The sequence below is a fragment of the Haliotis rubra genome, unplaced genomic scaffold, assembly GCF_003918875.1.
Source record: "Haliotis rubra isolate DU_JTF1 unplaced genomic scaffold, ASM391887v1 Scf754, whole genome shotgun sequence".
Classification (NCBI taxonomy): Eukaryota; Metazoa; Mollusca; class Gastropoda; order Lepetellida; family Haliotidae; genus Haliotis; species Haliotis rubra.
Genome location: NW_025767473.1, coordinates 204,196 through 492,553, shown reverse-complemented (window position 1 = coordinate 492,553; position 288,358 = coordinate 204,196). Strand labels below are relative to the sequence as shown.

Sequence of the window (288,358 nt, the reverse complement as noted above, 5' to 3'; positions counted from 1 at the left end):
ACGTCGTCTTGTGTTTCCAGCACGACAAAGCAAGAACACACAGGCCTCTTACTTGCTGTTACTGGTCACCTCCAACTGGAGACTATAATCACCCTACCATGCAATGTGCGCGTCTAGACTTACCACCCATTGAACATGTCTGGGATATTCTTTCACAGCGCGTACATCACGGTCAACAATCCTGAACGAAGTTTCAAAGTTCAACGGTGCCGCCATTTTCATGCTTCGAAATGCTATTTAATACGCGCGATTTGATTGGTTTGCCACGATTCTTGGCAATAATGGCGTACGATAGGGTTACAAGTCTTCTTGTAGGTCAAGAAAGAGGCGAGTAGTTACGAATGGTGACTACAGTTGACATTGAACGTTTGATCAGGAGGGAGCCTCTTTTAAAGCGGGATTTCCTTGCGAGTAGAGGCGGACACAAGCGATATTGTTTTTTATGGGTTAATGACGTGATAGCAGTAGGGTGCATTGACCAATCATCATAACAAAATCAATGTTCATCTGACACTCAACAACTAATTCAAATCTCAGGTAAATGTCACTGTTATACTGTTTAAGCAGTCTAATTAAAGATATCACATTAAACTCTGCCTGTTCTTCAGTAAAGATAAAACATATCAATTTGTTTCCCATATTTGAATATCCCCTACTTTTTAATAGAATAATTGCTGTAAGTTGTGTTTAGTTTTACGCCGCTTTAGCAATATTTTAGCAACATCACGACAGGGGATACCGGGAATGGACTTCAGACATTGTATCTATGTGGGGAATCGAACCCGGATCTTTTTGCGTAACGAGCAGACGCTTAAACCAGTAGGTTATCCACCACCCCTTTACTTTTATAGAGAAATTATAAATAGTATATCTTTCTATCATCCACTGTTTGTTATCAGCATTCACCGGAATTGTCCTGTTGTACTAATCTTTTATAGTGCTGTATCCCAGGGACATTGATAATTGAGTTTCTGAAACCCTGCATATACATCCGCTACATGAACCTCGTCCAACGCTTATCAGCTAATGATAAGAGTTGTGTACACCTGTACCCAGATTGTTTTGTAGTTGTTCTGTATTGCCCATTTCTCACCATTCTGAATTTTAAATCCAACGCGAAATAATTTCAAGTTTTTGTAACTGAATTTTCATGCAGAACTTTATGTTCAGATGCGATGCAAAGTTATTCCTTTCCCTTACATACCAGACCAGGTCAGTTTCTTCTTTCTTCGTCTACATGTACATTCAATTTGCTTCCGCAGCAAAACGGCTCTGATTCACATTAGAAATTAATTTAAAGACTATTACCAAGTGATATATCTGTTCAAATGCCATTGAGGAAGTTACACAATTAGTTAAAGCAATTGTTTTCTTGCCCGCTCGCTCATACAGGTGGAGTTTGAAGACGAGGAACACATACAAAATACGAATGGCCTGACCTGAAAGTTGTTTCCAAACGCAGTTTACCCGTGTCGAGTGACACTTAATAGTGCTTCACCATATAGGCAATGATAACTCCCCGCCTCTAACCCAGTTTATATAACACAAAACTAATTACGTAGTGATAAAGAGGTTGTCATACTTGTACTTAACAATAAGCAATCAGCATCAGTGTACAGATTGTCCTAACACACTGTAGTAAATCACACAAACATTGTTCAGTTCCAAAGATGACTGACTTCAGAGGCATTTCTTTGTTGCTGATTGTAACTTCACTGATCTGTTGTTGTGGTTGTGAGGAGACTCAGGAGAGTATCGCGTCTGTCATACAGAGATTGAGCCAGTTCGATAGGAAACTACTTAATAACAAGAAGGAGATCCTTGGCATGGAAGAAAATGTACTGAACTTAATTGAGGTTTCAAAGACAGAATTGAGAGCTGAACTAAAGGAAAACATACGAGAGCAAGTGAGAGAAGCCATGATGGAGATTCTAAAAGGCGATGCTCTTCAAGACATGGTGTCAAGTGAGGTTGTCTCTGAATTGAGGCAACTGCAACAGGGTTACCGTGAGATTGAGAGACAGTCGCATAATTTCTCCACATTACTCAAGGACTTGCAGGACAAGATGGTAGTATTTCAACAACCCAAGAATACAAATGTTTGGAATGGAAGGGTCTCATGTGAGGAGGAGAACCGTAGGATCCTGATTGCTCCACTTTGGTCATACTCTAACCAACAGTTCCGTCAACTCAGCATCCACAGTAACTCCCTCAGTGTCTATCAGCATCTCACCATGAAGGGTGTGTCATCTGTAGCATACATAGCAAAGCTACAGCAACTCATTATCGGGTTAGACCATCCTGATAAGATACTGTCATCTACTCTGGACGCAGGCTACAGGGCCGTAGTAAGAGAGAAGGTGTACGGACTTTGGCATGGCAGTGGATGAGGAACGAGAGATTGTGTTTATGACAACAGAAGTCCCACGACATACAATCAGCCGCATGTCTACACTGGGAAAGACTTCACTGTCATCACTGACTTATCCGGGTATGGGAACTGGCCAGTCGGAATTACACTCGACAAGAAACAAAAGAAGATATATGCTTGTAATGGAGAGAAAATGTTCACAATAACATATTATGGTCAAGGTCTTGCAACAATAGCCAGAGGATCACGCATGTATGCCGTGATCTTGGATCAAACGGCAGGGGTGCTGTGTTATAATAATGAGAAGAAACTGATGAAGATGGCAGTGTCCAGTAATGTGAGTACAGAGGTGACCACATTGGACGCCATTCCTGGAGCATGAGGCTGCACAGAGGCACCATCTACTACGGTAGTTTTATCCCAAGAGAAGTTAACTCCGGTATTGTTGGTGCTGTTGATGTAACCTTTAACACAGTACCGTATATCCTAAAGTCAATACGCATGGCCAAGATTCGTGGTTTACATATTCAGTTGATTCCTGAATCCTACAGTATATCTTCATAGCAGGAACATTAATGCTTTCATACCATCTACTACGCTAGTTACAGTTCTGTAAGAGTTAACTCTGGTTCTGTCGGTGCTGTTGATTTAACCTTTAACACCGTACCATATATCCTGAAGTCAGTATGCTTGGACGAGAATCTTGGTGTACGTATTCAATTGATTCCCTAAATATTAAAGTATACCGTCATCACAGGAATATTTAAGCTTTCATACGCCCTGCATATACGATTAATTGTTTCGTTATTATAAGTCTTCAGTGTAGTTTATACAAATATTCTTTCAGATGATCAGAATTTAGTGACTTAGTTAAGATGTCCGTACATTTTTGCTGTGTATTTCGTAAAGAAACAAATAAATTGTTCGCATACAATTATTAAAAGATTTATTTGTCCACAATTGGGTAGCAGAGAGCCAAGAAGTATATCTTTCTCATTTCTCATAAATCGGCTTTCTGGTTGACCCAGTTTTCAAACTGCGTCCAGATGGAACTCACATGGTTGCATTATCAAAAGAGATGATCAACTGTTTCGCCTTGGTTAATACAATGACCACATACATTGCGTGTCCCATTTTAAAAGTAAAGAGTTTGTTGGTAAGATATGGTGCTAAATGAAACATTCGATATTGATTGCAAAAATTAAACCGTTGTAAGTACCTTATCCTTATCATAGTCATCGATTACAATCACTCCCATGAGGCAGTGCGGACTTATTTCACCCTAGAATCTATTTCAGAAGATGAATAAGAAGATATAACATGCAAGGCTTGTAGTTTAACCTGATCTCCAAAACCACCTTTTTATTCAGTGAGTAATCCAATAAATGGAGCTATCCGCTGACTAATGACATTGAATAACTATGCTGTTTAGTGTGTAATATGACTAAAGATACCTCTATAATAACCCACCTGGCTTGTGTGTTTACGGAAAATACGTCAGGTGTGAATTTAATGTTTTAAGTTACGAGGTAAAACTGGGGCAACTTGGCTCATTGGGGCTACCACCAGGGCTTTGAGATCAAATTCTCGAAGGCTGAAACACAAGATAAAAAAATAGTTCTTTAAAATACACCATGAACAGTTCATGCATTGAGAATTCATGATTTTAACATAATTTGTTTTCTATACAAAAGCTGAGGAATCCTTCTAATAGATAGACATCTTATTTTTAATCCTTCATCACAAAGCATAAAGGGTGAATGAGTGAGAGAAATCAAAATGATGTTCACATATTGTGTCAATGTTGGAATCAAACCCTCCCGTCTCTCCGTGAGGAGCAAACACTCTTACCACCAGGCCACATCAGAATGGTTTTCAAATGAGAAATTAAACTCAGTCCTTCTGCGTGACCTCTAGTCAACTCCATCGTGCAAATACCATATTTCATATATTTTCCTTTTGTACACAGGGATATAACGATGTCAATGTGCAACACTGCAACGTGTGTGTTGAAATTTCATTTCCTGGCAAAATATGGTATTCTCCTCCATTAAAACTTGTATAAATTATCCTACCAAAGGGGATGAATCACGATGCATCTGTTTGTTGTACATTTAGGTGGTCACCTATATGGCGGTACATCAGTGACTGGCATTATGAACAACGGTACAACGGTACAACGGTATAACGCAAGATATCAACCAAGTGGTCGAGGGCTGACCACCGTGCCGATCAATAACGGTAGCCTCTCAACGGTACATTGTTATAACGGTACAACGGTAATGCTCACGGACAGCGTTCATCGGTAGGTATTACGCATTCAGCTATACACATGATACAGGAAGCATACACACGGATACAATGACATGCAATCCACAAAGTCACCGGTATAACGGTCAACCACCCAATCCACTTAACGGTTCGCCCCTTTACAAGATTAGCTTGCTGGGGATACAATCTTTCAACGAATCAGCACGGAAGGTTACATCTAATACATGATACGCTCTTACACAGTGACAGAATGTATCTTATGGAAAATAACAGTACATGAAAATATATTAACAACATGCTTCCGAGTTGAACAACTCAGACACAAATGAACGTTTACAAATGTCAGGTTTTCACACATCTTGCGTCCTTGCTTCCGTTACATATGTAATATATCTAATGGGGTTATGAGAAATTTTGATATTTAGGCCAAAAATGGGTAAGAGTTGTAAAAGACCCATCATAAATCAAAATACACCTGGCAGTACATTTGTCCATGCTTGTCGTAAGAGGCGACTAACGGGATAGGGTGGTCAGGCTCGCTGACATGGTTGACACATGTCATCGTATCCCAATGGCGTCGATCGATGCTCGTGATGTTGATCACTGGATTTTCTGGTCACGAGTCGTCTATTTACTGACTGGCGTCATATAGCTGGCAAAATTGCTGAGTGCGGCGGTAAACAGCAAACAAACAAATAATGTTGTCATACAGTGAAATCATGTAGTTCATATGACATGGGGCGGTGGGTAGCATAGTGGTTAAAGTGTTCGCTCGTCACGCCGAAGACCAGGGTTCGATTCCCCACATGGGTACAATGTGTGAAGCCCATTTCTGGTGTCCTCCGCCGTGATATTGCTGAAATATTGCTAAAAGCGGCGTGAAACTAAACTCACTCATTTGACATATAATTACGAGATATTAATATTGTTTCAGTTAAGTTAGGTCGCAGAGATCAATACGAAACATGTATAATAACTGAACCGCGTACTCTGCATTGCTATTCCTGACGAACAAATGCATCCACTTTTGTTGACTTAATGTGAAATGACATCACAAGTATTATTGATATAGGCATGTGGTTCCGCTAAGCTGACAGTAAGTTCCGTCAACATAAATTCGCTAAGTATAACTAACACTGAAATTATAACATCCCTGTTTTTTTAACGAAATCAGCGCGAAATCGATCAATAAACACACACATTTTACATCGTTCCGTAACCCATAATCGTACAATGAACTGTATGTATGTCCTACGCAGTATCTCTCTATCCTTATGACGCTAGGCTTATCATACAACGTGTCAAGTTGCATGTGACATATTTTGGCGCTCGGCCACAATATCCCTGGTGAGTGGTATTTTGTTTTCTTGTCACACATATGATGGCCAACATCTGATGATCACGCATGTAAGCTGTGATCTTGATCAGATGGCAGGTGTTTCTTATTATAACGATGATAGAGGCCTGGGCCCCGTTCCACAAAGCGATCGTAGAGCTACGGCCGTCGTAAGCTCCCATGTTAAAGTATGGGAGTTACGATCACCTTAACACTACACTCGCTTTGTGGAACGGGACCCTGATCCCTGATCCACAAAGCGTTCGTAGCGCTACGACATTCGTAAGCCTGTGATAAACTATAGAGTTACGTCATGTCGTAACGTTACGAACGCTTTGTGGATCGGCTCCCCGATGAAGACGAGAGTGTCCAGTAATGTGAGGTGACCACATTGGATGGCGTTCCATGGTCATGATGGTGCATGAGACTGTACAGGGCACCATCTACTACGGACTGTCTGGCAGTGCTACAGTCACAGCAACCTGGAGGCACACGTGGTGTACTGTCTCGCCGACATGGACGTCGTTTTGTGTTTCAGGACGACAAAGCAAGAAAACACAGGCTTGTATTTGCTGTTACTGAGACTATAATCACCCTACCATCCAAAGTGCTCGTCTAGACTTATCACCCATCGAGCATGTCTGGGTTATTCTTTGACAGCGAGTACATCACCGTCAACAATCCTGAACGAACTTGGCGCTGTTCCGCATGAAGAATGGGATAGAATCAACCAAGTTTAACACGCCTTACGTCACTGAGCTATATGATAACTTTATTAACATAAATGCTCTTCTTTGTCAACGAGGCCCCTCAATTCAGCAATACAACATATTAGTGGTATACAGCTTCTACAGCCATACCGCCTCCGTGGTGCAGTGGTTAGAGCGTCCACCCGGATAGCGGAAGGTCGCGGGTTCGATCCCAGGCCACGCGTGTTATACCAAAAGACGTTAAAATATCATCAGTGGTACTTGTTGGTCCCTGCCTGCCGCTCGGCATCAATGGGTACAACAAGGACTGGTCGGCTCGGAGTCAGTATAATGCGTCTGAGTGGGGTAATCATGCTTAACTGCGGTATGGTATCTCAGTGGGCTAGCACTATAAAACCATCTTAAGTCCGGGCTTACAAGCAGCCACACATACACCCGCATGAACGTCGTCATATAAGCGAAATACTCTTAAAGGTCACATGCAACCAAAATAACAAAGATAATTAAAACACAATTATCACGTATTCATGACATATAACATACATTGCTGATTATGAAAAAACAAATAAGCAAAATTATAAGTGTACAATCGCAAATCAAAAGTGCAATATTTTGTACCAGGGTTTACTTCCCCGAGATACCGAATCCAGTCAAATCGGGTGGGCGTGCACTTAAGTGTAACGAAGTCTTTCATTGGCTGGTTCATTGGCCGATGCTCTCTTTGTGTGTGTATAGAGATGTTGGGTTTGTAAATACATGCTCATTTTGGTGTATAACATTTTGCAATCAACACCATAACATCTCATGTGTACAAGTATCTCATCTGCCTGTCTCTGTCTCTGTCTCTCCCTCAGTGTCTATCAGCATCTCACCATGAAGGGTGTGTCATCTGTAGCATACATAGCAAAGCTACAGCAACTCATTATCGGGTTAGACCATCCTGATAAGATACGGTCATCTACTCTGGACGCAGGCTACAGGGCCGTAGTAAGAGAAGGTGTACGGACTTTCGGTATGGCAGTGGATGAGGAACGAGAGATTGTGTTTATGACAACAGAAGTCCCACGACATACAATCAGCCGCATGTCTACACTGGGGAAAGACTTCACTGTCATCACTGACTTATCCGGGTATGGGAGCTGGCCAGTCGGAATTACACTCGACAAGAAACAAAAGAAGATATATGCTTGTAATGGAGAGAAAATGTTCACAGTAACATATGATGGTCAAGGTCTTGCAACAATAGCCAGAGGATCACACATGTATGCCGTGATCTTGGATCAGACGGCAGGTGTGCTGTATTATAACAATGAGAAGAAACTGATGAAGATGGCGGTGTCCAGTAATGTGAGTACAGAGGTGACCACATTGGACACCATTCCCTGGAGTATGAGATTGTATAGAGGCACCATCTACTACGGTAGTTTTAGCCCAAGAGAAGTTAACTCTGGTATTGTTGGTGCTGTTGATGTAACCTTTAACACAGTATCGAATAACCTCAAGTCAATACGCATGGCCAAGATTCGTGGTTTACATATTCAGTTGATTCCCTGAATCCTACAGTATATCTTCATCACAGGAACATTGATGCGTTCATACGCCCTGCATATACGATTGTTTGTTTCGTTTATTATATGTCTCCAGTGTAGTTACTGCAAATTATTCTCTCAGAACCCCTCTTGACGTGAACATCGCAGATTTCCACGTGTACATAGTGTCACGTTCTGCTAATGTTTCTACTATATGTCACTCCTATAGGATTAAAGTTTTCGATTTAAATAAATTAAGGTTCCAAAGTCAAGGACACGTTCTGATTTATCAGACGATGAGTTCATTTTTTAATTTTCCAAAGATCATTTTCCTATTTTTAACGCGTATTGGAACCACTAAACGTGGAACCAAATTCGTGATAAATATGATATTTTCACAAAACGTTGAACAAAATGTGTGGAAAATAAGATATCTGTCACATTTACATTTATATTTACGTATATATATCAACAGCCTGGAAAAAGGTTTTGATATCTGTATTCTGTTTGAAAATATTTTGCATTTTGTATTGATAAAAGTCTCATCGTAAAGCAACATTTTTCATATTCATTCACCATGTGGGCTGATGGTTTACACACTGGGGCTGAAGACTTGCAGCTTCTTTCTTGACAGGAATTCATCCATATGATTCAGTTGGTCATGTAGGAGAAATGCACAGATGCGAGATGTGGCACAGATTACTTCCGGTAACAGATTGCCGATGACAAGCGTATATTCAAGAACCAGTTTTGGTTCAAAATTGCGCCACCGCCAAATATGACTTTACTTGACTGGACCAAGTTTAAAACCATGCTTGGCCGTCACATTTGTTAACAGTCGTAATAGTATAGCCAAATTTGGGATGTTTAGATCGGAGATTTGTTACTCCTGCTAGGATTATCGGATCCTTAATGTCAACTGACAACCATGAGATCATTTGAAAAGATATGAAACGTTGTTTGTCAGCGGAAGTACTTTAGGTCCCGCGAAATGAGACTTTATTGGTGACCAAGTTCGGTAACTCATGACATAACGGATATACGTTGGTGTACCAAAAATAGTATAAAAGTTTGTCCCTGCACATTCTTTGTTTAGGAACACAGTTGTCGGAACTTAAAGATTTAGAGATTGAAATGCAATTAATCACCCATTAAGAGCATGTGCTCATATAACACTATCTCATAGGGATGATACCATGAGTTCAAGAAAAGATAAGCATATCCTAACTCGTCGTTGGCACGGATCACAAACAAAGACACATACAAAGTCAAGGCAGTGTTCACTTGTGCAAAATACCAGAACGCAAGCCGTTTTGAATAGGATTTTAATTTTGTATTCAAATGCAGTGGGCGATGACTAATTTGTTCAATCAACCAGCGTATTCTGGTTGAACCAAAGCTTTCCTGTCTACGGTATATCGGTCTATGCGCAATTGGGATACGATGACATATGTCAACCAAGTCAGCGAACCTGATCCACCCGATCCCATTAGTCACCTCTTACGACAAGCATGGGTTACTGTAGACAATTCTATCCCGGATCTTCACGGCTCCAAAGCCAAAGGAAAAAAACACGCATGATAGATCTGACAAATACCGATCTTCTTTGGAATATCTACAATGTTATGTCCACGGCTTAGTTTTCTCCGGCATGGACGATTGTTATAACTCTCACCCTCCAATCTTCATGTAGCAGATCACTCTGGTAAATCTTCACGCGCCTACCAGATCAAGTCATTTGCTAGATCCTACAACACGAAGAGTTCTCAAAACTCTGAATCAAAGAGTTGCACTTCCTAACATCGGAACAGACAAACCATTCGGGAAGGTGAAACATCTAAAGTTATGCTCATGAACGGCATGTGTGTGTTACCTCTACACGCTTGAAGAATTGTACCCACTACGACAATCAGAGACACATACAGATATATGCACAGCTGAAATCAATATGGCATGTGACCATTATGACTATGCCATCAATGACAAAAGGTTTTGTCCTGAAGATTTACAGTGTCATGACTACATTCCTCGCTTCAGGAATTAAGAACAGCACGGTCAGTACAATGATTGCATTGAAAACACTGGTGTCTGACTTAGTATATTGTATAACTCCTTATTCAGCGGACATACTGGCCATCCAGGAACATTTGCTTCAGCTTTATTGTGAGTATAAACTTATACCTTGTCAGGGTTTTCTGTTATTACCTATTTCTTTGAGGGGCATTTTAGAAGTTGAGTTGATGAAGGATGATGACATTTTTTATGAATATACAACTTCTTTATATTCTGTGAAGGGCGACGTTTCGACATAGATTCTAACAGAGCTCCAGATAAGATTTAGCTCATGTGGGTACCGTACCCACTGTAATCTTTAAGGTGGGTATTATAAATGTTGAGTGCCTGGGTATTTCATTTTCCGTTACCCACTGCTTTCAAATATGTGCGTATTTCAGTCATTTTACTCACCTAAGTATATATGTCATTGAGTAAGTTTACTGAGCAGGTATGTCCTGCCTTATATCATACCTAATCAAAACCAACTTAAATATATGTGGAAATGATTTCATAAAAACCTCACTTATCCAATACTGACAGTACAACACTAGTCCTATACTAACAGTACAACTTGATAGCAATCGATGTCTTTTCATTAAGCAAGCGATTTTTATAAATATATTCCGTACGCATTTGTTTTAAACTTTTTGTGTATCAACATTTTAAATGCATTTGGTACGCAACAATTATGTTTAATGCGTAATTGGAAATTTTCTATGCGTATTTTACCCGGATACGCAGCTTATCTTGGCTTGATTCTAATGTCGAGTCAAGCAACGACATTAGAATCTGTCGAAATGCGCCCCTTCACAGAATATAAAAGAAGTTGTATATCCATAAAACATTGTCAGCATTCTTCACCTATTCATGTAGTTCATTGGATGAAGGCTCTGGTATTCTATAATATGTAATGGTAATTCCACACCACGCTATTTCACAGTTCTTTGTAGCTAGTGTTATTAATGCTAAAGATTTATAATGATGTTGCCGTCGTCCTTCAGCTAAAGATTTACACTCAACACATGCTTATGCGTCAGATGAACTTATTGATATGTATGATACTTTATGTGTCAAAGGTGATACTATCACTTGAATTCTGACATCCGACGATTAAAATTGTCTCCGCGTGATAGATTACTCCAAAACATAATAGATCATAGATACCCTGTTAGTGTAACAAACGACTTATGCAATACAGGTCCTGGGTACACACTCAGAAACAAAGATAATCACTCACTGACTATGCTCTCGTACCACCCCCCTTGAGTAACTACACCACCTACTGTAGCATACTTGACCAATGCCGCTATAATACTTCGGCTCACCAGGGGCCTACCTATTCGATTATGCTAAACCGGTTTTGGTTTCTGGAAAACCATGCACTCGATTATGTTGAAACTTAAAACTGGGTTCTGAAACTTCGAAACCATATCCTAGGCAGGTTTCGCAGTTTCGGTGTGGCGTTATCTCACAACAAACATGGCGGAAACGAAAGGAAAGGACAGGTAAGCAAACATTCATTGTTTTGAGAACTAGGAAAAAGGTTATTTAAAGCCCCAGTCTATTGAACATGACTATTTTATGTAACTTGTATACATATAATTCCTTGTAACAGTATAATTACATATACGCAAATATTTACCTCCAAAAGCATCTCATCACTTTATTATGTGTTAATACACTGATAAAATGACAAAAATATTGCCTTCGGCAATGCTGTCATCCAATTCGTTCTACATATATAGTAGTTGAGACATTTTGGGGGTATCCATTTTGAAACCGGAAGGTGAAACCATCCACTCGTTTTATAAAACTAGAAACTAGTTTCACTTTGAAACCATGTATCTGAAACTAGACACCCGTTTATAACAGGAGAAACCAGTTTCAGAAACCAAAACCAGTTTCACAATAGTCGAAGAGGACCTTTCCGTGCTTGTGTGTACAATAGGGCTGGCTATCGATGATCATCGAGAACGATAATCGTTAACTGAATATAGATCGATTATCGACAAATAACCGAGACGTACCTTTGAGCAAGAGGCCAAATGAATATGAGAATGGTGATATGTTTTTTGCATGGATTATTAATCAAACAGCGTCATAAACATAATTTAGAAGCAGACCAAGAATAAAGTCCTAAAATTGCATGTTGTGTGAGAAAATATTACAACGTTTTTCTATCGCAAAAGTTAATGTACGATATAATTGATAACACAATGTTCATATCGATAATCATTAATAGTTTTTCCTATGGACGCTATTTCCGAATATCGATCATTTTATCCAGCCCTAGTCAGTAGTGTATGCAATGAAACTCAAACTCCACACAATGAAGATACAACACATCTCAACAGTCGAAATACACAGAAAAGTAGGTATACAGATAATCGCATTTACCGATACAACTTACGATAACGTTGTTATTGTGAGCTTGAGTATATCATTTAGTTTGACGAAGGAATAGTGAAAAATTGTACAATGGATGACCAGTTGCAAATAAGGTATATGTGGCATGCGAGTGATTTGTCCAAAGTGGAATACAAACAGACGTAGTGACAGATCAATGTATTGCACCTTGGTTCCGTTAACTTAAGAAATACTGGTTCCGGATTTTACCTTATATTTGTTAAACTTTGTCCCTCACCTCCATGTTAATATAACGAAAATCAAAATGAAAAGAGTGTAAAGAAACATGTACAGAACCAGAAGAACGTGACGTGATACATACGTTCTATAAACATGTTTGTAAGCTGAGGTGGAACAGTTTAGTCATTGCAAAACTGGTTTACAATGGATGGCTGCTGCCTATTTAGTTGTTGTATCTGTTACAGGGAATGTGTGAAACCAGGGATTTCACGTAATCCCTCAAACAGTCAGTGATTTCATGAAATCCCCGTGACCCCCAGGATTTCACGTATACCCTAAAATCTCAAGGTATTTCATGAAATTACTGATTTTCATGCTGTTCCATTACACACATTCCCTGTTAGGATATCAGTGAATGTATGAAATTAATGTTTGTAGCTTAAATGGACACTGATCCAAAGCCATTCCCGGGGAATAGTTGTTGCTGTTGTTATTGGTTTCTCCCCTGCAACTACCCAGATGATATCCCAGAATTCTTGATTGGATGGGATCTCTGTTGCGCAACACGCAAGCGCAATTGATAGTATAAGTATAATATGTATGTCCTTACATTGATCAACAAAGATGAAATCTGTTTTACTCATTGATATTTTCATCTTCATTATTATGGTAACAAATGAACACAATTCGACGTTTAACTTCATATGCCAGTGATACAAAATATTAGGGCTGAAAAAAGACGAAATCAATGAATGTCTTTAAAGTTTTGTCTTATAATCCTAATGTATTTATCATTATACTTTTAGGCATTTTTCAAACTTCATAAAAAGTACACAATCTGTTTTAGTGAATATAAAAGGACTGTAAATATCTAGACATTTTATACATTGCCAACGTGGATCATGATTCACATACACGCACTAAGTGCGACCTAGTGTATGTTGTCAGTCTCATCGAAACAAAACAGCTAATTATAAAACACTGAAGTGGAATGATTCTGCTGAATGCTACAAAATATTGATAATAACAAAATACATATATTTGAAGGAAGGACGTTGTTTTTACACAGGCACGACAGAATACAGTAATCAATCAGTGTGGTATCGGTTAATCCTTTTGATCGATTTTTTTTGTAAACCCAACTGATGATTCCTCTTGTTGCACTTCCAAGCGCATATTACATACCATGTGTCATATCAGACCTTAATTTATGATGTTGGGTACTTACTCCAGACACGAGAAATGCAAAACGTGGACAGAGGAAGAGGTGACCCTAGGAACATTCTTGGTATAGTTATGCCTCACGATCAAGCTAATGAACAGTTATAGAAAGGTGTGAAATCCGGTATCCTCAAAGGTTTGTTCACTCTCCACGAATGATGTGACAAGGGATGAGAACAGGAGAATTTGTCTGTTATGTAAATCCGCAGTTGAGAATGAAATCCTGTTTATGCTAGTCTGTCCATCCTGGTCAAAATCACCGGACAAAGAAATGTACTGTTAAACAACTTAAAACGCAAGAACGAATTTTTGCAATAGCCTGTCATTTTGTTCTCTCCATTAAATATATTGTATACTGTATATTGTATATTATTTACAAATGTATATTTGTAGGTGGGCCGGAGGCCTTAAATACAATAACTTCTTTTGACTTTGACTTTGACTTGAAAGGCGTGAAATCCGGTATCCTCAAAGGTTTGTTCACTCTCCACGAATGATGTGACAATGGACAAAAAAGAATCTCTGCGGACTGATGTGAATTCCGAGTCGAATTGTGGTGGTCAGGGTTTCCAGAAATGTAACTGTTGTCCAAACCAGTGTTAATCGAGACGTTGTAAATGTTTTAAAATGGGACTGAAGTTTATTAGCCTCTGTCATAACAGTCTATCTTGTCCAAATAAATTAAGCTTATCAGCATATACTCTTTACTTGCATCATATATTTGGTGTTCTCTATTTCAATAAAGACTGCCAGGGGGTTTATGCAATCCGTAAGCCAATATTTCAGTAAATTCATGAAATCCCTTGAAATTTTAGGGAATACATGAAATCTCTGGGGGTCACGGGGATTTCACGAAATCACTGACTCTTTGAGGGATTACGTGAAATCCCTGGTTTCACACATTCCCTGTAACATATCTAAATTGTGGGGTGACTAGTATTCACAATTAGCAAAAACCGACTTACCTGAGAAATTTGACAAACAATTTAAATGTACCGTTGTTCAAAACTTCATTTTATTTTTTTAAGAAAATGGATGTCAACACGATCAACTAGATGATATCCTATGTACAGAAATCAACGACTCGGAAATCAGCACATAATATTTTGAGGAGGGGCACTTGTAACACGCCTGATCAACCATATTCTTGCATGCCAGTACTATTTACGTGCATTCAGACGAGGTATTATGATACCCGGTAACTTTAGAGGCATACCTCGTACATCGTGTCTGTCTAAACTCCTAGAATAAAACATCTAAGCAGAAAAGAAAAATACACAATGCCTTTCAATTTGGTTTCAGAAAAGAACATGGAGCAATCATGTTTACATTTTTAGAACGTGTTAATGTCTACCTAGAAAGAGAATCGCAAGTGTTTGCTGTATTTTGAGGTAATGGAAAAGATTTCTATTGTGTTTGATATGGGGGTCTCTTTGTCAAATAACATGACCTCGGTGTCAAAGACAAGTTATGGAATCTACCCTACCACAGCTATACGCTGTTATATATCATACGGCGGAGACAGATCTGATGAAGTAGGGTCTTGGGCAAGGTAGTGTTATGTCAGCCTGTTCTTTTCTTATTTTCATAAATGACATTATCTGTGGTTTAAGGAAAGGAAGCAATGACCTCTCTATTCATGGAATATACCCTGTTTCTGATTAATATTATAATCATAGGTGAGTCAAGTTAGTGGTTTTAACCTTAGTAGCATAAACCAAGCCCAACCTCTAGAAGCGTCACACACTTGCTCTTGAAATTTCTTCAGAATGAAGTAACAAGACCCACACGTACTGAAGATCCACGCGTGTCATCCAAATGTCGAAAATACATTCAGTCTTATAAAAGACTTAGAAATATTGATTTCTGTTTCTGTGCAACTTCACTATCATAATTTGAAAGTTATAATGACAACCGACAAAAGCTAAAACACGTGTAATTGTATTGTGTTCAGCATTGTGCAGAGTTGCGTCCCTTGAGCGCATTTGATTGTGAGTTCGAATCTCGTTTCGCTCCGATATATATCCAGCTTCTTCAGGTACAAAACATGTCTTTTAGTTCTCCCTGTGCTAAATGCGGGCATGGGGTAGCCTAATATGTTCCCTTCGTAGCCCCAAGGCCCGATTGTGTGAAGCCCATTGCTGGCCCCAATTCCAAGTGTTTTCTGTGTATAGCTAATAGATTCTGTGAGGATCTGTTATCTGAGGCCTGAGAGCTCCGTATTTTCTTGCTTTTTTTACGAAGTGGGAAATGGTGGAACGTGTGTTTGCTATATCACTTTCTTAGTAAAAATTCCAGTATTTTTCGGGGATGGGCAGCGTCCTGGATTTGAACTCACACTCTCAGAGTGTGGCACCTAATCAACATACAGATAGCAATCTAACCCACAAAATGGAGTCTGACAACTGGTAATCCAGATCACATACTTTGTGTATCCTTCTGTCAAGGTTAAATTGGCCCGGATCACATGACCGAAAGCAATGTATAAATGATAATATGTGTACTTACACTGAGCCACTTCAATTTTCAAGGTTTATGCTCAAAACTCTAACAGTATTTCAACAAAGTCACTTTCCTTAGGTGAGACCATATGTGTTACATGTGCTTCGTTGTGGGGCAGAACTGAAGTTTTCTAGAGATTCTAAGGAGTCAAGCTGCCAAACATTGTCAACTCTCCGCAACCATCGTTGTTTAACTTCTGCTGATTAATTACCTTTGCTCTTTGCACAGGACCACACACCAACACCAAGTGTGCTATATACAGTTGATACTGTTCCCTGAGGTAACCTTGACAGTAACCGTGTGGGGAGTGCCATGGCGGGTCGAAGACGTTGTCGTCTGCCCACTACAATGGAGTTTATACCTGCTTCACCTGATGGAAGGTACTTTCCTTGAACAACGTCTGTGAGTGAGCTAAAATTTAAAGTAACATCGGCAATATTTCAGCCATACCGTGATTACAAAACTGACATAGTAATTATAAAAACAAACGTGAACGATATATAAATACCTGTCAACAAAGGACAGTAAAATATCTAGAATATCTTACATTTACATATAAAACTAGAAATACACGACACAGTATAAATATGGCGTAAATATCTAAAGCGATTATAGACAAATAATTTTCACAGGTAGTGTTTGATTGTTATAATTATGATTATATAACCATGCTGGTTTGTGTACATGGAATGAATGCACACAGCGCAGAAAAACATCTCCGGAAATTTTAATGCACGTTTACGTTTACTTAAATGAATATGTCATGGACAAACAGTGGTTCGGAATATGTGCGTGCAGTTCTGAGGAATCGTGAGCAGGGATGTAACGTCGTTTTGATTTTAGACGGCAATTGGCATCTTTTAGTTAATTGAAAGAATATCGTTGTGCTGCGACTTATTGCTGTAAATCGTATGGCTTGTTTTCGTCACGATATGGCTGCAATATTGCCGATGTGACGTTAAATATTAACTCACTCACTAACCCATTGCTGTAAATCGAAACATTGCCAATGGGCGTCTGGAGGCTGGGGAGTCTCTACCGTTACACGTCACCTCAACGGTCACCAGAGTACCATCAGTCGTTTTATGGGACCGATATCCAAACCAATTCTACGCAAGGTCGGCAATCGAAGTGGTAGACCTCTTATTACCACTGAAGCTGATGATAGGAACATCCAGGTTCTTCATTTGTGGAATCGAACACTCACAGCAACTGCAACTGTAAGTGCAGCGTCTAGTTAGAGGGAAGTGTCGGTGCAAACCATTCGCATAGTCCGTTTGGCTCAAAAGTGGACCAATGAATTGCAATCTAACCCGAAAACTAGTAAACATATAATACTCAATGAAACACTGATCACAATTAAAACATCAGATCAACTCTGTGATTTTTTGAAGAATTTATGTCCTAAAAATAGAAAAGTTATTTAACCTTAAAATTTTGCTGCAGTTCATTTTTTGTTACAAGGGAGGAGTGCAAAGAGAGGAACAGCCAGGTGTAGGTGTAGCACGTGCACAAGTGCTATCAAAATTATTGATTTATTTTCCTGTTCTGTCTCGATCCTTTCTCGCACACCTGGCTGTCCCTTTCTTAAAGATATTTTAATCGAGAAATGACTGAATGTACCTGCTTTCCTGGACAAGAGGTGAGTGCTGTGGGTAGCTTGATAAAGGACTACCCACTGATCACATCCACAAGAGTTTAGTGATACCTGTACTGGAAAGTGTGAAACCATCGGGGCTATTCCTGCTTCCCTGGAGTAGTGGTGAGTGGACAACTTGATGAATAATTGTTCTCGGAACACCTTCAGAACAGTTCACTTACATTGTATAGAATAACTCTAACTGGAGAGCTCATCAACGGTATTGTGGACAGCTTGATAAACGATTACCTGCAGATAACCTTCAGAACACAACATACAACTTGTACAGGAAAGTGTACAACGGAGGCTGTACTGCTGTTCTGGATCAGAGTTGAGTGTGTTAGTTCACGAGCCATAGTTTAACATGTTTAGTGCTTGAGATTTCATTCATATTTTGCAGTGTTCGAATAAACAGCTTCTGGAGTGAACAGGAGGATGGAGAACTGAGTGAATTTGAAGAGTAAGTGACATATACACCCCTCTTTTTCTAGCTTGATATTGGGTCCTCTTTTGTCTTTTCAATAAAAAATAACAGATGCAAAACGTAACCACAATTAGAAAGAAACTCTGTCGACAGCCGAGTCCGCTTTACAATTTATTTACACCTCACCAGGTGTTCTCAAAAATGACGTGCTTGTATAGCCTCATCCTTGACATCCGTTACCGACCTCCTCCGTGGTGTAGTGGTTGAGCGTCCGCCCGGAGAGCGGAAGGTTGAAGGTTCGATCTTCGCCTGTGTCATACCATGTTAGAATATGAGTAGTATATACAATGGGGGTACGGGCCCAAGTCTGGCATAAGCTTCTTTTATCCAGTAAAGCCTTTGTCAGACCCTTTTTCCTACACTCCATTTCACCGAAATAAGCTTCTTTTATCCAGTAAAGCCTTTGTGAGACCCTTTTTCGTACCCTCCATTTCAATGTGGGTACGGGCTCAAGTCTGGCATAAGCTTCTTTATCCAGTAAAGCCTTTGTCAGACTTTTACGGGTAATGGGCTCAAGTCTGGCATAAGCTTCTTTTATCCAGTAAAGCCTTTGTCAGCCCCTTTCTCCTACCCTCCATTTCACGTTTGAACCCCAAATTTACTGGCGACGTGGTCCTATCATGTCGTTGGGGTATGGCTTCCTAGTTACTCAGTTATGATGATCTCAGTGAAGTATATACAATGTCGACTTTTGAGATCCTCATCGTGGTGTAACCTAAACTTCATCTCACTATGTTTTGCGGTACCGGTATTAAAATTGCTTGATACACTATAGGATGGAGTGCAATGAACTGTTCGAATAACTGATATCCGAGGGTGAAGATACATCCTCCCAGGGTTGATGATAAGCATGAAAGGCTAGTGGCTCTCGTCGTGGTGGAAGGGGAAGCAATACTTTGGTGTGGACTATACCCCGATAAAATCCAGAAACTGCCCGCCGATGAGGTTGACAAGCTGTAATGCGAGATACGAGTCCAGGCTCGGGGCTGAGATGACGGCAACTATAGGGTCGACCATGCCGCGGAGCAACTGCAGACCGCAGAAGCTGAGTATGCAAAGAAACGTATGCAGAAACTCGATTTCATTAACGACCAACTCAAGCATGAAAACCATGACGTTTCAATGACATGCCGATGCCGCGAAGAATACTACCTGCTGACCGGCAAACAGCTCGAACCCCTCGGTAAACCCACATTGTCTCAGTACTACGCACTCCTCCCAAGGGCAAAAGGACCGAACTGACCTTCATTGTGCTGGGCTTAGCAGTGACTGTGTTAATCACAAAACAATTAAACTAGGTACCCATATGAGTATACCAAAGAGGAGACCATCCCCTTATCGGGTGCCAGTAATGCGCTTTATGGGGAAAACCGAGACCTGTGGTAGGAGATGTAGGACTGAGGGGTACTTCTGTTTTTTATATGAGGAGCATCAGAAATGGTTTCATGAACTACACGTGCTCTGTGTGCGATATCAGAGTGAAAGGCCACTAATGCCTATGTAAAGCCCACAGGGCAAACGTAGTCCGGCGCCAGCTTATCTACGAGAAGAAAAAGGACTACATAAACGAATGTAGGCGCCTCCTTAGGATGGAGACCTAATTAGAAATTGTGTACACCTAGGTATAATGATGATAACCCCCGAGAGCCTGCGTTCGTGCGAACTACTGTAACCCCGAAAGGTTACCTGAAAATCTGGCAGATGAAAAAAGCTGAAAGCATACCCATCACTGGCATCAAACCTCTTATCACAGGTATACTCGAAGAGGAACTGAATGACCTGGGACGCTTCCAATTTCGGTTCACACTGAGAATGGTATGGGATGAGGTATGGGTTAAGGGGGGCGCCAGATCTACTTCCCCTATCACAGGTGGGCGAAAAATCGTGACCCAAAATGAGCTGGATAAGTACCTCAACACCTCATTACGAAGTATACAAGAACACCTGGAATGCTTCCCCCAGGTTGAGTACAGAATGAAAACGATCTACCTAAGTATAGCCGATTACGACACTGAAGTGGATCTACTGGTACCAGCCCTCAATCTGCTCAAGGTGAAATACTATTAAGGATTTTATGGACGCCTCCTTTATTTTTTTAACCTAGATAAGGCTGGAGGAGTTACCTCCCTTCCCTAACAGTGACCCATTTAGAGATTGTATACACCTGAGTATACACCTGAATATAACAATGTCTACTGTCCCGGATCTACGGTTCGTGCCGACTGAACACGCTGTAGGTAACTACCTGAGGGGTTGGCGGATGAATGTAGACCAAAACATAGATATCGACGACGTCAAACCCCTGATCGCTGGCAAAGTCAACGAGGAACTGATCGACCTGGGGAGCCTCAAATTCCAGATCACGGTAAAAATGTGGCTGGATAAACAGCAGGGTAAACAAGAAGTCACGACTCAACCCGAGACGGTAGATGAGTCCATCGACACCTCGCTTCACCAAATACAAGAATACCTGGAACACTACACGCACAGGGGTTCTGGGTGGGCCGTGGACAAAATCAATAACGTCTACCTGGACATAGCTAACTACATGTCGTTCAGAGGTGGATCGTACCTGGACTTACCCCATTACTACAAGAAAAAACAAGCCATGGTCAAAGTCAAAAACAAAGGAGACGATTGCATCAGGATAGCAATCAGATCCGCCTTGTTTCCGGCCAACATTAATTCAGACAGACTTTCCAGCTATCCCGAAGACGATGGGCTCAACTGGGACGGTATAGACGAACCCACCCCCATATCTCAGGTCACCAAAATCGAAAAACAGAACACCGACATAGCCATCGATGTCTTCGGGCACAAAGGAAACAAAACAATTGTGCACAGGAACAGCCCGGTGACCGTGGGCCACAAGACGATCAATATATTCATGGTCCAGCGAGGTGACAAGTACCCCTACATGTGGATAAAACACTTTAGCAGGTTGCTGCACAACCAGTCAGCACACACAGAAAAGAAACACTTCTGGGAACGATGCCTGCACGGCTTCACCCGGGCCAACCTGCTGGAATCACACCGGGAGGATTGCCTAGGCGTGGGGTAGACGGCCATACGAATCGACATGCCCAAGGAAGGTGACAACACCCTAAAATTCGACAACCACAAGAACCAGATGCCCGTACCTTACATCATCTACGCTAACTTCGAAGCCCTCGTCCAACACGTTGACATCACTATCGAGCCATCCACAGACAAAAGCTTCACTCATAAAACGCAGGAGCACGAGGCCTGTGGGTTCGGCTACGTGGTCGATTCAGCCCAAGTAGCCCGCAGATTCGAGCGCATATACAAGCGCAGTCCGCTGACATGGCCCACAGAGCTGCAAGTAGACCCCAGACGGGAGTTCATGGGTGCCATGTCACAACTGCTAGCCAAGCATGGCATCCAGGTCAGACGTGGCGTGGCTGGGGCTTATCGCAGCCAAGCCATCATCAAGAGATTCAATAGGACTTTGGCCGAGCACTTATTCGGGCACCAGTATGCGAGAGAGATGGTCAACCCAGGGAGACGATCGACGGAATTGGTAGCGCAGCTACCCCAAGTGGTGTCGGCTATCAACCACGAAACCACTCGTCTCACCGGCAAGAAACTGGCTGACGCTATCAAACTGAAATCAGTGACGGCCGAACCGGCTGCACTTTTGTGCAGGAAGAAAAAACAGATACCCGACCCGGTCATTGTGAGGTACCTCTACCAGCCGGGGGAACACGAGGAAACGAGCCACGAACACGACATGGTCGGTCAAGACTTACAGCATAGATAAAGTGGCCATCAAAGCCAACGAGCCAAACTTGTATTACTTGAAAGACGGGCCACCGAGGGGGTTCGTCAGGGAGGAGTTGCTGATCATACCCTACGGCACCATGTTGCCACCCAAACAATAAAGCATTGCTAACCATTGCTAACCATTGCTAAGCACCTGGTAAGCCACGGTTGGTTGGTTTTCAGCACGAGCTTAGCATGCTTGCTTCGCTAGCTGCCTCTTCACCCATTCTCGTTCTAGTTTGCTAGGAATCACGTCATTCTCTCTCGCAACTCCTCGAACGAATGCCTGTGTGTCCTTGCAGGAATAAGGCTACCCATCGCGTCTGTTCCCTGATGTCTTTCAGGACCGAGTTGAATTTCTGCGTCAGCACCCAGACGCTGTGCTTTGCGGAGAAGGCCAGGTATGATAGCATGTCTCTGTTTTTTGTTATGTCTTTGTTGGCGCTGCAGTCGTCCAGGATGAACAGCGTAGGCTCCCCCTAGAATTTCTTGTGATAAGCCTTCAACCAGTCCAACCAAGGACGTACGAGGACATGAAGGAACAAATGCACCTGTACGACACCAGCGACTACCCCAAGGACCACCCCATGCACAGCCAAGTCAACCAAAAGGTCCTCGGCAAGATGAAGGACTTTTGTGCTGGCACGCCGATCGCCGAGTACATATTCTTGAGGCCAAAGATTTACTCCATCCTGAAGGCCGCATTAAATCGACGAGATCCGAAAGGCGAAGGGGGGTCAAGAAATACGTGGTGAAACAACACATCACGCCAGGTTCAAGGAAACCCTGTTCAGGACCCGCACCTTCAAGCATCAGATGAACATGCTTAGAAGTTACGGCACAGGATATACGGGACTGACGATAAACAAGACGTCCCTGTCGCCGATGGACACGAAGCATTGGATAGCCATCGACGGGATCAACACGTATGCATATGAGAAAATTGAACCAAATACATAGATGTATATATACAATGTCACGACGCCATTTACTACAGCCTGCATGGGTACTGGAAAGGAGCTAGCGCCATACATAAGCTTGTCAAAATGGCGAGAGTATCACAAGACGAGACCAAAGCATGGCTTAAAAAACAAGCCCTGTGGCAGATCTACCTACCGGCACCATGCTACGTGCCTAGAAGAAAGTTCGGTGTGCCTACGCCCAATAGCGTCCACCAGGCAGACCTCCTGTTCCTACCCCACGACAGGAGGTACAATTATGCCCCAACCGTCGCTGACGTAAGCCAGCCGCTACAAAGAAGCCAAGCCCTGCTTAAGCCGAGAAAGATTCAGCCCAAGTAGCCCGCAGATTCGAGCGCATATACAAGCGCAGTTCGCTGACATGGCCCACAGAGCTGCAAGTAGACCCCAGACGGGAGTTCATGGGTGCCATGTCACAACTGCTAGCCAAGCATGGCATCCAGGTCAGACGTGGCGTGCTGGGGCTTATCGCAGCCGCTTATCATCAGAGATTCAATAGGACTTTGGCCGAGCACTTATTCGGCACCAGTATGGTGAGAGATGGTCAACCCAGGAGACGATCGACGGAATTGGTAGCGCAGCTACCCCAAGCGGTGTCGGCTATCAACCACGAAAACCACTCGTCTCACCGGCAAGAAACTGGCTGACGCTATCAAACTGAAATCAGTGACGGCCGAACCGGCTGCACTTTTGTGCAGGAAGAAAAACAGATACCCGACCGGGTCATTGTGAGGTACCTCTACCAGCCGGGGAACACGAGGAAACGAGCCACGAGCCAACACCTACATGGTCGGTCAAGACTTTACAGCATAGATAAAGTGGCCATCAAAGCCAACGAGCCAAACTTGTATTACTTGAAAGACGGGCCACCGAGGGGTTCGCCAGGGGAGGAGTTGTTGATCATACCCCTACGGCACCATGTTGCCACCCAAACAATAAAGCATTGCTAACCATTGCTAACCATTGCTAAGCACCTGGTAAGCCACGGGTTGGTTGGTTTTCAGCACGAGCTTAGCATGCTTCGTTTCGGCTAGCTGCCTCTTCACCCATTCTCGTTCTAGTTTGCTAGGAATCACGTCATTCTCTCTCAAGCACTCCTCGAACGAATGCCTGTGTGTCCTTGCAGTGGAATAAGGCTACCCATCGCGTCTGTTCCCTGATGTCTTTCAGGACCGAAGTTGAATTTCTGCTTCAGCACCCAGACGCTGTGCTTTGGCGGAGAAGGCCAGGTATGATAGCATGCCCCTGTTTTTGTTATGTCTTTGTTGGCGCTGCAGTCGTCCAGGATGAACAGCGTAGGCTCCCCTAGAATTTCTTGTGATAAGCCTTCAACCAGTCCTGTAGGCGTGTTCCCGGATCGACTTTGTGTACGTCATCACCCAAGACCTCTGTGTACGTCCTGTTTATGGGCACATGATAACAATGTTATCGAACATCCCGGGTAGTACCCCTCAAGCATATCCAGCATGAAAACGGTCTTCCCACAGGCCATCTGCCCGCACACCATGGCCCCAGTGTGGGTCATGGGGTAGATCAATAGATTGCCTGCACCTAATCTCCCATTATCTATATTAAGCCGCGCGCCCATAATCACTTCACATATAATTTCAACTTGCCTGCGGGTTGAGCCTTCTTAGCAATCTTGATGGTTATCCCTCGCTGTTGTTACGATCGCGCGCTTTGCTGCCATTGTCAATGCGCAATGTCCACATGTCCAACCACAGCTGCGACTTGGTGGTCAGGTATTCCCCGATCTGCACAGAGGATAGATCCAGTTCTTTGGCAACGTATGGGTGCCGGGTCGGTAGCTTTCTTATCTCGTCCCACTGCTGGTGTGCCCTCATACCATGGCTGAATACCGTGCTGGTTGGGCACGCCATCGATGGTCACTTCCACCTTCATAATCTCGGGGTTGAAAAACTTCTCGCTGTCCCTTCGGAACGGCTCGTACTCCTCCACAGGGACGATCAGGATGCCATTCATCAATCACCCCGGCACGTTCAGGTTGATGTTCCATACCGTGTCGCTTCTTGTCCCATACTACCGTTCTATGTCACTGGACCCAGCCAGATTGCAGGATGGCCACCTTCCCCTGGGTACTGGTTTCGAACCTGCAGGGCCAGCTCCGGGCTAGTGACCATGTCGAACTCCAGAGAGATGTTGTTGATGGTGTAACTGGCCTTGGGGCGGTGGGGTAGTCTAGTGGTTAAAGCGTTGGCTTGTCACGCTGAAGAACCGGGTTCGAATCCCCACATGGGTACAATGTGTGCAGCCCATTTCTGGTGTCCCCCGCCATGATGCTGCTGGAATATTGCTAAAAGCGGCATAAAAACCAAACTCAATCAATCAATGTAACTGGCCTCAACGGCGTTCGGCGTACGTACATGCTGTAGTCATTGAACGTGAGCGCGGCCTGGTAAAATGGTGCCTTTTCATCCACCCCAACCTTGTCGAGCTGGTGTTACGTGAAGCCGTACCCCACGTGCAACCGAGTCTATTTACTGATGCCTTGGTACACGTCGTTGACGCATTCGCCTCGCTTTTCCAGAGTTCCCCGTAGCAGTGAAACACGTCGCTGTCATCGATGCTCTTAATCTCCGGAAAGGGTCTAGCTTCCTCACGTATGACATTGTTATATATACAAACTATATAAGTTTAATAATTTAATATGGCTGAAGGTGGTGGCTACGATGACATCCAGCTGGACGAAATGTGGTATAGTAGTACCCACTCGTTCGGAGAGGAGGAAACCTCATTCTCGCAAAGCAACATACTCGTGGAGCAGACTGTCGACGAATACTACAACGCGTAGAGACGTAGACACCAGCGGTTGGGACAAGACTATTCCAAGCTTACCATCGACAAGAATGGCAGGCTCCAATTAAGGGCTCACCCAGGGGTCTCATGAACGCTCGCACGAGAAACCCGCTTGCCTTATGGACACTCACCATGGTGAGCAACTGATCCGCGATGAACTAAACCTGATAGATTATTGACCTAAGCTTCCACCGAAGGTCATCCAAGATCTGCAAACTACCAGGGCCAAACTCAGTGATGACGGGGACGTGCCCCAACGTGCCATCGAAAAACTGTTGGATACATAAGATAACAAACCCTTACCTGGGTTCGAATTTACCGTTCGGGAACTGCGACGGCTGAACAAGGCCAGCAAAACATATGTGGGTCACTCGTGGACAACATGGCCAAACTGGATGTGAACAACGCTCACATAGCCCGTGAAAGAACCAAACTCGGCGAAGCGGGGGACCAGTTCAGCCGGAGTCGTATCACGGAATGAATACGCAACCTGGAAGAGGAAAGGTCGACCCGACTGGAAGCAGCATCCTCCTTTAGATAACAGCTTCGCGGGTAAGGCCGCCGAAGCCCTGCCCAGCATCCTAGGTAGCATCGTCTTGTGGTTACTGAACACTCTGACTCTCACGTGGCTCGGCCCAAACCTATGGGCATTCATCATTGCCATGGTCGGGCTTGTGTGTATAGCCGCTAAGGAATTTTAACCAGATGAGACCTGCCGACTGACCGCGCATCCCCCGACCACCAGTGCTGTTTTACCATCTAGGTGTACCTTTGTTTTCAGCCACCTTGTGTGGTGTAAGGGGTTGTACAGGTGCGGGTTGAACTCTGGGCTCCGGGGATGGATGTACGACTATGCCCGTTTCACCGGTCGTGGGAGGTGGGACGTGACTCACGTTGATGCCCAGGTTGATACCCGACTTCTGGTCGGCCGTGGCTATGACTATTTCGTTGTTGTAGCCCACCACTGTGTGGACTCTCAGTTGCATGTTGCTTGGAGCCATGTACAATCCCACTCCTAACAATTAGTCAACTTTAGACCAGGCGTATTCCAACACGTCTTGGTAGCGTCGGATGGCACTCGGCAGATCGTTGGACATGAACTGTTTCTGTGCGTCGTAAGCAGTCCCTTTACCGAGGATGTTGGAACGCATTTGTGCCTGCGCACTCACCAGTGCCCACACGTACGTTCGAATCGAGTCGTTCAAGCGTTTGGTGCCGGCACGAGTGAACCCTCTCGACGTGTCCAGCATGAACTTTTTCCAATCGTCCACAGAGTCTTTGGGTTGCTCCACTTTTTGGACGGTGAAAGCAACACCACCTTTAAAGTTCATATGATCATCTCTCCATTCATTACTGGTGTCCCACAAGGTAGTATTTTGTCTGTGACTTTATTTAGTGTCAAAATCAACAGTTTGTCAAAGGTTTTAAATGATTCAATTGATGGATCTCTTTTTGTGGATGATTTTAATATTTCTTGTCGTGGCAAAATATGCATACTATTGAACGGCAAATGCAGTTATGTCTAAACAAAATAAATAACTGGTGTCTAGAGAATGGTTTTAAATTTTCTAAGTCCAAAACTAATTGCATACATTTTTGCCGTAAATACAAACCACATAAAGACCCTGAACTATTTCTAAACGGCACACCTATCAAAGTTGTAAAGGAGGCTAAGTTTCTGGGTCTTATTTTTGATTCCCACTTGACGTTTTTGCCGCATATTAAATCACTAAAGGCTAAATGTCTGAAGGCCCTCGACTTGTTAAAAGTTGTTTCCAATTCAAAATGGGGAGGGGATCAAACTACCCTACTTCACTTATACAGATCACTCATATCTGCTCCAAACTTGATTATGGCTCCATTGTATATGGAGGAGCCTGTAAAAGCAACCTTAAAATATTAGATTCTATCCATCACCAAGGTCTCAGACTTTGGGATCTTTTAGAACTTCTCCTGTTGACAGTCTCTACGTCGAAGCAGATGAGCCATCTCTTACACAACGACGCATAAAATTATCTTTACAATATACTACAAAACTATACTCTCAACAAATCTAACCCTGCATTTACTTGTGTCTTCGATCCCTCTATGAGGATCTATACAATAGGAAACCTTCTCTTGTTCCGCCTCTTGGGCACAAAATTCAACCGCTTATTTTTGCTGCCGGCATTGATCTTGAAACTATATCTCCTTCCCGTCTTCTTTCTTTCTCCACCTTGGCAATTGGTTAGGCCACAGGTTGACCTAACATTAACTACATTTAAAAAATCAGAAACAAATGAATTACAGTATAAACAAGAATTTAGTCAATTAAGAAATAAATATAATACATACAAATCCTTATTTACAGACGGGTCCAAGGACGGTGGCGCAGTGGCATGTGCCACTGTCATTGATCCCTAACAATATCTTCTAGAATACCAGATAACAGCTCCATTTTTACAGCAGAAGCAAACGCCATATTAACGGCTCTTAAATATATTCAACGATATCCTAAACATAAACAGTACATAATCTTTTCCGATTCCCTTTCATGTCTTCAGGCTATTAAAAATCTTTCTTGTAAACATCCACTTTTATTAGAAATTATTGAATTGTATAATGAGCTTGCAACTGGCCAGTGCGACATCGTCCTCTGTTGGTTACCCAGCCACGTTGGCATTTCTGGGAATACCATGGCTGATCTTGCTGCCAAGGCAGCACTCAACAAATCTGTGCCACCACTTCTCATTCCATACTCTGATTATAAAGCTAGCATTAATACTTACATCCGCTGTCTGATGCAGAAGAAGTGGGACAACCAAGTAGGTATCAATAAATTACATGCAATTAAACCAAGCATCGGTTATACCTACTTGGGCTTGCCAATCCAGATTTCAAGAGGTCATTATATGACGATGTCGCATTGGCCATACGCGTTATACTCATAAATACTTGCTAAAAGGTGAGGATCCTCCGTTTTGTATCCCTTTGTGATGAGAGATACGGTCAAGCATATCCTGCTTGACTGTGTTGAATTCTCCATCATAAGGGATAAATATTTCAGTGTGCAAACACTTAAGGATCTTTTTACTACTGTTAATTCTCATTTAATTATTGGTTTTTTAAAAGAAATTGACTTCATTGATGAATTCTGATTAACATGTTCTGTAGATAGATGTATTTTAATGATTGGTAGTTTAGATTAGCAACTGAGATTGTTAGTGGCTGTATCCTCAAAGGGGGTTGAAGTAGTGTAAAATTATTGTCCTCCTGAGAGGGTACGTAAGTCCCAAAACTTTCAAAGTAGAATTTTCACATACCAAGTTTTTAAACGTAGTATTTTTGTTCATTTAGATTTCGGCTAAATTATCCTACAATCACCAGCGGCTGAAGGGATAGTGTAAATCCAACTAGGGTCCATGCAGGTAGCAAAGGTACTGTAAGTCCCCATGGACCCTAGTATGGTGACCTACTTTCAGTTGTTGGTGATCTATAGCCTAGGTTTATATTGTGTTGTCCCCTCTGGTTAAAATGTTTTAGACTCTATTACTAGTTTTATCTGTAGATGTGATATTCTAGTTGTTTTACTGCCCTTCGTTGGCAGGTTTTTATAATATACATATATTTCACTTCAATATCATATGTTCTCGTCACGATATGGCTGAAATATTGCCGATGTGACGTTAAATATTAACTCACTCACTCCATTCATTACTCGGCAAAGCAAAGTCCTGACGTAGTAAATCTCGTTTCAGTAAATCATCACTGACTTCTTTCACGATCGCATGCCATCATATAGAATAACCAACCAATGGTTCGTGCCTGCAAACGCTAATCCGTCTTCGGGTCTATTTCGAATTTTTTGCAAACGCATTCATAGGCCAGTCGATCGTATGGGTTGTTTACTGCGTCCCACGCCTTATCCTGTGAGAACGGGGTGCTGATTTCATTGAGGATACGCCTGACCTGGTAGTACACGTGGAACGTGAACACAGACCTACTCAACGAATCACGCTGAGTGTCAGTCAACACCAAGCCACACCCAGTCGTCAGAATGCAACCCAGCCACGTCGACCACGATCTTCATGTGTGTGAAATCGGAGGCACTTACATTGACGCTTTTTGGGGTAGAAATATTATATAATGTATGATATACTTCTTGATATGTATGTGACGCTCCCAGGAATAACGAGTGGTGAGGCCGTTCAGCTGCTGCATGCGATCGATAACACATTGGATCAACTCGAAGTCGCACTCTGTGATATCACCTACCTACCGTGATGGACTAACATCAATGACATCAACAACAAGCTGTTCGTCAGTGACGTCCGCAACCACATAACCAATGGCTACTACGGTGTGTGCTCGCTCAGCAACGAAGTCTTCAAGCCCATGGGAGCCGAGCTCAGAATGAACGACTCAAACGGCACAGTGGTGTTAACCAACAATGGAATAAACATCTTGAGGCGAGGATTGGCGAGGATATTCGGGGTGCCGCCGGACGAGATAAAACCTCTACCACTGTCACGGGTACGAAGTTACCAGACCTAGTCCCGTACTGCCAGCTGTGCATTCATCTCGACCAGCTGACCACGAAGGACAACATTCAAGCCAAAGGCCTTTTCACGCTGCTGAGGGCTGTACTGCTGAAAACGGAGAAGTACAACGACGGCAGAACCGAGTCGTTTTCATCGCGGCAGTACAAGAGGTTAATGCGGGGTTCCATCCCGGAGTTGGCAATATCAATTTTAGATATAGAACATAATCCTGTGAATATAGGATACCTCAGCATGATGCTGCACATGCGATAATGACTAGCGCACAAGGACCCAGGACGGCTTTGAGGTTGAAAAAATGCGTCAATGTTGGGATCTCCGACCTCGGGGACACACGCGGGTTTGACGACCCCGGAGTAGAAGGTAAACTATACGCCTTGCTGCTTAAAAACAGCGTTTACAAACGCGTCGAAGTCCCCTCCAGCGGTAGTAACATAGGTGATATATTCGATACCTCAGGAGCGGCCCTCAACACTCATTTCGACCTAGTCCGCATCGGTGATAATAGATGGTCGGTATACCCATCGTTCGGTGGCAAACTGTTCGACCTAGAAGATGTCCAGAGCACGACCGTTGCTCGAAACAAGCAGTAAGCCCTCGTCTTCACCGACGACGACAAGTGGGTGTTGTTACCCTCTCAAGTCGACTGGTTTCTCAACATCATGCTCGGCTCCCCCTACATGTTCGCGGAGACAAGTACCTAAACAAAGTCATGAACAACAGAACCCTGCTCGCGGCTTACGTCCCGACACAGAGGCGTAGTGTAGTCATCAGCCCACTCTCGAGTATGGCAGCCCACATGCTATCGAGTAAACCCGGGGTGCAAAACGTGGCGTTGCAGGTGGTGTATGAATTCGATGGCGTGGCCAACATCCTGGAAAGTCTACCAGCGAATTCCACGCTGGTCATCCAAGTCTACTTTGGTGAACCATCACAGTACAAAGTCGAAGTCATGAAAGGAATCAAACTCCGGTGGGTCAAACATCAGTTTCACATTTGCACTGTTCACGCAGTGGGTGGGTGTCGACTCCCCACACCAGCCTGCAGGGGGTCACTGTGACCGTGGAAAACACGATATTACTCACCAAGATATTCCTACCCGACAACATACACCTCATGGGGTTGAAGTGCTCCCCTGAGAAGTTATCAGAAAACAGTTGGAAACTATGTTGTGATAGTAGTATAGCAATGGCCAGTCATCGTCCCAACATCACGCTTAACGATCTAGGAGACACAGAGGGGTTCGATCTGCCTGATGAGAAAGACCCCTTGTACGTCCTACACTTGAAAGACAATGTGTACGAGCGGATGTCGCTGGCAGACTTTAAGGAGCACGAATGGTTGATCAACATGACCCTCACCACACCTTAAGTCTCTTTGACCAAGGATGGTCATATCACCGAAATTAAGAACAACGGAATCTTCCTCACATCTTACCTTCCAGATTCTGATGATATAACTATTTCACGGGTGGGCTTTTCAACGCACTAACTCCACAAAGGATGCAAGTTTAAGGTTCAACTTACCCGATGATCTATCGAGCCTTGTAGATGTATATCCAGAGCAAGAATCCATGATCATCATAACAGTCTTTTTGTGTCCGCCATAACGTTAGTAAAGGAATGCAAATCTTACATGGGTTGACAGTGTACTGGCAAAACAAAGACGAGTTCGCTGTACAATCGATCGTCGTACAGCTGGGATCGGAACCCTTTGGTAAGTAACTATGATGTAAGAATAAACCCACCTGTTAAGATCTCACCTATCTTCATGCACGAAAATCTGCCTCAAGTATATCAACCGAAAGTTAACGAAGACCCAATTAAAATATATCTCATAATATATATTATACGCACAGGATGGGGCTATACCCAGTCGTGGGAAGAAGTAGCGAAAACACTGGAAACCGTAGACGGATTCTGGTTGAAACAGTTATATGACATAAAGCGCCAGCTAGATCAAGAAAGTGATGCGATAGAGTATTGTATAAAAAATATCACAGGGTCGTCAATTATGTGGACGGCATCGACACTGCCCTGGTAGCAACCAGTATGGGGTTAGGCGTGGCAGGTGTTGGGTTGTTGACCACCATCGTGGCCTCACCTGTGCGTGCTGTGTATTGAAAATAATGGCAGGTAGGGTTAGCGGATTGACGCTTTAAGTACGTATCTCGCAGACTGCAATGTAAAGCATTGAAACACGATCAAATTAGAGTTCTAGCCGAAGCGAAGTTGAACACAACAGCCAATCATATTTCCACCGCACTCATGGACAGTAAAATCTCAGAGGATGAGTTTCGTTTGGTGATGTCGGAAAATTGCCAAATACCACCGCATGAAACAGGAGATCCGGTCCAATTCTTGTAAAAGCACCACCATCAGTGGAGAAGACGAGAAAAAGTACATAGAACAAGGCCGACAACAAATCACAAGGAAGACGAGAGAAACTCATAGGAGATACACATTAAACTGTTTTGCAGATATCATCATAACCGAGTAACCAGGAAGCCATACCCCATGACATGATAGGACCACGTGGCCAGAAAATTTGGGGTGCAAACGAATGAAATGGAGGGTAGCAGAATGGGTCTGACAAAGGATTTACTGATAAAAGAAGCTTATGCCAGACTTGAGCTCCATACCCCATTGAAATGGAGGGTAGGAAAAAGAAGTCTGACAAAGGCTTTACTGGATAAAAGAAGCTTATGCCAGACTTGAGCCCATACCCCATTGAAATGGAGGGTAGGAGAAAGGGTCTGACAAAGGCTCTACTGGATAAAAAGAAGCTTATTTCAAAATGGAGGGTAGGAAAAGGGTCTGACAAAGGCTTTACTGGATAAAAGAAGCTTATGCCAGACTTGAGCCCGTACCCCATTGTATATACTACTCTATGGTACTTGTTGGTCCCTGCTTGGTGCTCGGTATTAATGGGTACAACAAGGACTGGCCGGCTCGGAGTCAGTATAATGTGTCTGAGTGGGTGTATTCATGCTTCACGTCGGCATGGTATCTCAGTGGGCTAGCACTATAAAACCAGCTTCAGTCTGGGCTAGTACAAGCAGCTACACATACACATACACACGCATGCATCGTCGTCATATGAGCGAAATATTCTCAAGCACGACGTTAAACCCAGTTTCACCTCACCTCACCTCCGTTACCAATAAAGGCAAAGGGAAGTCACTTTTCTTCCGACTTACACAACCCCACCACCCCCACCCCACACACCCCACCCCCACCCCCAACACCACCAATAAATAAATAAACAAATTATCAAATGAATGAATAATTAAATAAACAAATTATTACATAAATAAATAAATAAATACAACAGCAGGGTTTTGATTTTTTAGATGACAGATGTAGGTGCTTGCCCATTTCCTTTAGTACAATTATGTTCCTTAACAAGTGGGCAGTGGGTAGCCTAATGGTTAAAGTGTTAGCTCGGTGTCATCCGTCGTGATATTGCTGGAATATTGCTAAACCCATACTCACTCACTCCATAACAAGGTGGATTAATCTATTGCTGTTCTAAAAGATTCCAGAATACACTTGACTCAAACAGTAGCAACATATAGTTTCTTCAACAACACAGTTTACGAGAGATAGTAATACATTCTTGACAACTAATTATTGGCAAAACACAATGCTATGGACTTTCATCAATCATAACAGAAACAATGCTATCGAATTACAACATTGTGAAACAATACATTACGGAACCATGTCCAAATGAAAAATCAAAGAAAAAAGAGCTGAGGACAATCCGGAATGTTTACTTTTCGACTAAAATGTCCTATCTTAACCTATGGGATTTCTACCCGTAGATCCGGGTTAGAATTGGTCCTCAGTAACCCATGCTTATCGTAAGAGGCCACTAGCGGGATATCGTATCCAAATTGTATAGAACTATGCTCATGCTGTTCATCACTTGGATTGTCTGGTGCAGACTCGATTATTTACAGATCACCGCTATATAGCTGGAATATTGTTGAGTGCAACTCACTCACTCTGGGATTTCTATGTGTTTTCATGTGGTCAGACACCTTTACATATTGTATCTATTGCATGTCATATGTGATACGCTAGATTGCCATATGTCTAGATACACATTTCTATGTTGTGATGGCTCTGCTGTTCACTGAAATAAACATAAACTATGGTAATAACTAACTGAAAGTGACCACTAATCGTAGTTCGTTAAAACTGTTGTTTCGTATACTTCGTTTCGACTAAAATATACAGAAATTGGCCGAAATTAAACACTTCGTTACACCTGTCTTTCGTTACAAGCGCATTCGTTCTAAACGTACTTTTACCTACCCTGAAGGTTCTGTATCCAGTGGTTACACTGACGACTTTGAAGACAGCACGGGTGACGAGTTGGTGGAGGAAGAGGTTGATGAGGAGATCGAGGAGAACAGTGAGGAAGGGCGAACCATGGTCCAAAACAACAACGATAACTCTAGCATCAGAGATGGGGGTAGAACAGAAAACACGACTTCGATCTTAGCTACCACACAGTAGCAGATCGCGGAGAAGAAGATGAAGAAGAAAACAAGGAGAAGAAGAAAACAAGGAGGAGAAGAAAACAAGAAGCCATGCTACATCATTACAGGTAATACCTGGAATTACCACTCTTACATTTATCTTGATCAGGATACCGAGCATGCAGTTTCCCAACCCATGGAATATTTGTTTGTTGCTTAAAGCCGCCTGGGCAATATCCAGCTATGTGGACGGTGGTCTGTAAATCTGAACCAGACAATACAGCAATTAACAAACATAAGTACCGATCTGCGTAACTGAGTGATACGATGACACATGTCAGTCAAGTCAGCGTTCCTGACCACCTGATTCCGTTAGCCACCACTTACAATAAGCAATATTTACAGACCAACGCCATATAATCTGTAATATTGCTGAGTGCGTACGTGAAAACTAAACTCTTCCACTTACTCACCCTTCAGGATCAGGATCTGGGGAAGGAATAGTTCTGAAAGTACCCACAGGAGCTGCTGACGTCACCCGCCATGTTGAGCCCGTATGTGCAGAAGAAAGGACAGAGATGCTTGATGAGTTGGTCCTGACCGATAGTCACATGATGGTCAGTGACCTGTACAGGGTGTTGGGGAACGGTTTTCCTCCGGTAGACAACACACCATACAAGATACAATTGCCCCTACACCTTCCACCCACAAATGCTAGATAAAAGAGATCTGTTGTAATTTCTGGTCTTCTCCAAAGTGGGAAACGTGGACATCCCAATGAATCTGGTTATGAGGTAAAACAACGCATATACAATACGAAGACAACCAGAAATTATTGAGAATTTAAAGATTGTAAAAAAAATATTTTTTCTACTCCATTACTCATGTATTAAATGTGAATATTAGCAGAACATAACTCCAGATTCAAAGACAGGTGAACAGTTAGTATTTTGTCAAGTCACCATGGGCAGCAATGCAGGCTTCAATGCGGCGGGGCATACTACTGATCAAAGAAGTTAGAAGAAGATGCTCTCCCAATATAGGACCACCTCTTCTTTCATTTCAGCAATATTTGTCAGAGGTTTCTTATTGACACGTTCCTTCATAAGTTCCCAAACATTTTCTATTGGATTAAGGTCAGGGTTATAGCTTGGCCAATCTAATAATGTCATTTTTTGGGTCCGAAACCAGGCATGTGAATGCTTTGAACGATGTTTTGGGTCGTTGTCCTGCTGGAACATCCAAAACATTTCCATAGAACACGTGAGCAGATGGAAGTAATGTCCTCGAGAATATCTGTGTACCACTCACTGTTCATATTCCCTTCAATACAGAGGGGCGTTGCCCCTAACACAGATAGGACACCCCACACGTTAAATTTCGACTGTACTTTCGGCGCTGATACAAAGGTTTTTCAGTTTGTTTGGTCCAGAATTTCAGTGTATTAGGAATCAGCCACACACAACTTTCATCTGAGAAAATCACATTGTCCCAGTTAAAATTTCTATGCTGTAAGCATTCAGTTCAACCTTCGCCCTTTCGTTCAGGTTTCCATGATCGGTGATGGAATGCCTCGACTTTTCTGCCAACTCCATTGCATGCAGCCAGTTCTAATTTGTCTCTCAATCAATCATATCATATCCAGCCATTAAGTTTCTAAACTCCTTCTGTTTGTTTTAGAAACAAGAATAATTGCCGCCTCCTGTCACCGACAGTCAATTTTCTGGGCCTTCCTGCCTCCCTTGGTGGCTCATATATATCCATTTGCAATATTTTTCAAAACATGATAAACAGTGGACAAAGGGATGCCTGTTCTACTTGAAATAACTTTAGCTGATCTGATGTCCTTGTTATAATACTCTAAAATCAACTTCCTCTTCTAAATCATCCATACTGAGGATCACTGAAAATGTCGTCTGCTAGCAAGTAAAAGAAAGGGGGATAACTCTTCACAAACTAATGGATTAACGGAGTTGTTTCTTGAATGAAACCAAGCACTTGATAGCTGGTCAAGGTTGTTTAAACTAGAAATCCAATTAAACATATTCCTAAAATTCTCAATAATTTCTGGTCATACTATATAAATAATCTGATGATAATTGCAAACAGATGCCTTTCATAAAACTTTATTGGTTTTAAAATATTGATACATGATGTAAAGAAATGTAATCAAATTTGTTTGGTACACATATTTCATACCTGTTCTGATTCTGTTTTCTTTTCCTGCAGGATGATCTTGTAAGCTTTCAAGGAGAATTTACATTACTTTGTGGTATATGCTGAGAAGCGGGCAGAGGTGATCAATATCACACCAAGAGGATACACATTCGTATCAAGCAAAGATCAAAGAATTCGTGGAAGTACCAGATGGGCAGTGGACACAGAAAATGACAATTTCCTCCAGGTACCAACATAAACAAAATCAGTGAATGGCTATAACTATATTATATATTAATAAAACTTAAACCTACTGGAACATTAAGACCACATTTAATGAAAAGATAAAGTTTCTTTGTGCAGCACTCCAGCAATAGTCCAGCAATATTGCAGCGTAAATAATCGAGCATGTTTCCGACAATCCAGTGACTGACATCGTGAGCCATCTTTGCAATTGGGACATCATGACATGCATTAGACAAGTCAGCGACCTGGACCACCCGAACGCGTTAGTCGCCTCTTACGACAATCGTGGGTTGTTGATGACCAATTTCTAAACTCCAGGTGCGGGAAAGTGTGGACAAAGGTGAATCGTAAAATTATGTGCTATGTGGTTATGAAGATGGACATAATAAATGCCCTTCCTTCTCGGGTATTATAGTACATTGTGTGAAGCCCATTTGGTGTCCACCGCCCTGATATTGCTGGAATATTGCTAAAAGAACATAGACCTCAAACTCAATCAGGTATTATAACGTATGGATACTTTCTCCAGATTCAGCCACAAGCATGAACCGATTGGAATGTAGGTACAGGCCGCAGTGATCCGGGAAGTTTTGAGGGAATATACGCTCTATCTGATATCCTGTCCGTCCGATATGCAGTTGATTAGAGCTCCCAACAAACCCACAATAGTTCAACTGCCCATAGAGGGCAAGGAATCGGACGGTGCGGGAAGTTAAATGGCTGAACGCTGAAAATGGGCCCAAGGTGTGTCGGCGGGTGACCATGGTAAAGAATGCATCTGTGACAATGTCTATAGAACTACCGGTAAAACCAGGTGTATGTGATAAGGAAAACCCTACAGAGCACCAAATGCTTCGAAGAATTTTATGTTGTTTCTTTGCATTTGTTCCTTTAATTTATCGGGTTAATTTTAGAATTTCCTTTCTTGTTATTTTTGTCAACCTGAGATAGGAAATATAATTTAAAATGAGAAATATTAGAAAATCTCTGCATTTCAGCATCTAGTTGTCTAAGGCATTTCTAAAGTCTTCATTCCGAAATCCATCATTGTACTAGTAAGTTTCCCTGAATATGGGTGGATATGGAGTAGCCTAGTGGATAAAGCATTTGCCCGTCACGCCGAAGACCCTTCGTCTGATTCGGGCCACATGAGCACAATGTGAAACAAATTTCTGGTGTCCCCCTGCCGTGATATTGCTGGAATATTACTTTAAGTGGAGTGTAAAACTCAGTCACTACCACTCTACTAAAATATGATAGCAATGCAAATAAACATATACATGGAACATATCTATTTTATCTTTGCAGTTGCTAAAGCTACACTTTGTCCGCCCAGGGTGAGTGAGATGAGAGATTAATACGATGTGTAATGTTGCAAAGAAATGAACTCAACAAATGCAAGATTTTGATATTTCATCGAGAGCTGCAGGATTCCATTGTAAGTGTATGGACTGTTGAAGTGGTGGAATCGCCCAATGTTAGCTCTCTAGTCAGAAGCAGACGTAAAAAAAGGATTCCAAGGAGATCAAACAAAGTAGATCGCCCGACATCGACGTGTTTACGGGACGAGCGCATCAGGATATCATTTTCTTGGTAACATACAACAGGTTGATAAACGGGAAATGAAAAAATCTTACATTTCAATTCTCAGCAACATCTGAAGAAAAACTCGTGTGGAGACGAAAATAAAGAGAATGGGTTTTATGACGGGCGTGCCATATGGCATACTGGATTAAAATTGGTTCTGATAAGCACCATGAGGTTCACTTTATGCAGATTACCAATTGGATGACACAACAAACCCCAATAAGCAGACTCAGAGCCAGGAGAGAGACGATATCAACCCTAGTGTTAAAGATCAAAAATAATCAAGAAGAACCGAATGTCAGATCTGATTCAAATTATCCCACTTCTACCGACAGACTCTGCTGCTGGGGAGACTTCTGCACGATGGGTATCGTTGTGATATCACACAGATGAAGACGATGCAGCAGTCAACAATACAAACATGTGACTGCAGCTTTGGTCGCACATACTTCTGCCCCTTGATAAACCCCTGCACATAGTGTAGAGTGTCAGCTGAACAAGGGGGTCCCCTTCATGTGTATCTTTGACGCCGAGTTCCAGCGATAAAAGCCGTGGTCGTGAAACCGTCTCTACAAAAAGAAGTAACTATGTCTCCCATGTCCAGTAACACAGGGGATGCTAATGGCAGCAGCAGCCCTATAGCTAGTAGTAGTGATGGGCGCACACCATCGAAAAAAGAAAACTTACAGAGAGGTACAAGTACAGCGGGAAGGTACTGCACCAGTTCTTCCTGACATCTGCCTCCCCGCCCTCGGTCCCATACGGCGACGCCAAACTGATCTCAGGAAGGCTTAACGTCAAAACAACCGATAGAATATTGCAAATAATGTGCCTCAGGCTTACCCAGAATAAGGATTTCAAACCGCAAGAGGAAAACGATAATCGTTGGCAGCTTCTGTCAGTGAGACACAAAACACAACCCTCTACAGCCAAAGGTATCACACAGGCCACCTAGTGACAAATTGCCTCCACTGTCAGTCAAAAGAACCAAGAGGACCTTCCAAAATATCGTCCTCAGAAACCAATGGTGAGCGTTAATCATTGGTTATGTTGTTTTGTGGCCCATAGTGCCAAAAAAAGTAATAAGTTGAGTTACATGAACGTTTACTAAGTAAACTTGTAGCGGCCATAAAATGTCCTTTTTGCAGGGATTCGAACCACGGATCTTCTGATCCAAAGTCAGACGCCTTGTTCACATGGGATGATTCCACGCCCTGCTACATACTCCCCCGTCAACACAAGGCATGCCCCTTAGGGTACTAAGGGCACTTTTACTAAAGACTTCCTTTGACTTATTTTGTTCAAATTTAATATGAACGTGCTCAGTTCCAATGCAGCGACCATAGATTTCCGGAGTCCCGTGTTTGGATTCGAACAACGGACCTTCGGGTTCTGTCCACATGACTAAAGAGGTCACGCGGTCAGCAAGTTGTTATCTATGAGAACTGAGCAAAGTCCATGCCCTGCTACAGAATTATCCTTCGATATATTATAAAACGTTCTTCTGATCTATTTCATATTTTCATACATGTGACAAGTTAACTTCTTTCCAGCCAATCAACTCCCTGAGTGAGAGCAGTCTCCAAGTTCTGAGCTATGCACTGGCGACACCAGAATGGCAACGGGTCATGGTTGACTTAGGAAATGGGAGCCGACAACATCACAGTAATTGCTGAAAGAGCTGTAAGAGAAAGCTGGGACCCTCGCTTCAAGTTTTTAATGGCGTGGCATCAAAAGCACTCGGGTAAACCTAATCTAATGAGTGACATGGAGGAGCCACAGAGACGTATTGATCGATGTGATATAGCAGAGACGATCAGACGGTGTGCCGTAAAGATAGGATCGACCATTTAGAAAGGACGATTTCACTCCCCAATAACATATATTCAGTGTTTCCTTTTCTAAACATTGTCTTTTCATGTTTCATATACCCATCACGTCACGCAAACACTTGTCTTTCCATACAGACGATTCCTATAGCTTTCATATCATTTGGCAAAGCCGGTATTCGCACAGTAAATAGGTAGTGATCATTGGATATTGTAGGGGAAACAAACCTGTGTTTTTTGTCTCTGTTTGATGGGGATTGTCAATGGAGCTTGAAAATTGTTTGGAAAATTAATTATACCGGTTTGTGGAAATAGTTAGGAAAGACAACCACAAAATTGACACAATAGGTATTCTTCTTTGACAGTAATTATTTAAATCCTTAGTTACAATAGCATAGTACATAACAATCTTAGTGCCCCCATTCCCTCATTCCTACCTCCGAATATTGAATGATAGGTCCCTTTTGATGTTGCTGAATGACAAATTTCACATTTCACAGTTCTGAAGACTGAAACTGGGATACTCGTGGGTCAAACTGGATGAGTACATGAAATCATTCATAATCATTTATAATCATTTAGCTGATGCACGCCAAGTGCATATAGATTCCATTAGAATGTATTGTCCAAAATCTTGGTAGCAATATTTTCAAAATTATAGTTCTTGGTGGTACCCGTGAAGAATTGATCTTCAGTAACCCGTGGTTATTGTAAGAGGCGACTAAAGGATCGGGTGGTCTGGCTCGCTGACTTGGTTGACGTATGTCATCGTATCCCAATAGCGTAGATAGATGTCCATGCTGTTGATCACTGGATTGTCTGGTCCATACCACCGCCATATAGCTGGAATATTTCTGAGTGAGGTGTAAAATTAAACTCACTCACCCACCTTTAGTTCGCGGTGGCCTGAAGTTCTCCAAGTTTACTTTTAAGTGAAAATAGCATTCCATGTTCATTGTATTGGTAAGGTTTCACAAACTGTTTTAGCATCTTTGATTGGCTCACGTTCAATTGCCTTTGATATTTGCAATGACCGACATCTTGACGTCGGTGAAACTAAAGAGACTGGCGCGGAGAACCATTGAAACATATAACATGGGATTATACCACACAATCATAAAGTATCTGAAAAAGTTTGGAAAGTCGATGGATTTCTCGTTTACACCGAATATGTGAAATATAACAGCAACTAGAAAAGGGACGTGATTCACGACTCTAGAGTATCATATAGAGCTGTGAATGCTCTTGACGACGTTGATCATACGCTTATAGTAACTAGCATTAGTGGTGCAGCTTGTATTAGTTCTATTATCAACTACAATCGCTGCACCTATCGTAATTTGGTAAGGGCGGTAGCGGCAGGAATATCTGAAACAGTAGGGTTAATTCTTAAGTTAATTTTATCCCCGAATGCAAAGATATAATAAAACACGATATTCGTGTTTTCACCGAGACAAATCTGAAATAGCATAGAAGGTCATGTCTCGACAGTGCTTTGCCGATGGAACGTGGTCCAAGGAGTTTCGTTTAGTGATGTCGGAAGTAACTAAATACAACATAATGGAACAAGAGATTCGAACAAAGTCTCGTAAGGCCAGTCATTGATTTGATAAGGCTTTTCTGCGCAAGCGTGACTGATGCCGTTTTGACAAAGCACTCGGCGAACGAAGTAAAGCTCTGACAGTTGAAAGTTTGATAAAGTGATACATCCAGGTATCGTCTTGAAAGGAGATGGTGGGTCCAGATGCATCCGCAACAGGTAGAATCACAGGCAGATATTTCATGATATTAAAGCGACGATAGAATGATTTATAGCAGCTTAGCATATGTGTGAAACGCTTGTCCGACTTCTGCTCTTCCATTCTTCAACAATGACCCGTGAAGATCCGGATTAGAAACCAGAAACCGATGCTTGTTGCAGGTGTGGGAAGATAACCCGTCCCAACGTCCGAGACGGGTGAATTTTGTGTAGGACGGGTTAAAAATATCTAGTCCGTCCTCATGTCGGGTCAATTTTAGCAAACCAATGACATATATATAATGATTATAACCTTTTGGAATATTTACTGCCGAAGGTCTTTATTTTATATTTGGAGGACAGGCTAGATTTTGGCAGACTGGTAACAATTTGACCTGCCAGTCCTGGAGGACAGGCTATAGATTTTCTACATCTTCCTACACGGCTTGTTGTAAGAGGCGACTAAAGGGATCGGGTGGTAAAGCTCGCTGACTTGGCTGACACATGTCATTGTATCCCAATTGCGTAGATTGATGCTTTGTTGTTGATCACTGGATTGTCTGGTCCAGACTCGATTATTTTACAGACCGCTGCCATATGGCTGGAATATTGCTGAGTGCGGTGTAAAGCTAAACTCACTCACCACTCGCTCTTCAGCAATGATTGCCACCTCACATTATGAGTCTGTAATATTAAAAGGAACAGAAAAACTTCTGTTGTGGTCTTCAAGAATGAACTAGACTCCGTCTTCTCAACGTCATTCATGATCACAGAATACACCAAGAATGGGCAATCATTCAAAAGGTGTCTTCCACAGATTTCTGGTACCCGTGGTGAATACACAAGAAGTCTTTAAATCCTTCTGCTCCCTTTAAAGAAGGACTCAGCTGCCAACGTCACCATCGGATGTGACCACAATGTGCGTTAATGCAGAGTCAGTAATAACCTTCTGGATGCTGAACCAAATGTCAACAGATTCTGGTTCCATCCAGACAGGTTCTGTGTAGGACAGGTCTTTAGGAACAACCGGCCACAACAGTACAGCCATTATGTTTCATAAAAATTATTATTACCCTATACCCCACCCCTGTCGACTTTTGAACGAACAAATCAGTGAGTGTCACAATCTGCCCACTGTGATGAGTATAAATCTTCATTATTGTCTGTCTCAAAAGATATGTAGCTACCGAGCTATCGAAACCATGTGATTCAGAACTTTGTAATCGTGCGTAAGGTCTTTTATTGCAACGATATAGGTGGATGTCACATAAATATTGATTTGCATTATATTTCGTGTTTCAAACCAGTGGATAAAACGCCTATTGCAGCATGTACCCCGGCATTTTACGCCTCTGCATTTGCACGAAGGGAAGGGAAATGGTCTCTGCCTCTACGTCATTCAAGATATAATTAACAAAGATGAGGTGTGCTGTCTCATGATGCGTGATGTCATTCTCGTACCATTACACTTCCAACCTTAACATTGAAGACGTTTAGTAAAAAACGGACGTCGTTGAAAACAGTTATTGTAATATACACGTTGACTTGTTTCGTAAGCCAAAACGATGATACAGCCAAAGTCGATACCTGTAATAGTTACCGAATCCTTATCAACCTATTCTTGGTGGTTTACTCCCATAAGAACTCCATCCCATTTGAACTATACATCCCAAATTAACTACAGGGATTAATTAGGATTATGTATGATGATATCAATGTTATTACCTAATCAATGTAACGAATGATAACAAACATCCACGCGAAAATTTTAAAACCTTTATAAGTAACATTGTAATTAAACAAAAGAAAGTCAACAGCAGGAAAACAATTACAAAATAACTCAAAATACAACATTTGGCATTCCATAAAGCTTTATGCTGTTTGTTTTATAATACTTTGATAAAGCTTTAAATCAAGATTTTACGCACACATAATTTTCGACTGTCGTGAATAAAACAACCTACCTGCATTCTCCTCCACTGTTCTATTGGGCTACTTTCACAGGTCGGGTGATTTGTTTCCTTTGAGCAAACTCTGCAGTGTTTGTTGAACCTTTCGTCACCAAACCGAACCCAAGTCTCGTCAAAAGTGGGGCTCTATAGGCACGTACCTGCGTACGAATCTGCAAAATTAAATGCTTGGATTATTTGCCGTCAAAGTGGGACATTGCCTGTATAGCTATTTATGGTTCACAAATGTGAAACACGATCATATGTTTGTATAACGACATAGGCTATGTGGGTGCCTGAAGCACAACCACAGAGAACACATACTTAATCATTCACCGCGGGCAAACACATGCACGCACTTATTTAGAAAACACCAGTGCAGTCTCTCATATACCCAGCGAGACATACTGGCATACAGAATAAAAGCAACATGAGCATTCAATCAAATAACTAAATACCAAGATCACGCAGTCAAATACCTAAGTTACAAATGTAATCATGACATCATACACACAGACTCACTCATACACATTCTCACATCACGCAGTCAAATACCTAAGTTACAAATGTAATCATGACATCATACACACAGACTCACTCATACACATTCTCACATCACGCAGTCAAATATCTAAGTTACAAATGTAATCATGACATCATACACACAGACTCACTTCTCATACACATTTTCACATCACGCAGTCAAATACTTTCATGCACACAGACTCAACTCCATACATTTCACATCACGCAGTTACTAAGTGTAATCATGACATCATACACACAGACTCAATACACATTTTCACATCACGCAGTCAAATACTTTCATGGAGCCCTACAAATGTAACCATGAAATCATAAAGGAAAACCAAGTTCTATGAGATCACACACACGCAGACTCAAACAAAGGAAGAGAACTTGCAGCCATGCAGGAAGCATTTGCAATTATGGTTATTATTTTGTAAATTTACAAAACGTCTATCGGTGCTCCTTAGGCGGGCGTGCCAGCGGATGTTTACGTCCAACGAAAGTGTGTGAGTGAGTTTAGTTTTACGCCGCACTCAGCAATATTCCAGCTATATGGCGTCGGTCTGTAATCCAGTGATCAACAGCATCAACATCGATCTACGCAATTGGGACACAATAACATGTGTCAACCAAGTCAGCCAGCCTGACCACCCGACAAGCAAGAATTTCTGAAGATCAATTCTAACCTGGATCTTCGCGGGTTCTAACGAAAGCTATGGCCCCAATGACAACAAAGAGACAACAAGGTTGTAACAAGAGTCCTGGAAGGATAAATGTCATGACTGACTGAGTTTAGTTTTACGCCGCTTTTAGCAATATTCCAGCAATATCACGGCGGGGGACACCAGAAATGGGCTTAACACATTGTGCCCATGTGGGGAATCGAACCCGGGTCTTCGGCGTGACGAGCGAACGCTTTAACCACTGGGCTACCCCACCGCCCCTATAAATGTCATGACGAAACTGTTCTATATGTACACATAACACATAACGTCTATACCTATTGGCTCTGAGCCGTCACGTGATTTTTATTTGTTTTTTGTTTCATGGTACTCTTACCAGTAGTCTAGCTTATATTACGACTGCTTGAAAATATTTTAACAAATGGTAACAATGTAATCTTGTGATTGATATTTGCAATAAAAAGGAATTTGTTATCCATAAAGTCGTCTGTTTCATTATAGACATTACTGACGTATCAAACACGTATTTATGAACACACGCACAAACGCACCCACGTACGCACACGCACGCATAGATACAAGCACACATACACACCCACAAGCACGCGCACTCACACAATCAGGTACCGATGTATGTTTGTTTTACGTATTTTATATCTTCCGACACTTGAAAGTCACAGAATATTTCAAAATATTCTTTACTTAAATGAAACATTAAACTTTATGAATGACAACTTTTGTTATTGCACAGAGCGACGTTTCGGCGTAGATTCTTTCAGAATGTCGGTCAAACAATACAGTTTGGTTGCGAGTTACCCGATAGTTGTCCTCACCAGACAAGTTTTTAAAAGCAGTTTGAAAAACCTGCATACCCTCCACGGTACCCTCAGTTGAGTAAACGCCTTTCATTTACTACAAACTGGGACGCTGCACAGTCGAGGACGGATCTGTAAACGTAAGCCGGAGGAGTCAAACAGGTTCGTTCTTTTTCGTTTTTGAACTCATTGCTTTATCTTCACGTGTGTGTGTGTGCGTGCGTTCGTGTGTGCGTGCGTGCGTGCGTGCGTGTGTGTGTGTGTGTGTGTGTGTGATATTTGACACAGGCGACTTTATGGACAACAACTTCTTGTTTATTGCATAGAGCAACGTAGATTTTTAACACTATTATCAAGCAGAGGGTGACGACAATCAAGTGACGAGAAGTATATATACATAGCAAGTTGTGACAAACACCAGATTAACATAAACAACAGCATGCAATTGAATAACAAGTGGCACATAATTGGATGAGGCCGGGTGGGGAGTAAGTACAACAACCCATAGCCCGGGGCCAGGCAGCAGCAGGAGGAGCTGAGTAGTTAAACCAAGCTGATATGGTGCAAATAGATACATTTTAAGGCCTTATTAGGACTTTGTAGACAGATGGTATGTAATAATAATATGCGTTTATAATGCGCTAAACTCCGTTCATTTGTAAAATGCTCATAGCACTAACAATCTGAGGTGCTAGAAGGTTAATAGTCTTAAATGACTTATCCCACCGGGTACCCATTTTCTGCTTGGTGAACAGAGGCAACTTTGAACAAACTCACATGTATCACATGTGCTTCGTTGTGGGGCAGGAGTGATGTCCCAGAAACTCTTAGGAGCCAAGCTGCCAAACATGGTCATCCATCCAAGTACTGACCGCTCTCAACGTTGCTTTACTTCAACATATTTTTTTTACCTGAGCTCTATGCACAGGATCACACACCACCACTAGTACCCTTCTGTCTTGTTGATCAAAGGTTTGTACTAATTCCGATGGCTTCCAAACAATTTCTTTTCGTGAAATCCTGATTCATGGTGGCTAGGATTTCAACTTTGTCGAACTCGATTAAGTGACTGAGGGATCTTGTTTGGTGATCGCGCTCATTTGCTGTCTACCAAGGCTGTTGAGGTGTTGTGCTCTTTACTGCGGGTATTTACTTGACGGTTGTAGTATGGTGATCTAACTTCAGTTGTTGGTGATCTATAGCCTATTTTTATATTGTGTTGTCCCCTATAGTTAAAATGTTTTAGATTCAATTACTAGTTTTACTTACATATCTGTGATACTCTAGTTGGTTTACTGTCCTTTGTCGGCAGGTTTTATAATCTCTATATATATTCTATTTCAATGTCAAGTGTTCTCGTCACGATATGGCTGAAATATTGCCGATATGACGTTAAATAATAACTCACTCACTCACTTCTTGACGGTTGGGTTAACACCATTGGCTCTGAGGGATGGAAAGCAAGTTAAAATGGTGCCTGCTTGGTGCTTTAGTTGGGTTTTTTTGTCTGTTGCTTAACGTCGCACTCTGCAATATTCCAGCTATATGGCGGCGGTCTGTAGATAATTGAGTCTGGACCAGACAATCAAGTGATCAACATCTTGACCATCGATCTACACGGTTGGAATACAATGACATGTGTCAAACCAAGTCAGGAACCTGACCACCCGATCCCGATAGTCCCCTCTTACAACAAGCATGTGTTGCTGAAGACCAATTCTAACCTGGATCTTTATGTTGTTCATCTTTGGACAAAAGACCTACATATATACACGTAATTTGATTAGACTTAATTATTACGTATAAGATTTTGTCCAAGAGATTAATGCATTTTGATTGTTGAAATGCGATTAATGATCCTTTAACTGTTGGTTGAGCCCGTTTATATAACTTCATTTTTTAACTTACGATTGAAAACATTGGGGATATATCGGAGAAATCAATGTTGACATGATAATAATGAAATGTTTTGAGAGGGAATCACCACCTGACCATAGTTGTTTGTACAGTACTCGCTCTTGAAAGATGATTGGTTTATGGCGTGAAATTTGCATGTGTACGATTTTCATTTTTTCAATAAAACAAATCGGCTAGAAACAAACACTAACAACTGTGTGATGCAAGATGATTGTCAAAATTAATGATCTACAGTGATTTATCGACCTTCACAATCAAGAATGACACCCCATGCACGTGAATGGGACTACTGCGTTGTGCATATGTATCCTATGTTTCTTAACGCTTATGTTTCCTGTCCAAATTGAAATTTCAGGTTCCCCTACTTTTTTAAGGAATATACGTTAAGTGGGGATACTGCTTGTTAATATTTTTTAATTGATGTAGTAAGGTTTTATGCTGTTTTTTTTTCACACATTTGACTGACCATGCTCTATAGGATTCAAATAGCGTTCTCATTCCAACCTATAGTGTGGCAACATCAAAAATATATTAGAATGTAAATAATTATAAAAAAATAAATCTGTCTAACATCCCGTGGGTAAGTAGCTTCATAGGATTCGCCAGTGTTTGACAATACGAAGGTTTATGAAACGTCTGCTCCAGTGTTTTTACAGATTCGTCTTATCGACCACTACTTTGCTGCATGTCGCATGCGCAGTAACACATATTCGCAGATCGTGACAAATGATTACAAATTGGTAGGTCATGACATCACTCAGTCTGGTTTGTTTGCAGGATGATTGCTCTCCAACTCACCGTGTTCACCCTCCTCATCTGTGGGACCTGCGGTTTTTCTGGGTATGACAAGATATTTGTCCAAGCCGTACAATCTGATATGTGAAAACTTCTGATTAAGATCTTATCATGCTTCTAGCATCGCTACACCAGACATCCCAGGGTCGGGGGTTAGAACAGGCCCAAGACATATGGTTACTGCAATCGGGTAGTAAAAGAGGCTAAGCCGATCGGGTGGTCTGGATTGTCTGTCTTCAATCTTTGCTCATAATATCAGTCACTGGGTTGGCTGGTCAGTAAAGCTGGACTCCTGTTGAGAACGATCACTCACTCACTCACTCCTCCTCACTCAACCCACCCACCTACTCACCCACCCACTCACTCAAATTCACTCACTGACTCAACCAACCAACCCACCCACCCTTCACTCTCACTCACTCACTCACTCACCAACCAACCCACCCACCCATCCACCTCACTCACTCACTCACTCAATGAATCCACCCACTCACTCACTCACCACTCAATGAATCCATCCACCCACCCACTCACCACTCACTCACTCACCTCACCTCACCCACTCACCCACTCACTCACTCCAAGCCACCCACCTACTCACCCACCCACTCACTCAAATTCACTCACTGACTCAACCAACCAACCCACCCACCCTTCCACTCACTCACTCACTCACTCAACCAACCCACTCACCCATCCACTCACTCACTCAATGAATCCACCCACTCACTCACTCACTCACTCAATGAATCCACCCACTCACTCACTCAATGAATCCACCCACCAACCCACCCACTCACTCACTCACTCACTCACTCACTCACCCACTCACCCACTCACCCACTCACCCACTCACCCACTCACCCACTGTTGAAGGTACTGGTTCAACATGTTTAACCACTGCAACCCTCCTGAACAGATGTTAGGGAAGTTCTGTGCTGCTTTGCTGGACAACGACGTCAACGGCGACGGCAGAGTGGACGGCAAAGACATCGGCTTTGATATGCTCTACTACAACTATGACGGTGAGTTTTTTAGCGATCGACTGCTTGATAACCAGTAAAGGGGCTAAGATCGCTATACAATTAAGTCTACTCAGAAAAAATGGCGAAAATATATAGCCCATTTCTGGTGTTTCCCGCCGTGATATTGTTGGAATCAGATTGATGATGATCATGATGACGACGACGATGATGGTGGCGAAAATGATGGTAATGATGACGATGGGGGGATGATGATGATGATGATGATGATGATGACGACGACGACGACGACGGTGGTGGTGGTGATAAGGATTGTGATGATGATGGGGGGGCGATGGGGATGATGACGACGATAACGACGATGGTGATGACGACGAAGAAGAAGACGAAGAAAAGGAAGAGGAAGACAACGTAGACAAAGAAGTTGACGACTATTTTGGTGGTGGTGGTGGTGGTAGAGATGATGATGATGTATCAATTGTTTCAATTTAACCTACAGATGACCTTTGCACCACACAAAAGTGGGAGTTCTTAACACGGTGGACGTGCAGGTACGGTTACTCCGGGGAGTACGCTCGCTTCGTCAGCGCCTTGTTCAGCAGCGGCGGAGCAGGAGACTTCAGTAGCTTCAGTAAGATATAGCGTTTTTAATTTGTGGTTCAGTGGTTTTAACTGGTGGTAACTGGTGTACAGTCTGAGAATCACGGAGTCATTTGTAACTAGATGGGTCACAGTATAACTGAACTCATGAAGTTCTTTTTGTTTGTTTAAGCTATTTTTTGTTTCACGTTTAGACTAAAGACCCGTGAAGATCTGGGTTAGAATGGGTCTTCAGTGACTGTTGTAAAGGAGACTTACTTGAAACATGTCATCGAATCCAAATTGCGTAGATCGATGTCCCTAATGTCAATCACAAGATTGTCTGGTCCAAACTATTTACAAATCGCCGTCATATAGCTGGAATATTGCTGAGAACAAACACGGTATAATTAGGCTCGGATGGAAACAATTCTCTGGATCTGTCTGAGTGTCTATCATCTCGCCCCGACGCCATCAGTCGCTCCTTATGGTTTTAATACCCTGTTTATGATGAGGAGGATTAAAGCAAGTGGTTTAATTTGCAATTCGAAACAACATTCACTTTCTTTCTTTTCTCTGTTTCAGATATGTCCAGTGACGCCTTCCTGTCAATGCAATACGTGGTAAGTCTATGAACAGTCAAGTCCGGATATATCGAAGGTTGATATTGAGAATACATCTCTAACGAAGATATTATGTACTATTCGCGAACACCTTACCATAATTCGTCAGAATGAACTGATATTGCCATAATTAAGTTAAAGTCTGAAAGAACTAATATTGGCGTATTGAAGTTTGTAAGTTAGAAGAACTCAGAAAGAAGTAATATTGGCATATTGCTGTTAGAAAGAACCATTCAAGTTGTTGTTAGAAAGAAGTAATATTGGCATATTCAAGTTGTTGAAAGAAAATATTGGCGTAATCAGAGTTGTTGTTAGAAAGAAGTATTGCCGTATTCAAGTTGTTGTTAGAAAATTCAAGAAGTATTGGCGTAAGTAAGTTGTTGTTAGAAAAGTAATATTGGCGTATTCAATTTGTTGTTAGAAAGAAGTAATAATATTGGCGTAATTCAAGTTGTTGTTAGAAAGAAGTAATATTGGCGTATTCAAGTTGTTGTTAGAAAGAAGTAATATTGGCGTATTCAAGTTGTTGTTAGAAAGAAGTAATATTGGCGTATTCAAGTTGTTGTTAGAAAGAAGTAATATTGGCGTATTCAAGTTGTTGTTATGACCTATCCTACCGTTGTAGAAAGAAGTAATATTGGCTGCTGGTGAGCACTTGTGGGTTGTTAGAGCGATATTGTTCACATGACCTATCCTACATTTATACTTCCCAATGGCAATTGATGTCCATTTCCCTCATTCTCCTGTTTACAGCGTTTCAAGAACGGCTACTGTGGTGACCCGAAAAACAGGGAGAACCCCATTGACCGCGTCCAGTGTGCCGAGGTGGACGAACTTCAGCCACAAGACGTCAAGTGTGCATGATGAGACATTTCCCCTGTAATGAATAAACATCTATAAAGCTGTTTGTAATAACAAGTGTTTGTGCTACATGAGGAAAGGGAGGTGGGTAGCCTAGTGGTTAAAGTGTTCGCTCGTCACGCGAAAGACCGGGTTCGATTCCCGACATGGGTACAATATATGAAGCCCATTTCTGGTGTCCCCCGCCGTGATATTGTTGGAATATTGCCCAAAGCGGCGTTAAACTGAACTCACTCACTCACTTACTGATTAAACCAACTTGGCTAACGTCCTACACCTTTGATACTGATGCAGTTCATGGAGAATACTAACGCAAACGTTTGGGGTTTTTTCATAGGAGTAAAGACATTCTAAAGTCACCTTCCATGATTGAAATTGAACAAAATGTTTGTAAAATAGCAATAAACACCTAAAAAACGCTCTTGTATTCCGCTATTACGGAAACACCCGTCAAACACCAATTTTCTTTCAAACCGCCTCCATGGTGTAGTGGTTAGAGCGTCCGCCCGGAGAGCGGAAGCTCGTGGGTTGGATCCCCGACCGCGTCATACCAAAAGACGCCTGGCGCTCGGCATTAATGGGTACAACAAGGACTGGTCGGCTCGGAGTCAGTATAATGTGTATGAGTGGGGTATTCATGCTTCACTGCGGCATGGTATCTCAGTGGGCTAGCACTATAAAACCAGCTGAAGTCTGGGCTAGTACAAGCAGCCGCACATACACATACACACGCATGCACGTCGTCATATGAGCGAAATATTCTCAAATACGACGTTAAACCCAATTTCACCTCACCTCACCAATCATCTTTCAAGAGCAATTACTGTACAAACAACTATGGTCGGTAAGGAAGTGCAAGTGGTGATGCACTCTCAAAACATTCATTATTATCATATCAACATTGACTGACTCCGATATATCTCCCAGTTTTTTCAGTCGTAGATTACAAATGAAGTTCCTCTATTCTTCTAAAGAGTATAATAAAAACTGACATCCATCAATTTTTCACCTTCATTTGTGTCACTTCTGTATGCCCCTCTCAAATGGAATCGTCTTTGGATCTCTAAACGGTTCCACACATCCGTAAAAACACGGTAGATGTGTATTTGATTGTGTTAGACCGGAATGCATTTTACATTCATTTGGATTATGTATGAGAAGGTTCATCACTTTTCGTTATTTGCATCAGCAGCGATAGTCCAGTCAAATTCAACATGACATGTCAAAAACGCCGGATCCTCATTTTCACCAAATCTTAAGCCAAAACCATAACGAGGCATTGAAGACTTTTCGTCATATCATTGTTTTGTTTTGTTGGGTTTTTTGGTTCAACGCTGCACTCAGCAATATTCCAGCTATGTAACAGCGGTCTGTACATAATCGAGTCTGAACCATACAATCCACTGATCAACAGCATGAGCATCGATCTTTGCATATTGAGATACGATGACAGGTGTCAACCAAGTCATCGAGTCTGACTACCTGATCCCATCAATCGCTTCTTACGAAAAGCATGGGTCGCTGAATACAAATTGTAACCAGGATCTTCGATTCGAACCCACACCCGCAGAGTCAGACACCTAGTCGCCAGCACACAAAGTTTGGTTTTACGCCACTTTTAGCAATATTCCAGCAATATCACGGCGTGGACACACCAGAAATGGGCTTCACATATTGTACCCATGTGGGGAATCGAACCCGGGTCTTCGGCGTGACGAGCGAAAGCTTTAACCACTAGGCTACTCCACCGCCCCCAACGAGCTCAGGGAACATAAACAAACACAAAGGGAAATCAGCCCATGCCCCCCTCGTGAACAACTTATAATGAAAAATATCATATTCGAACGTGATTTGGTTTTGAAGAACAAATAGTGTTTTATTGTTGATGTGTTCCGTTTATGTACATGGCGATTAGGGTATTGACGTGGAGACTTCAAGGTGCTCGATTGATAACACGAACGAGAAAGAACTAATCAGCCAACATATTTATGTAGATGCGGAGGGTATTGACGTGAGGACTTCAAGGTGCTCCTTATTGACCAGAAACAACCCTTTAAATTTTCTAACATTGAAAGCGGTTTCAAAATGATAATCGTATTTTGTGTCTTCAGAGACAAGTTCTGGAAAACCTTTTTTCTGTTTACAAAGCGGGTCGAAAAGTTTCTGTCGCCAGTGCATGCAGCTAAACAAAAACGACGGCAAGAAATTCAACACATGCCTGTTATTCAGCACTATTCGTGTCAACAAAAATATCGCTGCAAGAGGGTGTATGAATACAGTCGGTTCTAAGTGTTTATTTACCCTTGCGTCTCAACAAATGAAAATCCGTCAAGATCGTGACGCCCAGTCAGCAGATGTTCTCGCGTTGAGGTATACATGTACTCTAAACTGTATTAGCAGGGGGTAAGCTGTCAAAATGTGGAACAGTCCCTATGGGGACAGTTGTCGATGCTCGTGAGCTGATACTCACGAAACAGTACTTGAAGATGTAACGCGAATCATGATTATATGTCACGTTTTCTACCAAACTGCGCACGACACACTGCTAATTTGCATGTGGCGTGACCAGACGCTTATTCTGAAACCTTAACATACTGACCTAGTGCCTTTCAGATTGATTTGCATATTGTTTTTGCGTCGTAATAGAGAAATGGTAGTATAACTGTATCCGTGAAAATGCGTTAGAATTGATCTTAGCAACCCACGACTGTCGTGAGAGGCGACTTGCGCGAGAGGCGACGACTAGCTTGCTGGCTTCATTGACACATGTCATCGTATCTCATTTGCATAGGTCGATGTTCATGCATTGATCACTGGATTGTCTGGTCTAGACTGGGCTATTGCCGCCGTCATATAGTTATAATATTGCTGAGTGCCGCGTAAAACTAAACTCACTCACTCACTCACATTCGTCTACGAAATACATGGCCAGTGGATAAGCGTTCGCCCGTCACGCCGAAGACCTGAGTTCGATTCCCCACATGGGTATAGTTTATGAAGCTCATATCTGGAGTTCCCTGTCGTGATATTGCTGGAATATTGCTTAAAGCGGCGTAAAACCATACTCACTCGCTCTACGAAATACGCTTGTTAATGTTTCTCTTGCGGCAAACGCCGGATGTCCTGCCAAGAATTTCAGAGATCAATAATGTCACTTATTGACGATTGGTTGGTGGGTTGCTTAAGACCAATTCATCTATGTTCGAGTTATGTATTCTTAAATATGTTTACGTATATAGCGCGAAAATAAAACCTTATATTTTACAGCCTGTTTCGTTTTGGCCTGTGCGTTTTTTCTGAAGAGTTTAAATTCTAACGTATAACGTATTCTAACTTATCACGTATAATACTTCAGGACTAATGTCGTCTAATACACAGCAAATGTTTCCAGCTCTCTTGTGGATCGGGTGGTCAGGTTCCAGGTCATGGCTAAACTAAATCCCTTTCCTTTGTGGATCGGGTGGTCTGGTTCCAGTACGTGGGTGAACTAAGCCCTTTCCATTGTGGCTCGGGTGATGAGCCTCGAGGACGTGGTTGAATTACACCCCTTTCCTTTGTGGCTCGGGTGATGAGCCTCGAGGACGTGGTTGAATTACACCCCTTTCCTTTGTGGCTCGGGTGATGAGCCTCGAGGACGTGGTTGAATTACACCCTTTCCTTTGTGGCTCGGGTGATGAGCCTCGAGGACGTGGTTGAATTACACCCCTTTCCTTTGTGGCTCGGGTGATGAGCCTCGAGGACGTGGTTGAATTACACCCTTTCCTTTGTGGATCGGGTGATGAGCCTCGAGGACGTGGTTGAATTACACCCCTTTCCTTTGTGGCTCGGGTGATGAGCCTCGAGGACGTGGTTGAATTACACCCCTTTCTTTTGTGGATCGGTTGGTCTGGTTCGAAAGCGGGTCTGATCGTTTAGCACCAAAGTAATATCTTGTTGGATGTCGTTCAAGATAACTTGTTTAAGTGGCATTTAGAAGGTGGTATGATGAACAACAAGGAGAGTTCTATGGATATTCTCCCTGTTAGAATCAAAGAACATCAAGCCTCTGTGAAGAAGAAAGACTCTAAATCCGCCATCTCTGACCACACCCAAGCTCACCCAGACCACAACATCCTATGGAACAGCATCAATGTACTCACCAGCAATCACACCCACTTCAAGATCAGAAGCCATTCACATCAAGAGACTCCAACCGGCCATGAACAGAGACCAAGGATATTACATCCCCACTGCCTACAACCAACTCATCACCAAGCAATCTTAATCCTATTGTTCTCCTGTCTGTCACATCACTGGCTTCCCCCCCACCCACCCTAATCCCCTATAGCTTACTATGTTTGTGTAACTATTGGCCCCTTGTGTAAACATCCACCAGCCTGTACATCTACCTCATTAATTGTGTAAATATCATCACTTACTGTTCAACTTTACCATGCATATAAATATACCTTGCATCTAGTATTGTACATCATTTGCTTGATAACGGTGTTAGTAGCTACACCGAAACGTCGCTCATATCATATTAAAGAAGGTGTATATCTATAGAACTCTCCTTGTTGTTCGTCGTTCAAGATTACAAAGGTAACAACTAAACTCATTTTGCATCTTGTGAAAATACAAAATTTTCAACACATTCGAGGATTTCTTAAAAGAAGACGTTCAGGGCTCACATATCTATGAAACTGTTTGCAAAAGAAGATCATGTCGATGACAATATCATATTTCCGCAATATTTCTCGTGGCACATTACACATATCAAGAGGACTTTGGCTTAATACAGGACATAGTGAGACCCGTGTTTGAAGCGTTAATAAAATGACTGACATGTAAAATCGCGAGACGACAAGAGTAAGGATTAAGAGGTCCCAACAAGTTTATTCAACAACATATCAATAAATAACCAAAATAAGACTGAAACATTATTATAAAATCTGACTATGTGAGTTAGAATTACTGTCAAAAACAGCAATATTAATTTGAAAACATAAAAATACAAATAAACAATTGTGAATTAGTTGTGCCCTATAACATAACCACAGTTTGTATATTTTATAACGTACAGCGTATCGCCGTTGAGTTGTCTCCCTTGCCAAGTTCCTCTTGAGACTCCTGTGCCTGCTTGAAGATGCAATCACAGGTTTCTTTACCTGACAAGCAATATTACCTGTCTACGCAAAATGAGGAAAACTGTTCCACAAATCAATCCTATCGGAATAATAACTTTTATAGCTATTGTTGTTGAACATGCTCTCGTGATTTTCTTAACTGACGAAAAAGAAAATGGTGGTTGAAGAAGTACTTTGAGATAAGTATCTTGCTCTCGCGTGAATTCAATACCTTCTTCAACAAGCACTGGCGAGACATTATTTGTTCTGTAATAACTTCAACCTTGGAAGCCGTATAAATCATGTAAACGGATCCTGTTTAGATTCTCGTAGCACAGTCTCTTGCCTCGTGCCTCCACACACCTAGCTATCACAGCATTAGAGGATTGATGGTCTCCTAGCACTTTGTAACACAAGGCGAGCAACTTATAAGCCTCAACCAGCTTGATATCCAGCTGTAGTGCTTTCTGAAAGCGAGGTATTGCTACGTCAAACTGTCGAAATCTCATCAACCAGTCGCCCTCGTAGGTCAGTATTGTGGCATTGCTACCGAGGGGGATGGTTGCAGCTATCCGCTCCAGTTGACTTTCTGCCTCTGCGTCAAGATTCCGTTTTAGGACCCTCCTTTTTCCCGATCTGAACACTTCACGAAAACCAATCTTAACGAACTTCCTGTCCGTGTTCATCACTAGGTAATTGTAATGTTTCTTGGCCACCAAGACTTTCAAAAGGTACGGGGTATTGTACACAGACACAAATTCTGATGTTTCGCTGAAAGTACTCACAGTCACGTTTGTCTTCCTTCCGAAGAAATTCGCAGAGTTTAGATTCTTCCTTGTGCCGTAACTAAATTCATAAAACTCATAATGGAGGAGTCCAATTATTGGAACATTTTGATGCAACACGGTATAACCTCCGCTCATGTGAACCATTTGATCCGTGAAGACACCTGTGACGTCATTTTGTTTACTTACGTAATCAAAACATGTGATGACGTCATGAGATTGTGTGTTCCCCGTGTAAGTCCATGTCTTGTTTGATTGGTCGAGAGACGAGGGGAACACATACCACTGACTTAGAATATACAGGACAACCGCCATTAATGTAAACAAGTGACCGTTTGGGCCATATTTTATGGTTTTCAGGTATTTGGCACTGATATAAAAACAATGAGAACAACCAATAAAAGCTAGGACTAGATAATTATGCATAAAGCGAAGTTCTTTGTGTTCATTAGCAGAGTATATCAACATGAGTATGACAAGAGACACAGCAAGTTTGCTGATGACTCGGCATCTGTGTCGATCTGAATGGGAAAGGGACTTATATACGACTAAATTAACGCATATTATTGAGAAGAAATAGGTTGTCAATAGCATCAAACACGAACTTTGTCCAATCAAGTTCTTCAAATACCAGGTAAACTGCATCCTCCCGAAAACAACCGCAGCATGGTCCTGAAGGACGTTGAACTGAAACCAGCTGTAAGGGGAGATCACTCCCACTCCATATGAATTGAAATCATCACAAACACAAAATGCAAGGCCGATAACTGCACCAACAATGCACGGAACTAGTCTGGTTTTCTGTAGGCATTTCCGGTTAATATGAGGAAGTGACGTCGCGGCTACAAACAGAGATGCATCTACGCGTATGTAGCAGCATATAACTAGAATGAAAGATGCAAGAGTTAGCTCCCTTTTGTCATGGTCACGTTCACAATCTTCAAGCTGTTGTCGCTGATACGTTGTAATGACATTCATGTTTGAATCATTTAACGCAGACATTTCACTGTCAGGGCTTAGCTCATGTTTACTATAAACACGTTCAGCAACACCGTCTTCTTTCTGAGTCACTGGTTCATTTGGCCGAGAACAATCGTTTATTAAAGATATCCCGTTTGTCATACTTTGGATTATAGCTGCAATGATGATTCCCGGACAGTTGGCAAACCCTTTCGTGATGCCAGTGATTCCTCCGTCACCGTGTTCGAAGCCGTGATACAAACCCTTGCTTCTCTCACAACTGCACATGTTCTTAGATCCCGAGCTTTCTCGACTTTTCTCGTGGTCAGGCACATACTTTGACACGTAATTCAGATTCCGAGTGGAATCTGAAGACGACTTGACTTTTTTATCTTTGTTGGGGTTTGTCGAAACACAAAGTAAGTTTTTAAACAGAAAGTATAACCCACAAAATAGCGGTGTACCACAGAAGCTGTTGATGAGCGTATGTGTGCCAAACACGGAAAGATGAGTACTTCCTGCCGTCAGTATGGCCGCCAGAACACCACAGTCATGTGACCGGAAGAGGATTCGGGTGAACTTGTAGACAGCCAATGGGAGACAAGATGACACGACAGCGTGAACTACCTTCCATAGCTGCAATATAAAGTAAGCAAATAGGTGCATGTGTCCATGTTTATTTGGTATTTGCATCAAACATTATATTTCACTGAAGGAAATTAAAATTGAATAGTATTCCGAAACGATATTCTACCCACCCAGTTTATGATAACTCCTGTTATGTAGTTTTGTAATATTCTGACAACTTTCGACAGCTGCTTCGCTATACATGTGGTCTTACCGCCATTACCGCATTGATCTACCCAACTGCGATATGATTACATGTGCCAACCTAGTCAAGTCTGACTACCCGATCCCGTTAGTCGACGCTTACGAGTCCCTACATTGGTACAATGTGTGAAGAAACATTTGTCCCCCGCCGTGATAATCCGGTAATATTACTATAAGCGGAGCAAGACCATTCTGATTCATTCACGCGAAACAAGTCCATGGGTTAACAAAACATTTGTGTTCTCTTAAATAAAATTGAATAGTCTTACACAATATTTTTAAAAAACTACAAACAAGATTAAACATGCGAAATAAAACAACAGTTGTGTACTCACCAAGAACGGCGTCCCCGTGTACCCCAGCCACTCCATCAGCACAGCCACCAGCATGAAGAACCGCGGCAGCAGGAACGACCTCATGCTATGCATCCCCATCTGAATCTCACTGTAGCGCACCTGGGTGACGTTCGGGTCCCCGTAGATGGCAGGTACTCGTGGGTGCGGAATCCATACCCGTACACCTCGGAGTGGGCAACTGTAAATATACAACAACATGACATCATGCACTTACCGTTAAAGTGAGATTCGTCATCATTCGCAAAACCCGTTAGATCAGGGTTAGAATTGGTCTTCAGCAACCCATGGTAAGAGGGGACTAACGGGATAGGGTTGTCAGGCTTCTGACATGGTTGACATGGCGATTGAGTTTTGTTTTACGCCGCTTTAAGCAATATTCAAGAAATATGGTGGGACACCAGAAATGGGCTTCACACATTGAGAATCAATCCCGGATCTTCGGCGTGACGAGCGAACGCTTTAACTACTAGGCTATCCCACCGTCCCCACTACCGAAGACATTTAGAATACATATATTAGAAGTTATGATCTGAAGAAGGCTAAGAGGAACTGGACAATTATCAGAGAAATCGGTCAATTGTTAGGACATAGCTATGTCCGGGCAAGTTGGTGCATGTACATGCAATATATTTTCTAGAGTGTTTGGTATAAATTATATATACACATGGAAAAAAGTATCGCAACACTTATGACTTTCACTCCCATTTATGTTCATATCGTAATTATGTTTGTTTGTTTGTTTGTTTGTTTGATATGTTAGACTATAAATTGATGTCAGATATACACGTGCTACGATCAACAACTACGTGCAAGTCGTGTACCCGTCATTAAGCAAATATCAAGTTTCAGTAAAATGTTCTTACATGTTGATAACTTGGAAAATTAATTCATTTCGTTGTTGATAAGCAACTGACAACTGCCCAAAGATGGCAAGATATTGACAATATTGCCATGTCACTGGGGGCTATAGCAACAGGTTATGGCTGTCATCACCCGATTGGTCATCCCCGATTGGTCATCCCCGATTGGTCATCCCCGATTGGTCATACCCGATTGGTCATCCCCGATTGGTCATACCCGATTGGTCATACCCGATTGGTCATCCCCGATTGGTCATCCCCGATTGGTCATACCCGATTGGTCATCCCCGATTGGTCATACCCGATTGGTCATACCCGATTGGTCTTCCCCGATAAGGAGCTGTAAGGTAACAACACCAGAAGCTGTGTATGCGACAATACCAACATCACAAGTTTCAGATCTGAACTGAAAACTCTCATGTTCAAGAGAGCATAGACTAAGCGCCTTAGAGCAGTTTTCTGGATTAAGGCGCTATAAAAATGCCTAACTTATTATTTATCATTATTATCCCATTTTGTCAAGGATGACTGCATGTTAGCTGAGGTAAGGATTAGCTAACATCTTTGTCAAACTTCAGTTTTTATAAAAACACGTATTTATATTTATGGAAGCTGCCATTCAACGTCAAACAGCTGGTCGTATGAAATGATTTAAAGAGCATGTCCTTACCTCCCGAGGGCACCCATCATACGATTTACATCTTAATGTCTGTATATGATCGTTATAACCTACTGCGGTATTTCATTTATGCGGATATGCCTTGTTTTATAGATACACCAACCACGGAATGCCTTGCGGCAGGTTAAGGCGGTGTCAAATGGCTTTTAAATAGCCGAATGAATTGCAGATTGCCCACGTATGAATTTTATTACCGTTAGAGCAATAACAGAATTCTCCTAATTGTAGATGCAGCTGGGAGGACCTACATCGTGACAAGTTGTGCCCCTTTGGCAATTATGTGTAAAAATGTTTTCAGAAAATAAATTCTTAAACGCTTTTGGTTGCAAAAAAGTCCTTGTTCGGTTGCCAGTATTTTATATCTGTACACTGCTGCCGGTCATGAAGGGGTCTTCCGTTATAGGCATATCTACGTACACTTTAAAACTGAAATTTGAAATTTGAAATAAGATGTTTTCATTGCTAAAGATTTCGATCGGAAATTACCGGCTATTGAGCCTGAATGATGACACAGAGTACACATGTTGTTCCCCATCATTTAGTTATAAACATTCTGTCATTAGTAATTGATACTAAATAGATTATATTTGTACGCGTATTAAACTGGATCCCTATCCACAAAGAGTTCGTAGCGCTACGACATTCGTACGCCTTTGGTAACTGTCGAGTTACAACTGGTCGTAACATTACGAATGCTTTGATGATCGGGAAACTGATTTCACAAAGTTGAGTCAGGATTTGGGAATTACGCACGTTCCTACTCAGCCTGCTCAGGAAAGTCGTAAAATCCTCATGACAAACTCATGTAAAACTCATGACAATATGCCATGTATGATTAATGTAATTGAATGCCTCTAATAATCATATTTTTTTTCGTTTCGCTTAAGCAACGACTCTAAGCGGGACCTACCCGTGCAATGTGCGTGAGTATATCTATACAGTTTGTTCACAAATATATTACAAATTTCGCTAAGACTTGACACTAATTTCCACATACGGACAATAACAAAGCACCTTTCCACCTGTCCACCTCAGATATAATCTTCAGATAAGAAAGTTGCTATTTGTCCTTTCAAGAGGCACAAGTGAACCTTGTCAGATACCACCGATTATACGACAGTCACGCATCGGGTCACGACAGTATGTACGTGACGTCAACTGAGATCACATTCCCCATCTAACGCTACTCAGGTGTCAGGCTCCTGACAAAGGTCCCGCCCTATCTGTCTGTGAAGGTTGTGAATCTCTTCATCTGACACGCAGGGTACAGAGATCAGATGAAGAGGGCGATCACGAGTGTACAAGCCTGGTTGGTTGGTTTGGTTGTTGTGAGTATGAGTGAGTGAGTGAGTTTAGTTTTACGCCGCTCTCAGCAATATCCCAGCTATATGGCGGCAGTCTGTAAATAATCGAATCTGGACCAGACAATTCAGTGATCAACAGCATGGACAGCGATCTACGCGATTGGGATACGATGACATGTGTCAACCAAGTCAGCGAGCCTGTCCACCCGATCCCGTTAGTCGGCTCATACGATAAGCATGGGTTACTGAAGACCAATTCAGGGGTACATGATTCTGGACACGTGATGGGACGGTGGGGTAGCCTACTTGATAAAGCGTTCGCTCGTCACGCCGATAGCCCGGGTTCGATTCCTGCATGGGTACAATGTGTGAAGACATTTTGCTGATGTCCCCCGCCGATTTATTGCTGGAATATTGCTAAAGCAGCGTAAAACTAAACTCACACACTGGACACGGGATAGTTGGCAGAGAGGGGATTTTGGAAAGACAACTTTAGGAAAATGATGTTAGAATAATGTGGCTCAGTTATATCGGGATCGAGCCCACCTGTGACCGGGTGTAAAAACCTTGGAGTCAACTGTGTGTGCAGACTCTTTCAGTGTTGTCACAACCCCTAGTGTACAGTACACAACCCTGTGCACTTAAAAGAACCCATGAATCCGTTGGTATAGATGGTGGCCACATGAATACGTGCAAACAACTAGTTGCGGGTACAGCAACGTGCAGTGAACTTGGACAAAATACTGTGACTATGTGGCCCAGTCCATCCGGCTGTGAATGAGTACCTCGTTAGGATGAGAAAAGTCACAATAACCCGGAGCGCCTAGTGGCTGCAAGAGTTCTATACTCCCCAGGGAGTTGAGATTGCTAATACGATGTGCTATTGAGATTGACATCCAGCAATCGAGGGAAAAACAAATCGTCTTTGAGCAGCTGATATCGGCGCTATACAAATAGTGAGGTGGGGTAGCCTAGTGGCTAAAGCGTTTGCTCGTCACGTCGAAGACCCGGGTTCGATTCCCCACATGGGTACAATATGTGAAACCCATTTCTGGTGTCCCCCGCCGTGATATTGCTGGAAGTTGCTACAAATTGAACTCCGCCTCCGTCGCACAATCACTCCCTCGCAGAGCGGAAGGTGGTCCCCCGACCGCGGCATACCAAAAGACGTTAAAATATGGTACTTGCCTGGCGCTCGGTATTAATGGGTACAACAAGGACTGGTCGGCTCGGAGTCAGTATAATGTGTATGAGTGGGGTATTATTCATGCTTCACTGCGGCATGGTATCTCAGTGGGCTAGCACTATAAAACCAGCTTCAGTCTGGGCTAGTACAAGCAGCCGCACATACACATACACTTGCATGAACGTCGTCGTATGAGCGAAATATTCTCAAGCACGACGTTCAACCCAATTCACCTCACCTCACTCACTCGCACACATACAGAAATATGCTCTCACACACACAAACACGCACGCACGCACGCACACTCGCACTCTACTTTCCCCTAACCCCACCTGTTGACACCCACCCACGAAGAAAGGTGACTAATATCCATTAGAAATTGAAGCCTTGACCGGTAGAATATTAACAACATCACCTCTCTGGAAAATTAAATGGTAGGTTGGTCCCCAACACAACGTACACCAAGGAGGCCCAATATAAGTATCGTATTTCACTGAGATATACCTACAATGTAAATGGGCTGAAGTTTACGACACAGATAATCATCTATACCCCAGTAGTTTTAGTGTTCCTGGGATTGATTCCTACAAGGCAGTACTCTTTGAAACCCATTCTCAGATCTACGGAATCCTAAGTGGGACATTGTCGCTAGTCGCTATGTCGCATTATAAATATTATTGCAATCGCGACAACGCGATAATGTCCCTTCTAGGATTCCATACATATCAACCGCTGTGATATTGCTTCCTGTGAAGCCCAATTCAGGTTAACTAAAGCTTGATGTCGCAATTTGCTAGTTTTCGTAAGGGCGACAACGCGAATGTCCCTTCTAGGATTCCATACAATTCAACCGCTGTGATATTGCTTCCCGTGAAGCCCAATTCAGGTGAACTAAAGCTTGATGTGCGCTATAATAGTGTCATTATCCAGTTTGGGACACACTTCTCATAAACGACAGGTGCTTTCAATGGTAGCTGTGCTTGTATTTTCATCTTTTCACCGTACAATGAACCTGTCAGGGGTTTTAGGTGCTTGCGTATCAGTTGCATCATTTGAGAGTTCCACTCATCTAAATCATATCTTTGTTAGCTAACTTTGAGTGAGGGACAGTTCAAGCATCCCCACAAACACGTCAGTGAGAAACGTCATTCTAGGTCAGCGACCCCACTACTGAATTTTCACATTACATTTGGCAAACATTCTTGTATTGTATACAAGGTGAGGTTTGTATAGAACGATTACTCAGCAGTTGATAGTCTTGTATACAAGTATATGATTAAAGATGCTCTATAATTTAACAGCACAATGGACATTTCATCCCGCTGTCAACAAGCATTCCTTAACCAGAAACAGAGGTATTAGGAACATATTAGGCCGTTTCTATTCATCACTTTCTGTAGACAGAACAACAAGGTAGGAACGCCCTTTAGAGATATTTAGTTTACATACAAGTCAGTTAAGCCCCATAACATTCAGTACCACATCATTGTATGGATGCTGACCCTGACAACGACTTCTACCCCCTGTCAAGTACAGTGAATGGACATGATTGGAGGATGTGTTATGTGTTGGCAGACACGCTGCGGGCCCAGCATGACACTATAGTTCCCTACGTGGAGATGTCAAATTCCTTCACGGGTGGACACTCTAATGATGGCGTTCGTTACAATACGAAATTCCTCGAATGGCTACTATGGTGCCTTCAGGAAGGAGGGAGACAGTATGACCTTATATCAGGTCAGGCTCAACTGTTTGGGGGAATAAGGGTCACGATTATCATATCATTTCCTCATCTACATACAACTGGAAAAGGGGAGGTGGTGTAGCCTAGTGGTTAAAGCGTCCGGTCGTCACGCCGACGACGCGGGTTCGATTCCCCACATGGGTACAATTTGTTTAGCCCATTTCTTCTCTCTCTCTCTCTCTCTCTCTCTCTCTCTCTCTCTCTCTCTCTCTCTCTCTCTCTCTCTCTCTCTCTCTCTCTCTCTCTCTCTCTCTCTCTCTCTCTCTCTCTCTCTCTCTCTCTCTCACACACCCAGTGTGTGTGTGCGTGCGTGCGCTGGCTCTGGCGGGCAGGTGCGGGCGTGTGCATAACGTCAGGACTTACATACATAAAGAATACACCCGTACGTGCCTAGGGGCCGTTCATAATTTGTGGGTAGGGGGTGATGATGATTTATTATTTATTTTGACCCCCTACATGCCATGTACAAAATCAATGACACCCCCACCCCATCTCCCTATAATTGTTCAGCATATTATTTCAATATTATTATGTACATAATTGATGTCCCCCCCAACCCCCCAACCCCCCGATCATATGTACAAAATATATGTAAGGAATACATGCGAAATATTTATGTAAGGAATAAATGCGTACTGTTTATGTAAAGAGCCCATCAGTATTTTCATTATAAGTGACTAACATGCATCAGTCTGAAACTCCGTACGACATTTAGCAGCAATGGAACGATGTAGCTACCATACGACTTGAACCAACACATTCACCGCTGAGAATACCCTTTGTACTTGCTTGTGCCCACTCGGTTTGTTTACAAAAAGGACAACTTGATAATGCAACTTTCAGATTCGGGACGAAAACGCAATATTGACTGTAGGATAAATTAAAGTCGTCAGATTCCAATAGATCTGAATACAAAAGACACATTCAAACATAGTTACCAAACACTAGCATAGTTAAAAAAAGAAGACATGTCTTAAATGACTGGGCATCACATACTCAAATGAACTTTTTGAAACACTGAAGCGTTCAGAGTGATCAGGAAGATAAAAACTTTTCAAGAGATAAAGGGTTAATTCCACATATTCGGGATTCCAAGATTAATTAGGCGAACTCAGATTCAACTCAAGTCATGACCTACGGCTTATCACAGACACATAAACGTAATGTGGAGTTCACACAACAAACATTAACATAGTTTAAATAACGAATATAATAATGTTCATTTATAAAGCATTTATAAAGTTTCCACGCACTTGTGTATGTTCAAGGTGCTAAAACACGAATAAACCAAGCTGCCTGTGAGGCGCTGGAAGGTTAACAGTCATACGACTTATCCCACCGGGTACCCATTCACTGCTGGGTGAACAAAGGCACTTTATGAACAAACTCACTTGCCTAGGATGAGACCAGATGTGTCACGTGGGGCAGGACTGAAGTCCTAGACACTGTCAGGAGACAAGCTGCCAAACACGGTCACCCATCCAAGAACTCTCCGCGCCCAACGTTGCTTAACTTCAACTGATTTGTGACCTGAGCTCTATGCACAGGACCACACATCTCAATGTATTAGATGAGATGAGCATCACATACTCAAATTAACTTCTTAAAACACTGTAATGTTTAGCGTGATCAGGAAGATGATAGTATTTCAACGGATAAAGGGTTAATTCCACATTTTCAGGATTCCAAGGTTAATTAGGCGAACTCAGATTCATCTCAAGTCATGACCCGCCGCTTATCACAAACACACAAAGATATTGTGGAGTTCCTCCCAAGCTGACATCAATGATGGCATTGAAATATCCCCATCTATAGAATTCCCTTAATAGTTTGTCAACCCTCAGCCACGATGGGCGTGGCGGCGACAATAGGGTTAAAGTAGTACGGAAAGGCTAGATCGTGACTCTGCGACAAGAGAGCGGTCCAATACACATTGATCGAGTTTTATATTGTCGTGTCAAATATTTGATGGCTCGTGTATTTGCATTATCGGTTGGTTTGTTGGAGAGTACTCTTGAGAGTTTATGATGTTTCGATGATGACAGCTGATTTATTGTTTAATGATCTATATGGCAGTTTTAGGGGATCAGTGATCTTCAATTGTGTATTTTTGGAAACAATAATAAAGTTATTTGACATGTCAGCTTGATGCAAGGTTTTTGAAAGTGATATACTTGGTTAAGCGTAATCAACGATCAAGAATATGGAGCTGAATATAATAACATAATCAGTGGGTATACTGGATCTGAACCCACGATCATAGGTTCCAAGTCCGTCTAAGGGACGCAACTCTGCGCAGCAAATTGCGGTGACATAAGCTACAAATAGTAGAGTGGGTGAGTGAGTTTAGTTTTACGCTGCGTTTAGCAATATTCCAGCAATATTACGGCGGGGGACACCAGAAATGGGCTTACCCCCCATTTGGGGAATCGAACCCGGGTATGACGAGCGAACGCTTTAACCATTAAGCTATCCCACCGTCCCAGTAGTAGTAGTAGTAGTAGTAGTAGTAGTAGTAGTGGTAGTAGTAGTAGTAGTAGTAGTAGTAGTAGTAGTAGTAGTAGTAGTAGTAGTAGTAGTAGTAGTAGTAGTAGTAGTAGTAGTAGTAGTAGTAAAAAGAGGTAAAGAAGGAGGAGAAGGAGAACCTACCTTCCAGAGATTGGAATATCTCATCCGGATGAAGTATCCACCAATTCCTTGGCTGACTGACATAATTCACCCTGACGGCCATTGTCAAGGCGCAGACGACCCATGGTGAAAACCGCGGGAAAATATCCTCTTCCCCTGTAAAGTCGCCTACATCAGACGAGGAAGTGTTCAAACTGACATCCAATTTGGGCGTCGTTTGGCTTGTCAGTCCACCATGTTTTCCATTCGACTGCAATCGGTTCCTCTCGCGTCGATGTGTCCGTTGTTTCATCGTGTCTTCATCAGATACCTCCGTTTTTCATCGTGTCTTCATCAGTTACCTCAGTTTTACTATGTATCCCCTGGGTTAACATCCTTCCCAGCACGCGTGTATCTGTAGAATATAAAACGAAAACAGGTTACTATGACATGTACACAAGACTCCGCTCTCGATGCACGACAGGAAGTACTTGCTAAATACACACTGTTAGAGTATTACCTTTCAATTCAGACAAGTGTTAAGCGGTAATGTTGTAGGTCGCACAGGTGTCCTTTCTACAGGGACACACCGACCCGCTTAACAAAGGCTTCATTATGGTAGCATGAGGGCCCCATCATTCTGAGGATACCAGTGATAACATGGTATGTTATGGGATATTAGAGTGTTGTGTGATATCAGTGAAGCTATGGGATAACGGGGCTACTAGGGTTCCTTAAGGATTCTGGGATATTAGGGATGCTTGGAATAACCATTCTTCATAGATGGACTAATGTGTGGACGATATCGGGGGGTGGAGTGAGGGATCGAAAGGTTGTTTTTTGTATCGTTATGTGGGTTTTTTGTTTTATTTTGTTATGTTTTTTGTTGCTTTTTGTTTTGTTTTGTTTGATTTGTTGTTGTTTTCTGGGGAGATTTTTTAATTTTTATTTTTTTGGGGAGTATTTAGTTTATGTATATTTATTTATTCATTTATTCATTTTTAGTTATTAGTACGCACTAGCATTTGGGGTGGGGAGGCGAGTTATTGAGCATATTACGCACTTGGAGCACTCAGCATCATTCCAGTTATATGAGGCGATCTGTAAATAATCGTGTCTGAACCAAGCAATCAAGTGATCAACAGCATGAGCATCTATCTACGCAACTGGGATACGATGACATGTCAACCAAGTCAGCGAGCCTAACCACCCGATCCGGTTAGTCGCCTCTTACGACAAGCATGGGTTGCTTGAAGATCGATTCAGGGGTCATTGTAAAGTTCTTATTTACAAATATTTACAAAGATATAGGCATGCTTTTCACACAATATCAACATTTTAAACATATAATTTTAAATATATAATATTTAACTATTCAAAAGGTTTGTAAATATAGTAAACAGCTATGTCCTGCCTCCATGTGTTTAAGTCTTAAGTATGTTTAGACTTTAATCTCAGTCTATTTACATTTTTGTGTTTGAATAAGGGCCTTGTGATTTTATGCAAATAAACGTTTTTTTCTGAAGCTCCATGTGCCATGTTCTGAAGCTCATCTGACTGTATTAGACCTGTCTAGGCTTATAATCGTTTGCTAATAGTGAGTGAGTGAGGGAGTTTGGTTTTTCGCTGCTCTTAGCAATATTCCAGCAATATCCAGACACCAGAAATGGGCTTCACACATTGAACCCATGTGGGAAATTGAACCCGGGTCTTCGGCGTGACGACGCTTTAACCACTGGGCTACCCCACCGCCCCTGTATGCTAATGCCTCGTCATTATTAAGTCATTCAAACCAAGCCGCGACTGTCAATGGGATATTCGTGTGGTGTTACTCAACAGCCCAATAAAGTTAAATGAATCTCAGAGACGCCCATTGACAGCGTGAATAACACAGCTGCTTCCCTGGGAATTATCCAACAGACACTCTTTGTTCACACAATGGAACCCCCCTAATCCGGACCCCAAATGCCCGTTATCCTGTCATAAGTTTGAAACAAGGTCAGTGGAGGTTTAAGAAGCTCACGGTAAACATTTCATTACATTGCCGTAGTGGTTAAGCCTAAGTAAATAATTTTCGTTCGTTTGGAATAGCGACGAAGTGGCTCGGGGACATTGTGTTTGATATTGCAATAGTTTGCCCGTGAATACATCTTGTATATGTTCAAATGGTCAAAAAGCCATAATGGTTCTTAGATTTCGTCTCAGATATTCCTGTTGCTCTCCACGACACCCATTCAAACTAGAGCTACTGAGACTTAAAACCTACTTTCTGTGTGTGAGTGAGTGAAGTGGGGTCGACGCTGCTTTGGACGATATTCCAGTCTAATCAGGGCATGTTGGACGGTGGGGAAGCCTAGTGTTTAAAGCGTTCGCTCGTCACGCCGAAGACCCGGGTTTGATTCCGCACCTGGGGACAATGGAGCCCATTTCTGGTGTCCCCTGTCGTGATATTGCTGGAATATTGCTAAAAGCGGCGTAAAACCATACTCACTCATTCACTAATCACGGCATGTCTGCTCAGTGTTGGGGGAAAGCGTGAAGTGACGCAAGTCTCTAAAGCGTTACCATTTTCTCTGAAATCGGTGGGTATGGGTATGGTGATTAGAAAGCTAGAAAGGTAGAAACTTGCTAGGGTTGAACCCAGATTCAAACCCGCGACCACATGTTTCTGGCTTGCCCAAGGGACACAACGCTTGCGCCGCCTTGGACGACCAAAACACCGTCACCCCCAAGAACAACTCCCAGACATCCATCACATGGGTCTACGATCCTCATTGTAATGTTAAATGTGTAATCTTAAGAAGCCATGACATACCATGAAATTATAACAATGTATTGTATGTGGGATCTATAGCATAGTGGCTGACTAGGGCGGTCGCTATATCGCCCTGAATAAATCCTATCGTGTGCAATATCGTGCCGTATTAATATCGCCATTTCATCACATTGCAATATCTTGTCGAACTAACGTCGTCATATGAGCGAAATATTCTCAAGCACGACGTAAAACCCAATTTCACCTCACCTCACCTTGTCGAACTAATGTCGCTATGTCGTCACGTGATGTTGCAATATTGTGCCATATTAAAGTCGCCATTTTGATCACGTGATATTGCAATATCTTGTACTAATGTTTTCATGTCATCACGTGACATTGCAATAACTTGTCGTACTATTTGTTTGTTCTCAACGGCGCTAATCAGCCACCACAGGGAACAGATATGGAAGTAGCTATTTAATCTTCAAGGGTCGGTTTCCACACAAGGAGATTTTGCCAGTAGCATAATCTGTGCAGTCAAGAGGTCATCTGTCAAACTGGTGTCATTTGACCTCTTGACTGGAGGCACTTTTCTCGTGACGTAGTTTGCTTCAGCGAGTCCTGCTAGGTCACAAAGCTCCTTACTTAAAGACAGTACAAGAACTGACAGCTCTACACATGAAAGCAGATCTTCATTGAACTATTAGTAGTCGCACGTAAACAGATGTCTCACATTTAAACACAATCATATTTGGACAAAAACAAGTGTTCTCATATAAACCCATGCTCTCAAACACACGATCTCTCAAAACACATGGCCTGAAACATATTCTCTCAGATAAACACATTCTCGCATAAGCAATTTATCTTAAATAAAAACATGTTCTCACATTATCACATGGTCTTACATTCACATATGTTCTCACATTAACACAAAATCTGACATAAACACATGTTCTCAAATAAACACATGTACTCGCATAAACACATGACCTTAAACACATGCCCTCGGACAAACACATCCTCGCATAAACAGATTACCTTGAATATAAATATGTTCTCACATACATACATGTTCTCACATAAACACATGACCTTGAAACACATGCCCTCAGATAAATACGTCCTCGCATAAACAGATTATCTTGAATATAAACATGTCCTCATAAAAAACACATGTTCTCACATAAACACACGCTCTCACATAAACACATGTTCTCGCATAAACACATGCTCTCACATAAACACACGTTCTCACATAAACACATGACTATACTGGTGTGATAGACTCATGCTTAGTCTCTGAATATATATAATTTTGATAGTAACAAACAAGCCCATTTAAATTGAAAAGGAGCCCTAGGGAGACCAGAGATTCTGAACCTGAGGAAATCTAGACATGCTTTATTTAGGGCTTTAGCACTGCAGAGAGGGCTTGGCAGTAGGGAAAATAAGGTGGTTCAGGGACTGTGAGACAGACTACTGGTATGCAGTGAGTACGCACTTACGGAGCGATTTCATGTTGAGGATCTTAATCACCACAAATGCTATGCCGTATCATTCAATAATCCAGACATGTGCTAATACGGATGATTTTTTAACGAGAAAGGCAAAGTACAGATAAACGAGGATTCATATAAACATACATTCATCTCAGTCGGATGTCTGCCTCGCTGTATAGGGATACAATTCTAAACAAATAAAACTGGCTAATGGTGATATTGATAACCCGGATGTTTGTTCCACAGCTGTTTGTGAACTGTTTCTGTGGCAGCAGTAACGACAGACTAGTAAACGTGACCAGAATCCCATACAACAACCTACAACATTACAACAACAGTACTCACAGGTGATGATGTACGACTAGCAGAGCCAACGTTGTCCAGGTATTTGTGAATTGTTTTCCGTCACAGATCTGCGTCTAAACGTGACCAGACTTCTATACAACGATATGTTGGAGTTAAATCAGCGGGAGATGTATAATGGTGGGAACCTGTCTACATGTCGCCCATTGTAACTGGAATCAGTGTGTGACGAGGATTTCAACATGTAACCTCCAGAGTGGCCTACGTTTTAATATTATTAGTGAATAACATGTACTGTACAGATCCACTCCTGGTGAAGTGGTCTGCTGCAAGGGTGTGTTTTGAATCGTGATTAATACACTGAATGTCACGGAAATCTAATACGAAATACAGATTCTTTGGTGTGGTGTGGTGTGGTGTGGTGTGGTGTGGTGTAGTATGGTGTGATGTAGATTGTGTTACGTTGTGCGGTGGGGTGAGGTGTGTTGTGCTGTGAAGTTATGAGGTGTGCTGTGCTGTGCTGTACTTAGTGTTGTATGGTGTGGGGGTGGGGTAGTCTAGTGGTTAAAGCGTTGCCTCGTCACGCCGAAGATCCGGGTTCGAATCCCCACATGGGTACAATGAGTAAATCCCATTTCTGGTGTCCCCGCCGTGATATTGCTGGAATAATGCTAAAAGCGGTGTAAAACCAAACTCAGTCAGTCAGTCAGTCAGTTGTATGGTATGATGCGATGCGGTGGGTGCAGGCAGTGTGGTGTTGTGCTGTGTTGTGTTGTGCAGGTAGTGTGGCGCTATGTGGTGTAGTGTAGGTGTGATGTTCTGTAGATAGATTGACATGGCGTGTCGTCGTGTTCACTTACAGGTGATAACAATGAGGGGATTCAGTCGACAGATACTATTACAAGGAAGCAGTTCATGTGTCAGAGAAATGATAATAAATACATTTTTTAATAACATCAAACATATGACATAAAAATACCCATTCTCCCAACTTATATCGCACAACATACTAAAAGCATTCATATTCATATAATCTAGACTTTTTGAAAACGTAAAAATAATTAAAGCGACCATGGAATATCGAGGAATACCGCGCATTGTAAATACACAGACATTTACAGTTTGCCTGTATCCTACACCATGTCTGTACTGACAGTGACTGATTAAAGCATGGAGTCTGGCACAGCCAGGTGAGAAAGTTTACCTGTAAACAGCCCTACCTGAGCGTCTGGCGGCGTGATTGATAATGTCACACTGCATGTTGCCGCCGGGAACCAGACACAACACACGGTCATCGAGCCAAGTACAGTCGAATGAAGTCCAATTTATACAGGTGCCTTTTGTACACCTTCACAAAAGCGCAATAAATCCGTTAACCCTTGCTGCGACAAGGAGATGTCTTGAACACACCCTTGTTTAACAGGGCATTGATGGTTAACAAATTACAAGTAGCGTTTTATTGGAACAAAATGACTAGAGTAATAAGCGATTTCTCCTGTCTGTGCTGGTTAAACAGTGTTAACACTCAGCTTTCTTATTCATTTGTATTTCACACGTGAGAAGACCAACCTTCATAGAATACAGCTTACACCCAGCGCTGTAAATATATGTTGAAATGGTATTCAGGGTGATACTGCTAGTCAGTGAATGTCTTTCAGCAATATCGGGGGACACCAGAATTAGGCTTCACACGTTGTACCCCTATGGGGAATCGAACACTGGTCTTCGGCGTGACTAGCAGAAACCGTAACCGCTTGGCTTCCCCACTGCCTGGGTGCAGCTAGAAAGGGAAGGATAATCGTTTGTTTTGAAAATGAAAACACGTATCAATTATTACATTGAAGGTGTTGTAAACGAGATGTGTATTTGATCCCATTTGTTTCGGGTATATATAAATATTATGTTTTGTGGGTCTGGGTAGACTGATATCGTCCACAACGCCTTGTTAAACCGGACACGTAGGTTTTCTCTATAGAAGATTTAATATGGTACAGTAAAGGGGATTTTGGTCTCCTGGTTTCATTACACCAAATCGGAATCTGTTGTTTAACAGTTTTCATGGTAGATTGAATCATTGACACCTGTGGGTAGTTTTGTGTTGTGATGCAGTGATGTTTCAATAGGTTAAAACCTGGTTAGTTAGAAAATGTGAACTGTAAAGTGAAATGAGTTAGCCAACTAACAGCTAATAAATCACTTAATGAATCATATGTCTTTAGAAGTCTACTGTTGTAAATATTTGTGCATTGTTTGCTCATGCACAATGACATATACTCTACAAAAAATATTGAATGCTGAATAGAAAATGTATGTACAATACAATAATCCGTTTCTTTATCATTTTTGTTTTACAATTCAACCTAGTGCTTATTGTTTGATTGGTATTCAAGAAGTTCAGATTCAGATTCAGATTCTTTATTCTCCGTAGGACCACCAAAGGTGGTATAAGAGTGAATTACAAGGTATGAGAATACAGTATGATGTGCAAGATGGCAGTACCTATCCGACCTATAACTGATACAACAACCAATATAGAGAAAGGCTATTGCACTCTTGTTGCTATCATATTTATAAATTTTGCAAGGGATTTCAATTCTTTTCTTTTACTGGAAGAAAATAGTAATTTGAATGAATGAAATGAAATTCGTCTGCAATGGGTGATAAAATACAAAGGTTACAAGTCGGTGAGTCAAAAGTGTGTGTGTGTGAATTTAGTGTTACGCTGTTTTTAGCAATATTCCAGCTACACACATTGTATCCATGTGGGGAATCGAACCCGAGCCTTCTGCGTAACGAGAGAACGCTTTAACCACTAGGCTACCCACCGCCCCGAGTCAAAAAGTGAAACATATAACTTTGGCTTCGTTACCAGTGCCATTTGTTGTCCTTAGTCCCCAACTGGCCTCTCCCAATTATCTACCAGTTGTTATTTAATCACGTGCCGTTGTTGATCTAAATCTGCTTTTTGTCATAACATATCATGTTATCAGCTGTTTGTCAAAACATAAAATGTTATCTGCTGTTTGTCAAAACATACCATGTATATATACTTCTCATCATTTGGCTGTAGTCATTTCTAGCATGATAACAGTGTGAGAATCTACATGCAACCTAGTGCTTGTTTTCACAAACCCACCTTACTGTTTGAGGCCACTCGACCATGTTGACACCTGCCATCAGTCCAGCAACATTGTTTTTACACCCATCCAAAGTTCTACTTCGTGAGAATGAACCGCTGACACAAAACCGATGACAGATACTGGCGGGTCTGTGACCCTAGTGTGGATTATCACCAGCACGTGTATCAAATGACTCACATTTCTTCACGCGTGAAGTCAAACATAACACAAAATCAGTAGACCTAGGAACCACACCACAAGCATCATCTTGAACAGATTCAGAGGGAGGTATGTTAAAGCCAGTAAGTTATCTGACACATGACTGGCGTCACTTCAATGTCAAAGAAGGTATTATTGTGACAATAAGTGGAAACATATGTTTCTGTCAATGGATGTTCGTTGATCTATCAAATATTACGTATGGGTGAAGTTAAACATATATCATGACACATGCTGCGAAGCATTTTTATTGAGGTGGGCCCGTATCTTTCCCAGGTGTTCAACAAGCGTGAAGTCAAAATCCTTAACTCTTGACTCATCGAAGGTAAATTCGGGTCTCATCCTATTGTCCAAGTAACATTTAACTGACGACTGTGTAGCGGAGGTGAGACAGCTCCCACAACCCTCATCTGTATATATCTGTATCGGTATCGCATTCCTGACGCCTATCCAATCCTGAACTGATACGGTACTGGTTCCTACACTTAAAGGGGCGGTGGGGTGGCCCCATGGATAAATCGTCCGCTCGTCACGCCGAAGACCTGAGTTCGATTCCACCCATGGCACTATGTGTGAAGCCCATTTCTGATGTCCGCCGCGGTGGTATTGTTGGAATATTGCTCAAAGCGGCTCACTCACCCTCACTCACTCACTCGATGGTAGTCACCACCCTTGCTTTGGTTGTCACATTTCAGGAACTCATCAAAACCCTCTTTGTGTCACCCATCCCTCACTGACAATGTTTCATCATCAGTATTGTGATAAGAAGCGCCTCTGCTGAAATATTACATAGCTTAAATTATACCCAGACACCCCATCTGTGGTTGGAAGGACAGAGTGTTTGTCCGGTGAGTGGAAGGCGGGGTTCGATCCTCTGTCACCTCATACCATAAGACCATTGTACCCTGCCTAACCGTCAGCATTAAAAACAAGTATTGGTCAACTCTGAGTCAGTTGGTTTTTATGTCAAACTGTGGCATGGGGCATGCCAGTGAGCTGGCACAATAAAACCGACACAAGCACGCATACGCACGCACACCGACAGACACACACACGAGCGCACGCATATCGCTTCATAAGTGCAATAGTGCAATAATCCTGAACGAGACATGTAATCCATTTCTCCTTCACAGAAACATTTATGCTGAGCGTGGTCTGCGCCAGGGTAATATCATACGTGCGGCCTTATACAATATCCCTGTTTATCCAAAATAGATACTTAGCATTCAGTGTATTACATTGGGCATGTTAAGTATGGCAGTGTGTCAGAGAATCGTACAATGGTTGTGTTACGGGGCTTACTAACATCGCTTGGAAGGATCATTCATCGATAACAAACAGTGTGAAGCAATGCATTTGAAACGGCATGAATGCCACAACTCATATATAGTAGAACCTCACAATCCCGGATACCATAATACCTGGACACCTTATACATGTACTTCAGCTCGAAGATTTATCTATTCATTAGTGAGTGAGTGAGTTTAGTATTAATCCACACTCAGCAATATTCCATGACGGCGGTCTGTAAATAATCGAGTCTAGACCACACAGCATCAGCATCGATCTACGCAATTGGGAACCGATGACATGCGTCAACCAAGTCAACGAGCCAGACCACCCGATCCCGTTAGTCGCCTCTTACGACAGGCATGGGTTACTGAAGATCAATTCTAACCCGGATCTTCACGGGTTCTATTCAATAGATTTTACCCGAGTACGCCTTGCTCTTGAGACGCTAGTACGGAAAGGGTTTAGCAGATCAAATTCGATATCATTAACAGGGTTTCACTAAAATACAAAACCATAATGAAACTGGTCATGAACGTTGTTTTTTCACACCGTTGACAGTTTCAAAATAGCTGCGTCAAGGCGTATTCAGACGATTCGTTGTAAGGTAAAAAATATTATAGAATGATGATAAAATATTTACACGCATCACCTCGACAATGTGCCACGTGATGGAACCAGTTAGTAAACAATGGCATCAAATCTACTGAAGCTGTCTATGCTGTGAAGAGGCATGACCAAAACGTAAGATGCCAATTTGCCAGACAATATTCACGCAGTCGCATCTGAATGCTTCATTTTGTGACGGGTTATAGTAAACAAAGCGATATGCTACGACATTGACATTAGAAATGCTCTATAACTGATTAAGCAATCGCTGGGGAGGTATCGATTGTGTTGCATGAACAGAATGCGTCCATATCCACGTTGTGTTAACGCTTCAACATTTGCCTTCAATCAATCACGAATTAGGCTTGTTGCCGTTGGATATGCAAAGTTGTTTATATGACAACCGACACGCAGTTGGATGTGGTATCGACGTGAAGCTATAAATCCTTTTCTAGGTTGATTATCCATAGGTATATTGATGACAAATGTCACAATAAAAATGGGCATTGCTTCAAGCAAAACAAAATATCGTATTGCACAAGTTGCACATACAAATAAGGTCGTTCTGTACCCTAGAACGAGACGAGTCAGTCGCAATAACAAAGAAGGAGGTATGGTTGTCAAAATGCATATAACAAACAAATGTTGATGTGCCTCCAAACAGTGATATGTTCACTCAGACATTCCAAATGAGCCGCTCACACAAATTGGGTTTAGCTGTGGGGCCGTCTGAGGAGCAAACGGAAGACAGGCAACAATAATATAAACGGGAACGATTATGTTGGCTTAGTGGCCAGTGACGTTTATCAACGCTTGAACATCATGGCATTTGACAGATAACCTGACGATCAACCTGCATGTTGATATAGTTCGTACCGTTTCTTTCAAAATTTAATACATCTGAATACATTTGGCCGGAGAGCATGTTATAATCCTGTCAATATCAGAGTCTAGTGATTTGGAACGTCGCAAATTAAAAGACCCCTTCTGTAATTATTCCAGTTGTGCATATGTCTTAAAAACAAAGACCACTGTGACCTTAGAAATATTTTTGGCTTGTTTTCAGACTGGAGGACTAAAATTCATGCAGTGAAACGGCTTATGAACATATACAACAATAGCATTCCCCCAAAACAGAAACACCCATTCGTCGATATCAATAATATGATGTTAGTGAGGTTACTTGCAGAATGGAACATTATTTCACCTGAATAAGAGATGCGGAAAAAACGTCTCGCTGAAATCAAAAAAAAAGAACTGTCACACGATCACATATTCTGTGACACCTGTGAGCCTACCTGTGATAGTGTTCCCTTGTGATGCTATCCACCATACTACTCCGGTCCTGGTTATCGACGTCCGAGCAATGTCGGTCAACTATGTTTGAGATACAAACAGCCTACATGAAGACAAATGGAAGCTTTGTAAACCAGATACTTAGAACATTCCAGCGAATCTGCATCAACACCTGACGAGCGTAAAGTAGACTGATCCTCTTATCGTCTGCTCCGCTGATTGTCGTCTGCTCTCAGCAACTGTCGTCTGCCCGCGGGATGATGGGCGGACGGTTGGTGTGGGGTGTCGCTGCAGGCTACGTTGACCTCACTGGGTAAAGACAAAACCTGGTGTTTTCCTTTTGTGTTCTGGGTACAGATTGTTTGCCTGGTTTCTGGTTTTCTATAGACAGGTGTCGATTTTCATTCGGCAATGTGCTGAGTGTTTGTTCTGTTGCCTTAAGTTCGGTTGAACGTATGCTGTGCGGATACAGTTACATACAATATGTGAAAACATTCTGTGATTCTACATACACCAGGGGCAGTCTTTACCATCTGCCTGGAGGGATGATTGCCCGAGGGTGCAATTATCACCTCTATGATATAGTTGCCTCATGGCGTTTATCTAATAATTCTATTCACGTTAGCGACTGTACTTGTTAGTGTATGCAAAAACAAAGTGACCACCCGCTGGTATGTTTTGTTAATGTTAATACTTCTTCAATACAAACCAGACTCAGGCTACGAGTCCGTTCAAGTACGTTACGATTCAAGCAGGAGCTGGGATACATCTCATTAGCCAAGGATCCCTTGTTCAAATACATTCAAAAAATAATTGTCCACAAATTCAAAATGTTATATCGATATCAAATATTGTTAAATGTTATATCGAAATCAAAATGTTATATCAATATCAAAAATGTTATATCGATTATCACTGACTGCAATATCATTCAGAATGTTATATTGATATGGCCTCGGGCCATGGAGCTCAATATCAGAATGTTTTATTTATATATTTTTACGTTGATAAGATACCACAATAACTATTTAAAACGCGTTTGCTATAACGCACAATGTATTAGTTGTTATAAGAATGGTCATAAAGAGCATCATTGTCGTACGCCTTGCAGCTGTTATGTAGAGAAGCGGCCATGCGTTTCCTCGGCTTTATATTCAACTACAACTAGTAATTAAATACTTGAAATATTTGATACACCCGGAAACAGGTGGCCTGTGCAAGCTAGACAGATGCACAGAAAAATGCTCTTCAGATATTCAGCTATGTCAGACAGTCGTTCAGCATTGTCTCCTGTTTGATGTTGTTATAATAAAATCTTTGTTGGTTTATTCACAATATTAACGCTGACAGACAGATAGTTTATTGAAGTCTCGCCTCATTACATTAAAATATAAAAATACAGCGATATACGCTGGTAAAAAGTGATTAAAAATGCAACGAGTCACTCCACACAGAGTTATGAGAGACTATTAAGAGATTCACTAAAGGGCGTATGAAATACATAAAACAATATTTTGTAAAATGTTATAACTTAAAATATGAAGTATACATGCATATAAAAGCTATCACAAGAAATAAGATATATATGTTACAGTAAATATGTATAATCAGTAAATATGTATCTATACTGAGTTTTTAAGGGATTATCTATTTTTACTGATTCCGTCAGGGATTATGTTTATTTACTGAAATCAGTCTACACTGATTCATTATACATATTTACTGAAATCTGTACTGATTCGTTATACATATTTACTGAAATCTACACTGATTCATTACACATATTTACTGAAATCTACACAGATTCATTTTACATAGTTCTACACAGATTCATTATACGTTTTTGCTGAAATCTACACTGATTCATTATACATATTTACTGAAATCAAGATCTGAACAAGAATGAAGTATAAAAGATTTGTTTGCTTGTTCACTTTATTAATGTTTTGTTGGTAACTAAAGGGACTGGGTAGTTACATTCAGCACATCAGTTTATATGTTTACAGTCCGGGCTGGAATGGTATCTGGAGTTGCAGAGAATATATACATGCATAAAGCATTAGGATTGATAAAGGAAAAAATGTCTACGTTTTAAAATGGAAACGCAGGTTTTGTCAACTAAAGGAAATATCACAGGGTTTGAAGTATAAAACTAGCACGCTCTACATCCTGGCGTTCAGAGACGTTTTCCATCATAACTTCTCAGCATCTAATGAACTCAGTTCTGATGTCGTCGTATAGCGGACATCGTAAGGGAGCATGTGAGGACTCCGGAAACGGTGGGCAGTGAGCTATGCTGGCCGGGCGGAGTGACCGCTAATTGATCCGGTAGCCAGGCATGATGACCAGTTTGATTGTGGGTCATCATATATCGTTGTGGGTCATTGCTCATAACATCAATCACTGGATTGTGTGGTCCAAAATCGATTATCTACAGACTGATGTCATGGCTGAAATATTGTGTTGGGCAGCAAGAAAGTACCATACACTCACGCACGCACACACGCGTGCACACTCGCATACACATGCACATATACCAGACACACACAATACACATTTCAGCCACAAAAGACATGTGTAAAAGACATGTTTTATTCATGTAGAGTTCATGAGGATAAGTAGGTATTATTCCACTAGGCCACCTATGCTCTCAAACATGTTCTGGAAGATTAGCACTGCCAGTGATCCTTTAACGGTAGGTACCCATAACACACAATCGGAAAAAATCGGATAATGATTTCACAGATCAGGAATATCACACACACACACGCACGTACGCACGCATGCATGCAAGTACGCACGCACGCACCCACACGCTCGCACACACGCTCGCACACACATGACAGGAACTAGATAAGCTGAGGCACGGGTCGTTAGCTCAACCAAATGATACTTCATTATGTACACAACCCAGGTTTTGTTTTTACCATCATCGCGCTCATTCATCTTAAAGTCTTCTCCACAGTGACATAAAAAGACATCATAAATATTTCTTTTGGGTCGTCCTATTGTTCTCAGTGTGTCTGTTCCACAGGCCATGAAACATTCTGAAGTACCAAACAACCTTACAACCTTACATAAAATGTGTTGGACAGTTCCGAAATACTGCAGGGGCGTTGGGCTAAGCCTAGTGGTTAAGGGGTTCGCTCGTAACGCCAGAATCACGGGTTCCATTCTCTTCATGGGCACAATGTGTGAAGCCCATTTCTGATATTGCAGGAATATTGATAAAAGCGGCGTAAAACTAAACTCATTCACTCACTCCGAAACTCTGCACGAGGCTTGCATGTGCATGTACAAGTGTTACGAGAAACATCTCATTAAAACAGTGGATCATAGTTTGTGTTCTTGCGCTTGCTTTCCATATCTGTTGAAATATGTCTGTCTGATGCCTTTGTCTTGTGTGTTCTCGGTGTTTCTGTCTTTGCGAGTGGCCAACATAGCCAGAAGGCATTGTTTACACACAGGCAAGATCCCATGTTATAATCCAGATCATCTGTGACCAAAATGACAACCCCGTGGTGTGTACTCAACACCTCCCCTAAACCCTCCCCTCCCTCCAACCCTCCACATCAACACGTCACAAGGAGGCTGTTGTACATAGGTACATACAGGATAAATGTGTACACAGTAACATATAGAGCTGTGTACACAGTCTTGTACGAGCTCTGTACACAAGGCCCTGTCTTTCATGTACAATGACCTTCGCCCTGCTGTCTGCTAACTCTCTGCTAGATGTGAATGATGGAGAGGATGTGGCTACGCTAATGCGCGTTATTAAGACGTTATGATGACATTCCGATGACAGTTTGATGACGTTACTAAGCCGTACCCAGGCCATTAGCAGAGACCGTTAGGAAGATGCGCAGAATGATACTTGGATATTTTGTAAAATTTCTCAAACCGTGTTATGAAGACATCTCGAACCGTGTCTGTGCGTGCGTGCGTGCGTGCGTGTGTGCGTGTCTGCGTGTGTATACCGCTAGCAAGTAGCATGTTTTGTAAACTAAGTGTACACCATGTTTTCTAAGACATACTGGCAGCAATGGTTGTCACTGATCTGATGCTAATGTTAATGGTTACAATATTGCAGTCGTCCCTATGGCACTTTGCTCTGTTGGCACCCATTACTTTACTGATTCTCGTGATTCCCCTGTAAACCAGGGGACAAGACGGTTCTCTTACAGAGTCAGGAATGTAGGTAATAATTTCAATGTCAGTACTTTCAGAATGGGTTGCAAAATACACTGAAGGAAACATTGAATTCAACGAAGAGAATAGTGTGTGTATAATAACCCTTTGAATGCAATTACTCTTACAACAAAATCTTTTCTTTACAGGTGTAATATTAAGAAAGTCAAACCAAATTTTTAACCTTTACAGCAAGAAATATATAGATGCTATAAAAAAACAAAATTTACTGCCTTCTCATACAGTAAACATGCAGGCTTTCATGCCATCTGGGCTTCTCTCCATACGCACTTCAGAAATCTTGTATAAATGTTTTAGATATGATATCTAAATGTTAATGTACATCTATACATATATGTATCAAAATATTTTGAAATTATTTAAATGAATAGAAATGTACCTCAAAATATTCTTAGTAACTCTGCTGCCAAATCTGGAACGTTATCTTGCGTATTTGGTGCACGGCGTAGACGTCGCACGTCTCACGTTGTGCAGTTAAAGAAACGCCATATCAACCCTTGCTGTTTTGGAATGTCAATCCTCGGCTATGAATTGGGAGGCCATCCCATAGCTACTTTACAGGTACCAAGGTTGGTGGACAGAAGTTATAAAGTAATTTTCATTATAGTGACTCGGGTGTAACTAGTGGCATAGAAGTGTTTCTGAACGGTCAAAGTCACATTTAAAGACCGCTCAGAGTCGTTTCTTTAGAGGTATCCTGCAGATGATACCATTGCATCGTGTAAACATTCTATGTGTTCAACATGATAGCAACAGAACCCGCCCCTTTACCTCAGGAATTAGACAAGTAAAACAAATGGGTTCCTTTCTGCTGCCCGATCAGTCGTTTTCACCCAACCCCTCACACACGTGCCAAACGCAAACGCTCCCATGCAAGCTATACATTAGACATCTTGCACAAGCCAAACGTAAACGATCCCACACAAGCCAAACATGAAAGCTCCCAAGTATGCCAAACCTAAAAGTTCCAACACAAGCCAAACAGACATCTTGCAGAAGACAAACGTAAAAACTGCCAGGCAAGCAAAACATGAGAGCTCCAACACACGCTGTGCGTCGAACTGGCAACAGCAAGGGTGCAGAATAACATGAGACAATATCGACATTTTAAGTGTGCTTCGTGCAATATGGATCAATTGTCAGTATACAGGCGTTTAGGCAACGCTGTCGGTGGAGGATTGTAGATGGTTACCGTAAGCTTGATTCAAGATAGTTTCCAGGACTTCGGCCAGATCCATTACCGAAACACATTCAACAAATATACCTTCTAACTTTACACCCCATCATAAACAACCTCCTAGCATACGATAGGTAAGGGGCACTTGTAACTAGCTTACGACATCGTTTAACATGGCGACACTACTGAGAATCCAAGTGAGAGCGAATATTCAGAGATAGGACCCAAATATTGGACACGTTGACCGACACAGAACTGATTGCCCGGTACCATTTCCCTCGACATAACATCCTTCAGCTGGTTGATCGGGTCAGCTCGGCCATCACTTGGCCAACCATACGTTCGTGTGTCCTACCTGCCCATGTTTAAGTGTAAATCTCAGATATTATAAGTGGGATTTCTCGGCGAACTACGAGACATACATGGCATTGCCAAGTCAAGTGGAAGCCGCGTGTTTGAGAACACTACAGAAGCCATTGTCGACTCCGACGGACGTGACTGACGTGCAAGTGCAAAACGTCCTCGTGTCAGAACATGAGATGGTGTTCCACATTTTCAACCAATCTATCAAATACTTTGTGTACCTTCGGATAAGTAAAAGTTGCTACGGCTCCGATGGCCTTCTAGGAAGTGGTCGGATGTAACACATGAATAGAAATACAAATTCTAGTAATGTTTTGCTGAACCAAGAATCATAAGAATGGTTAAACATTGACACACACGCTACATTAAGAATAGCAACATATGTAACACTTTCTCAGTAAAGTACAGATTTTTTACTGAGAAAGTGTGGTCCCAAATATGAAATGTTGCATCTAAACACTTCCTATAAGGCATGTGTTCATAGCTTCAGCAATAGCATCTGTGACAATTACACTTGTCAGAGAGGGACACAGATTCCGTGATCTAGAGCTTCCATTTTCTATGGGCGGTGGCTGTGTGGGCTAGATCGCTGACTTTGTGTGCCTCAGGTGTCTTGTCCCAAGAGTGTTGAAAAGGGACAGAAGCCAGTGTACTAACCAGTGTTTGACCAAAAATGCTCACTTTCATTGTCCAGTTATATATACACAAAGACCTCAGTTAAGCACCCCCTGACATACCTCAGGATTGAATGAGCAACGATCTTAACCCTTTGGAGCATATCTGAGACATGATTGGTGGACGTGTGCAACAAACGGATCCTCCTGCACAGAACCTGACCCAGTTGGAAGCTGTTTTACTCGAGGAATGGTTTTGCTTGAAAATCAGTGCGTTTTTTGGGTGTGTTTTTTTGTTTTTTAAATGAGCTATTATCATCATAAAATCAACATGTATTCCAATCATTTTGTCGTTTTTTATGAGTCAAAGGATCATATGGATCAGAAAACCTCGTGGTCACCACGTGAAGGTTTATGTACGTGTTGAAAACCTATCATTGCAAAAATACAGGGGGTGCTTGATTAGATCTTTGCGTATAGTTGTCGCATTCAGCTCTATATCAGCGATAAACCCAGAAAGTCATGTTAACCGTCACTAGTTACAATGCCAACATAGTAATTAGCTTTTTATTATCATGCTATCATTTGTATAGCGCCGGTATCCAGTTCAGCTTTGTTTTTCCCTCGATCACTGGATGTCAATCTCAACGGCACGTCGTATTGTCAATCTCAAATCCCTGGGGAGCATACATCTCTTGCAGCCACTAGGCGCACCGAGTTAATGTGGCTTTCCTAGCCTTACGAGGTACCCATTCGCAGCTGGGTGGACTGGGACACATAGTCACAGTACTTTGTCCAAGTTTACTGCACGTTGCTGTACCCGCAACTATAGTTTGGCATGAAATGCATGTGGACCCTTTTTGTTTGTAAATATCTCTTCATCCAATGACCCAATCGATCTCAAACTGTGCAAGTGGATGTTTTGTCAGACAACCTAATCACATTGTAAATCACCGATTTTATGCATTTGTATTAAAGAATCTGTCTATGTAACTGTCAACAAAATAAACAGCGGAACGCAGAATGCTTGCAGAGGGAGGGAGCCAATGACCTGTAACAGTGGCAGTGTTGGGTCATAAAGGTAAATGCACGTGCAGTTCATGATAGTTACCTGTGCACTGCACAGTGATAGACCGTTTGGATCATTCACATTGACTACTTCTAGCTGTCATCATGAAAGCTTATTTACATATTGTGAAAAATAAACCAACAACCAATAAACCAAACCTTGTACAAAAAGGTAGGCATACAAAGTTAGATTCTTTTGACATCAGGGTCATCAGAGATGCCATTCGCCAGCTATTTGCTAGAAATGAACACCTCTTCATACCTGTCACGTGCATAGCTGACCTACATTGACGAAGTTGACCTTTATGACCCAACACTGCCGCTGTTACAGGTCATTGGCTCCCTCCCTCTGCAAGCATTCTGCGTTCCGCTGTTTATTTTGTTGACAGTTACATAGACAGATTCTTTAATACAAATGCATAAAATCGGTGATTTACAATGTGATTAGGTTGTCTGACAAAACATCCACTTGCACAGTTTGAGATCGATTGGGTCATTGGATGAAGAGATATTTACAAAAAAACGGGTCCACATGCATTGCATGCCAAACTATAGGTATTTGCACGTATTCATGTGGCCACCATCTGGTCATATACCAACGGATTCATGGGCTCTTTCAAGTGCATAGGGTTGTGTACTGTACACTAGGGGTTGTGACAACACTGAAAGAGTCTGCACACAAAGTTGACTCCAAGGTTTTTTACACCCGGTCACAGGTGGGTTCGATCCCGGCACCTCAAGCTCGCTGGATCATGCCCCCATGCTTTTAAGCATATCTATGACAGGCCTTCGAAGGACGTTTCCAAATTTGATGAATCGTGACAAAAGTTATGTCAGACCCAATATATATACCATACGTCCCCGCACAATATCAGGTGAACAATTGACAAGACTTTGCATGTGTTTATGATTTACCGGTGGGGCAGGATACGCTCACCTGTTCGCGGACACCTGATGTCATCACTATTTGATCGTGATTCATAAACACATGCTCTGTCATCGTATCGCATGGTGACAATCACTGGATTGTCTGTCCACAATTGTTTGTTTACAAACAGCATCGTACAGCTGTTTTGCTGCTGAAACAAATACATACTCATGATATAGTCATTGTTGTACAATCAACTCTGCATTTAGCAGAGATTTCTTGTACATGTTGAAAGGGTTGTGTCGCTTCTATCTACATCGTTGAAATGATATGCTTGTCTTGGAACGGATTTCCTCACATCAAATTGCCTTGCTATGATACCATCATGGTTATAATGCCAATTGTTTTCTGAAGAAACATCCCACCGCGCTTAAGTGTCAGTGTTGAAGATCAACGCACAGGATGTCAATCACTGGATTGTCTGGTCCAGACTCGATTATATACAGTCCGCCGTCATTTAGCTGGAGAACTACACAACAAAACAACGCTTATTTCCGTAATCACAATAATCAAAGGAAAGTATTTATTTAATCACAATTTACAGTTTTTACTCTGTGGACGGAATGCATGTATTTTCGATGGACGGCTTTGTGACATACAAACAAACATTCATAGGTTGATAAATATTATAAATACAACGAAATAACAAGTGATCACAGACAGAAAACGACACTTCTTCACTGTTGTGAGTGAGTGAGTGAGTATGGTTTTACGCCGCTTTTAGCAATATTCCAGCAATATCACGGCGGGGACACCAGAAATGGGCTTCACACATTGTACCCATGAGGTATAATCGAACCCGGGTCTTCGTCCTGACGAGCGAACGCTTTAACCACTAGGCTACCCCACCGCCCTTTCAGTGTTTGAAAGGCCTGCCAATTCCAGACTAACTGTCCAAGAGTCGAAGTCATATTGATTTTGGATTGTCTTCTTCATGCCAGTAAATGTACTCAACAGGCGTGGTGTATTTGTTAGCGCAAAACACTAAGTCCTGGTTGGAGTTGAAGGTTGAAATATTTTGGAATGAAAGTTTGCTTCTGTACAAACAACGGATGATGTCCAGAACCGCATCCACTAGCAAACACATAGACAACATCTTTGTTAAATTTCAGGAATAACGTCATGCACGGCGCTAATAATTACATGGAACAATGCGGATCCGCTGCCGTTTTATACTGCAGCTAACTGAAACACCAGCTTAAAGTCACATGTTCAAATTGTAACTGAAACACCAGCTTGGCTATTCGGATGTTCAAATTGTAACTGAAACATTAGTTTGGTGTGTACAATGTTCAAAATGTAACTGAAACATTAATAAGCTTCTTGTGTACGATGTTCAAAATGTAACTGAAACATTAATAAGCTTCTTGTGTACGATGTTCAAAATGTAACTGAAACATCAGCTTGGTGTGTACGATGTTGAAATTGTAACTGAAACATTAGTTTGGTTCTTGTGTACGATGTTTAAAATGTAACTGAAACAAAAGCTGGGCGTATACAGATGTTCAAGCTTGGAGTGTAAGATATTCAATTTGCATCTGAAACACAAGCTTGGCGTGTAAGATATTCACATTATGACTGAAACCATCAGTTTGATGTATAAAATAGTCAAGATGTAACTGAAACACCAGCTTGGCTCCTCAGATCTACCTAGCTGTAATTGAAACAATAGCTAGGTCTCTCAGATATCCAAGCTGTAGTCTGGGCTGAGCACAAGGCGCCCCTGGGGCTCGATACATTTACCGAAGGAGTGGAGGGCAAAGCACTGCTGTTCAGCATCAGCAGCTTCCTGAAGCATATCCATGTTGCTGTACGACAGGCTCATCAGCTGGAACGGCCGGATACGACTGGCGTTGACGATGATGGCGGCACGGAGGCGGTCAACCGCCTTCTTATAGCTTCCAACAGAAAACAACCAAGATCCTTCAAATTCTAATATAGAAGCATCTCCATCAAATGGAAATGACTGCAGTTCCTTCATCAACCTGAGTCTGCTGATGATCGTAGCGTTTGGATTCCGGGGCAAGAATTTCAGCACTCTGAAGTCCGAAGCGTTGTACACATTCGTGAAGGCCAGAGATCGGAATCTGCGGACGTTCTTTGTAATGATGTAGTTGTACTGGGTGCTGTTGATAAGTCTCCCCAGTATGTATCTACTGTGTTTCACATGCATGATGTCAGCAAGTCTGTTAACTAGTCTCAATTTCGGGTCGATATTTTGTCTGTAATTTGGAAGGTGCTTCGGGTCGAATTCGTGGTATTCGTGATGAACTCGAGCTATCAGGGGCACGTCTTTACGTAGGACGGAAAATCCCCCTATTCCGTAGACAGTATAATCGAGGAACAAACCAGTGACGTCATTCTGCTGCCTCACGTAGTCAAGGCATTCGTTCACATTACCAGATTCCCAAAGACCATTGAAGGCCCAGTTTGCGTTTGATCTGTCAGATGAGCTGGGGAAGTTTTTGTAGCAGTCATTTGCTTGTAATATCACTACACATGTCACCAGAACATAGGAGATTCGTCGGAGAGGCAGAGCTCTCCCAGAACCCAGAGCAGCAAGAGATGAATGCACTGCACCTGCCCAAACCATGGCCTGTAGTACAAACACGTTGTGGAGAATACGAGTTTCCTTGTGACTCTGGAAGCTGTAGGCGGTGAAGAGCATCATTAACGTGCCTAGAAGGAATAACACGGGGGTCCGGAACTTCACGAGCTTCTTGTGATGCGACCAACACAACACGGGTGTTATTCCTAATGTGCACAGATTCAGGAACACTGCTGATGGTACTGCGCTTAGATTCTTCAGATAATCCAGAAAGTGTCCTTTCCCGAATACTCTGTTTGCGAGGCCGTTCAAGACGTTGAAGTTAATCCATTGGTATGGGGACAAGAAGAACCAGCCGAAGTACACGAAGTCCACACAGCCGCCTAGTAATATTGCACAGACAGCGCCGAGGGTCAGTGTTAGGAGTGAGGACATTACCACCTTCTGGTGGTCCTTACCTCTCACGCAGACAATAAGCCAACCAGTCACCGACACAGCTAGAAACATGGCTAGGTCAATCCGCAGGTAGCACAGAACTCCTAGAATAAATCCACAAAGAGCATATCTGAGTCTTCGAGGTGCCACGTTTAGATAAACAACCTCTTTACCTTTAGCCCCTACGTCCTTGACACTGGCGTCGGCGGCAGGTTTGTCCTTTGGTTGGGTTCCGCCATTTTGAATGCCAGGGGCGGGTTTGGGAATGACTGATGGGGACAGTTTGATAGCAGAGAGCACTTCTGCTAAACAGAAGATGAAGATTGGGGATAGGAAGCTGTTGATGAGGGTGTGTGTGCCGAAGATGGTGAGGTGCAGCGAGCTGGAGACGAAGACGGCTGCGAGGACGGCGACGTCGTGGCTGCCGTAGACGACGTCACAGAGACGGTAGACTGCGAGGGGCAGAGACGACGACACGCCCACGTGGATGAGTCGACCTACCTGTAAACAACATCTCATTAGCGTACAATATATATTTGTACATATCTTCAACGTATATGCTGTGGACCCGTGAAGGTCCGGGTTAGAATTGATCTTCAGTAACCCATGCTTGTCGTAAGAGACGACTAACGGGCTCGCCGACTTGGTTGACACATGTCATCGGTTCTCAGTTGCGCATATCGATGCTCATGCTGTCGATCACTGGATTGTCTGGTCCAGACTCGATTATTTACAGACCGTCGCCATATAGCAGGAATATTGCTGAATGCGGCGTAAATCTAAACACACTCACTATATGCAGTGAATATATGACATACATATGTTGTGAAATTAAGCACCTTGTATGTATTTATCTTGCATTCATATTGTACTTGGTCCTGTGGCCTTTATACTGAATGGATTCTATTATTATCATTCTAAATATACCTAGATGTACAAACCATACAAAGACCACTGCACGTCGACAGGTCAGTTGTACAGATAACGTTGTAAAGAGACGATTGAAATCGTTCCTTTAAAATCCCACCATACCAAGGTCACAACATTTCTTTACTTTATGTGTACCTTCATTGGAAACTAAATGGTGATATAAAACCTCCACCACACATAACCTACCTCATCCCAATATCGAAAGGACATTCGCTTAACTGAATGAGTGAATGAGTTTAGTTTTACGCCGCTTTTAGAAATATTCCAGCAATATCACGGCGGGGGACACCAGAAATGGCCTTCACACATGTGGGGAATCGAATCCGGGTCTTCGGCGTGACGAGCGAACGCTTTAACCACTAGGCCACCCCACCGCCCCTTTTAACTGAATGAAGCACTGCGTGTCAAAACAACATATTTGCCTTGTGGTTTCTCTTTTTTTTTAGACAGAGTGTGAGGAGTATTTTTCTTTAATGGAACAAATATTTCACTATAAAAAATTAATGAAATATTACCATCATTTCAAAAATGTATTCGGAAGTACCACAATTTCTTGGGGTTCTGGGCAGCATGTAAGAAACATTCGCCATCTAATATTAATTTAGATTTTCGGTTTGGTTTATATCTTTAGAGTGGTTCAAAGAAACCATAATCCCATAGAAAAAGGAAGCGTAGACGTGAAGACTAGTTTCTTGTTAGAATGTGATTGCGTGAATATGGTTTTACGCCGCTTTTAGCAATATTCCAGCAATATCATGGCGGGGGACACCAGAAATGGGCTTCACATATTGTACCCATTTGAGGAATCGAACTCGGGTCTTCAGCGTGATGTGCGGACGCTTTAACCACTAGGCTACACAACACACCGTGTCATACACTTCAGTTTAGGTTTTGTCTCCTGGGCATCTTTGGTGTGATGAATACCTACCAGGAAGAGGTTGAGGTTGGAGTTGAAGAGGCCGACGATGGCGAAGCAGATGGTGTAGATGTGTGGGTAGAGGAAGGAGCGGAGGCTGTAGAAGCCGAGGGTGTTCTCCTGGTCTTCTGCCGTCGTCAAGACGCTGTCAGGAGGAGGAAGGTATTCGTACATCCGGAAGCCGTAACCGTAGACCTCGGAGTGGGCCACTGAAACATAGACGGTGTCTGTTCTGTAGCTCTAGATTACATTAATGTGGGACCCGTGAAGATCCGGGTTAGAATTGGTCTTTAGCAACCCATGCTTGTCGTAAGGTTAGAACAATTATATCCGTTTCATTGAGTATAAACCCGTGAAGGTCCGGGTTAGCATCTTCAGTTACACATGCTTGTAAGGGGCGACTAACGGGATCAGGTGGTCAGACTCTCTGACTTGGCCGACACATGCCATCGTGTCCAAATTGCGTAGATTGATGTTCAAGCTGTTGATCATTGGATTGTCTGGTCCAGACTCGATTATTTACAGATTGCCGCCAACAATAACCAAAACAAACCATTAATGTAACAACTTCCGTGGGGACCCGGGTGAAACCTTTACCCTGCTGTTCAATTTTAGTCGTAAGATTATCGTATTAGCTACATTATCAACACGTGGCGATTTCGCTCCTCGTCAACCTGAGTTTGTCGTAAGAGGTGACGCTGTGGATCTTCTGGTCAGACGCGGTTGATTGCTTGTCATTGTAAAACGACGCTCATGATATCAACCCCTGGTATACTTATTCTGCCGTCTGTTGGAACATTTCGTTCCACTTAAGGGGTCGTTGCTCATGGTATCTATCACTGAATTGCCTGGATTCCAGCCTTCGTATTGCAAACGCCAAACAATCATATCGTCTTAGTTACAAGAGCTATGGTATTTATGTTTCGTTAACGGTTTCACTCTCTTGAGAACCTTGAGCTGACGGGGTCTTAGCGCTATAAATTATTTTATGTAGTGCTAAGACCCCGTCACTGACAGTATATACCTTGATTATGCCAGTATTTTACGTTTCGAACCACTGTGACGAAATGAAAAAAGTCGGCATTTTCGCTGTGTTCACCGACTCCGTGGTACAGTGGATAGAGCGTTTGCCCGGAGAGCAGAAGCTCGGGGTTCGATCCCCGGTCGCAACATACAAGACATTAAAACATGGTACTTGTTGTTAATCTGCCTGGCGCCTAGTATTAAGGGATAAAACAAGAACAGGTTATCCATGTTAAACTACGGGAAGGTACCTCAGCACTCTACGCACGCGCGCACACACAAGCACATACGTCATATACATGTCTTTACGCTAACCCCCATTTCACCTTATACTCACCTAGACCCGTGAAGGTCCGGGTTAGAATGAGCCTTCATGCTTGTCGGAAGAGGCGACTAACTGGAACTGGGTTGACACATGTCATCGGTTCCCAATTGCATAGATCGATGATCATGCTGTTGACCACTGGATTGTCTGGTCCGGACTCGATTATTTGCATACCGCCGCCATATTAGCTGGAATAGTGCTGAATGCGGTAAAAAACTAAATTCACTCACTCACTATATACTTACCTAACATCTGACACGGTAGTAGTGGATTTGATTACGTTTGTGATATTTTACGGTGCTTCAAGTACCCACACGTCATTGCATAGCATGAGTGACAGAACTTTCATACCACAACTAATATGACTATTACATACATACAGACAGACAGACAGACACACACAGAAAACATACATACACACACACACACACACACACACACACACATACACACACACACATACATACATACATACATACATACATACATACAGACATACATACATACATATACATACATACATACATACATACATACATACATACATACATACATACATACATACATACATACATACATACATACATACAGACATACATACAGACATACATACATACATACAGACATACATACATACAGACATACATACAGACATACAGACATACATACATACATACATACATACATACATACATACATACATACATACATACATATACATACATACATTTGTACAGAGAGAAACACACACACACACACACACTGTAGGAAACCACTGCCCGCACGAAAGCCCAAGCACTTTCGTTAATTCTGTGGCAAGCTGGAAAAATATAAATCTAACCAGCTCCGTCTTATGGATGATTGACAGTAACACATAACACATCCTTGCTACAATGGCATCATATTGATAACTTTAGTTTTGAGACTATTGTCTTCTTGTTTCATAGCACTGTGATGAAACCGTTTCTTTTGTTAGGCATTTCAATAAATATGAAAGCAAAGATACTTAATAGTATTTTATGTTACTGCTGAGCTGAAATGTAAAATAAATTGGTCTGGCAACTTTTGGGAAGGGATGGTAAGTTTTCAGAATTACCAGTCCTGGTGTATGGTAGAATTATGTTTCCCACACTGAACACATATATATCAATGTTGTTGTTAGGGCTACGATGTTTTTAAAGGGCCCTGGTGTCTGGGTTTTGTTTCCTACATGTTCAAAGTTAGGGTTAACGTTGGGGTACAGATTCTCCGGAGAACTCTAACTCCTCCCTTGGTAGAAATGTCGGATTCACACTTGCTATTGACATTCGTGTAGATGTCACTTCTTAAACACAAGGGGCGGTGGGTAGAATATTTGTAAAGCTTTGGCTCGGTACGCCGAAGACCCGAGTTCGATTCCCCACATTGGTACAATGTGTGAAGCCCATTTCTGGTGTACCCCGCCGTGATATTGCTGGAATGTTGCTAAAGGCGACGTAAAACTATACTCACTCACCCAGTCACTCACTCACTCTTAAACACAAACTCTTGTCGTAAGAGGCAACTAACGGGATCGGGTGGTCAGACTTCGTTGACTTGGTTGAGGCTTGATCCTGGAAACCCTTTTTCTAGAAACTCTGCTCACTGTGTCCAATTTCGGACAAAAGCTATTAAAAAATTCAACGTGTTGTTTTTATAGATATATACAAAGACATACAATGAAATAAAAGCGATAAATAGCGGAAAAACAAAAACTTTGCAATCATGTTAAACTGCAGAAAGTAGAAAAATCACCAAGAACAGGTTTTTTTCAGTTTGTGGAACCTTCATAATGGGTAAGAGTTGCTCCCGTTCCCCCACCCAAATAATATTTATACATTAATATATACTAAAATTATCAACAAAACCTAACACAACAATTACTAGAGAACTCACAAAAATAACTTAAACCCCCAAAATTCATTACAATATATAGGGTCGAACCACGTTGTATGATAAGGGCCCCAGGCACGGTAATATTACAAGAAAATATGGGGAACGGAAGGAGGTCTTTCCTTAATATATTCATCTTAATATATTAAATAAATATTCATAAATATATATCAAATCTTTTCTGGCTCAGACAAAGAGTGTGGCTGGGACAGCGAGCCATCCTATCGAGGTACCGTTACGTAACGAGGTCCCGCACAGTGAGAAATTAATCTCTATCGGAGGTGCCCCTACCGATAAGTATGCTGCATCAGGGCACGGCATGTATTTCTATGTCTGTTTACACACATGTGCGGTGGCCCGTGTAGACGAAAGCCCGAGTCATGAGTTCAAGTTCATAATAACACTGTACTTATGTACATATCTATAGCCCCTTCTTGAGGTCATACAGGTTCATAATAATTCATAAGAATGATAATAATAAGGAGCGTACTAATCTGCACTATCCTCCATACACGGTTCGTATGCTCAAAGCGTCGGCATTATGACATCGGTAAATATAGATCAATGTGCGCTCGATTTATAATCTCGGCTTCCTCGGGAGTATACAGCGCTAAGTGCATTGTTGGTTGGTTAACGGCCAGATTACCATCTCGACCTACTATCTTCAGTTACACATGCTTCTAAGAGGCAACTAACGGGATCGGGTGGTCAGGCTCGCTGACTTGGTTGACACATGTCATCGGTTCCCAATTGCGTAAATCGACGTTCATGCTGTTGATCACTGGATTGCCTGGTTCGGACACGATTATTTACTGAAATTCTGGACCAAACAAACTGCATCGCAATATATCGCAATATGAAAAATCTCTGCAATACCCACCCCTAGTAGATAGGTACGTAGGTAGGTACGTAGGTAGGTACGTAGGTAGGTAAGGAGGTAGATAAGTAGGCAAAATAAGTAGGTAGGTAAGTAAGTAGGTAGATAGTAGGTACAGTCTACTCTCGTTAATCCGACACTCATTAATCCGACAATCACGTTAATCCGACAAAAAAATTAGGGAACCATTTATGCTGATATGCGGTAAAAACAAACGTGAGTTTTGTGCCAATGTGGTCATGAAATAGATATGAAACTGTTCGCTTACGTGATTATATATGTATGTTATGCCATCTATGAATGTTAATAAATGATAACAAGTATGTATTGTTAGTATTTTTTTATTTCTGTGAATATTTTACATACGATGAAGATAACTAGATCTGCCATTTCTGATATGCATGCAACAGTATGACGATCATGACATTTAGGAAACATTGATATTTTCACACAAATACATTAATCCGACATTTTCATTAATCCGACATTTCCGTTAATCCGACATATTTCTCTGCAACCACAAGTGTCGGATTAACGAGAGTTGACTGTACCTCGGTAGGTAAGTAGGTATGTAAGGAGATAAATAGGCAGATAAGTAGGCAAATAAGTAGGTAGGTACGTAGGTAGGCATGTAGGTAGGTAGTAAGTAAGGTAGATAGGTAGGTAGGTAAGTAGGTCAGTAACGTAGGTAGGTAAGTAGGTAGATAAGTAGGCAAATAAATAGGTAAGTAGGTAGGTGAGTGAGTGAGCGAGTTTAGTTTTACGCTGACTCAGCAATATTCCAGCTATATGGCGGTGGTCTGTAAATAATCAAGTCTGGACGAGACACTCCAGTGATCAACAGCATGAGCATCGATTTGCGTAATTTGGAACCGATGACATGTGTCACCCAAGTCAGCGAGCCTGACCACCCGATCACTAAGAAGTAGGTAGTAGGTAGGTAGGTAGGTAGGTAGGTAGGTAGGCATGTAAGTAGGTAGGTAGGTAGGTAGGTAGGTAAGTTAAATAATGGGCATAGCTTCGTGCATGAAAACTACCCGGTGTTGTACCGAGGTCCGGTGTTAGAGGTAAACCCCAGCTTCTATTCTGGGGACGTTTATTCGAGGAACTACGGGAAAAAATCTCCCATTCTGCCGTCATGGTGAATCTCCCACAGCAGGTTAAACACCTCACCAGATTGCCTTGTGAAGTCACCCGCAACACGGTCTTCAAATGTAGCATGTCACGCTTTATTTGTCCCGTCCTGAAGTTTAATAGGTGTAATGTTCCCACAGGAACACCTCGACAATGTAAATAGCTTCCCATTAACGCACGGGTCTTAGGAAGTAACAGTGACATAGTGTAGAGTAGAGGGGTGGGGACCTGTCGATGGCTATCGTGAGAGAGGGCTAAGAGTGGGCGGGGTGTCCGCGTCAAAGCGAAGAGTATGCCTAAGTTCTGTGGGAAATAGTCTAGGTTGTTGTTTGCATAATACACGTTCATTGCCTAATATACTATATTGAGGATATATTAACACACTCGGATAATAATCCCCACTTACTGATGTTATTCAAGGAGTACTAGTTAGAGCAAAATTAAATATACAGATTACAAACTAGTTAAACACGTACATACACTCGCTGTTTACATGGTGCACGTATTTTAAGTTCAAATGAATGAGTTGCATTTGAGGAAAGGTTTGGTTTATTGTTACTTTTCATTTGGTAATGCGATACGTCCTCGGACAGGGGCTGTGTTTATATGCTACTTAACAGTTTGGTTTTACGCCGCTTTTAGCAATGTTCCAGCAATATCACGGCGGGGTACACCAGAAATGGTCTTCACACATTGTACCCATGTGGGGAATCGAACTCGGGAAACGCTTTGACCTCTAGACTACCCCACCGCCCTAAATATATAAATAAACAAAAAACGAACAAACAGGTAGGTAGGTAAGGAGGTAAGTAAGGTAGGTAGGTAGGCAGGCAAATGTATGTAGGTAAGGTAGATAAGTAGGCAGGTAGGTAGGCATGTATGTAAGGTAGGTAGGTAGGCAGGCAGGTAGGTAGGTAAGCATGATATGTAGGTAGGCATGATATGTAGGTAAGTAAGGTAGGTAGGTAGGTAGGTAGGCATGTAGGTAGGTAAGTAGGTAGGCATGTAGGTAGGTAAGTAAGGTAGGTAGGTAGGTAGACATGTAGGTCGGTAAGTAAGGTAGGTAGGTAGGCATGTATGTAGGTAAGTAGATAAGTAAGGTAGGTAGGTAAGTAAGGTAGGTAGGTAAGTAAAGTAGGTAGGTAGGTAGGCATATATGTAGGTAAGTAGGTAAGTAAGGTAGGTAGGTAAGTAAGGTAGGTAGGTAGGTAGGCATGTATGTAGGTAAGTAGATAAGTAAGGTAGGTAGGCATTTATGAAGGTAAGTAAGTAAGGTAGGTAGGTAGGTAGGTACGTATGTAGGTAGATAGGTAGGTACCTCGGTAGGTAATTAGGTAGGTAATGAGTTAAATAGGTGTCTTCACACATGTACCCATGTGAGGAATCGAGTCCGGATCTTCCGTGTGACGTGCGAACGCTTTAACCACTAGGCTACCCTACCGCCCTCAGCACAAAACACAATTAATAACGCATATGTTTGCTTTCATGTTTCTATAGTTATTTTGAATACACATATAAGAATATGAAAGAATGGCGTATTATTTAGCTTCTTGTAAGCGGGATATATTGGGACATGTTAAAGAGGTGGATCCATGACTTGGAAACTAGTTGATGCGGAGTGGGGAAGGGCAGCGGGAATTAACTGGATGGATGCCCCACATCTTTCAAAACGGATAACGTTTCCAGGTGAGGGCCCTGCACAGAACCAATACTGTTATACAATAAACACATCTTTATCATTAAAATAACGTTTTGTTTGAATGTTAGTTAACGCGACACTCATCCACATTACTATAAGTTAATGGGGGGTGGTAGCCTAGTGGTTAAAGCGTTCGCTCGTCACGTCGAATACCCGGGTTCTATTTCTCACACGGGAATAATGTGTGAAGCCCTTTCTGGTGTCTCCCGCTGTGATGTTGCTGGAATGTTGCTAAAAGCGGCGTAAAACCTCACTCACTCACTCAAATTAGTGATTGATATTATGAAAAATGACCCATGCCGTCAGGGTACGATGACATGGAATAAACCAAGACACCGAACGTGATCATCCAATCCACTGACTCCTCTTACAAATAACCAACAGATGTTGCCGAAGACCTATTTTTACCCGTCTTCCAAATTAGAGAATTAAAGTCTAAGGTTCAATCAAACAAATATTTCCGTTGTTATTGCAAAATATTATCTCAAAACAAGACGTGTGTACTTTCTTCTGTTCGTCAGTATAGTTTAATACATTGGACTGTATATTAATTGAGTATGGACCAAACAATCCCGTGATTGACAGCACGAGAAATGATTCATGTCGGCGGGGCAAGTTGACACACGAATAACCAAGTAACATGCCTAGCCATCCAATTCCCTTCGTCGGTTTTACGAAGCATAGCTGACTGACTGACTGAGTTTTGGTTTTACGCCGCTTTTAGCAATATGCCAGCAACATAACGGCGGGGAACCAGAAATGGGCTTAACACATTGTACCCATGTTGGGATTCGACCCGGGTCCTTGACGAGCAACGCTTTAACCAGCCCTCTTAAGAAGCATAGCTTGCTGGGGGCTATTCCACGAGTGATTAACAGTGAGTGTGTTTGGTTTTACGCCGCTTATAGCAATATTCCAGCAATATCATGGCGGCGGAAACCCGAAATGGGCTCCACACATTGTATCCATGTGGGAATCGAACCGGGGCTTTCGGCGTGACGAGCGAACACTTTCACCACTGGGCTACCCACTGCCCAAGCATTAACAGTTGCAGCAACAGAATCATCAGCATTGACAGAAGCAGTACGTGGTAACTGTAAGATTGGTACTGATATATGATAAAGGACAAACACATACAATGGTCGGCACCGTCGGGTATTAAGTGGTGGTGTATCGATACGGTTATACAGTATTGTATTGCGATGCAACGCTCATGATATAAAACATCGATTGAACTCCAGTATCGCGATACATATGATACATTACAGGTTAATTTCACGTAACACATAAAAATTGCAATAACGACAGAAACTGTTCAAGAAGCAGTTTATCCACATTCTTCAGTGTTTCCGGATTGGCTAAAACAGAATCTGAACAGTGCCCCCAAGTTTAAATGTTTCTAACCAACAATATCCCATCTTTGATGTCTGAAATTTAAAAACAAATGGTTCAGGGCTGTGATTCACCTGCAATATGGGGAATAATATGAACTTCTGAAATAAAAGTATTCTCTCACATAATATCGAGATACGAATCGTATTGCACCCATAATATCGGAATATATATCGTATTCCACACATAATATCGGAATATATCGTATTGCACCCATAATATCAAGATACGAATTGTATCGCATACATAATATCGGAATATACCGTATCGCACCCATAATATCGGAATATATCGTATTGCACCCATAATATCGGAATATATCGCATTGCACCCATAATATCAAGATATGAATCGTATCGCATACATAATATCGGGATAAATATAGTATCATACCCATAATATCGGGATACGAATCACAGCACCCATAATATCGGGATAGGTATCGTATCGTACACACATTATCGGAATATGTATTGTATCACACCCACAATATCGGGATATGCTACGTATCACACCCACAATATCGAGATATGTATCGTATCACACCCACAATATCGGCATATGCTACGCATCACACCCACAATATCGGCATATGTATCGTATCACGGCCTCACCTTACCGTTACACTTTAAACATCCGGGGCGGTGGGGTAGCCTAGAGGTCAAAGCATTACCCGGGTTTGATTCCCCACATGGGTACAATGTGTGAAGCCCATTTCAGGTGTCCCCCCGCCGTGATATTGCTGGAATATTGCTGGAATATTGCTAAAAGCGGCGAAAACCATACTCAGTCACTCACTCTAACATCCGATCAACAACAGGCTTAAACAATCCCTGAGATGGATGAAGAAACTATAGCATCCCATCTGTCAAGGTATTGATTGAAGGAGGCCGATCTCCAGGTACAGCAATCCCAGGCAGAAGACGTGCAGTCACATGTGTCTTTGTCGCAATGATATGCCAACTCATGCATACGAGATTGTAGGCCTCTTACGTTCTCTAAACAATTCCACCAACTGCATCAGAATGAATGAGGCCAACTCGCTATGTGCATGTTCACGTGCGTGTCATTGACGACTGAAATGATTGATGAATTTGGCAAAATGCCAAGTCGAGGTCCGGTGGTTTTAATTTACACGTCAATGTTTTCTAGGACAAAGAATGAAGCTAGGACTATAGCCAGGAAGCGGAGCGAGAGCTTGTGTAGGCGTTCAAACTGTAAAACATTTAGTGTAAAATGACGTGTACCTATGTTGGGGCTATTTTATCGAGCTGATAACCAGAGATTTCACCTATGATTTTGCTAAAATAGAGTCCGGTGTTTTGGGGTAGCCCATGTGCTGTGTATATGCCGTGAGTGAGTATGACTTTACGCCGCTTTTAGCAATATTCCAGCAACATCACGACGGAGGACACCAGACATGGGCTTCACACATTGTACCTTTGTTTGAAATTGAACCTAGGTTCTCGATGTCATAGGCTAACGCTTTAACAACCTGGTTAACAAACAAACACGCACGCACTCACGCACACGTACGCGCACACAACCACACGCCACACCTTCGCAAACGCAAACATGCACACATTTTGAACCCTCCTTCGCGTGAGGAACGGTCGCTTAATATTCAAGGCTACTCCACCGCACCATCCCCACAAAAATGTGCAACTCGATTATACCACCCCTCCCACTCCTCCCTTATCTTTCCTACCCCATTACCCACCCTTCCCCACCCGCAACCCCACTGACAAAGCTCACCTTCCAGCCCCTGAAACACCTCATCCGGGTGGAGCACCCACCAGTTCTTCTTCTGACACACATACACCACCCGTAATACGAACGTGACAACCGCCACCAACACAGGACTCCATCTTGGAAACAGCGCATCCTGGAGGGGGTCCTCTCTCCTCAGGGTGTACACCTGACCCCCCGGGGGAGGAGCCTCGCCAGGGGACAGAGGTCTCATGACTTGGTTGCCCCCCGATACCGCGGCTCTCATGGCCTCCAAGTTGGGCTTCCGTAGGTTCCTCCTCCGAGTCATGGCGAAGAACTGTCGATGGTGGACAAGGGGAACTCGTTTCAGTAAATGTTCACAAACAACCTACACATTGTGGGCTGCTGATTTTAACATACACTCCGTAGTATCGTGTAGAAACAAGCGCTGATACTTCGTGATTCACACACTCCGGATGATCAAACACAACCGCTGAACACAGCAATGTCACTGGCATTGATTTCCCGTGAAACAGGGCCAAGGCTTTCGACGACAAAACACAAAGCTTGATGATTAACACAGTACATAATTATTTACTATGTGGTTACGAGTACCGGTTTCCGCACAGACGCTCGAGGACACTACCTGCGTCAATACCAGGTCGGTACAGATTGGTAATTCGGTCGTCGATAATGGAACTGGGGCGTGGCGAATCGGGAGACGGAACTGCTGTGGAGAGCTAGGAGATACAGTTCCGGGTTTGAGGTGGATGATGTTTCACACGATAGATCAGGCATCCCACGTGCTGGAAACAGGATCTGTTGAGGATCTGTCAGTACTGCTAAGACCGGCTGCCATCTTGCCGACTGTGGAAACCTGAGGTGAAATCAATAGTTAGAAGTACTGCATGTCGGAGGCAAGTTTGCGTTATAATGGAGTCCCATGCATTATTCATTGTGGAATATGGCTTGGAGATCTACTGACACGTGGAACAACCCCGTGGTAGATGCATGTGTACGGAGGCTGGCTCGGGGTGTTGGGTTGCTGTATGGGAAAGGTCTGCACTACTGTATCCCAGGACCAAGGGGGCATTGTTTTTGTTTGTTTGGTTTTCATTATCACAGGAAAAATGTACAAACGTCCCCTTTGGTTGTTTAGTGAAGCATGTTAGAATATTCAACTGTCTTGATTCTTTGTATGTTGTATAACGCCGCACTCAACAATATTCCAGATATGTGGTGGTGGTCTCTAAATGATCGAATCTGGACTAGACAATCCAGTGATCAACATGATGGGCATCGATCTACTCAATTGGGATACAAAGACTCCAATTACAAGGGGCACTGAACGAGGTTTTGACTTGTGAGTCAGGTTTTATGCCATTTAGCAATATTCCAGCAATATCACGGCTAGGGACAACACAGACAGGCTTCACATATTATTGTTTGTTGTTTAACGCAACATTCCAGCTGTTTGGCACTGTCTGTAAATGATCAAGTGTGGCTAGACAATCCAGTGATCAACATCATGAGCACCAATCTACGCATCTGGATACAATGACATAAGTCCACTGCCCCTACAGCTTGTGTATCCAGCAAGTGTGAACGTATGAAAGAAGGGGACTGGCAGGACCTGGTCCTTTCTGTCGTGCCCTGCTGGGACAGGGTGGTTGAGTGGGTCGGGCGTTCTCTCGTCACGGTGTGGGTTTCAATTCCGTTGCTATTGGCCTTTTACGATGTTCCCTGTAGCTGAATGTAGCTGGAACCATGACTACGGCGTAACACAGAACTCTCGAAATTCAAAATATCGGATTTGTTCGAAGTGGATTTTATTCACTTGAATAAGACGGGCTCTGAATGTAAATGCATCCGAGTGTAGCCCATTATATTAATGGAGATGAATTAAGGCGAATTGAATTGGGGTTTAACATTGCGTGCACGATATTTCATTTATTAGTCGGTCTGCACGTGTACGAGCGTGCGTCCGTAACATTGGAATGTCATGCCACAGTTTAACACAGACACCCTCTCATACACAGAACAGTGACTCCGAGCCGACAGGGCCTTGTTTGTCCTCTTAATGCCGAGCGGCAGGCTGAGTAACAAGAAGTACCATAATTAAACGTGTTTGGTACGTCGCGGCTGGGATCGAACAACCGACTTTCCGTTCTCATGGCTCACGCTTTATCCGCTAGACCACGGAAGCAGTCGCTATTACAACGGACGATAGTTTTATACCGCTTTTAGCAAGATATCACAGCTTGGGACACCAGAAATGGGCTTCACACATTGTACCCATGTGAGGAATCGAACCCGGTCTTCGGAGTTACGAGCGAACGCTTTAGCCAGTTGTCTACCCCACCGCCCCAAAGGACGCTGAACACACAACACGGCGTCTATACTATCAATGGTCATTGGACATTACAGGTCAGAAATACCGCACTAACAAACTTAAAGCACACAAACTCGACAACCGTTCAGCCTCGCTGTGGAAATGCGTTCGAGAAATGCCATGTAGCAATATCATATTGCATGTCAAAGGGAAGTCTTTGAACAAAACAATCATGACAGTTTACAGAGCCACGACAAATGAGAAGTGTAAAGAACTGTTTTTGTACAAAGCGCATTCGGGTTATAGAGTTACGTTAATTTGAGAAGCTGGCATTCCTGCGTTGTCACATCAGACGTTCTCAAGCACGAGGTGTGTTTCTTGTCAAAACATACCCTATACCTCACACGCTGGTATAACTGCCCGAACGAAACCCTGCTCTGCACATGCGCGATCTGTGGTAATCACGTTACTGCAAGCTATATAGACGTATTAGTGTAACAACGATTTAGCTGTTTCAAAGCCCACAAATGAAAATGTAACTAATCCATTGTAACACTTTAGTGTGTATTGTAGTTAACATAAATTACAATAAAAGTGCAAAGAATGTTAAAACATTAGTTCACAAATAAAATGAACATATTCCCACATACACATAATAATATATAATATAAAACAATATATTGTGTCCAGTAATTTCTACCTAGCTGGATAATATTACAAGTTGTATATATTTGTTGACGATTAGTCTCCACTAAAGCATCATGTGTTTCCTAATTAAGGTTGAATGAATGAATATTGCTTAACGCTGCATCAGCAAGTTGAATTTTTTTTTCATGGCGATTTACATATTGAAAACAAATATATTTCTTATAACTGGTTCATATAACACTGGGTTGATACTAGAATTCTTCATTGAAAGGAGGGGCGGCGGGGTACCCTAGTGGTTAATGCAATACACAATGCCATTTTTAGTATAAGAAAGTGTAATCCCAAATATAACATATGTTATAGTGGTTAATGCGTTCGCTCGTCACGCCGAAGACCCGGGTTCGATTCCCCACATGGGTACAATGTGTGGAGCCCATTTCTGGTGTCTCCCGCTGTGATATTGCTGGCATATTGCTAAAATCGGCGTAAAACAAAACTCACTCACTCATGAAAACTGACTGACTGACTGAGTTTAGTTTAACGCCGCTTTTAGAAATATTCCAGCAATATCACGGCGGGGGACACCAGAAATGGGCTTAACACATTGTGCCCATGTGGGGAATCGAACCCGGGCCTTCGACGTGACGAGCCAACGCTTTAACCACTAGGCTACCCCACCGCTCCCACTCATGAAAAGTATATAATTATTAAAGCGTTGGCTCAACATCGAAACGACCACCCACTAAAGCACCTACCTTGTGTTCTGGTGTAGATATGATACGTAGACTGATTTGACCACAAAGTCGGGACATCGTTGTCGCCTGCGACAACGTACACAGTTGAGGAATCACGATAGCACAGACAGTAGCGTGTACGAACCCATTAAATGTCCACATTCACAAAGGCTGAGACCGCTCCCGACCACTTAAAGGCGATCAAAAGTGTCCCTGACAAATCCAAGCGTACAGATAGCGTACTAACAAGCGAGGCCTAATTAACAGGCGGCGCATGAGAACGACCCTTTCCTCACAGACAAATTAGGTAGAAAAAAGTGGTCTTCTCAAACAGCATGGTGAGAATGGCGCAAATGGGTTGGCAGTCATTCTTAGTTAGTTGACAACGGCAAACAAATATTCTCAATTTGTTGACAAGGCAAAGCAGACATTCTCAATTTGATGAAAGCGGCAAAACGGCAAAGCAGAAATTCTCAAATTGTTGACATCAAAACGGATATTCTCAATTTGTTGACATCGGCAAAACGGCAAAGCAGAAATTCTCAAATTGTTGACTTTGGCTAAACAGACGTTCTCCTTTAGTTGACAGCAGCAAAGCACAGATTCTCAATTTGTTGACAGCAGCAAAGCACATATTCTCAATTTGTTGGGAGCGGCAAAGCACATATTCTCAATTTGAGAGCAGCAAAGCACAGATTCTCAATTTGTTGGCAGCAGCAAAGCACATATTCTCATTTTGTTGGGAGCGGCAAAGCACATATTCTCAATTTGAGAGCGGCAAAGCACATCTTCTCAATTTGTTGGGAGCGTCAGAGCACATATTCTCAATGCGGCAAAGTAGATATTCCCAGTTCCACAGCGGCAGAAATACAGAACACGCCCAGCACGTGTATCAAGTATCCCACCAGGAAATATGATGACTTAGTTTCCAGAGTTGATGAATTGCCGCTTACAGCTTCACAAACACAAAACACACGTGGTCTTAGGACAGATGGTATACCCACTGCATACCGTTCCGTCAGTAGAAGAAAACACACGGCACACGTCCCAGTTTGGGGGACTGGAGTGACACAGTCAGTCGATGTTTGTAAATGGATCTGATCAAAGTGAAACAGAGACTGAAAGCAGGTCAGACATGTCAAACCTATATTTGGAATCCTTTCTCGACTGGGGCTTACTTCCAGATGGGTAATTCATAGGTACGTTTAGCAGAGCATTAAAGCAACGTTTAGCAGAGCATTGAAAGCTTTGATTAAACGGTCATTTGATAAAGTGAATGTATTTCAGCTATCTCGGGTCTCAGTAAGTGACGTGTTTGACAATGCTCAGTATTCAGCATTCAGTTGGACAGGTTTAATGCGTAACCATAAATATTACAGAAGACAAGCCGTCAGGACGTATATATGCTTGTACTGCGTTGGGCATTGCAATTAAAATAGTCTACATACCGTCTTAGTTTTTGACGTTGTAGCGAAGATGTCGACATGTCAACCTTAGGCGTGTCAGACAGCCTGTTGTCGTGGATTCGAATCCCAGTTTCCCCTGATTATGTTTCTAGAATTGTCAGCCCAACTGTTAGGTTTTAGGGTTTCAAGAGAGTGGAAATAATCTGTGCCCTGCATCACTTTGGTTTTTCCTCAAACGTCACGCTGACACACCGTGTAAAACTGGATACTGATTGAAATAGCGTTACACACTCTAGGTCCGGGTTCGATTCTCTACATGGTAATAGGTGTAAAGCTAAAGGCTGAAGTTAAGACTCACGTGCTCTCACTCAATGTTTAACAGATACAAAACTGGAAAGTGATGTTGGGAATTAGTGGCACACGATCGGACGTCAATCTAAGACAGTGTAAGAAACCTCAGGAATACTTTTGTGGTTGCAAAAGAAACCGATAAAACATATGTTATATTTGGGATTACACTTTCTTAGTAAGGTACAGATTCTTGTACTTTTGTTGGGTTGAGTCCCATCCGGGATTCGAACGCACACCCTCAGAGTCAGGCACCTAACCGCCAGCACACAAAGTCAGCCGCCTAACCCGCTCAGACACCGCCGGAAGTCGCGGTGGCTAGGCGGCTTAGGCGTCTGACTCTGATCCGGGTTCGATTCCCAAGGGCACTATGTGTGAAGCCCATTTCTAGTCCACCGCAATGATATTGCCGGAAATTTCTAAACGTGGCATAAAGACTTCCTCACTCACTCAAAACGCTTGACACTCGCAGGTCCACTTAGCTGCTATACACACCCGTTGGCCATGCTGAACTATCTGGCTGACCTTGCCTCTCTAACACACGGCAGGGTTATCATAATACCCTTGTTATACACTGACTTGCCAGGTAGGCAGAAATCTCCAGACAAATGAGCCCACGGAGTCAAAGTAGAGGGTACACCTGACAGGTGACTGCCGAACGCACTCGTGAAGATCGGGGTTAGAATTGATCTTCAGTAACCCATGCTAGTCGTAAGAGGCGACTAACAGGGTCGGGTGGTCAGGCTCGCTGACTTGGTTGACTCATATCATCTTATCCCAATTGTGTAGATTGATACTCATGCTGTTGATCACTGGATTGTCTGGTCCAGACTCGATTATTTACAGACCGCCGCCATGTAGATGGAATATTGCTGAGCGCAGCGTAAAACTAAACTCACTAACTCACTGTCGAACGTTTTTTTTTGCGCACACAGTATGACGTTACACAGAATTGCCTGTTTTTCGTGTTCTTTTGTTCTGTACTCTGCAAAAAGTCAGCTACACGATGATAACTGAGTCGGAGCCAGAAAACTAATTAATATTGATCTACACAACTGGTAATAAGGGTTAAGTAAAGGAGATATTAAACGGGTTTTAACAGATGTAACACATGTTACATATAACTACATTGGGTTCATTCGGTTCATTTTCTTTTTGTTACGAGAATATATCCCTGTAGGATGAATAATCGCAAGGAATCGCAAAAAATCCTGAGCGTCAGTTTACTGTCATTCAAAGAGATTTATCCTTTTTCACGTCATATGAGAAAAAATCAAACTGGCATTGTATTAAAAGGCGTGTTGCCAAAATACTGCTGAGTGCGTCGTTAACCAACAACCAACCAACGTAATCCTTTCCAACTTCTAAAATATGCCGAAGTTGATACTTAAAGGTCACATGCAACCAAAAAAATCAAACATAATTAAAACACAATTATCACGTATTCATGACATATAATATACATTGCTGGTTATGAAAAAAACATATAAACAAAATTATAAGCGTACAATCGCAAATCAAAAGTGCAATATTGTGTATTTGGGTTTACTTCCCAAGAAACGAAGCAGCCGGGATACCGAACCCAGTCAGAGCGGGTGGGTGTGCACTCAAGTGTAACGGCTGGTTCATTTGCAGATGCTCTCACGGCTCATTGTGTGTGTATATATAGAGATGTTGGGTTTTGTAAATACATGCTCATTTTTGGTGTATAACATTTTGCAATCAACAGACATCATAACATGTCATGTGTTCAAGTATCACACCTGCCTGTCTGTGTAATTACATAATGTGACAGAGACCGAACTCGGGCCATAACTCAATGCATTTTGTTTATGGTGTATAGCCTGATTGGTGTTAAGTTCAAATTGCATGTGGTCAGTGACCACAGTTGTGTATTGAATATTGTCATTAGCAGACAGGCAGGCAGACACACGGGTGTCAATAAAACAAGACATTGAGTTTTGTCTGTGACAACGACATATCTATATCACAGTTAGAAATTCTGTCAACGCTAAATAATGACATTGCTTTTAAGTATCGAATTGAGAAAGTGACTCGGTAAGAAGAACGTGTGGTGAAATAGACAAATGAAATTATATAAACAGTTTATTTACTGTCATAACATATAAAAAGCTCGCGCCTGTGAGATATCAACGAAACATTAGGAAAATAGCTCACACCAAAGCCTTCACCGAGTATTCATTGGACAGCCCGCTTCCAAGTTGCGCGAACCTATTTCACTGCGCACGTGCTATGAGCGCAGCCCAGCTGTTGAAACCAGTTTTCCCCCCGAAAAGTCGGGGGAAAATCAGTGAATCGTTTGAACTCCGATTTCGAGCGGGTTTTTTTCATCGCGTTATTTTTCAACTTTATAAGTTGAATTTGCATTTTTGATGATTTGTTTCGGTAAGTCCATACGAAAAGGTATCAGAATCTGCAAAGTTGTGTTTTACGTTGCATGTGACCTTTAACTGAATGCAGAAATTCTGCGAGAGAAGAAACATTTCGGTCTATCACGATTCAAGGGTAAACAATGACACTTCCGACCTTGCTGCAGTGGCGCTGATCGGATCAGGTTGGTGTGGTGTTTGTGAAACATATGTTTTCCGCATGTTTAGCACAGTCAACATTTCTGATGCAGCTGTAAATATCTTGTAGTGAGCGTTTAAAATTCCCGCCTGCCCGACCGTCCGGAACGGTCTATTTTCATCTCGGACGGTCAAATTTCAAAAGTAGCCTGTCCGGTGGTCCGGTAGATATTTTTTACCCCTAACAGTAAATATTTCAGAATATCAGACGGGTTCTCTTGTCATCAGTTTGAGGTGTTTAACTTTAAGGTATGATGAAAATTGTATTAAACTACATACGATTGTACAGTTCATGTTACGATAACCAAGTTCAGTTTACCTAACTCGGTTCATTGCCTGTTAGTGTTATGCAGTTCATTTTGAATGGCGCTTGCGCGAGTTCGAAATGGCAGTCGCAGTTTTTTTATTGTTGAAAACCGGACAGGCAAGTTGTATCCGGACTGGTAAGTTACCAGTCCGGCTGTCTAGCTTGGAATCTTGGGAGTTTTAGACATTGGCTTCACACATTGTACCCATTTGAATCGGACCCGGGTCTCCGGCATGACGAGCGAACGCTTTAACCACTAAGCTACCCCATCGCCCCTGATTATCTTATCTTGTCAGTATTGGTGATGATTATGACGTATTTAACTTTTATACGATCAATAATTCGTGAGAGGCGACTAACGGGATCGGATTGATCAGCTTGACTTGGTTAATACATGTCATGGTATCTCAGTTGCATAGATCTATGGTCATGCTGTTGATCACTAGATTGTCTGATCAAGACTCGATTATTTACAAACAGCCGTCATATAGCTGGAATATTGCTGAGTGTTGATTTAACAGATAAGATGTATGTAAAAAATGTACGTATTGGTGATCATATGGTATCAGTACATTTCCAAATGTGTGAGACGTCCGAGATATGTATGGATACAGATGCAACAAAAATCATAACTTGTCATACAGAACATTTATGTTGCAAAAAGCTATGTTTTTCTTTAGTTATTATTATTTTCCACATACATGTTATCTATTGTCTTCGCATCCAAAATTATATCTATTTTTACAACCCCCAAAAATTATACAATCCTACTTTGGATGTGTGACATTACCCCTTTTATTTCACCCATTCTGAATAATACATGTACAACAACAACAAATTCTATTCCTAGAAATAAATATGCATTTGAGAGATTCCGGGTGCTTTCTTACGCTTGTCAAAGCTTTTAAAAGGTTTACAATCTGGTCGATATCATTGGAACCTATGTGGTTTCCACACGAACATGTTGAGAAGATCTCGAAAGTTGTTCAATGTTCTTTCAAACTTGACACTTTAATTCTTTTCAGGGACAATTATTGCTACACTTTCTGTTAGTAATGTAAATTTAATCTGTTGATGGTGAAATTTGCACTCATCAATTGCAGAAATCGGGGAACCTGTCAATCAAGAAGCTACGTCATTTCCGGTCGTTGTCCCGGATGTGTGTCTCGGAAGAAATGCTTAAATATCATTTTTCAGGGAATGTTTTCAACGTATCACATTCACCAGAGAGTCTGCGTTAGACAATATATTTCCCCATTATTCGATATTCTGTTACTATAAATATAGTTGAAGGTTCCAATCCAAGGCATCATGAACAAGAGTATCACAACACCGGTTCATCTAGAACTGCGCCTGGTTTCACAGTCTGATAACACAAGTGGTGACACAGCGTGGCGACACATGGTACGTGTTCAATTGCATTTTGAGTTATAGTATTCTTGAAATTATGATAAGCCTTCTTATTATCGCGAACCCGTGAAGGTCCGGGTTAGAATGAACCTTCAGTAACCCATGCTTGTCGCAAGTGGCGACTAACGGGATCGGGTGGTCAGGTTCGCTGACTTGGTTGCCACACGGCATCGGTTCCCAATTGCGCAGATCGATGCTGATGCTGTTGATCACTGGATTGTCTGGTCCAGACTCGATTATTTACAGACCGCCGCCATATAGCTGGAATATTGCTCTGTGCGGCGTGAAACTAAACTAACTCACTCTTATTATCGCATATCATCGTATTTTATGGGCGCTTCATTAACTAACATGATTGTGCTGAGACGGGGAGGATAATAATCAATTTCAAATTGTACCATCTATGGTTTCCATGATTTTTAACTCTATCAAAATAAGCCTGAGTTGTCAGAAATATTTAATATCCATCCCCGGAAATGTTTGTAATTCCACACCTTGTCCAGACTGAAAAGAAGTTCCACCACATTTACATATGCATGATTGGAGCTACAATTTGATTTTCAAGGTGTGGGGACCAGGATAATTGTTTCTATAAAAATAATTGTAGCACTTTTCTAATGAAAAAGTATATATGCCTGAAATAGAATATAAGTACAAACAACACACCCCACCCCACCACCACAAACCATTTCATGTCATTGTATTCCAATTGTGTAGATTGATGCTCATGCTGTTGATCACTCGATTTTCTGATACAGACTTGATCACTGGATTTCCTGGTCCAGACGTGATTATTTACAGACCACCACCATATAGCTGGATTATTGCTGTAAACCAACCAACCAACCATTTCAAATGTGTAAGAGAAGCTGTCATAAAATCCTTTCTGTCTGCCTACTTAAAGGCACAATGTCACACTGACTGACTGACTGACTTTAGTTTAGTGTTACGCCGCTTTTAGCAATCACAATGTCACACCACACAATGCATTTCTCTCAATAATACTAACTATCAGCCCTCGGAGATGCTACCATATTATTCATTCCCCCCCAAATTACGTATTTACATTACAACATTAAATGAAAAAGTTCTAATGAATTAATGCATCGTTGCATAAAATCGACTCTCGTGCGCTTAACTGGCCGAACATTATTTCAAGCGAAACCCATAGAGTTATGTCCCTTGGGACGCTCTTTACGAATATCCTACGCACAACTTGTGATTGAAACCAGTTTGGCAAACACCAACAACACTGCATGCAACAGTTTTCGATGTACGGAGCAATCGTTTATATTCCATATGCGACAAGTGTTCCCTGTTTGGAAGCTGTTCACCTCGAAGTTTCAATTATTGATTTCAGGCAAGTTGTAAGGGATAATAAGTCTTTTATTTCATCAATAGGAAGCTAAAGTGAGTGCATATGCCCCAATATTTATAATATGAGACAATAAATTGTCAAAAATCTGTGACATTGTGCCTTAAATTCTGACTTCTGAGATCAGTTCAAGCTCTGTGTTTGTATCAGTTATTACAGTATGTCAGTGTATGTCACGCTCATCAGTAGTTCCAGCTTCATGACAGCAGCCTAGTAACAATTGAGTCTGGACCAGACAATCCAGTGACAGACACCATGATCAATCTAAGATACCAAGATATAAAACAAAGCATCAGCCAAGTCAGTGATCCTGCTTCCTGTTCCAGGTAGTCGCCCCTCTTGACTTGCATCAGTTATTGATGATCAATATTAACCTCCATTCAAACACATAGGATTGTCAAGGGGCACTGGGGTAGCCTAGTGATTAAAGCGTTTGCTCGTCACGTTAAAGACCCAGGTTTGATTCCCCACATGGGTACAAAGTGTGAAGCCCATTCCTGGTGTCCCCCGCCATGATATTACTGGAATATTGCTAAAAGCACCGTTAAACCTCACTCACTCACTCAATCTCACTCACTCCTCACTCACTCACTCACTCACTCACTCACTCACTCACTTGTATTGTTAATTGAAACATCTAGGTTATACATTGAATTATGTTGATGTATTTGAATGTTGTGTGGATTCTAGTTTAGAACTGCTTCCCAGCAACCAATATTTGTCACAAGAATCAGATTGTTGTTCGTGAGTCAACCATCATACCTGAAGGGTCATTGCTCTTCATAACAATCACTGACTTTTCTGGTACAGACTTGCTTAGTTAGAGGCCATGGTCATATTGCTGAAATATTACTGAATGTGGAAGAGATGTACAAGAATATGAGAAGATCTATCTATCTATCTATCTATCTATCTATCTATATCTATCTATCTATCTATCTATCTATCTATCTATCTATCTATCTATCTATCTATCTATCTATCTATGGAAAAAATTATATAGCGCTATATCCAGAATAAACTGCTCTGCAGTGAGTCTCTGAGGGAGTTAGTTGTTGTGTGATTCACAGTAGTGAGTCTTCAGCTGTGATTTCAGATCGTGGTTTGATCTCAGATGTTGTGGGAGTTCATCCCACAAGTTTGGTCCTGCAATTTGGAAAAATATATGGGGATACGACTGGGTTTAGTGCAAGTGGCTGAAAGAGAAATACAGGTCAATGTCGTCTAAACTGTTTATTTATATCTTTGAGGTCGTGACAGGGCAAGCAAAAGGATCAGTGAATCAGCTAGCCTCCCAATGGTGTTTTCTGGATAAAAATAATAACAGTTTGTTCAAAGATAAGTGTTAGATAAATCTGAATTCATGTCTATTCATAATGAAAGCCTTCAGTAGTCTGAATACTGAACAATAGCCCACTAAAAGTTTCAACTATAGTTCATTCTGCAATAATTTCTTCGAACTGGACCCGTGAAGATCCTGGGTAGAATAGGTCTTCAGCAACCCATGCTTGCCACAAAAGGTGACTATGCTTGTCGTAAAAGGCGACTAAGGAGATCGGGTGGTCAGGCTCACTGACTTGGTTGGCAGATGTCATCGGTTAGCAATTGCACACATCGATGCTCATGCTGTTGATCACTGTATTGTCTGGTCCAGACTCGATTATTTACAGACGGCCGCCATATAGTTGGAATATTGCTGAGTGCGGCGTAAAACTAAACTCACTCACTCACTTACTCTTTGAACTGGATTGTCTAGTCCAGACTTGATTAATTACAGATTATTAAGAGCTGGAATGTTTTATCCCACTATTTGATGTTTACAATGCAGAATAACAGGTAATAAATCATTTATTTCAATATTTACAATAAACAATATTTTGGTCTTTTTTCATATTGACAATACAGAAACACATACAGGTATAAATGCCTGCATAATACATTATTATCTAACTGTTTGGTATTAATAATATGAGAACACAAAGTGTCATAACACCAGCAAAATGCAACATTTGTTCAAAGTAATTATATTTACAATTCCTCAACACAATTAGGTAGTATCTAATTCTAGCATTACAAGCAATTATCTTAAGTTCGCAATCAGTGCACCTTGACTACAAATATTACACACATTTCTGCGAACCCATTTCTCCAGAAACCAATGTCCTTTCAAAGCTGTGTCCTCTGAAATAACCACAGCAGCTAAACAATGGACGTCCGACATTTATTGATTCTTACACCAAGAAAAGTCATTACGAACTGTTGACAGTGTTTACTGGGGCTCATAATCATTTCAGGGTAAACTAATCCGGCAAATTTTCACAGTGATCCCATCGACACAATACCAGTTAGTGTCGCATGTATTGATAGTGTGATTTTCAAAAGCCTCTGTTCAGGATTCCCATTCTTCACACAGGGTCTGTGTCTGAGGCTAGTCTTGATTTATCTGCAATAGGAGACGGTTGCTTGGAGATCGAGCACCTAGCAGGAACTTGGACATCGTGTTGTATCATGTTGGGAAATATTTCTTTGATTGGGTCTGTCTCTTTGAACCTGTGTTAGTTTTTGTCTTTATTCAGGGGTGGAAATAACCCATTGCCCGACGCCCGAGTCCAGTGTTTTTTCTGTCGGGCAAGCAAATTTGTATATCACACTGTACCGGTGTCCAGTTGACTTTCCAATGTTAATTATGTTGTTTATTTAAAACATCAACAAGAAAACGGCCAGTACAGTGGAAAAATTATCAGGGCAAGTGATTTTACATGTGTCACTGTACCAGCGTACACTAGCAATTTTAAAGTTATTTCCACCCCTGTTATTGGGTACCATTTCAGTAATTCTTTCTTATTTATTCATTTATTTGTTTGTTTGTTTGTGTGTTTATTCATTCGTTCGTTCACTCACTCACTCACTTTTTTAGCTTTTGTTTACTGTCATTCCCAGAAATATCCAAGCTATGATAATAACATTCTCTTCCCAGAGAGGTTACTCCTGTTATATCTTCCTACGTAACCTCTGTTCTAATACGGCCCTTGCATGGTGTGAGTGTTCAAGACTAGTGATTGGAGGCGATCAGATTTAGTTGTGCAATCAGCGACGTTGTTTCAAAAGTGATCATTCGCAAGGCCTCGGTAATTTCCGTATGCTTCGAGAAAAACTAAATTTCTTCCCCTGCGCAATGCGCAAACATTTCTTCTAGACAGAACTCAGTCATGTTATGGCGGATCAGTGGCATCTCCATCGCCCTCGTTGACAACGGACAAGCTAGCCATCAAACGTCTTGTGTGTAACATCAACACAATTCCAGATGGGGGATATTTGTGGCCCTACATTTGCTTGTGTTAGTCAAGTTGAATCTAAGTCGATGTAACACGTGTTCTGATTGGATAGAAAGAAGGGAGATAATTCGTGTTGCAATCTTTTGCCGGTAGGGGATTTTACGAGAACCGGGAAATATGGCCGTATTAGAACAGAGGTTCGTAGGAAGATATGACAAGTAACCTCTGTGGGAAGAGAATGTGATAATAATAGTGCACATTTATAATGCGCTCATTTCCACGCTAGCAGCATGCTCAAGGTGCAACAATCAAAAACTACATAGGAAGGGATGATGACAGTGTCAGTATGATTCATAGAACTGGCAGAAAAAATAGGTTTTGAGACTCACTTGGAATGAATCAAATGTTGGAGAAAGTTTAAGATCTTGGGGAAGAAAGTTCCACATGTAGGGGGCATAATTGATAAATGTGTTATTAGTTCGTACTTTACTCTGAAAAAAATGTAAAAAACAAATTCCTTCCTACCTACCTACCCTAAATTTTAAAGAGGTGTAATCGGAACCACAACATTTTTTTTATTTGGCCTTACATTACATATTGGGGGCAGTGGGGTAGCCCAGTGGTTAAAGCTTTGGCTCGTCACGCCGACGACCAGGTTTGATTCCCCACATGGGTACAATATGTGAAACACATTTCTTGTGCCCCCTGCTGTGATATTGCTGGAATATTGCTGAAAGGGTCGTAAAACCCAACTCACTCACTCTTTACTCATTGGTTGCTGAAGAGCAATTCTAACATGGATCTTCAGAGGGGTCGAGATAGACAATGCATTGTCATATGCATGGAGCTACTGTATGAATTGCTATGATCCTATTCAGATTCTGAAATCAACCACAAAACATTGGAATATATTCAAGTGAATGTATTCATAACAATCTGCAATTCATGTTAGTGCATAAATTAATTAGATTTTCTCCAGGAGCAGAAAGAACTCTTTGAAAAGGACGGTTGTTTTGTTTTTTTTACAAACATTTTGGTTTTAAGATTCAGGAAATTTCAAATGCAAAACAACCCTCAAAAATGTGTTTTGGCAGTTGTGTTATTTTGTTCCAAGACATATCACAAAGTTAAAGTGTTGAATTGTGTATTTTTAATAGCCAGTTCCAGAGGCCCAGATAAGATGCGTATCCGGGTAAAATATGCATAGAAAATTTCCAATTACGCATTGAAAAATAATTGTTGCGTACCAATTACACATTTAAAATGTTAGATACGCAAAAGTTTAAAACAAATGCGTATGGAATATATTATAAAAATCGCTTTCGTAATGAAAAAGACATCGATTGCTATCAAGTTGTACTGTTAGTATAGGACTAGTGTTGTACTGTCAGTATAGGATGAGTGATTTTTTATGAAATCATTTCCATTATATTTAACTTGGTTTTGATTAGGCATGACATCAGGCAGAATTACCTGGTTAGTAAACTTACTGACCCGTGAAGATCCGGGGTAGAATAGGTCTTCAACAACCCATGCTTGCCACAAAAGGCGACTATGCTTGTTCGTAAGAGGCGACTAACGGGATCGGGTGGTCAGGCTTGCTGACTTGGTTGACACATGTCATCGGTTCCCAATTATGCAGATCGATGCTCATGTTGTTGATCACTGGATTGTCTGGTCCGGACTCGATTATTTACAGACCACCACCATATAGATGGGATATTGCTGAGTGGTGTAAAACTAAACTCACTCACTCAAGGAGTGAAGGAGTCATTTACAGTCATTTCTTGATTTTGGGACAGTGCATTGGAGCAAGGCAGGGTGTTTGGTAGTCAAACAGAAAGGGATGAAAATGTGATGATGTCAACTCATTATGTCATAGGGTGATGTAATTTACGCTGCATCCAAGGTGAAAAAGAATCCAACAGTGCCTCTTTATGAATTCCATTCATTTTTCACAATCACAAAAAGATGATAATGTGTGTACCATATCCTCTTTTTGTTTTTTAATGTTTCTTAATCACTGGATTCATTTTTCACAATCACTGGAATTAAAATTATAATTTCTGACTAGAATTTGGACCAGAAATGTGTCTCAACATATTCAAGTACTGATATTTTCCTGGAATATTTTTTGTCTATGATATGTGATAATATGTTTAGGCCAGACCAATTTGTTTTCTTGTTTTACAGATCTGCGGGGCATATTTTTGTCAAGAATAAGATCAAAAATAAATAAATTTCCCTGCTCAAAAAATAAAATACGAATGTTGATGTGATAATATTATTAAGTGAAATGCTCTTGCAATCAGTGTGAAACCTAAACTCACTCAACTTATTTTTAGTTGCTATAAACAAACCCAAAGAGTTAACATGGAAGTTTTTGCTATGACTGGTGATTTGTTGTGTGTTCTTCTCTCCTGCCTTTAGGATTTCGGAGGACAAAAATTGTAAAACAAGAAACAAAATTGGTCTGGCCTTAGTGCACCATCATGCAGATAAATGTCTCGATAGGAAGATTACAACATACTTGATTCTCTACACCATACTGCCTTCCAAGTAGGAAGAGTTATCTGAGACACTGTGCTATAAATCAGTGTGCTTGTTTGTGGGGTGAAACAGGCCATGAATATAGACGTGTGTGGCAATAGCTATGATCTCTCTGACACAGATCACACTGGAGTGAGTATTGTTTTACGCCGCTTTAAGCAATATTGCAGCAACATCACGGCGGGGGATGCCAGAAATGGGCTTCACACCTTGTACCCATGTAGGGAATCAAATGAGGGTCTTCGGTGTGACAAGTGAACGCTTAACCACGAGGTTTAGTTTTCATCTCAATTTAAATATATTTCAAAGTTTTAAGTATTTAGTATTATTTTAGTGTCTAATGAAATATGGCCATTTTGTGTTTCTTTTTTGGACCATGTATCTACCGATTCTATTTTCTTAACTGACAAAAATACAATACAAATTAATGCTTACTACTTTTCGTCCTACCCATCATTTATATAAAGTTATTTTAAGATTACTTAGTGTTTTTAAAATAATTTTTATAAAATTAAAAAACTTTTGGCAAGCGATGGTACTAAAGATGGTGAATCCATCATTGAACTAAAGCAGCACTGCCAGACCTGATCAATATGGCATCATTTCCATAATCCAGTTTCCAAAAACGAGCTGATTCCAGCCTTTATCAAAATAAAATATTCTTCGTCTGACTTCTGACTTTGACAAAAAGAGTCTGTGTTCCAACAAATGAATATGCTTAGCTTAAAAGGTGATTATGATATGTTCAATGCTTACAAGAAACTATATTGTCCACCTATGCAATAGCGACGTGCCACAGATTTATGATAATTCAGTTTTCTAGTGATACATAGAACCTGCCACAGATTCAAGATAATTCAGCTCCAAAGAAATACATAGAGCCAGCCACAGATTCCAGGTATTTCATCTCCCCAGTGAAATCTGCACCGTAGACGCTACTTAACAGCACATAAAAGCTTCCCACAAGTATAGAAACTTTATGAGATCACTCCACTGATAAAAACATAGTTGAGCAAACCATACACTTTGAATGCAATAATTCAGACCATTGCTTCAAGATATTGTGCGTGCCCCTCAAGTTATGTTAATACATGCTCCGTTCATGAACCGGGCTTGAATTGTAGGGGACAGACTTGAGCTAGGAATATGATAGCTTGAGAATTATAATGGAAATGGTGTTGTGTCTGCTTGTTGGCTTTCCGGTCGTACAAATATTAAGTGTGTAGTGTTGCCCCGAATCACCTTTGTCATGCAATACCCATACTGTTCTCACTGTTGAAGGGACGTCCAGTGGTGGAGTGGATAGGGTGTTTGCCTGAAGACAAAGGTCTGGGTTCGATCCCATGGTTCTTGTACCGAAAGATGAAAGCATTCTCACTGTTGAAGGGGCGTCCACTGGTGGTGTGGATAAGGTGCCTAAAGACAAAGGTCTGGGTTCGATCCCATGGTTCATGTAACAAGAAATGTTAATGTTCTCACTGTTGATGGGTAATCCACTGGTGGAATGGATAGAGCGTCTGCCTGAAGACAAAGGTCTGGGTTTGATCCCATGGTTCATATAACAAGAAATGTTAATGTTCTCACTGTTGATGGGTAATCCACTGGTGGAATGGATAGAGCGTCTGCCTGAAGACAAAGGTCTGGGTTTGATCCCATGGTTCGCATACCAAAAGATGTTAACATTGTCACTGTTTAAGAGGCATCCACTGGTGGAGTGGATAGAGTGTCTGCTGGTAAAGGAAAGTGTCTGGGTTTAATCCCATTCTTCTCATACCAAATGATGTTAACAGATGGTGCTTGTTATACCTGCCTGGTGCTCAAAGTGAAGAGATAAAACAAGGGCAGGTCAACTTGACATTTAGTATAATGTGTCTGAGTAGGGTGTCCATGTTAAACTGAGACATGATATCTAAAAAAATAAAATGTTTAATTCTTGTGTTTTTCCTACCTGATGCTCAGCATGAATGGATAAAACAAGGCCTGGCTTTCACAACATACCTCACCGCACCTTATCAGGCAATACCTCACCACATGTCACACCTCACCTCACCTCACCTCACCACATCTCACCTCAAATTTCCTCACCACACCTTATCATGCCTTACCTCACCTCATAACACACCTCACCTCACCACACCTCACTCACCATACATCATGACACCTGATCTCACCTCACCTCACCATACCTCACCACACCTCACCTCAAATCACCTCACCACACCTTATGCCTTACCTCACCTCATGTCACACCTCACCTCACCACACCTCACTCACCATACATCATGACACCTGATCTCACCTCACCTCGCCATACCTAACCACACCTCACATCACCATCACCTTAGGAGTGTGAGTTTGTTAAAAACTGTTAAAAACTGCCTCCCTACCCATCAGAAAATGGGTACCCGGTGGGATAAATTATATAACTATTAAGCTTCTAGAGCCTCACCGGCAGCTTGGGTTAACCGGGGTAATAATGTCCATTATGTTGTATATGTTTAGAGCATGTCCCTGCAGCGTAGAGTTCAGTGCTATATAAGTGGCATATCATATTTCTGATATTTTTAAAAAATCATATTGTCAAAAAGAAAATTCTCCAAATACATCAGGTAAATCATAGTGACATAGAAACCCTCTGTGTTTATTTACAGAATGCTGCAGGAATAATGAAAGACCATGTGTTCCATTATTATGCATTATATGTACATAGCATGTAGATTTCACTATCAGCACCTGCACCACTACTGACAACAAGCATCAATAGCATGCTGATTGCGCCACACAGACAGGTAACACTAGACTGTTCAGGTGTGACTCTACCCTACATACTCTCTTACATACTATCATGAAACGGCAACAATAACAAATACTCAAATTAACCACCAACAATTTTCTTTATGCTATAGGTCGAAAAGAAAACAGCTTGTCGACAGTAGTGTGTATATCGCACCCATTGTACTCAATAGGTGTGAGATAATGATATAACACCCAAGAGAACGCCTCAGACACAACCAGGCAACACTAGATTGTTCCTGTATTACTGCCGCCTGTACATTTGTACACAGTCTCATGACATCGGCCGACTCGGCATTTTAGAAACCGAGGAGAACTTTATTATTGATGAGAAATTTATTCGCTGTAATGGCATTCGTGTTGAATAATGCAGGCGGTGAAGTTCGCCTTTAGCAGGTTTTTGTAAATCTGTATTGAATATGCATTCATAATATCGATACATGAAAGGTGTTTGCTTATTAAAATGTCAAGGGTTTGTCATTGGAGATATGAATAAGACTGTTAAAAGGCAGTTTTTCATTTTTATGTCCGTTTCTTTCAGTCTTGGGATTGTCGCTTGTATGTTGTATGTCAGTGTTGTCAATCAAACGTCAGAAATGTGTTATGAAAGACATATAGAAGTATTTTAATTCATTTGAACTTGTCCCAAGACAGTTAAAAATTTAAGTTAAGAAATGTGATCTTGGAAATAGAGATGATAACATGAAAAAGAACCTGAATTCAGAATGAATGCATGAAAAATATTATTATGCATTCCAAGAGATTCACAATAATATTCATTGTACCAAATTCTTGATAGGAAATATAATAATCCTATAATTTATATCTATAAGGATTTATAGGGTAATTATTCCATCTTATAGTACATTGTGTACTACCATTTCAAGGATTTATAGGGTAATTATTCCATCTTATAGTACATATTGTACTACCATTTCAAGGATTTATAGGGTAATTATTCCATCTTATAGTACATTGTGTACTACCATTTCATGGATTTATAGGGTAATTATTTCATCTTATAGTACATTGTGTACTACCATTTCAGGGTAATTATTCCATCTTATAGTACATTGTGTACTACCATTTCAAGGATTAATAGGGTAATTATTCCATCTTATAGTACATTGTGTACTACCATTTCAAGGATTAATAGGGTAATTATTCCATCTTATAGTACATTGTGTACTACCATTTCAAGGATTTATAGGGTAATTATTCCATCTTATAGTACATTGTGTACTACCATTTCATTGCTTCATGGAACCTTCATATTTCCTATATGGACTTAGATGTTGGGTTCCTACTGACCCCAGGTTTTGTTGGACAGGATAATATTCTGGAAATATTCTAATCAACAAAAGTTCAGGAAAACCCATTTCACCAAACACATATTTTACAATGTGGTTAAACATATTTATTTCCAGAAATTGCACCGGATTGGTAAAAAAGCGCTCTGGGATACAGATATGGTATAAATATCACAGCCATGAGGAAAAACATGTAATTAACAAACAAACAGTAGCTTTCTGCTTATAGCATTGGAACTGGTAGTGTCAGAAAGTACTAGTTAGTGCAGTTTTACTATGTGTTTCATTTACTATTAAGAATGAAAAGGATGGTGTGTTAGACATTATGAAAATAATGAATTATTGATGAATAGGATTATGCCGTGACAGAATAAATATGATATGAAATAATCAGTCTGAGTACTACATGATAATATGAGACTTGTGAATGTATAGCTTTGTTCCACAAATCTCAAACAGTATGTGAAATGTTCAGTCAGTCATAAATATCATGTTCTCCCACTTGAGAAACAAGAATGGTTCAGTGATTTCTCATTTCATGTTTGATTGGCAGTTGTACATATCTCCCGATCTATGTCACAGGAACAGAAGCAAGTCCAGACAGAAATCCCTCCACTGGGCTTTGAGATGGTCCCTGAATCTTCTCACCCCAACGAGCTCCAGGAGTACCTGACAACGAACTCGTCAATAACGCAGGTATTTGGCAGGCCTCCCACTGACTGGCCACCACGGACTGGATTCAGGTGGACTTTTGGACATCTGGACACATGGAATAACGGGACTCATACATTGCATTCTGGATTATGACAGTGGAGTTGTAAGGTGAGAGATTCCTGTACTTTAGCTCGTCAATTTCATTTTGGGGAACTTTTAAGGGAAATTTCACAGAGTTTATTCATAGACATGCACACCAAGATTATTCTGTGGCACAGTTCATTGTGTATGTGTTTACTGTTAAAAAAACATGATTGGTTCACAGAAGTTATCAAACAGAATGATTTAGATAGCTTAGGGGTATTATGTTAGTTGTGTTAAATTTTTGTTGAAAGTGTTTAAATTTTTTAAAAATCAACTTTTGATTTAACATTACTATTATACACTTATGTAATCTATTCTGTGTAAGAACTGACCTAAACCCACAACACCTGAGAAAATATTCACATAGCCCCATAAAGACGTTGGCATTTATTCCTTGTTAAGTCCAGCTCTAAGCTAATCTCAGTTTACATATCCAGAGGTAATCCTCTGCCTTTTGAATGGACTCGCTGACCGCTGGTCAGCTAAAAACTCGGAATGTTTTCTTGCCAGTGTCCTGACATTAAGCCTCCATTGACATATGAACTAGGTAGCAGTGATAGCTGTACCCATGTACACAATCCTTGCTGATACAGACTAGGTCTATTTCGTTTCTAAAGTGTACATACAATTTACCTGGGCATGCAAAGTCCCTATCAGTTATGGATGACTGCTTGTCGATATCATGTTCATTTCTTGTAAAGGTCTGTATATTTTTATGCACGATACGCTGGAATATATTCATGATTTTTTATGACATGTTTTTGTAAAGAGGCACAGGTTAAATATATGAATGGACAATGTCAAAGGATCTATTCACTTTTCATATCTCATTATATTTCAGTCAGAGTTTTGTTTTGTTGGAGTATGAGTTTGGTCACTGTGTAATTATTATTATATATATATTTGAAGAAGTTCTGAAAGTATTGATGAAATTACTGTGAAACCGTCAAGGTTACCAGAATGGTCATTTTATCGGGAACTTTGGAATAAATAAGGCTGTTCAGGGGCGGTTGGGTAGCCTTTTTTCATTTTGTATCTGTTTCTTTCAGTCTTCGCATTGTCACTGGTATGTCTATATCAGTGTTGTCAATCAAATGTCAGAAATGTGTTATGAAAGACATATAGAAGTGTTTTGATTCATTTTAACTTATCTTAACAGTTAAAATGGGAGAGTTCTGCAATCTGATTGGTGGAAATACAACGTTTGGATACTGGAAATCTCTCTCAACTCTCAATGTGTATTAATATGTTTCTTGATAATCTTTTTGTTAGAAAAGACATTTGATAATAGAATGTGCAATTTTGTATGGAAATGGCTATAACATTAACGAAAGGTTAGTTTGATCAATATTTGTTAAGACAACTTAAACTTTTTTTTCCACTTTGTGAAAATAAACCTCTGTTTCCATGGAAACAGGTCATCCAGTGATTCATGATGTCACAGCAGTTAAGAGTGACACAATGTCTGTCTCACAAATGAGAAAGTGTAATATATGCGCACACAGAGAGTACTATAGAGAATTATGGACAGTAACTTTACAAAGTTATTTTCTAGGCATCAAAGGGGTGGTTGGGTAGCCCAGTGGTTAAAGCATTCAGACATTCAGACCTGGGTTGGATTCTCCACATGGACTCCATGTATGAAGAACATTTCTAGTGTCTCCTGCTGTGATATTGCTGGAATATTGCTGGAATATTGCTAAAGGCGGCGTAACATCAAACTCACTCACTCTAGGCCTCAAATGCCAGATCTGAAGCATGTAGTGTGTTAATTCAAGACAAGCAGAGCAGCAATAGTCTAATATGGAGATAATAAATTTACATGGTCTAAAATGATTAATTCAGTTAGAAAGAATATTTATGGAAATCATATAGGGAGGTTGTATTTTTTAAAACATGTTTTAAAAAAAATCATGGATGGCAACTTCTGTGTTGTGAAGACACAACATTTTGAGTATATTCAATAATAATATAACAATTTACACGGCCTAAGAATGAATGGAAGTATTTTTTTTACATCCATACATTTCCACCCTTTCACTTCTAAATGTCATTGAAAGGTTTACGTAACATATCACATCTAAACATATGGTTATATAGCATATAACATCAACATGTGTAGAGATTTTTACATGAGCAAGAGTGTCATATGGCTTTTACGAAAATAGTGCAAAATTTTGTATTGCCTGAGCAATGTACTTTTGTGCAGCAAAACATGGTGAGCAAGTGTGATGGCCCTCTTCATTGACGTCACGTTCTATTGTTTAATGATGTCACAGACGATGAAATGCAGAAACAATGGTTGCTAATATATATTATTGTCATGTAAGAGAATGATTGAATGAATGAATGAATGAATGAATGATTGATTGAATGAATGGCTCACTGATTCCTTTATATGAAGGTCTTTGCAATTCATATATGTCAGATGTCTAATGTGTAATGATCCTTCCTAAATCAACTTTATATGTAGTCACTATTAAGACTAAACATTGCCCAAATTTCAGCTTTTGGCTAAAATGTTCTTTGTGTAATGTGATACAGGCTAGTTATTGCTTCATATCATTTCTCACTCTCAGGTTGTTGATTTCAATCTTTATTGGGTTCATGGCAGGAATATGTAATCTGTGATCACTGTACACTAAAGGCTATGGACTCATTACTCAACACTCTTGTTCATTTCACCTTGTGTAGTCACAGGAGATGTAGATTGCACCGTGCTCGGCTGTCGCTTATGTGATTTATTTCTACATTTCCTGATGGAGAAATGGTGTGTTGAGGTCATTGAGAAATGATTTCTATCAATCAATCAATTGATCAATTATTATCCTTTGGATATTCAGTGTGATTGTACCAACACATCTGTCTGTGAATGATTGTAGGTCCAGTTACTATATTCAGGTACTAAGGTCCAAAATAATGCTTATTGGTCAGGCAGTGACTAAACTTTGAGTATCAGTCTGATGTATGATGCAGTATACTTCTGGTATGCTACAGCTGTATTGCAGTGTACTTCTGGTATGCTACAGCTGTATTTGATGGCTCTGATGCAGTATACTTCTGGTATGCTACAGCTGTATTGCAGTGTACTTCTGGTATGCTACAACTGTATTGCAGTGTACTTCTGGTATGCTACAACTGTATTGCAGTGTACTTCTGGTATGCTACAACTGTATTGCAGTGTACTTCTGGTATGCTACAACTGTATTGCAGTATACTTCTGGTATGCTACAACTGTATTGCAGTGTACTTCTGGTATGCTACAACTGTATTGCAGTGTACTTCTGGTATGCTACAACTGTATTGCAGTGTACTTCTGGTATGCTACAGCTGTATTGCAATATACTTCTCGTTGTTTCTGCTCCTATGACTTCTTTGTTCTTCGAACTTCGTTGTTTCTCTGCCCCCATGATATCTTCTAACGCTCTTCTAACTCGTTCCTCTGCTCCCATCATGACATCTTCTCGCTTCTTCGAACTCATTGTTTCTCTGCTCCTATGACATCTTCTCGCTTCTTGAACTCTGCTCCCATCATGACATCTTCTCATTCTTCGAACTCGTTGTTTCTCTGCTCCCATGACATCTTCTTGTTCTTCGAACTCGTTGTTTCTCTGCCCCATGAAATCTTCGTTCTCTTCAACTCGCTTCTCTGCTCCCATCATGACATCTTCTCGCTCTTCGAACTCATTGTTTCTCTGCTCCCATGACATCTTCGCTCTTCGAACTCGTTGTTTCTCTGCTCCCATGATATCTTCTTGTTCTTCAAACTCCTTATTTCTCTGCTCCTATGACATCTTCTCATTCTTCAAACTCGTTGTTTCTCTGCTCCCATGACATCTTCTCATTCTTCAACTCGCTTCTCTGCTCCCATGACATCTTCTTGTTCTTCGAACTCGTTGTTTCTCTGCTCCCATGACATCTTCTCATTCTTCGAACTCATTTTCTCTGCTCCCATGACATCTTCTCATTCTTCTCGAACTCATTGTTTCTCTGCTACATGATATTCTCGTGAACTTCGTTGTTTCTCTGCTCCCATGACATCTTCTCATTCTTCAACTTGTTTCTCTGCTCCCATGACATCTTCTCGTTCTTCTTCGAACTTGTTTCTCTGCTCCCATGACATCTTCTCATTCTTCTAACTGTACTCTGCTCCCATCATGACATCATCTCTTTCTTCAAACTTGTTTCTCTGCCCCCATGAATCTTCTCGTTCTTCAAGAACAAGTCGTTTCTCTGCTCCCATGACATCTTCAAGTTCAATACAAAACATCCAAATGCACTAGTATGATGTTCTATATTTATCATATACCCTCTTATCTTGCATTAATCTGTTACTTAATAAAACAAATTATAGCATGGCAGTAGGGTTTCAATACAGAATCTGGGGTGCAATACCTAATTTGACCACGTCATCCGTATTGCACCCCTGTATTACTATCCTAAGTTTACATGGGTATATAATAAGCTATGAAACTGGTTGGGTTACCCTCACTTATGTCTTGAATATTCAATATGTTCTACTTTACCTGATGAATCAGGCCATTGACGAGGAGTAGTTGCTAGCACTGTTCAGTCAAAACCAACAAGATATTAGGATCGTGTTTAGTCCGTGCTCTTCACAAGTACCAACTGAAGGGGGGTTGGGAGATGCGAGGTACAAATTAAGTTAAGGAAGGGTGCCAAGGGTGTGGTATCATATTAGGGGAAGGGGGGCAACTGAGGGGGAGGGGTACCAAGTGTGAGGTAAACTTATTTTTCAGTGTTGGACTGTTCATTGTTCTAAACGTTAAGCAATAGTAAGAAATGGATCCAGGATATGTATCATAATTGAATGGTTAGTCAAGGTGAAACTCACCCACTCACTCACTCATACTCACTCATACTCACTCATACTCACTCATACTCACTCATCATATCCCAGTTGCAGATTGACTCACTCACTCCTACCAGTTAAGAATTGGTCTTCAGTAACCCATGCTTGTCGTAAGAAATTACTAACAGGATCGGTTGGTCAGGCTCGCTGACTTAGTTGGCACATGTCATCGTATCCCCGTTCCATAGATCAATGCTCATGATGTTGATCACTTGTTAAGGTGGTCCAGACTCCATTATTTACAGATCACCGCCATATAGGTTGAATATTGCTGAGAGCTGCATTGAACAACGAACAAAATGCACTCACTCACTCACTCACTCACTCACTCACTCACTCACTCACTCACTCACTCACTCTCACTCACTCTCACTCACTCACTCACTCACTCACTCACTCACTCACTCACTCACTCACTCACTCACTCACTCACTCACTACACCTACTCACCCCTATCCTTGCTATCCTGCCTTCTTTCCATGCTGTGACATGAGAGTTCCTACAGCACTGAGCCACTTAGTTAATGACCATTCCCCTCAAGTGTACAGTGTACATGGACATGCCCTGCTGTTGTAAACCCCACAACAGGAGACACTACACAATCTGCTGTAACGGCTGCTGTCAGTGTGGCCTACGTTATCTGCTTTACTGTTTGTATCAAAGGGCATTGATTTACAATCTTCTGGGAATTCTGTGTCTCTACTCTGTATGGTAGAGCTGAGATACCTATATCACAGCCTTGTCAACACTGTATCTACAGTGGTCAGAGTTGAGATAATAGATAGGCTTATTAGGGCCTGTGTCTAGGTCCGCAAAGCACTAGGGCGATCTTAACTCCAAATCTCTAGCACTGAACATAATAGCAACATAGGACTAAGATGCATGTGAGGAACAGGACCTAGAGACCTTAGGCCTAGATTTTCGAAGCTCTCTTAGCGCTAAGAAAGTCGTAAGTTAATGTTAATGTATGACACTTACAACTATCTTAGCGCTAAGAGAGCTACGAAAATCTAGGGCCTGGGTGCCATTGTACAAAACACTCTTAGCACTAAGACTACCTTAAGTCTATGTTAAGGTATGGGGGTTACGGTCGCCTTAGCGCTAAGATCGCTTTGTACAACAGCACCCTGAGCCTCCATTCACAAAGCACTAAGGTGATCGTAAGTCACTAAGGTAACCTTAGTGCAATGTTAAAGAATGGGAGTTAAGGTTAACCTTAGTAAAGGTTGCTTCGTGGAAGGAGCCCTGCTCAACAGAACGATCATAGCACCACATGTTCATAACCTCTATTTTTGTCTGTCACTCGGACCCTGAAATATATAGCCAATAGTGCCAAGGCAAGTCTAGAATATGTGGCAAGTCTATATTACTACAGATTCAGGCTAAATTAAAACATTCTCTGGGCTCCTTTTCATTATATTTTATGATTGTAATTTAGGAACTATTGTTTTCTGTGATATGTTCATTTCAGAGATTAGATGTTAGACACAATGTTAGACCTCAAAGGGCAAACACTCAATTCTTAACACTTTAACTGTAGTAATGGCTTATTAGCTGCATGCAGCTCGTACAAATCTAAAAACATAATCAGAGCAAATCTCATGATGTATCTAAAGCATAACATTTTGATGAAAATGTAAAACTGTAAACAAGAAAAGCAAGCCTGAGGTTGTATATTTTCAACCAGCCATGGGGAGTGTTTTTCCTAATATAATGTCTCAACACAGGAAATACTGGATAAAATTAAAAGATCTGAAATCATGAAGTGTCAGACTGACCACACAGTCCTTAGCCACTTTATTTTCCCTTTACACCCAGCCCTGCCTGCAATGCTCAATCCCTATATGAAGCAAGTCTAGATTTATTCAGGTTCATTTCCCTTACACCCAGCCCTTCCTGCAATGCTCAATCCCTATATGAAGCAAGTCTAGATTTATTCAGGTTCATTTCCCTTACACCCAGCCCTTCCTGCAATGCTCAATCCCTATATGAAGCAAGTCTAGATTTATTCAGGTTCATTTCCCCTTACACCCAGCCCTTCCTGCAATGCTCAAGCTCTAAATGAAGCAAGTCTAGATTTATTCAGGTTCATTTCCCTTTACACCCAGCCCTTCCTGCAATGCTCAATCCCTATATGAAGCGAGTCTAGATTTATTCAGGTTCATTTCCCTTACACCCAGCCCTTCCTGCAATGCTCAAGCTCTAAATGAAGCAAGTCTAGATTTATTCAGGTTCATTTTCCGTTACACCAAGCCCTTCCTGCAATGCTCAAGCCCTAAATGAAGCAAGTCTAGATTTATTCAGGTTCATTTTCCGTTACACCCAACCCTCCCTGCAATGCTCAAGCCTAAATGAAGCGAGTCTAGATTTATTCAGGTTCATTTTCCGTTGCACCCAGCCCTTCCTGCAATGCTCAAGCCCTAAATGAAGCAAGTCTAGATTTATTCAGGTTCATTTTCCCTTACACCCAGCCCTTCCTGCAATGCTCAAGCTCTAAATGAAGCAAGTCTAGATTTATTCAGGTTCAGCAATCTGAATCTCCCTACTCACTTAGACTCCTTTTCAATTTAAATAGAATTGTTTTTTTATTAAAATCATATGTATGCCCAAAATTAATGACATTTCCCTTCTCAGAACTACACAAACATTGCAGTCAATATAAGCTGCCATAAATACTGGGACTCCACCTTAAGGTACCGTATTGTCATTTATTGATGGGTGAGTGGACCGCCAAGTCCCCGGATTGCCCAATGTCTGATATATGGTCCAGATAAAGGGGGACACTATGTTGAGCTATGGACGAGCTATATACAAGCTATGTACAAGCATTGTAGGAAATATGTACAACATATATACAAGCTGTATACGAGCAATGTATGGATTATGTATAACAATTATACAAGCTATGTACAAGGTGTGTACAAGCTATGTACAAAGAATGTATGAACTATGTACAACATATATTGAAGCTATATACGAGCTATATACAAGCTATGTACGAACAATGTAAGAACTATGTACAACATATATTGAAGCTATATACGAGCTATATACAAGCTATGTACGAACAATGTATGAACTATGTACAACATATATATATATGGAAGCTATATACGAGCTATATACAAGCTATGTACGAACAATGTAAGAACTATGTACAACATATATTGAAGCTATATACGAGCTATATACAAGCTATGTACGAACAATGTAAGAACTATGTACAACATATATTGAAGCTATATACGAGCTATATACAAGCTATGTACGAACAATGTATAAACTATGTACAACATATATTGAAGCTATATATGAGCTGTATACAAGCAATGTACAAGCAATGTATGGTATAAGAGCTGTGGACAATCTATGCTCAACCTAAGTATGAGCAATGTATGAGAAATGGACAAGCTATATCCAAGCTATGTACAAGTTATGTACAAGCTATTTACAGGCCATGTCAGGTTAAGAGCTTGTACATTTCACTGAGGACTTGGTCAATTACTCTCTGAAACCAGCTCGATAAGTAAATATGTAGATTTGTAGAAGTAAATTCAAGTTTGTTCAACTCGTTCGACAGGTTGTTGGTTTATGTTAGCCTGACTAGGCTATCTGTAAATATTTGTCTTAATATCGTGTGAAGCTTTTTGTATGGAGCACGGTTATGGGTAGCTGTTTGAATACACAGACATTCATTCATACGGGCGGCAGTGGGGTGGTCTAGTGGTTCAAGCAATTGCTCATCATGCTAACAGCTTGGGTTTGATTCCCAGGTGGGTATGATATGTGAAAAACTATTCTGGTGTCCTGCAATGATATTGCTGGAATATTGGTAAAAAATAGTATATGCATCACTCACTCACTCACGCACTCACGCACTCACTCACTCAGGCACGCACGCACACAGGCACACACTTACTCACTCACCCTACCACCCACACCCACCTACCCACTCACTCACTCACTCACTCACTCACTCACTCACTCACTCACTCACTCACTCACTCACTCACTCACTCACTCACTCACTCTCACTCACTCACTCACCACCCACCCACTCACCATACTCTTAGCTGTGATGAAGTCCATTTCTGGTGGTCACCACCATGATATTGCTGAAATATTGCTAAAAGCAGCATAAAACTAAACTCACTCACTCACTCTTAGATGCGATACATTTTCAGTGTATCTAAATAATAAGAACAAAGTTGAGAAATGCAGGTAAAAGATCATAAACAACATGATCCTGGACCTTGTTCTCCTGATCTGTGATCTGACACACCAGAGCAATGCTGTTATAGAGGTTGTAATAAATATCTGCGGAGATCTTTATGGCGAGCAACCCTATTGATTGCTTCCTTACATTCAGTGTTATGGCCTGTATCAATGAAATCTGGACTGACTTGGGTATATCGTGTTGTAAGCAGGATAATGCAAGTTATTTGAGATCTGGCTCATTACATAGAACATTTTGTTGGGTTCTTTACTGGGAGATATTAAGTTTGTTGAGCATAATGACAGAATATCTTCAATATTTATGTGATATCTTAGACAAGATCAGGTTAATTATTTGTACAAGATGGGAAAGGGATAATGAATTTGTCTGATGGGCTTATGATTTTGAAAAATATTCATGGCCAGTCAAACAAATATTTGTGACTGTGAGTGCTGCTCCAGTACTGTACTTGTGTATCTGCTATACCCAATCTAAACAAGAGAGTGAGTATGGTTTTATGCCGCTTATAGCAATAAATCAGCAAATTCACAGCGAGGGGCATCGGAAATGAGCTTCACACATTGTACCCATGTGGGGAATCAAACCCGCCCATCGGCGCTGGCCACACCGTGCTTTCCCGCCAACCCCGTTCATCACCGGTTTTGGCCCGCCTGCCCGTCAACTCCACCCGCACCGCCCGCCGCGTCTGCCCTTCAACGCACCAATTTTGCCCACCGTCGTACGGCCAAGCCTGCAGCATTTACCGATGCGGCGCGCTTATGTCACCGGTTAAACGCCTGCCCAGCGCGGCGGCGAAATGCAACATTACCGTTTGCTTCGGCCGCAATGAAGCCATCCCAACGAATCGTCAAACCATCCCAAATTGTTATCGAAATGAAACTCGTCGATTTATATCGGCCTGGATTTGATTTGGTTGATACCGACGCATCCTTCGCACATCCCGTAGCCGGTAGTAACGCGAAAGACGCATTCCGGCGTCGAACGCAGCCATAGTGGAGTGAGAAAGGGTTTGGCACCACCAGCCATGCCTGCGTAGTGAAGATAGGTTTACACCGTAATATCTGCGCTTCGCGGTGGCGAGCGAGTTGGTTTTGAAATCTATCGCTACCAGTTCCAGCGGCGAGGTTATGTTAGTTTTGACGTCCAGCCATAGTGGAAGCGATAGGCTTAGTTTTGGCGTTTGATCTGCGTCGTTCCCAGCTGCTATGAGTGAAGTCGTTTAACGCGACCGTTAAACGGTCTGGCCATATATAGAGCGTGAAGTTTTCACCACCAGCGGTACGATTCCAGCGAAGGAGGTTAAGTTTCTTTGGCGCCTATCCGCCAATATTCCAGCCAGTGAAAGGTTATGTTTCACGTTTTATCTTGCGTTATTCCAGCCAGCAGGTATAGCGATGAAGTTTCAACATCAGTTACCCAGCAAATATTCATTAAAGCGAAGCGATATGTCGAGTTCTATTCAGCAATTCCAGCCAGCGAGTGAAATGGTTTCGGTTTAATTCAGCGTATTCCAACCAGCATATGATGTTGAAGTTTCGCACCACATCCAGCAATATCCCAGCGTTATTGAAGTTAAGTTTTTACCGCCTCTTAGTTCGGCAGCCATTCCACGCCATGGTTAATTTTGTTTATCTGCTGTATTCCAGTATATGAAGGTGTTTGTTTACGCATCTTCGGCAGCCATATCCCACCAGATGAAAGCGTCTTTACGCCGCATTCGTTAACAGCCCCGCAGCGGCGATAAGTTTCGCGTATCCGCAATATTCCAGCGAAGTATGAGGTTTTACGTCGCGATCGCGGTTATCCCGGTGAGGAGGTTATATTTGCACCAGCTTTGCAAAAGCGAGTGGAGGTTTAGTTTACGCCCGACCAGCGTCTGTTAATGGAAGAAGGTTTTTGTTTTGTCCGGCGGCGAATCTTTAACGGTGATAGTAGCATAGCCATATCACATCAGCAATTCCAGCCATGCGGAATAGAAAGTTTGCCGCCCCGATCTGCGGCGAATTCAGCAGAAATGAAGTGAAGTTTTGCCGGATTCGCGCATTATCCAGTTAGTTTTACGCTTTATTCAAAGGTTAGGCCCTAACCAGAGCTCGGTACCGCCATCGGCAATATTCCGTGTTGGCAGCGATGTTCGAAATCAATCCGGTTCGACTTCAGATAAATCCAGATCGTAATGAACACCATTCGCGAATTGAACCACCATAGTTGCACCGTGTTTGCCATCGACTGATTCCGTTCCGGCAGTTAATGCTCGGCTTCAGCGTGTTCGAAGATCAGAATATCGGGTTCGATCTCCACGGTTCAGCCGTATATGGTGGTTCCGGTATATCCAATCTGATCGCAACAAATCGGCGATCGCACCCCATGTTGGTCTGGTCTGGCAATCGGGATACGATGATAAACAACAGCCCATGTTCGGCCAACCTTGTCCGTTCGACGTGATGGCGAATTTACCCTCTATCCGGGATCCTTCTGCGCGCAGTATGGCATTGAACGGCTGGTCGATGATGTTTTCTCGGCATTTCCAGTTGTTTTACTGGTAAGTCGATTCTTTTAGCGAGCGATTTGCTGAAAGGATTGTCCGCCAAATATAACATTTGTTACATTTGACCACTTTCTTTAATAGCATTGTGTATTCATTTGTTACTTAGAAAATGAATTGGCACAATTTACTTTAACCATAGGGCAGACATGTTTCTTACCAGATGAAGGAAACCATTCCTCCATTATCCATTATCTCCATTCCACTTTGATGAGAACACCTATGATCCCATCCTCGATAATCTCCAGGGTATACGTTACGATCACTTTCCATTATACCCTGGATGCATCCACGGCTTGGCCCGATAATTATCTTACCTCCCTTTGCTGGCTCCACGTTCTCACAGTAGCCAATCAGCTAAGCCGCAGTTACATCTGAGCTTGCCAGTGTCAACAAAGATAGTGGTCACAGCTGCAAAAGCTCGTTCGCAGTGCGACTCAGATTTGGAGAGGGGAACATACAGACAAATTTAAATCTTAAAATATATATGCAAGAACTCCTTCTACCTCTTTCAGAGTACCTCTGCAACAATATATTATTATGTTGCCAAGTTTAAACAGTTAGATAATTTAAAAAGCGAAAGTGAGTTGTGATTGGTACGCTCAACTTCCCAGCGTAGACACCTGATTGGATAAAAAGCCAGCAAGGGGAGGTAATAAAATCATCGGGCCAAGTCGTGGATGCATCCAGGGTATAGTGGAGAGTGATCGTAACGTATACCCTGGAGATTATCGAGGATGCTTTGATCCATTCACCACTGTAACTTCATTTTGGAACTAACATCAGCACTTGACCATTGCTCCTTGACGATTTCTAATTATTTTTGGGGGGGTGAATAGCCTAGTGATTAAAGCATTCTTTTGTCACACCGAAGACCCAGATTCGATTCCCCACATGGGTACAATGTCAAACCCATTTCTGGTGTTCCCCACGGTGATATCGCTAAAAGCAGCGTAAAACAATACTCACTCCATCACTCAGTTATTTAGATTGTGTTTATGATGCAGCTGGTAGAAAACACAGACCTACAGCACCTGTATACTGATGACAATTTCTTTTATTTGTAGACATGGAAACCTTTCAAAATCATAATCCCATCAGACTCACATTCATTATACCTTTCCAATTCTGTAATAATTATTATTACTTTTATTATTTTTAATTCATGGTTGTATGACATATTGTATTTCTTTGAATAAACATCGCACCCAAATAAACGCTGGTGTCTCAATTAAATGCTTGGGGCCCATTCACAACGCGATCTTAGCACTACAATGATTTTAAGTTTATGTTAATGGATCCCAGTGTCAGGGGTTTTCGACAATGTAAGACAAAAACGTAAATTTTATCTGTAATATCATTTAAAGTTTTTATTTACTAACCTAGAGTGATAAAGGATATTTTCATCTATTTCACACAAAAATATCAAGTGTTTCCTACAAAAATAGCGTTAATGACATCGTATCGGCGAAACAGTGGCCGCTCATAACATCCGGGTATTTTGTATTGGTTTTCGACGATGAGCCATACTTTTTGTTCAGCACTGCCGGGAAGTGTTGTGATCACGTGGCTTCCTATTTATGCATTGCCTGTCACCAGCAGACGACTGATCTTACTGAATTTTAGCTTGCTATTTTTTGTTATAAAGGCAACTGATTTTGCATCTAAAGTGGTATTAACGATCTCGGGTAAATAATATTGATGTTTGTTTGCTTTTTATATAACTTTACTACCCAATTTCCATTGTCAATAAAACTTCTCAGGACAGCGACTGGGCACCCGCCCTAACAGTGAAACTGTTTGTGCACTCCGATCGCACACGTACTCAACCGATATAGCGCGAGCAATACAATCGTCGAAATCACCAGAACATCGAATTCAGCTCGTGTTGGGATATGTGATTTACGATCACCTTAGTGCTAAAATCACTTTTTGGAAGACGGCGCAGGTAGTATACATGCACAGGATTGTCCTCAGTATTATCTTTGCCATTAAACACCTGTAGTAAAGTGGCTGAATCTGAAACCCTGCAAAAGCTATCAATTACGATCTTATATAGATAACATAACACTTATAGACATAAGCTTTATTTCAAATGGTACAGTGAGGCACAGATGACCCAGTCATCTAAGGCACTGCAGTTTGTTATACAGAGTCGTCTCCCTTGGGTGCACCAGATATTTTGGTCATAGGTTCGAACTCTCATTTACCCCGATCATATTTCTAGGTTTGTCTGCTGTTGGGTTTTGCCAAAGTGGTTTGTCCGAGACTTCAGACTTTTCTCCCAGATTATGTTGCAAGCTGAAATGTAAGTGTAACAGTGTTCGATGGGGCATTAATCCCATCCACTCACTAACACAAAGGTACACTTGTTCTACAGGGTTATATATATTTGAATAAATCTCTGTATGATTGACCCGTGAAGATCCGGATTAGAATTGATCTTCAGTAACCCTGGTATGCTTGTCAAGAGAGGTGACTAATCGGATCGGATGGTCAGGCTCGCTGACTTGGTTGACACATGTAATTGTATCCCACTTGAGTATATCAATGCTCATGCTGTTGATCACTGGATTGTCTGGTCCAGTCACTCGATTATTTACAGATTGCTGCCATATCGCTGGAATATTGCTGAGTGCGGCGTAAAACAACAACCAATCTATTTTGTAGCAGTAGATCTGTCACAATTGTCTACAATATTCAATGAATTGAACCATACTCCCTCATAAATTCATTTTGTTATTCATGATCATAAGAATTTAATATTCATGAAGTTTTTAAAAAAGAGTGTTTTTACTTGTTATTTATCAAAGTAAGAAATACAAAATGTATATATCCGAGCCAGGCAGGATATTAGTCAACACTTCTATATATTCCATTTGACAGTAATTTGGTCAAAGTTGTGAAAATTAACACTGTCAATAAATACACAAAGGTTTTCAGAAAGTGGTCAAATGTAACAAATGTTATATTTAGGGTTGCACTTTCTCAGTAAAGAACAGATTCTAGAACATTTGTTGGGTTGAGTCCCATCCGGGGTTCAAACCAACACCCTCAGAGTCAGGCACCTAATCGCCAGCACACCCAGTCAGCCCAAATATTACCAATGTCAGCATGTCATAAATTTTATTTTGTTATTATTTGAATGAGCATGATGAATAAGACATCAACTGGTGACGTGTCATAGTAATTATGGGAAAAGATTATATTCATATTTGTTACCCTACATTCATGACTTGTATGACATTCACCTCATAGTGGACTCTCTACTGACCTAATGAGAAGACATACTCTGTACCTATCTGACTAAATGAGGTTGGTTTTACGCTGCTTTTAACAATATTCCAGCAACATCACGGCTGGGGACACCAAAAATGGGCTTCACACATTGTGCCCATGTGGGCATTCGAACCCGGGTCTTCGGTATGACGAGCCAATGCCTTAACCATTAGGCTACCCCACGCCCCCTGTACCTATCTACTAGCACACAGGGATTATTGGTAGAGAGGTCATGCAATAAGAAAAGTAAAAAATATTCCAGTTATGTTTGTAGAAGAAGATCACATGACTATATCAATACCATCTGGTTCAGCTTACAAAACCACCAGATTAATGAACTAATCTGAGTTTGAGATGCCCCCTCAGGAGGTGACCTGTATGGAGCCTCAAAGGGGATTCCAAGCCAAGCCTATGAACTGTACAATATAATGACTGCTATTATCACAGCCATTGACAACTGACGACCTTGTGCTGGCGTAAGTTGAATTCTATGATGTTGTACTGTCATTTAGTCAAATTCTGCTGAATGTAATGAACATGAAATATTTTGTACATAATTGACAGGTAATTGACGCAAGTTCAGTATTTTGTTTTCTGTTTTATGCAATAGTGAGGGTATGTTGAAGACAGGTTGGAGTTAAAGTATTATCGAAATGGGGTTGGTTATTTCTTGGTCCCTCTAACTTAATCAAAATAGGGCAATAATCTTTTTCTCAGCGATCAGGTATTAAAGATTTGGGACCAACACTTCAAGACTCTTTCTGTGTTAAACTTGGTTTTGAAAAGAAGTTCAAACATTGACATTTTTTATCAGGTTTTACACAAAAGGTCATTTCCAAAATAATCAGAGGCTGAAAAGGGATTGAGCAGAGAGAATAATGAATGACTTGATGTCATAAGAATATTGTAAACCAATGGTGAGTGCTTTCCGCAATCTGATTGGTTAATTACCCTTGTCGAATATTGTTCGACATACCTGAAAATGATGGCCTAATAACCGCACATTAATACGTTGGCACTAATACCGTACTATTTTCGCTGCATGAATTTGCATAACTGAGGAACATTACCACCTCAAATTCTTTCTCTGGGATTTTGATACAATCTTTGAAGACGACAAATTCTTGGAAGAATTATTCAAAGATTATGGTGTATACAATCACATGGCACATAATCATATGTGATCAGATAACAGTAAAGTGATTGAAGAGCCATAAAATAATATCCTTCAATGATGTTTATTCACAAATGAACTGCTCCGCAAATTTCAAGCATTCGAGTATTTAATTTGGTACAATATTCCAAGTTTAAAGATTATTATTCAGCCAAAGAATAAGTTAATGATACTTGTTTCTAGATAATTATCTTCCAAAATACACCAATGCCAGCACTCGGACGTTTCCACTTGAAATTCCAGCTAAAGCTGACCCGGCTCCATCTTGTACACTGAGCATCCCTCCACAGTCCCGCTTTGCTAAGGTTGATGAGAATGGCCTGAGGGAAATAATTGATGGGTCATTATCGAAAGCAACTGAGAGAAATACAATTTTCTTCAGAGGTGTGCAACGTTTAACATTTTGTAAACAAACCAAAAGGAAGTTACATGTTAGTTACCTCCCTTTCGCTAGACTGTCACAAGGCTTCTAAACAGAATTATCAAAGGCATAAATGCAAATATAGTTATTATTTTTCAAAAACAGCTTTCCACAAGATTTACATCTGATCTAACACTGAATGATAATATTATGATATACTAAAATAGCAAAAAATAAATACTTATCGGTAATAATGAAAAGGTACTAATGCAGTCTAGAAAAATCCCACTGACACAAGCCAAAGCATATCAAAACAATTAAAAATGTTGAAATCTTACCTTTTGTGTCGGTTTCATCCTTCATGTTGTACAAATCCCACATGAATCCCAATAATGAATCGTTCTTTCAACATCCGAAATCTGTCGTCGATATCTGCGATTCTGTTGGGTACACCTCACTTCAGTCCGCGATCGTTGGCAAAATTCACTGTCACAAATGATGAAAAACATATCCAAGAATGCCAAGTTGCCACACACATACACAAATCACTGCCTTGGCGCAACAGCCGTCACTCTGCTATCCCATGCGAATCGAGTTGAAAGTTTAAAATCATACTGCACGAATCCAGCAGTGTACAGAAGAGGTCGTACTTTCGGCCATTTTGCAGGGGTCTGATCACCAACGCGTCGATTCTCGCCGTTGCCACTGTTTCATCATCTTGGCCCTTTTCACACTTGCAAAGTTCTTCAATTGTATCCGTGATGGGAATGTTTCAGGGCATACACAATTCTACCATAAATGTCAGCCGTTAATCGACAGTAGGCCTAACTTTACACGATCAAATCCTTGTGGTCATTCTTGATTGGACCAGTCTCCACGTAAGATTACGCATGAGGTGGAGAAGGTAGCATAAAATGGAATTCTTTCATTGTCATTGCAATTCCAGTGGTATTGCAGTAATTGAGATTGTAATGTTACTCATCAAGTTTAATTTTAAAATGACTGAATACATTTTGTTTTGTGTATTATATTGACAGTTATTCATTTCGAACATGGCGTAACCTATCTCCCCAGTAGATAATAAGCGTAACCCTTCTTTTGTGGTTTCTGCATTATCTGGGGCGACAGCGAACTTGACCAAGAGAAGCAAACCGCATTCGCGACACATGATCGCTACATTCAAAGAACTCCTTGGAAAAAGTCTTCTCACTACAAATTGGTTTACAATATCGATAAATAGTTTGGTTTGTTCAATTTCACGGGATTCATTGGAATTCAACATAGGCAAATTTTAGCGTTTAAAACCTCTGGCTAACGACGTCGGTTTTAAAATAAATTTGCCTATGTTGAATTCCAATGAATCCCGGAAATTGAACAAACCAAACTATTTATCTTCTAAGAGGCAGTTGTCTTTGTCATTAGAGATTGGGATGGTGCAGAATGGAACTTATGACATAGCCTAATCACTCATTTGTAGTGGTGGGGTGAAGTGTTTGCTCATCACACTGAAGATCCTGGTTTGATTCCCAACATGGACATAATGTGTGCCACAATATTCACTCACTCACTCCTTCCCTGCCTCTCTCCCTCCCTACTTCCGTCTACCTTCACACTCACTCACCCACCCACCCATACACCCATTCACCCACTCACACCCTCTCTTCCTCCCTACTTCCGTCTACCTTCACACTCACTCAATCACTCACCCACCCATACACCCTCTCTTCCTCCCTACCTCTTTCTACCTTCAACCCTCACTCACTCACCCACTCACTCACCACACATACACCCACCCACTCACTCACTCACCCACTCACACCCTCTCCTCCTGAGAGGGTACGTAAGTCCGAAGACTTTCAAAGTAAAATATAAATTATCACATTTTAAACGTGGTATTTTTGTTATTTTAACTGTTGGCTAAATATTCCTACAATGCGCCAGCGGCTGACTGAAGGGAGGTCCATGCAGGTAGCAAAAGTAATGTAAGTCCCCATGGTCCCTGGTATGGTGATCTACCTTCAGTTGGTGGCGATCTATAGCCCATTTTTATATTGTGTTGTCCCCTATAGTTAAAACGTTTTAGATTCAGTTACTAGTTTTACATACATATCTGTGATATTCTAGTTGTTTTACTGTCCTTTGTCGGCAGGTTTTATAATCTCTATATATATTCTATTTCAATGTCAAGTGTTCTCGTCACGATATGGCTGAAATATTGCCAATGTGACGTTAAATAATAACTCACTCACTCACTTGCTCGCACCCTCTCTTCCTCCCTACCTCTTTCTACCTTCAACCCTCACTCACTCACCCACTCACTCACCACACATACACCCACCCACTCACTCACTCACTCACACACTCACACACACCCTCTCTTCCTCCCTACCTCTTTCTACCTTCAACCCTCACTCACTCACCCACTCACTCACCACACTACACCCACCCACCCACTCACTCACTCACCCACTCACCACATATACCCGTTCCACCCACTCACTCCTTCCTCCATTCACTCCACACCCTCCCTCTCTTCCTCCCTACCTCTTTCTACCTTCAACCCTCACTCACTCACCCACTCACTCACTCACCACACATACACCCACCCACTCACCCACTCACACCCTCTCTTCCTACCTCCTTCTACCTTCAACCCTCTCTCACTCACGCACTCACCCACCCACTCACTCACTCACTCACTCACATGAATGTATAAGAATTATTTTTGTTCAATGAAGTAAATTTGATAAACCTTGTATAAATGCAATGTTTGAGCGAATGCAAAATGATTAGAAGGCCCATTTGTCTTCATATATCTCGCAAATCAGATAACAGCTATCTAAACTTATTGAGGCTGTAAGTAAAATATGTATGAACAATACAAGTATGAACAATAAAAGTAGCGCTTACTAGAAGTTGATCACACTGAAAACACCATCCTCTAAAGTATCTGAATACATTACAAGTGCTTAAATCTCATTTGCAAGGGGTTGTGAGTGACTCAATCAGTCATGGTATCGCAATTGCTGTTCAGAGTTGTGTTCTTTGTGCACCTAAATCCTATGCTCATGGGTTTAAATACTGATTTGCACAATTATGTTGTTGTTTACGTTGTGCAAAATACCTGTGATGATTAGCTTCATTAATGTCTTTCATCCCCGCATCACTCGGGGCTTACCTGACCGCCTCCGTGGTGTAGTGGTAAGAGCGTCCGCCCCGAGAGCGGAAGGTCGCGGGTTCGATCCCCGGCCGCGTCATACCAAAAGACGTTAAAATATGGTACTTGTTGGTCCCTGCCTGGCGCTCGGCATTAATGGGTACAACAAGGACTGGTTGGCTCGGAGTGAGTATAATGTGTCTGAGTGGGGTATTCATGCTTCACTGCGGCATGGTATCTCAGTGGGCTAGCACTATAAAACCAGCTTAAGTCTGGGCTAGTACAAGCAGCCGCACATACACATACACACACATGCACGTCATCATATGAGCAAAATATTCTCAAGCACGACGTTAAACCTCTGGGCTTACCTTTCCTTTTAAATGAGGCATTAAACCAAACACACTCACCTACCTATTTCTTAAAACGCATGGTTAATGGCAACTTGAAGGCTTGTGTACATGCTGATGTAAATATGAGTAACATATATATCATATAGAGTGCAGAGCTTACTGGCTATCTTCCAATTTAAGTATAATTAATTGCTGTGCATAGTGGCATAGTGTGAATAAGTGATTTCTCTTTCCAGAAGATGGTATTACATTGTAGGGTTTAACCTGGAATTAATGCCTCCAAAATGAGGTATTACTTTTTGTGATCAGGCTGCCGTGACTGAAATGTGTAGTTACTGGTATCTGCCACCTATGATACAGCACCCATGAGAGTATTTAATGAATGTGTATGTATCAGTCAATCCAGTCATTGATAATATGAGCATTATTCCATGCAAATTAGATACGCAGACATGCATCAACTAAGTCTGCAAGCCTGACCACCCAATTGCCTTAGTCGCCTCTTACAGCAAGCGTGGGTGGCTGAGATATACTGAGGGAAAAAAATAATGTATCACATGAAAGGACAAGTGTTACTTTATTGTTTTCCAAGGTTTCTTCACAAGCATCGTATTACATAGCTTGTGAAGAACCCTATAAAAAATAAAGGAACACTTGTGCTTTCATGTTATCCCTTATTTTTTTCCCTCAGTGTATAATATCCGATGGTTCACTGGTTCGAGATACAGCAGAGAATGCGCCCAGTCAGCACATCATGGTAACGGTGGTGCCCCTGGAACACCTTGCCGACCCTCCTGCCTGCACTGGGCAATAAGAGGAAAAATTCAGGACAAGTGGTTCTGATTCACATGCCTGAATCCATGCTAAACTCTGGCATGTTCTATAAAACCAGTATTAGCCTGCACAAGCACTTGGAGACCCATTTACACTTGTGCATATGTGTTACTTTGTAAGTGCAGAAATCTTGAGGCTACTTTAAAGCCCCTTTTTCACGTCAACTCCAGCTTGGTGTTTTGTTTGCTTGTTGTTTAATACCAGACTCAGCAATATTCCAAATGTATTGGAGCGGTTTGCAAATAATCATGTCTGGACCAGACAATCCAGTGATCAAGAGCATGAGCATTGATTTACCCAGTTGGGATATGATGAGATGTTTCAGCTAAGTCATCAACCCAGACAACCTGGGCCAAGATTTTCGAAGCTCTCTTATTGCTAAAATAGTTGTAAGATAATGTTAATGTATAGCACTTACGACTATCTTAGCGCTAAGATAGCTTCGGAAATCTAGGCCCTGATCAGCAAGGATGGGCTGCTGAAGAACTATTCTAACATGGATCTTCATGGGTGAAACATGAAACCGGCCTCCCTGTGCTTCTATGTCTATCAGACTTTGGCTTTTAATTAATTACAATGTTATAATCAATAACAATCTTGGAGTACTTCATCACTGCATGAGGGCGGTGGGGTAGCCTAGTGGTGAAAGCTTCGGCTCGTCACGCCGAAGACCCGGGTTCGATTCTCCATATGGGTAAAGTGTGTGAAGCTCATTCTGGTGTCCCCTGCTGAGATATTGCTGGAATATTGCTAAAACCATACTCACTCACTCACTCACTCACTCACTCACTCACTCACTCACTCACCCACTCACTCACTCACTCACTCCCTCACTCACTCACTCACTCACTCACTCACTCACTCACTCACTCACTCACCCAAGCTCGGACTCACTCACTCACTCACTCACTCACTCACTCATTACTGCATGTCTCTGAATCATGAATCACTTAAATGTGCCCATCTTAACCGTTTACCAACCAGTTTCAATGATTTGTCACAGCAAAACAATTTGCTCAAATGATTCACGTTTCTTTGGATCTAGGTCTTCATCATGATCAGAGAATGCTTTAACCACTAAGCTACCCTTAACCCCCAAATTGTAATCGGGTATTGCCAGGGATATTCAAACAATAAGCCCCAAGCATGGAATACTTCATATAGGTAGAGCACTGATGGATTCTTACTGTACTCAACAGTTAATTTGCTCATTGTTAAACGAGGCGATGGGGTAGGGTAGTGGTTTAAGTGTTGGCTCATCACGTGGAAGATTCCATTCCCCACATGGGTACAATATGTGAAGCTCATTTCTGTGTCCCACGCTGATATTGCTGGAATATTTCTAAAAGCGGCGTAAAACTAAAAATTCACTCACACCACAAAATATCTCAATAATACACAGTTCCTTTAATGCAAGGCTCAGTACTTATCAATCAGCCCTCATACAGTGAGCATGAATTGGACACCTGGTGATAATATACTAGGAACCCTTGCTATGTGAGTACCTTGAAATAAGTTGTGCACCTCGTAACCTTGATAAGCACTGAGTGAAATCACATGATTGACAGACCTAATCAAGTTGTATACTCTTGCACAGGCAATGCTCAGTTCAGTCATTATTGTTTTATTGCCTATTTATTGAATAGAAAATTACATCAAGGAATAAAACATTCATGACAAGACAGTATTAGTCCTGCTTTAACCTTGGAGGTCAGCAAGGTGGCTTCAGGTTTTACTGGACACAGAGTGTTGTGTCCATTATTTTAGTATTATCCAGGGGGAGTGTTCAACTCATGCAGCCTGTTAGGCGCAGCAAGTTATCACACAGCGTCATCCTCTCAAGGAAGTGGGACACATAGTCACAGTATATTGTCCAATGATACTGCAGGTTACTATACCCGCAACTTGGTGTCTGCACGTGTTCGTGTGTCCACCATCTGGTCACCTACCATCGGATGAGTGGGTTCTTTTAAGTGCACATGGTTGTGTACTGCACACTAGGGGTTGTGACAACTCTGAAAGAGCCTGCAAGTTATGTTAGCTCCGAGGTTTTTACACCGGTGACAAGTGGGGATCGATCCAGGCATCTTTCCCTTACTAGCGTGGCACCTTAAACAGCCCGTCCCCCCCTTCCCCCCTTGCATACAAACTGAACAGATTGAAATGGTTCACATTACAAGCTCTGAGGATTTAAAAAAAAATCCCAGTTAGAATGATAATTTTTCTAAAATAATCTAAATCATAGATTACGTGTCAACTAGTTTGCTTCAGGTTTTACTGAACATAAAATATTGTCTCCAAAGGCATTATGAAATGATATACATTGTGAACCATGAGGGTTAGGATATCTCCTGTTTGAATGATATTAATAATCAAAATCATAGATTGCATGTTAAGAGACTAACATCTAGTCTCTGAAATGAACATATTTCGCAGAAAAAAACGGTTCCTGAATTATATTCATAAAATTTTATGAAAGGAGCCCAGAGACTTTCTTAACTTTCCTGAAACTGTGGTAATCTAGACATGCCACATATTCTGGACTTGCACAAGTTTTCTTAGATATATTTGTTCAGTGTCTGTATGACAGACTAGCATGTTATATTTAACTGATATTTCAATTATGAGAAATTCATTCAAGGTTGAAAAAGTTACTTGTTTGTTTCCTTCAGTGTTACAATGAACTCCACATTTGTGATAGGTTAAAGGCTTACGATGAACTCCACATTTGTGATAGGTTAAAGGCTTACGATGAACTCCACGTTTGTGATAGGTTAAAGGCTTACGATGAACTCCACATTTGTGATAGGTTAAAAGGCTTACATTTGTGAAGTCGATGAAGGTTAAAAGGCTCCACATTTCCACATTTGTGATAGGTTAAAGGCTTAATGATGAAGTCCACATTTGTGATAGGTTAAAGGCTTGATGAAGTTACATTTGTGATAGGAACTCCACATCCACATTTGTGATAGGTTAAAGGCTTACGATGAACTCCACATTTGTGATAGGTTAAAGGCTTACGATGAACTCCACATTTGTGATAGGTTAAAGGCTTACGATGAACCCCACATTTGTGATAGGTTAAAGGCTTACGATGAACTCCACATTTGTGATAGGTTAAAGGCTTACGATGAACTCCACATTTGTGATAGGTTAAAGGCTTACGATGAACTCCACATTTGTGATAGGTTAAAGGCTTACGATGAACTCCACATCTGTGATAGGTTAAAGGCTCTGAGCATATGTAATATTATCACTTCAGAAAAAGTTTAGTAAACATGTTGAATGTGTCATCAGCTGTTTGTGGAGTTCCTGCACTGAAACTGGTGTGGTAGCCTAATGGTTAAAGCCTATGCATGTCACACCTAATTAAATGGTCTGGCCTAAATAAATATAAAAAGCAGCCTGGGAGTACTACATCACTGTATGTTTCTCAAGTTTGTCCATTTTCAGTAGTTCTCAGACCCCTGGCTATTTCACTGGTTTGTCAAAGCAAAACAATTTGCTCAAGTCATTCTTGTTTCTGTGGATATGCCAACATGACGTCATACAGTTTACTTAACAAAAGGGGCTGTGGGGTAGCCAAGTGGTTATAGCTTTTGCTCATCACATCGTGATATTGCTGGAATATTGGTAGAAGTGGCATAAAACTAAACTGACTCACTCACTCCTGCATTTGATACCAGTAAGACCCAGGTCAATTCCCACAGTACCATCCAGAGCTACAGATAACGTTTTGGGTCATTGAGTTATGTACTCGCTTGTGTTCATCTCAGCTGGGTATCCTAATGTTCATTTGGGTAACCACATAAATTGTACTCACCTCACTCAAACCCAATTGGGTATTTTGCCATTTTCCATTAATTTGTAAAAATATAATAAAGTTTAAATGTTAGTGTTTGTTATTTATATATGATCTGTAATATGAGAAACGATAAGAAAGACTGCAAGTTGTCAAGTTCATGTCTTGAAATAGAACCTCTCAATATACCTCAGCTATTTTATCTATCCACCGGTACGCAAGCTTAGATTTGACATTTTTAGTGTACACATGTATAATCACATTTATTGAGTATTTACAAAAATTCAAGCGTATTTGTACGTAATACACTTAATAGAAATCAAGTTTTCACATAAATATTTGCGTAATTTACGCAGATACGCAGCTTATCTGTACCTCTGACCAGCAACAGTGAAGTATGAACCTTGATTATATAGGGAATCTCCAGTCTTTGGGAATAAAGTTACTGGACCAATTCAACACCTTAATCATAATTACTACAAACAAAAAGTATGGGAACACCCTAAAATTTGATAGTCATATATAAACTTAAACGTGGTAAGGTCATTTATACTCTAAGGTAAATGCAACTTTTATGTGCTTAGTGTGCACTTTAAACGACATGTTGAAACATGCAGTGAAGCAACTGATTCAATATTCGTTGAGTTTGAGTGAAATGAAACATTGTCAAAAACAGCGAAAAACAAGGGTTCTGAAACACACCAGCACCATGTTTGATTCAAACGCCCAAACACATCAGCATAGTGCATTTGGAACACAGACGTCCCATGACTATCAGATATTAGGGTGTTCCCATACGTTTTGTTTGTAGTAAGACCCAGTTCAAGTCCCAATGTACCAGCAACAGTAAAGTATATAGAGAATACTACACAAGGTCTCATTACATACTAATTATGCGAAATGAGTGTCCTTCCTATGGTATCTGACCGAGAGCAAAAGGAGGTCAGAAACAATAGGAAGGTCACGAGTTTCGTATAATTCATATGTAATGAGACCGAGTGTGGTATTTTATTTATTACCCACGTCTTACATGCATTAAATTGACAAAACAGCATATTTTTGTTATTGTTATGGTTTCAAACCGAAACCGGTTTCATAAAGAGGTTGCGGAAGAATTTTGTTCTGTTGTTCACTTTTGCATGACATCACACTGTATTGACGTCACTACGCCATTCTCGTCTGCCCCCTTGGTAACCGACGTCATGATGCATGTCAGTTGTCATCGCCTCGTACAGCCTCCTACAGTAAACTACTCCGTAGCACCCCGTTTCTTGGTTTGCAGTTGCTTCACTTGGCTAACATCACTGGTGGAAACATTGCGTTTATGTGTTTTGATGGATATAATGTCTCAGTTCGACTCACAATTAAACAGCGACACGGCAACGTTCGCAATGTTTACATTCCCACAATGCATATGTTGTAGAATGAATGAATTCAGGTGTTTGTTTTGAATGAACAAGTAGTTCCGTCACAACGTGACCTAATTGGGAGGTAATCGGTTATCCAATCAAATCGTTAGATTCTCAGGTCAAGTCGTTGCGACACAGGTCAACGCAATATGACACTCGTGTGACGTACAAGATTAGTATGCAACTACCCATACGTTGACCATGTGGGTAATAAGAACCTTGATTATATGGGGAATTTCTAGTCTATGGGGATAAAGTCCCTGGACCCATTCAACACTTTGTTCATATATCCACATCCCCATCTTAATCATCACTGAACTCAGAATTTCTGGCATATTTGCAAAATCAAAGTGAAGCATCTGAATGAAAATAATCAATCTATGCTGTTTAGAAAATGTTAAATAACACCCAATTTATTATTTGGCCATGTTGATCTGTCATGTCAGGTGTTCTGATATTCTTTAACATGTTTTGAGTATGATCATAGTATTTGTTTTGTGGTTTATTGTTTAATGCTGCTCTCAGCCACATTCCAGATAGATGCTCATGATGTTGATCACTGGATTGTGTGGTCCAGACTCAATTATTTACAGACCGCCTCCATATAGCTGAAATATTGCTGAGTGCGGTGTTAAACAACAATCAATCCAGATATATGGAGGCTGCGTTTAAATAATCGAGTCTGGACCAGACAATCCAGTGATCAACAGCATGAGCATCGATCTGCTCAACTGGGAACCGTTGACATGTGTCAACCATGTCAGCGAGCCTGACCACCCGATCCTGTTAGTCACCTCTTACGGCAAGCATGGGTTACTGAAGATCAGTTCCAACTCGGATCTTCACAGATCACAGTACAAATTGAGACAGCAATTTCTTAATATAGTTTATGCGAGAAAGTTGATATTGTATCAGAAGACTGTGATAGGGGAAGTGCTCGTTGGAAAGTATGTTTTCTTGAATATTAAGAAGTGGAATGTAGGTCTCTCATAGCAAGGTTTGCAGGTGTATTTAAGTTGGTACACAACGGTATAACTTGATTGATAGGTTTTTCAGTATTGTGTCAATGGAGTCAGAAAAACAAAAGCTGTAATGGCAAATTGTCCAGAATATTGATCATGACCGAGCGATCTATAATACCCAGGACAACTGAAGATGATGAGGTACATACAGTCACTCCCATACAATCTGAAAGTTTCTGAGAGTATTGCCACATTCAAGGCAGGACTCAAAACATACCTGTTTTCAATGTATTATTAGGAACTCTATTTGGACGTGTACATATTGCTGTATAAATGTCGGAGACTCTTTAATCTGTCTTTGTTGCGCCTTGAGCATATCTGCTGACGTGGAAAAGGCATATGAAGAAATCTGCATTATCAAAATACATAGTCTTTGTGAATGTCCGAGAATGGTGTGATACTAGATACTGTGTAGAATGTGCTGACTCAGCCAGATTAGAGATTGTCGGTGTGACAATGAGTATCCGATACACTGATTGATCGCATATCAATTGGCTAAGTATTGGTTCTGTTGTTTTGCCGCTAGGCAGGACAGATCAATGTAGCTTAAAAAATTGTGGTTTTGATAAATTAGCATGATATGATAATATACTGTCCCAAAATAAGCATCAGTTTATACACATATTGATAAAATAGTTTGTGCAACATTTGACATATTTATTTGTTCAACATGACACTCAGCAGTATTCTATTTCTACAACAATATCTGACATGTTTATTAACGTCAGATCAGCAATGCTTCAGCGCTATAATGCTATCTGACATTTTTTTGTTTAACATGACACTCTGCAAAATTCCAGCTGTATAATGCTATCGACATGTTTGTGGATTAACATCACACTCAGAAATGGTAATTCAGGCTCTTTACCGGTACCTGACATGTCTGATATCACAGCTGTACTGTATTACAGCCAATTACTTTTAATGATGTAGATTTATATTCTCTCTTAGGGGAATCTCTGAATCAATTTTCACAGATTTACATTTCAAAGTTTGGCATTATCTAATGTCTAATTACTATGACCCACAAATCAGAGCTGAGCGTTGGATTTTAACAACCCATGTGGATAAATTAAACATAAAAACACACTTTGGTGAGGTTCTCTACATTCCCAATTTTGCAGAGATTTTATTGAATACCATATTTCCTCTAATAGATACCAGGCCTCTAATAAGCACTGGGCCTCTAATAAGCACCGGGACTGGAACTCCATTGAAAAAATAAGTGCCTGGGCGCTTGTTAGAGGAAATATGGTATGTTCAGTTCAGAATCTCCACTGTTTTATGATCTGAACTGTTTTAGGATTCTCTCTACTGTATGTGGTAACATTCATGATATAAACACACAAGCTTCAATGGGAAAACAAAGAGTACAGAGTACCATCATTAGGTAAATTTTTCTTTTTCTTTTTTTTTTTCCATTTTTATGTTACAATTTCCATTACAGCAGCTTTGTGTTCTTCTATTAAAAGTATTTTAAGTGTACAGTGAATAGTGTTGATGTAAATACATAATGTGTACATTACCTCTTATATATATATAGTACACATATATACAAAATACATGTAGTTACAGTCAGTCAGTTATAGTATTTTGAAAAAGTAAATGGAAGCATGACCAGAAAGAATGAAAACTTGCATAGTTACAATTAGAAAAGGCAATAAATTTTGAGATTTCATAATATTTTAATACTTCTTTTGAAACCATATAAAATTAGGTTTCACTGCTTTCTTACTACATTTATACAACATATATTTGATTATTATTATCACCACATTAAGAGGATTATTATGTTTACCTGTAAATCCAAATAATATCTGTTCTTCACTTAAGTGAATTTTTCTTTCCATGTATCCTTCAATCCATTCAGTAAATTTTGTCCAAATATCTATGGCATATGACAATTACAAAATCATTAGGTAAATTGTCTCCCAGACAATAAAGATTATATTAAATATGATTCCTACTCAAGTGTGGAAAGATCTGGCAAGTCTAGATTGCCTCATTGGTTTGGGCTCCATTTGGGTTTGTTGTGGAGATAAATATTATTTTTTAGATTTTTAAATAAGATTATATTTTATTTCTGGGAATAAATGTCTGTTTACTTATTTACAGGTGGGACATGTACAAAAGACATATTAACACATGCAAGTAAAGTTAGCGAGTTGTCAAAGTCAGAAGTCGTGAGTCAACAGAACAGATAAACGCAGGCTTATGCACATGTCACTATAAGTGTCAATCTGGGAGGTGCGGTGGGGTAGCCTAGTAGTTAAAGCGTTTGCTCACCTGGCTGAAGAGCCAGGTTCAATTCCCCACATGGGTACAATGTGTGAAGCTCATTTCAGGTGTCCTCTGCCATGATATTGCTGGAATATTGCTAAAAGTGGCGTAAACTAAACTCACTCACTTATCAAAATCTGTTGACAACATATTGAGGTGAGCTACAGTGCCTAGTATATATCTGTAACCTGAAGATGGCACTCTGTTATCTGTGTGTACTCATGTACAAGCTTGTACTAAGACAGTTATCTGTAAGAATAAATACCTGCAGCGCTTACCAGGAACGTGACATGGGTGTAGCGGTGTAGCCTGGTCCTGTATGCTCCAGATATCCTGGCCAACTTATGCTAATCCCACATACTCAAGAGTCAGTTAGACACGGCTTCCCTGACTATTGGCAGGTGTGTTAGTGATAGGCCATGTGTTGTTATTTCATGATTCTAATTCAACTTAGTATGTATCACGAGTTCTGATTAGTCAATGCTATAAATTTCTGACCGTATAATCAGCATATACGGTAGCAATTTGAAAACCGATTCACCGAAACCTTTGAATGTATCCCTACACTATTGGGGTAACGCTGTTTCGCAGGACATTGTCATTTGCAGAAACCATTGGTCAATTAACTCCCCCTATCCAGCTAAAATGGGTGGAATTTGTGTTAAAAAAGACAAAACAGTATCATAAATTTAATTTTAAGTTCAAACAACTTACTCGCAACGGGCTGTTGACCCAACACTGTTAGATCATTAAACAAGGTTCATGACGTCATTATGGAGCGTGACGTCACCTGCTATGGGGTCATTTGACAACAGAACTGATAATGGCCTGTAGTTGAGGAATCAGTGGGCCACTCATTTCTGTAACTAGAGGGCGGTTTTATCATAAACCGTCCATTTTATCTATAATACTATGATCTATTCATCATTGTCAAATTTAGTCTGTGTGCACATAATAAACGTGTGTAGTTTGAAAAGGGAACTACTTTCTCTGGCGATGGTGTAAGTTGAAGGAGTGATATGATTAACCTTTGACCTAGAGGAACTTTGACCTGGATTAGAATGGGGGTAACTGTACTGTGTTTGACGAATTGGGGACTTATACCAGTGGTTATATAGCGGCAAATTTAACGTTATATCGGCTCCGCTTACACATTATACACACACATGAGGTGCTGAAGACCAAACAGAAACACATTATACACACACATGAGTTGCTGAAGACCAAACAGAAACACATTATACACACACATGAGTTGCTGAAGACCAAACAGAAACACATTGTACACACACATGAGTTGCTGAAGACCAAACAGAAACACATTATACACACACATGAGTTGCTGAAGACCAAACAGAAACACATTATACACACACATGAGTTGCTGAAGACCAAACAGAAACACATTATACACACACATGAGTTGCTGAAGACCAAACAGAAACACATTATACACACACATGAGTTGCTGAAGACCAAACAATTATACACACACATGAGTTGCTGAAGACCAAACAGAAACACATTTGCTACACACACATGAGTTGCTGAAGACCAAACAGAAACACATTATACACACACATGAGTTGCTGAAGACCAAACAGAAACACATTATACACACACATGACATACCAAACAGAAACACATTACACATAGTTGCTGACCAAACACATGATACACACACATGAGTTGCTGAAGACCAAACAGAAACACATTATACACACACATGAGTTGCTGAAGACCAATTACAACCCCGATGTTCACACGTTTCATTCAACATTTAGTGTTTCCAATACGCGTTATAAATAGGGAAAGAATACTCATACAAACAATATTTGGAAAATTAATATACTCTTCACAAAAAATTAAGCAACCAGTTTTTTCAGTGTAATATCTTTATCAATCTCGATAGCAATTTTTGGCGACATGTTACTGAAAGGTAAATATTCGAAGAATTCATAGCCTTTAGTGACTGTCAAATTGATTTTTCTGATAACATTGACATCACCCGAACACAACCACCCTCAGAAACAACATGCAAAATGTGTGACATGAATGTGCTCCACATTTCACTCATGCAGTCTGATTGGTTAAAACCTACCAGTAAACCTACCTGTCATCATTCCTCTGGTACAACAAGCGGGTCCTAACTTCATTTTTATGGATGGTAATGCCCATCCACATCGAGAAAGAGTTGTTAATGATGTTGTTTCAACAACATCACATATATATGGCCTGGCCTGCAAGGTCACCTAATCTTAATCCCATTGAACTTGCTTGGGACATTATTGGAAGTCGTGTTTACAGTCTCCATATTCTCCCCAGACTCTGGATGACCTTGAGCAGGCGTTACAGAGGGAATGGCTAAACATCCTACAACAGCAACTTGACTGGCTCATTTGTAGAAGCTTGCTTTCGTGACCACGGTGGCCATACGCGTTACTGAACTCGGCTTCACTATCCAAACTTGACTTGAACTTTAATTTTACATTTTGCTCAATCAGTGCAGCACATTTTGCTCGACTGTTTCACGGGTACATGCTTTTGATGATTTGTAAATGTAATGAGACAATGTAAAATGAAAATGTAATGAGACAAAAAAATGTGTTGCTTAACTTTTTGTGAGGAGTATATATGAACTGATAATACCCGTGAAGATTCGGGGTAGAATTGGTCTTCAGTAAACCATGCTTGTTGTAAGAGGCGACTAACGGGATGGGGTGGTCAGGCTCGCTGACTTAGTTGACCAATAGGGCAAATCGATGCTCATGCTGTTGATCACTAGATTGTGTGGTCAAGACTCGATTATTTACAGACTGTTGCCATATAGCTGGAATATTGCTGAGTGCGGCATAAAACTAAACTCACTCTCACACTCACTATGAACTGATAAAATCTAACTGAACGTTTCCGTGACTTTGGACCTAAATGGAATTTTCATGTCAAATTTTTATCCAAAGCTTAAATCCTATAGGAGTGACATGCATCATATTCAATGGAGCTACTAGCAATACATGAAACTACGTTCACTGGAAATCTATTTAACAATCAATCGGATATGCAGGGCATATCAGAGCTTCAATACTTCTGCGATAAACATGAGATATTCTAGGATTTAGGGAATCAACTCAATATGTAAACCATTAATGTTGTCCATGGGTATTGACTTCAGGATATATGGTACGGTGTTAAAGGTTAAATCAACAACACCAACAGAACCAGTGTTGACGTTTCCAGGGCTAAAACTACCGTAGTAGATGGTGCCTCTATACAGACTCATGCTCCAGGGAATGGCATCCAATGTGGTCACCTCTGTACTCACATTACTGGACACTGCCAACTTCATCAGTTTCTTCTCATTGTTATAATACAGCACCCCTGCCGTCTGATCCAAGATCACAGCATACATATGTGATCCTCTGGCTAATGTTGCAAGACCTTGACCATCATATGTCAGAATGAACATTTTCTTTCTATTACACGCATATATCTTCTTTCGTTTCTTGTCAAGTGTAATTCCGGCTGGCCAGCTCCCATACTTGGATAAGTCAGTGATGACAGTGAAGTCTTTCCCCTGTGTCGACATGCGGCTGATTGTATATCGTGGTCTGTGTGTTGTCATAAACACAATGTCTCGTTCCTCATCCACTGCCATGCCAAATGTCTCTACACCTTCTCTAACTACAGTCGTGTAGCTTGTGTCCAGAGTAGATGACAGTATCTTATCAGGTGAGTAAACTCCTATGAGGAGTTTCTGTGTCTTTGCTATGTAGGCTATAGATGCCACATACTTCATGGTGAGATGCTGATAGACACTGAGGGAGTTACTGTGGATGTTGAGTTGACGGAACTGATGGTTGGTGGATGACCAACGTGGAGCAATCAGGATCCTACGTTTCTCCTCCTCCGGCCTCACTGTCGTCACGGATGTTGATAACTGAGGTGGTGTGGGTGTCGTCACTGACGCTGACACAGGTGGTCTGGATGTAGTGTTAACATCCTGAACTGATCCGGGAGAAGCAGGAACACCAAGAGCTTGTTTCAGTTGGGATATTTCAGACTGACATGTCTCATTCACTGCCAGCAACCCAACGATGTCAGTCTTGAGATCGGTAATAGTAACATTCGCTTATATAGTTCTATTTCCAATCTATGTTTGTCTCTAACACAGACATCACATGAGTCCCTTCCATTCCAAACATTTGCCTTCTGGGGTCTAGATTGTTGAAATGCTTCCATCTTGTCCTGCAAGCCTTTAAGTGATTTTGAGAAATGATGCATTTGTGTCTTCATCTGATGGTAGCCCCTCTTCAAGTGCTTCAATTCAGAGACAACCTCACTTTTTACTATGTCTTGAAGAGAATCCCCATGTAGAATCTCCATCATGGCTTCTCTCACTTGCTCTCGTATGTTTTCCTTTAGTTCAGCTCTCAATTCTGTCTTTGAAACCTCAATTAAGTTCAGTACATGTTCTTCCATACCAAGGATCTCCTTCTTGTTATTAAGTAGTTTCCTATCGAACTGGCTCAGTCTCTGTATGACAGACGTTAGACTCTCCTCACAACCACAACAACAGATCAGTGAAGTTACAATCAGCAACAAAGAAATGCCTCTGAAGTCAGTCATCTTTGGAACTAAACAATGTCTGTGTGGTTACTACAGTGTGTTAGGACACTCTGTACACTGATGCTGATTGCTGACTGTTAAGTACAAGTATAAAAATGTGTTATCATTATCCAATCAGTGTTGTCTGTGTCCACGTGGTCGTTATATCAACTGGGTTAGATAACACTCAGGTGTTACTGTCTCTGTTGTTTACCGATATCAGGTCGGATTAAACTGGAACATGTGATCGTGAAATACACTTGGAAACGACCTTGGTGTAAGCTATTCCAATTTTAAGTGTTTCGCGTCTCCAACCTTGACCTGCAAGACAAGGTGGGCAAAAAAATAATATTACAAGGTTTGAACTAATTGTGTAACATATTCTATGAAATTGTAATTTGTAGGTCACTTCGTAAAAATGTCTAACATAATTTCTGTAAACAGAATCGCTTTGCTTTGGAAACATATTGAATGAAACCATAGATGAAGGATTACAGTGGACTCCCTCGAAACCGACATCCCTCTAATCTGACATTCCCTGTAAACCAACATATTTATTTGGTCTCGAGTTTGTCCCTATATAATATCATATAAGAAACTCCCTCTAATCTGACATCCCTCTATTCCGGATTCTGACACTCAGATCCGGCCCCCATGTTTTTAGTGCAAATTGACTCCCTCTAAACCGACATTGTAATTTCACAAGAGATTGCATCAGCCAAAACATGGTTTGTATGCATAATAGGATTAACTAATTAATAAGTTAATTTCTCACCAACTTCTAAAATGCCAATCAAACAGATAATTACTTGTTCAATGGATTCATAGATTGGTAAAATCACATGTTAAGTGCTTGTTATGAGTTTCTAATAACTCCCTCTAAACCGACAATTTTCATTGGTCCCGAGCGATGTCGTTTAGAGGGAGTCCACTGTAATTTCATTTCGTTTTTTTATGTGTGTGCAAGGGAAAACTTCTTCAGAGCATAAATTTATACAACATCGGGGATAATTGAGAAAAGAAACTATGAATTTTTTCACATAGGGATGGCGAGAAAAGGGTTACACAGAAAAATTACAGACAGCCTAAATGGAGTTGCCCGTTGTGGTTATATATGCTGGATTGCAGAGCACTGAGATATCAATGTCCCTCTGATGCTATCAGAAGTTCTTATAAGGGAACGATTACACAGAATATTTTATAACAAACAGTAGCTGATAGAAAGATACACTGTCCATAATTTCAATATAAAAGCGGTGGGATAACCTACTGGTTAAAGCGTCCACTTGTCATGCCTAAGATCCGAGATCGATTCTCCACATTGGTACTAATATGTTCAGAATAGCATTATTTTACCCAAAACTTTTGTCTAAATATAAACTTTTTGTTTACGAGGACGGTATCCATTGCCGTAATATGTTTGGCTGCCTTAGGTCACGTGTCTGATTTTGACCAATCACGACCCTTATAGCAGACTGTGGCGAAAAAGCGTCATTAGAAACCAATCTTTATCCAATAAAATCGCTTCTTTCATAGTGACATTGACACTGAGTTGACATGATCGGCTCAATATTATAGTTTACAATTGGTGTTAGACGCATCAAAGGTAAATAAGCGTTCACCGCTTGACCACGCGGTCTTGGCCAAGCGGACTTCCTGCTAAGTAAATAAGACAAAATACACAAACCAATCAACGGAATGTTTATTCAGGGTTTATTGGCCAAGCGGACTTCCTGCTCAATCCGAATTATATAGCAGTGTTTTTACATGTAACTACCTTATCGGGCCGACACTTTGGTCCGAAGTCCGAAATAATAAGAGTCCGAGATACAGAACTTTTTTATTATGACAACAAAGAAGGATTACGTCGGGACCGTGAGTTCAGTCCTGTTTATACAGCAATCCGAGAAAGACAGAGTCCGAGTTTGACAGAGTGCACTGTATGTGTGAAGTCTATTTCTAGTGTCCCTGCCGTGATATTGCTGGAATATTGCTAAAGGCGACATAAACCCATACTCACTCACTATTAAATAGGCAGGTATAAACAGCTATAAGTGCTAACATGTGAATAACATATTGTTATGGCTGATCTAGGTGTGGTTAGTTAAGGTGTTTCCGATTACCTCTAAAACTTAGTATTATTATTTCAGTCCATGTTACAAACACCCGGTGTCCATGTCGTGTACATGAAAGGAATTTCCTGACTCGTTAGCTTTCATAACATCATCGTTAAACAAATGCCATAAATGTATACAACCATCATGATACAGGCATCCCTAAGCCATAATGGGTCTTGGGGTCCATGGATGACCCCAGCGTTATTAGACACCAGCGTTATAAGTAACGATTACATAGTGGAACAAAAGGCCAAATAAAATCGTATTTTCCATGGACATAACAAAACTGCTATTTCGTGTATTGTGCCCAGTCAGAACTATATCGCATTGTTGTTGGAGGTGAAAAAAAACAAAACTTTGTAAATAAAAAAAGATGTATGTACATGAAACTTGCAATCAAACATCACAAGACATGATAATTCAATTGTTGTTCCTGTCAGCTACCTGTTATTCAACTAAGCCCGGAAATAAATCAGCTGGGCATACATCGATGTTTTGGTCCAATGTACCCGTGATTCATTTAAAACAATCTGAAAATATAACATCCAAGAATTTCTATTCCATTATCAGAATAATTGATATATCAAGCAGTTATTCTAACAGAGATCTTATATATTGCTATCGTGTATAATGCATGTTTTCTCTGAACATATTTAACATAATGATAAGCATTGCTAGGCACTTTGGGTTACCTGGCTGGCTACATTTTACGTAGGGAGACAGTTTGACAAGTCACCACTGACTTCCAGCGGTGCGTGCCACTTTGATTGTAAAACAAAATGTTGGCAATTAATTGTCAAATATGACTTCAACGAGTCAATAACGCAGAGTCTTAGGGTCAATGGATGACAAGGCTGTAATCTGTTAAGTGATTACTGAGAAAAATGTAAATTGGTGCTCTCGCGGTATCGTAGCGAAAAGCGGACCCTCACATGTGGTGGCGGGTGTTGTATGGAATGAGGTAATGCCATTATTCTCCGTTGTTATTGTAAACAATTTTAATGAATGAAAATGGGATTGAATTTAATCAAATAAAATGTGTTTTCTGACATCATACATTCTCGGATGGCGGTGTATACCCGCGCAATTACGCGGTGTGTTGCATCATAGCAAGCGTTGTAAGTACTTCGGCTGATAATCATGTCTTTATGATACAGTTATTATGATGTTTAAGCTGTTCATCAATTATTATTGAAAAAGGCGCGCTGCATGTTTTAAAGGTCACATGCAACCAAAAATCAAACATAATTAAAACACAATTATCACTTATTCATGACATATAATATACATTTGCTGGATTACGAAAAAATATATAAACAAAATTATAAGTACATGTCGCCAAATCGAAAAGGTGCAAAATTGTTGTACTTCAGTTTACTTCCCAAAGAAGCGAAGCAGCGGGATACCGAACCCAGTCAGAAGCGGGTGGGTGTGCACTCAAGTGTAACGGCTGCTTCATTTGCAGATGCCTTCACGGCTAATTGTGTGTATATAGAGAGAGAGCGTTGGGTTTTGTAAATACATGCTCATTTTTTGTGTATAACATTTTGCAATCAACAGACATCAACATGTCATGTGTTCAAGTATCACACCTGCCTGTCTGTGTAATTACATAATGTGACAGAGACGAACTTCGGGCCATAAATCAATGCATTTTGTTTATGGTGTATAGCCTGATTGGTGTTAAGTTCAAATTGCATGTGGTCAGTGATAGCAGCTGTGTATTGAATATTGTCATTAGCAGACAGGCAGGCAGACACACAGGTGTCAATAAAACAAGACATTGAGTTTTTGTCTGTGACAACGACATATCTATATCACAGTTAGAAATTCTGTCAACGCTAAATAATGACATTGCTTTTAAGTATCAAACTGAGAAAGTGTCATAAGAAGAACGTGGTGGTGAAATAGACAAATGAAATTATATAAACAGTTAATTTACTGTCATAACATATAAAAGCTCATGCCTGTGAGAGATCAACAAAACATTAGAAAAATAGCTCACACCAAAGACTTCACGGAAGTATTCACCCGACAACCCGGCTTCCAAGCTGCGCATGAACCTATTTACTTAGCACTTGCTATGAGCGCAGCCCAGCTGTTGAAACCCGTTTTCCCCAGAAATGTCTGGGGAAAATCAGTGAAACGTTTGAACTCGATTTCACAGCCTTTTTCATTGCGTTATTTTTCAACTTTATAAGTTGAATTTGCTTTTGATACATTTGTTTCATATGTCCAGACAAAGGTATCAGAATCTGCAAAGTTGTGTTTTACGCTAGTATTTATCTTCTGACTACATGTCATAACATCTATTTTCATATCTTTTCTTGTCATGATACTGTTTCATATATCTATGTATATTGGAACGGTCTTCATATAAGTTCTTTTGAGCTTGTTGACCAATCCAGTTCATGATTTTATATATTTTTTTCATGAAATAAATATGTTTAATCCACATCATCATTAGTTTCGAAAAGGTCATGGAAGTCATCGACAGAAATACTATGGCAGAGTTACCAGAGTATATGAATGTGTTTCTGTTGTACGTTATGCGGCAATACATGGAAAACATACATCACAGGTAGTTTATACATTTTATGTTTGCTGTAGGCAATGCATCAGTTCCCAATTGAGTAGATCGATGCTCATGATGTTGATCACTGGATTGTCTGGTCCGGACTTGATTATTTACAGACCCCACCATATAACTGGAATATTGCTGAATGCAGCGTTAAGCAACAAACCAACCAACCAACCATGTGAAGATTGACACTTATAGTGAAATGTGCGTTAGCCTGTGTTTATCTGTTCTGTTGACTCACGACTTATGACTTCGTCAGCTTGCTACTTCCAACAGTCCTGTCAAACACAAACCTGTAAGTAAGCCTGAGAGAGCCAGATATTGAGGTCTTATGTACTCTGTCAACATGCCACGGTTGTGAGGACAGATTAGGACAAGACCATTTGATCATCTTCTATTTATGAATTCTACCTACTGGTCCAACTATAGAAAATGACAGGGGCGGTGGGGTAGCCCAGAGGTTGAAGCGTTTGCTCATCACGTAGAAGACCAAGGTTTGATTCCCCACATGGGTACAATGTGTGAAGCTCATTTCTGGTGTCCCTCGCAGTCATATTGCTGCAAAAGCACTCACTCACGCACGCACGCACGCGCGCACGCACGCACGCGCGCACGCACGCGACGACGCACGCACGCGCGCACGCACGCACGCACGCACTCACTCACTGACAGTTCTAATTCATTTTTGTTGGCCTGATCACTCTGTGCTACTTAAAAGATCTACAATTTAGTGTGTACATCCAACACAATAGGTTGTAAATAGTAAACATTTTGAACAGAAATAATGCTAATTTGGTTTTGCTTATCTGAGAGACACAACTTCATGTCAATTAAGATATGAAAAATTAACCTTCAAAAATGAATGGTTATTTTAACCTATCAAAAATTATTTGAACCAGAATCTCCGTAAATATTGTGGCCTAAATATGATTGCCTGCCTCCTGCAGCTATTGGATGGGAATGTATTGACCTTGGAAGGGAACACAAACCCTGGCGATTATATTTAAGACTTATTTGTCTGTGTACATCCAGCAACAAAGTTATGTTTTGACACTACTGACACAGTCCTGTCACCAGGGCAGAAAAGGTATTCATTATTAGTGTAGACATTTACACAGACAACATATGCTAGACAATAAGCCCTTCATGGCATGTTTTACTTTATTACCCACGTGGTCAACGTATGGGTAGTTGCATACTAATCTCGTACGTTACACGAGTGTCGTATCGTGTTGACCTGTGTCGTAACGACTTGACCTGAGATTCTAATGATTTGATTGGATAACCGATGACCTCTCAATTAGGTCACATTCTGACGCAATGTTTCCACCAGTGATGTTAGCCGAATGAAGCAACTGCAAACCAAGAAACGGGGTGCTACGGAGTAGTTTACTGTAGGAGGCTGTACGAGGCGATGACAACTGACATGCATCGTGACGTTGGTTACTAAGGCAGTGACGTCATTACAGTGTGACGTCATGCAAATATTGTACTACAGTGCAAAACTCTTCCGCAACCTCTTTATGAAACCGGTTTCGGTTTGAAACCATAAAAATATCAAAAATACGCTATTTTGTCAATTTAATGCATGTAAGACGTGGGTAATAAATATAATACCACACTCGGTCTCATTACATACGAATTATACAAAACTCGTGACCTTCCTATGGCTTTCGCTCGGTCAGATACCATAGGAAGGACACTCGTTTCGTATAATTGTAATGAGACCTCGTGTAGTATTCTCTATGTGTCAGTCTCAAAGGGAGACTACTCCAAGATCTTGTGCCCTTGTCCTACGTTCCATAAATTGACATAAATGCTATCAGTAAACTTAGAAATTGTCTCTGTTTAATTACAGTTATATTTAAGTTAATTGATAATTTAACTTTGAATCAGCAGACAAACAAAGTCACGTAGTAAATTCAATCCAGTTAGCTGTAACTGCTGGTTAGCTGAGCCTCATCCCTGCATCAACTTTGAATGGGAGATCTCTTTAAATCAGTTTCATGTTGGGTGCCACGACATATATAAGTGCCTATGTCCCTTGATAGACTGTTTAGCCCTGATTTGACTAAATATTTTATTGAAATTGCAATATTTGTTGGCAGATAAAGATGCATGTTGTGTAAAAATCTGTAATGAAGTGCATTTAGCAGGGGGGGAATATTTCATCTGTTGTAGAAATTTCAGAAAAATTAATGCAATTCACCAATGATATTTTGCTGCATTCACATTTGTTTTATTTGTCATAATTGACATAAATCAATCTGTGCTCACTGCAGATATTATGCCTACAATAGTTAGAGAACATTAGTCAATAAATCAATCTGTGCTCACTGCAGATATTATGCCTACAATAGTTAGAGAACATTAGTCAATGAGTTAAACAAAACATAATTAAGCTCAATTAACAGTACACATACAGCACCATTTTCAGATAATAGGAGAGCATAAAATATTCTAAAAAAAGTTATTTTGTTTTGCAGCAGCCATACTTTTTCTCACAAAAATCTGTAGACAAAGTAATGAAAGTGATCTGCCCCAAGGCCATGAGAGCTTGTTACTATGCAATCATGTGCATTCAAAACTTTCATCCTCAAATAGAATGTGTACGTCATAGTGTCTCTTCTGAAAAGATGTTTTGTGTGCATGACTACTAATTATAATCAGTTGTGACATAAACATATCTACTAGGGCTGCAAGAATTCACCCAGACCTCGATTCATTTCGATTTTCGATATTGGACCTTCGTTTCTATCATGTTCAATTTGATTCTTCATACAAGTAAAACATCAGATTTTATTTAACTCTCAGAGTTGGCTTTTTTAGAGTGAAATTCATTGGAGTTGGAGTCAAAATTACATTCTGGCTATGCGGAAATAGTTTTAATAGGTATTCAAATATTGAATCGAAAATCGAAACTAAGGTGTCAGTTTTGATTTTTTGATGAATCAAACTGAATCATTGCAGCTGTAATATCTTCCTAATGCAATGAAAATATTTAGCAAAGAACCGTAGTTGAAATCTATTTTAGGATAAACATTAGTTGAAAACTATTGGAGGATGAACTTTTGTTGAAAACTGTAAGACTTCTGTTCAGAATTGAACGTGTGAGACTTCTGTTCAGAATTGACGTGTATGACCTAACTAACAATCATGTGACTTTGTTTACAGGCGTAGGAAGGCAGGATGGATGGCACCGACGCTGATGGGGAGTGGAGTGACGACGATGGAGTCAAGTCAGGATCTGTTACAGGTACAGCTTCACTTCCTAGCCTCTAACACTGTTCCTTGTACAGGTGATAATTAAATTGTCAGAGGGTGTCAGTGACATTAAGCTTTTGTATCAGAGACTGTTTGCTTTAGCCAGGGAGAATGTTTGTTATATTGTTATATTCTTTTGGAGTGGGGACCCTGGTACTTTTGATAGAGACAGGGCCTAGATTTTCGAAGCTCTCTTAGCGCTAAGATAGTTGTAAGTTAATGTTAATATATGGCACTTACTACTATCTTAGCGCTAAGAGAACTCCGACAATCAAGGCCCAGGATTCTATTTCAAAATGTGGTTTCAATAAGTGACAACTAAGACCTAACTAAGACCCTGAGCCAACCAATCCTTGATTTTTCCCCTAGTTCTCAGTGCCAGCAGGGTAATAATTGGCACTTCCTTTTGAAGTCTGTTGGTATGATCTCGGGGCAACTGCTATATCTATCAACTTTACACAGTCTGAATTTCCCAGAGGAATATTGTTGAGCATAGGTCATCTATATCTTGTGTGTGTTTGGGTGAATATGTTGATTGGCTAGCTGCAATGATTATGGACAAAAATGATCATCTGGGAAGAGCATCTGTCAATGTTGTGACCTTGCTCAGTTGGTATGTCATGAAGATTTGGGCTAGAGTTGACCTTCACCAACCCATGCTTGTTGTTGGAGGCGACTAACAGGATCGGGTGGTCAGGCTCGCTGACTTGGTTGACACGTCATCGTATCCTGATTGCATAGATTTATTCTCATGGTGTCAGTCATTGGATTGTCAGGACCAGAGTTTTTACAGACCACCTTCGTGTAGCTAGAATATTGCTGAGTGGGTTGTTAAACAACAAACAAACAAACTGGTATGTCGTGCATCATGTTGATCAATGCTGCTCACACTCTTAACCATTGGTTTCTTCAGATGCAGTCACTGTTGAAATGAATTGATCTTTCAGTGGTTGAGATGGGAGTGACACATGAAAAAATAATTCCAGGAATGTTCATCATCAAGTTTCTCATATCTGAACATGTCTCCCGAAATCTAGGAATCTGTTTCAGCTCTATCGGATAATGAACCAGATGATATACCTACATCACTGAAGATCACCACGATGATCACAGCCTCACCAGGCAACCACAAGATAGACCCTGTACATGCGATCCTGGACAAGATAGATGCTGAGCTGGGAGCTATCGCTACTGCCAATAACATCACTGTAAGTCACTGTAGACACCTATGTATTCGACCCATGAAGGTCACGGTTAGAATTGGTCTTCAGTAACCCATGCTTGTCGTAAGAGACAACTAATGGGATCGAGTGGTCAGGCTCGCTCACTTGGTTCACGCATGTCATCATATCTCATTTGCATGGAATGATGCTCATGCTGTTGATCACTTGATTATTTACAGACCACCATCTTATAGCTGGAATATTGCTGTGTGCGACTTTAAACCAGAAACAAACACTTATGTAGTCAACAATTTCAATACTCTGAGTCCAGTCACAGGCTAATATTGGGCTCCAATGTGCATCAAATTTCAGAAAAATAATCTCCAAATTGGAATCAGGCTTTCTTGATTGTGTATTTGATTGGACATTATAGGAACATATTACTACATATTACACCTTAAATTAACATCCAGGAAGACTATACAGTCGAACACCGTTGTGTCGAACTCTGATAACTCGATATCTCGGTTTTCTCGATATAATTTCTCGTTCACGGCAAAACCTTCATTATTTATCATTATTTGAACCCTTTTAACTCGATACGAATGTCTCGATATTTCTGATATCTCGATATGATTTCATGGTCCCGATAAGTAAAATTACCCTTTAACTTGATATTTGCACGTAAAGTTGATATATACCTACCTTTCTCGGACAAGTATCCATCTGAACTGTGACTGTCTCCACGTGTTTACACACACGCTGCGGCATGAATCAAAGGTAGCGGTAGTGTAAGCTAATTAAGGCTAATTGAGTTGTAGGTGTCACTTGTTTGTTTATCTAACTAGGATGTATTCCCAATTTCAGCTTAACACTCCTGATAACGGATTATAGTATCGAATCAAAGCATAGTGAGAATCTAATATGGGACTTGTGTCATCACGTGACAAGCAATTCATGGTTGAGTTGTTACTAAATTGCCGAATGAGAAATGTGGATTAGGAGTCAATTGAACGCTATTGTGTTGTGGGGCTATAAAATGTTACCAAATGGTAGGTTTGTCTTGTTATGTATCAAGAGTGGTTGACCAGTATTGCGTTCATGCCAGCACCAAATGCCCGTCAGTTAAAACTTTCTGATTTTTTCACTTCGTTTGTGGAGTAAATCCAACTTTTGTATATTTCAAAATGGACACTATGACGAGATTACCATGTGTATTTGCGATCTCTGTAAGGACAAATAAATAATAGACATGCAATCTACTTTTTTCTTTTGTTTTCTTTCATTTCGTTCAAGTTTGTATGTGATGATATGCCGATATGTCGATATTCGGATAAGTCAATATTTTTTCCTGGTCCCGTAAATATCGAGACAACAGTGTTCGACTGTACTTACATTAATGTATATGATACCTCCACCTACATGGATGCAGTGTGTGAAATAGCTTCCAAATTTTGCTAGCTAGTTTGGCTGACTATGCCTGAAAGTTAATAGCCCACAAAATAATTCACTAGCCCTAACTTTGAATGTAGACATGGGTTTCATTATTAAGCTGCTAATATGATGAACATTTTATCATAGTTTTGCACGATTTAAAACTGTATTATAAATTGATAAGATGGAGAGAGATATATTTACAAAATGGCCCCTTGAAAATTCACCAGCCAGTCGGGCCAGTGACTTTGAAGATTTACTGGCCTGACTGGATTTTTACTAGGCAAAGGCTAGCAGGCCAGTGGCTATTTCGCACACTTCATGGATGATACTTGCATCTACACAGGTAATACTACATGAAATTATATTAATTCTACATATGTCCTTACATGATAATAAACCTTGATCGCACAAAGATATCTTGAGAGAATATGAAGCTGAAATATATTTCCTTTAATGATTATATCTGTTTCATCACAATATTTTATCGCAAAGCATCAAGTTCACGCTATCAGTTGTTAAACAAACTTTTTTGTGATGCATTCTTGATAAATCAAGATTACTTTATGGATTAAAGATTTGTTACAAGGACCAGTATATGACCTGATTGCCAGTAACAGCCAATAATTGATATGAGTATTGATAAAGCAATTTATCTTAATTATCAGCTGACACGTCAACCATGATCAGAACCAAACATTGTGCACAGCAGGGTCAAGACTCTTATATCCCGTATCTCATCAGCTGCAATGAAATCTCACTGATTGATAATCAATATCTTCCGATAACAGATTGTATCCATATTTTAATCAGTGTATGTTACCTTCACAGACCTTCAGTCAACCACAAAGTGTAAAAAATCAACGTTTCCTATTTTTGACCGAAACCGGCTTGAGGCTCAGGGCGTGGTGTTTGACACCGCTGATGATCGCCGCGACAAGCAGGGTGAGTCGGGTGTCTAGACTGCATCAACCTTCCATACCATTCCTCCTGTAGGGATTCCATGTTAGAATATGTCCCCATCAACCTTCCATACCATCCTTCCTGTAGGGATTCCTTGGTCAGAATATGTCCCCATCAACCTTCCATACCATCCTTCCTGTAGGGATTCCTTGGTCAGAATATGTCCCCATCAACCTTCCATACCATTCCTCCTGTAGGGATTCCTTGGTTAGAATATGTCCCCATCAACCTTCCATACCATTCCTCCTGTAGGGATTCCTTGGTCAGAATATGTCCCCATCAACCTTCCATACCACCCTTCCTGTAGAGATTCCAGGTTAGAATATGTCCCCACCAACCTTCCATACCATCCTTAGTGTAGAGATTCCAGGTTAGAATATGTCCCCACCAACCTTCCATACCATCCTTCCTGGAGAGATTCCAGGTTAGAATATGTCCCCATCAACCTTCCATACTCCTGTAGAGATTCCAGGTTAGAATATGTCCCCACCAACTTTCAATACCACCTTTCCTGTAGAGATTCCAGGTTAGAATATGTCCCCATCAACCTTCCATACCATCCTTCCTGTAGAGATTCCAGGTTAGAATATGTCCCCACCAACTTTTCTTACCATCCTTCCTGTAGAGATTCCAGGTTAGAATATGTCCTCACCAACCTTCCATACCATCCTTCCTGTAGAGATTCCAGGTTAGAATATGTCCCCACCAACTTTCCATAGCATCCTGTATGGATTCTGAGCTAGAACTTGTCCCCACCAACCTTCCATAGCATCTTCTATGGATTCCAGGGTAGAATATGTCCCCACCAACCTTCCATAGCATCCTCTATGGATTCTGAGCTAGAATATGTCCCCAGCAATCTTCAATAGCATCCTCTATGGATTCTGAGCTAGAATATGTCCCCACCAACCTTCCATAGCATCCTCTATGGATTCCAGGCTAGAATATGTCCCCACCAACCTTCCATAGTATCCTCTATGGATTCTGAGCTAGAATATGTCCCCACCAACCTTCCATAGTATCCTCTATGGATTCTGAGCTAGAATATGTCCCCAGCAATCTTCAATAGCATCCTCTATGGATTCTGAGATAGAATATGTCCCCACCAACCTTCCATAGCATCCTCTATGGATTCTGAGATAGAATATGTCCCCACCAACCTTCCATAGCATCCTCTATGGATTCTGAGATAGAATATGTCCCCACCAATCTTCCATAGCATCCTCTATGAATTCTGAGCTAGAACATGTCCCCTTTTGGCTTGCTGTAAGAGGTGGCTGAATGGATAAGGTGTTCCTGTTATTACAATGCATAAGGGCCCAGCCTCAAGAAAATCAGATCTTAGTTGTGACTACTGCTGAACAAAGATATTATTTTGATGAGCTTGAAGTAGAATGTGAATATAGTTCACCTTTTTTTTCTCATCCCAGTTTTAGGTCACACCCACGGAGGTAGTTCCGACCGGGATACTGGTGTCGGAACAGGAAGTGTACAAGACGATGCTGGCTCGGAACACAAGAGGATTATGGGTAGTGCTCAGATATACAGCGATGTGGGGAACCTGACTGATGTCCATACAGATGGTAGGAGAGGAACTCAGCCCACAGCGCCACTTGAAGGTGCATGGCCAGCATATCGCTCAGCTTCCAGTCTTAGTGTAGAGCTCTAGCATACTAGTAGTTCACACTTGTAGATTAGTTCAAGGATTCATGTAGATCTGATCAGGGGTTGATAGTCAACCCCAACTCAACCCCCAGGTCAACCTCAAGTCAAACCTAGGTCAAATTTGCATAGTTCAAACTTGTAGATTAGTTAAAGATTCATGTAGATCTGCTCAGGGGTTAACTTGTTTGAGTGGCATTTAGAAGTTGGTGTGATGAACAACGAGGAGAGTTCTATGGATATACAACTTCTTTAAATTTATATAATGTGATATGACAGACAGGAGAATAATGGGATTAAGATTGCTTGGTGATGAGTTGGTTGTAGGCAGTGGGGATGTAATATCCTGTCTGTCATATCACTGGCTTCCTCCCAATAATCCCCCATAGATTACTCTGTTTGTGTAAGAATTGCCTTCTTGTGTTAACTCCTCCAACCTTGTACATCAAGCTCATTAATTGTGCAAACATCACCCACTTACTCAGGGTTTTACGGGATGCATGATTCCTGCGTATCGGACGCAGAAATTTGATGATGTACCCCCAAACGTAAATCATGTGCGTCCATATGAACGCAACATTATTTTCTTCTGGGAAAGAATTTCACCTGATGAAGGTACCTGGAATGGTCTCGAAACGTCGTGAGAGAAATTAAAAAAGAAGTTTAATCCATAAAAAAATATCTTGGACATCAATGTACAACTTCTAAATGCCACTGAAAGACAAGAACTTTATGAATCTGAAATGATATCCCATATTAAAATATAAACATTCTGTTTACAATCATTATTCTAATGACATTGAAACTAACACATATTTTAGCATAATCATTATCAAATGGGAAGCATCCATGCATCCATGCAAATCCATGCAAATTGATGGACTCCCAATTTTTTAAATTGACTCTCAAAAAAAATATGTCCTGAGTCCCCAGGACTCCCAGTTTCGAAGAACTATGTAAAACCCTGTTACTGTTCAACTTTACTATATATATATATATATATATATATACCTTGCCCCTAGTATTGTACATCATTTGCTTGATAACGGTGCTAGTAGCTACATCGCTCATATTATATTAAAGAAGTTGTATATCCATATAACTCTCCTCGTTGTTGATCAGGGGTTGATAGTCAACCCAAACTCAGCCCCCAGATCAACCCCAAGTCAAACCCAGGTCAGATCTGCATAGTTCAAACTCATAGATTAGTTCAGCGATTTAGGTAGATCTGATCAACTCAACCCCCAGGTCAACCCCAAGTCAAAGCCAGGTCAAATTTGCATAGTTCAAACTTGTAGATTAGTTCAGCCATTTAGGTAGATCTGCTCAAAGACTGATAGTCAACCCCAAGTCAACCTCAACTCAACCCTGTCAACCCCAGCTGAACCTCAAATCAACCCCCAGTCAACATCAAAGGCAATGTAAATTTCCAAACATGAATTACAAATTTTCAAATTAATGTTGTCATAATGCCCATCAAGCATCTAATGTCGTCATATTCATAACTAATATTGCTTAACAATGGTGTCTTTCCATCGCTGACAACAGGGCCAATGAGGTACACAAATCCGTCTTAGCACAATGAGTCCTAAGCCTTGGTTTAGGTTCGCCTAATGGTAACAATGCTTTGTGAAACAGGGTCCTGGACCAACTCTGCTAAGTTACCGGTATACATTACTGCATGAAAGGCAATGTTAATATATGTCTAAATAAACATAAATATAGAAATATTTTTAAAAATTATATCTTTAATTTTTGCCATTTTTTAAATCTATTTTGAATTAATTGGAATGCTAGAGGAATCCCTGTGCTTATATTTAGAGATTGATAATCTTTGTCTTTTTCGTCATGACAATCCACTGTCTGTGGTGCTTGTTAAGAAATGTCCTTTGATGAATTCCATGGTGGGTGTGTTACATTTGATCAAGGTCATGGCCATGGACCTTTGAGAGGTGGGAGCGTGTTGCATTGTGATTAATGGAGCTCTAATATTGCTGTTCAAATTTACTAATGAACTGGTTTGTAAAATTATACTAATGTCATCGATTTGTGTCGTCTAATCTCTTGCTATTGTTACCCCAATGACTTAATGGCCCAGTGGTTCAAGTGCTGGTTTGTCATGGACAAGGCTTTGGTTTGATTCCTCATAAGAACACAAAGTCTGTTGCCTTGTCTTGGTGTCACGTGCTGTGGCGTCAGCTAGAACCATATTTAGTTCCACGGAGGTGCAGGGTCATCCTCGATAATCTCCAGGGTATCGTTTGATAAATCTCCACTAGTACCCTGGATGCATCTATGGCCTGATAATTTTATTACCTCCCTTTGCTGGGTCTGCCTTCTCACAGTAGCCAATCAGATAAGCTATTACAACCAAGCTTGCCAGTGTCAACAATGATAGCGGCCGCAACCATGAAGGTTTGCTCGCTGTGGGAGTCCGATTTAGGGGAAATTTCATACAGACAAATTGACAGGTCTGAAACTTTCAAAACATATATGCAAGAACTCCGTCTACCTCTTTCAGAGTACCTCTGCAACAATCGTGTTGCCAAGTTTAAGTGGTTAGAAAGTGAGTTTTGATGAAGCCTTGTGATTGGTATGCTCAGCTTTCCAGCGTAGATGCCTGGTTCGATAAATAGACAGCAAAGGGAGGTAATAAAATGATTAGTGAGTGAGTGAGTGAGTTCAGTTTTACGCCGCACTCAGCAATATTCCAGCTATATGGCGGCGGTCTGTAAATAATCGAGTCTGGACCAGACAATCCAGTGATGAACAGCATGAGCATCAATCTGCGCAATTGGGAACTGATGACATGTGTCAACCAAGCCAGCGAGCCTGACCACCCGATCCCGTTAGTTAAGCCTCTTCGACGACAAGCATGGCTTTCTACTGAAGGCTCATTCTACTGAACTCATTCTAACGGACCTTCACGGGTAGACAAGCATGAGTTACTGAAGGCTCATTCTATTCCTAACGGGTAGGACAAGCATGGGTTACGGGTTTAATTCTAACTCGGAAGAAGAAACGTCAGAAACCAAAATGAAAAAAGGTGAAGCAGATGATAAATGAGTGTAGATAATTGTAGGTATGACTAAGCTGATAGCAAGGAGTATAAATTGATAATGGTTTGGAATTAAGAAGATGGGGTCGGGGTATGGGGAAGGAAGGACTTGGGGGCAAAAAAGAAGTGAGATGGTTATCTTAGCCATTATGTGTGTAGAAGGAGTAGGGTATAGCTTATGAATTTGGTAGTACAGTTAAGTTGCAGCTGATAAAAATACAGGGTCCTAATAACCAAATTAAATTGGGTTACACTTTAACTGTAAGCATAAACGTTGACCTATGGGGCTTAAAGAGTCGAGGTAGGACAGCTGGCGAGTTTGAGCACAGACAATCACTTTGGACTTATGGGTGGTCTCTGTTTTGTCATCATGTGGACTACTTTATATGCTGATAACGTACGCTGAAGTATACAGGCATGACACTCTCAAACGTCATGATACTTGACAGCCCTGGCAATCACACGACACAAACCAGCAGTGCATGATACAGATTGATACGGGCATGTTGGAGTAGTTACAGATATAATATACAGTTAGAGATAAAATTATGTAATCTGCTTTGAATGTATCTGGACGTCTGTGGTGAGTCTATCAGCAGTGTCTGGTTCGTGCAACTTGATTACTTGCCTGTAAGATAGATAAAAGTACTCGTGAGAGACCTTTATCATCTTTGTTCGCACTTTGTTCCTGTAACAATCGTTAAAATCTTGATAGTGTTCTGACACTCGTCCTCTATCTATTTTTAATATCGCCCCTAAGTTAGTCGAATTAAGTCAAAATGAGTTGAAATTTGTGTCATGATGCTTATAAACATACACTCATTCATTTTACAACCTCCAAAACATACATAAATATTGAGTAAAAGTAAATAATATTCTAGCCAATGGGCCAAAATGTTTTCTCCCATGGGCTTAGATTTTTAAATATCGCTCTAAGTTAGTCAAATTAAGTCAAAATGAGTTGAAATTTGTGTCATGATGCTTATAAACATACACTCATTCATTTACAACCTCAAAACATACATAAATATTGAGTAAAAGTAAATATTCTCGCCAATGGGCCAAAATGTTTTCTCCCATGGGCTTAGATTTTTAAATATCGCTCTAAGTTAGTCAAATTAAGTCAAAATGAGTTGAAATTTGTGTCATGATGCTTATAAACATACACTTATTCATTTACAACCTCCAAACATGAATTCTGATCAAAATTAAACATTCTCACCCATGGGCCACTGTTCGCCCATGGGCCTGCCCATGGGCGAGCTAGTTTAAATTTCCAGTTTTCGAAAAAAAAAATTTTCATGTTTTCATCCTTGGCATATATTCATAACAACTGCATGTTTCATTTGGTCAAATCTCTTGTCAGGAAGTGCCCACAGTGCGGAGAGTTTCTGGACTTTTGTGAGTCCAGAATTAAATTGTGACGTGTTAATTAATGTTGTCATAATGCCCATCAAGCATCTAATGTCGTCATAGTCATAACTAATATTGCTGACAACAGGGCCAATGAGGTACACAAATCCGTCTTAGCACAATGAGTCCTAAGCCTTGGTTTAGGTTCGCCTAATGGTAACAATGCTTTGTGAAACAGGGTCCTGGACCAACTCTGCTAAGTTACCGGTATACATTACTGCATGAAAGGCAATGTTAAAATATGTCTAAATAAACATAAATATAGAAATATTTTTAAAAATTATATCTTTAATTTTTGCCATTTTTTAAATCTATTTTGAATTTTTTGGGGGGAATGCTAGATGAATCCCTGTGCTTATATTTAGAGATTGATAATCTTTGTCTTTTTCGTCATGACAATCCCCTGTCTGTGGTGCTTGTTAAGAAATGTCCTTTGATGAATTCCATGGTGGGTGTTTTACATTTGATCAAGGTCATGGCCATGGACCTTTGAGAGGTGGGAGCGTGTTGCATTGTGATTAATGGAGCTCTTATATTGCTGTTCAAATTTACTAATGAACTGGTTTGTAAAATTATACTAATGTCATCGATTTGTGTCGTCTAATCTCTTGCTATTGTTACCCCAATGACTTAATGGCCCAGTGGTTCAAGTGCTGGTTTGTCATGGACAAGGCTTTGGTTTGATTCCTCATAAGAACACAAAGTCTGTTGCCTTGTCTTGGTGTCACGTGCTGTGGCGTCAGCTAGAACCATATTTAGTTCCACCGGAGAGGGTGCAGGGTCATCCTCGATAATCTCCAGGGTATACGTTTCGATAAATCTCCACTAGTACCCTGGATGCATCTATGGCCTGATAATTTTATTACCTCCCTTTGCTGGGTCTGCCTTCTCACAGTAGCCAATCAGATAAGCTATTACAACCAAGCTTGCCAGTGTCAACAATGATTGCGGCTGCAACCATGAAGGTTTGCTCGCTGTGGGAGTCGATTTAGGGGAAATTTCATACAGACAAATTGACAGGTCTGAAACTTTCAAAACATATATGCAAGAACTCCGTCTACCTCTTTCAGAGTACCTCTGCAACAATCGTGTTGCCAAGTTTAAGTGGTTAGAAAGTGAGTTTTGATGAAGCCTTGTGATTGGTATGCTCAGCTTTCCAGCGTAGATGCCTGGTTCGATAAATAGACAGCAAAGGGAGGTAATAAAATGATTAGTGAGTGAGTGAGTGAGTTCAGTTTTACGCCGCACTCAGCAATATTCCAGCTATATGGCGGCGGTCTGCAAATAATCGAGTCTGGACCAGACAATCCAGTGATGAACAGCATGAGCATCAATCTGCGCAATTGGGAACTGATGACATGTGTCAACCAAGCCAGCGAGCCTGACCACCCGATCCCGTTAGTCGCCTCTTACGACAAGCATGGGTTACTGAAGGCTCATTCTAACTCGGACCTTCACGGGTAGACAAGCATGGGTTACTGAAGGCTCATTCTAACTCGGACCTTCACGGGTAGACAAGCATGGGTTACTGAAGGCTCATTCTAACTCGGACCTTCACGGGTAGACAAGCATGGGTTACTGAAGGCTCATTCTAACTCGGACCGTCACGGGTTTAATTTGGAAGAAGAAGCGTCAGAATACAAAAATGAAAAAGGTGAAGCAGATGATAAATGAGTGTAGATAATTGTAGGTATGACTAAGCTGATAGCAAGGAGTATAAATTGATAATGGTTTGGAATTAAGAAGATGGGGTCGGGGTATGGGAAGGAAGGACTTGGGGCAAAAGAAGTGAGAAGGTTATCTTAGCCATTATGTGTGTAGAAGGAGTAGGCGTATAGCTTATGAATTTGGTAGTACAGTTAAGTTGCAGCTGATAAAAATACAGGGTCCTAATAACCAAATTAAATTGGGTTACACTTTAACTGTAAGCATAAACGTTGACCTATGGGGCTTAAAGAGTCAAGGTAGGACAGCTGGCGAGTTTGAGCACAGACAATCACTTTGGACTTATGGGTGGTCTCTGTTTTGTCATCACGTGGACTACTTTATATGCTGATAACGTACACTGAAGTATACAGGCATGACACTCTCAAACGTCATGATACTTGACAGCCCTGGCAATCACACGACACAAACTAGCAGTGCATGATACAGAATGATCACGGGCATGTTGGAGTAGTTACAGATATAATATACAGTTAGAGATAAAATTATGTAATCTGCTTTGAATGTATCTGGACGTCTGTGGTGAGTCTATCGGCAGTGTCTGGTTCGTGCAACTTGATTACTTGCATGTAAGATAGATAAAAGTACTCGTGAGAGACCTTTATCATCTTTGTTCGCACTTTGTTCCTGTAACAATACGTTAAAATCTTGATAGTGTTCTGACACTCGTCCTCTATCTATTTTTTAATATCGCCCTAAGTTAGTCGAATTAAGTCAAAATGAGTTGAAATTTGTGTCATGATGCTTATAAACATACACTCATCATTTACAACCTCCAAAACATAAATATTGAGTAAAAGTAAATATTCTCGCCAATGGGCCAAAATGTTTTTCTCCCATAGGCGAGATTTTTAAATATCGCTCTAAGTTAGTCAAATTAAGTCAAAATGAGTTGAAATTTGTGTCATGATGCTTATAAACATACACTTATTCATTTACAACCTCCAAAACATGAATTCTGATCGAAATTAAACATTCTCACCCATGGGCCACTGTTCGCCCATGGGCTTGCCCATGGGCGAGCTAGTTTAAATTTCCAGTTTTCGAAAAAAAAAATTTTCATGTTTTCATCCTTGGCATATATTCATAACAACTGCATGTTTCATTTGGTCAAATCTCTTGTCAGGAAGTGCCCACAGTGCGGAGAGTTTCTGGACTTTTGTGAGTCCAGAATTAAATTGTGACGTGTTAATTAATGTTGTCATAATGCCCATCAAGCATCTAATGTCGTCATAGTCATAACTAATATTGCTGACAACAGGGCCAATGAGGTACACAAAGCCGTCTTAGCACAATGAGTCCTAAGCCTTGGTTTAGGTTCGCCTAATGCTAAGAATGCTTTGTGAAACAGGGTCCTGGACCAACTCTGCTAAGTTACCGGTATACATTACTGCATGAAAGGCAATGTTAAAATATGTCTAAATAAACATAAATATAGAAATATTTTTAAAAATTATATCTTTAATTTTTGCCATTTTTTAAATCTATTTTGAATTTTTTGGGGGGAATGCTAGATGAATCCCTGTGCTTATATTTAGAGATTGATAATCTTTGTCTTTTTCGTCATGACAATCCACTGTCTGTGGTGCTTGTTAAGAAATGTCCTTTGATGAATTCCATGGTGGGTGTGTTACATTTGATCAAGGTCATGGCCATGGACCTTTGAGAGGTGGGAGCGTGTTGCATTGTGATTAATGGAGCTCTAATATTGCTGTTCAAATTTACTAATGAACTGGTTTGTAAAATTATACTAATGTCATCGATAGGAGTCATCTAATCCCTTGCTATTGTTTCCCCAGTGACTTAATGGCCCAGTGGTTCAAGTGCTGGTTTGTCATGGACAAGGCTTTGGTTTGATTCCTCATAAGAACACCAAGTCTGTTGCCTTGTCTTGGTGTCACGTGCTGTGGCGTCAGCTAGAACCATATTTAGTTCCACCGGAGAGGGTGCAGGGTCATCCTCGATAATCTCCAGGGTATACGTTTCGATAAATCTCCACTAGTACCCTGGATGCATCTATGGCCTGATAATTTTATTACCTCCCTTTGCTGGGTCTGCCTTCTCACAGTAGCCAATCAGATAAGCTATTACAACCAAGCTTGCCAGTGTCAACAATGATAGCGGCCGCAGCCATGAAGGTTTGCTCGCTGTGGGAGTCCGATTTAGGGGAAATTTCATACAGACAAATTGACAGGTCTGAAACTTTCAAAACATATATGCAAGAACTCCGTCTACCACTTTCAGAGTACCTCTGCAACAATCGTGTTGCCAAGTTTAAGTGGTTAGAAAGTGAGTTTTGATGAAGCCTTGTGATTGGTATGCTCAGCTTTCCAGCGTAGATGCCTGGTTCGATAAATAGACAGCAAAGGGAGGTAATAAAATGATTAGTGAGTGAGTGAGTGAGTTCAGTTTTACGCCGCACTCAGCAATATTCCAGCTATATGGCGGCGGTCTGTAAATAATTGAGTCTGGACCAGACAATCCAGTGATCAACAGCATGAGCAACAGCATGAGCATCAATCTGCGCAATTGGGAACTGATGACATGTGTCAACCAAGCCAGCGAGCCTGACCACCCGATCCCGTTAGTCGCCTCTTACGACAAGATAGTCGCTTTGTATGGCAAGCACATGGGTTGCTGAAGACCTATTCTACCCCGGATCTTCATGGGTCAATAAAATGATTAAAAGCTGCAGATGCATCCAGGGTAAAGTGGAGATTTATCGATATGTATACCCTGGAGATTATCGAGGATGGTCCAGGGTATGCATCCCTATTTTATGCACACTTTATTCATACTTACATACAGTATTTGAAAACATATGACCAATAGGGGTGAAACATTTCACTCTTACCACAGTAGGGTACATATTGCGGTACAAGGCCTTTGGTTTGTCCCTTTTGGTACATGAGAACTTCCCAAAAATAGCGACCATCCAGTAAAGAAATGCATAGATTTTGACAACAATTATTCAATTTTTAGACATTTTAGAAAATGTTAAAGTAAATGACCGTACGAAAACCGAAAATACCAAATTTTTATTGCATTACAGTACACCGAACAGAAGGCAAAATACTGTGGTTCTACTAATACCGTCTTGAAATGTCACCGTAAACATTTGGGGGTAGTTTCACTTGGTTTGGAGGCTTCACATGGGAAAGAGATGAAATATTTAGTATGCCTTACAGAGTTATCCCCCTTTATCGTTCAATGTGACTTGTTATGGAACATGGATTTTTTTTCATGAGATCAAGCGCAATCTTTGTTTATCATGATATAATTAATATTGCTGATGGCAGTGTAAACAATGGTCAGTCCCTGCAAAGGTTCCTTTTTGACACAGTCTTTAGTTGTGTTTGACGAGATAACAGATGTTATGACTTACAGTAATCTTCCTCCAGATTACAGTTCTGCCCTCTGTGTGTTTTGTAATACCATGATTTTTACATGTTCTGGTGTGATTTTACGTATCTAATCAAGTAATCAAGATACAAACAATAATCCCAATCAACAATACAAAAAAATATGTATTTTAATAATGCATGTTTATTATGGTATTATATATAGTATTTTTACCATTTTATGCAAATTGTGGTGATGAACTTTTGTGATTTTTTCTCGTTTCAAAACAGAGTCAAGAAATATTGTTTTGTAAAATGTTTATGTTTTTGTTTTTAAATTTTAGTTGTTTGTTATTAGTCTATCTCAAGGCCAGCAAATAAATATACAAGAGACAGTCTCATATGTGACTCTATTGACAAACTGTAATGTCCAGGGTCCCGTTCCTCAAAGCGATCGTAGCGCTACGACAGTCGTAAGTCTATGTTAAAGTATGGGAGTTACGATCACCTTAGCGCTACGATCGCTTTGAGGAACGGGGCCCAGGCCCATGCTTGTTGTAAGAGGCAACTAATGGAATGAGTAGATCAAAGCTCATGATGTTGATCACTGGATTATCTGGTCCAGACTCGATTATTTACAGACTGCCTCCATAAGCTGGAATATTGCTGAGTAAAGCGTTAAACAACACAAGTAGTAGTACATTTGCATATGCGTTTCCGATGTTGAAAATACCTGTTCATTCCAGATGACCACCGTGGGGATGATGGCCACAGTGACCTCGACTCCCTGGCTGCCCAGCAGATCGACGAGAAGTTCAAGGAAATCATGCGCAAGAAGCGAGGTATGCACCTGTCACTCATATGCCAAGTGCTTTTTGATTGGTGGTTGTTTTTGGTGAACTGTGTATGTCATACACACCCAACCTGTCGATTCTGAAACAGCAATATTTCCACTTATTTAATTGTAAATGTTGGTGAATGACATTAAGACAAAATTGTAACGCAAGAAATTGTTCTACTGTTTTGGTTTTCTTCAGTCTTGTTGGTGAATGCCATTAAGAAAAAAGTTAAATCTTAAGGATTTCTTTCCCCATTCTAATTGTACAATCTTGTTAAAGAATGTCAGTAAAGCAAAAATTAATACTAATTGTTGGAATGAGAATTTTTGTTTTATGTTGGTACGTTGAGTATAGATATATTCCAGGTAGATAAATTTATATATCTTCGAAAGTTGGGTTTGTGAGACAACATACTTTTGTTCTATTTTGCCGTGATGAATTTGTGGTTTTGTTTGTGTGGATAGTTCATTTAGACATTCCAAATATGAGTAGATTTTAGTTTTGTAGATTCAGTACATTTGCTTCGTTGTCATCTGTAGAATAAGGGGAGGTAATCACAAGAGCTTTCTGTGTCAATTTATCTGAGGTGTGCCATGTTGTTTATTTGTAATAACTCTTAGTCTAAAGATATCTAGATTACTATCAATCATAACAAAGATTCATGTTCACTGTTTTGAAATAAATATCAACAGCAACTGATAAGAAATTTCTCATAATCAACAAGATCAATGAGATCTGCGTTAGACTTGATCTTCAGCAATCCATGCTTGTCGTAACAGGCGACTATGGGGCTCGCTGACTTGGTTGACAATTGTGAAGATTGATGCTCATGATGTCAGTCACTGGGTTTTCTGGTCCAGACCAGATACAGGTCATATATAGCTGGAATATTGCTAAGTGTGGCATTAGGGGCGGTGGGGTAGCCTAGTGGTTAAAGCGTTCGCTCATCACACCGAAGACCCGGGTTCGATTCCCCAAATGGGTACAATGTGTGAAGCTCATTTCTGGTGTCCCCTGCCGTGATATTGCTGGAATATTGCTAAAAGCGGCGTAAAACCAAACTCACTCACTAAGTGTGGCACTAAACAATAAACATTATCAAAAGACACATTGTGTCCCTGTGCAAACATTATACCAATACTTCTCTTTGGTTTTAATATGTTGGAGATAATGTTTGCTTAGAAAGGTTATGGGGCTTTTTAGTAGTCATATGAGTGAACTGTAGCTGGTTGTTGAGGCTACTGCACCACAATAAATTGGCATGGACCAGGTGGCCCAGATGTCCAAGGTGCTGCAATTTGCTGTGCAGAGTTACTCCCCTTGGATGTACCAGAAACCAATGACCCTGGGTTTAAATACAGTGTGATTATGTATCCAAGTTTGTTAGTACCATGTGGGTGGTAGGATAGCCAAGTGGTTTAAAGCGTTTGCTCATCATGCCAAAGTGAGTGAGTGAGTGAGTTTAGTTTTACGCCGCATTCAGCAATATTCCAGCTATATGGCGGCGGTCTGTAAATAATTGAGTCTGGAACAGACAATCCAGTGATCAACAGCATGAGCATCAATCTGCGCATTTGGGAACCAATGACATGTGTCAACCAAGTCAGCAAGCCTGACCACCTGATCCTGTTAGTCGCCTTTTACGACTAGCATAGTCGCCTTTTATGACAAGAATGGGTTGCTGAAGACCTATTCTACTCCGGATCTTCACGGGTCTCATCACGCCAAAGACTCTGGTTCGATTCCCCACATGGATACAATACTGGTGTCCCCAACCGAGATATTGCTGGAAAATTGCTAAAAGCGGCGTACACCCATACTCACTCACTCACTCACTGTAAGCACCATGCTGATGGCTGCATGCATGTGGTACATGTCTAACACCTTCATCAGTTTGGGCTCCTCCATTATGAAGCTGACGTCTTCAAACTAACTGAAATGCTGTTTAAAACTGACCCAACTGCGACGTGGTCAAGTGTTATTTGATATGCTTACCTATGAGGTATTGGGTGATGATGATGAGGTACAATGAATGTACACCTTTGACGTAGGTGGTTATCTGGATGACTTGAAGGCCCGCATACCCAGACCAGGTAGTGACCGTGACACGGTCAACTCGGACGAGGGGGTGGTCACTCGGCCGTCAGGTGAGGGTCAAGCATGGTGGAGGGATGTGTATACAGATATATCACTCATATGACATTAGCAGCTCTCATTGTGCGTTATTGTATTGATATTGTCTCTGCAGATATGTTTGACATTACAATGCAACCACTAACACCTTAGAGATTTTCAGAAACAGTTGTTGAAACTGTTACCATCAATTTTACAAAGTTATTCAGCTATTTTGTGTTATATTTCTTGGCTCACTAGTGGTGATCCGATTAATTGAAATAATCGAAGATTGGTCGCAGTGACTAAACGACCATGTTTTCTCATAATCAAACACAAACAATTCTGGAACACTTGTTTTCATCAACAATATTTTTCACAAGGTTGGTTTTGTCTGTTACATTTCATAACCACTACAAGCTCATTCCAAGTCATGATCGAATTTATCTTAAAGACACCAAGAAATTTATGTTCCTAACATACTATTCATCCTTTAAAGAAGTGAAATTTTGCACACAAAAACCAAATAACTACATGTTTTTTCTTTGTTTTTTTGTGCATTAACAAATTTCATAAATGACGCTGACCAATTATTTTTGATGATTGTTCGGTGGTAATGAACCAATCATCAATTATGAGATTTTAACAAATTCCCAGCACTATGGCTTGCAGGCATTCCAACCTATGTGACCGCCTCCGTGGTGTAGTGGTTAGAGTGTCCGCCTGGAGAGCGGAAGGTCGCGGGTTCGATCCCCGGCCGCATCATACCAAAAGACGTTAAAATATGGTACTTGTTGGTCCCTGCCTGGCTCTCGGCATTAATGGGTACAACAAGGACTGGTCGGCTCGGAGTCAGTATAATGTGTCTGAGTGGGGTATTCATGCTTCACTGCGGCATGGTATCTCAGTGGGCTAGCACTATAAAACCAGCTTCAGTTTGGGCTAGTACAAGCAGCCGCACATACACATACACACGCATGCACGTCGTCATATGAGGAAAATATTCCTCAAGCACGACGTTAAAACCAATTTCACCTCACCTCACCTCCAGCCTATGTGATCCTGAGCTTGATAATCACACTTTTGAAAAATTAAACAATATTTACATTAAGGCAAGAATTTAATCTCCATCAGGGCCACGCCGAAGACCCGGGTTCGAATCCCCACATGGGCACAATGTGTGAAGTGACTGGTGTCAATTTCTGGTGTCCCCCGCCGTGATTTTGCTGGAATATTGCTAAAAGCGGCGTAAACCCAAACTCACTCAGTCAGTCAGTCAGTCTGTCCATCAGGGCATATTCTAAGAATATGCTCCAAGACCTGATGAAGGAGTAAAAATATACAACGAAACTTCGTGTCTATCAAAACATAGAAGTTGACATCTATAAATTCTGGCCTTCATGTGTATCACTTCTAAATGCCGTTCAAAGACTCTATGCTTACAATTTATCATTTCTCTCCCTGGCCCAGATATAAAGACGTTCACAATGACCGCTTGATGTTCAATTAAAGCATGAGATATGAAAACCTTTTGTCGCTTCCTCCTGTATTTTTAGCAGTGTGTAAATGTTAATTTTTGGGTACTCTATCACATTCCTCAAAAAATGCTAAATGAACGACAGAATTTGAAATGGTATTTATTTTCACACTACTTTTTTTAAAATTTGTACAAGGGTGAATTTTTTTATTTTATTCTATTCGACCTCGGATCACGAAGTTTGGAGAAAATCCATCTGTAAACCAACTAATATAGAAAAAGTCTAAGTACATATTTTTATATGACCCCTAGCTTCCTTGGTATATTCCGTCATTAATTTGTAGCTGTGACAGTGTTGTTGTCAGTTTAAAGTGTGAACAGCTAACTGAACAGGGTCATGACATCACAATCCAGCAGAGCAGCATGTATTTATCATTTACCATATGTGTATTTATCATTTACCATATGTGTATGTATCATTTACCATATGTGTATTTATCATTTACCATATGTGTATTTATCATTTACCATATGTGTATTTGTCATTATGTGTATCATTTACCATATGTGTCATTTATATGTGTATTTATCATTTACCATATGTGTATTTGTCATTTACCATATGTGTATTTATCATTTACCATATGTGTATTTATCATTTACCATATGTGTATTTATCATTTACCATATGTGTATTTGTCATTTACCATATGTGTATTTGTCATTTACCATATGTGTATTTATCATTTACCATATGTGTATTTATCATTTACCATATGTGTATTTATCATTTACCATATGTGTATTTATCATTTACCATATGTGTATTTATCATTTACCATATGTGTATTTATCATTTACCATATGTGTATTTATCATTTACCATATGTGTATTTATCATTTACCATATGTGTATTTATCATTTACCATAACTATATTATCATTTGCCATGTTTGTATTTATCATGTACCATATTTGTATTTATTATGGGATTTGATTCTTGCTCATGCTATTAACCACTGGTTTGTGTTAACTTACTTTGTTATTAACAGACCAATTTGACTACAGCAGCCATATTTAACTGTATTATAAGTAGGGCTGCGCAATATAACCGGTATACCGGTATTTACCGGTATAAGGTGCCTGACTCTGAGGGTGTGGGTTCGAACCCCGGATGGGACTCAACCCATCAAGGTACTAGAATCAGTACTGTATTGAGAAAGTGTAATCCCAAATATAACATATGCTGTCTAACCAGCTTTGTATATGTTCCCCCATTACCTGTGAAGACCCATTCAGATCTGGGTTAGAACTGGACTTCAGCAGCCATGCTTGCCTTAAGAGGCGACTAACGTGATCGGGTGGTCAGGTTTGCTGACTTGGTTGACACATACCATTGATTCCCAATTGTGTAGATTGATGGTCGTGCTGTTAATCACTGGATTGTCTGGTCCAGACTCGATTAATCACAGACTGCCGCCATATAGCTGGAATATTGCTGAGTGCAGCGTAAAACTAAACTCACTCACTTATGTGGACCCATCCATTTGCTCATATTTATGTGAGTATGGATTTACACCACTTTTGGCAATATTTCAGCAATATCATGGTGGGGGACACCAGAAATGGGACTCAAAAGATTTTACCCATATGAGGAATCGAACCTGGATCTTTAGCATAATGAGTGAATGCTCTAAAACCTCCACTACTGCCCCGCATCATAGTATGCTATTCACACTTTGCTAAGGGCCACAAAAATTTGCAACTTTGCTTAAACATAGACTTATGATTTGAAATTGTATCCATTTAAAACTGGGTAAATAATGATATAGTAGCACATCTTTAGGAAAACAGCCACTTTCAGCTAACCATATGCACTTGATACATGAGTAACCATAAAAATAGTTTTCATGGCATCAATTAACCATTTTGCAAATCATGGCACGGTTCATTGATAAGTACACAACACCTGTCAATAGCAGGTACAAGATCCCCAGATGAAATGACATACTGAAAACTTGGATCCATGCTTACAATAAGCTTAGATATTTATACCAAATTTGACCCCACATCATAGTTTTCTGTTGAATCAATGATTAGATCCTCAGCAATGTGTAAATAGTATATTTTGGTGTGTAAAGTTGTCATCTGCACTCTGGTCTGGAAGTTTCAAGTTTTCCTCCTCCTGGCTTCCTGGAACTTTTGCCAGGAGAATGGAAGCCTGTTGGTTTAATCCCCTGGCACATCAGATCAAACTGTTCAGTTTCAGTTCGGTTTCACTGAGGTGCTTCTATGGCATGAATAACCATCGTTTGTTTCTCAAATCTAGATGCTCGTTACACTGGGAGACATCGGAGATCCCACAGCACCGAGCCGAGGGGGAAACCTCCCCTCCCCACCCTCCCTCGCACCTGTCTCACACCACCCTCCAGTCCCAGGCGAGGTTTGAAAGGAGATTTATCATTTTCTCATAGTCACAGTTTCTGTCTTTCCACAGCCCTTTAGTCCAGAAACCTTGGTCGCTTACACCAGATGTAGATTTTATGACTCTTCTAGCATCTAGACTCATCTCAGATAAGAGGAGTTGGCTCTACTCTGTTTCACAGTTATTTCACTCACTGTTCTGTATACTTTGATGTGAGTGGGTAAAGTAATTAGTTTTGTCCACAGCTTGTAGACTGGAGAGCTTCGTTGTTCTTCTTAGTTCCAGCTTTACCTTAGCTTTTGCCACCAAAGAAGAAATTAGATCATAGTGTTTTGAGACTGTAGATTCTATCATAGCTGATCCATCAAACTAGAGGAATAGATTTTAGCTTTGCGATTGTAGACACTGTCATAGGTGACAGTGGAATAGTCATGCTTTGAGACTGTAGACTCTATGTTTGCTGATCCGTCACATTAGAGGAATACATTCTGGCTTTGAGACTGTAGACTCTGATTGCTGATCCGTCACATTAGAGGAATACATTCTGGCTTTGAGACTGTAGACTCTATGATTGCTGATCCGTCACATTGGAGGAATACATTCTGGCTTTGAGACTGTAGACTCTATGTTTGCTGATCCGTCACATTAGAAGAATACATTCTGGCTTTGAGACTGTAGACTCTGATTGCTGATCCGTCACATTAGAGGAATACATTCTAGCTTTGAGACTGTAGACTCTGATTGCTGATCCGTCACATTAGAGGAATACATTCTGGCTTTGAGACTGTAGACTCTGATTGCTGATCCGTCACATTAGAGGAATACATTCTGGCTTTGAGACTGTAGACTCTGATTGCTGATCTGTCACATTAGAGGAATACATTCTAGCTTTGAGACTGTAGACTCTGATTGCTGATCCGTCACATTAGAGGAATACATTCTAGCTTTGAGACTGTAGACTCTGATTGCTGATCCGTCACATTAGAGGAATACATTCTAGCTTTGAGACTGTAGACTCTGATTGCTGATCCGTCACATTAGAGGAATACATTCTGGCTTTGAGACTGTAGACTCTATGATTGCTGATCCATGATACTAGATGAATACATTCTAGCTTTGAGACTGTAGACTCTGATTGCTGATCTGTCACATTGGAAGAATACATTCTAGCTATGACACTGTAGACTCTGATTGCTGATCCGTCACATTGGAGGAATACATTCTAGCTTTGACACTGTAGACTCTGATTGTTGATCCGTCACATTGGAGGAATACATTCTGGCTTTGAGACTGTAGACTCTGATTGCTGATCCGTCACATTAGAGGAATACATTCTGGCTTTGAGACTGTAGACTCTGATTGCTGATCCGTCACATTAGAGGAATACATTCTGGCTTTGAGACTGTAGAAGCTATGATTGCTGATCCATAATACTAGATGAATACATTCTAGCTTTGAGACTGTAGACTCTGATTGCTGATCCGTCACATTGGAGGAATACATTCTGGCTTTGAGACTGTAGACTCTGATTGCTGATCCGTCACATTGGAGGAATACATTCTAGCTTTGAGACTGTAGACTCTGATTGTTGATCCGTCACATTGGAGGAATACATTCTGGCTTTGAGACTGTAAACACTATGTTTGCTGATCCGTCACATTAGAGGAATACATTCTGGCTTTGAGACTGTAGACTCTATGATTGCTGATCTGTCACATTAGAGGAATACATTTTAGCTTTGAGACTGTAGACTCTGATTGCTGATCCGTCACATTGGAAGAATACATTCTAGCTATGACACTGTAGACTCTGATTGCTGATCCGTCACATTAGAGGAATACATTCTGGCTTTGAGACTGTAGACTCTATGTTTGCTGATCCGTCACATTAGAGGAATACATTCTGGCTTTGAGACTGTAGACTCTATGATTGCTGATCCGTCACATTAGAGGAATACATTCTGGCTTTGAGACTGTAGACTCTGATTGCTGATCCGTCACATTGAGAGGAATACATTCTGGCTTTGAGACTGTAGACTCTATGATTGCTGATCCGTCACATTAGAGGAATACATTCTGGCTTTGAGACTGTAGACTCTGATTGCTGATCCGTCCATTGGAGGAATACATTCTGGCTTTGAGACTGTAGACTCTATGATTGCTGATCCATGATACTAGATGAATACACTCCAGCTTAGAGATTATAGACTCTATCTTTGCTGATCCATCCTGCTAGATGCTGATCCATGTACACTAGGTATTAATTCATATGACCATACTTGGGCATAAAGGGTTATATCTATCTTTAGATTAGATCATAGGAAAAGACTGGACAATCTGTACAGAATTTGAAACTTTGAAGACCTGATCATTCATTTGATAATCAGGGTAGTTGTGACCCTGAAACTATTTGTGTTCTGTGCCAGAAAATGTACAAAACACCAAATTATATCTTTCACTGGACATGATGCTGGATCTGAAAAATTGTTGGTGAAAATACATTGTTTTGTTCCTCCTAAAACAGTCTGAAAAATATCAATCCTGAAATCCAGACGCTGTTCTCTTCTTCCTGATAATATTAGATTGATCCCCAAAACAAGGTATGACATTGTTGTATTGGATGGAAAAAGGTTTTTGTGATGAATCAGCAATCAAATGTTGTCAGTATACTTAATGTCATGAAGAATCTGTTTCATCAATGTTATTGTTCTTGTAAAATTACTGTGATGAAATGCTAGTTTACAGGCCTACAAATATAAACAGATGAAAGCTACAAAACTCTCACATTTGAAATAGAAATAGCCACACAAGGTACTAACAAAAACACTGTCCCCTGAGTTTTGTTTTGTAATGATGAGAACCCAGCCCAATCTTGGTAGAACCAAACATATTAAAAACATAAATCTGCAACTTTTTGTAGATTACAGTGATTTGATATGTTTGCTTCTGTTGAATGCAAACTGAAGGAGGATGTTTGCACTCTTTGTAGCTATTTATGTCTAAGGTGTTCACATAATCTGAGATTTGGTAGCTTTCACTTGGTTTTCTTTAGTAATTTGAATTTAGATGACATATGACTTTGTTTTCAGGAAATGATCATTACTAGTTTTGATTAACAATTTTTCAGATTGCTCTATAAATATAATAGGACCGAGAAGACATCCTGGTCTTACACCAACAGTTGACATTTACCAGTGCATTATTGTTGACTTTTCACTTTGGAATAGGTCCTGCTGATCTGCCGCCACACTCAAATCACGTGACAGTCATGAGCCGGCCACTCAAACTCAAACAACACTTGCCTCATCCGTACACAGGTTATGCCAGTGACTTAGAATCTGTAAAAACTGAGGATTTTGAAAGTCGTTTTCAGGATCTAATGATTGGCCAAACATCCAAGGATACATCCAGCAAGTTAAAAACCCTTTCCAAAAAACTTGCGAATCGAGAATCTAAGACCCAGGTGCAATCAAATACGAACCACAGTGGTGGTATCTCATGTAAGACTTGCATATGTGCATCCATGTACTGTTTGTGTATAAACTTGTTCACTATTTATGCATGGTAGTGGGACTTATGTAATGCTTCCACAACTATATACACTGCATGCAGCATGTGTTATATATAACATGGAAATAAGCATGATTTGTTTTGAGGCATTAATATTTGTCTGTTTTGAGAACATCTGTTGACACATTGCACTGTTTCCAGTAACCTGATGGAATAAGTTTACTCACCCCTACATTTCAAACTCCTCAGAATGGCAAATAAGTCTCTCTTAACTAATTAAAATTAATAATTTTTGAATACAGTTAATTCTCTATGTTATGTCACAGTATAGCTGAAAATTGCTGACACAACAATATTATATATAATCATAATATATTGCTGATATGACGATATTGTAATTTACTCTGTTGTTTTGTCATTATTGTTACATTGCTCATGTATCAGATAAGTTTTAACGTAATGGGTAAAAATATGCACAATATTTTATGAATATGGTTTAACTAATATTATACAATATTAACATGGAGAATATATCTGTTGGCTATATGGGGGTGTAATTATATAATTTTTGTGTATATTTTATTTTCTGTGAAATAGTTTAAAATGCTATTGTATGAATTTGGTGAGACATTATGCTTCCATTAAAGAGTCATTGTTATTGGTCTTATAAAGCTGTTGTACGATTAAAACTTTTAAGTTATCAACTAATATACATTTTTCAGATAAGTCAATGTAAATGAGTTCCTAATTCAGGCCTAACTGTAAGGTTTATGTCTTTTGTAATGTGAAAATATGTTGTAAATGTAGTACCTATAAAATATAAGGTAAGATAATGCTTCTTAGTTGGAAAGTTTACAGAGAATGTTCAGAAAGTGTAACGTGTTTCATAAGATTGATGTCTCCTGCTGCTGTAGTTTTACACTAGTTCATTTCTTCATATTCCAGATCCTAAACCAACAGAGGATTCAAAAAGCTTTCCTTCTGCAAGACTATTCTCAAGTTTTCAGAATAAACCTGCAAGTGAGTGATGTTTTAGTTCTGTTTGATGCTGAACTACAAATGTTTTTGCAACGATTTGTCATGGTGGATGAAAACTAGGTTCACCAGTTTAATTCTGTATATTTACTTGAAACAGTCTTCTAAAATAACATGAAACTGTTCAACTATCAGAGTGTAGTCATTACCTTCAGACCTGTAATAGGAAACGATGGTGAAGAGTTTGTATCAGTTTTGCAAATTTTCTAATTTTGGTGGTTTAAGTGACCATAGCAGGTTCAATTAGGGGAATATGACGTCACTAGCAAATCATGATTGTGAAAAGGTTAATTCACAGATTTCTAGCAGATAATGAAGTACATGGCATGAAGATTGATAATGCAAGGGACTGCAGCATTTCAGTGGTGAAGAATATGAAAGATATTGCCTCTGACCATTTGTTTGTTTGTTTGTTGTTGTTTTTTAATGTCGCTCTCAGCAATTTTTCATCTATATGACGGTGGTCTGTAAATGATTTGAGTCTTGACGAGATAATTTAGTGATTGACAGTACGAGCATCAATCTATGCAATGGGGATACAATGACATGTGTCCACCAAGGCAGCGATCCTGTTATTCGCCTCTCACGATGAGCATGGGTTGCTGAAGGCTAATTCTAGCCTGGATCTTCATGAGGGTAGACACGTATGGGTTGCTGAAGGCTAATTCTAGCCTGGATCTTCATGAGGGTAGACACACATGGGTTGCTGAAGTCCAATTCTAGCCTGGATCTTCATGAGGGTAGACACTATTGGTTTGTTGAAGATCAATTCTAACCTGGGTCTTCATGGGGGTAGACACGCATGGGTTGCTAAGACCAATTCCAAACTGGATCTTCATGAGGGTAGACACGTATGACCAACTCTAACCTAGGTCTTCATGAGAGTAGACACACATGGGTTGCTGAAGATCATTTCTAACCTGGATCTTCATGAGGGTAGACACCCATGGGTTGTTGAAGACCAGTCCTAACCCGGAGCGTCTCGGGTCCACAGTTATATATATGATGACTGTTTATTCTAGATGATCTGACGCTTAGGAAGTCACCCTTCAGCTCCTTACCAACCTCAGACTCTCGGAGCACCACAGATATTATCAAACTGCCACGTCCCAGAAGTGTTAGTCCTGCCAGGCTCAGGTAAGACCTAGTCACGTTTCTAACCTCATGAAAGACAATGGTGTGAAATGCGTGTCTGAATGATGTATAGTTAGGCCAGACCAGTGATGATTTCTGTTCATGTCATTGATGTGTGTTGCTCTGTATGATAAGAATTTCAGGCATTGAAACTTGCAAATACTAAAGAAATAAAAATTGTTAGAATGGTTTACAGAAGAGGACTCTTGGAATTTTCCATGAAACAGGATTAATATACGCTACTCAGCCTGCGAGAGGCATAATCTGATGTGTCAGATACATTTAAGTGAATGTTCACATGAGTGTGTTTTGAATGTGTGCCTGTGTCTGCATTCCTGTGTGTGTGTCTGCATTTCTGTGTGTGTGTGTGTGTGCATGCATTCATGCATGTTTTCATATATGTGCATGTCTGCATTCCTGTGTCTGTGTAAGCGTGCGTGTGCATGCATGTGTGTGTGCGTGCATGCATTCATGCATGTTTTCATATATGTGCATGTCTGCATTCCCGTGTCTGTGTAAGCATGCATGTGCATGCATCTGTGCATATGTGTGCATGCATTCATGCATGTTTTCATGCGTGTGTGTATTCTGTACAAAACTTAGAAATGTAATGTATTTAATCTAAACCTTGGAAACGTCATTGAATGCCATGGAATACCAGGAGACAACATGGTTGTATTTTGGCATTCTGGAATCCTGTACATGTCTTGGAGATGTAATACATTATATCTTAACTTGACAATGTCATTGAATGCAATGGAATACCAAGAGACAATATGTTAGTATTTTGACATTCTGGACTCCTGTACATATCTTGGAGATGTAATGCACAAAGTAACTTAGTAGAGTTTAAAGGCAAAGTGCTAATAATCTATTACAACCTCAGACATTATGAGGCGTTTCCATCCTGAAGACAATGGTAACATAGACAAACACTGAAAGCAATCCTATGTTTTCCACACCCTATATATGCGTACATTGATACAGACAAAACATTGTCAACTGCATGGCCTTCAAAATGATGTGTTGCTTGGAAACGCGTGAAACTGATAAACAGATAAATTAGACGAGAGTCCAAAGAACTTCAATGAAGTAGGAAAGATGTAGAAAATCTAGCCTGTCCACAGGACTGGCAGGTCAAATTATTTACCAGTCCTGCCAAAATGTAGCCTGTCCTCCAAATATAAATAAAACACCATCGGCAGTAAATATTCAAAAAGGTTATAATCATTATATATATGTCATTGGTTTGCTAAAATTGACCAGACATGAGGACGGACTAGATCTTTTTTTAACCCGTCCTCCACAAAAATCACCCGTCTCGGACGTTGGGACGGGCTATCTTTCCTACACTGCCTATAGTTTGTTTCTCAGTCCCTGAATCATGTTATTTCCCATCCACCCAGGCCTATAGTTGGTTTCTCAGTCCCTGAATCATGTTATTTCCCCCCCCAGGCTTATAGTTTCTTTCTCAGTCCCTGAATCATGTTATTTCCCGTCCACCCAGGCCTATAGTTTGTTTCTCAGTCCCTGAATCATGTTATTTCCTGCCCACCCAGCCCTATAGTTTGTTTCTCAGTCCCTGAATCATGTTAATTCCTGCCCACCCAGCCCTATAGTTTGTTTCTCAGTCCCTGAATCATGTTGTTTCCCATCCACCCAGCCCTATAGTTTGTTTCTCAGTCCCTGAATCATGTTAATTCCTGCCCACCCAGCCCTATAGTTTGTTTCTCAGTCCCTGAATCATGTTAATTCCTGCCCACCCAGCCCTATAGTTTGTTTCTCAGTCCCTGAATCATGTTAATTCCTGCCCACCCAGCCCTATAGTTTGTTTCTCAGTCCCTGAATCATGTTATTTCCCATCCACCCAGCCCTATAGTTTGTTTCTCAGTCCCTGAATCATGTTATTTCCCATCCACCCAGCCCTATAGTTTGTTTCTCAGTCCCTGAATCATGACCCAGGCATGTTTTGTTTCTCTGTCCCTGAGTCATGTTATTTCCTGCCCACCCAGCCCTATAGTTTGTTTCTCAGTCCCTGAATCATGTTAATTCCTGCCCACCCAGGCCTATAGTTTGTTTCTCAGTCCCTGAATCATGTTAATTCCTGCCCACCCAGCCCTATAGTTTGTTTCTCAGTCCCTGAATCATGTTATTTCCCATTCACCCAGGCCTATAGTTTGTTTCTCAGTCCCTGAATCATGTTATTTTCTGTCCAACCAGCCCTATAGTTTGTTTCTCAGCCCCCTGAATCATGTTATTTCCCATCCACTCAGGCCTATAGTTTGTTTCTCAGTCCCTGAATGATGTTGTTTCCCATTCACCCAGGCCTATAGTTTGTTTCTCAGTACCTGAATCATGTTATTTTCTGTCCAACCAGCCCTATAGTTTGTTTCTCAGCCCCTGAATCATGTTATTTCCCATCCACTCAGGCCTATAGTTTGTTTCTCAGCCCCCTGAATCATGTTGCTTCCCGTCCACCCAGGCCTATAGTTTGTTTCTCAGTCCCTGAATCATGTTATGTCTCATCCACCCAGGCCTATAGTTTGTTTCTCAGTCCCTGAATCATGTTAATTCCTGCCCACCCAGCCCTATAGTTTGTTTCTCAGTCCCTGAATCATGTTAATTCCTGCCCACCCAGCCCTATAGTTTGTTTCTCAGTCCCTGAATCATGTTAATTCCTGCCCACCCAGCCCTATAGTTTGTTTCTCAGTCCCTGAATCATGTTAATTCCTGCCCACCCAGCCCTATAGTTTGTTTCTCAGTCCCTGAATCATGTTATTTCCCATGCCTATAGTTTGTTTCTCAGTCCCTGAATCATGTTAAATCCTACCCACCCAGCCCTATAGTTTGTTTCCAGTCCCTGAATCATGTTAATTCCTGCCCAGCCCTATAGTTTGTTTCTCAGTCCCTGAATCATGTTTCTCAGTCCCTGAATCATGCCCTATAGTCCCTGAATCATCCTTCACCCAGGCCCACCCTGAGCCCTATAGTTTGTTTCTCAGTCCCTGAATCATGTTATTTCCTGCCCAGGCCTATAGTTTGTTTCTCAGTCCCTGAATCATGTTTGCCCTTTCTCAGTCCCTGAATCATGTTAATTCCTGCCCACCCAGCCCTATAGTTTGTTTCTCAGTCCCTGAATCATGTTATTTCCCATCCACCCAGGCCTATAGTTTGTTTCTCAGTCCCTGAATCATGTAATGTCCCATCCACCCAGCCCTATAGTTGTTTCTCAGTCCCTGAATCATGTTGTTTCCCATTCACCCAGGCCTATAGTTTGTTTCTCAGTCCCTGAATCATGTTATTTTCTGTCCAACCAGCCCTATAGTTTGTTTCTCAGCCCCCTGAATCATGTTATTTCCCATCCACCCAGGCCTATAGTTTGTTTCTCAGTCCCTGAATCATGTTATGTCTCATCCACCCAGGCCTATAGTTTGTTTCTCAGTCCCTGAATCATGTTATTCCCATCCACCCAGGCCTATATGTAATGCCAAATCCCAAATGGAGCGAGTCTACATTTTCCTGAAAAATCTGAATGTCTCATCTCATTGGCTCCTTTTCAATGTAACTATTGACATATTTTCAATGACTAAGTGCTAGTCTACAAAACATTCTCTCAAGCTCACTGACCTCCACCCACACCCCTCTTTTTTTAATTATGGGTTTCCATGGCAACATAGAGTGCTAATAAATGGTAGTGACAGTATATATGAAGGTTTTGAGTTAACACCACTGTTGGAAATTTCCAATAAGGTACATTATGAAACTAATTAATATGAGGGATCATCAAATTTATGGTAATTTTGAGATAATTTGTATGGTCAAGGTATCGGTAACGGCTCCAGCAGATGAAATATCACACTAGATACTGCGAAATGATATTTATTAGTCACCTTGTTTTCCATCATTAGTGAGGCATCTAACCGTGTTGGCGCCGGACCATAAAAGGTGTGGAAGCCTGATGACTGTAATACCAGAAACTGTTAATCTGCTACTCTGTTGTCATGGTGGTCACTTTGGAATATACAACAGCATATTGCTGTGAGAGTATCGGCTGTTGGGTACCAGCTGTAGGATCTGTTGTTCATCATAATGATGATCAGATGATGTGTGTATGGTTGTATGTTGGACTGTACTGACAAGTCGAACCAAACAAATTCAAATTTGTTGATTTGGATGAATTTGGTGATGCCATGTGAATTGGTGATGTTGAAGGCAAAAAGTTCCTTTAGAAGTACCTGTTGTGACACACATATAAATCACAGCCAGCAATTAGTCAAGAGAACTGGTGGGAAGATATTTCACTTGTCCACAGAGTTTATCGCTACTCCTGCTTGAACAGTTCAAAAATGTTATATATTGTAGTAAAGTTAAAGCTGAGACCAGTGCAGAAATTCTGCAGCAAATGCTACCAGACAGTGAGGACAACTGTCTGTGGACTTGGACTTGTTGATAGCACAATTTTAGTAGTCACAGCTGGGAGAGTAGCGTGAATTTTGAGGCTGCTTTATGAAGACATAGCTGGAACTGTTGAAGCATCGATGACGAAGCTGTAATCTTCAGAAGAACAAGATAATGGAACATTTCTGAATTCGTCCTGATCTACCCTATTGGAATGTATGAACACAGGTGAGTGAGAACATTTTTTAGTAGCTCAGTAGCTGATGTTTATATTGTACACCTAGCCAACATTTGTTGTATATCCAGCCAACACCTATTGTGTACTTAGCCAACATTTATTTACATGAAACCAACACCTATTGTACACGTAGCCAACATTTTTGTACAGTGGACTCCATCTAAACCGAAATCCCTTGGGACCGGTGAAAAATGTCGGTTTAGAGTGATATCGGTTTATAGGCAATTTTTAGAAAGTCATAACAAGCACTTAATATATGATTTCACCAATCTATGAATCCATTGAACAAGTTATTATCTCTTTGATTGGCATTTAAGAAGTTGGTGTGTCATTAACACAGGGCTCCAGATAAGGGTCGTATCGGCGTATGTACGGATATAAAATATGCATGATACGGTAGGAAATAATTTTAGAAAACGTAGCAAATACGCACTACAGCAATGGTGTACGGTCTTAGAATCATTGACAGACGTATTTTTTTTAAAGTATTGTTTTATTGTTTATTGACCTGTCTAGATAAGAGTAGCAATGTTGGGGTGCATATAAGAAACGAAACACAAGATTACTGATACTCCCGTAAGTCCAACTAGTACTCTAAATGGTTTTCCAGTACTCCTCTGTTGAAAATAGAGGGAGTACGTACTCCTGATGTTGAAAAATTATCTGGAGCCCTGTTAACAGTTAATCCTATTATGCTCTGGCAGGCCACCTCCCGTGCAAGTGTTGATTGCTAAATACACACCCACCATGTTTTGGCTGATGCAATCTCTTGTGAAATTACAATGTCAGTTTAGAGAGAGTCAATTTCCACTAAAAACAAGTTTTAGAACCGGATTTGGGTGTCGGAATTTGGAATAGAGGGATGTTCGGATTAGAGGGAGTTTCTTATATGATATTATATAGGTAGAAATTCGGAACCAAATAAATACGTCGGTTTACAGGAAATGTCGGATTAGAGGGATGTCGGTTTAGATGGAGTCCACTGTACATCCAGTTAACATTTATTGTACATCTGTTGTACATCAAACAAACCCTATTGTGTAAGTAGTCAATTATGTAACTGCCACTTTGGTAGTGTGATTACAAGAAGCAAAGGTCTTACTGTTTTGTGTTAAGCCTGGAGAAGTGAGCGAGTTTAGTTTTACAACACTTTTAGCAAATATACCAGCAATATCACGACAAGGGACTCAAGAAATGGGTTTCACACATTCTACCCATATGGGAAATTGAAGCTGGGTCTTCAGCGTGACGAGTGAACGCTTTAACCACCAGGCTACCCCACCACCGAGCTAATACTGTAGCAACACAAATTATTGATAAATGTCAAAATGGACTTCAATCAAATCGGGGCAGAACATTGTCAGAAATCATAAATTTTGGTGGAATAATTTATCAATATTGACTTCAATCAAATCGGGGCAGAACATTGTCAGAAATCATAAATTTTGGTGGAATAATTTATCAATATTGACCACAGAACAGTGTTTTGGCAGCAGGATTCAGCCTGATGCAGTCATTGTATCCACATAGATGGATGCTCATTATGTCAATCACTGGATTGTCTGTTCTGGACCCGATGTTTTTGCATAACAAGGTCACATAGTGGAATTATTGCTGAAATGAACAAAAAAATGAGAGCCACTGTGTTACATCTGTGCCTGAGAAAGAATAGAAATGTGAGACTAGCTAGGGATATCCAGCTGCTCGTCAACAATGGCCGAGGTGACACTTGTCAGTCAATACTGGAATCGACACCGCCACTAACAACCTCAATCACTGCGTCGTCTCCGATACTATTATCATTCACGTCACAAATGTCGTGACCGGGTGATTACTTTTATCAAATAATTTGCCTTGGTTTTGCCACCTGATCTGGAGTAGATGATTTAACGATTACCATGGCAACTCGTCAATTGCTATCATGCTGTCCATGCAGTGGTGCTTTGCGAAACAGGAAGGTTTTCTGTTTGTTGTATGGAATGAGATGGACCACAGACAACTGTTACTGTGATGTTGGTGGTTGTCAGACGAAACGATCGGGGGCGGACAATTATTCTGCTTGTATGAACACTATTATTGGATGTGATTGGGCGCCAGTCCTGGAAATACCTAACGGTTCTGTCCATGTATGTATAATGACTTGTAGCCGTATTATATCTGCTCCAGTTTCTTTGATTTTTTTTATTGCAACAAAACAGAATTGCTTGTACGAGGATGATGTATTGACAAGATGGAAATAACTCGATGTTTGATCATCTTTAATCTTTAGCCTGCTGAATCAATTTCAGGATACAGCGTTGTAAAGAGGGTGGGTGATTTCAAATCAATTGATGTGTCATTAAATAAGGACAGCTGAACCTATATTTTGCACATTAATACTAAATAGAAAAACGAACATTAGGCCAGACAATATTATTTCTCGTTTTACGGATCTGCCGGTCGTTTTTTTTAAGATTAATAAAATAATAATAATTAATTTTCCCCGCTAAAAAATAAATAAAAAATATTTCTATTGGTAAAAAATGTAAATGTGCTAGAAAATGCTTTTAGATTGTTTTTTCCCCCATATACATTTCATAAATTGTCAGAAGTAAACTTCTTTTTTCTTTTTCTTTTTTCCTCCTGCCTTTAGGATTTCTGAGGACAAAAAATAAAATTGGTCTGGCCTTAGTATAAAAAAGTATCCTGATTAGCCAATACATTTTAAATTCGGTTTTCCATTTTAGGTGCATAAAGTACTTAAGTTTTGTATATTGAAAAAGCTGAGAATTTATTTGTTCCATACATAATTTAAATGACATGAAACTCCTACATAGTAAATAATTATTGCTTGTTATATTTGGGGTTGTCATTATGCTGCGCTCTTGTTGAATGGGTTCGACACCAGCATTGAGAGGATTAAAGGGAAATAACACTCCAACTTTTAAATTGAAGTATTTTTCCTTTGTGGTTTCAAAAAGTGCTTATTATGGAGCATGCAGTGTGTGAAATAGCCACTGGCCTGCTAGCCCATGGCTACTAAATATCCAGTCAGGCCAGCGAATCTCCACAGTCACTGGCCCAACTGACTAGTGAATTTTCATGGGGTCATTTTGTAAATATATCACTCTTTGACTTCTCAAGTTATAATACACTTTTAAATCATCAAGATTATGGCCTGATGAAAATGTGCATCATTTCAGCAACTTTAATGATGCCTTTTTTAAGTTATTTGAGCATAAACAAAATATTTCAGAAATTCAGACATGTGTTTTCTTATTTGTGTTTGATGGTATTTTACCTTTTTGTAATCTTTGGCTTAGTTTCTACATTAAAATTTCGGGATAGTGAATTATTTTGTGGGCTAGTAACTTTCAGGCATAGCTTGCCCGACTGGCTGGCAAAATTTGGAAACTATATCACACACACACCTGTGTTCAGGGGTAAACAGCAACTGGTGCTTATAAAGGCTAATTAAAGAAGAACAATCGTGTTGATGCATATTTCTAGTTGTAATTTCTGGTCATTAAATATGGGGACGAGAGAGCACAGTATGAAAATATGTTTTCAGTTGATTGTACATGATTACCATTAATGTATAGCATGTATATCTATATAGACTTCCTACGTGTTTCTTTGTTGTTTAACGCCCTCTCAGCAATATTCCAGCTGTATGGTGGCAGTTTGTAAATAATCCAGTCTGGACCAGGCAATCCTGTGATCAACATCATGATCTCATATACAACTCACTTGCTCACTCACTCACTCACTCACTCACTCACACACTCACCCTCTCATAATCACTCATCCTCACTCACTCACTCACATGATAGCATCTACCGCCTCCGTGGTGTAGTGGTTAGAGCGTCCGCCGGGAGAGCGGAAGGTCGCGGGTTCGATCCCCGACCGCGTCATACCAAAAGATGTTAAAATATGGTACTTGTTGGTCCCTGCCTGGTGCTCGGCATTAATGGGTACGACAAGGACTGGTCGGCTCTGAGTCAGTATAATGTGTCTTGAGTGGGGTATTCATGCTTCACTGTGGTATCTCAGTGAGCTAGCACTATAAAACCAGCTTAAGTCTGGGCTAGTACAAGCAGCCGCACATACACATACACACGCATGCACGTCGTCATATGAGCGAAATATTCTCAAGCACGACCTTAAACCAAATTCCACCACCACCATATGATAGCATCTACATTTGTCCCTCCCAACGCCAACATTCAGATCATCAACCCACCATAGGGATGGTGGGGCAGCCTAGTGGTTAAGAGCGGTCGCTCGTCATGCAAAAAATCCGGGTCAGAATCCCCACATGGGTACAAAGTGTGAAGCTCATTTCTGGTGTCCACCACCAAACTGAAACCATATCCAAAGCCCAACTTCAGCATTTTCACATAGCCTTTGTAATTGGCATCTTGGTCTTGACTGATCAATACCTGTTGAATGTGATGTTCCTGATGTTCCGACTGTTCTCGTATTGATCTGTTTCCCTCATTACTTTAACAGTACAGTTGACTATACAACAGTCACATGACTTCTCGACTGCCACACCCAGTACGTAAGTGTTAATATGCTCCTAGTGACAGAGAACATTGTTATCATTGATGCTGTGTGCTCTCATGAAACGGCTCATGATGAATCCGATTATTATTGCATGACGGAGGATATTTGGTCTGAGCTCCAGCCACTATGAGGTACGCATAGCCCTATATTTTCAGTGTGGCATTGTCAATTATATGCTGTTAATGACTAAGAGATATTTATATAAACCATAGGGCTATTATACCTTGACAGGTGGTCGTCGCCATAATGACATAGACAGTTGGTTTGGGATTAGGATTGGTGAATCAGTGTTATTTCAGAATAATCCAAATCATGATGTTACTTTACTCAAATATGATGCTATGATATTCACCAAAATATTGACTGACTGACTGAGTATGGTTTTACACCGTTTTTAGCAATATTCCAGCAATATCACGGCGGGGGGCACCAGAAATAGGCTTCACACATTGTACCAATGTAGGGAATCGAACCTGGGCCTTTGGCGTGACAAACGAACGCTTTAACCACTAGGCTACCCCACCACCCCTTAATATATTGAACTTAATGTAGGAATGCAGATCTTTTATTTGAAAAAACAACATACATGAACTCACAGATACCCCAAACATGGCTACACACGTTTCTGTCTATTGTTTCAGATTTGTCTGAGGATTGACCATGTACAAGTACACCACTGACTGAATGATACATTTAGGGGACTTTATGTGTTATGTTTATGTAATATTTGTTCAGGCATCCTTTGTCTGTGACGGAAGGAACTGTTTTGACAGACAAAGAAAATAATCTTTCATTTATGATCTTTTTCATCATTTTTTGTCCTGTTTTCTCTCACATAATGGGTACATTGTGAAGCCCATTTCTGGTGTGTATTGCTTGGATATTGCTAAAAGCGGTGTAAAACCTAACTCAATCTGTCAGTCACTATATCAGTCACTCGCTCACTCAAATATTTCCCTCTGATTATATTTCTTTCTGTCCTATTTCCTTCTTTTGCTGTTGTATTTTGTTTCTCAATCATATTTCCTTTCTGTGGTGTATTTCTTCTTTCTCCGTACATTTCCTATTTTTTAGCATATTTCCTTCCGTGTTGATCATATTTCCTTTCTCTGTTATATTTTCTTCTTTCTCGGTTATATTTCCTTTCTCTGTTATATTTTCTTCTTTCTCGGTTATATTTCTTTTCTCTGTTATATTTTCTTCTTTCTTGGTTATATTTTCTTCTTTCTCGGTTATATTTCCTTGCTTGGTTATATTTTCTTCTTTCTCGGTTATATTTCCTTTCTCTGTTATATTTTCTTCTTTCTCGGTTATATTTCCTTTCTCTGTTATATTTTCTTCTTTCTTGGTTATATTTCCTTTCTCTGTTATATTTTCCTTTGGTTTCTCTTTCTCGGTTATATTTCCTTTCTCTGTTATATTTTCTTCTTTCTTGGTTATATTTCTTTTCTCTGTTATATTTTCTCTTTCTCCGTTATATTTCCTTTCTTGGTTATATTTTTTCTTTCTTCTTTTCCTCGGTTATATTTCCTTTCTCTGTTATATTTTTTTTCTTTCTTGGTTATATTTTTTTTCTTTCTCGGTTATATTTCTTTTCTCTGTTATATTTTCTTCTTTCTGGGTTATATATTTCCTCTGTTATATTTTCTTCTTTCTTGGTTATATTTCCTTTCTCTGTTATATTTTCTTCTTTCTTGGTTATATTTCCTTTCTCTGTTATAGTTTCTTCTTTTTGTCTGGGTCAGTGGGATAGCCTAGTGGTTAAAGCATTCGCTTATCATGGCAAAGACCTGGGCTCAATTCCCCACTCATTGAATATTGCTAAAAGTGGCATAAAACCAAATTCACTCTCTCTCATCACTCCTTACTCACTCACTCACTCACTCTTCTGCCTCTGTCATATTTCCTTTCACTTTTATATTTTCTTGTATATTTTTTTCTGTCATAGTACTTTTTATCTCTGCCATATTACCTTGTTTCTCTGTCATATTACCTTTATCCTTCTTCATATTTCCTTTATTCCCTGATATATTCCCTTCTTTCTTGATATATTCCCTTCTTTCTTGATATATTCCCTTCTTTATTGATCATTCCTTATTTTTGTCCTTATTCTTTCCACATATTCCTGCTTGGATGCAAACAAAAGCAACTTTCTTTTACTGTCATTCTTCTTTCATTTCTCTTTCATTTCTAGAGGTGTGACGATACGGAAATGTCACGATACGATACGTATCATGATATCTTCGAACGGTACAATTCGATTCGATGCAAATCATGATAAGCCATCTTTAGTTATTTTCTTTAAAAAAGTATATTTTGATAGCAAGTAACAGTGTAAATGTTTACATAACTGTCAATTTCAAGTGAACATTTACAATTTTAAGGTCAGCGATACATATCACGATACGAACAAAAGTATCGATATATTTATCATCAGATAAAGTATCATGATTATCAATACTACGATATATCATCACATCTCTATTCATTTCCTGTTTCGTTCTTTCTTTCTAGGGATGGTGGGGTAGCCTAATGGTTAAAGCGGTGGCTAGTCACGCTGAAGATCTGGGTTCAATGTGTGAAGCCCATTTCTGGTGTCCCCCGCCGTGATGTTGCTGGAATATTGCTGAAAGCGGCGTAACCAAAACTCACTCACTCAGGACAAGCAAACTCTTTAACTGCTAGGCTACCTTTAGGTATGGCTTCATAGGCCAAGTAACTGAACATGACTATTTGTCCTTTGTTTCAGTGGCTCAGCGAATGAGGGCCCTCAGGGAAAGAATGGTGGTCTTTTCTCCTGGAACGATGCTTTCTGGAGAGCGAAGAATTTCTCCACAAGACCAGACTCCTCTGCTTCAACCTTTGAGGAAGTGGAGTCCTTATGCTTCTCCAAGTCTTCCTCATCTGCAGAGTCTGTGCATGGGAAGAATCTGCAAATTTTGTCCGATGTGACCAAATCATTTCCACGACAGAACTCATGCAACAGCAGCTCTACAGGGACATCCAGTGGGCATTTGGCAGACAGAGATTGCTCCAGCTCTGAATACAGGTCAAGATCAGCCAGTTCTGTTGGATCTGTTATCAATGATATTGACAGCCTTGACCCCCATTATCAGTTGTCTGATGCTAATTATATGGATAGAATTTTCCAGCGTGTGTTGGAATGGAATATTGGTGAAACAGCAAATGATTCTAGTGAGTTTGAAAATGTTGGTGCCCTTAAAACAAGGTCAGCTTCTTCGGGGTTACTAGACCTGAGAGGCACAAATGAGAGGAGAGGACGTCAAAAGGTTTTAATCATACCAGATGAAGAGGAAGGTGATATTCCTTTCGCTAAAATGAAATTTGCCAGTAAGACAGATTTTCAAGAAATATCTGGGTTAAGCTCATTAAAAGAAATGTATCCTGTCAGTCAAAGCGTAAAATTTAGACCTAGCAGTGACTCAAGTGGAAAAATTGACCGCACTTTAAGCATGTCCACTTCTTCGTTAAGCACCGATGTGTCTTCTTGGCAAGAGTCTAACAAGAGAGATGGGTTTCATAGACGAAACACGTCAAATTTCAGTGACTCCAGTCATAGCCAGAGACAGAGCTGCGCCAGTGAGGACAATCCTGCCACCATTCCTCCTGCCCAAACTCAGGATTACTATCCTCCTTTCAACCCTTTCCTGCCAGTTAATGCTGAACGCATCTTGATCAATCTTGGCTTCAGTGGCTCAGATAGTTTACTGCCAGAGAGGTTCCTCAAAGATTGGTACAAGAAGATGGCCAAAGCACAGAAAGAATGGAGTCAGAGTCAACAGTTCAGTGACTTTCAGGAAAGTGTTGAAGAGTGTTCTCTGCCTAGTAGGGGCACATCAGGAAGGACAACTCCAAACCAGGTCTGTTTCTATCCAGAGCATTTTCCCGTGAAATGCCTCCAAGGAAAGTCTGAAACAGTCTCCTCATACCAGTATCCTGAAGGTCATGAAGTCTCAATGAAAATGCATTACAAAGACCAAAAGAAATTTGGTTCCATTGGAGAGTTTGGAAGCTCAAGGAGGAGACGACAGTGGGCGAATGCGAGACAAAAGTCTTTGCCGCTTTTTCTTGAAACATTGAATGAAGAGGATGAAAGCAGGTCAAGAACCACAAGTGTCGACAAGTTTTCACAATTCAAAGCATTTCTGAAAGAGGAGATGGGTTCTGTAAGGTCAGGGGGATCAAGTCAGGAAAATAACATTGATTCAGACAGTGACTCATCCAACTCAGCCATAATTCACTTTTCAAAAAGTGTTTCAGACATCCCTGAAGCAGGTGAACTGAATAACAACATGTGTATGACGAATGTGGTAGTTCCTACTAAGTCACATGTTGATCCAGGTGAAATGAGAGTTGCACCTCAACACATCAGTCATGAAGCCCTTCCTTCCACAGACAGTTTAGAAGTCGCAGATATAATGCAGCACCAGCAGCCAAAGACTGCTGGTCCAGCGCTCCTTGAGCCAGCAATGGTGTCCATTGTGCTGGAGGATGTAGATGGGAATGTAACAAGCAGTGTGTGCAACAATACATCGTTCCTCAGTGTGGACAACCTTCATATTCCTCTCTCAAGATCCTCATCCACATCCACATCACCTGTGTCACAGTCCCCTGTGACTGTTATTGAGGTTGGACGACTTGACAATCAAATGGATAGCATGGATACAGATGAAAGTACATCAGTCTCAAAGGAAACTGACAGCCTGCAAAGCAGCAGAGGAAGTTTTGAGAGTGACCGGGAGCAAACCTGAACCACGACCTGACCACTGTAAGATGAGTAGTGATGCGTTTGAAAGAAGGGTTGTTAGTCATCAGAGTCACTCAGTCCCACATCAGCCTCTGAAGGACAGTACGGAACACAGGAACGAAGCTAGTGCAAGCCAGTGTAGATTTGTTGAAGCTGATGATGGAAGATTGTCACCAATTGTCAAATTCCCACCTGTTCAGGTTCTACGGGAGTGGTTTGATGATGTTGATGGGACAAGTGATTACTATATCACGCAGGATCAAAGTGTTCAGTGCGAGATGGAAGCAGGAACGTTTGAAACGGGAGAAGACAATCAGGATCATCGTTGTGCACATGTCGGTGTCTTACAAGCAGAAAAGTGTACTCAGACTGATTCAGATGAACTGTCCTCAAAAAGTCTTTCTGACAAGTCTTCACAGATATCAGCACAAACCTCTTCTTGTTCTGTTCAGACTTTTGACATTATGGAAGATGAAGATGAATATCAGTTGTTATATCAGAAAGTTCTCACTAATAATATGACATGTCCAAACAGGTGTCCACATAAAAATGACACTGACAAAACAGAAAGCACTGTTCCACCTCTGATGACGTCAGATGATATGCCAGTTCCCTCTCGAGACAGGAGACACAGTATTACTGATGATTGGGTCATCTCAAATTTTCGAACTCAGTCCATGCAACAAGACCAGTATTGCCCTTGATGATAATAGCAGTCAGAGAAAGGATGAACCTGATGAAGAGAATAAACTGTATCCCGATGTTGAATCTGATTTCACTTCAAATTCCGCTCATGGAAAGACTTGCTCTCAGTATAAAGATCCAATGCTAAATGAAGATGGATCTCAATTGACTAAACTTGATATTTTCGCGCTTGATTTCTTGAAAGAAGCTGAAGAGAAGTGTTTACAACTGAGGCTAGCGGCAGATTTGTCATATCTTGATACCGAAAGAAGGCATTCTTTACTGTCATCTACCCACAGTAATGAAAGCTGGGGAACCATAAATTCTGTTATCTATATGCCAAGAAACCAAAGACCATTGTTATCCATATGTAGTGATTCTGATGTAGGAGAAATAAACTCTGATCAAACTATAGGACATGAAAACCAAAACGCAGGTGTGGAGAGCCCTCCCCAAAACATGAACACAGACAAAAAGAACTGTTATTTAGGAACCTCAAGTGATTCTTTGACTGTTGGTGATGATGGTGATGATGATGGTGGTGATGATGATGGTGATGATGATGATGGTGATGGTGTAGGTTCCTCAGCGTTTCCATCATCTGTGCCAATGCAATCTGACTTTGAGATGGATGATGTCAGTGTTGATCCTCATGCATCTGCAAGTGATGGAGAGGAAGGGAGAATTCTCCATGAGACTGGTTCATCAGATACAGTTGACAAGCGTGTAGGACCAACTGATGATGAAATGGGCACAACTGAAACAAGTATTGATTCATGTACAGTTGCAAAGAATCTTGAATCCTTACATGAAAAGAAACATTGTGAACCACAGTTTGGGGTGGTAGGTATTAATATATTTGGAAAAACAGAGTTAAGTTATTCATTGGAGGAAGGTGATGGGTGGAATGACAGATTTGAACAGGTGTCTTCAGAAAGTGGTGATGTACATTCAGATGGTCAACATGTGAACAGCAATGACCTTTTGTCAGGTGGGACTTTATTTCAGAGTGGTCGGTTATGTGAAGAGGAAAAAGTATCAGGATGCAATGACTGTGAAACTGAAAGAGATAGCAAAGCAAAGAAAACAGATGCAAAGAAGAAGTTCCTTTCTCAGTTCATGATCAACATGTCTGCACAGAATTTTTCAGAGAATGAGCCTGAATTTGATCAAGCTACGGTGGAGAAACATCATTCCAAGCAAAATACTTATTCAAAGAGTAGTTGGGGATCACATTTGGGTTTATCTCAAGTGAAGCAGATGACAACAATATATGAGTCTGATCATTCTGAGTCAGAGAGTGGTGGTGATCAGAGAGCCGTTAGGGGTAGCAGATATCCAGACATCATGAAGAGCCGTACATGGAATGGAGACCAATTGGTCCACAGTCAGCCGAGGGTCTGTCGGTCCCTGACTGAACGGACTGGTGGAATCAATACAGAACAAGGCTTTGCACAGAAGGCAAGGAGGGCCTTTATTTCCCAGAAAGCTGAAAGAGTTACATCTCCTTGTGAACCTTCGGATGGGGAAGCTGCTTATGTGTCAGAACCATGTGAAAGTGAAGACACTACTTGGAATGGGAATAAACAGGTTTCAAAGTCTCTCAGTGTGATTCAATCCGACAGTGGAGTGTGCAGAACATTATCTAATGACTATATGGAACGGGCAGAAATGGAGGACTCGGACTTGGAACAGGCAGAAATGGAGGACTCGGAATTGGAACAGGCAGAAATGGAGGACTCGGACTTGGAACAGGCAGAAATTCAGGCCTCGGACTTGGAACAGGCAGAAATGGAGGACTCAGACTTGGAACAGGCAGAAATGGAGGACTCGGAATTGGAACAGGCAGAAATTCAGGACTCGGACTTGGAACGGGCAGAAACCCGGGGCTCTGTTACAAAACAAGATGTGTTGCAGGCCACATTTGAACAAGAACACATAGACAGGTATTTTGATAAGAAGAAAGAGATCATGTGTGTCCCCGCTAAAACATTTATGTTCACCCCATCAGCTTCTATGGAGGATGCACACAGTGAGAGACAGATGGTAAATAAGGTGTGTGTGCCATCACCTGGATGTTTACAACTGAATGAAGGCAATTCATTTATACCTATTACTTCTGTCTCTACAACTCCCCAGACCATGTTTACAAGAAGTTCTTCAAAGAGGGCTCTCTTCCCTAGGCAGAAAGGCAACACTTCTGTTAAACATGGAAATATCAGCATATCTCCAAGCTCCCAAAAAGTCTTAATGGGTACCAAGATAAAGATGCGTTACACAGCATCATTCAACTCAAATTCAGCATCAACCAACAGTTTTTCACCAATCACACCGCCATCATCCCAGGATGGCAATTCAGTTGAAAAACCTTCCTATTCTACTTCGTCTTCACAGTCTCCAGTTTTGTCTCCTGATTTGCTGAAGTACTGTACTAAAGATTCTGTATTCCGCTCACTAAGTCCTGGAGATCTCAGGATGCTGAACAAATCTTCAGTTTATGTTTCACACACATCAAGGGGCGAACAACACATGCCATTAAGGTCTGATGCAACTGAACAATTATCAGATGTTATGGAAAGAGACTGTAGAAGGGCAACTAGACCTGATCGAGAAGAAACAACAGACAGTACAGCAGAGGATGCTTTAATGGTGGATTCAGTAGGCCCAGCACGCATTTCAGCATGGCCTTATTCCAAATATGGACAGCAATGGAATCAATCCAAGAACATGATTCCTGAATCTGATCATGGTGAAAACAGGATGACAACAAGGCAGAAAAGTGTAGAATTTGGTTTTAAAAACAATTGTTCCAAAAGGGTGAAAACACAGGATGGAGATTTGCTTGAATCTTCTCCTTTCAGAAGTTCTTATTCCAGTATTCAGATGTCTTCTGGCTCCAACAAAGAGAACCTTTCAGAGAACCTCATTTCTGAAAAGACTGAAATCAAATTCCAGCATTGTAAACCTGATGACCCTGCAGGAGAACAGGTCCAACGGTACCAAGGAATGTCTTCAAATCAGGTGCTGTGTGAATCTGAAGCCTTTAATTCAAACAGAATTCCATCTCATGGGCTGTCTAAGAATATTTCAGTGCAGTATCCCACATTAGGGAATCCACATGTTCTCTCCCTCAATGGTTCAAGTACAGAGACACAGAGCATGAAGCAGAAAGGGGAGGATGGAGACCGGCATAGTATTGAGGATGGACCTGCGAGAGTACTGAGATCTATTGAGATTCGGCTAAAGCCATTGGAAGGGGAAGTTAAGTGTAAAGAGTTGAGCTCAATATCTGGTTTCAACCAGGGTTCGAAGGAGAGCCTACTACAAGATTCTGTGGTGGCTGGAACACCATGTGGAGGTTCTTATAGACTACAAACATCAGGGGTGGCTGGAACACCTCTGACAGACTCTGATAGGCAACACATGTATAGGGTAGATGGAACACCACAGTCAAGCTCTAGTAGACAACACAAGCCAAGGGTGGCTGGACCACCACAGTCAAACTCTAGTAGACAACACAAGCCAAGGGTGGCTGGAACACCACTGTCGAACTCTAGTAGACAACACAAGCCAAGGGTGGCTGGAACACCACTGTCGAACTCTAGTAGACAACACAAGCCAAGAGTGGCTGGACCACCACTCTCTAACTTTGATAGACGAGAGTGGTCCGGGGTGGCTGGAACACCACTGACAGACTCTGATAGACACAAGCCAAGGGTAGCTGAAACACCACTGACAGACTCTGATAGACACAAGCCAAGGGTGGCTGGAACACCACTGACAGACTCTGATAGACACAAGCCAAGGGTGTCTGGAACACCACTGACAGACTCTGATAGACACAAGCCAAGGGTGGCTGGAACACCATTGACAGACTCTGATAGACACAAGCCAAGGGTGGCTGAAACACCACTGACAGACTCTAATAGACACAAGTCAAGGGTGGCTGAAACACCACTGACAGACTCTGATAGACACAAGTCAAGGGTGGCTGAAACACCACTGACAGACTCTGATAGACACAAGTCAAGGGTGGCTGGAACACCACTGACAGACTCTGATAGACACAAGCCAAGGGTGGCTGAAACACCACTGACAGACTCTGATAGACACAAGCCAAGGGTGGCTGAAACACCACAGGCATATTTTAATAGACTACAGAAGTCAAGGGTGAATAGAACACAACTGGCAGACTTTTCTGGACAACACAAGTCTAGGGTGGCTGGATTACCACTTTCAGACTCAGATAGACTGCACACATCCCATGGGTTTAGAACACCACTGTCAGACTCTGAAGGACTTCACAAGTCCAAGCTGGCCTTGACACAAATGACAGACTCTAATAAAATTCAGAGGTCCAGGGTGGCTGGAACACCACTGGCAGACACTGGACTACAGGGGTCAAGGGTAGATGGACCACTACTGGTAAACTTTGATGGATTTCACAGGTCCAGGGACTCCTTAACACAAATGCCAGACTCTAATAGAATGAAGAGCTCCAGGGTGGCGGGAACACCACTGGCAGACTCTGGACTACAGGGGTCAAGGGTAGATGGACCACTACCGGTAAACTCTGATGGACTTCACAGGTCCAGGGACTTCTTAACACAAATGACAGACTCTAATAGAATTCAGAGATTCGAGATGGCAGGTACACCACTGGCAGACTCTGACAGACTTCTCTCATCCCTGGGTGCTGGAACACCACTGTCAGTCCAAGCACCAAGGTCCAAGGTTGCCTTAACACAAATCACAGAATCAAATAGGATACACAAGTTGACAGTGGCAGGAACACCACTAGCAGACACTGATGGGCTACAGAGGTCAAGGGTAGATGGACCACCACTGGTAGACTCTAACAGACTGACCTGGCAGGCCAGGTTTCAGGAGAAGGAGGTGAATGAGGTGATGTTTGGAGAAAGGATTGGAAAGACTTTTAATAATGGACATGTGAAAAAGAGTCATGTACCAACAGTGTCGGACATTAGGTACAGGTTTGAGTCTCGAGACATCCACCCAAGTACCCACCAATCATGTATGTCCACTCCAAAGAGACCAGTTAATTCATACATAATGAAGTTAGCAAGCATGTTTGAAGCAAGCTGACAAAAAGTTTTATTTCATAGAACGTGGAGTCCTTTTATTTCATAAAATGTTTTTTGATGGATGATGTTTATGAAATGAAACCTATGGGACCAATGGTGTATATTTTTCATTTTTCATAACTTGCCATCTTACAAAAACTGTTACTATTTTATTATCTTTATGATATGTTTTTAAACATTCATGTAATAATTTTCATATGTGACATTGCAGAATTAATTCATTATGAGACTTTTTGAGTCTTTGAACTGCAATCAGAAGTGATACACATAAAGGCAAGAATTTATGGATGCCAACTTCTATATTTTGAGATTGCAATGTTTCTGAATTGACATCCATAAATTCTGCCTTTATGAGACTTTTGTTGATATTTTCAGAGAGGGGCAGGAAACTTGTTTCTTTGTTAAATAATTTGTTATTAATTGCCTATGTTGATTCAAGTGTATTTCATTCACATAATGTCAACTGAGGTGAAGACTAACAACGACAGAATTATTATGATGATGCTTTTCTGCTACTTATGATTAATATGATCTTGTCTATATTTCTAAATAGTAAAGTATTTTATTGTGTTACATGTCACATGGACGAAGTAATTTTTGTTGTTACAAAATGTTAATTATGTCAATAAAATTGTTTACAAATATAGAATATTGATATTTACAGTGCTCTTTAAAACATGAAAATATTTAAAACATTTAAAACACTGCTACAACACATGAAATCATTTGATGCATTTCTGCTGTCTTGAGATACCACACTGCCAACAAGAACATTACATTTCAGACCTGTTTGTTAATGACAAGAACAGGAACATTTTACACCCATGACCCACAAGGCAAATTCAGTGAACTTCTTTCTTCAACACAAAACACCTGCTGTACCACCCTTGATGCCCTTGCCCCAAATTTAGTAGGGCTGCGCAATATAACCGGTTTACCGGTATTTACCGGTTCAGACATGAAAACGATACGCATTGCGATACGCTGATCGAAAACCGGTACTTTGACTTGCATTCGGAAAACTTCGTAACACTCTTTGGATATTTCCTTGTTTCATTTGTGCCAAATACTATTTACATTTTTATTTTGTCATGATTAAAAGTTTTTATTGAAGCTTAATCAAGCTTAGTGATTTTCTTGTGTTCATGCTTTATAAATCAAGCATTAACTTGATTATAAGTAGTTTTTTGTTTAAAAGGCTTCTTGCAATATATTGCAAAACATATCGCAATATATGCTTTCGCATCGCAATATATCGCAATATGAACATTCTCTGCAATACCCACCCCTAAAATTTAGTGAAAATAATGAATATGTTACTCGTTACTGTTATCCTGTATAGTCCCAACATGTTCACAATAATGCTCTCAGCTCAAAAACACGAGACTGAAATTATTCAAATATGTAAAAAATCAATTCTATACAAACTTGGCTTCAGAATAGTCTGGATTCAGCAGGAAATAGGAAATACTGACATCTTCATATCATTCTTTAAACAATGATTAAACGATACTTTAACTCAAGACTGTACAGTCAGGCCGCGGTAATCCGGTCCTCGTTAATCCGAATCCCCCTCGACTTCCTAACGATACTCACTGGGCACCAAACCATCTCCCTATATATTGTATACAATTGACACCTCGTTAGTCCGATGATTCAGCTTCCGCCTCTAACGCTGGTCAGTCAGAACGGATTGGACTAATTAAGTTGTAAACAGCTGCTAATCCGAACGATTGAAGTTGACAGCGCTGCCGACTGGCCCGCCCAAAGTGACACATGGTTTGTTTAGCGACTTAGCGACTCATCCCTTTGATCCCTTGATCCCTTTATCACAAAGCCTAACCAGTCCAGTTAACACTTTAACAACTTTTACTCCAAATATATTGAGTGAGAAGTGTCAATGTGTGTTGTTAAAATCTTCTGCTATAAATATGTACGGGTAAACATTTCACAAATCAATGCATTTTCACTATGGCTAGCCAACCTGCTAAACGTAAGCGCTTCGAAATTACTGCGTCTCAAAAGAGGGAAATTTGCCTATACAAAGAAAGAAATCCTAAAGCCAGTTTCGATTTCTTAAGTAAACATTTTGGCGAAGAATTCGGTCATTCTGTCGGCAAAACTACTGTTTCGGACATTTGGAAAAGTAAGGATAAGTGGCTAAATATTTCGGAAGATTCTCTATCTCTCACAAGAGAACGAAATGCTAAACATGCCAAATTAGAGGAAGCACTTTATGTTTGGATGACAGAAATGAACACAAAAAATGCTTCAGTGAATGACCAAATGTTAACTGAGAAAGGCATGGAATTGGGCTCAAAATTAGGAATCAGTGATTTTGGTTATTCTCGCGGTTGGCTTTACCGCTTCAAATCTCTTCATCAAATTAAGAAACAAAATTATCAGGGGGGAAGCTGCCAGCCCACCATTAAAGACTACTTTCGTAAGTAAAATGTGTGAGTGAAACAATGTGTAATAAATCCAGTGATTGTCTTTGATGTTTTGTTTTGATTTCTTTGATATCAAGGGGAAGTAACTCGGTGCATATACTGTGGTTTCAGCAGTACGAACGTTTCACTATCCAAACGTTTTTTTACAGAAACCAAAGTGTTCGTATTAACGAGGCCTGACTGTATATCTATTTCGTGTGTATAAATGTATTTTTGGCCAGTGGCCTTATACTGAAATATATCAGTCTGTCTGTCAAATATGTTGCCCAAGTTATAAGGTCCATTTATGATAAATTTCTGAATGTAATAAGAAAACAGGTAAAATGAATGGTTAAAATAAATACACACCTGAGGCCAAATATCAGAATCTGTGACAGATTTTATCAATAAACACGATTATTAGGGACAAGAGTGATATTTTTCTAGGTATTGTGCTGTGTGTTTAATATTTCCACTAAATGCATCATGTAATAATCACCCGTGGAGATGTGGGTTAGAATTGGTCTTCAGCAACACATGCTTGTCGTAAGAGGCAACCAATGGGATCGGGTGGTCAGACTCGCTGACTTGGTTGACACATGTTTTCGTATCCTTATTGCACAGGTTGATGCTCATTATACTGTTGATCACTGGATTGTCTGGTCTAGACTCAATTATTTACAGATTGCTGCCATAAAAGAGTGCAGCATGAAACAACAAACCAAACCAAGACACGATTATTGACAGACCACTGTCATACAGCTGAAATATAGCTTAAACAACAAACTGTTGTCATAGCAACTAAGACCTCACTGACAACTTGAGGTTATCTCTATTAACAGGTTCAGAATGAAATCTCTAATTCTGTTCCAGGCATCCTTATGGAAACTTTCTCTAAATATCTCTGGTAATTGGTTTTCTATATTAAAAAGATCAGTCAATGAGAAAAAAGATTGAATCAGATTCATTTTATTGTGTGAGGAATTGTTTTATTTTGTATGCTTCAGTTTCTCATAGTGGTAGTGATAAAAAATGCGGAAAATGGTTTTTGTTTGTTAGCTGTCTGTATACCCTGAAATAAATCAAGCAAGATGTTTTAATGACAATTTAACTGGTTCACCTTCCCACAACAATGTGTGAAGACGACTTTTGCTGTCACCTGCCATGATATTGCTAAATGTGACACTTGTAAAACAATCGCTCACTTAAGGTGTCATAGTTGCCTCCCTTGGATAAGCCAGGAAGCTATGATTGTAGGTTCCAATCCTGGTTTGAGCACAATACTATTACTCAGTTTGTCAGCATGAACAGTGGTAAATGTGTAAGACCTGTAGCACTTCTTGCTATCCTCCCACATTAAGTTGACATGCCATGGAATACTGTTAAGTGGGGGATTCAAATTAAGTTTCACTCGCTCACTCACTCACTCACTTGACTGCCGCCAATATAGCTGGAATACTGCTGAGCGTGGCGTTAAAAAACAAATAAATCACTCACTCACTCAACCGCCATTTAGCTGAAATATTTCTGTGCAGCATTAAAGCGCAAACTAATCACTTACTCGTATACACATAATGTTTCTTTCTTGAATCATGATTGGAACTCCCATAAAGGGATTGATGTCTGTGATTACGATGGAGGACAACAACTGAAGACAACAGAAGCATGTGGAAGCAGTGAAGGATTATTCAGTAGGTTTTTGTGAGATACAAAAAGTGTCATTTATACCAAGGTTGGAACAACTATGTCTCCAACAAGTACCTGTAAGATCGGTAAGTCTGTTATTCTGGTGTCAAAGGATTCATGGTATAATTTTAGGAAAAACATTTCTTCATGCAAATCTTTCTTTTGTACGCAAAACATGTTCACTTAGTTTATGATTACTCTTTCAATTTGTGAACATTCAGTTGAACAATCTACTGTAGATCGGAGGTATTCATAAGCCTGGAATTGATCCTAGTCCTACCATGGATCTATGCTGTCATAGATCTGTGTCTTGATAAGAGATCTTAGCCTTGGCATGGATCAGTGTCCTACCATGGATCTGTGTCCTGCCATGGATCTGTGACCTGCCATGGATCTGTGTCCTCCCATGGATCTGTGACCTGCCATGGATCTGTGACCTGCCATGGATCTGTGTCCTACCATGGATCTGTGTCCTCCCATGGATCTGTGTCCTACCATGGATCTGTGACCTACCATGGATCTGTGTCCTACCATGAATCTGTGACCTACCATGGATCTGTGACCTACCATGAATCTGTGACCTACCATGGATCTGTGTCCTACCATGGATCTGTGTCCTCCCATGGATCTGTGTCCTCCCATGGATCTGTGTCCTACCATGGATCTGTGTCCTACCATGGATCTGTGTCCTACCATGAATCTGTGACCTACCATGGATCTGTGTTCTACCATGGATCTGTGACCTACCATGGATCTGTGACCTGCCATGGATCTGTGACCTGCCATGGATCTGTGACCTACCATGGATCTGTGGCCTACTTTGGATCTGTGGCCTACTGTAAATTCACATCCTGCCATAAATCTGTGTTGTACGATATATCTGTGCCCTGCCTTTGTGTCGTACATCAGATCATATCCTACATAGATCAGATCATATCCTACATAGATCAGATCATATCCTACATAGATCAGATCATATCCTACATAGATCAGATCTATCCACCGATCAGTCCAATGAGTATTTCACATAATAAGCTTATACCTGGACCATCTTAAGAACAGGACTCACTAGTGCATGAAAGCTGATTGTTTGGGGAACCAAGGCACTGCTCAAACAAGCTTATCTTGTAGAGATAACGTAAATCAAATGCTATCAATATCAATTTTCTTAATAGAGATATAGATTTCACTCTTTTGTTACCCAGCGATAATGCATTACCATGACAATGGCCTTGTTCTGAGCACCATAGACATAAACCAATGCTGGTACCAACACTATGGTAATTAGATAGTGTATATATCAATAGATAACAGTGAATAGGTCAGGGGTTATAATCTCATGGTTATCGACACAGTGAATAACATGGCCTTACAAGGGCGTGGCCTGTGCTGGTGAATGACCACCATGTATACAACCCCCTTGACATGTGTATGTGCTGCCAATGATGAGATTGACGAGACTTTGATTGACTTTTTACCTCTTTATCAGTGACTGCTCAGCTGGAAAACTGGCGTAGATATCCTGTACATTTCATGTCAGAGAAAATATTCTTGAGCTTGTTGTTATGGATGTTTGCAGAAGGTTGATTTGGGGAGGTGAGAGATTTTGACATTTTTGTCGGGGAACATAATTAGAGGGGATGCACAATGCAGGCTGATGACATAGCGTACAGGGTAAATGTAACATGGTGACCAGTGTTGGTTATCACCTTATATTGTATTTACCCTGATTAGGATACAATATGTGATATGTCACATGACTGGCTACTGTTGCATCTAGAGCGGTATTGCTGACGTGGATGAACAATATGCATTCAGGTATTTGAATAGTGAAAATACAGTTTGGATTAAAGTAATAGTGACTTGAGGTATTATCTCATATGAACTGTTAGTTCAAGTGAGCTTATTGTGTCACATCTCATTTATCCATCAGGTATCCATTCATCATTTGCTTGTTTGTGTGTTTGTATTTGTATACGTGTGTGTGTGTGTGTCTGTGTCTGTGTGTGTGCATGTGTGTCTGTCCATCTGCCTGTGGCTGGCTGGCTCTGTGCCTGTGTGTGTGCATGTGTGTATGCATCCGTATTCATGCTTAAGTTTTTTGCAACTTTGGCAGCTCTTTAATTTTACTGCCATAGGAGCCATATTGAAAATGTTATATGGTCATTACTCTGACTTTTTGGAGATCTGTTCTTTTGAAATATTTACTTTTCCTCTGTCAAAGCTTCAGTTAATAATGTTTCCTTAAAAATACATATCATCTTTAATGTTAAGTATTACCAAGCGTTCATAATATTGTAAATATTGCATTATGTTAAGTGCCAATAAGACAAATATTTTTCAAATTTCCCATACCATACCAAGCAGACCTTGTTGTTCATTACTGAAAACCATAAGTTGTTAAAGACTTTCTGACAATTGTTTGCTGGTATCTCTGTTGCTCGTCCCTCATCTGGTTGGGGGTTTTTTTCAGTAAAACAGCATAACTCTCCTACCTCCCTCCTCCGTCTTTTAAGGGGTGGTGGGGTAGCCTAGTGGTTAAAGTGTTCAGTCATTACAAAGACAACCTGGGTTCGATTCCCCACATGGATACAATGTGTGAAGCCCATCCCACCATGAAATTGATGGAATATTGCTAAAAGTTGCATAAAACCATACTCACTCACTCTATCTTTTGAGAAAAATGTTCCTGAGAAACATGTTACATTGAATAAAAGGTCATTATTTGGTTTCATTGATATTTTTAATTCATTTATTTTTATTAGCTAAATTAATTAAGCTATTGCTTTCAACTTTGTTTCAATATTTGATCCTCTGGTCCAGACTTAATCTACAGTCTTCTACAACAGTGTTGTGATAAGCAATAAACAAATATTATTATTATTGGTTAAATGCACGTCTTAAACATAACAAATTTAACATCTGTGGAGTTTATAAGGATTCTTGCCTCTTGATAGAAACCAGTGATACACTCTCTGTCTTTGATGCCTGTATTCCTGAGATTGTCCTGAGTCAATGTTTATACCTTCTATAAACTGTGTTCCCTACACTATTCACAAGAACTGGTCTTCTATTAACACCGGCCAATATCATATTGGAAGTTATCAGCTTTGTATCAACAAGCACTTAATCCGTGTGTTTAGGAGAAGACGTGATTATGCCTTGTTGGTGTCGGCAATAGACCAGCAATGAACAAACAATAGCCCCGTCTGTGAACTCACTTCAGGAGTTGACGTAGGTGGTGATAAGTGCACCTGTCATCAAGCTAAACATTAAATGATGAATTAAATTTGATATTTGTCTTGCTCAGGCCTGAGAAGAGAATTGTGAGTGTGTACGAGGAGGACAGTGTTGATGAGACTTGTCGTGAGATCGAGCGAGAGACGGCGAGAATACGGCAAGAGATGGAACGTGAGAGGAGATCGCACTCAGCCTCCCCGTCCAACCATCTCCGAAGTTCTGGCACCTCCCCAGTCCGAGCTAGTCCCATCGGAGTGAGCTCCCCGGAGACTATGAGGAAGGTGAGTACTGACAGTTCAAGTCTGATCATGTTAACGGCAGACGTCTATTGTTGTATATGGCTTCCTTTCATTCCCCTGCATTAACTTGAAATTCAACAAAATATAATACTGATTTGTATAATACTTGAACAGGAGTATTTATAATACATATTATTGTTTAACAAAATGTTTTTGGTGATACTTTGAATATGAACTTGTGTTTTGGGATGCACTGAATGGTGCCATTTTTTCTGGATATGATTTGTTGTTGTGAAAATAGTATTTTAATAATGCATCAGTGTTTTGTGTCGCACTGAATAATTCCATTTCTTTTAGATATGTTCTGTTGTTATGAAAATAGTATTTTAACACATGTCAGTGTTTTGTTATACACTGAATGATGCCATTTTTCTGAATATGGTGTGTTGTCTTGAAAATAGTATTCCTCAAGATTTGAATGACTGTTGCTTTTTTTAACCTACCACTCCAAGCAACATGTTTTGTTATTACCACCCATCTGACACTGGGTATTCCTGGATGGTCAGCAATATAGGCTCAGAAACTTAGGATTCTGTGGATGGTTGCTCATATTATCAATCACTGGATTGTCTGCTCCAGATGTGATTATTCCCAGCCATTGTTATACAACTTGAATATATCTGACTGTTATATATTAAAACTCCATAACATGTGTCTGCTCTGACTTCGTTCCTTTCTGAGATACCTGTGAAGATCAAGGTTGAAATTGGTCATAAGCAACCCTTATTTGTAAAAGGCAACTAATGGGATTGGGTGATCAGGCTCACTGACTTGGTTGACACGTCATCGTATCCCAACTGCGTAGATCAATGCTGTTGAATACTGGATTGTCTGGTCCAGATCCGATTATCAACAGACCGTCGCCATATAGCTGGAACATTGCCACATGACAGCAACCTGTGAATAGCTGAGTCTGTACCAAATAATCCATGCACTGAGGAACATTCCCCGCTGTCTAGGCATGATGACATAGTACATCAAGCCAACAAGCCTAACCACCAATCCTTTAGGTCTCCTCTAACAACCAGAATAGGTTACTAGAAACCTCTTCGAGCCTTGAATTCCCACAAGTAAATAATGACGTTACACACATGACCCTCTACTTCACTGGACCCATGAAGATCCGGGGTAGAATAGGTCTTCAGCAACCCATGCTTGCCACAAAAGGCGACTATGCTGGATTGTCTGGTCCAGACTCGATTATTTACAGGCCACCGCCATATAGCTGGAATATTACTGAGTGCGGCGTAAAACTAAACTCACTGACTCACTGTACCTCACTGACTGTATTGATGTAGGTGTACACCACGGGCAGGGATGCAGCAGGGAAGAGGCAGACGCAGGCTGAAGAGGAGGAGAGAGAGGTAAGCTTAGAAGTAACTTGTATTTTTATGTAATGCTAAGACCCCATCAGTGGCAGTGAGGTGAGGTGAGGTGAATTTGGGTTTAACGTCGTGCTTGAGAATATTTCGCTCATATGACGACGTGCATGCGTGTGTATGTGTATGTGCGGCTGCTTGTGCTAGCCCAGACTGAAGCTGGTTTTATAGTGCTAGCCCACTGAGATACCATGCCGCAGTAAGCATGAATACCCCACTCAGACACATTATACTGACTCCGAGCCGACCAGTCCTTGTTGTACCCATTAATGCCGAGCGCCAGGCAGGGACCAACAAGTACCATATTTTAACGTCTTTTGGTATGACGCGGTCGGGGATCGAACCCACGACCTTCTGCTCTCCGGGCGGATGCTCTAACCACTACACCACGGAGGCGGTCCCATCAGTGGCAGTATATACTTTGATGTTATGTTTTGTTCTACGATCCCCTGTGGTGGCTACAACAGTTGTACAAACTTCATCTTGTAGGAGGCATGACCAGTTCCTCATTTAAAAGGCAGAACTTGCATAGCAAGACATCATTAAGCTTCATATTGTTTAGTGGTATGATGAATATGGTTTTAATACTGACTGACTGAGTTTGGTTTTACGACGCTTTTAAGCAATATTCCAGCAACATCACGGCGGGGGACACCAGAAATGAGCTTCACCCATGTGGGGATTCGAACCGGGGTCTATGGCTAATGAGCCAACGCTTTAACCACTAGGCTACCCCACCGCCCCTTGTTTTAATAAGAAGCCAAGGTCCCAAGATGCTGATTACGGGTTTCTTTAAAAAATTTAAATGATTCAACTCACTTCTGTCTCACAATACCTGTGAAGGTCTGGGTTCAAACTGGTCTTTTATCAACCCATGTTTGTTGTAAGAGGCGACTAACGGCTTGGGTGGTCAGGCTGACTGACTTGGTTGACACATGTCATTGTATCCCAATTGTGTAGATCACTGGACTGTCTGGTCCAGACTCCAGACTCAATTATTTACAGGCTGCTGCCATGTAGCTGGAATATTGCTGAGCGCAGTGTAAAACAGTTTCACATTCTAACCAGCTTCGCTAAACAATCGAATCGTTGACTGTACTTTATCCTGTGATAAAGTACTCATTTATGGTTATGACATATTGGACTGAAATCATGACACTGTTCAGATTACCTCTCCCATGATGTGACGTATCCATAGTAACATCAGTTTTTCATTACTGTCAAGCAAGTCACAGGGAAACTGTTTCTCTAAACTGATCCAAATTTTTAATCTTGGGAAGATAGATTGCACAATGATGTTAACCCTCTCTTATGCCACGACCCATGAAGTTTCAGGGTAGAATAGGTCTTCAGCAACCCATGCTTGCCACAAAAGGCAACTATGCTTGTCGTAAGAGGCGACTAACAGGATCGGGTGGTCAGGCTCGCTGACTTGGTTGACACATGTCATGGTTCCCAATTGCCTAGATCGATGCTCATGCTGTTGATCACTGGATTGTCTAGTCCAGACTCGATTATTTACAGACGGCCGCCATATAGCTGGAATATTACTGAGTGCGGCATAAAACTAAACTCACTCACTCACTCATTCTTATGCCGCAGGCTTTTACCCAAACATAATCGAATCAATTGCAATATGCCAGTGCCACATCAGTCACAATATTGTCCAAGCATCCTTGTGCTTTTATTTTAATAGTTCAGGGCAAAATTACACTTGGGGATACAGCATTTTTTCAGTCATTGTTGAGATTTGATATTGTGGTGTTCATTACAGAAACAGTCACATGCAGTTGTAAGTGTGTCCCACTGAGTTTGTAGTTAGAGACTAGTTAGTGAGACTGATAGACTAGCTGCAGCTGAGGGATGAACCAACTAGAGGTCTATAATGCCATGCAAATTTAGTCAGTCAGTGTTTAGAATCCTAACATCAAATCTATGAAATCTTTATAATAAATATATTTCCCTACTGAACATTGATTTTGCTTTTCTAATGATGACCGATTTCACAAGATGAATATAAGTAGCTAGAACTGCTGAATTATATATAGTATTAATTGCTTTTCTTCAAAAATGGATGACAGTTTACTACAGGGCTTATTGTATTTCTCATGACGCTAGCACAAATAGAAATTCAAACAAAACCCTGCATAAATCTAACTGGACATGGAAGGGGTTTAATAGGAAATCATCATTTGTAAAAAGATGATTAGTGTTTCAACATTAGCTTTGGAAAACCCTGATATATTTACATATGTCCCCTAGAATTTGTAATATTTCTTTTGAGTTTCTTCGAATGTGTCTAAGTTAATGAAATTTTATGAATTCCACTGCTTTCTGCAATGGTTTGGCTTCCTTGGTTAAGTTCGATAGTTTGTAGTTGGTTTTAGTACATCTCTCAGTGGAACAGCAAGTAATACCAATGACCCATCTGTGGTGTTAAAGGTCTGAGTGTTATTATATCTGGAGTTTAACTCGAGTGAAATGGCAGTCCCAGCCTTTCAAGTCACTCAAATCAAATCAACTGGTTTGTCTTCATCAGTTTCATTATCTGTATTGCCCTCGCTCTTCATTTTATCAAACAATTTTCATTCCCTCAGCCTTAAGAAATGAAAAGTTCCCCAAAATGGTCAAATATAGTAATTACTTATTTGAAGAAGAGAACTGTATCAGTTTTTCACCCCGCCCCTCAATCTCAAAAACACATGCACATGCACACCACCACCTCACACACGCACGCACACACGCAAGCACACACACACACACACAGAGAAATGAGGCAAAGTCAGTTTGAAGGAATCTTCTTAGCTTCTACCACCAACATCATTCTGATCTAATATGTTGAGCTGTTATTGTGATATTTTGTGTTTCTTAAACCCTATGGTCTCATAGTATGGAAATAGCCAAAAGTGAATGCTGTTGGTATAGTATTGTCCTGACAGTGTTGTGTTTCTTCAGGCACTGACACATGAGATTAAGACACTCCGCCAGGCACTCCATGCATCTCGGCTGGAACTGAGGGAGGCAGAGACGTCACTGAAAGGCACCAGAGAGAAGTCCGAGGATGCCAGGTAGGTGGCTGTGAGATGGAGTGGGGGAATGTAACAAGACCTATCTGTCATCCCAACCCTTCTACAACCATCACAACCCTAACACGTTACAATCATCACAAGCCATTCTTCTATCTTCATATCCACCTATCTGTCATCCCAACCCTTCTACATCCATCACAACCCTAACACGTTACAGTCATCACAAGCATTCTTCTATCTTCATATCCACCTATCTTTCACCCGTACCCTTCTACAACCATCACAACCCTAACACGTTACAATCATCACAAGCATTCTTCTATCTTCATATCCACCTATCTGTCATCCCAACCCTTCTACAACCATCACAACCCTAACATGTTACAATCATCACAACCATTCTTCTATCTTCATATCCGCCTATCTGTCATGCCAACCCTTCTACATCCATCACAACCCTAACACATTACAATCATCACAAGCATTCTTCTATCTTCATATCCACCTATCTGTCACCCCAACCCTTCTACAACCATCACAACCCTAACACGTTACAATCATCACAACCATTCTTCTATCTTCATATCCACCTATCTCTCATCCCAACCCTTCTACATCCATCACAACCCTAACACGTTACAATCATCACAAGCATTCTTCTATCGGTGGGGTGGCCTAGTGAGCATCTGTTCGTCACACCGATGACCGGGGTTCGAATCCCCCATCATGATATTGCTGAAATATTGCTAAAAGCAATGTAAAACCCAACTCACTCACTCTGTTGACAGGACCCAGCTGATGCTGACAGAGTTCAAGCGCACGACGGCCATGAAGGACCTGGAACGGGTCATGGAGGACGTGGAGAGGAAGAAGAATGAGGTCAGGAACTTTGAGAGTCAGATCAAGGTGAAGCAGGGTGAAGTGCGGGACATCCAGTCTGTAGCAGCGATCAAGGAAGAGGTAGCTAGACATCAGACATTCTATTTATTGAGGTTGTGACAGTTCACTTTGTTGCAAGGTCATGACATATAGCAAAGTGTTGAAGCAGACACGAGCTATTCTTACAATAATAAACAGATAAGTCTTGGGTCAGTTCAATATGAAATATCCATTTAGTCAGTCATTTAAGGAGGAAACTGTTGTAATCATGAGGGCAGAGAGGATCAAATTTTTTATTAAGACTTTCATATAAAATTTTATTTTGGCCATAGTTATGGTAACTCAGAGTAACTGTATTTTTCAACTACAGACATTGTAAGAATATTGCCCAATTCTAAAAGCCAATTACTGCTAAACAAAAAATCTGACATTCACGTATGGCTGTAGCTCCGAGCAGTGCAGGAAGCCAACTCAGACCTACTGGTGAAGGTTCGGGGTTCGGACGGCCTTCACCTGGAGAGGGATGAGCTGGTCCGGCAGCTGGAACAGACCAAGGAGGAACTGTTCAACGAGCAGAAGCAGAGTAGGATGCAGAAGGAAGCACTGCAAGATGTGAGTTATCTCCCCTTTAAAGTTAGGTCTTACTTCCTGTTCAAGGTTGTTATGATATAAGAACATGCAAACACTCATCTGTCACGATCCCATGACCACAACACACAGCTGTTTTCGCTAGGTTGATGCTCAATGATGTTGATCACTGCATTGTCTGATTCTTTATGCTACTTTCAGTCCAGACTGTCTTCAGACTTATTCAACAGGACTGCCATCAAAATGTTTTTTGTGAAAATAAACCTAAATATAATTGGGATACTGCTGAGTGGTGTTCAACAACAAACTAAAGAACAATCCTGATAAGCCCCTGTTTCCTTATGTTTAGGGCTGCTCTTTAAATATCTTGCCAAGATATATATACTCAAGTATTATATTTTAAGGATATTTGCATATGTGAGCTGAGATATGCTTTGAAGTAAATGAACTTTTCCTCTATGCATAACCTGTGCTGTCAATTTGTAAAAGAGTTGATACTGTGATATGAGTAGCCACATTAAGCTATCATGTGTGATATTGTTGGCACAATGCCTGATGGTGGCAACACATGCATGTGGTGTTGGTGCTGCAGGAGGTGGAGTCACTGATGGGGAGGATGGAGGAGACCCAGGGGAGTCAGGACGATGTCCATCACAAACTGATGTCACTGGAGAACTCCTACAGGACAATGGAGAGGTCCAAGGATGAAATTATACAGGTACTTCATCCATGAAAAACAGAAACCGAGCATTGTTACGTGTCCTTTTAGCAATATCCTGGCAATATCACAGCATGACACATCATGGTTGGCCTTCACACATTTTCGGGAATGAAACCCAGACCTTCACCATGGTGATCCAGGCTTAAAGCACTGGACTACTCCACCACCCATGTTTGTTTAACAAAGGAAGAAAAGCAGTTGAGGCAGCTAAGTCCCAAAGTGTCTTAATCCTTGTCTTACCTAATTTACCATTCACAAAATATCACATCCTTTATGCATACACATACAGTCAAATCCCGATGAGTCGAATGCCGGTGTCTCGAATATTATGCATAACTCGAAGTACCTGTCGGTCCCAACCATTCCCTGTTATAGTTGTCATCATTTGAATACCGGTTACACGAATTCGTCTCATAAATACACACGATGACACGAGAAGAAAATTTGGTCCCATGAGATTCAAACAACAGCAATTTTGTATACATAAGCCGAAGTCAGTCAATGAGAAGTTGATTGGTGTAGCAAACTGATCCAATTAACAAACCAGCGCGGCTCACACCTTTCCGCCTTTGACGGGTGAGTTCAAAAGGCAGATTAGTGATTTTACAGAAATCACTGTCTGTGCTAATCAGACTGGAACTGATAAGGTGCCCCTATTAGTGATAGGGAAATCATTAGATAAACAAATGCTTAGGCGGAGGAATTAGGACTGGATCATCTTTTTTTCTACCCTCATAGACATACCTATGTCTCGAATACATTGATAAGTCGAATGTATTACTTGGTCCCCAGAGATTCAACTCATCGGGATTTGACTGTAGTTGCAAGATATTTTCATGAAATTTCTGATGGAGGCAAGTATGCATGGTTGTTTGAAATGCTATGTTTATCAGAAGACTAGTTTGCATAGCATACAACTGACATTTTGATTCTGGTAATGTTCAGGGTGTTTGTTAACAATTTTCTTCAATCAAACATTGAAATTTAGAACCAGCTTAATGGTCCTCAGTGTATGAAGTGATAAGAGATTGATAATTTTAACAGAATAATGTTAACCCTCAACATGTCACCAGCAGAGATTGGTAATTTTGACAGAATCATGTTATCCCTCAACATGTCACCAGCAGAGATTGGTAATTTTGACAGAATCATGTTAACCCTCAATATGTCACCAGTAGAGATTGGTAATTTTAACAGAATCATGTTAACCCTCAATATGTCACCAGCAGAGATTGGTAATTTTAACAGAATAATGTTAACCCTCAACATGTCACCAGCAGAGATTGGTAATTTTAACAGAATCATGTTAACCCTCAACATGTCACCAGCAGAGATTGGTAATTTTGACAGAATCATGTTAACCCTCAACATGTCCCCAGCAGAGATTGGCAATTTTAACAGAATCATGTTAACCCTCAACATGTCACCAGCAGAGATTGGTAATTTTGACAGAATCATGTTATCCCTCAACATGTCACCAGCAGAGATTGGTAATTTTGACAGAATCATGTTAACCCTCAACATGTCACCAGCAGGGGATCCACATATTCATACCATGAATGACTTTAGTTTTACGCCACTTTTAGCAATATTACAGCAATATCAAGGCAGGGCACAAAAGAAATGGGCTTCACTCATTGTATCCATGACACATATTTGGGAAGCAAACCCAGGTGTTCAGTATTCATCCCAGGCAAACCAAAGGTTAATACTGAGTGTTCCCATGACTTAAAACTTGATAGATCCTAGAAAATGGAATGCCTGAAATGTTTGGAGAAGCGATAACATGGTCAATTATGTACTTCTGTGACTGCAGGAGAAGAGCCGTGACCTGGAGGAGATGAAGACTCGCTACAAGCGCGAGAGTCGGGAGAACAAGCGGATGGCGGAACAAGAGAAGAAGGTGCTGCAGCAGGAGGTGCTGGAGCTTAACCACAAGCTGGGGCAGGTGCAGGATGAGCTCAACAAGAAGGATGACAGCGATCTGAGAGTCAGGTAATTGATGGTAGTGACAAGCTGGGGCAGGTGCAGGATGAGCTCAACAAGAAGGATGACAGTGATCTGAGAGTCAGGTAATTGATGGTAGTGACAAGCTGGGGCAGGTGCAGGATGAGCTCAACAAGAAGGATGACAGCGATCTGAGAGTCAGGTAAGAGATGGTAGTGACAAGCTGGGGCAGGTGCAGGATGAGCTCAACAAGAAGGATGACAGCGATCTGAGAGTCAGGTAAGAGATGGTAGTGACAAGCTGGGGCAGGTGCAGGATGAGCTCAACAAGAAGGATGACAGCGATCTGAGAGTCAGGTAATTGATGGTAGTGACAAGCTGGGGCAGGTGCAGGATGAGCTCAACAAGAAGGATGACAGTGATCTGAGAGTCAGGTAAGAGATGGTAGTGACAAGCTGGGGCAGGTGCAGGATGAGCTCAACAAGAAGGATGACAGTGATCTGAGAGTCAGGTAATTGATGGTAGTGACAAGCTGGGGCAGGTGCAGGATGAGCTCAACAAGAAGGATGACAGTGATCTGAGAGTCAGGTAATTGATGGTAGTGACAAGCTGGGGCAGGTGCAGGATGAGCTCAACAAGAAGGATGACAGCGATCTGAGAGTCAGGTAATTGATGGTAGTGACAAGCTGGGGCAGGTGCAGTATGAGCTCAACAAGAAGGATGACAGTGATCTGAGAGTCAGGTAATTGATGGTAGTGACAAGCTGGGGCAGGTGCAGGATGAGAAGGATGAAAGTAACCTCAGAGTGAGGTAAAGAGATGCTAGTTACAATTTAGGATGAGCTCAGCACGGACAATAGTGACCTCAGAGTGAGGTGAAGAGATGCTTATAATGACAAGTTGGGTCAGAATGATGAGTTATGTCAACTTTGTTGAGTTGCCTGCTGATGTGACTTCTGTCCCCCACAGAGATCAGCTGATTGAGCTGCAGCAGGAGCTGGCCAAGGAGAAGGATGCTCGGGACGCCATTGCAGAGGACCACAAGCGAGTCCTCCAGACTCTCAGGAAAGAAACGGTGAGTTGTCTGCTCTTCCTAATCCAAAGTCCTGCTGTCTAGACATTAGTGTAACAATACCTGTCTGTACCAGACTCTCCTGCTTCATTTAGACTGAGGATGTATCTGTGACCATTCCAGAAAGCAATCTTTATCCCAAGATACTTGAGTGAGTGAGTGAGTGTGTGAGTCTGGTTTTACTCTACTTTTAGCAATGTTCCAGCAATATCACAGGAAGACACCAGAAATGGGCTTCACATATTGTACCCATGAAATCCTTCAGCTTCAGCATATGCTTTAACCACTACGCTCCCCCACTGCCCCCAAGATTCCAGTACTTGAAACACCCATACTTGACCATTATGGTTGTCATAGCTCTAAAATCAGTTTGTGGAACGTTGTTCTGGATGTTGTTCCATAGACTGAACTCAGCATAAAGATTGTCCTAACTGTCAAATTGAAGCATAGTGTGGGGTGGTGGGGTAGCCCAGTGGTTAAAGGTCCAGGGCCATGTTTCACAAAGAGATCATAGCTATCATTACAGTTACAGCAGCAGAGTTACAACGGTCGTAGCGCTAAGATTGCTTTGTGAAACAGGACCTTGGTTCGATTCCCCATATGGGCACAATGAGTAAGTTTAGTTTTACGCCACACTCAGCAATATTCCAGCTATATGGCGGCGGTCTGTAAAAAATCAAGTCTGGACCAGACAATACAATGATCAACAGCCTGAGCATCGATCTGCGTAATTGGGAACCGATGACATGTGTCAACCAAGCCAGCGAGCCTGACCACCCGATCTCGTTAGTCGCCTCTTATGACAAGCATGGGTTACTGAAGGTTCATTCTAACCTGGACCTTCACGGGTCATATGGGTACAGTATGTGAAGCCCATTTCTGGTGTTCCCCACAGTGGGATATCACAGGAATATTGCTGAAAGTGGCGTAAAACAAAACTCACTCACCCAATGCTATGCCTACTGGCAAACAAGCATAAGTTGGACCAGCGCAGAGAACGCATTTACCAGAAGTAAGCGGTGCACGGCAATGACCAAACCCATTTGGTTTGTGAAAGGTAGAGCAGATGTAGGCTAGTGCACATGCATTGCATGACGATGAAATTGATTCTGCTCGTAGCTGCACATGCCTTGCTCATAAGACTCTCACATCGGTGTAGCAAGTCGCACAACACTTGATCGCGGACAACCTGGGGCCCCTTCGCTAACAATGGCAAGCGCCAGTGTGGCACTCATACATGCTAATACAGGTAAATTGTCAGGTCGGTGCTCAACTTATCCTGTTGTGCCAGTAGTCTTATGATTGTCATAAGATGGTTTTGTGGAATGGAACCAGAATAGTATATATCACTATCCAGATATCTGTATTCTAAACAACCTAACTATATCTAACTCTTCAAAGAAAATACAGTAAGTTTGTCATTTTCTCCTTATATTTTTTTCTGACCGCTCTATAAGAACTGTTTCTTCGTTTTATCTCTTTGTAGCCATTTTTCTCATATATAGTGTGTGCTTAGGTCATTGTTTATGTAGATTATTACAGCTTTTCTGTATCGCGGCATGTTTGAGCTTAGATGTGTACAATGATATAAACTTGTCGCTGCATTTAATATTTTTACCACTGTGCCAAGATTGCTTAGGTCAATGTAGATGTGTGATTCTGAGCTTTGTTTTCTAGTCCGGAAATATTTGGAAAGTAAGTCCAAGTTTCTTTTTTGAATGAAAATATTTTGTTTGGTGAACCTCTAAGTGTTTCTATATAATCTCCTCAACTGACATATACATATATATATACCTAACCTTTCTCAGGTTGCCTGCTATGATGCAATACAATGTCACTGCTTAAATATTTTGTTGTTCCTAACATGATGCTTTTTTACCTGTTTCTGTCTGGAGAATAATGTTTTACTAACTCTGAGGATTCATTTCGGGTCGATTTCCCATAATAAAAAATGTATATTTGCTCAATAAGTTGTCTTTTACAGGGCTTGTGATGCAAAAGAATCACATTATTCAATTATAGACTGGTAATGAGGTCAATACCTGTTTTTATGGTATATATAAAATATGGCAATATAAAAACAGGTATTGACCGCATTCACCAGTCCATAATTGTTTTATTATGTAATTACCGAAAAAAAGCTTCTAAGAACCAAAACATGTCCATTTAGTCAAGAAAAGTAATTTTATTTTCACCACAAACCAAAAACATTATGTCAACAATACTGTGACATGTAAACTATAGAATGATGTCATAGCTTGACGAAAAAATCTATTTTTAGTAACTCAAGTCAATATGACTTTTGTTCGGACCTGGGTTGGAATCAATATGCTTTTTCTCACGAGATCACGAGGCCAATCAGGTAGCCAGAAAAATATGCTTACATAAAAACAAGGTATATGCTATCACTGATGGCATCTTAGCACTGGCTTTTAACACAAACACAACAGGCATCAAGGTATATTCTGTCACTGAGGGGCCTTAGTGCTAAGACTCCCTCAACGACAGAGTATACTTTCATGACAGTTTTTGGCGTTAAAGGGCCCTGTGCTGTCTTTAGTATAGCTGACTGCAACATTTAACAAGAAACAAAAAATAACAGAAATAAGGGGCTGTAACATGGAGTAACAATTCATGCAAAAATTCATTATTATTACCACTACAAGCAATATATTAGGATTCATATATTATAATTAGGCCAGACCAATGTTATTTTTTGTTTTACAGATCTGCCGGTCGTAATTTTTCAAGAATTAAGAAAAAAAATTAAATTATTTTCCCCCACTAAAATAATAAATCTTAATGTTTTTATTGGCCAAAAATGTAAACTTAAAAGAAAGTCTGTTTTAAGGTTGTTTTTTCCCCCTATATACACTTCCTTAATTGCCAAAAGTGAAATACTTTTAGTATTTAGGAGGAATATTACTTAGACTGGTGATTTTATTTTTATTTTATTTCCCTCCTATCTTTCGGTTTTCTGAGGAAAGAAATCTGTAAAACAAGAAATACAACTGGTCTGGCCTTAGGAAAATTTAAATATAGAAGTTAAGTTTCATCATGATCAGTTATAGTTTAGAGAAAGACTCCAGTCGAAAGTAATTAAAACTCATCTCGCAGACATACTGTTGGAAAAGCTATAAGTTACGACTACATAGGTTAAAAGATGTTTGTAAATATATCCTAGCCTAAGGTAATAATGACTCATCTCTTAGACACCCTTTCAGTATGATCACAACTATATCTACACTGTTGAATAATTGCTTTGATTTATTTTATAAAGTAACTATTTCATCACCTATATTAGGCTCAAAGATTTAGCCCAGAGTCAACACTTCTAATACCATAATGATCCAAGCATCCAGTAAATGTGTCAACAAGATTAGTGCCGGGTCAATTAGGTTTAGCAGGATTAACCACTCCCCTCTGTGTGGTCGTTCATTGGTTGTTTGGGATTATAGAGAACACCTCATTTTGTATAATCAATGAATTGTAATCATTTTATGGTTTCAATTTTAGATAAGCAGTTTGGAAATCAAAATGTTAATCAGTAGGGTTTAGACTTTCCAACACAGGTTGGTTCCAGGGGTGTGTGCGAGTTGCACATGTGAAACTGAAATTTCACTACATTCTCTTGTTGATTATCTGGCTGTCCTACCAGCAAGTCGTCCCCCTTGTAATAAATTGCGAAAAATGACAACAAAATAATGATCGTTCTTTAAACAACTTTTTTATTCAGGTGTCCAAAAATTATGTGACATATCATCAGAGTTGGTGTGTTTATTTCATGTGACTGTGCAAAATTTGCTTTTGTTGAAATTATTAGATTTTGTGTTAGTGAGCAAATCATCGGTATCCAATGAAATCAAATGTAACTGCAAGTCTGTATTGCTGTCTCTTGTATGTGCTTGTCTACATGCTTTGGGGTGTTCTTATGTTTGCTTGTTTTGTTACCTTGTCACGTATATGTCCTGATAATAGACATTTAAATCACATCCTTTACTCCATTATGATAACTATCTGTGACAGGGGTGGTGGGCTGGCCTATTGGTTATAGCATTCGCTCATCGCTCTGAAGCCCTGGGTTTGATTCCCAAATTTGTGGACCACCTCAACAGGTGCTGGGTTCAAACGAATTATATTTTACTTGGCATCAAGGCTTATTACCGCTCTGTGCAAATGAGCAAATTATCTAGACCAGTATGTCTTATTTTTGTTGAGAACAAGTGAGCTGAAAGTACCTTTCCCTAAATATACATAATGAAGGGCTGGTAATTATATTGCTCTGATACTCTATACACCCTGTATCAGTGCATGAAATAAGGCCCGTCCAACCGCCCAAGACGGGCTAGATTTCTGCTGGACTGTCTAATTTTACAGCTAGCCAGCCCGATGGACGGGTGAAAAATTATATTCAGATAACGTGTCCACTGGCACTGTCTATTTAGTAATAGTATTTAAGAAGGACTGGTTAAATCTCTTCTGGGCAGGTAAGTTTTTGAAGTTACCAGCCCAGATGTCTGGCTGGGTTTTTGGCTTATTTCACACACTGCCTGTATACATGCAAATGGGACACTACCATTGAAGACATCTGATCTTTCGTGTCAAAATGGAAATTTCTAAATTTTGGTGCAGAGAAATATAGCCAGATTGTCCAGACAACTGACATCTGATTGGCTTTGAACCATTGCATGTTTCGTTTAGATTCGGAAGGCAAAGGTTGTTGACTTGAATGTCTATGGAGATGTCCTGGGATCTTAATGCACAGAGATATCATATCACAGTAAAATATCTGATTTAATTCAGATTGTGTAAGTAGAGACATTATTGTACAGTAGAACATGGTTATAGCGAACACGGATATAGCGTACAAACGGATATAGCGAACAAATTTAAAAGTCCCGTCAACAGTCCTTTATAATATCATTGAAATTATACGTGAATAACGAACTCGTGAGTAGCGAATTAACGGCTATAGCGAACTGATTTACTACCCCCAAGACCCAATTAACGAGGTGATTAGCGAACTCACTCAGTGTCAGCTCAGCCACTTAGCGGTACAGTATACATCAATCTTGTTGGCGGTGAATCAACATTGTTTGATGGTCATTAATTAATTAACAAAACAAACATATTGTGTTTGACGAGGACGGTATCCATTGCCGTAGTATGTTTGGCTGCCTTAGGTCACGTGTCTGATTTTGACCAATCACGATCCTTATAGCAGACTGTGGCGAAAAAGCGTCATTAGAAACCAATCTTTATCCAATAAAATTGCTTTTTACAACTGTGAAAATACTCTCGGCAAGGGTACAGTGATATTGTTGAAGTTCCAGAGCTGTCGAACGATACCAGACACCACACGATACGCCTCGCATGTTATACATACGAAGCAACGGAGGTATTTCCCGTTGTTGTGTCTTGTTAACGAACGGAAAGCCTGATTACATAAAAATTAAAAAATATAAAAGAAAAAGGCACGGGCATGTTATGACATGTCACAAATGGGAAAAAAATCGCTACAGTTTTTGCTTCTTTCGTGGTTTATCTGGACATTATAAATGTAAGCTTGCATTTTCATTAAAAAATAAATGTATTTAAGTTGTAGTTGTATTATTTCAATTTATTATAAAAATAAACTTCATATTTATCAACATGATATAGGTAATGTCTGAGAATGTCTACATCTCTACAATCAAAGATGGCGGTCAAATGTGAATAACGAACAACGGATATAGCGAACTAAATTTCTTGGTCCCTTGGAGTTTGTTATATCCGTGTTCTACTGTATAAGCATGTTTCAGTATCATAATCGCACATCTGGGAATGAAAACAAACAAAAGTTCACACAATGAACTTTAGAAAGATCTTATGTCCAATGTTTGAATGAACTGCCTCATTTTTCATGTGGTGCAAAATGATAGGCCACCATGTTTCCTACAGGAACATCCACACTTCAGGAATCCCCTGAATGTGTTGAGAACAATGGTCAATAGTTTATTTAACAAGCAGCTACTGTATCAGTGTATGGAACTATTCTGTGCTCAGTGACTTCATTTGCATATTTATCAAATAGCAATACCAAATTCATCAGATTGGTTTGTTAAACAGCAGCCATCATCTGATAAAATCAATATATGTGTACAAATGTTACATTAATCGTTAATGGCCTAGAGTAGTATACACAATGGGGCTAAGAGACCAGGTACCCCCCAAGGGCTCAATTTTTAAATTGAGCACTTGGGAAGTCCCTAATCCCGTAGCCCCATTGTGTATACTACTACTGAGGTGCATGCAAAATTTGATGAAAATCGATCAAATAGTTTCTGAAATAGTGACTTTTAAGTGAGCATGGGGTCAGTCGGAAAAAGGCAAAATGTCCAACTTTTTGTCGTAATTAAGTCTTAATTAATCTAATGAAGTCATCGAGAGTGTTTCCAATGCCGTTTTGCTATAGCTTAACCATCTGCCGAGATGCATGCAAAATTTCAAAATTGGTCAAATAGTTTAGGAAATAATCACTTTTTAGTGAGCATGGGGTCGGTGTGGCAAAAGGCTAACAATCCAAGGTATTGTCGTACTTGTTATATATTATCGAGGCGAAAGGTGTTTTTAGCTGAATGAAACGCAGGTCTCGGCAGTCATCACCTCGCTACCGTCTCAGGAGTTGCTTTGAGCAAGCGCCGTGGACTAGTATAAGTGTGTCTCTCGGCTCGGCTATGCTGATGCACGGTCGGCTGACTAGCGAGGTTATAGCTGTCTGAAAGTGAATGAAACGCATCTCTCAGCAGTTTGCCCCGGGTCGTCGTCCAGGGAGAGGCCTGGTCCCGTAGCCCCATTGTGTATACTACTCCTAGTGGTCCAGTTTGTTATCACTTGGATCCACTGGTCATGGGTTTGAAAACATAATTGGACCTTATTTTGACCATTGGTTTGTTAGTACCCTACATATTTAATGTTTCACTTTTACAGCTTGCTTCATTTTGAGGGACATGGTATTTCAGTTGTCTAGCTGTATAAAAACTAACATTAATCCAGGTTAGCACAAGCAGGCACGCACATGCATTTGCTTTATAAATGCTATACTAGATTTTCGAAGCTCTCTTAGCGCTAAGATAGTCGTAAGTGCCATACATTAACATTAACTTATGACTATCTTAGCGCTAAGAGAGCTTCGAAAATCTAGGCCCTGAATCTGAACCCTTCTTTACCTCCCACTCGTGAAGATCTGGGTTAGGATTGGTCTTCACCAACCCATGCCTGTCATAAGACACGGTGACTAACGGGATCGGGTGGTGAGACTTGCTGACTTGGTTGACATATGTCATCATATCCCAATTGTGTAGATCAATGCTTATAATGTTGATCACTGGATTGTCTGGTCCAGAATCGATTATTTACTGACTGCTGCCATATAGCTGGAATATTGCTGAGTGCGGCATAAAACTAACTTACTCACTCACTCTTTACCTCCCTTCCCTCAAAGTACCTGATGCCAGCTGCTAGACTACCAATGAATGGTCTACCGCCTCTTTGGCTTTACTGATTGTGTGATGCCTTGCCTGATGCATTGGATAGTTGCTATATTTGCTTATATCTCTCTGAGTGAGCGAGTTTGGTTTTATACCGTTTTAGCAATATTCCAGCAATATCATGGCGGGGGACACCAAAAACGGGCTTCACACATTTTACTTATGTGGAGACTCAAGCCCGGATCTTCGGTGTGAAGAGTAAACGCTTTAACCACTAGGCTACCCCACCACCCCTCGAGCTCTCTGATTTACCAGGACTCCATTATTCACACTCCGGTCCAGTGATGACTAACATAACATCACTGCAACAGGCTAATTTGCATATCACGTGACCGGACTTTTCTCTTGTTTGTAAACAAATACGCATATTCATAATAAGAAGAGACTGGACTCACGAAAGCTTTTTGGCGCTCTCTTCATAATGTTTTACATTGTTACATATATATTCTTCCACAACTACAACAGTTAGGTCTATGTACATATTTAGACATCAAACTGGCTGCATCGTTTGCTCTCCGTCAGCTTCGATGACAGCATGTGGAGCAGTGAAACTGAACCATTCTATTAAAGATGTTTAGTTAGATGTGTATACTCATAAAAATTTAAGAGTAAAAGAAATCTGTACATTATATTGAATGGACATTGCAAGATGTGACGAATCACATTTTCTGGCCTGTGGCAGAGGTACTATGCTGGCTTGCCGCATGGAACTCTGGGTAGGAGAGTGTCCATTATTTACAAGCCACCATTGAATATTGCTGATGCAACAATCACTCACTCACTCACTCACTCACTCACTACACCTACATATATACACTACACACTACACTACACTAACACTTTACACTACACTACACTGACACTACACTTCACTGGAATTTCTACAGACACTACACTACACTACACTACACTACACTACACTACTGTTACTGTGACTTAAGGTATCTGTAGTTCATTTAAGCCTATTTCTATACTTGAGACATACCAGTAAATTGAAGTGTTATACTGCAGCAAACAGACTGTTACTGTGATATTAAAGGTATCTGTAGTTTATGGTATCCTATTGTCCCAAACTGTGTGTAACTTAGCCTAGTGGTTAAATCCTTGTCATGGCAACTGCAAGGGTTTGACTCCCCAAGTGGTTAATATGTGTACAGCCCAATTTGGGGTCCCTGGCATAATGATGAAGGAATACATTGATGGTAAGAGTTTACTCACACACTCTCGATGTTGTTCTGTAGGACTGTGCGATTATGAAACTGCGGGAGACGATGTTCCTGGAGAAGCAGCAGGCGTTGGAGTTGTGCCGGGCGGAGATGGAGGAGGAGAAGAGAGATGCTTCCACCAGAGCCGACAAGCGGATAACGGTCCTCATGGCCGAACACTCCACCTTGTTGGCTGTGAGTTGAACTCTGCATCCCCTGTGGCTGAGGAAGAAGCTACATTAGAACTCAGTCAAATCAGTTTATACAATGCCCTTTGTTTTTTAATTATATGGTTTATGGAAATTTTTAGTATACCATGTGTGCCAGGTGCATCATGCCAGCCTGTGGCATTACCTGTCTCTGTTCCACTGTTCCACTCTGTTCCAGGGAATATTTGTAAGGTATAATTTGATTTTTTTGTTATTTTTTTTTCACTTTCTTTGTTTTTATCAGGTTGGCGGCATATAATGGCAAAAAAAATATGTGATAACAATTTTTTGTTTTTCCCCACTTCCTTCACATACAGGTTGGCGGATCTGTAATAAATTAAAAGTAATAAAAAAAAGGCCTAAGGGGTCTTTCATAATTTATGGCTAGGGGGATGATGATGATTTTCACTCATTCATTGATTTTGTATGTGACATGCAGGGTGGGTCACTTAATTTGTACATAAATGTAAAGGGGGGTGACATTCACATTGTACATGCTACTCCATAAAACTCATCATCACACATCCCTCCACCGAGCCACCGCCAAACACACCCATACTTCATACTGTAATAACCATTGCTGGAGATATTGGTGTGCCTAAGTTTTAGCAATGAGGTTTGTCATCGTTCCAAAGTGCCTTATGCTGTGTGTTCCTCCAGGAGAAGAATGAGGAGGTGTGTCGTCTGCAGGATCTCATCAAGGGCCTGGAGGAGGAGAGACAGCAGACGGAGGTGAAAGTCCAGGAGGAGATAACCATGCAGGTGAGGAACTTCTTCCTTGGGTGTCTTTAAATATATAGACCATCAAAAGTTTAGACGCCTCACTATATGGTGTAGTGGTTAGAGATGTCAGGCGAAAATCGCAGATGAATTCGATCCAAATTCTGACTGCAAATGTCATGTGAACCAAAGTTTTGTTACGCTAAAAGATATCATTTACTGGTACTTTAATGTCACTGGCTGTTTTACAATACACCAGCATCGGCATTAATGGGGAATACAACAAGGACTAAGGGCTACATTTAGTCAGTATAATGTGTCTGACTGGGGTATTCATGCTTCATCCCCGCAGGTCATGATATCTCAGTGGGCTAGCACTATAAAACCAGCTTCAGTCTGGGCTAGTACAAGCAGACGATATCTTTATACACATACACCAGCAGTCTGGGCGTACAGACGACATACACACATATGCACGCCGCCAAATATGAGCCAAATATTCTCAAGCATGACGTTAAACCCAATTTCACCTCACCTCACCTTTAAATATATTGTATATATTCCTCAAACACAAAAATAAAGGGGTTTATGGGGTAGCTTAGTGGTTAAAGCTCGTCATGCTGGATACCAGGGCCTGATACCCCACAGGGTACAATATGTGAATCCCATGTCTGGTGGCTCCCGCTCTGATGTTGCTGGAATATTGCTAAAAGTGAAGTAAACCCAAACTCACTCACTCTTTCACAGTCTGTAAAAATATTGTACATTTTCTCAGATTCATAGATAGAGGGTGATGGCTTATCCTAGTTGTAAAAGTGTTTGCTTATCATGCCAAAGACCCGGGTTTTATTCCCCACATTGGTACCATATGTTAAGCTTTTGCCTGGTGTCCCCCACCTTCATATTGCTGGATAATTGCTAAAAGCAACGTGGCAAAACCATGCCCACTCACTACAAAGATACATCTTATCCTCCAGATGTACATCCTCGATAATCTCCAGGGTATACGTTCTGATAAATCTCCACTATTCCCTGGATGCATCTACGTCTCGAGCCGATGATTTTATTACCTCCCCTTGCTGGCTTTTTATCCAATCAGGTGTCTACGCTGGGAAGTTGAGCGTACCAATCACAACTCACGTTCGCTTTTTGAATTATCTTACCGAGTAAACTTGGCAACACAATAATATATTGATGCAGAGGTACTCTGAAAGAGGTAGAAGGAGTTCTTGCATATATTTTTTATGATTTCAGACGTTTAAATTTGTCTGTATGTTTTCTTCTCAAATCTGAGTCGCACTGTGAACAAACTTTTGCGGCTGTGACCGCTATCTTTGTTGACACTGTCAAGCTCGGTTGTAACGATGGCTTATCTGATTGGCTACCGTGAAAATGCGGAGCCAGCAAAGGGAGGTAATAAAATCATCGGCTTGAGCCGTAGATGCATCCAGGGTATAGTGGAGATTGATCGGAACGTATACCCTGTAGATTATCGAGGATGCCAGATGTACTGCATCAAGCATTTTTCCCAGAAAACTCTGGAAAAGTATTTTGCCCCCAAATACTTTTGTTTAAACAATAAAAACAATTATTCACTGACAAGGCTGTATATCCCCAAGAAAATATACATTTTCTGGATCCTCATTTTAAGAAAAAAAACATTTGTCTCTTAAAGAAGGTAATGATAAATATTCTGTTTCTCATCTTTAAGGTAACAAAAGCCTGATCATCAAAATGGTCAACCAAGTAGATTTGTTTGAGTGGCATTTTAGAAGTTGAGATGTATAGTATGGAACAAGTTTTATGGATAACAACTTCTTTAAATATCTTTTACGACAGAGCTTATTGTGACAACGGTACAAGAATCTGTATCGGAGAAATATTTATGTTCCTCAAGTAGATTTGTTATGAATGTAGCATTCACCAAATATCTTCGACAGAGCTTATTGTGTGGAGTATCGGAGAATATTTATGTGAGTCGTTATTCCTTCACAACACCTCCTGCAGGTGCGAGATGCAGTTGGACGAGAGCGACAGGTTGTGGAGACTGAGAAGGAGTGGTTCTTGCGTCGTGAGAAGGAGGCCATCACCATGGAAACAAAGCAGAGGCTAAATGAGCTGACAGTGGAGGTCGCAAGGGAGAGACAACTCAAGGAGGATCTCCTGCAACAAGTCCAGGTCCTGAGGAATGTGAGTACAGAACTCTTCACACAGTTATAGTTTCACATTATGGCCAGTTCCTCAGGAATGTGAGAACTAAACTCCTCACACTGTTATAGTTTCACATTGTGGCCAGTTCCTCAGGAATGTGAGAACTAAACTCCTCACACTGTTATAGTTTCACATGGTGGCCAGTTCCTCAGGAATGTGAGAACTAAACTCCTCACACTGTTATAGTTTCACATTGTGGCCAGTTCCTCAGGAATGTGAGAACTAAACTCCTCACACTGTTATAGTTTCACATTGTGGCCAGTTCCTCAGGAATGTGAGAACTAAACTCCTCACACTGTTATAGTTTCACATTGTGGCCAGTTCCTCAGGAACTAAACTCAACCCACATGTAAAGTTTCACATTGTGGCCAGGTACTAAACTCAACCCACAAGTATAGTTTCACATTGCTGCCAGGTACTAAACTCCACCCACAAGTATAGTTTCACATTGCGGCCAGGTACTAAACTCCACCCACAAGTATAGTTTCACATTGCGGCCAGGTACTAAACTCCACCCACAAGTATAGTTTCACATTGCGGCCAGTTACTAAACTCCACCCACAAGTATAGTTTCACATTGCGTCCAGGTATTAAACTCCACGCACAAGTATAGTTTCACATTGCGACCGGGTACTAAACTCCACCCACAAGTATAGTTTCACATTGCGGCCAGGTACTAAACTCAACCCACAAGTGTAGTTTCACGTTGTGGTCAGGTACTAAACTCAACCCACAAGTATAGTTTCACATTGCGGCAAGGTATTAAACTCCACCCACAAGTATATTTTCACCTTGCCGCCAGGTACTAAACTCCACCCACAAGTATAGTTTTCACAATTGTTTCACCACCTTGCCATGGTACTAAACTCCACCCACAAGTATAGTTTCACATTGCGGCCATTACAAAACTCAACCCACACGTTATAAGTTCACATTCGCTGCCAGGTACTAAACTCACCGCACAGTATAGTTTCACATTGCCTGCCTGGTACTAAACTCCACCCACAAGTATGGTTTCACATTGCGGTCAGGTACTAAACTCCACCCACAAGTATAGTTTCACATTGCGCCAGGTTCTCCACCCACAAGTTGCACATTGGCCAGGTACTAAACTCCACCCACAAGTATAGTTTCACATTGCAGCCAGGTACTAAACTCCACCCACAAGTATAGTTTTCACATTGCTGTTTCCAGGTACTAAACTCCACCCACAAGTATAGTTTCACATTAAGTGGCCAGGTACAAAACTCAACCCACACGTATAGTTTCACATTGTCAGGGTACTAAACTCCACCCACAAGTATAGTTTCACATTGTGGCCAGGTACTAAACTCAACCCACAGTTATAGTTTCACATTGTGGCCAGGTACTAAACTCCACCCACAAGTATAGTTTCACATTGCCGCCAGGTACTAAACTCCACCCACAAGTATAGTTTCACATTGCGGCCAGGTACTAAACTCAACCCACAAGTATAGTTTCACATTGCGGCCAGGTACTAAACTCCTCCCACAGTTATAGTTTCACATACCATAGATGCATGTTTCATATCAGGAACTAAGCATGGGAGCTTCAGTCATATAAGTTGCCACAATTTGTGGCAAAAAATACTAGGTTATGGTGCACCGTACACATATTTATAGCTTTTATCACAAATCAGACAAATAAGGAACAGCTTTCATTACTGTTTATGGTATGTAGCTGCACAGTTTCATAGTTTATACCATGTGAAGTCTTTTACAAGTTATGGAACTGATAGAAAACTGTCACTTGGTGAGTAATCATCAGGAACCAGCTAACTGATGTAATGGAAGATTCTGGGTTGTTAGCCAGGGGAAATGGTTTCAGGAAATGATTGAAAGTAATAATATTCTTCTTACTATGATTAACGCTTACCTGAACAAATGATGTGATAGATGCTGGGGGAAAAGGTATCCTAACGCTCCGTTTCCAACTGAGGGATTAAGCACATGGTAGCAGGGCTAGCTCTGAGAGCATGCATTGAACATGCAGGCTGCGTATGTGACAGAATGCGCAGGAATTAACTGAACTTGAATTAAACTTTAAAAAAAGGTATTATTAAAAAGACAACAATTTTATGCCACAAAAACAAAATGTACATGTAAAACAAGTAATAAGACAACAAAGATGCTGATTTAAAGGTCACATGCAGCGTAAAACACAACTTTGCAGATTCTGATACCTTTTGGTATGGACTTACCAAAACAAATCATCAAAAATGCAAATTCAACTTATAAAGTTGAAAAATAACGCGATGAAAAAAAACGCGCGAAATCGGAGTTCAAACGATTCACTAATTTTCCTTCCGACTTTCGGGGAAAACTGGTTTCAACAGCTGGGCTGCGCTCATAGCACTTGCAAGAGTGAAATAGGTTCTCGCAACTTGGAAGCGGGCTGTCCGTGAATACTTTCGGTGAAGGCTTTGGTGTGAGCTATTTTCCTAATGTTTTGTTGATATCTCACAAGCCGAAGCTTTTATATGTTATGACAGTAAATAAACTGTTTATATTATTTCATTTGTCTATTTCACCACACGTTCTTCTTACTGATCATTTTCTCAGTTCGATACTTAAAAGCAATGTCATTATTTAGCTTGACAGAATTTCTAACTGTGATATAGATATGTCGTTGTCACAGACAAAACTCAATGTCTTGTTTTATTGACACCTGTGTGTCTGCCTGCCTGTCTGCTAATGACAATATTCAATACACAACTGCGATCACTGACCACATGCAATTTGAACTTAACACCAATCAGGCTATACACCATAAACAAAATGCATTGATTTATGGCCCGAGTTTGGTCTCTGTCACATTATGTAATTACACAGACAGGCAGGTGTGATACTTGAACACATGACATGTTATGATGTCTGTTGATTGCAAAATGTTATACACAAAAATGAGCATGTATTTACAAAACCCAACATCTCTATATATACACACACAATGAGCCGTGAGGGCATCTGCAAATGAACCAGCCGTTAAACTTGAGTGCACACCCACCCGCTCTGACTGGGTTTGCTATCCCGCATGCTTCGTTTCTTGGGAAGTAAACCCAGGTACACAATATTGCACTTTTGATTTGCGATTGTACGCTTATAATTTTGTTTATATGTTTTTTCATAACAAGCAATGTATATTATATGTCATGAATAAGTGATAATTGTGTTTTAATTATGTTTGATTTTTTGGTTGCATGTGACCTTTAAGGTTAAGATAAATACGTTTTTGTGAGTATGCAATATATTTTATGGCCTACTTTTGTTTAATAATTCTATACAGTTATAGACTTTATATGAAGTTAATATCTTCAAACTGAAATTGAAATTGATTTTATGGTTCGATGAGACATGTTGAACAAAATTGTTGCAACATTTTTTTTTCTTAAATATTTAGGCAGTTAGTTTTATTTTTAAAAATGTCTTTTTTTATAGCAGTTGATGAAAAATCTCCAATCCCCATACGAAACCCCAGTATGAAATAGTCAGCCCCTGTCACTTTCCAAATGACAGTATGTAGGTTAACAAAAGCATTTCAATATACACCACACCATATGGTCATCAACTATATCCACAAGAGCAGTTCTAATACCCAGGCTTTGTTGTACACTGTATGAAGACTCTGCTACACAGCCAGAGTTGTAAGTCTTTGTACGGAGATTACACTCTCAACAAATGAATCCAGTGTCCCTACGAAAGGTCAGCTAGTAATATCCTCGATGTATTCGAGGATTATGGTTATCAGTGACTGGTTGCAGTGGATGCCATGAATGTCGTTGTGTTCCGGTCGGATGTTAATAAACTCCGCACGGTGTTTTATTGTGTTTGTAGATTGACAGTGTGTGTGTAACACAGATGTGTTTGTGTGGCTTTGTGCTGGTTGGGGAGTTTGAAGTATTGATTGCTGTTCGGACGTACCAATATTCATGTCTTTAAAAGTTAGGACTGACTGAGTATGGGTTTACGTCGCTTTTAGCAATATTCCTGCAGTATGACTGAAGGGGACACCAGAAATGGGCTTCACACATTTGACACGTCAGGAATTGAACCCAGGTCTTCTGCATGACAAGTGAATGCTTTAACCACTGGGCTACCCAACTGCCCCTTTAAGGTCTTTGAATGGCATTTAGAAGTGATACACCTAAAGAGGAAAGAGTTTGTGGATATCAACTTCCTTATTATGAGGAACACAAAGTTTCGGAGTATATCCATACTCCTTCATCAGGTGAATGAATAGTATGAGGCAGAGAGCATTTATATGTACATGTAAGAACAACAAAAGTAATAAGACAACAAAGATGCCAATTCAAGGTTAAGATAGGCAGGGCTACAGATAACTTTTGGGTGCGAGTGTACTTACATATCATATTGCAAGTGGAGGTGTACTGAGAATTTTGAAGGAGTACTGACATGTTTTTGTGTGAGCGAGTTGGTGATGTGGTTTGTCTGGACGATTCATCGATCACTATTTCCAACCATGTACAGTATTTGTATTTGAAGATGCGTGAGAAATTACTGAGCGACCGTGTGATGTGCAAAATGTCAGGTCCGACTGGATATAAATAGGAACAGTGTAGTTTTTAGCCAGTCGTAAAATAGTGACGCATATCGTTGCATGGCAACGCAAGGGATTCCTCATGTGTCAAATCGTGTTTCGCAAAAGAAACTTGACAAGTATTTATCCGAAATAGATTTCCATTTGCACAATGTTAGACATACAAAGGTATTTATGTGCGTACACGATACGCTTGAAATCTTATATTATGTGGTACATAATTGATTTTGAGGCGTACATTACACCTGTACGCCCCTTATCTGTAGCCCTCAATAGGTTTATGGGAATATACATGTATTATTATTTTGGCCTTCTTTTGTTTAGTGACCCCGTCCATGGTGTAGTGGTTAGAGCGTCCGCCCGGAGAGTGGAAGGTCGCCAGTTCGATTCCCAACCGCGTCAAACCAAAAGACGTTAAAATATGGTACTTGTTGGTCCCCGCCTGGCGCTCGGCATTAATGGGTACAACAAGGACTGGTCGGCTCAGAGTCAGTATAATGTGTCTCAGCGGGGTATTCATGCTTCACTGCGGCATGGTATCTCAGTGGGCTAGCACTATAAAACCAGCTTCAGTCTGGGCTAGTACAAGCAGCCGCACATACACACGCATGCACGTCGTCATATGAGCGAAATATTCTCAAGCACGACGTTAAACCCAATTTCACCTCACCTCACCTTTTTTGTTTAGTAATATTATACAGTTACAGACTTTATATGAAGTTAATATCTGCAAATTGAAAATGAAATGGATTTTGATGGTCCGTTGAGATATGTTGCACAAAATAGCAGTTTGTTCAAGTGCCATATTAGGGGTTGTTGTAGCTATGTAAACAGAGCTGTTGTCCGGATGGTGTGTGCATTACTTCAATAATTCTTACTCCCAACAAGCCAAGCATGCTGGTGATGCATTTAGATATATTGGTCCATCTTGAAAGTTTTGTTTTGTTGCTTAACCCTGCACTCAGCAATATTCAGCTATATGGCGGCAGCCTGTAAATAATTGAGTTTGGACCAGACAATCCAGTGATTGGTACTATGACAGTGTAGGAAAGATAGCCCGTCCCAACATCCGAGACGGATGAATTTTGTGGAGGACAGGTTAAAAAAATATCTAGTCCGTCCTCATGTCGGGTCAATTTTAGCAAACCATTGACATATATATAATGATTATAACCTTTTTGAATATTTACTGCCGAAGGTGTTTTATTTATATTTGGAGGACAGGCTAGATTTTGGCAGGACTGGTAAAAAGATTTGACCTGCCAGTCCTGTGGACAGGCTAGATTTTCCACATCTTTCCTACACTGACTATGAGCATCGAATCTACACAGTTATGATGACATGTCACGACATGTGTCAACCAAGTCAGTGAGCCTGACCACCCGATCCCGTTAGTCACCTCTTACAACAAGCATATGTTGCTGAAGACCAATTCTAACCCGGATCTTCCCAAGTTCAAGTAGCATGCCACACTTGTACATGCCATAGAGTTTAATGCAAACAAATTGTACTTTTTCTACTGCATTTGGCTCATTTCCCAACAGGAAGCAATCACTCGATCACTCTCAAAACTTGACAAGTTTCAACACAGAAGCAAATAACCAGATAATGTTAACATGACGAAGAAATAACTTCAGTGATGATTTGCCAGTTTTTTCTTAATTAACATTTCAGTCTTAATAAATCTACACCTTATGACAAAATGTACCATAAAAATTGACAAAGGTTTATGCAAGACAGCTGGGCAGGTATGAATACATTTCACCTGTCCTGAAAGAAATGTTAGCAGCCACTGCCCAGCAGGCAAGCAGCTATTTTAGACTCCACTGCTGTGCAGGGACCCTTTCCACAAACATTCATAGCACTACACCATTCGTAAGCCAATGATAAAGTATAGAGTTACATAGATAAAGTATAGGTCGTAACTCTACACATGCTTTGTGGATTGGGATCCAGTATTTTACTGCAGTGTTTTACCTTGACACACAAACATGGGGGGGCGGTGGGGTAGCATGGTGGTTACAGCGTTCGCTCATCACACCGAAGACCCGGGTTCGATTCCCCACATGGGTACAATATGTGAAGCCCATTTCTGGTGTCCCCTGCCGTGATATTGTTGGAATATTGCTTAAAGCGGCGTAAAACATTACTCACTCACTCACTCACAAACATGGGAGTCCCGGGAACCCCCAATTATTAGTTTTAGGGGTCCTTGAAGATAATATGAGGGTCCTGTGAAGTAACAGTGTCGAGAACTGTATGTTTTGATAATTTCTTTAAAGCCTGGAATGAATCATTGATCATGTGGACTGATGGGTGAAATGATGCACATTACTGCTCTTAAAGAAACAACCAAAAAATTAGCAAAACCATGGATGTGTTGTGGGTGCATTGAATAATATTGTGTCCCTCTGGATGCAGTGAATTGTTGTCTGCGTCAATTTTCTACATTTGTGTATACTGGATGCACTTTTGCACGTCGTGTAAAACCCTGCATATTCTGTGTTGGGAATGGTTATGGGTGGGAACTGTGTTGTACTGGTAGTCAGCTAATCTGCAGATTTGTTCAGACATGAAGTGGTCTTTGTTTGGTTGGCCTTTCTCTGTGGTGTTGACTCGAGCTATTGATGCTGTCAGTCTGATGTATGGTGTACGAGGAGTTTTATTACACACCTGATATATACGGCCACGGTCATGTGGCTGGCTCATAGGTGGGGACAGGAGAATACTTTGTTTTCACATGTATTAGGGGACTTGGATATTGCTGGCCTTATCAAAGCAAAGATATTTGTCATCTTTTTTCCCTCATAATTAATTGATGTAAGGAATATGATTAAGGAATATGATAAACTTGGTTGGTTTTTGATGCCCTAATTTGTCGCTGATTTTAGTGGTTTGCATTGTATTGGGTCAGAGAAATTATACCTGCATCAGTTGTCCTACCCTCATCCTATCCTCGTCCTATCCTCCCCCTACCCTCCACACATGGTGGTATAACTGGAAATCTGTTCAAAGTGACAATAGACACTCTATTCACCCACACATGCAGAACCGCATGCACCCTAGCACACACACATGCACGCACCCAAGCATGCATGCATGCATGCATCCACTCACTCACTCACTCACTCACTCACTCACTCACTCACTCACTCATTCACTTTACTCACTCATTCACCTTACTAACTCACTCACTCACTCCATGACCTCCATACACCAACAGATTTATTTGTAAATAGACATCAAGTCAAATTACACATCTCCAATGACTGAAAGAAGCAAAGATAGCACCGGATTACTTGTCTTGACCTTTGAATACAACCGGAACTTCTTGCAGCTTAATGGCTTCCCTTCTTCGGCTCAGAATACATTATTTCCAGCTGAAAAGACATTTATATCAGCCTTGTGATTCATTTAGAAACCTCAAGAGGTTGGTTAAATGAGGCTTTGAACTTAAATGTAGTGCGGGGCAGTGGGGTGGCCTAGTGGTTAAAGCATTCACCTGTCACACTGAAGACCCGGGTTCAATTCCCCACATGGGTACATTGTGTGAAGCCCTTTTCTGGTGTACCCTGCTGTGATATTGCTTGAATATTGCTAAAAGTGGCCTAAAACTAAACTCACTCACACTGAATGTAGCGCCAAGTTGAATTTCTGCTCTGCCAAACAGTTCTTAATTGAATATACAATGCTATTTAGAATGTGGTCAGACTGAGAAAGTGTAATCCCAAATGTAAGATATGTTAGGTTTCAACCGATTGCTGATTTTGAGCTCACGAGTGAACACAATTCCATGGCAAGTTTGTAGACTCAGAGTGATTGATTGAGCGATGTTGCTTCCAGAAGAAGCTTCTGGAAGTTGCTTCCAGATAAATCAACAGTGGTGATTGGGTCCATTGTCACAATCATCATAGAAAGAAGATAAACTACATTGGATAACTGAGTATGTTCCAGTTGGATCCATTAACAAAATTAGAGTTGTGTTTTATCGGTAATAATTCATTCACTCATTCAGATAGACAGAAGAAAGCATGTTAATGAAGTTCAATCATTGTTCGTCATTGATTTGTAGGAAGCATGTATAGCATTAATGTTTGTTGTAATGACATTTGCCTTGCATCCCACGGACATGTAAAGATGAGTGTGAATGCAACCAGTGTTTAGTCCCACTACAGACATACCTGTCTGTTTACCTGTACCTGGGTTTGATGCTAATGCCATGCCTATATACTAATGAGTCAAATAATAATAGTCAAAATTACTTCAATTTAAGCTTTGGAACAAGATTCTGTCAGATTATCCATTCATGCCTCAGGCTCGGTTGCAGCGATTTAAACGCACATAAATATCAATGATTTATATCTTCAAATCCCTCTTGTTCTTGTGGCTACTGTTACGAAGATCCAATTCACTATTTCTTTTCGTGCATTAATTACACTGACATAAGACATAAAATGCACTTCTATACTAAAGGATATGACATCAAATCAATACTATACGGCCACTCTCATGGATCTACTAAAGGTAATCTTGAATTATTAGAATCTATCCATTCTTTCATTGTCAGGCAGATTTGTGTTGTAATAGTAAAACGAAATTGCACTTACTATTAAGTATTTTCCGACACTAATGGCTCTAACGTTAAAAGCGGCTATGTTACAGTTTGTGATTGTTACATTTCCAGAAAGCTATTGTTTATCGTTTGTTAATATCATGTTTTTCTCCGCACGATTATTATATCTATAATTTATCTGTATTTCGGAGCGGTATTCAGATAAGCACCATACTGCTTGTTTACCAATCCGGTTCCTCTTTTGGAAATAAATATGTTTAAACCATATACTTGTACCTGGAACAGCAGTTGCTGCATACCTGCTTGTATACCTCTGCCTAGATTCATAATATATAATTATGGCTAGGGGGGGTGATGATGATGATTTAAGAGGTGTCACCCATTTTGTTCTGGGGAGGTAGGGGGGTCAGCAATTTTGTACACATGTTGGGGCAGCAATTTTGTGCATGTGTGTTATTTAAAAAAAAATGCTTAAACATTATGGGAAAGGGGGGTCATTGATGTTGTACATGATATGCTTGGGGGTCACTTACTTTGTGCACAAATTTTAGGGGGGGGTCATTCACATTGTACATGCTTCTCCTTAAAAATCATCATCACCCCCCCTAGCCATAAATTATGAACGATCCCTTAGATTAGTGCAATACATGTCTTTTTGCCTAGATTAGATTGGTGCGATAACTGTCTTTTTGCCTAGATTAGATTAGTGCAATACCTGCCTTTGTACCTAGATTAGATTAGTGCATTACCTGTCTTTTTGCTTAGGATTAGATTGGTGCAATTCCTGTCTTTTTACCCAGATTAGATTGGTGAAATACCCTTTTTACCTAGATTAGATTTGTGCAATACCTGTCTTTTTACCTAGATTAGATTGGTGCAATACCTGTCTTTTTGCCTAGATTAGATTGGTGCAATACCTGTTTTTTACCCAGATTAGATTGCTGCAATACCTGTCTTTTACTTAGATTAGATTAGTGCAATACCTGTATTTTTACCTGGGCTAGATTCGTACAATACCTGTGTTTATACCAGGATTAGATTTCTGCAATAATTGTCTTTTTACCTGGATTAGATTAGTGCAATAGCTGTCTTTATGCCTAGTGCAGGGCCTGTTTTTTTTACCTAGATTACAAGTTAGTGCAATACCTGTCTTTTTACCTTTAATTAGACTTCAAGTTATTTCAATACCTGTCAGTTTCAATGTACCAGTACTAGATGTCACAGTGACACTATCCACCTTATCAATCATTTATCCAGCCAAACTAACATACAACACAGTTTAATGCTAAAAAAAACTATCAGGAGGCAAATATTCTTTTGTGTAAACATCAAGGCAGCATCAAGAGCTTAGAATTACAATTATCATAAGTCATAATGTGTTGCTTAGTGCTAAGACCACTTTGTGAACACTACCCTGACCCATCAAACAGCGTGACCAACCCCTCATGCAATAGCTGCCCATGCTTGTAACTGAATTCCACCCAACAATGGCTCTAACATGCTTCATTATCCAAACCGAAATTTAAGAGAGGGATTGATTTCACTAAAATATTAGGTTACATGGTTCTGATTGTCAGTTGTAGCACAGGGTGGCCTTGGTGCAGTTTCCCCAGAGCCTGTCACTTTGAACAATACAGTTTCCTACCTGTACAGGTGCAATAAACACCTTGCAAGAATGGCTGTATAACTTAATTGAATTACACCTGCAAGGTGTGCCTTCCCCTAAAAAATGACTTAATGTATTTTAATTGAATTTCTGACATGTTTATAAAATACAAATGAAATACACTAAATTTGAAAATGAGATAGAGGTTTGTTTACTTCATGAAAGAAATTCATCAGCCACTTAAAAGTATTAATTTATTTTTATTGTTAATCTATAATTCTACTTTAGAAATGACTGTTTAAACATAAGGAACCGTATAACATTTCACCCATTGCATGCTTCTTTACATTATTGACAGTACCAGGTAATCACTATTTATGCTTTTCTGCTCTAATCTTTATTTACTGGAGAGTAGAAATATCAATAAATATTCAAATAGATATGATTTTTTGCCATCTGACATATACCCTACAAGAATAACAGAATAACAACTATGTCAATTTCCTAGGCGAGAGCCTCTCCCTATTACTGGTCTGTGTTTGAACAGTGGATTAGATCAATAATCTTAGCAGCGTCACAAGAGCCTTTACGGTAGATTGGGCACGGTGGCACCCACTCACACTTGTCTCTATCACAGTGAAATGTACGTGTGTCGTTGCCCAGTGAGCTCACGTCACCAGTCTCCAAATGGTGGTTCAACGTGATATCAAATGATCGAGTAATTCTACCAGCTCTCTAATTGGATTTTACTCACCTGTGTCGAATGTCTTGGGAGACCTGTAGGGGATAAAAATCTTTACCTGGAGTACTTATGTCTGGATGTGTTTGACATTTGCTTAGCTGCAAAATGGATCTGGATTATGATCAGCTGCGAAATATACGACTCCGATTTGTCAATGCATGTTTCCAGGTGGGTTGAGAGTGCCTTATATTTTCTTAATAGCAGCTGATGAGCAGAGTAGATTGATGATTTGTTTAACTTGTAAATATCAGTTTCTGGACAAAATAATGGAGACCTTTGAAGCAAGGTTTGTGAAGATATTGATTAGTTTCATAGATTGATGGACGGACAAGGGTTCTTTGTTATTCATGTTTGGAGAATTGTCACATAATTGAGCTTGAATTATTAATTTGTCTGGGGTGTTAGTTCAGCTTTGCCTTCCGAAATATCGCAGTTACATGATGTGTTCTGTGAATGATTGAGGTTGGACAATCCAGTGATTGATACAGTGAAGAGTGATCTATGCCTGGGTTTGATCACATGCGTTTAACCAAGTGGTCAAGACTGACCAGTGTTCATAAGGTCACACACAACCAGCATCAGATCCTGGAGACCCGGTCTCATTTCATCATCCTCAAAATCTTTATTACGCAGGGGTGGAAATAACTTTAAACTTGCTAGTATACTCCGGTACAGTGGCACATGTAAAATCACTTGCCCTGATAATTTTTCCACTATACCGGCTGTTTTCCTTGTTGTTTTTAAATAAGCAACATAATTAACATTGGAAAGTCAACTGGACACCACAGTGTGATATACAAATTTGCTTGCCCGACAGAAAAAAACACTCGACTCAGACGTCGGGCAATGGGTTATTTCCACCCCAGTTACGTATGAAGGTGACGAAAAAAGGAACAATTTCTCAAAATTATAGCATTTACCAGTCTACCTACATAGATTATCGTACACACCTGGTGAAACTTATCAGTAACGTGTGTAGCTGTATTGGAGTGTTTAGAATTTTAATACCTATTTTCTATGTTTCTAACTTTTCTGTCATTTTGTATGCATTATAGATGAAACGAGCTAGATTGTTAATGTCTTCAGTTTTGTTTTGTTTAAGGATGTTGCTAAACGATCTACTCTGAAGTTCTTTATAAGCTGACCATTTCAACAAAAAGTTATATTCATCTTCTAAATCTACTTTACATGCAGGACAATTTCTTAGTGATACATCAATATTTTGCCCCCTTCCTACGCCACTCTTTAAACGTTAGACATTTGTATCTATCTTAGGTTTATGTTAGTATATGTGACTCACAATCACCTTGGCTCTAAGATCACTTTGTTCTAACAAGTGTTCTAACCTGCCCCACAGTAGGAATACAAAAGGTTGCCGTCAGTAGAAGTAATAAAGGAAACAATTGTGTCAGTATTTCCGATATATTTGTCAGGAACAGCTGAGAATCACTCCATCGTGTGTAAGTATTGCAGCTTCATTCCAACATCAACTTGTGTATGAACTCATTCTCATAACAAAAAGGCTGCAGAAAATAGTTAAATGTTTCTCAGGCACATTTCTTTCTCAAAAGTGAGAAGGGTAGCAATTTTAGTTTTTTATTCAAATTTATTCAGCGAAAAAATGTTTCTTTTCCCCCAATGTGAACCAACAAACAAATCTTACCATACAATGACCTCAGCCTATAGGTCAGTTTCACCTGTAAAGCATGTCTTTTGTGGATAACAATATGTTTGATATGGAACTGGAAACATTAATATTGTTTTGGCAAGAAAAAATGACAGGAATTATAGTATCATTTTTGAGGCCTGAGAAACATGTTTTTGTAGCCTGATGGGCATATCATGGTGTGTTTGGTTTGACAGGTACCTTTATCTGTGATAACTAGGGTTATCTAACTGTTGGGTGTGTGCCCAGTGTTGGTAAACATTCATACTGTACAGGTACCAGTGTGTGTGATAACAAGGGTTATCTGGCTGCTGGGTCTATATCCGATGGTGGTCAGTATTAATACTGGTGCAGGTACCTATGTATGTGATAACTAATATTACCTAGGTAATATAATTAACACAATAACTTGAAGGATATACAATCACAAATATATACACACTCACTTCAGCCTCCCTGCTCCCTCGTTCTCTGTCTCTCTGTCTCTCTCTCTCTCTGTCTCTCTCTCTGTCTGTCTCTCTCTCTCTCTCTCTCTCTCTCTCTCTCTCTCTCTCTCTCTCTCTCTCTCTCTCTCTCTCTCTCTCTCTCTCTCTCTCTCTCTCTCTCTCTCTCTCTCTCTCTCTCTCTCTCCAGCTGTATCCATGCTTGAAACTGTTATTGATTGCTGATGTACATGCATCGGCACGTCCCTGAATATTTCATGTGGGAATAGTCACAACCGCTTGACAAGGTATTGACAGTGCCATTCACACAGTGCGTGTGTACTAAGCCACAGCGTCGGGGACAGACACCACGTAGTCGGGAGTAATGCGCTGTGTGCACATGCAGTGCTGGCGTAATGGACATTAAACCATGCTGAATACAGTGTATTGAATAGACATGGATTTGTGTGCATGTACTCCCAGTCTTGGGGTTCCACATTTCGACTGACAGGGCTCTTTGCATGAAGCAATAATGGCACCTACTGTTGTAATCCTTTGTTGAGGTACACAAGTTAAGATCATCTCCGTGTTGGATCTCTTTGTGGAACAGTAACAAGGGCTCTTCTGAATAATTCCAAGTGCTGTATTAAACATTATAAGTGTCCCATCATTTTGAGTGAGTGAGTGAGTTTACTTTTATTCCTGTTTTAGCAATATTCCAGAAATACCACAGCGGGGGACACCGGAAATGGGCTTCACACCAGAGGGGATTCGAACCCGGTCTTCGTCATGATGAGCAAACACTTTAACCAGTTGGTTACCCCGAATCCTATCATTTTGAGCTGTGACATTAATTGCATTTGTGTTCACATATCAACTGCCCTTTTCTTGTTCTTGGGATTTTTAGCTAAAAATTTGTTCCAGAAAAAAGTAAATCCCTGTTTGTAGAATAATACATGGCGGTTTGTTTAAAAGATTTCTCCAGGTTTGTGTGCAGGTTCACACAGATTGATACAAAATACATCGTCATGAGCCAATATCGGTTTTCTGACAGCTGTGACATTATCCATGGAGCCGTCATGTTGATATTATCAGAGGTACAGATAAGCTGCGTATCTGCGTAAATGACGCAAATATTTATGTGAAAACTCATTTCTTATCAAGTCTGTTGCGTACATGTACGCTTGAATTTTTGTAAATACTTAGTATATTTGATCTTACATGCGTACACACTAAAATGTCAAATATTTGTTTGCGTACCGGTGCATAGATAAAATAACTGAGGTATATTGAGAGGTTCTATTTCAACACATGAACTAGGCAACTTGCAGGCTTTCTTATAGTTTCTCATAATACAGATCCAATATAAATAACATTTAAACTTCATTGGCAAAATGGCAAAATACCCAATTGACTTTGAGTGAGGTGGGTACAATTTATGTGGTTACTCTAAGGAAAGTTAGGATACCCAGTTGAGATGAGCACAAGCGAGTACATAACTCAAAGACCCAAAAACGTTATCTGTAGCTCTGATTATTCAGCTATCAGCCAAAACCAGGCAATATTCTCAGATTATGTCCCAGCTGTATATGCAGGGCACACAGTGACATTGTGTTACTTTGTACACCGCCCACATTGCCAGGTGGGCGCCGTCCATGGTGCCATTCACAGCCTGATAACCATTATTGACAGAGCAGGAAATAACTCTCATAAATTTGTGTGATCAATGATCATTTGATGATCTCTACCTTGGATCCTAGCTTCACTGCATAATAAATTCAGTAGAATCCAATGGCAGTACTGGAGTACCGTTGTATTGCCAACTATAGTACTGGTGAACTGTTGTACTGGCAACTAGTACTGGTGAACTGTTGTACTGGCTGACTACAGTACTGGTGAACTGTTGTACTGGCTGACTACAGTACTGGTGAACTGTTGTACTGGCTCACTACAGTACTGTGAACTGTTGTACTGGCTCACTACTGTACTGGTAAACTGTTGTACTGGCTGACTACAGTACTGGTGAACTGTTGTACTGGCAACTAGTACTGGTGAACTGTTGTACTGGCTGACTACAGTACTGGTGAACTGTTGTACTGGCTGACTACAGTACTGGTGAACTGTTGTACTGGCTGACTACAGTACTGGTGAACTGTTGTACTGGCTGACTACAGTACTGGTGAACTGTTGTACTGGCTGACTACAGTACTGGTGAACTATTGTACTGGCTGACTACAGTACTGGTGAACCGTTGTACTGGCTGACTACAGTACTGGTGAACTGTTGTACTGGCTGACTACAGTACTTTGAACTGTTGTACTGGCCCACTACAGTACTGGTGAACATTTGTACTGGCTGACTACAGTACTGGTGAACTGTTGTACTGGCTGACTACAGTACTGGTGAACTGTTGTACTGGCTGACTACAGTACTGGTGAACTGTTGTACTGGCTGACTACAGTACTGGTGAACTGTGTACTGGCTGACTACAGTACTGGTGAACTGTTGTACTGGCTGACTACAGTACTGGTGTACAATTCCCCACATGGGTACAATGTGTGAAGCCCATTTCTGGTATCCCCTGCTGTTATTTTGCTGGAATATTGCTAAAAGTAGCGGAAAACCCAACTCAATCACTCATGTAAATAAATCTGTGTATATTGTACTTGTCATCTCTTGTTCTACCTGGCTGAGCTACCCCGTTAAGTCAGGTGTGTAGTTTCTTCTGCCTGTCAGTATATAATAGACTGATTGGTCCATATAATGTACTAACACAGGGTTTGATAGTATGAGGCAATTGTTAATTAAATCTCCTAAGACTCAGGCAGTGATGAACATTTGCATAAATTCACTAAGTAAAAATCTCTTTCACTAATCGTTAATGTATTTAATGATTTATGAGTGAATATAGTCTTATGTCGCTTTTAGCAATATTAGAGCAATATTCCAGCAATATCATGGTGGGGAATGATTTATGAACGAGCTAGACAGTTCATCCATTCTTAGTGTAATTAATACATTAAATTATAGACCCATTTTCCTATAACCAGTATTGTATTCATAACAGCACTCTTAACGTTTAGTGGACATCATTCAAGTGTTGTAATATAATCTAAGGTTGTTGATAGCCATCAATCAATGCTGACAGCATTGTGCTAGTAATGACAATGTAAATATACACACACCCTGCACACATCTCAACAGCTGATAGCAATATCTTAACCATGTCCGCATTGTGTACCATGCATTGCTGGGGTAGATTTCACTAGTGACATGTCAATACTTGTCTGGCATCTGACCATGTACATTTCAAATACAGTTATTTCAGAATTCAAGTAATAATGGACAGGTTCAAGTTATTACACTTGAATTTAGTTTGCTAATAAAGTCAGGGCCGACTTCTTTCAAGCTTGATATATACATGCACAGCCTAAGAGTTGAAAAATTGAAACTAGATATTTTTTTATATTTTTTTAATGCTGTGTTGTTTTTTAATCCCCTTGATCAGAAATAAGTAAAATGTGAACAAATTTATTTGCTGCCACTATCAGTATGAACAGAATATTTAATGTTCTGTCTTTAAAACCTTTGAATATTTGCCCTGGAAACTCCTGCCTTCACTTCATTCTTCAAACTTTGAGGACATTTTTTAAAAAAAGTCCCTGAAACTGGGATTTATGTATTTAATATTTCTGGACCACCAACCTGAATTTGGCCCTAAAAATCAATAACATCCACCTGAAAAGTGGTTGTGGCCTAACTTTTCAGAAAGAAATTATTGAAATAACTAAGGCATATTTGGTGAACATAGAATTAGTTTTCAGTTATTGATTTTCCTGTTTGCTGTACCAAACAGTGAGTTGAATAATGTGATATGTTAGTTTAGACTTCGCTGAGCGTATGACAGTGTTGAAGTCAGCACGTCTCTGTCGTATACCACTCAGTCTGGGTACCTGTGTACACATAGCTGATCTGTGCCCATTTTAAACACGAAGGGGATTGAGTTCAAGGGGCTTATTTTCATGTCGTAAATGCGTATTATTGGTTTGTGTGTCCCTCTTATATAGTTTAGAAAACTAGATAAATAATTATTTCTTTTAAATAGATTAATCAAATTATTTATGTTTATGTATTTGACAGTTTTATTCAGTGTCAAGACCCTGGCCCAAAGTACATAGTCTTTACAACCTGTGAAGATCCGGGTTAGAATTGGTCTTCTGTAACCATGCTTGTCACAAGAGACGAGATCGGGTGGTCAGGCTTACGGACGTGGTTGACACATGTCATCGTATCTCAGTTGTGTAGATTGATACTCATGCTGTTGATCACTGGGGTGTCTGGTCCAGACTAGATTATTTACAGACCGCCACCATATAGCTGGAATATTGCTGAGTGCAGTGTTAAACAACTAATCAACCCAAATCAGTAGCTGCAATCAGAAATCCTCGACTGCTGAATGATTCAGACAGTGTAACAAAACAACAAAGTGTATACTCACCCCAAGCTTGTTAAATAAATCACAGTGAAAAGCATCACAAGGCTTCAGTTCCTTTGATCTAACTTAACCAGGAACATTACCGTTTACAAATGGCTTAAAAGCTGAATGCTGAATATTGGTGGTGGGGTAGTTGTTAAAGCATTCTCGTCACACGCTGAAGACCCGGGTTCAATTCTTCACATGGGTACATTGTGTGAAGCCCGATTCTGGTGTTCTCACAGTGATATTGCTGGAATACTAATAAAAGCGGCATAAAACTGAACTCACTCACTCACTCACTCACTCATAACCGAATACACAACGTGTTGAACTTTGACAGACATGTTAGATGGTTAGATATTATATGCATGCATCTGGGAGAACTGCTCACTGTTAAGGAATACTTATTTGCTCTTATTTATACTGTTAATGTGCCACATTTAAAAAATATTGTACCAACTTCAAAAAGAGATCCAAGTTAAAGAGATCCAACAGTCTTAGATTCGAGATAGTACTGTGTATCTAATCTCAAATTTGAGATAAGCATAAACGTACACGTATTTATACAGTGAGACAGACTTGGAAAAAGGTTTAAGGTATTGGAATTCCAGACATTAGGGTTTGACTGTAAATGTGTCACGTTTGGTTCCATATCTCCTTTAATAATGCTATACAATGAAAGTAAAAAGCTTTTTTTAAAGTTTAACAGTGTGAAAGCTGTCTGAGTGAGTGAGTGAGTTTAATTTTACGCCGCACTCAGCAATATCCCAGCTATATGGCGGCGGTCTGTAAATAATTGAGTCTGGACCAGACAATCCAGTCATCAACAGCATGAGCATTGATCTGCGCAATTGGGAACCGATGACATGTGTCAACCAAGTCAGCGAAACTGACCACCCGATCCCGTACGACAAGCATAGTCGCCTTTTATGGCAAGCACATGGGTTGCTGAAGACCTATTCTACCCCGGATTTTCACGGGTCGAAAGCTGTCTGAATGGAAGCTTAAGGCAGTCAGTGGTCACTCAGTGACCCGTGAGAAACCTGTTAGGTAAATGTTTACATGATTTCAATCTGACAAGACTGATCAAGCAAACTAAGGTCCAATTATGTCATTATTTTTCAACACTGCTCCAGGAATCTTCAACCAGCAAATCCCTTTTGAATAGAGACAGTTATGGGTGATTTAGTGCTCAGTTGAACATGTGGTAATGTAATAGACACATCAATTACCTACTAATAGTTAAACTCTGTGTGTTATCAGAGTGAAATAAGTTTCTAGTCATACATATACACTGGATGCCTGTCTACGTAAACATGGCGAGATTTCCTGTAGGCTGAAAATGGTGGACACTTCATTGGTTTTTGGTATCGAATGAAAACAAACAGAGTGTTTCGTGAAGTTTTTACAATAAAATAGCTTTTACCAAAATATAATTTTTACTACCCAATACAAATTTTCAAGGCGTAGACATATCTTCAGTTTTATTTGTGGCATGTGGCCAATTGCAACGTAGGGTGTAATGCAACCATTTTGCCATGCAGAGTTGTGTCCTTTAGATTGCCAGGATCCTGTGATTGCCTGAAGTATGTGTCTAGGGTTGTCACCTGGGAATTTTTGTGGGTTTCACCATAGTTGTAAACATATGCTACCTGCACCACTTACTGCAAAATTAAACTGACATGCCTTGATGCATCCTTGTATTATGGGTTTTCCAGGGCTTATTAACATCTGTTGTCTTCTTGTTAATTGCTTGAACACCTGTTTAACAAGTCCCTTATTTATAAAAAAAGTGTATTTTAAACTTAATTGATCTCCCAAGTATTTACATCCTGTGTCATTATAGCAAGAGGAAATACTGCCGTCAGAAAATGTATGATGTCCAAACACATATATCTGATAACTGAAATACTTTTCAAAGTGCAAAGTGGCATCACACTCAAGCACTCAATCAATCAATCAATCAATCAATCAATCAATCAATCAATCAATCAATCAATCAATCAATCAATCACTCACTCACTCACTCACTCACTCACTCACTCACTCACTCACTCACTCACTCACTCACTCACTCACTCACCACTCACACCACACCACCACACCACACCACACCACACCACACCACACCACACCACACCACACCACACCACACCACACCACACCACACCACACCACACCACACCACATCACATCACCACACCACAAGACTGTTTACATTTTTGTGGTGTCTATGCTGGAACACCTACACCAGACTGAATATGGTACAGACTTTTAGTCCACTACCTGTTCGCTGAAAGCCCAAACTCGTTTATCTTACATTTGACATCCGGTGAGATAACACATCAAGTACCTCCAGTCCAGGTTATGCCATGAACTGAACATTTATCAGACTAGTTCTTCCCCATGTCACAGACAGACATGGTACAAATGTTATTTCATAGCAAACGTGTTTTGGGTTGAGATGTTTGCACCAAGACATTTGGTATGGTTCAAGAAACTAGAATATTGCTGAATTTATTCAAATTCTTCACTGAAATATATAAGTACAGGAGTTGGATTTTATGCTGCCTTTGCCAATATTCCAACTGTATCACATCAGAGGACTATAGATTCACAACCTGTACCCCTGTGGGGAATTGAACCTGAGTCTTAAGTGTAATGACAGAACACTTTCCCCACAAGGCTATCCCACTGGCTCGTTTCTTGTTAGACAGACATAAATTATCCAAATATGTCATTTAATAACTGACTGACTGACTGACTGACTGAGTTTAGTTTTACGCTGCTTTAAGCAATATTCTAGCAATATCACGGCGGGGGACACCAGAAATGGGCTTCACACATTGTGCCCATGTGGGGAATCGAACCCGGGTCTTCGGCGTGACGAGCCAACGCTTTAACCATTAGGCTACCCCACCGCCCCTCATTTAATAACACACACTGTACAAATATTGGAATACACCTTGGTAAGATGCTAACATCAGTGAATTTGCAGACTACATGTCTACATATAGTTTTCAGATTGTTGAGGTAATATGTTCATGAATCAGTATGGCTGTGGGGTGGCCCAGTGGTTAAAGTGTTCACTCGTCACACTGAAGACCCTCATTCAATTCCCCAGATAGGTACAATGTGTGAAGCCCATTTCTGGTGTCCCCAGCCATGATATTGCTGAAATATTGCTAAAAGCGGCGTAAAACCAAACTCACTCACTCACTCCTTGGCGGTGTGGCTTTTCTTATGTCAGCATGAAATAATGGTTTCCAGTAAAAATGTTTCGGTTCATAAGCACTGTATGTCTGAATCAGTAGTGGAAAATTTGGATAATTTAATCCAGCACGATATATTGTTAAACTGACTTGTTCCACAGAGGACTGAGTTGACTCTGTAACAGAGGACCAGTAGTTGTTCCAGACTATCGTGTTTGTTCTATAGACTATTGGTTGTTTCAGGAGCTGGACACACAGCGGCACCAGAACCGCCAGGCTACCAAGGACAAGGTGTTTGCTGTAGCTCGAGCCAAGGACATGGTCCGCGACCAGAACACTGCCGAGTTGGAGAGGATCAAGGACAAGGTCAAACAGGTGAGGGTCAACGTTAAAACACCTTGATGAATATAAAACACACAAAACAGGTGCAGTAACACAAGCTCCAATACAACAAAACTGCAGCCAGGTATCTAGCTTCATGACTTTAAACAGATCCCTTAGGTCATGCAGATCATGAAGATCATGCTTGAAATATGAATACAAATGATATTTACCAGGGCGATTGGGCATATGGGGTGGGGGTTGTCACCATCACTTTGAATATATTATGACTTCAAATCTTTAATGCAGATGTGTTTTAACTGACACGTCTTGTCTTATGTTTATGGGTCAAGACATCCTATGGTAGGAACTGGGGTGGGGTAGCCTAGTGGTTGAAGCGTTTGCCCATCACGCTGAAGACCTGGGTTCGATTCCACACCTGGGTACAGGGGTGGAAATAACCCATTGCCCGACGTCCGAGTTGAGTGTTTTTTTCTGTCGGGCAAGCACATTTGTATATCACGCTGTACCGGTGTCCGATGGACATTCCAATGTTAATTATGTTGCTTAAATAAAAAAATCACCAAAAAAATCGGCCGGTATAGCAGAAAAATTATCAGGGCAAATGATTTTACATGTGCCACTGTAATGGAGTACACTAGCAATTTTAAAGTTATTTCCAACCCTGGGGTACAATGTGTGAAGCCCATTTCTGGTGTCCCCCACCATGATATTGCTGGAATATTGCTAAAAGTCATGTAAAACTAAACTCAAACAACAATAAGATAGGAACTATATCAGGCTAGAGTAGTGTAAAATACACAAAGCAGACTGAAGACATGTGCATGTCACTGCAGAGAGATTTGTCATCTGGAATTACTCCCTGCCTCAAAACACAAAAGGGAGATTACTCTGTACCATGACTCTGTGATATGGCAATTTGTTTGGTTGATTAATGGTCTTGTTTACCTGAGACAGTCAGTCCAGATTAACCAGGATACACTGTATTAATGTATACGTACCTCCACATGAGGATGAGTGACATGTCCTCCCGGTAGAGCCTTCAGTAAAGTCGGCGCTGACAGTGATCACCACGGAGAGAATGTTCAATGTACTTTGTGACTTACAAATACATGATATGATCACCAGTATAGCATAGCTTTGATACAACAAAACTGTGCAGTATAAAACTCTTCACACCAAAGACCCGGGTGGTGGGGTAGCCTAGTGGTTAAAGCGTTCGCTCGTCACACCGAAAACCCAGGTTCGATTCTCCACATGGGTACAATGTGTGAAGCCCATTTCTGGTTTTCCCTGCCGTGATATTGCTGGAATATTGCTGCATGGTGTAAAACCTTACTATAATAATGAAATTGTCTTTAACAAGTCATGAATGGAGCTTTCTATGTAATGTGTATCCTATTGCAACTTCAGTATTGAAAACCCGTCGTGATGTTGCTGGAATATTGCTTAAAGCGGGGTAAAACCATACTCACTCACTCACTCAGTATTGAAAACAGTTGTTATTGTTATAGAAAGGGTGCGTTGATCCTTGCAAGTAGCTCCCCAAAACATCTCCGTCTGTAGCTTGACATATACTTAATACAGGGATGGCAACTTTTCGCTGATCTGCGGATTTCCGCTGATTTTATTTCAAATTGTTCAATTGTGAATTGTCTAAATCCACTTGAGAAACCTTCAACTCGATGACACAATATTACGTGTCAGCTGAAAATAGATTTTCCTGTTGCCATCCCTGTTAATAACTGTTAGTCTCTCCAAGCATGTTATACACATTTCCACTGTTTTTAAAGAGATGCTTGTGCTATAGTTTTATCATTTTTATAAATGTTTCAATCTAATTCTATAAATTCCACTTGGTGTAGACTCTGTAATTGAGACATTATGAGAATCTGTTTATTCCTGATGTAGGATGGATCCCGAAAGACTGATACACAATATCTTTATACCTTTGGACTAAATGACATATCTGTATCAGAACTGCTTCCAGAAAATGCACATTTAGAATGCAGTGAATTCTTGACTGATAACAACCTGCAGCAACAATAGCATGACGACATCATAATGGTATACTGATTCTGTTAACCCTTGATACACACAGCAGGAGGACCAGAGCTAGACATAGCCAGTCAGCTTACTGGGTATATTAAGGCCAGACCAATTTTATTTCTTGTTTTGCGGATCCGCTGGTCGTATTTTTTCAAGAATAAGAAGAAAAAAAAAAATAATTTTCTCCGCTCAAAAAATAAATCCTTATGTTTTATTGGCCCAAATGTAAACTTACAAGAAAACTTATTTTGGGATTGTTTTGGGCCCCATATTCACTGCATAAATTGACACTTAAAACACTTTTAATATTTAGAAGGAATATTACTTTGACTGGTGATTTTATTTTTATTTTTTTCCCTCCTGCCTTTTGTTTTTTTAGGACAAAAATCCATAAAACAAGAAATAAAATTGGTCTGGCCTAAAAATGTAATGAATATCTTAATTAGTAAATTCAGTTGCTATAGGCTTACTGGATAAATGAAGAAACAAATTAAGATCCTAATCAGTAGATTCATCTGGGCTAATGCAGGGGTAACTGTACAATAAGACGTTATTGGTTCATTGTTAATTGATTGCTTTAATTGTATGTAATAATGAGTGTGGGTTTATGTGTGTTAGTGTAAATAATGGTGGTAGTATCGATGAATAAGAACTGTGTATATTAACTCTGCAAAGAGTCCTGTGTACTGTAACAAGCCCAAGGAAGCCTAATGACACAGTGCTATGAGTTCTAGAATCTGTGTAAGTGAACTTTTGTGGTAGAATTTCTGACAGAAAAACTCTGCTCATTCAACCGGAAGAGTGACACCTCAGGCCAAGTTATGACTGGATATATCATGTAGGCATGTGCCTGAAGTGTCTGGCTATATAAATGCTGGCCTGTAATGAATATTCATGAAATGGAATGTCTTGTTTTTATGGGCACGCTAATCACATTGTACATGTGCACTCATCTGAGGTAATGCAAGCCCTTGGCAGTGTGGGGTGGTAGCCAATTGGTTAAAGTGTTCGCTTGTCATGCTGAAGACCTGGGTTCAATTCTCCACATGGTTGCATTGTGTGAATCCCATTTCTGGTGTTTCCCCGCCATGATATTGCTGGAATATTGCTGAAAGCTGCTTAAAACCAAACTCACTCTCTCCCTTGACATTGTGGCTTTTCTTATGTGAGCAAGAAATAATGGTTTATCGTAAAAATGTTTCGGTTCATAAGCACTGAATGTCTGGTGTCTAACTGCATAACTTAGGAATTTGGACCTGTGAAGATCCGGGAGATGGATGTCAGCAACCCATGCTTGTCGTAAGAGGCGACTGATAGGATCAGGTGATCAGACTCGCTGACTTGGTTGACATAGGTCATAGTATCCCACTAGTTGATCGATGCTCATGATGCTGATCACTGGATTGTCTGGTCCAGACTCGAATACATACAGACGGCCGCAATATATATAGCTGGAATATTGCTGTGTTGATTGTCCGACCCGGCTGTGATAAACGGATGTTTTTTACAATTAAACAACAAATCAACGAAATGTCTTTCATTATCACAGAAATGGTTCCCTTTTTTGTCAGAATCACCATTAACGAGAGCTGACTGTAGCATGCCATAACTTAACACCATTATAATGTAGCGTTATGTCAAACTGTATCACTCCTAACTACAGGACAACCACCGGGAGATGGAACGACTCCGGGAACAGATCAAGGTGATGGAGGAGGAGGTGAGGCAGCTGAAGGCGGAGAAGCAACAGATGAACCGCTCCGAACGGGACACCACGTCAGCCCTGGACCGTGCGGAGAGAACGGTGGTCAACGAGGTGAATGAGGAATGTCGCCGGAGTGCTGGAGTGCTTGGTATTTCTCCCAGGAGAGTCAATCAAGGGAGGTAAGACATGTCTGTGTGGGATTCTGGGTCAGTATTTGTCTACAGCAACCTGGACTGAGTGTCAGAACCATTGACTTGGTTGGTTTTACCCTTTCAGTATGGACTTGGCCATCATAATATAGCTAGAATATTTCTGATTCTGGTGATAAACAAACAATGGTATATGTAATTTACAGACATGTACTACATGGAACTCAAGATAAGTTTAAGGAGCAGGATTAATGCAACCTTTAGAATAGAATGTTTTTATGGATTCTGCAAACCTTAATATATTAAAAATCTGAACAGCTTTATATATTTTGACTCATGAAGGTCCGGGTTAGAATAGGCCTTCAGTAACCTATGCTTGTCGTAAGAGGCAACAAACGGGATCGGGTGGTCAGGCTCACTGACTTGGTTGACACATGTCATCGTATCCCATTGTAGATCGATGCTCATGATGTCAGTCACTGGATCGTCTGGTCCAGACTGGATTATTTACAGATTGCTGCCTTATAGCTGGAATAATGCTGAATGCAGCATTAAAAGCCAAACAACACAAATAAACTTCTCTTTTTTGTCTTGACATATTGAGATCACATTCTAAAGAACCAAACATGACTTCAGGATGCTGCACAAACAAAATGGCGTGAAACTTGCCCTGAGGGAACTAAATAGGTTGATTGAGAATATGTAATCAGACATCTACCAGTACCTAACTCCTCAGAGGCTCATCCTCCCTGTTTGTTTCAGCATCAATGGCAGCAGTAGCCCTGTGCCCTTCAGCAGTCTCAACTCTGGCAAATACAGGACACCAATCACTGTGGCTCTGGTAAGAAGATATATATGGTCTCTGTAGATGGGCCGCAAGTCATACACATTAAAAACAGGTGTGGTGGGGTAGCTGAGTGGTTAAAGCATTCGCTCGTCTTACCAAAGGCCTGGGTTCGATTCCCCATATGGGTCCAATGTGTGAAGCTCATTTCTGGTTTTTCCCGCCATGATGACGTTGCTGGAATATTGCTAAAAGCTGCAAAAAAACAAACTCACTCATTTTAAATCTGCCATGTCAATCAGTATAATTGAAGTTAATTTTAATCACTGCACTCACTATTAAACTTATGTGGGCGAACTTTGTTGATGTGTGACGATATGGATATTGTAGGCCAACCTAAGGGCCTGCAACGAGGAACTGCGGGGTCACGTGACCGACCTGCGGCAGGAGCTGGAGACACATCGAAACCTGTTGCAGAAGACCCAGAGAGACAAGGTACATACTGCCACACAGCTAGAACCTCACTATGTTCAGTGTGTGAAATAGCTTCTGGCCCTCTAGCCCGCGGCTAGTAAAAATCCACTCGGACCAGTAAATCTCCACAGTCACTGGTCCAACTGGCTAGTGAATTTTAATGGGGTCATTTTGTAAGTGCATCACTATCTCCGAGTTATTATAACACACCTTCAAATTATGCAAGATTATGGCCTGAAAAAATGTTCATCATCATCATATTATTATTATTATATGATATTGATATAGCGCACATATCCAGGCAACTAGTGCTTGCTCAAGGCGCTGGTATTTTTTCCCTCGATCATTGGATGTTAGTCTCAACGGCACATCGTGTTATCAATCTCAACTCCCTGGGGAGCATACAACTTAGCAGCTTAATGACATGTCTACATTCAAATTTCATGCTAGTGAATTATTTTGTGGGCTAGTATTTTTTAGGCATAGCTAGCCCAAATGGCTATCAAAATTTGGAAACTATTTCGCACACTGATTTGTTTTATAGGTTTACGATCACTAGCTCATATGGTCGTGCGTTGTAACACAGGGAAGGGAAGTTTCTACAGATTTTGATACGTCAAAGGATAGGATTTGTGATGCATATTATTATAGTATATACATTGTAGATTAAGGTTGTGTTTAGTCTCTCTTTTCTGACGTTTATGTTCTATATTTCCTTCCAGGACGAATCACTAGACAACCTTAGAAGAGATTTAGAAAAAGAAAAGAATATAGAATTAGAAAGTTTAAAAGAGCGATTATTTAGGGTAAGTAATCTGTGTTTATGTCACTGGTGTTACTTGGATTTTGATTACTTGTAGTGATTGATTCAGTAATTAATTCATAATAATTTCACCCAGTCAAGTATGTAAACAGTATGATCCTTTATGGAATAAAATAGTTGGGTAGATTTCTTTTTGAAAATGAAGCACGGTACAAGTTAGTCAATATTTGCCAGTGAATGTAGTCCAATTTTCATGAAAATATTTATGACTAGAAGACTGTATGGATTATTTCATAGGAAACAGGCACTGTCTGACATTGAGGTCATATTCAGATCGGTAGATATAGTTTTTCAAGCTGTTTTTGTTTTCACTATGCAAGGATGAACTTCAGTGAGTATTAGACGTCACAGAGACTTGCGTTGATATCTGCAGTACCTGTGTTACTTCACGCTTCTCTCCCACATCAAGCTGGCACGATATAACTGTATATATATTTTATAGTTATGTTAAAACAAGCTTTATACTGACTGTTGGTTTCAGTTGATAGAGGAAGTGTCAGATATTCGACGATTAAAAGAAAGAGCGCTCAAATTTGACAACAGCTTTTTATCGTAAGAAGCAAGCACCGATGGTGCACGCTATGTAGATTAGATATGACCTTCACCTTTATGTTCCTCACCCTCTCTCCGTCTCAGTCTATGCATAGTAAAACAATAGGAGTACCTTTCTAGACCTAGGTTCTAACTAGTACTTTAAACAGCATCGTTAATATTTGATGGTTTTTATTTGCGTCGATCATCCTTCACCTTTAAATGAATCTAGTTGATATGCAATGTAGGATAGTCACAGTAACTATAGACATGGCATCTTCCTAGCAAGAGGGGCGGTGGGGTAGTCTAGTGGTTAAAGCGTTGGCTCGTCACGCCGATGACCCGGGTTCGAATCCCCACATGGGTACAATGTGTGAAGCCCATTTCTGGTGTTCCCCGCTGTGATGTAGCTGGAATATTGCTAAAAGCGGCCTAAAACTAAACTCAGTCAGTCAGTCTTCCTAGCAAGAGAACGTTAGTGAGTTCTGTAGTGTATACACCATATGAAGTATGACGTGAATCAGTAAAGTTGACGTGATGTTCACACATAGTGGAATAACCAGTAGTAGACTGACTGTAGTAGACTGACTGACTGAGTATGGTTTTACGCCGCTGTTAGCAATATTCCAGCAACATCACGGCGGGGGACACCAGAAATGGGCTTCACACATTGTACCCATGTGGGGATTCGAACCCGGGTCTTCGGCGTGACGAGCCAACGCTTTAACCACTAGGCTACCCCACTGCCCCGCCAGTAGTAGAAAATATTGTAGTTTAGTGCTTTCCTTGTAAGAAGGATTGACATCAAAACGCACTGTTCATAAAGCGCAGAAAGCTTTCTTTATATTTGTTAAATAGAAATGTGTCTTACCCTTTGACCCCCTACTATCACACAATATAAGTGTGATATATTTCTTAGGGTAATAGTAATAATGTGACTCTTATTTTGCCATTTTTCACGACAACCCTCCACCCCTCAATGTCTCAATCTCACTGACCCACCCTCCCTCCCTACATTTATGACCAGTCCCTTATCATGACAAGCTGGAGATATGATACACTGTGATCGAGGATGATGACAATGCACTGATTTCTTCAACCCATCTGTCAGGAACACGTAGATGAGTCTAACAAAGCCAACCTACTGCGACAGGCCCCTGATAGGAACGTGCTGCACGACAATGACATCATTGACCTGAAGAGAAATATTCATCACTGGAAGGAGGAAACAACCGATAAATATGTCCGCAAATTTGAGGAGGAATTGAACAAACAGCTGGAAATGTAACTCTTGTTTTCAAGGTCTTTTGTATTAAAGTGTGAAATGAATTATAAAATTGGTTACCTGCAAATTAACATGCATCAGCTACATATATCAGATATATGTAAATTTTTTCTTAATGTTGATAAGTGTCGTGCACTCACATCTTGTAGTTCCTGTCTAAACCCTTCTATTTTTCTGACCATGTAGTGCGTTATATTGTTGCTTTTAGAGTTGTACCTTCCTCTCACATTTGGATGACTGTATCTTGGTGACCCATTTTCATTGTGGACGTATCACTAATTCTTTAACTATTTCATGGATTCATTCAGTTTCTTTTTGAATAGTATGTTTTTTGTGAAATACATTAAAAATGCATCTTAAAAATGTGCAGCTCAAATGTTCTACTACTAGATACTGTAATGATAGATACATAAGATACATATATGATCTATTTCATAATATATTGCCAGGTTCAGAATATATGATATATTATAAGGACATGCATTACAAGGTGCCAGGTGCATAATAACTGAGATATTTGCCAGAATACATGAGATATGTTTCAAGATGTAAAATGTGGGAAATATATTGCCTGATACTGGATAGATGAGACATATACCCTAGGTTACTTTTGCTAGGTGACGTTTATGTAAAATTTCCAAGCAATACAAAGTATATTACTGTTAAAATAATATGTCAAAGACAAGATGCTGTGTAAAACATGGGTATTTACATAATGGCTGTTGCAGACAACAGCGACAGCACTGGAACATCCAACGGGAACTACGTGAGAGGAACGAGCGACAACAGCGGGATATCGACAGACTAGAGAAGGAGATTCATAAAGAGGCCCTGGTAGGTGGCTCTACATAAGGCCGCATGAGGATTTGTAAATCAGCAACTAGGGAACGATGTACCAATTTCACTGAAAATAATTTTCCTTCTATGGTCTGAGACCCGTGAAGAATTGGGTTAGAATTGGTTTTCAGTAACCCATGCTTGTCATAAGAACCGACTAACAGGATCGGGTGGTCAGACATTCTGACTTGCTTGACGCATGTCATTATATCCCAACTGTGTAAATCAATGCTCATGATGTTGATCACTTGATTGTGTGTCCAAGATTACTTACTGACTGTCAGCATATATAAACAACAGAAAAAGACAAAATCTATGGTCTGAATTGAAAGTTCCGATACCCAAGACTTCCAATAGAAGTGCCATTATCAGGCAAACTGGGAAAAAAATGTTGTTGGTAATTTTTAGTGTTGGTTATTCTTTAAAGTCCATAATTTTCTGAAAAATATCAAGGTATTTTTATATTGACTATAATTGTAGTCACTACTGTAATGACTCCTGATCTTTACTGGTCAAGTTATCAGTGAAATACATGTGTATTTTGATGCACATTTGCTGCAGACTAAGAACAGAAGATTATTATGAACATTGTTGTATCTGTTTTGCATCTCTGCAACAGTAAATAACATTTATTTACTGCAGAATTTCTGCCAAACATTTCATGCACAATATGTTCTGTAAATATCTCTGTAAATATATTTTTCTCATTTGTGCCGGATGTATGTTGTTACAGACTCAAGGTCGGTATGTCAGCCCTGTGAGGAACAGCCTCCAGCACAAGTTCCAGGGAGATAACTCTCTACAGAGATCCAAATACTTCTCCACAACGTTGTCTGTACCTGACCTGTCCAACCCAGCCCACTATAGACAGGTGAAGAGTGTTAGTTACATGGCTCTTTGTCAGGGATAGTACGGCCTGTATGGTCGTATTTTTTATTTTTTACGGGAACAGTTTTCAGATGTTTCCTTTCACAAAGCATGTCACCATGATTATAGTTGCAAACAAACATTATCAGTTGACATTCACGGGTCATAACTCTTAAAAACTATGATTTACTGGAGTTTCAGGTAATACCACTATTTAGGATATATCTTTAGGTCCAATCCATTTCAGGGGCGGTGGGGTAGCCTCATGGTTAAAGCGTTGGCTCGTCACGCCAAAGACACAGGTTCGAATCCCCACATGGGCACAATGTGTGAAGCCCATTTCTGGTGTTCCCCGCCGTGATGTTGCTGGAATATTGCTGAAAGCGGCGTAAAACCAAACTCAGTCAGTCAGTCAGTTCAATCCATTTCAACTTCATAGATAGGTACTGTATAATACCGTAGATAAGCCGATCTCATAGATAAGTCGAGGTCCAAGCTTGACCCTTAAAATCAAAATCAAAATTTTGGTCTGAATTATTCGCAGCAATCACAATCTAATTGCGTCTACTCACACATCGAAATGAAGTGTAGGTGACAAGAAATGGATGTGTATATATATTTTGTTTAGCTAAAATTCATATTTGTTAAGGCTGGATGATCACATGTCAACAAAGTGTTTTCGCAGTTGAAATAGCGAGATCGCACAAAATGACATTGGTGAAATTCTTCCATGCATAAAAACTATCCCGCAATACAAAAAAGTGCTGCCGCCTGACCTTAGTATGATAATAGATATTTAGCATTTATAGAGCCAAAACTGCAATTAAACTAACTCAATGCCAGAATATATTTCTCTTGGTAATATAATAGTTTCAGATACAATATTGTTTGCTCTTGTCCCTTCAGACAAAGTGATACGATGTGGTTTTCTTACCACCAGAAAGTGTAATTTGTAGATAAGCTGACCCCCTTCTACTGTTTTTTTACTTCCGCAAAACCCGACTTATCTACGGTATGTTCACCCAGTATGGAGAATAGCTGAGACTTTTATCTCACCAAGGTTTTCCTCCTAGCAGACATGCAGTGATGGAAATCAAATACTGTTCTCAAATTTTCTCTGCTTTTCTGACACTTCTAAATAACAGTTTGTCTCTGTTTTCAGACACATGCACGAAGCGTAAGTCCAACACGAGAGCATATGGTAGTTTCCTCCCTTGAAGAGCGCTTCAAGTCAGCAGAGAAGGACGTGGCTCTGGCGGAACAGCACACGCGACAGAACCAAGCAGCTCTGTCACAGAAGATGACGGAGATGAATAAACTACAGAGCACACTGTCCAGTCAAACAAAGGTCAGTGATGCCTGTCTGTGATGACGATCAATGCTGTAGTATGTGGTAGTGGGGTAGCCTAGTGGTTAAAGCGTTTGCTCATCACGATGAAGACCAGGGTTCGATTTCCCAAATGGGTACAATGTGTGAAGCCCAATCTGGTGTCCACTGCCATGATATTGCTGAAATATTGCTAGAAGCAGCATAAAATCCTACTCACTCACAATATGAATATGAACAAGCATGCATGGTGGAATAAAACAGGATATGGAGGTAAAAGTTGAGAGTTCTATTTGTTTCCAGAATAACTGTGCCATACATATGTAATAAGGCTGGGTAGGTTTTATTTTGTAATTATGAATATGATATGACATTTCTGTTTGGGAGTCCTGTAAGTTTTTGTAACCATAAGCTGGGTGTTTTATCCTGTATCAGCAATTTAGTCAAACATATGTGTATTTTATCCTCAGACAGTGGTGCTCATGCTATAAGCCACTGTTGTGAGTGCGATGTTTCGATACAGATTCTTGTACCTTTGTCAAGCAAGAATGCCTCTCAAAGAAGTGTTGTACACTTAAACCCCATTTCACCTTACTCCAGATGATTGTTGAGTCGTTTTTGTCATCGTTTGACTGACAATGATGATTTTTCATCCAGGAACTGATGGATCTAGAGCGAGCATACAGTCACCTACATCGGCAGTACAACCAACGGCCATCATCCCCAACCCGCATGTTCACCGCTGCCAGATAGTTCCCGACTCACGACACAACTGTAACAATATACGCTCTACATTCTCCTCAAGACCATAAGGATGTACACTCTACACTCTCCTCGAGACAGTCACCTCAAGCTACCGTCTGCTCTGAATGTTTCATCAACCTGTCGTTTCACATTGTTGACTGTACTCCGTACAGTGTTATCAGGCAGCACTCCAATATCATGTTCATAATACATGCAGTGCTGAGGAGTTGTATTGGAAAGGGAGACAACTACTGCTTTCCTTACATGTCATATATGTATGTCTAGATACTTAGTATAATCATTTCTTTAGCGTCTATTTTATATGTCTATTAGGGAATTTCTTGTGTTGTCGAATACTCAAGATACACAAGGAGTTATATCATAAGCCATTTTTTTCAGAAATTGTGTTTGTATGCTAAATGCACGAGGGGATATTGGTGGCAAACATGGCTCAATCCAAGTTCAGAATTGTTTAGCACTTTTATGACTTATCTGCATCATAGCTTAAACAAGTATGAAAACATCTTCTTGAAATGAAAAAGAATTTATAGTGCTTCTTGTGCTTCAAGATTTGGCCCAAAACTCTAATACATAGAAGTTATTTTACTCTTACCCTCCGACATACTGAACCTCAGTATTTCAACACCAATGGTAATACAGCTGATATAAATGGTAATACCACTGATATAAAGGTATACACTGATATAAATATACACTGATATAAACGGTAATACACTGATATAAATGGTAATACCACTGATATAAATGGTATACACTGATATAAATGGTAATACCACTGATATAAAGGTATACACTGATATAAATGGTAATACCACTGATATAAAGGTATACACTGATATAAAGGTATACACTGATATAAATGGTAATACCACTGATATAAAGGTATGCACTGATATAAATGGTAATACCACTGATATAAAGGTATACACTGATATAAATGGTAATACCACTGATATAAAGGTATACACTGATATAAATGGTATGATATAAGGTAACACTGATATATAAATGGTACCCATACACTGATATAAAGGTATACACTGATATAAAGGGTATTGCACTGATATAAATATAAAGGTATGTTATACAGCTGATATAAATGGTAATACCACTGATATAAAGGTATACACTGATATAAATGGTAATACCACTGATATAAAGGTATACACTCATGAGTCATGTCTTAATTATTGCCACTTAACTTGTAGTTATTTTTGTTATTAGTTTTAGGAATTCACACACTAACATTTATTAAAAATATACATATCATATTCATGAGCTGAAAGCTGTGAATGCCATATTAGGAGTTAAATACCCTGCTACAATAATTGTTCCAACCTTTCTGCAAGTAATCTTTACAAGCACCAATTCCTTAATGATGCCTCTTTTTCAGTGTTTCACAGAAGATAAAGCTGGGTGGATGGGATGTGTGTTATACACATAAACACTGTCTTCTTTACCTAAATGAACAGATTACTGTGGCACTAGACTTGTTAACACTGGAAACTGCTTATCATCAAAATCATTATCAGCGACTCCAATATACAACTTCATTCATTTCTTAAGCAGAGAGGGTGCTTATTGTGGCAACTAGGATAGAGTCCTGTAGTTTCTGTCACAATTTTGACACTTCATATGACTCCAAAAATTGAAAACTTTAATTGGAACCAAAACACATTATCATTACCACACTTATCTCCCTTTCATAGCATTGCATCCATATACTTGTAAACTGTTTCCCTAACAGCCTTCCACAAAGCTTACTCATAAATTGTAGACATAATATATTCCTTTTTGTGTTAAAAATCCATATTCAGTTTTGGGGAAAGTAATTCTTCATTTGCCTAAAATCGGGTCTGAAGTTTCTTAACAACTTAACACATATAGCACTAACTAGACCTAAGTTTGTGATTATTTGAATACCTACCAGCAGTATTATTGTTTGGACAAAGCTGAATTCAGTTGTCTGGCAAGCATGACGCCTGATACAGTATTAAATGTACAGGACAAGTTGGTTTGTGGTTTGGCTTCTTAGTGTTTGAGCGTTTGTAGTTTTGTTCAGCTTTGGAAAAAATTATGTAGCCCTACTCTTCATACTATCATTTGAAAAACATGTTAGAAAATATAAGACTGGAAAAAAATGATTAATCAGTTTTATGTTATATTCCATATGTAATGGAGGCAAGAGGCTTCATCTGGACAAGAAGCTTAATATAATCTGTTATGTCTGGATGTCTCGAATATAAGGTTGTTCAGAGCATTTTACTTTCTCTGCTACAGTGTCACTTCTAGTAAAGGGCAGGTGGGGTGGCCTAGGTGGTTAAAGCATTCATTCGTCATGCTGAAGACCCAGGTTCGACTTGCCACATGGGTACAATTGGTGAAGCCCATTTCTGGTGTCCCCGGCTGTAATATTGCTAAAAGCGGACATAAAACTAAACTCAGTCACTTCTCGGTTTACAGATTTTTTCGCATGAATATAGGTTAACAAGAATCTAACAACTGAAAAACTGAAATGATAATATTTCAAATGTATATAGTAATAATAGCTCTAGTACCTGAAGGAAATTCTAGCATTGAGAGCAATTGCAATCAGATTTGAAATAAAGCGTATTTTAGTTGACATTTTTTTTCTTTTTTTTGGCAAAAGGCTTAAACAAGTATATTTATGTAAAGGTTAACCTTTATCTGTCCATTTTGATAATTATCTTTTAGCAGCAAGATGACAATGAGTCACATGTACGCACTCCGAGTTCCATATGTCCAAACTTGCTATTGATAGGGGTTATCTGTTTTCATGAACATGATGGAAAGGATGATATTTTTATTGAATAAACATCACACATCATTCTAACACATATATCCTCGTATTCACATTCCTCTATATAATAGCCTGAAAGGAACATGCATGAAAGTGCAGCATTTATCAATTTACCATTCCTATCCAGTCAATATCCGTCCATCTAGAAGTGATATATGTTATATAGACCAAGCTGTGATAATGTATATATCCACCTGTAGCCGATATACTTGTATATTGCATTTACTCTGAAATCAACGCTGATCTGTGATGTCTCAAGTCCGTCCATCAGTCAATAATGTATACTCATGTTAACGATTCTGTGATTGTACCCTTTAATATATGCATATATTGAAGATGTTGTTGTATATGGTTCTTATATTGTGTATCTACATGTATGATATATGTGTAAAATAAAATCATTTTAAACAATGTTCTTGTTTGAGTTCAATATTAAAATAAACCCCCAAGGTTAGAATGGCAGATATGCCAACCCCAAAGTGTTGCAAATAGTAGCTTCAAGGATCAAAATTAGTAGATTGACCATAAAATTAGTACTCAACTAAATACTTAAAATTATGATGGGTTCTGAAAAATATACTATGACACGTATCATGAGAGAAGCTTTAATTTCACATACCTCCAAGAGCAGACTTCCAAATTATCAGCATTACCTTTCTTCTTGTCTCTTTTTGGCAAAAATGTATTTAATCGACGAAAATATATGTTTTTGTCTATATATACAAATTTTAATGAATTTTCTTCAAATTTCGTAGAATTTTTTGTGCAGTCGTATTGGCATAGTTGGAGGCTTAAATTTGTAGCGACTAAGATGGTTGAGGTTGGCATCTCTTGGCTCCTATGCTGATTTGTTAAGTATCAGGCGGTGAGACTCGGGAACATGGTTGATTGCATGTCATCACGACCCAATGATATGGATCGTTGTTCATGATATCATTCTTGGGCCGAGACCTGCTTATTTGTTTGCTTGGGAGGTATTAAGCCAAAAATGCTCACATACGGGTATATATGTACTAAAACACCCAAAAGAGGCCAGAAATATATCTCCCACAATGTATTTTGTTGTTTGTATTACCATTTACATTTTTAGACATCATATGAAACGACGGAACCCTTTCCACATCCGTAAGAATCAATTGAATTTTAACTAGCATGATCATGATATCATGAGTATGTGTTCGTTTGACCACATTTAGCAGCATTGATGGTTGTTCATTGCAATACTCAGCAATATTTGAGCTATACGACAGGGGTCTGTATATACTCACTTCTGACATTTCTTACTTCAAGCATGAACCCTATTGACCACATTGGTGCCTTTGATTATCTCAAATCAAAATATGAGGAAAACTGTTTCGGCATTTCACCATTTATACAACAAAAAACTATCCCACTGAATATACTTGTATATTGAAGAAAATTGTTTTATGTTAAAATCGAAATGTAATTCCCCTATGGCACACACCAGGACAACCTCATTCACATTCAATTAAATAACATCATAAAATCAAGACTAACTGCATATCTTTCTCCACGAAGATTTTATTCGCAAACTGATTTCTTTGATCTTACGAAGAAATACAATAATATGTTCTGTCATGAGGCAGCGCACTTGCATTCCAAATGTACAAAATAGCCTACCTTCGGGTTAAAGTTATAGGTGGGGGTTACAAAGAGGAAGTAGACAAGACACATCTAACAAAATGTAATATGTGTTAGAGATAAACTCAAACCTAAAACATCCACTTCGTTGTGAAGTATGCAGGTACTGGTCAATACATATATACGTATGAAACAAAGCATATAAACCGTCATTTGATTTTATTGATGTAAAAGCGGAGCAAATATACATATGAGACTAAGGGGCATTGTTTTCTATTACAAAACGCCTTCGAATGCCTATTATAAAACGCCTTTGATTTGAGAGATATGAATAACAGATCGTAAAGTTATTATGGAGTTACCTGAATATGGGTCAACGCTAAACTACACAACATATCAGTGGAGACTTTGAAAGGGTTTGCAGCTAATAAAGTGTCAGAAAGCGTGAATAAATGCCGAATTTCCCGGTTATGGCATTTGCCTTGATTGTTAAAAAGACCCCTTGGGCATCTGTATACGCTGTTGCCATCAAGTATGTATCTGTGGAGACCATTTGATGAATTATGTCAGCAAAACCTTGTCTTGTACCGATGGTGACTTCATATTCAACCTTCATGTTGAAACTGTCAAACACGCCTGACCAGTCGACCGTGAGGTGTCCATTCACAAGAGTAGCCGTGGGCTCGACCCCTAGGACAATACAACAATCAATTCAATTCAATCTTTATTTCGTACTGAAGAGGCCACAGGCCTTTAGTACATATACATATATAATGGGGAATTACATAAATAAATATATTTACATTACAGTGATAAAACTTTTGTTCTATACAACATTGCAATGTGGATGAACATGGCAAGATTTTGTAATATATTTTGCTTTTTACTGCTTATAAGGGTAGAGAATTTTATGATGCTTGGGTGGATATAGTAATATCTTTTAATGTATTTACATCGTATTGAATTATATGATGGACAGATGAGGAGAAAGTGATATTCATCTTCAATTTCATTTTAACGACAAAGTGTACATATTCTCTTTTCTCTTTTAACATTATAATATCTGCCGCTTTCACTCAACAAATCGTGCGATGAACATCGGAATCTTGCTAGTGATCGCTTAAATTTCTTTATACATGTATTGTGTACTTGGGTTTACTTCCCAAGAAACGAAGCAGCCGGGATACCGAACCCAGTCAGAGCGGGTGGGTGTGCACTCAAGTGTAACGGCTGGTTCATTTGCAGATGCCTTCACGGCTCATTGTGTGTGTATATATAGATATGCTGGGTTTTGTAAATACATGCTCATTTTTGGTGCATAACATTTTGCAATCAACATACATCATAACATGTCATGTGTTCAAGTATCACACCTGCCTGTCTGTGTAATTACATAATGTGACAGAGACCGAACTCGGGCCATAAATCAACGATTTTGTTTATGGTGTATAGCCTGATTGGTGTTAAGTTCAGATTGCATGTGGTCAGTGATAGCAGCTGTGTATTTACTATTGTCATTAGCAGACAGGCAGGCAGACACACAGGTGTCAATAAAACAAGACATTGAGTTTTGTCTGTGACAACGACATATCTATATCACAGTTAGAAATTCTGTCAACGCTAAATAATGACATTGCTTTTAAGTATCGAACTGAGAAAGTGACTCGGTAAGAAGAACGTGTGGTGAAATAGACAAATGGAATTATATAAACAGTTAATTTACTGTCATAACATAAAAAAGCTCGCGTCTGTGAGATATCAACAAAACATTAGAAAAATAGCTCACACCAAAGCCTTCACCGAGTATTCACCCGACAACCCGCTTCCAAGCTGCGCAAACCTATTTCACTGCGCACGTGCTATGAGCGCAGCCCAGCTGTTGAAACCAGTCGGGGTAAAATTAGTGAAACGTTTGAACTCCGATTTCGCGCGGTTTTTTTTCATTGCGTTATTACTTTATAAGTTGAATTTGCATTTTTGACGATTTGTTTTGGTAAGTCCATACCGAAAGGTATCAGAATCTGCAAAGTTGTGTTTTACGTTGCATGTGACCTTTTTAACGACTGAATGAATGACGTATGTGATTCTACATATCGTGCATTCCAAACGTTTCCGAAGCCAATAGAGAATAAGAAATTCTTAACATGAGATGTCCAATTTCTTTGTCCATTTTTTATCATACAATAACATCATATTATAACATTTTTTCGGTAACCGATATGAAGGCATATTTAACAGTTTTAACTAATATTTGACAACTTTTATGCTTGTAAACAAGTGCATTGGATATCTGCCACATTCACCGTAAACTACTGCATTAACTGTATTCAATATGGACACTGTTATTGAAGTGATGGAACGTAACTGTACCTACTTATTTTGCTACTGTTGTTGTTGCTGCTGCTGCAGCTACTACTACTACTACTACTACTACTACTACTACTACCTCTACTGCTATTACTACTACTGTTGCTAGTGTTTCTGTTGCTACTACTATTGCTGCCACTACTGCTATAACCACTACTACTTATACCAATATTTATACTGCTGATACCGTTCTTATTCGTGCACCCATAAGTATGCCAACCCCCAGTCAACATGTCTCAACTGTAATACATTTCAAACTTGCCTCTACAACGACTTCAGCTGTTAACATGACAATAATGACGCCATCATAGACAAGAGTGTCCACTACCAAACATGAAGATCCAAACAAGGTCGCCTTTCTGTGCTCAAACAGACCTATTTGTACGGCTAATCATGACTTTCACTCAATATTTTTTATATAGTTAAGTGCAAAAATGTATTGTTCTTATTTATGTATGTAAACGTTGAATGCAGTATTTGAGAAGCAGTGGTATATTTAGAAGACCCATGTTGAGGGTACCATGTTAATGCAGTATGCAGTTCGTCAGCTTCTGTTATTGTGAGAACGAAATATGTCTGTATCTGTACTATGGTAATCTATCTTGATATTCAAGGATGAAATGTCGAAGCATTTCCTTATTTGATGGCCAAGGGCCTTTTCTATGTTAGGCCTCACCTTTGTGAAATTATATCAAAACGAACTGTTACCTAAAAAGACTCATTTTCATCAACTTGGGCCCAACTCCAACACCTTGGGAATGTGACTTGAAAGGGAAAGCCGATAGCTAGATTTGATACAGGTAAATGGGCACCCTTGCATCGGGATTATGTCATACTCTTCTACTGCTCTGTTATGCTACTGGTACTAATCTTTAACATATTTTTATCCTATAAAGTAATTATGCGTACCTGTGGTCTTGGGCGACCGACTGTCGACTGTTACGCTACTGTTGAGGACATCACTGTACTGGCCATGGTCATTCACAGCGCGGACCTGGATCTCATACACATGTCCGTCGTGTAGACTCAACCCGTCAAGAGTTGCAGAGGTCCTTCTTCCAGTTGACACCCAATCTGCTACTGGTGCGCCGTGTTCTAGAAGGCGACATTCATAGGTCCTGACCCCAGGAGTGTTGACGTCCTGCCAAACAAACTCAACATGGTCTGTGTAATCCTGTGTGTTAGTCGGGAGCAGTCCTGAAGATATCTGATTGTCCACAAGGACATTCAGAGAGCCTCCTGGGAGTGAAGGAGGATGGTATGTGACATAAAGAGGTTCTGATCTGATGACTGTCTCCATGTTGACATTGTTGATACAACGGACCCATGCACAGAGAACACTGCCCTGAGGAGCAGGGATGTTCTGGATTTCACAATAGGCCGTTGCTGGTGACTCTCTCCAATTTGGTTTGTAAGAAACTGTCGTCCCTGAAATCAGGAAGATGTGAAATACATTGGAAAATGTTGTACAGCATGGATGATACGTGATTTATCAATCTATGCATGTCTATAACTTGCGGACATGCGAGGATTAAATTTCCTTTTTGCTATTTGGAATAACAGATCATTACTTATGTGAACAGAACTTCAGTTATATGTCAGTATGGACACTTTAGAATATCATCACATTTTCACATTTTTGTTTTCTAATTACAAATGCCATTTACCATATGTACAAAAGCATGTGTCTATTCCACTCTCGTCATCTTCGACCCGCCATGTCAGTTTCATTGAGACAGTATCAGATCCTGCTGTGTACTCAAGATTGGAAGAAGCAAACTGAATCATTGGTGGTGTGTGGTCGATGGTGATTGGCTTGGATGTGAAGATGGTTCTAAGACCAGCATTGTTCTCTGCCATCACTGTGACATGGACAGGACTACCATGTGGCTCTTCCACCAGAATCATCTCATGGTTGCTGACAGACGTTGGGGACAAGGCACGAATCTGGTACCCTCCCTTGCTGGTTCCAGCTCCAAGCCACACACTTCTAGTGCCGCTTTCCTGATCTATTACCCTGGCACAAACGGCAACAACAGATGGCCGGATTTGCCAAACGATGATGCCATTTTCTGAATTGGTCTCTACCAGCTTTTGGCATTCACTGAGTGTCACTTGTAAGGTCTCAGTTATATTAGTGCCTGTGATTGATATACTTATGTTAGTAAGGCCGGTATTTGGGGATAAGAAGTTATGCGATGCTTGTATTTCTTCGATTTTCTTCTCAAACATGGCCGGAACATGCAGTTTACCTACTGTAAATATGACGTTTGTCGTGTGAATGTCCAAATCACCCAACACTGTCATCTGATAGAATGTATTCTTCTGCAGATGTCCTGATGCGTGAAGTTGAATGGAATCGTATCGAAGATGTTGATATTTGGTTCAACTTCCTGTCCAGGAAAGATGTGCATTGAAAGGCTTTGGGGGCTGATGTATCAATCAGTACACTTGGAGACACAGCAGTGCTGCTGTAAAGACCAGCAGCATCAACTGCTCTGACTGCAATGCGATATCTCTCTTTCTCTTCGAGTTTCAGCTTATCTACGGTGATTTCATTTTTCAGTCCATAATATTTGAACATAGAGTCCTGGATTTTTTTCTCCTTCCTTTACAACCGCAATTTCAAACACATGCACATAGGAGTGATAGTCTTCAAAACCATGCCAAGAAGCCTTCAGCGTTGTCGTGGATGACTGAAACTCAATATTCGTGTGGCGATCAGTGTTGAAGACTACACCAACTACAGGTGGTTCATCATCGATTACAAAGCCATCAGACACTGCTGTTGTCTGCAGACCAGCCAGGTTGGTTGCTCTGATGGTGCTGTAGTATTTGGTACCACTGTTTAGGAGAGCCAATGGAATCGTATATGAAGTTTGTTTACCAGTGGAAGTTGCTTGTAAAATGTCATCTCCTAGAATATAAAAGAAGTGTCAATTATTCAAATATCACAGTTGTTCAAATATGACAATTTGCAGCATCATTCTAAGGGCTCACTTCAAAGAATTAAATTACTAAAAAGCGTCATACCTTCTGGTGACGTTCCAGCCCAGATTTCAAAACCTGTCAGTGGCGTTTGTGTGTCATTGAATACTCCGTCCCAACATGCTGTTATGTTTTGCCATTGGCTGAAATATTCCAAGTCCAAGTTACAAGAACTATCTGAATCAAGGGGTGACTTTGCCCTTTGAACAACTGGCGGGGTGTGGTCTACAAGGATACTATGAGACTGGAACACGGCAAACTCGCTGAAGTCAAACCAGGCTTTGACGTAGATGATATATTCAGTACCATGACGAAGGGACTGTCCATTCGGAAGACAGTGTATGATTCGGGTTCCCTTTCCTATGTCACGCCACTCAGACACCGTTTTCAGATCAAATATACCAATTCCTGCTGGTTCTGCTCTTTCTCCCATGCTCCACTGAAATCGTGTGATTTTGTCAAAAACCTGTGGGGATGAGGCCAACCAGTGCCCAGTTAGACACGACGATGATCTGGTAACTGTAGCATCAGACTCTAGTCCAGGATGTACGACTATATCAGTACTCTTCCGTTTACTCGTTGTATCAGTGCAGTTCGGTTGGGATGAAGTAACCAGGCAATGCTGTCCCAAAACAGCACATGTGCAGTCGCCTTCGCAGTAATGGACTGAGCATGAGTGACGTTGAAGTTCCAGCATCCCTTTCGTATGTTTAGCATCAGTTGCAACAACTGCCACGGTCACCTTTCCAATTCCACTTGATAGACCAGCGGTATTTGTCGCTGAGATTGTCAGGACGATATTTTCACCTGTCTTAATTTCATCACTGAGTATGAAGTCAGCTGATTGTTCAGTTGTGCTCTTGTCATGCAGTATGTCAACAATACCGCCCGACAGTTCAGTGCCATCAAATGTTCGACTAACAGAGATATGATACACATCTACTGCAGATTCAATATCTGTAAAGCCAATCCATGTCAGGTTAAAGCGTATCTTGGTTGCACCTTTGTCAATGACACTTTCCCATATCATCGGAGATTCGAATCCACCCAATTGTGGGGGCGTCGAATCTATACGGATCGGGTTACTTGTGGCCGTGGAGCAGAGATCTGTAGCATTACAGGCAGTGACAGTGGCAGTGTAGACATCGCCACTTCTCATCAGATTCCCTGCTTCAAAGAGGACGGTGGTGGAATCCTGAGCGCCCAGGTGAATTCTTTCAACAGCAGATGATCCATCGTGATGAGTAGACAGTGATACCAGGTGTCTTTCAACGGGACTATCAGCGTCTGTGAACTTCCAGTGAAGATGAAGCATGGAGTTCTCCCACTGTACATTCACAGCAGACATGTTTCTAGAGTAGGGTGATGTGAACACTGGTTTCACTGTTGCTGCTGGAGGGGATGGATCCACGATGAAGCTGTCTGAAGTGGATGTAGCCACTAGACCTGCTGGGTTTGTAGCATTCACAGTAATATAAAGAGGACGACCAGATGGCAACTTAAGACCAGTTTTAAGAACTGAGTCAGAAAGAAGGTTGCTGGTACTTGGAAGGACATCACATTTCCCAGCTGTTGTTCCAACACACCAGTCGAAGTGGTTGATTCCTGTCTCTGGGTCCTCAAATCCAAACCATCGAACGGTAAGGGTGGAACTGAAATCCCAATACAGGGGATGTAAAATTTACACAAATTGAGATACAACAGAGCGAGTCTGTGGATATGGTGGTTCATGAAGTATAAATTGTCTCGACTAGAATTCTTAATACATGCACATGAAATATTAACACTCATTTAACGGAATATTAAACATAATTACACATGTCCGTGATATTTGCGATGATGTCCGTCATGTCCAACAAAGACCATGCCAGGAACAGGAGGAGAGTTGTCCAGGATGATCCCATCTGATGCAGACTTAGAGCAAAGACCTGCACGGTTACAAGCCTCAACACTGCAGTATAGTTTTACCCCGAGAGGCAAGTTTCCAGTCCATGACATTTCTGGAATGAAAGGAACTTTGGTATTTTCAGAAATGAATGATTTCTTACGTT

The 288,358-nt window shown here is 40.6% G+C and overlaps 4 protein-coding genes and 1 long non-coding RNA gene across 7 annotated transcripts; 3 read left to right on the top strand and 2 right to left on the bottom strand.

Annotated features, from left to right (window-relative positions):
• The first annotated feature begins 40,151 nt into the window (after nucleotides 1-40,151).
• On the top strand, nucleotides 40,152-41,438 carry LOC124260198. Its single transcript, XR_006894020.1, has 2 exons — nucleotides 40,152-40,328; nucleotides 40,855-41,438. It is a non-coding gene; the product is annotated as an uncharacterized LOC124260198 (long non-coding RNA).
• A 5,511-nt stretch (nucleotides 41,439-46,949) lies between these two features.
• On the top strand, nucleotides 46,950-52,647 carry LOC124260207. Its single transcript, XM_046694469.1, has 6 exons — nucleotides 46,950-47,005; nucleotides 49,538-49,600; nucleotides 50,432-50,580; nucleotides 51,038-51,169; nucleotides 51,703-51,740; nucleotides 52,494-52,647. The coding sequence occupies exons 2-6, from the start codon at nucleotides 49,539-49,541 to the stop codon at nucleotides 52,602-52,604; spliced, it is 492 nt and encodes a 163-aa protein (XP_046550425.1). The 5' UTR covers nucleotides 46,950-47,005; nucleotide 49,538; the 3' UTR covers nucleotides 52,605-52,647.
• Nucleotides 52,648-57,456: 4,809 nt separating this feature from the next.
• Nucleotides 57,457-80,492, bottom strand: LOC124260199. The gene is made up of 4 exons (XM_046694460.1): nucleotides 80,117-80,492; nucleotides 69,061-69,433; nucleotides 60,701-60,816; nucleotides 57,457-60,087 (listed from the first exon to the last, which is right to left on the bottom strand). Exons 2-4 carry the CDS (start codon nucleotides 69,329-69,331, stop codon nucleotides 57,985-57,987), a joined length of 2,490 nt encoding a protein of 829 aa, XP_046550416.1. The 5' UTR covers nucleotides 69,332-69,433; nucleotides 80,117-80,492; the 3' UTR covers nucleotides 57,457-57,984.
• Nucleotides 80,493-88,976: 8,484 nt separating this feature from the next.
• LOC124260206 lies at nucleotides 88,977-104,247 on the bottom strand. The gene is made up of 3 exons (XM_046694468.1): nucleotides 103,422-104,247; nucleotides 93,318-93,514; nucleotides 88,977-91,960 (listed from the first exon to the last, which is right to left on the bottom strand). The coding sequence occupies exons 1-3, from the start codon at nucleotides 103,702-103,704 to the stop codon at nucleotides 90,158-90,160; spliced, it is 2,283 nt and encodes a 760-aa protein (XP_046550424.1). The 5' UTR covers nucleotides 103,705-104,247; the 3' UTR covers nucleotides 88,977-90,157.
• A 20,869-nt stretch (nucleotides 104,248-125,116) lies between these two features.
• Nucleotides 125,117-277,042, top strand: LOC124260204 (trichohyalin-like). Of its 3 annotated transcripts, XM_046694465.1 has the most exons (32): nucleotides 125,117-125,274; nucleotides 167,054-167,135; nucleotides 168,194-168,351; nucleotides 170,572-170,685; nucleotides 172,134-172,322; nucleotides 182,649-182,744; nucleotides 184,793-184,888; nucleotides 191,982-192,254; nucleotides 193,210-193,284; nucleotides 194,322-194,436; nucleotides 221,600-221,810; nucleotides 223,127-223,192; nucleotides 226,163-226,275; nucleotides 227,025-227,196; nucleotides 227,563-227,727; nucleotides 228,296-228,421; nucleotides 230,241-230,419; nucleotides 231,339-231,444; nucleotides 233,119-233,136; nucleotides 240,212-240,370; nucleotides 241,045-241,146; nucleotides 243,112-243,294; nucleotides 264,835-264,966; nucleotides 268,646-268,866; nucleotides 269,599-269,677; nucleotides 270,011-270,115; nucleotides 270,817-270,900; nucleotides 272,560-272,732; nucleotides 273,462-273,567; nucleotides 274,304-274,441; nucleotides 275,600-275,785; nucleotides 276,422-277,042. In XM_046694465.1, exons 5-32 carry the CDS (start codon nucleotides 172,229-172,231, stop codon nucleotides 276,515-276,517), a joined length of 3,669 nt encoding a protein of 1,222 aa, XP_046550421.1. In that variant the 5' UTR covers nucleotides 125,117-125,274; nucleotides 167,054-167,135; nucleotides 168,194-168,351; nucleotides 170,572-170,685; nucleotides 172,134-172,228; the 3' UTR covers nucleotides 276,518-277,042. The 3 variants fall into 3 exon arrangements, with proteins under 3 accessions (XP_046550421.1, XP_046550423.1, XP_046550422.1); XM_046694467.1 differs by lacking the exon at nucleotides 184,793-184,888; XM_046694466.1 differs by lacking the exon at nucleotides 233,119-233,136.
• The last annotated feature ends 11,316 nt before the right edge of the window (nucleotides 277,043-288,358 follow it).

Coding starts and splice junctions, on each gene's coding strand:
- LOC124260207 (XM_046694469.1), top strand. CDS start 49,539: ATGATTGCTCTCCAACTCACCGTGTTCACCCTCCTCATCTGTGGGACC. Junction 49,601..50,431: donor GGGACCTGCGGTTTTTCTGG/GTATGACAAGAT, acceptor CCACTGTTGAAG/GTACTGGTTCAACATGTTTA. Junction 51,741..52,493: donor TCCTGTCAATGCAATACGTG/GTAAGTCTATGA, acceptor TCCTGTTTACAG/CGTTTCAAGAACGGCTACTG.
- LOC124260199 (XM_046694460.1), bottom strand. CDS start 69,331: ATGAAACAACGGACACATCGACGCGAGAGGAACCGATTGCAGTCGAAT. Junction 60,817..69,060: donor GATATTCCAATCTCTGGAAG/GTAGGTTCTCCT, acceptor GTATATTTACAG/TTGCCCACTCCGAGGTGTAC. Junction 60,088..60,700: donor TCAGATGGGGATGCATAGCA/TGAGGTCGTTCC, acceptor TTTATATTGCAG/CTATGGAAGGTAGTTCACGC.
- LOC124260206 (XM_046694468.1), bottom strand. CDS start 103,704: ATGACTCGGAGGAGGAACCTACGGAAGCCCAACTTGGAGGCCATGAGA. Junction 93,515..103,421: donor GGTGTTTCAGGGGCTGGAAG/GTGAGCTTTGTC, acceptor TCTATGTTTCAG/TGGCCCACTCCGAGGTCTAC. Junction 91,961..93,317: donor CCAACCTCAACCTCTTCCTG/GTAGGTATTCAT, acceptor TGTTGTTTACAG/GTAGGTCGACTCATCCACGT.
- LOC124260204 (XM_046694465.1), top strand. CDS start 172,229: ATGGGTAGTGCTCAGATATACAGCGATGTGGGGAACCTGACTGATGTC. Junction 227,197..227,562: donor TAGCAGCGATCAAGGAAGAG/GTAGCTAGACAT, acceptor GTATGGCTGTAG/CTCCGAGCAGTGCAGGAAGC. Junction 273,568..274,303: donor AGATTCATAAAGAGGCCCTG/GTAGGTGGCTCT, acceptor ATGTTGTTACAG/ACTCAAGGTCGGTATGTCAG.